The sequence below is a fragment of the Hemicordylus capensis genome, chromosome 4 (genome assembly GCF_027244095.1).
Source record: "Hemicordylus capensis ecotype Gifberg chromosome 4, rHemCap1.1.pri, whole genome shotgun sequence".
Classification (NCBI taxonomy): domain Eukaryota; kingdom Metazoa; phylum Chordata; class Lepidosauria; order Squamata; family Cordylidae; genus Hemicordylus; species Hemicordylus capensis.
The window spans coordinates 128,803,614-129,073,092 of NC_069660.1; the positions used below are offsets into that span (position 1 = coordinate 128,803,614).

At 43.2% G+C, this 269,479-nt stretch overlaps 4 protein-coding genes and 3 long non-coding RNA genes across 34 annotated transcripts; 2 read left to right on the top strand and 5 right to left on the bottom strand.

The window, feature by feature from the left end:
* Window positions 1-12,540: 12,540 nt before the first annotated feature.
* LOC128324808 (uncharacterized) lies at window positions 12,541-24,020 on the bottom strand. The gene is made up of 3 exons (XR_008307104.1): window positions 23,826-24,020; window positions 21,489-21,601; window positions 12,541-13,038 (listed from the first exon to the last, which is right to left on the bottom strand). It is a non-coding gene; the product is annotated as an uncharacterized LOC128324808 (long non-coding RNA).
* Window positions 24,021-34,455: 10,435 nt separating this feature from the next.
* On the top strand, window positions 34,456-61,316 carry LOC128324806 (uncharacterized). Of its 2 annotated transcripts, none has more exons than XR_008307101.1 (5): window positions 34,456-34,653; window positions 49,466-49,576; window positions 51,281-51,385; window positions 59,145-59,273; window positions 60,732-61,316. It is a non-coding gene; the product is annotated as an uncharacterized LOC128324806 (long non-coding RNA). The 2 variants fall into 2 exon arrangements; XR_008307100.1 differs by lacking the exon at window positions 34,456-34,653 and adding an exon at window positions 45,785-46,042.
* On the bottom strand, window positions 36,925-48,845 carry LOC128324807 (uncharacterized). Of its 2 annotated transcripts, XR_008307102.1 has the most exons (4): window positions 48,723-48,845; window positions 46,164-46,333; window positions 37,511-37,615; window positions 36,925-37,093 (listed from the first exon to the last, which is right to left on the bottom strand). It is a non-coding gene; the product is annotated as an uncharacterized LOC128324807 (long non-coding RNA). The 2 variants fall into 2 exon arrangements; XR_008307103.1 differs by lacking the exon at window positions 37,511-37,615 and having other exon boundaries at window positions 46,164-46,237; window positions 48,723-48,828.
* A 9,459-nt stretch (window positions 61,317-70,775) lies between the features above and the next one.
* On the bottom strand, window positions 70,776-87,952 carry RWDD3 (RWD domain containing 3). 2 transcript variants are annotated; one of them, XM_053242683.1, is made up of 4 exons: window positions 87,811-87,952; window positions 73,607-74,094; window positions 71,350-71,465; window positions 70,776-71,077 (listed from the first exon to the last, which is right to left on the bottom strand). In XM_053242683.1, exons 1-4 carry the CDS (start codon window positions 87,893-87,895, stop codon window positions 71,071-71,073), a joined length of 696 nt encoding a protein of 231 aa, XP_053098658.1. In that variant the 5' UTR covers window positions 87,896-87,952; the 3' UTR covers window positions 70,776-71,070. The 2 variants fall into 2 exon arrangements, with proteins under 2 accessions (XP_053098658.1, XP_053098657.1); XM_053242682.1 differs by having other exon boundaries at window positions 70,776-71,248.
* Window positions 87,953-102,570: 14,618 nt separating this feature from the next.
* On the bottom strand, window positions 102,571-112,234 carry LOC128324831 (holocytochrome c-type synthase). 2 transcript variants are annotated; one of them, XM_053249885.1, is made up of 7 exons: window positions 112,113-112,234; window positions 110,983-111,101; window positions 107,173-107,315; window positions 106,894-107,042; window positions 105,513-105,632; window positions 103,048-103,134; window positions 102,571-102,861 (listed from the first exon to the last, which is right to left on the bottom strand). In XM_053249885.1, the coding sequence occupies exons 2-7, from the start codon at window positions 111,080-111,082 to the stop codon at window positions 102,663-102,665; spliced, it is 798 nt and encodes a 265-aa protein (XP_053105860.1). In that variant the 5' UTR covers window positions 111,083-111,101; window positions 112,113-112,234; the 3' UTR covers window positions 102,571-102,662. The 2 variants fall into 2 exon arrangements, with proteins under 2 accessions (XP_053105860.1, XP_053105859.1); XM_053249884.1 differs by having other exon boundaries at window positions 110,983-111,122.
* A 4,300-nt stretch (window positions 112,235-116,534) lies between these two features.
* TLCD4 (TLC domain containing 4) lies at window positions 116,535-205,394 on the bottom strand. Of its 24 annotated transcripts, XM_053249892.1 has the most exons (12): window positions 204,892-205,394; window positions 203,526-203,712; window positions 179,602-179,623; window positions 179,009-179,079; window positions 161,150-161,279; window positions 157,254-157,424; window positions 151,204-151,369; window positions 148,951-149,040; window positions 143,952-144,010; window positions 141,590-141,684; window positions 127,999-128,072; window positions 122,482-124,391 (listed from the first exon to the last, which is right to left on the bottom strand). In XM_053249892.1, exons 7-12 carry the CDS (start codon window positions 151,359-151,361, stop codon window positions 124,076-124,078), a joined length of 792 nt encoding a protein of 263 aa, XP_053105867.1. In that variant the 5' UTR covers window positions 151,362-151,369; window positions 157,254-157,424; window positions 161,150-161,279; window positions 179,009-179,079; window positions 179,602-179,623; window positions 203,526-203,712; window positions 204,892-205,394; the 3' UTR covers window positions 122,482-124,075. The 24 variants fall into 24 exon arrangements, 23 of the variants coding, with proteins under 23 accessions (XP_053105867.1, XP_053105862.1, XP_053105864.1 ...); XM_053249887.1 differs by lacking the exon at window positions 179,602-179,623; XR_008307118.1 differs by lacking the exons at window positions 179,009-179,079; window positions 179,602-179,623; window positions 203,526-203,712; window positions 204,892-205,394 and adding exons at window positions 116,535-117,847; window positions 171,121-171,604 and having other exon boundaries at window positions 120,052-124,391.
* A 99-nt stretch (window positions 205,395-205,493) lies between these two features.
* Window positions 205,494-243,480, top strand: ALG14 (ALG14 UDP-N-acetylglucosaminyltransferase subunit). The gene is made up of 4 exons (XM_053249911.1): window positions 205,494-205,760; window positions 207,070-207,221; window positions 212,698-212,820; window positions 242,630-243,480. The coding sequence occupies exons 1-4, from the start codon at window positions 205,619-205,621 to the stop codon at window positions 242,858-242,860; spliced, it is 648 nt and encodes a 215-aa protein (XP_053105886.1). The 5' UTR covers window positions 205,494-205,618; the 3' UTR covers window positions 242,861-243,480.
* The last annotated feature ends 25,999 nt before the right edge of the window (window positions 243,481-269,479 follow it).

Below are 269,479 nucleotides of genomic sequence, written 5' to 3' on the forward strand. Positions count from 1 at the left end.
TACACACTGGGGCAGAAAACCCCAACTTCATTTATACACTGATGAGATCTGAGTTGTCACTGACTGACCAGGGAGATTTCCAGATTAGATCCTGCAACAGGGTCAAATTGGATCTCGGAAGTGTGCTTTCTCACTTCCTGCGTTGTGACACCGCAGTCCCTATGCGTACAACAGGATACCATTCACATTTCCAATGCCTTGTTTCAAATTTAATCGCTGTGTTATAGAGCAAGGACGTCGTATATCCGGCATAAGGAAGTTGCTGTTTTTTATTTATTTATTTATTTATTTATTTATTTATTTGATTTATATACCGCCCTTCCGAAATGGCTCAGGGCGGTTCACAATTAAAACAACTTATAAAACAGTAAAAAGCTAAAACAAATTAAAACAATAAAACAGCTAACAATTTAAAACATTTTAAACAAAAATAAAACATTATCCCCAGACCCCAGCTCAAGAAAACATAGACTCAGTATAGAGGAAAAGGGCCACAACTTTGTTAACTATTACACACAGCATGGCAGACTGGAACACCAGGTGATTAATCACCCTTAAAGAACAGTGCGGGCCAATAGAAGCAGGTCAGAACTCTGAAATCCTACCCAGCACCCTACTGGGGGGGAGACACCCTGGCTCGGGAATGGGCAGGTACATCCCACCCAATTCCTTCAAAGCCAACCCCCCCTTCTGTAAGAGAGGGTCTGGATACTTCTAGGCATTCGTCCACCCCGGACCGCACAGCCCAAAGGTTAGAGAAGTCCTGAAGCAGGGTTCATGGCAATCATTCTCCCCGTGCCGCACAGGCTACAAAGGAGCGATTAACCAAACACCCCTTTTACATATCCAAGGGTGCTCACCGATGTTCTAACATCTCACCGATGTTCTTTTCAGGCTGTTAGTTGCTCCGAGACTGCTCCCCCTGCTGTTTGTGTTTTCAGTGTGACTTGCCTGAATGGAGGCATTTTGCTGTTCTTGAGCAGCTAGTCTGGAAAGCGTCCACGAGAGGGATCTTGGTGTTGTGGTGGATAGCTCATTGAAAGTGTTGATAGTGTGAGGCAGCTATGAAAAAGGCAAATTCCATGCTCAGGATCATTCGGAAGGGGATTGAAAATAAAACTGCTAATATTATAATGCCCTTATACAAGTCTATGATGCAGCCACATTTGGAGTATTGTATAGTTCTGGTCACTGTATCTCGAAATGGACATTGTAGAACTAGAAACAGTGCAGAAAAGAGTAACCAAGATGATCACGGACCTATAGTACCTTCCTTATGAGGCAAGGCTACAACACCTGGGGCTTTTTAGTTTTTAAAAAAGTGACTAAGGGGAGACATGATAGAGGTCTATACAATTATGCATGGTAAGGAAAGAGTGGAGAAAAATAATGTTTTCTCTCTCTCTCATAACACTAGAACCAGAGTTCATCCCATGAAACTTATTACCAGGAAATTTAGCACTGATAAAATAAAGTATTTTTTTTCACAGAGAACAAAATTAAAACTACAGAATTCTCTGCCACAGTGGTGATGGCCACCAGTGTGGTGATGGCCACCAGCTTGGATTGCTTTAAAAGAGGATTAGACAAATTCATAGAGGCCAGGTCTATCTTGCCCGTGGGCTTCCCAGCAGAGATGCACCTAGGTAATTTTTGAGCCTGGACCTAAAGGCCTTTGGAGGGGCCCCCCTCCCCTGAAAATTAAGCATCATCATGGTCTGCCAGGTGACCATACCACCAAGGACAAGCTAAAGAGGATTTGGGGGGCCCAGGGGCTGTGGAGGCCCTGGACTTCAGCCTGGAAGCCCTGGGGTAAGAGCGCCTCTGCTTCCCAGAGGCATCTGGTGGGCCATTGTGTGAAACAGAATGCTGGACTAGATAGGCCTTGGGCCTGATCCAGTAGGGCTGTTCTTATGTTCTTAACAGCAAAGACAGTTTACTCCCAAATAAGAGCAGACTACTGTAGTGATGTAACACAATTGTAATATGAAATCCTGAGGTCCTTTTGAAGAGTCCCTGAGAAGATAAAGTGAGCTTAATGGCATTTGTCCCTTCACATTGTGATTTTGATAGATCATTCTCACTAGGATCATTCTCTGTAGGATTTTGTTTGTTCGTTTCCCTTCAACAGGACTTAGTTTGTGTTGAGGCTCAAGCTTGTCTAGAAATTCATTTTCAAGGAGCAAACTCGTCTAGAATTTCATTTTGTCCTTGGTCTAAAGTAACCTTTCCCCTCAACTGAGACAGAATGTTGTAGGTGCCCCATATGAATAGATGCTCCAGTATTATCACACAAAGTTTGAACTTATTTTGTGAGTTCATAATGAAAACATTGACCAAAGAGCCAAACAAGAGGACAGAAGTTTGAAGGATAGGTCTATCATGGTAGATATTAATTTGGAGGTAAGGGAAGCTACAAGAGAAGATTATGTTACAGGTCAGAAGAACTAAAAGAGTGTTTTCTCTTTGCCAATTAGAATTCTTCCTTATTTTCAGTGTCATCTCACTGCATGTAAAACTAAGAGACTCTGTGTAAACACTTCATTATTTTCTAGAACTCCTTGTTTGACCTTTTTAATCTTTGACAGCCCTGGTTGTCTTTTAGAACTAATTTTAAAGTTAACACCTTGACTTAGAAAGGTGGGAATCTTTACAGAAAATGTTAACTGTGCTAGAAAACAATAGCAGAGGCTAGGCAGGTGCAGAATTCATGACTGCACCTGCCAAAATTGCCTCCTGCATAATAATGAAGGATAGGTGTCACTTTCCCTCTGGTCACCTTAGTGGCATGTCTTGATCTTGGGGAAAATATGGTATAGCCAATGGAAGGGAATAGGAAATAGGTTGACCTGTGGTGGAACAGGTCTTACATACCTTTAATTACCAAGTAGATTTCAGCAGGTGCAGCTTTTCCCACCCCACTTAAGAAGGTGTACTGGGAGTTGATAAGCTTTAGACTGGGAGCTCAAGAGGTCTCTCTTTCAGATCTCTTTTCCTGAAGAGATTTGTAGTGCCCCCTCTCTTCTGGTATTTTGGAGACTGTTAAAAACTATCCTGTTCAGCCAGGCCTTTGGGAGATGACCAAAGGAGGCTATTTCTCCTCCCCATTGGTTGGTCTTTCTGGCTCTGTTTTTAGTACTATTATTTATTTATTTTGTATTTCTGCTGTGATTTTTATTGAAATTTTATGATGTTTTATTGCATTGTAAATAATCTTGAGCTCCTCTGATTAAAGGCTCTCTAGAAATATAATATAAACATAATTGCTGTCACACAGAGCAAAGATGCACCGGTGCAGCGAGAGAGCAGCCTAATAGAACAGCCTAACAGCACTGGAGCAGCAGAAAAGTTGCATGCCCTCCCCCTCCCCAGGCAGCCCACTACACCACTTGAAAATATGTTCCGGGGGGTTCTGCAGCCTTAGGGACATATTTTCTGGGGGCAGAGAGGGTGTCAAAAATTGGTGCTTCCCTGCTGCATTGGTACCAATGGGAAGTTCTGTTAGGCTGCTCTCTCATCAAACCAGTGCATCATTGCTCTGAATGTCAGTCAATATAAATAAGTAAATCTCAGCTATGAACTGTCTTGGTGGTTTTTGTCGGCTATTGCCCGAACTGGCTGTCAGAATTTCCTATGAGCTTCCTAAAACAAACTTTGAAATATTTTGAAGGATTTGGATAGTGTATACATGCCGAGAGTTGGTTTAAAAAGACAAAAACAAAAACACAACCAGAGACACATACTGTATAATCAGTTATATTATCTGGCCCTCCCAGTATGGTGGATCATAAGAAACAATGCTCAGCCACTACTCGGGTACACAGGCAATAATACTCATAATACACTTCTGTGGTGACAGAAGGAGAAAAGACAGAGAGGCTTTCTTCCTCTTCCTGCCAGAGAGTCACCATTTCTTGAGATAAAATCTTGTACTTTACAAAGTAAGGATAGAGCCTAGAGTGTACATGCAGCAGAGATGAAACCATGGTGTAGTAGCCCAGCAGCTTGTGGTAGATCTGGTGCAAAGTTTTGCCAAGCATGAGAACCAAGACTAGCAGATTTGGGAGGGTCCAGGGAAGGACCCCAAGTGAGGAATTTAACACAGAATTCCTGTATTTATGTAAAGTGGGTCACACACATAAACACCCCACATACAATGATGGGGTCTTACTCCGTACTTTCTGGTAAATGACCTAAAAGATCGACTACCCAGCCAGACCATTTTGTTCTAGTCAGTGGCAACTCTGCCTTAGCTGCCAGGTCTCACTCCTTAAAATCTTCCCTAGTGCTTCAACTGCATAGTTCAAAATATTCTTGATGCACAGAATGTGGTCACTGGTTTCCTGTCATGTGATGCACATGCTATATCTGTGTTCTGAGCTGTACAGACATAAACCTGCAAAGCAAAGAAAGTAGTGCCTTCATGCTAGGAAGCTCCTAGACCCTTTTAATCAGTTGCCTTATCGTCTGAAGATCCTTAGGGGGTCCTTTAAGCATCAGTGGTTAAATCTGCTGACCACTGTAAAAACTTCTGGAGCACATTACATTCCAGGATGCACAACCAGGGGTGTGTGAACCAGCTCAAAGTTGAGCTGGTTTGTGCAACGAACCAGTCTGACTCAACCTTGAGCTGAACCCTCTGGGCCAGCTCAGGGCCAGTTCGGGAGTTCTAAAGTTTTTTGTTTTGTTTTTTTAATTTTAGACACTCACCACTGGGTCCAGCAGCCTTGCTGCTGTGGCGGGGTGGGTGGGAGTGAGTCTCCGCCATGTCCCTCTCCCCCTGCCGGCCCCCCCCCAGTTTTCCAAGGACATTTTGGGCCATTTTCAGGCCGTTCTGGCCCTTTCTCTGGTGGCAGCCCTTTCTCCAGTGGTGGCAACCATTTTGGAGGCCACCACGCATGCACCCTGGCCATTTGTGTGGCAGAGTCATGATCCATTTTGAAAAACAATTTACAAGCAATAGTTCTTAATCCTATCCTGCTATAAACCAGGGACCAGAGATAGACTGGGACTTCTGTTGGTGTACCAATCGCCCCGCTGCCCAACGGAGTCCCTAACTGAGCTGACGGACTTGGTCTCATAAGAACATAAGAACAGCCTGGCTGGATCAAGCACAAGGCCCATCTAGCCCAGGATCCTGTTTCACACAGTAGCCCACCAGATGCCTCTGGGGAGCCCACAGGCAAGAGGTATGTGCATGCCCTCTCTCCTGTTGCTCCCCTGCAACTGGTATTGAGAGGCATCATGCCTATTGGATTCAGTAACCCTCTTGGGCAGAACATCCTAATGGGCCTGGTAATGGGCAATCCCATTACCAAAGAGATGGTAATGGGCCATCCTCGGGCCTGGCGCTGGAGTCTCCCAGGTTTGGAGGGGGGGGACTTCAATGTTCACTTTGGGACCAAGTAGTCTGGGGTGGCTCAGGAGTTCATAGCAGCCATGACAACTATGGGTCTATCCCAAGTGGTCTCGGGTCCAACGCATATTGCTGGTCACAAGCTTGATCCGATCTTTCACTTTGAACAGGGTGGTGTTCCATGGTTGGGGACTCCTGTGATTTCCCCATTGTTATGGATGGGCCACCATCTGGTTTAAGTTGGACTCATGACCACGTCCCACCTCCGCAGGGGCAGAGGGCGCATTAGAATGGTCTGCCCAAAAAGGTTACTGGATCCAATAGGATTCAAGAAGCCTTGGAGGCTCTACTGGTGACCCTGGCGACACTCAGGTGGAGAATTGGAATAATAAACTCACCAGGGCAGTGGACATGATAGCTCCAAAGCATCCTCTCTGACCCGCTTTGAAACTGGCCCCTTGGTATATGGAAGAACTACAGGGGCTGAAGCAGCAAAGTAGACAACTGGAGTGCAAGTGGAGAAAGACTTGAATCGAATCTGACAGATTATTACATAGAGAGCATATGAAGATCTATGCTCAGGCAATACGTGCAGCAAAGAAGCGATTCTCTTTCTCCCGTATTGCGTCCACAAAGTCACGTCCGGTGGAGTTGTGTAGGGTAGTGAAGGGGCTAATGTATCCCCCTTCCCTCTTGAATCAGTATTTGAAACCAACAATTACTCACTGTGAAGTTTTAAATGAGTTTTTTATGGACAAATCTCTCGTATTTGGGCCGACTTAGATTCAATCTCCACAATTGTTAGAGGGTCTGATGCTGAGGTGTCCAGCAACTCCTCTTATGTGATGACCCTGGATCAGTTTCAGTTCATAACCCCTGAGGATGTGGACAAGTTGCTTGGGAAGATGTGGCCTACCACCTGTTCTCTTGATCCTTGCCCGACATGGTTTATACTATCTGGGGCCCGGTAGAGATCATAAGTGCTTCTCTGCGGAAAGGCAGGATGCCTCCTTGTCTTAAGGAGGCAATTATTAGAGAGCTTCTGAAGAAGCCTGCCTTGGATCCCTCAGAGTTAAGAAACTACAGACGTGTCTCCAACCCTCCATGGCTGGGCAAGGTGACTGAGAAGGTGGTGGCCTCCCAGCTCCAGGCAGTCCTGGAGGAAATTTATTATCTAGACCCATTTCAAACTGGCTTTTGGGTGGGCTATGAGGTGGAGACTGCCTTGGTCGGCCTGATGGATGATCTCCAATTGGGAATTGACAGAGGGAATCTGACACTGATAGTCCTTTTGGATCTCTCAGCGGCTTTCGATACTATTGACCATAGTATCCATCTGGAGCGTCTGAGGGGATAGGGGGTGGGAGGCACTGTTTTGCAGAGGTTCTGCTCCTACCTCATGGACAGATTCCAGATGATGTCTCTTGGAGACTGTTGTTCTTCCAAATCTGAACTTTCATACGATGTCCCTCAGGGCTCCATACTGTCTCCGATGTTGTTTAATATCTACATGAAACCTCTGGGAGAGATCATCAAGAGATTTGGTGCAGGGTGTTATCAATATTCTGATGACACCCAAATCTATTTCTTCATGTCAATATCATCAGGAGAAGGCATAACCGCCCTAAATGCCTGCCTGGAGGTAGTAATGGGCTGGATGAGGGATAACAAACTGAGGCTGAGTCCAGATCAGATGGAGGTATTTATTGTGTGGGGTCGAAACTCAGGTGACAATTTTGATCTGCCAGTTCTGGGTGGGGTAACGCTCCCCCAGAAGGAACAGGTACACAGTCTGGGAGGGCTTCTGGATCCGAAACTCTCCCTGATGTCCCAGGTTGAGGCGGTTCGCAGAGGTGCTTTTTATCAGCTTCGGCTGATACACCAGCTGCGTCCGTTTCTTGAGATGATTGTCCCCAAAATGGTTTTATATATGCTGGTAACCTCTAGGCTGGATTACTGCAATGCGCTGTATGTGAAGCTGCCTTTGTACTTAGTCCAGAAACTGCAGTTAGTCCAGAATACAGCAGCCAGGTTGGTCTCTGGGTCATCTAGGAGCGACCATATTACTCCTGTATTGAAAGAACTACACTGGCTGCTGATAAATTTCTGGGCAGAAAACAGGGTGCTGGTTATTATTTATAAAGCCCTAAACAGCTTAGGCCCTGGGTATTTAAGAGAACATCTTCTTCACCATGAGCCCCACCGCCCATTAGGATCATCTGGAGAGGTTCGTCTGCAGTTGCCACCAACTCTTCTGGCAGCTACTCGGGAACGAGTCTTCTCCATTGCAGCCCCTGTACTTTGGAATATGCTCCCTGTTGAAATAAGAGCCTCCCTGTCTCTGACAACTTTTTAAAAGGCACTGAAGACACATTTATTCACCTAGGCTTTTAATTAGATTTATAGTTTTAATTTTTAATACTGGGTTTTTAATGTTTTAAATGGTTGTAATTGTAAACCACCCAGAGACACAAGTATTGGGTGGTATAGAAATATTTTAGATAATAAATAAAAAAATAAAGCACAGCAAAGCATGGCCATATAGGTTTTGCAAAAACACAAACACTAGTCCCTGTCCCTGCCCCCTCTTCCGCCCTGCAAAAGTAATGTTGCAAATGCCACAAATATTAAGGGAACAATAATCAGTTCTTGCCACTTGGTGTAATGGTGCCTATTTCCCCAGGGGACATGCATTTACAGAGAGGAATTCTTCCTCCCAAACACCATCACCACCACCCCTTCATATTTCAGCAAAAAGTGCAGGGTGGGCTGGGGGAGCCATAAAGTAGCAAGAAATCAAAGCTTTTTTTTTAATCATATGAGTAGCAGAGAGAAAGGGACGCTTTTCACAGAGGGAGCTCAGTCAGATTCCAGTCACAAGAGTGCAAGGTTTTCCTAGGGTTGTCTGCATTCTTTCATCATCATTAAAGCTCTGTGATTATATGCTTTTGATTTTAAAATTACACAATACAAAATTCAAGTGATAAGAGTGTAATTTAGAACAAAGAAGCAAGAGGAAAAGCTATAATTAAAGATACACACAAATGCTAAAAACACTGCATAGAAAAATACTGCAGTAAGGCACAAATTCATGTAATATGGGAGGGGTGAAACAGACGGGTGCTCTTAATATGAAGCTCTGAATTTCACAAGCATGTGTTCTATACTTTGTGGCAGTTGCTATGGTAACAACCTTTATTTTCTGAAGCTGTACAGATGTGTACAATTCATGAACTTACGGGCTGTAAATTATTGCTTTCTTGAGTGGGAGGGGGTATATCAATAACTTATGAAGCTTCTTTTTTAGGAAATCACGTCAAGTTTTCCTGTTATGGGGTCATGGTAATTGCACCTGTGCAACAACAACAGAGATCTGTAGGCAGTGTGCTAGATGAGGAGATCGTTGATGGGAAATGAAGATATTTAAGTAAATAATGTGGGGAAGGGGGTTGTTTCATAGAAGTAATTCATATTGTGATGAAAAAGTTAAAAAACAATGTAAAATTTTAGGTAGAACTACAGAGATAACAGTACTCTAAAATTCACAAGTTAATATATAACTAAAAACCCAACCAACTGATAACTTTTCATACCATTTCCAGTGAATTGCTAACTTAACTAGCAATCTTTGTGAAAAAGAAAAAGAAAGTGCGAAACCAGTAAGGATTTTTTTTAAAAAATTATTGTTATTATTTTGACCATGTACATAAAAACTACACACTGATTGAGCTAAATAATGTACCTTAACATTTCATTGATTTCAGAGGAAGAGAATTAGACACATTACTATTCTTCCATTTTAAGTGCTTAACTTTGGCTGGATCAGCCAACAGTAATCACCCCCCCAGCCCCTCAAAGTCCCTTGCTATTTCAAATGCATATTCTGTATTCTCATGCAGCACAAACCTATGTATGTTTATTTTGAAGGAAGCCCCAATAATTTCAGTTGGGCTTGCTCTCAAGTAAATGTATACAGCATTGCAGCCTCAGTGTAAAAAAAAATGCAGACTTTGTTTTGCCATTTTATACATAAATCAATGTATGGGTATTTGAATGCACATTTTAGTAAATATTGATTAAATATTTAATTTTATGAAAAATTATAATTAACCTTTAAAATAAAATATTTATTAAGGTGACTATTTTAAAAATTGGATTAATGTGTATGCAGTAAACATCTGTGACTTTAAAAAAAAAATTATAATTTGTCTTTATAGGACAAAATATCATGGCCACAATGCAACAAAGCACAACCCAGCCAAAGTGAAACACTTTTAAACTCCCATGGCTTGTAATTTAAGCATACTGTATACTTAAGGGTTAAACAAACATTTAATTCTCTTGCATTTTAACCAATAGGATTCAAAAGTTCATAACTATGACTGGACTGTGCCTGAAACTTTAGGGGGGGAAATCAAAGCACTTTGTACCAGATTTCAGCTATTCATCTGAAACAGACTGAAGGACCAAACACAGCTAGTACACCATCTTCATCTAAATCTACATCAAGGGAACTTGCAAGTGCTGTTGGCATTAATAAAGGTTGCTTAGCACCCATGCTTGTCGAATAGTCAGCACAGATGGTCAACTAAGGGAGAATAATTGGCATCAGTAGCTACTTTTTTCTCCCTTGATCATTAATAACATCAGAAATAAGCTTTTTAGGGAGAATGCAGACAATCAGTTTCTCCCTTATCATGTAATAGACTTTAGTCACTGCATGACTGGAATCCAGGGGAACTATTACCTGAAGTGGTACAAAGGAAAGGGATCCAAAGCACCATGCAGAGTTCCCCTTGCACACAAGAGCTTTTCAACTCCTCCACCCTTCCATCCTGAAATCCTCTCTCCCTGGAGTCAGGGCCTTCTGGAGTGGTAACCCATGAAGAATGAGAGGCTGTTACTGAGGGAAAATTTTGCCCCCTCATCATATGTGCATGGAAATTATTTCTGTTCACGAATGTGGAGTTTTGTGTGGATCACAGCCACGATAGATGTTGCTATCAATGTATTTTCATATGCTAGATTTTTGTTACTTATCCAGAGTTTGGTAGCCTCAGAATCCATCACATTTTGGTGTCAATCAAATCTTTGTTCTAACAACTGGACCTGGAAGCTAAAAAAAAACACCTGGGAATGTTCACACATTTAGGATGGCTCTAGGTTTGTGTTTCTTTGACAAACAAGAAACAGAGGGGACTTTCAAAAACACCTTGTGATGTAGCACAGTAGTCAGCTGTTCAAAGGGCAGGGTATTTAAAAAATGTCACTGGGCATGCCCAAGCACCTGGGTGTGCTGAATGCAACTCTTCGAGTCCTAGCCCCAGTATCTACAAATAGTACAGCTATGGAGAAACAAAAAATGTTGTCTTTTGACTTTTTCTTTTCAGCCATCTAATTCTGTCACAGAAGGTTCTTGAGTTCCAAATACACTTGCACTGTCAGGAGCTAACAGCTGGGAAATTTCTTTTAAAAGTATGTTTTAATGTGGTGGTGGGAGAAGAAAGGGCGGAGAATGTAGTGAAAGTGGGTTTTTTCCTATCACTGTGTGATGGTTAATTGAGCATGTTATACTCGTCACTGATATTGTTCAAATCATAACTATGTGATTCAACTGTTCAAGTCATTATTAAGAAGATTTAAGTTATTGCTTACTGCCAATTTCACCAAGGGCAAAGAATACTGTGGGAAAAGATGTCTTTTTTCTGGCTTGCTGTTTTCTGCAAGTATTACATAAATTACATTTAAGTCATTGGATAATTATGAACTTTCTTCTCCTTTATATTTATATGGAATATTTATTGAATTGCACACTATGCTTTTACAATAAAGTGCCTTTTACGTTGCTTCCTTTGTTCCTCCAAAAAGAAACTGACAGTTATCCTTTTATAAGCTATTCTAAGAACATTTTCTCTTCTTTGAAACTGATTGATGCACTCCTTTAAATGTGCCTGCAAATATCTTTTGAATTTAAGTTTCTGCATAATGTAATAAGATAAAAGAATTCTATACTTCAACAAGAGACATTACAAAGCAACCGGAGACATTATCAAGAGCATTAACATGCTCCTAATAGCAATAAAACCTTTTAACTGTCTGATGTTGAACATGCTCCTACCAAACCACCACATATTATGGTAATTGGCTCCAATTTCTGAATCTTTCATTGCAAAGTTACAAGTTAGGTAGAACTGAAAAGTGAGCCTGAAATCCACAGCCTTCATAGTTTACTCCTGTTTCTTCCCCCCACCTCCACCCACTGCATTATAATGCTGTTTATGAAGTATAGGATCAGCACTCATCTGCCCTGAATCTGCAACATTTTTGTCCTGTTACAAATATGTAAGATTTATTTTTCCAAGTATGTTTCTCATAATATATTAATTTTTAATTTGTGTGTGTGGAAGAAACAAAACAAAGACCACCCCAGAATCAATAAGGAGCTTCCTATATTCATTTTTGCAGTTTATTTGAGTCGAAATTTCATTCCCAGTTCAAACCTCTCTTACCCTATGAAAAGTACCAGTGGGCACCTGTGACTGGAGGAATTCTACAAAAAATTCTAGGAAAGTGCATGAAAAAGTGGCTACTTCTTGTTGCTGTTAGCTGACATCCAGACTAGCACTGTGCTTGTGCAACAGTGCTGACATCCAGACCAACACTGTGTGAGATGAGAGGAGGCACGTTTTGCCAAATTTCCCTTCCCTCTGAAGCCCATTGTATCTCCTGAAAATATGTCCCTGACAGCTGTGTGACTCTCAGGGACATATTTTTGAGAATATGTATGAGAATTCAGATGTCTGTGAATTCAGGTGGTCTATCATATAGCACACTGGAAATGGCAAAGTCATTGCATATACTCTGATATATCTGTAGAAGGTCATATTGCTTGACTCTAATGACTAGTCCATACTTGAGGTACATCACTTTAATACTCAGTACTTCATGACCTGCAATTGTGAACTGACTCCACTGAAAAACACATGTGTTCAGGTGACACAAAGTGATAAAGAGTTCTGTGGTGCTATGGCATATTTACACATGCAAACCATTACTTGATGCTGCAGACCTCAAAGTGATGGATGTGCATGTGTAAACCAGACCTAGATCAGCTTTTGGCAAACGTGTATGAGATGTTAAGAACACAGAAAAGAAGCCCAAGCCCTAAATGAAGGAGCTGTACATGTACACAATGCCTGCTATATTCAATATGCATCACAAAGAGCTGAATTTACATTTTAAACATTTTCCAAGCAAGACATACACATGCTGTTGCAATATCATAACTCAGGCTCAGATTAAAGGAGGGGGCATGCAAGAGCCATATTCTGGGTCACACTTTCATATCTTCCATGGTATATAGAAACAAAAGAACAGGACAGAAATAAAATAAAATGCACAAAGAGACTTCCTCATTCCTGTTTCCGTTCTGTGGTATGGACAGTGCTGAACAGACTACCCATATTCTACATTTTCGGCTAGCTGGAAGCATGGGTTTTTCCTTGCTATCTTCTGTATTCTGAAAGAGCTTCTATATTCTGAACAGCAAATTGAAAACATCCAACGCGCCAGCAGCTGTATGGGCAGCACTTCACTCCTAGTTCATTATTCCATGGATGTGTAGATGCAATCTGGGTTGAGTCCAACACTGTATGGTACTTGGTATAATGGGTAACCAAATTCTGATAAAAAGGAATTACAGAAACTTATTTCTAAAAGCAGATTCCATGTTTCAGCAGTTAAATTCCCAGATGACATCATGCCTATATAAAAGGAGTTGTCTTAGAAAGCCCATTTACAAAGTAGGGAGGAAAGCCCGATATTTATACAAGTTAAATTAATCAGTGAAAAGATTCATATTCATATACTTCCAAAAACACTGGAGGGTAAACAATTCTTTCATGACAGTACATTTCTGTAAATTAAAGTAGTCTTTTGATATTGTTTTAAAAGATTATTTAATGACATTCTTTTCACTGTGTTAACAGTTGAGTATACAATTAATACACAGCTATTGTCATTAGCACAAACAGCATCAGACGCTAACTATTAACTGACCTCTTTACAAGCACTCCAAGAAAATAACAAAGCCAAGAAAAGAAAATGTAACAGTTTGCAGAGACTGTAATTACTGGAAATATTCTGTGTGCACATGTATTTTAAGCAGCAGCTGTGGCAACAATATTAACTATTAGACATTTCATTGTAAAACCTCTGTATTAAACATATCCTGGTAACACTGTGTAATGAGTATGGCTTTATTTTCAATAACATGAAATGGTATTTTGAGTTCCTACAGATTGATTTTCTATAGTCATTCAATTGAAATATGTGCAATGTTTGCTTTGCTGGCAGTTAGCCTTACTCCAATCGGCTGTCTCTCTCAGATTTTTTTAAATATTCCTCATTAGCTGTTAAACTCTAGATGCTGTGCACACACACACAAAAAGGCAGCAGTCAAACACAATTGATGCCACATTGCTTCAAATATTATTATAGTGTTCACCTGCCTATGGCTATTTCTGTTCTCTTCAGTTTACAAAATTTGGGCCTTCTTCAATGATGTCATTTTAATGAATCTCACTGTGGCATTTTGAAAGCCTAAACTTAAAAAAACCAAAACCAAAAAATCCCCTCAAAATACATTACATGCCTTTTATAAGCAAGCAGCAGTAGGACACAAAAACCTTCACAAACCGGAGGCAATCCTTAATATACACTCAAGATTTAATCACATTGATGGAGGATTTTTTTAAAAAAATAAATAAATAAGGATTGATGTTATTTTTCTCCTGTAAACACAATAAGGTACAGATTATAGATAAGACTGAACACCGGCTAAGCCTTTCAAAACAGCTTGTCGGCTTTATCATGCAAGTTTAAATCACGGTATTAGTATATTAGAGTGTTTTAAAAGACGTCATGGGAGACACTTTGAAATTAATTAAAACCCTGCATTCATTTGTTTGGGGAAGATAAACTTTATTAATGGGAAAATAACCTTGACATCCCCCACCTCTTAGTTTTCAACTAAAAATTAGACACTGCCACTAATATCTTTGTATGGCTGTTCCTTGGGGTATGACATACAGCTATACAGGGTATAAAGGGTTCAGAAAGAAGTATTTATTACTGGTACATCCAAAAGATTCCATGTATTGCATCAGAAAGGCTTGATCGACACCAGAATGATCTGTCAGTTTGTTCTTCTAGAGCTTTTTTAAAAAACATTTCTTTTGGAAGTTCAACAGCAGCCCCTAATGGAAAACAGCGAGTACTGCAGAAATACTCATGTATATCCTGGTAGCTTGCAAAACCAATGGCAATTCTGAAACCAAGTCCCCTAGAGAGATAGACTGCATTAAAAAGGCAAATTCTGCTTGTGTGCTTCCAGCCCCCATGAACTGCTGTTACTGGCATGTCACCAGTCAGAATGTGACCTCCAGGACACGGAAAACGCTGGCCTTTGTCATGGTAATCATTGCAAATTTCAGCCGCTATCACTCTGGGAGGGGTGGGGGGAGATACACAGCCAACAATATGCATCTGTCTGGACAGTCACATTCATTTTATGCATGAAGACTAATAATTACCCACTGAATAATATGGGAGGGGGATGCATTTATGAATAATATTCTCTGTGGCTTAAGTCAAAGCAAGAGCTTGCAGAAGAGCCTATTATGAGCTTGCAGATGAGCCTATTATGAACATTTGCTGAGTACCTATTATTACGAGGAGTTCTGCTTTACATTTTACAGATGTGAAATACAAAACAACCCTTGTGAGCAGGGGGAAAGTTTCCTAAAGCCACTCCCAGAGTGACAGGCTACATTGTCCAGATGTATATGAGAGCAATAAAGGGTAAATAGACTGCAGAAGTTATAATGGGATGGTGTGCAATGGAAGCGGTTCCAACTTTTTGTAACAAGGGTACCCCTTCTGTCACAAATCTTCAGCTCAAGTATCCCATAGAGAAGGTGTGTATGTGTGTACACTGTAACACTTAGATTTTGATGTTATGTATCTATGTGCGTACATAGACATACTAAGAATGCATTCAGACATAAGAGCTAACCACAGTTAATTGTAGCCGAGGTTGCAACTCTGTTATGCCCAAATGTATGAAACTGCAGTTACAGGCTGAAAGCTGCCTTTGGTTTGCCTTGCCAAACTCCAATTTGAACTTTCGGTTATCTCTACGGTTTGCCACTGGCAACTGAGTTCCTGCCACCAAAGCATTACGTCTGACTGCTGGTGCAGCTATAAGTGTGTGTTCACACCGATTTTCAAACCACAATCATAGAGTTGGTGGTGCAGACCCATCCAAGGATGTGGCTTCTCCATTATTTAGGCATTTCTCACTGGCAACTTCTCGGAAAACCAGCCCCACCTCTCTTGTCAGTTATCTATCTATCTATCTATCTATCTATCTATCTATCTATCTATCTATCTATCAGATTTGTAAACTGCCACAAACTTCCATCTCTGGGCAGTTAACAATAACATAAAAACAAGTTAAAAACATACACAAAAACTTAAAACAATTTAAATAATTTAAAATCAAACAGATTAAAACCTAAACCATTTAAAAAGCTGAAAAGGCTTGGGTGAAGAGGTGGGTTTCCAAATGCTTTTTTAAAATGGTCCCTAGTGATGCAGCTATGGAGTTGCCAGGCTACAGGGATGCTGCCATGCCCCATCCTGGACTTGTCAGCCTGTCAAGCAGCCCTGGTTCCCACTCTGTCCCTTGCTCCCCCAACCGGGCAAGCAGGATGACAAGCCAGGCACCAAGTGTTCTGCTACTGTCATTCATTTTCCCAAGCAAAAACACTCCAAGTGGCAACATAAGCAGGGCACCCCATCACAGCACCCAGAGGGGAACGTCTTGTGGAGGGGCGAACCAGGGGTGGGGATAAAAAGCAGAGCATCAAAGTTCTGTTTTTTCACATAAACGTTGGGGAAGGAGGGGCCTTGCCCCTTCCCTGGTTGGGGATATTTGCTCCCTAGTCTTGCTCATGATAACAACCATCTGTGAGGACTAATTGCAAATGTGCTAGAGGGCAGTCTAGCTGTACAAGATGGTACATGAGATGTATGCTGCAAAGTGCCCCACTGTCCCATGGACCACTCTCTCGTGAGAGTGGCAGACTAAGGGGAGTGAGGGAAGATGCTCAATGCAGGAAAGCCACGGGGATGAGTACTTGGGGAAGTGCTACCCCCATCTCAGCGACTGCCACTGGGCTGCTGTCAAACCCTGCTCCCTGCAAGCCCACATGTCCATGTGAGGATGTGCGTGCCTGCCTGCGGCCCTGAAGGGTGCACCCACTCTCCCGGAGCCACTGGAAACTGGACCTCTCCGCTCCTGGGAATCCCCGCACCGGGAGCTCTGCATTCGGCACCACACTGGACCCAGCCCAGGAACTTTGAATGCATTGAAAGGTCCATGCCTGGCCCCTGTGTTTACGCCACCCACGCATGTGGGCATGCCCTGGCAAAGGGCCCTCTCATTGCAAGGATAGCCAGCATGAACAGGGCATCCAATTAATTAATTAATTAATTAATTAATTAATTAATTAATTATATCTGGGTGGGGAGCACATATTTGAGGATTGGTGCTCCTGTACAGGCTGGAGGGGTTGCCACAGCTGCAATCGAAATGAGAGAGAGAGAGAGAGAGATTGAGAGAGAGAGAAAACCAATAGTGGCCCACCTAATGCCACATACTATTTTGCACCCAGGACAGGAGATTCTACAACCTGCTTCATCAGGGTTTCCAGTATTGCATAAATAAGATATATAGGGACACTTTTTGAGTAGCCTGTGTTTAATATTTGAGCCCTATTTATTTCTAAAGACTCATCCCTTAAAACCATTTGTATGAAGTGGTAAGCATAACCTAATCTTTGCCTCATGGTATCCTTTACTCTCCTTGATTCAGGGGCCCTCTGAGCTCTTCTGGTGGAAAAAAGGAAGGACTGTGCCACTTAAGATACCAACCCCTCTCTCCTTGACATGGATACTTATTTTTCCTCCCCGCTGCCCCGGCTGAGCAATACACCGTGGCATGGAACTAGGCCTCAAGATACTCCTAACTATTCACCTAAGCCCCCACCTGCAGTCTGAAGTGGTGCAACCCAGATACTGGTTTACTACCTCAGTAAGAATTACCTCAGTCTTTCTTACAGACTTTAAGTCCTCGGAGCAGGTGCACTTCACTTTTATGATCTATGCAATGCCTGAAACATCACTCATGTTAAATTAGAGTTAAATAGTAACGGCAGTACTATAAAAGCAACATTACGGCAAGAAAATGAACATTACACATTTCCCTATATAGGTACAGCTGAATGGCATTCTTATTAGAGGTCTCTGCTCAAGAAAAATCTAATTTTCATATTCATTCAACATAAAAGAAATGCACAAAAAGAGATATGAAAAAGAACTCAGTGGAATTTAAAATCTGAAGTTACAAATGTCTGGGTAGTTCTGGTATATCAACACTGAAGGAGGGGAAACTAGCTAGATTGTAGCATTCCTAATAACACCATCTAAAGCTGGTGTTACCTGGGGATTAGATGAATGAGGGAGAAAATGGAGTTGCTGAACGCAAGCTAAATAGACTCGACTAAAAAGGCTAAGTTCCATAGTTAGAATTTCAAACATCATTTTTCTACAACCAGCTAAAATATAAAATTGTTAAGTCTCACTTGGTATCATAGCATCCATCACGGACGCTTTGAAGCAAAGCTATTATTTGTGATCTCCCCATTCATTCATGTTATTCTTCACCCTTCCACTATTTTAATACCTCGTGCTCTGGTGCTGATATAATGAAACTCCCAGCAGGGAACTCCAGCCTTCAAAATTTGTCTATCAATTACTGTGATCAGATCACTTGAGCCTTAACATAATTTCTCATAAGGAAAAGAAAATGTGCAGATGTCCAGCAGCATCAGGCAAAAATCAAGGAAATGTTTATGTTAGAAACATAATTATGGCTTCTTATGCAGAATTTTAATGGCCATTTGACAATATTGCCATCTTCCCATAAATCATGGCCAGGGTCAAAAGATATGCATAATGAGTTCCACCCATCTAACATGGCTTGGACTTGTGTCTGAAGCCTAATTCCCACAAGGCAAACTAATGCTGAAATGAAACTAAGAGAAGTCTCAACAGTCTGTGATATGTCAGAGTGGGTACCATTCAGATAACATTGGGGCCCACCAATGTAGCCCTTTGGATCCCAGTCTAAAAAAACAAAAATCTCTTACAGAGAATTTCATCTTTCTTTTTCTGTCAAGGTCAGCTCTGACAGTGTAGATCAACTGTTGAGAAGCATGCAACTACCTGCATTCCCCTATGCCCAGCCGTACAAAACTTTCAGAGTGTCCATTTCCAGGTGATCCAAGTGGTGCAAGAGCACATGAGCAGTAGAAGCAGATAATGAGAAAGGAAGCCTGGACCAGCAGGGCAGCTGTCCAAAAGGAGATGGGTTCGGAGTGCTTTGTGAGGCCTTTCCTTGGAACTTTTACATCAGCAGCTAGCAGGAAGAGACTTAATGATTTATAAAGTAGGTGGCTGGTCTGTCTCTTCCTGCACTTCAGCCAAGCCCTGATCTGAACAATGTGTTTGCTTGCTTGCTTCCTCCTCCTGAGTAACACTGAGGGAGGGAAGGTCTCAGGAAGCTAAATGGATGCTGCTTTGCTGATTCAGAGTGTCTGCATTGTTGCTGCTACTCCTGAAGTCCTCTTTGGTTCTCAGTCTCTTACCCAATAATCCTCTTTTATTTCTCTGGCAAGCAAATCTCAGCTCTAGAAGTATAGATCACCTGTTTTATATTTGTGTGTCTACCTGAATTCCCTTCATACCCAGGGTTGATAAGGAAGTCTGGATTTGGAGTTGGGGTGCCCCAGTGTTGCAGCCTCCTTTGATGAAGGGATCATCTGAGGGGGCACCTTATGATAGCCCATCAGGAGTTGTGGGGTCTCAGGGAACACAGTATGGCCCTGTTCCTCCTCTTTAGAAGACATAGGAGGGTCCAGCCACAGAGCTGCACCCACAAAGTATAGGATGCAGAATTTATTTCCTCCACAAAGCAGTCCATTTGCACATGCTGATATAAACCCAGGAGGATGATCTGCATACAGAAAGATCAAAACTACTGTTTGTAGTTGAGGTGGCTGGAGAGACTCAATCCATGTGTACATACTGAGAATAGCTATGTTCTCCCTCTTGTCTTCCATTGGTAAATATGCTTCATCATAAGAGTTAATTTGCTGATTTATTACATCACTCTGTGACTCTTGTCAGCTTTAGAAAGTGTTATTGACAAGGCTTAATCTGACAATTTCCCCAACATCTCCCAGACAGAAATTTAGAACAGGAAAAAACATAAAGGGAGTTTCAAGGGGTTCTAAATATGTGATTTTTAAAAAAAATCACCATTGATGTCTGGCAAATTGACAGTACAATTTAATAAAAATTTATCAACATTAATTGCCATGCTCTTGAATAACTTTTGCATGTAATTATTACAAATCTAAAAAGACATTGCCTCAGGTTCAGTATCTAGTGGGATCATCTGCTCTGAATACTATCAAAGTTAAGGGAAGATACACCAGCACAAATTAGTCCTTGTCCAAAACTAAAGGATATTGAAGTTGTATCATACAATTGAAATGAAATTTCATGCAGTGTGATCACAATGGAGATCACACTGAGGAATGCTGAATGTATCTAAGGCATGGTGGAGGACAGGACCTGCAAACCCATCATGTTGCAACTGAAAGTGGGTCATATCAGAAATGCCACCATTCTTTTCTTTTTTTCTTTTCTTTTCTTTTCTTTTCTTTTTTTTTTTTTTTTTTTGCTGAACTATCACATGATGAGTGTCTCTTTCTGTATCAGCCCAAAGGGTCAAGTCCAGGAACCAGGTAGCAATAAACGATGTGGTGATTTTATAGGCAAGTATGGCAAGACAGGAAGCATAAGACAGGGATCAGGGACTTGTGTGAGCACCAATTAGCCTGAAGGTCAATGTTTTAGACAGATAAAATGTGACAGGGAAGAATTGAGGGTACTACCAACCAATAGTGAGCTCCACATTACCTGACCCAAACCCAGTACTTCACTGGTGTGAATCTTGCTTTGAAGCTCAGTGATCGTTGCCCAGATTAAGCTATTAGCTTGATAACCCTTCAGGTCAAACCTGAGAGATCAAGAGATGCCATTTATTGCGGAGCAATCAGAAGCAGTGAAGAAGCAAGGGGAGGAGACACTTAGCACTTTCTCTGTCCACTATTTTCCTCACTCCAATTTGCCTTTTCCTCCACAGTGGGAAAGGCAAATTTTCACTGTCATTAGGCAGTGAAAGAGTTAAGCACTCCGAGTTGCCCCACTGGAGGCAGCTTTTCCTGATCTAAACATGCCATTGGACAACCATACATGCATTTATATGTAGTGTGTAGAGGCCTTCTCCATGAAAGACTCCAGTCCATTTGCAGATTCAGCTGGGATGGATCATAGTGCACTTGAATAAAGGCAAATTTTTGTCTCTTTCTATTTTCCCACATCCCTATTCACATAGCTATCTCCCTGGAGTTTATTTGCATTAATAACTGCAAGCACCGATATAGCCTTTCAGGGTATTAGTCCAAACCTGTAAATGAATGCATTGGTTCATCACAATTCATTAATCAAGACTGTGCTGGATTTAACAGACAGCAGATTATTAGACACCAAATTATACAGACTGGGGGCGGGGGGGGCGGCAGCTAGCTCCCAGAGGGTCAGATGTAATGTGAATGATTTTGCATAAAACTATAAACCCCCTATTAAATTAAAGACACACAAAAATTATGTTCACTGCTTATCTAAAGTAATTTTTTTAAGGGATGTTACACTAATTTACTTTTCAACTGGTCCTGGTTACACTGTAAAGGACTAAAGGTTAAATGCAATGGTTCCTTTGATGCTTGGTTAAGCAACTCATACTAACATATCCTCATGGAGGTGAAGAAATTAATGAAATTACAGCTGTAATTCATTGCTAATGGAAAATCGTCAATGCATTCAGCCAAGAGTTCAAACAAATTTGCTGCAGACCCTGAGACCTAACCCTATGACTCACACTATTAGACTTGCAACTCTTATTTCAAGTTCTCTTGCTGAGGATCAAGAGAGGAATTTGTCATGTAACCCAGTAAAGTTTGCAAATTGTTGACCTTGACAGTTGAGTTCTCCCTACAAACCAAAAAGAGAAAGAAATCTAATTTCTAATTTTCATCATTTATTCAGATTTTTTAATATATATATATTAGCAGAGGAGAGGAAAAAGACCCTTACACCCAGAAAGTAGTCAACACAACAAATATTGCAATTTGCCAATTAATGTCATCCAATCCAAGTTAATTCAAAGGACAAATTGCTTGATTCTACATAAGCAATATATCCATATCAAATAAAATGTGTTGCTAACATGAAGTATATTGACCTTTTTATTGCTGCAGTACTTCATATTTTTATGCTAACCAAGAGAGACAACTTTCAGGTTTTATACTCAAGCTAAAAGAGTCTTCTACTACACATTTCACTGGCATTTTCTATAAGTCAGTACAAATGCACTAGTAATTCATTCTCTAAAACTTGATAAAATATGTTTAAATGCTAAGTACAAATAATTAAAAGAAATAATATCATTGTAAACTATGCAGTCTAATTTACACCGAGCTTGGTCATTCACAACAGACTCTGATGGCCTATTAGGCTGTTTCAGGCACCTGGGGTGTGAATCATAGGGCCAATTCGGACATAAGGCCAAACTGCAAGTAGGTGTTCCTGAGGTTAACCGCCGTCACTGAGAATCGCACCACAGATGGTCCAGTAACTGTGTTTTCATTACCTCTACTCGCTGGCTAAAGTCCCTAATGTTCCTAGTCCTCCCAGGCTCAGTCCCACCACTCACCATGCTCCTTGCATTGCCAGACTGCAAGCATCCCTCCTCTAGCAACTATTGACTACAGTGTGAGTGGGGGCGTGCTCATCACACTTGTATCTTCTTGTCATCTAGAAGCCATCTTTGGCAGTGCAAAAACAAATTAAGCTTTTCCTCTTCCAAATTAAGCCTTTTCCCTTCCCAACCATCACATGGTTTATCTCCAAGGTTGAAACTAGCACATGCAGATGACCAGACCATTTTTGTTATCGATGCCCTTGAAGTTCACATGGTTTTAGATTTGTTTTTCCAGTTCAGCAGTATCACAGGAGCCAAATTAAGTTCCAAAAAGATTTTTTAATTAGTTTTGAAACAGCCTCTGGATACCTGGAATTCAACTCTGTTCATTCCTTTCTAGAAGTAAATGGTTTGATTGCCCTGGGGACACCCAGAAGATTCCCCTTGGGGAAAGACGTGACAAGCGCAGATGGGGTACAATTGTTAAGGATTTGGTTTTCCATCGTAGTCCAGACCAGTGCGCAAAATTGGTGCCTCTGGGCTGAAAAGGTAGACACCAAAGTGAGTGGAAGAGATGGAACCTGGGTCTTTAAAATAGCAATAGCAATAGCAATAGCACTTACATTTATATACCGCTCTATAGCCAGAGCTCTCTAAGTGGTTTACAATGATTTAGCATATTGCCCCCAACATTCTGGGTACTCATTTTACCGACCTCGGAAGGATGGAAGGCTGAGTCAACCTTGAGCCCCTGGTCAGGATCGAACTTGCAACCTTCTGGTTACAGGGCAGCAGTAAGAAGTCCATTTTTGTTAAAGTATATCTGCTCCTGGTAGTTTCCAACCTAGCAGTGGTCTACCTGCCCCCTCTGAGTCTGGTGGCAAAGGTAAACAAGAACATATTTTCATTTCTGTGGGGCATGCGCACTTACCCTTTGATGAGCTTACAGAGCCATCAACATTCTAGTCCTACCCATCCTGGACCCTTATGTTTTCTCCCTTTTTGTAGCTTTTAATTTCAGCCACTGGGTGGGAGCTTTTATCAAGAAAAAAACCCTTTTGAATTCGATCTTTTAGATGGTAGCCTTTGGCATCCAATGGCAAAGTGCACTGTGGGCAAAACATTGGTGGGATAGGGGAGTCAAGTTAAAGATGGTGACGCAACCAATGAAGCTGGCCAGCACGGGCCACCTTAGGGAGATCCTCCCCTTATATGGGAGTGGAATTTTTCATTAGTCTGGTTTAACAGAGAACTGTCGGTTAACAAATATGACAAATACAATTATTACTAATATTTATATACCACTTTTCAACAAAAGTTCCCAAAGCGGTTTACATAGATATAAATAAAATGGCTCCCTGTCCCCAAAGGGCTCACTATCTTAAAGAGAAACATAAGACAGACACCCAGCAACATCAACTGGAGGGATGCTGTGCGGGGGATGGATGGATAGGGCCAACCCCTGGAGAGATGCTGTGCTGGGGAAGGATTAAAGCCCATAAGCAACAGTTTTACCAGAAAATCCTGGTGGAATCCCTCTTGCTGAAGCTGAGAGGCAGAGAACGGTCCTTAAACTGTCTCTCTTGGGGTACCAGAGGTCCCCAAACAGACCATTAGAATTTTTCAAAGACCTCAGGGTTCTATTCAACCTAGAAAATCTAGGAATGCGGCATGCTTGTTGCCAGGCAGTGAAAGGAGGGGTAAGGTGATTAGTTGCTAGGCAGCAGAAGTTGGAGCATTCGCTCAAACAGCCAGAGATGCAGCTGACACTATTCAGAGCTGATCTGAGCCTCCTCTCTGTGATTGTGGGAGGAGCTTCAGCAAGAATCCCAGGTTACAACAGGCGCTGAATTAAAACAGCACAATGGGGCCAGAGGACCTGCAGTTTCAGCAACCTAGCCAGCTTCAAAACGAGGGTTCAAATTGAAGTTTTGAGGCACAGTTAAGAAGTTAAGAAGAAAAATCCCATATTTGGTCAGAAATACCAACCTCAGGCACATTTAACTACAGTTTGGTGTTATGTCAAATTGGCCCATAGTCACCTACCAGAGTGATGTTCCTAAAGCAGTTTTAATCTGGAGAAAGTAAGTGCCAGAGGAGTTCTTGACTGTGTGATTAAGAGGTTTCTAAAGACCTATACTGCTTGCAAGGACTGAGCAGATGTGCTGAACCTAGTGCTCTCTAACTGTGTACCCACTTCTTTACTCTCTGCTCTACCTTTATATTCATGAAAAGATGAGCTTCCATCACAAGAAACTGATCTGGTAAATTTTCCAGCACTCTGCAAAGGGGAGGCACAAAATAGTAATATAAATTTTGCTCAGTGTAAATACGGTTATGTTAATTTTTCTAATTTGCTTGCTGGTGTGCATGTAGGAGGGGGCTAAAGAGTCATGCATTTGGCACCCAGGAAAGAAACATTGAACATGCCTGCAAGTGGATTTCCAGTGCTCTGAATGGCATCATTGTGCTCTCTAAAACCCACAAAGAACTCAAGCATAGCCTATGGTCTATGCAGAGCGGGGAGAGTCACATTGCCATTTTGCCACTGTAATCACATCTATAGCTGGTATGAATACACGAATGTGGAACACATCTTTTTTCAGATTCTGCTTCTGCATTTGGAGTAATATGCCACACCACAGGGGAACCTCCCATACAGACATGCTTCTGGGGGACAGCATGGAAAAAACAGTCCACAGTAAAAAAGCGGCAAATATCAAACTCCCGCAACTAAGCCCCACCAAGCTCCCTTATCCAAGCAAATTCTTCTTTCTTCCACTTAAACCCTGGCCCAGATTATCAGCCCAAGCTGTAGTTGCAAATATGTTCTTTGGATTAAGAACTGCAAACTCATAATAGCACTGGATGATTATTTTATTTTATTTTATTTTTTTAATCAAATTTGTATACCGCCCCAAACTTTAGTCTCTGGGTGGTTTACAATAACATTAAACCAGTTAAAAACATATACAAAAACTTTAAAACAATGTAACAATTTAAAAATAACCAGAAATTAAAACCCCAAAATATTAGGAAGCTAAGAAAGCTTGGGCAAAAAGATGGGTTTTCAGGTGTTTTTTTTTAAATTGCCAGAGATGGGGAGGATCGTATCTCAGCAGGAAGTACATTCCACAATCTCGGGGCAGCAACTCAGAAGGCCCATCTCTGCGTAGCCACCAAACGAATTGGCGGTAACTGGAGACGGACCTCCTCAGATGACCTCAATGGGCGGTGGGGCTTGTACTGAAGAAGACACTCTCTTAAATAACCAGGTCCTAAGACGTTTAGGGCTTTGTAAGTTAAAACTAGCAATTTGTATTTTGTCCAGAAACCTATTGGCAGCCAGTGTAACTCCATCTGTAAAGGAGTAACATGGTCTCTCCAAGATGACCCAGAGACCAACCTGGCTGCCACATTCTGAACCAACTGAAGTTTCCAGACTACGTACAAAGACAGCCCTACATAAAGCGCATTACAAAAGTCAAGTCTGGAGGTTACCAACAGATGTACCACTGTTTTGAGGTCATTGATCTCGAGAAACGGGCGCAGCTGGCATATCAGCCAGAGCTGATAGAAAGTGCCCCTGGCCACTGCCTCAACCTGATAAACCAAGGAGAGGTGTGGATCCAGAAATACTTCCAGATTGCAAACCTGTTCCTTTTGGGGAAGTGTGACTCCATCTAGAACAGGCAGATCAAAATCGTCTCTGGAGTTCTGACATCGCACAATAAGTACCTCCGTCTTATCTGGATTCAGCTTCAGTTTATTCTCCCTCATTCAGCCCATTACTGCTTCCAGGCAGGCATTTAGAGAGGATATGCCAGCTCCTGAAGAAGTTGACATGGAGAAGTACATCTGGGTGTCATCAGCGTACTGGTAACACCCAGCTCCAAATCCCCTGATGATCTCTCCCAGCAGTTTCATGTAGATGTTAAAAAACATTGGAGAAAGTACGGAGCCTTGAGGGACACCATACTTAAACTCACATTTTGAAGAGCAACAATCTCCAATCGACACCATCTGGCACCCCCAACACCCTCAGATGTTCCAGAAGGATACTATGGTCGATAGTATCGAAAGCCGCTGATAGATCCAAAAGGACCAACAGAGTCACACTTCCTCTGTCAATTGCCCTCTGTTGTGACCAGCAGAAGGTAAAACACACACACACACACCCCTGTAAAGAGGCTGCTTCCAGGGAAAGATATTTCTGTCAGTAGCGTTGAATCAGCAAGCCTGCCACCCACAACCCACACATGCTCCAAATGCAAGTGGCATGGCAATCATTGCACCTAAGCAATGAAATAGCTTCTAGCCCCCATGGTGGGTGCTTCCTTTCCCAGAGGTCCCTTCCTGTCCACACACACTTCCTGTTGGTGCTGTCAGTGCTGAAGGAAACAGCCACAGGGAAGCACCCAGAGTTTCCATTCATTATTACTCTCAAAGGCTGGAGTATGTTCTTAAAGGTTCTGATTAAAGTGAGGACCACTTCAATATCAAAAGCTAGCTCCCATGCACCATTAAAAAGTATGACTGTTAAAGCTTACTGTGTCCCAATTATATAAAAACCTACAAGGAATAACAACCTGTAAATTTACTATGCAAATACTCTTAATTTATGACAGATTGCTACTTCAAATACAAGTATTAAGTCACTATTAGATTTGTTTAGGTAATGCACTAATATGCATCACTAAAGTCTTAAATTTCTACGTAGCAACAGTGTTTGTTAGATGCAAATAAGGATTACCTTAATTAAAACACCATCCGCAGCATCTCAGAAGATTTAGTCCAAATCTTTATATAGGGCAGATTCATTATCTTTCTGCGGTTAATAAAAATACAGTCTTCTCTGGTTACATTTTAGAATTTAACATTGATTACTATTTTGTTACTAGAAATCAGATACTAATGACTTTTAATGCAAGCCAAAAGCAATTTTGTCAGCCCAATTAAAATACTATTTAATAGCTGCTGAAAGAACTTTAATTTCTTCATAATTATATAGTAGGTTAAATTTTTAGATGCTTTTGTTTAAAAAAAAATGCATTAGGCAGAAGAAAGCAGAGCCCATTGCTCTGTATTTGAATATATATTCAGCCATATCAGTCATTTCCAAAAGACCATTAAACAGTCATAGCTTGACTGGACAAATAGCATATTCAGTACATATGCAGTTCCAGCATCTCCACTTGAAAGATTTAACAGAACAGAGATGATCACTATACTGTAGGAAATTGCCTAAACTCAGAAAACAGAGTAAGACCACTGGTAGCCAGGGCGGCATCTTCATAACACAAGTGATCTTCACTATTTTTCAAGCAGGAGCCACTTTGGCCAAAAATAAAATAAAATAAAATAAAATAAAACCATTCCATGTGAGAGCCATTTCTCATTACACTGACCTCTGTGAGTGCTACACTTTCCCCATTGACAGGTTGGTGTAGAGGGGCATGCTTTAAAAGAAACAGAGCCCTGTTATGCCCCAGCACCATCTTAGAAAGTGTGCACAGACTTCTCGGAAGTGTAGTCCTTTCCAGCACTTTCCCCATAGATCTGTATGGCGACATTGCTGGGAAAAACTACATTTCCCAGTGCTCCATGCACCACTTTCCAAGATGCCGCTGGAACTCCAGAAGGCTCTGTTTACCTTAAAGGAGCCCCACCAGCACGGGGGAAAGTACAGCACTGCATGGTGCCAGGGGAGCTGTGCAGAGTATTTGGTTTTGGCTGAAACTGCACAGGTCTAATAAACAATACAGTATAAACAATACGGTAACTCAGAGCTGCACTTAGGGGGTCAGTGAAAGCTCCAAATGGTTCCAGGGCTTTGCGGCGAAGAACACTGTCATAAGGTATGGGTAGAAAAATAGGACTGAATTCTTGAAGGTTATGAATTGTAGAAAGATGATTGCTAGGTGAAAGAATCTGTGGCTTTGCTAACCATGAAACCATTCAGAGAGAACCTCCATCTTGCTCTCCTGAGTAAGACTGGGAAATGAAGAACAAAGAGCAGAGCTGCTTACTCTGGAATGGCTGAGAGATATGAAACCCTCCAGGTGAATTCCTGTTTACATAACCAGGTGTTTCTAGGTAATTCAATGGTATATAGACTAAAGTAGCAATGTGCTCGAACTGGCTTTGGCAGCCATGGGTGGGGTGGCGATCAGTCCCTTTTAAAGGCAAGTAAGCAGGTCCTTACCTGCTCCTCCGCCACCCCAACGCCTTTCCGGGCACAGCGCCCACTTTCCAGAAGGCTGCGTGTGGCTGCAGTGCTGCTCCTAGCAGCCTGCGTGGAGCTTAGGCCATGTGTGTGCCGTGCCGTGCGCAGGCCACTGGGAGCAATGCTGCAGCCGTGCGCGGCCTTTTGGAAAGTGGGTGCCGGACCCAGAAAAGCAGTGGGGTGGCAGAGGAATAGGTAAGGAACGGCTTATCTGCTTTTTAAAGGAACTCATTCCCACCCCACTGAACTTTTTTGAATGTGGGTGACCAAGCTGGTTAGACATCTCTGCAGGTTCATGGCTACTCTGTACAATAATAATGCACAATATTTCTCAAAGGCTAATATATAGTATCATAACTCTCTAGTCCGCATGCTTTCTAAACCCATGATGCCCTTCTGGCAGAACAAGTAACACTGCCACAAATAGCCCTGGGTCACGTAAGAGGAGCCCACTCTGCAGATCCTTCTCAAACCAACGTTGTCTCTCCAGAAACCTAAGCAATGCTGGCATGAGGTGGAGTCACAGCATGGGCCAGAGCCTACCCCAGGGACACAGGAAGTGGCACACTACAGCAGTTCTCATGCAGCCAGTCTATGAGCCAGTCATCATGTGAGAAGGGGGGCTTTTCTCAAACTTTGCCTAACACATGAAGAAAAATGGATGAGGACAGTATTATTATTATTATTATTATTATTATTATTATTATTATTAATAATAATTCGATTTCTATACCGCCCTTCCAAAAATGGCTCAGGGCGGTTTACAAAGAGAAATAAAACAAATAAGATGGAACCCTGTCCCCAAAGGGCTCACATTCTAAAAAGAAACATAAGATAGACCCCAGCTACAGTCACTGGAAGTACTGTGCTGGGGGTGGATAGGACCAGTTACTCTCCCCCTGCTAAATAAAGAGAATCACCACGGTAAAAGGTGCCTCTTTGCCCAGTTAGCAGGGGTTATTATAATGCTGCAGTATACAGAAAAGGACAGTAGGTGGCTACATGCCTGTAATGTAAGCAACAAAGAAATCTGGAAACGCAGGTACAATTATTCACACATACGTTGAACAACAGTACAGCAGTGCACTTCTATCTGTACCATGCATTTGAGGCGCCTGTATGCATTTGTACCATGTACTATGCATTTGAGGAGCCTCCTGAGGGGTGAGAGCTGGTCTTGTGGTAGCAAGCATTAATTGTCCCCTTTGCTAAGCAGGATCTGCTCTGGCTTGCATTTGAATGGGTGACTACATGTGAAGATTTAAGATATTCCCTTTAGGGGATGAGGCCACTCTAGGAAGACAGAGTATCTGCATGCTTGCATGAGATGGTTCCAAATTCTCTAGTAAATTCCGTTGCATCTCCAGATGGGGCTGAGAGAGACTCCTGCCTGTCACCTTGGAGAAGCTGCTGCCAGGCTGTGTGGACAATACAGAGCTAGGTGGACCAATGGTCTGACTCAGTAGAAGACAGCTTTCTATGTCCCTATGTACCCAGGTTCGCTTTTAAAATGAACGCAGGTACAATCATTCACCCAAAGTCATGTTCGAGTGTACAGACATCTGTAAACTTGTACAACATAATATAATGGACCCTGAGTCTGCAGAAACAAAGGAGATCTAACAAGCAGGGTAAGTTTAACTAAAAGTAAGGTTGGTTTGTTTGCTTGCTTTCTATACCGCCCTTCCAAAAATGGCTCAGGGCTGTTTACACAGAAAAATAATAAATAAGTTGGAACCCTGTCCTCAAAGGGCTCACAATCTAAAAAGAAACATAAGATAGACACCAGCAACAGTCACTGGAGCTACTGTGCTGCGGGTGGATAAGGCCAGTTACTCCCCCAACTCCCGCTCTAAATAAAGAGAATCACCACATTAAAAGGTGCCTCTTTGCCAAGTTAGCAGGGGTAACTCTATAGTAGCTACAACTATAAACAAAAGTAAGTACTATGACAAATACTACAAACAAATACTACTACAACCAGTTTGGCAGGGTGGGGAGTGGATCCCTTAAAGAGCTGAAAACAAGGCCTGATCTGCTCCGCATCTGCCCTGCCGCTTTTCTAGGCCCGTCACTCGCTCTGCCAAAGGCCATGTGCAGCTGCAGTGTTGTTCCCATTGCAGCCCTGCCGCTTTTCCACGCATGGCCTTTGGCAGAGCGAGCGCCACGCTTGGAAAAGCAACAGGGTGGTAATGGAGCAGGTAAGGACCTGCTTACCTGCTTTTTAAGGGAACCGCTCCCTGCCCTGCCTGAACCTATTCGGCTGCGGGTACCCAAACCAGTTTTTTGCTTCCCAAAGGACGTGCCAAACTGGTTCATGCACATCCCTATTGTCAGCTGCTGTACAAAGGCCTGTAGGCCTGCTGAGAAGCCTGAGAGAAGCAGACTATGAGGCCCTCCCAGTATGGCGTGTGGATAATCAGCAGTCTTGAAGTAAATTCCATTGTGGCAACAGTGGGAAGGACATCATCATGTCCAGCCTGTCAAAATGACTGCTGGAGAGACTAAACAACTGTAAAAATTCCAGAATGTGTAAACCCTTCTGGAGGAAAGGTAAGAGGCAATATTTCTGTAATTTGTTGCTATGTTTTTTTATTGTTACTCTCTTCCCTTTCCCTAGTTTTCTTCCCCTGCTTGCCTATTGATTTGTGACCAAAACAACATGACAACGTTTCCCCTTGTGGTCATTCAATCATTATGGTGGCAGGATTCTAAAGGACCAGGGCTGTCCTATACGTTTTGAAACCCCCAGTTTTAATAAACAATTCAGGACACTTGCTTAACTTTTTCCTACTTAAAACAATGGGACTTCGAAGTCCTTGGCTGAAACATGCCTATAGTTGTGAGTCACATTGTCTTCTAAAAAGAGCCTGCCAAAATGATTTTATTGTATCCCATTTCTTGCTACAGTGGTGTACAATAAAATAATCCAACAATAAAAATCTTCAGAACAATAAAGAAGACCTAAGATAAACCAGCTGATGTCTTAAAAACACAATCCATATTAGTCCCAATGGCAAAAGTAAAAAAGATGCGCTTGCATTTCCCCTCCTCTAAAAGCTTAAAAGGGAAGTTCACTGATATGCTTCCTTAGAGAGCTCATCTCAGAGCCTCAGGCAGCAAATGTAAAAGCCTTGCTCCTAGTAGGAGCTGATCTTGTTTCCCTAACATAAGGGATTTGAAGCAGGCCTTCGTCCCTGAACTTAAAGGACCCAATTCCCCCCCCCCCCCCCCGCACAAGAAGCCAATAGATCTTACAAGGGTAAACGATGCAAAGACTACCAAAGTCCAGCAGATCACCCTGAATGTCAACTAGGGATGTACAGAACATTTAGACATCAAAATGTTTCAACTCAAAATGGACAGTTTCAAGTGTTCTGAGCTCGAAACAAAACACCCTGTAAATAAAGCTGGTCTATGACCGTAAGAAAGATGATTGATTGAAAACACCCTCTAAATAAAAAGCCTGTTTTGAGATCAGAGCAGACGAGCCCCATTTTGATCAAAATGTTTCAACATTTTGGAGGCCTGGTTTTCCCTTGCTGGTTGGTTTTCTGGCACTGGATTCTGATTAGCTTGCGATCCTCTTGCTTCTTAGTTGGCTTGTTATCATACAAATCAAGTGTTGTCATGGACGACTGTGCCTCCATCGGCTGGGGGAGGGAGGGGGAACACTTTTGGAGTGAATTTCAAAATGTATTCAAAGGGACTGGGAGGCAGAGAAAGCCCTTATACTGTGTCTCCCTTGAAGAGGATACATCAGGAGAAGAGGAGGAAAGAATCAAGGAAGGTTTGATTTTGTGCTTTTCTTTTCTCAGCACTGAGTATAATATGCTGTGCTATTGCTGCTAAAACTGTCTGGTTTTGCTGGATCTCAAATTGACAAAGGCAGAATTTGGGTGCCTGCCTTCCTTTAGTTGTGGTTTGTTCTGTTTGTGAGAATAGTGTGTGGCAGGAAATGGGCAGTGGCAGCTGTGTATGTGTGTGTGATATTTCTTGGGGATTGTTGTGATGAGCTCCATGTCTGGCCTTGAAACTAACTTGTGCTTCACTCACTGCTCTGCAATCTGCATTGCAAGGTGTACTCAGTCAAAATATGGCTGAAGTTGTTCTCATTGAACTTATGGCTATGCTTGCTACTAAGGGTGCTGCTGTGGCAGCTGTTGCAACACTAAGAAGTAAGGAGTCATAATTGTGTGAGAGAGCAACTTCTGCCAATGAAGTTACTGCAGCACAGGCACTGTGGCTGGCAGTGGATTCTGGGTCAGTGATTATTTTGGGGGCATTTCTGGATTGTGTTTGAAATGTGTGTTCTGTGTTTGGAGGGACAGATTCCCTTTTACTGTGTGCTTCTGCAGTGTTTTTCAAGGCAGGGTTGCAAAATGCATTGCAAATTGCAATGCAAAACTTATGTGTACACTCTGGGAGTGCAGCTTGTTCTAGCCATAGGGGACAATGGGGAAACTCGAAACACCCCATTGTTCCCCCATGGGTAGGATCACCAAAGTAGTTTGGATGATAGGGCATGATGAGTGCTACCTGCCATCCAGCTCACAAAAGAAATGGGCAAGGCGGTAATTTTTAACACATTTTAAATCTATTTTGTGGGTTGGGTGGTAGCACCCATCATGCCCTACTATCCAATCCACTTTGGTGTCCCTACCCATGGGGAGCAATAGGGTGTTTTGAGGTTCCCCATTGTTCTCTATGGCCGAAACACTCAAAACGTTTTGAGTTTGTTTATTTGAAACAGCTGGTTTGACCACTGCTTAGATGAAATATTTCAGCCATTTTGTGTTTCGTTTCAAGCTAGAAGCAAAATCCATTTCATGTACATCCCTAATTTCATCCACATCATGGTATGCTTTTAGAAGTTGGCTCTTTAAAAAAAAAAAAATCTTCCATTAGAAACATAAACAGTTCCATAAAACCTGCTTGACAGATTCTTTTTTAAAAGAGAATGTGTTTCTTGATGATGTTCGCAAATAGATTTGTGCTCCTTAAGAACACAGAAGACATTTGATTCATAATTCACCTTGCCAATAGTTTGTAATATTTTGCAAATAAGCTAATGAAACCAAAGCTTCATATTCTGCATGCAGTAATAATGCTTGTTTAGCAAGCTACCATTAGTGGATTTAATTCAGATCTGCCAACTCTAGTTAAAAATTATTGCTGTTTTCATTCCTCTGAAAGGAGTCAGGGAACTGAAGCGTCCTGCTGTTTTGAAACACAATGTTCATGGCAACCCACTAAAAGTTATTTATCCATTGCTCTGTTGTAAATTTAAAAGCGTTGTGGGCAAATAATGCCACAAATATATATCACCAGAGTACTCACAGCAAGTGGAAATTCCCAGTTTAATTAAAGACAATGAATATCATCTTCCTATAGATCTTTGTTATCATTAAATATGTCTTCCAAGACAGCAGGGGATTCAGGCCATATCAGAGCATAAGCTAAATTAATGGAGGTTCAGTTAGGAGCCTGGGAACAGGCCACAGCAACAGATAAAAGAAGGGAAGAAGAAAGCAGAAGAGAACAAAGCTGGCACCCTTAGGCTACCTAATGTTGTCATGGTCTCATTTGTATTGTTTTCATACATCACCAAATGGGCCCTGGACTAGGGATGTCTCCTAATAGTATTTTTAGTAGTATTAAGGCCAAGTTAAAGACAGATCATCCTGGAGAGAATCTATCTATGTGGTCACTAAGAGTTGACACCAACTTGATGGCACTTAATCAATCAATCAATCGAATCCATTAAGCAGCTCACTATTAGATAGTGCTGCGATTTTTTTCTTCCCAGTGAAGTAGTTTGTTTAAAAACCTTCCTTAAAGATTCACATTTCCCTGGCAGAGCAAAAAGCTCTCCCATTGGCTGAGGTGATTATGACATCAACACTGCTCAACCTCTTTACAGCCTTGTGATATATGTGGGAAGACTGGCTATGTTGTGTAGACTTGTTTGTGTTGATGATCGAAAATGACTGGGAAGGGATTTTTAAAAGATAATTGAGGAAATCTGCCACTTGTAAATTCCTGCATGGCTGTATGTTTCTTCTCTGGCAATCAAGATTATACTGGAGTGGAGGTGAAGGTAGTAACAACCACAAGGTTAGTATTAGAGCTGGTTCAATCATTAAAAAAATTCTTCCCTCCCAAAAATCTTGTCCCTTACATGGCATGCCTGTATGGGGGAAAATATTCTTCATTTTTCTCCCACATTAAAAAAAAAATGGGAATGACTTTGTGAAGAAAGGGGTGGGGTGGAGTGAGCAGTGCCTGTTTCCTGCTCTTTTGTCTTTTACCCTAGTAACAGTTGAGAATAATTTATGTCAGCACTGGTGAAATTTGCCTCTCCCCACCAGGGAAGAAGAAAGCTCTTGAAAAATAAAGGGCAACCAATATTACACACGAATGATTGAATGCAGGTCTCCAAGGTAGATTGGGCCTGTTCCTTTCTATCACATAGGCCTCAACTACTTAACAGTGGTCGTGTTGCTGCTTCTGACAGTGGTCCCTTCCTTCATTTTACCTTAGAACTGATAGGCCTCAGAGATCCTATCTGCCTTTACAACTCTCCAACCTTGTACCTCAGAAGCAGAAGGGACTGCTGAGTTCTTTGAAAGGACCACAGGGCCCAGGACTTTCAAAAGTTGCATGGCAGGCAGAAATCCAACAGATACAACTTTACCTACCACATGAAGATGGAAACAGAACCTGTTGATATTTGGCCTATACTTCAGCTGCATAACAACCAGAAACTCAACTGGTGAAGTTCCCTTCTCCAAATGCTTGGGGAAGTTGCACCTGATGAGTTTCTGACCGTCCTTCAACTCCAGGAATGATAGGGCAAAAAGACAAAAACAAAACAGGAAACAGGCACTATTCACACACACTCATCTCCACACAGGGATTTCAAGCTTTGACTTCAGATGCATAAGAAAATATTTCAGTCACACACAAAAAAGTTACCAGTTGACTTGTAATCACTTTGTGGTGATAAAGAACAATATTTTTTTAGGAGATATCCCCATTCCTCATGCCAGTTTTGTGATGTCTGAATTTTATCTTGTTCTGCAGCTGAGGATTCCTTCTTGGATTTTCTGGTTTTCATTCTCTCACTTTAGCCAGACAACTAGCCATCCTTGTACTTTTCTATGTTGCTCATCTTCCATCAGTTTTCAGGGTTTTGCACCCTGGCCCAAAGATATGAAGAAGTCAGGCAATGTATCTACCGGTATGCACCAGTTCTGTTAACACCACTGAAATTGTTTATCACTATATATCAGGTATGGAGGTTTGGCAATGTCATGTTAAATAGTGTGATCTTTAGGCGAGTCATTTTCAGTTCAGTCCCATTTATTTATTTATTTGATTGACTGATTGATCAATTTCTTTACCACCTTTCATAAAATGGCAGTTTACAAAAATTAAAAGATAATAAAACTCCATAAAAATCACATTAAAACATTAAAATAAGTTAAAACAATAAAAAAATAAAACTCTAAAATAACCATTCACACACACACACAAACACACACACCCCAAAATAGCAGAGGAGCTAAGAAACCTGGTAGCCCCCTAAGGGTAAAAACCTGAACAAATAAAAATAAAATTAAAAGTTGCTTTTTAAATACAGCCACGCTTGGTGGAAATTTCACTGTCCCCTGAAGAATGTAAGAAAACAAATAACCAATGATTACATGCAATACTTAATGTAATGAACTTCTATCTTATGGTAGCTCTTCCATTTTGAACAAAGCTGTGCAAATCAGTCTACTTTTGCAACCATATGGGCTGTTCCTGTCTGTGCTTCCTTCCAGCATTTGGCTGCCTCTGTTAAAGTGCCTTAGCTCTAAAGCTGACTTCTTTAACCAGAAGAGTGAGAAGGAAATTAAGAGTTCTGATTACTTCTTCAAGAATGTTACACAACTTTGGAAAAGCCAATTATCTGTAGCATCCTGACAAGTGGTGACGAGAATTTTACTAGTCCTCTGCTTTCCTGGAAATTTGATTGAGTGGGAATACATAGTAAAATTATCCTCGATAAATGGCTACATGTATGCAGTGCAAGCCAGAGATTGCCAGTTCAAATACCTGCTGGTATGTTTCCCAGACTATGGGAAACACCAATATCTGGCAGCTGTGATATAGAAAGATGTTGAAAGGCATCATCTCATACTGCGTAGGAGATGGCAATGATAAACTCCTCTACCAAAGACAACCACAGGGTTTTTTGGTTGTGAGAAGTTGACACCGACTCTACGACACACTTTACCTTTTATGTATTTTCATCGTCTCACTCAAAAACAATCTTGAGTACCACATCAGTTTTGGAATATACTGTCCTTTTAGCAAGAAATTGAAAACACCCAGTTAACTCTAGTATTTTACTAAAGGATTAAAAAAAATCTCTACTTAACATGTTGACATTATTAAGCACATCGTGAATTTTATATTACATAATTTTTTGTGTGAATCTGTCATGTACATAAATATCTCCCACTGAAAGACTGTTGGCACAGATGTCGCTTCGAGATGCTGGATCTATCTGTAACAAAAAACACGAGATGCTTGTTCATAGGCAATGTGCACTTTCCAACAATGACTCATATTTCAAACATATTTAGAAAATAGGTGATGTCAACCTTCCTGAAAGATCACAGATGCACACATCACAGGTGCCTAGCTAAGCTAAATTCATATCAGGTTTCTCAGACAATAAGCACTCTCGTAGAAAACGGAGAAACCTTGAAATGCCCCTTGCCCTCAAAATATCATTACAAATTGTGGACACAACCTAGCCAAAGTTATACCTCTTCAACATAACGATTCTGTCTTTAAGTTACAGGGCAGGACAAGATCACTCTGAAATGCCGGTGGGGCACGATAACATTCTCATTGCATTGTTGACATGAGCACTAATACTTGGTGCTTCTTTTTAGGTGAATAGGGATGCAGTTGTTACCTATGACTGATTCTTCCAGTGGGCCACAGATGGATCCACAGTAAAGTGCTTACATTTGGCAGGATTCTGCTTATATTTTTAACAAATCTCCTTTTTTGCCTAATACTTGAAGAAAAAGAACATAGGTTTCACACTTTAGTCTATTATTATTATTATTATTATTATTATCATCATCATCATTGTTATTAGCAGCAGCATAGATATTTGTATGGTGAATGATGGCTTCTACATTTTATTAATAAACAGACTTATCCTGATTTTTAAACCTATATCTACCTCTCTGTTACTTAAACCCATTGCTTTCTCTCCTGTCCTTACAGTGAACAATTCTGACATTTCTCTCTTTCTTCTTCCTGACATTATTGAAAATATTTGAAAGCTGTTCTGTCACTGAACCAGCATAACCATTTTGGGTTGCATCCTAAAGATGTGCAAGTAAAAGGAAGTTCACAGAAGCAAACTTCCCTGTCCCCTCCACAGCACAACTCCATAACCCCCTGAAAAACCACTCCTGACAGTTAGGAGGCCCTCCATAATAGGACTGTATAGGGCATGGAGGGTTGCAGGGGTAAGAGGAGATCAGAGAAAATTGACCCTCCCCAGGCAAATAGAAGTGCCTTTCATTGATGCAAGAGGCACTTAGGATACAACTCAGTGGCCCCATTCACACTAACGCCAAACTGGAGTTGAATGAGGCAGAGGTTTGAATTTGTGTACGTCAGATTGCATGAAACCGCAGTTTCATGACAAAAGTGACCTGCAGTTTCTCTCACCAAACTCCACTTTGAACCTTTGGTTTGTAATGAGTTTCGCTGCTCCAACCTGATGTTTGAAGGTGGCAGTGTTACAGCTGAATGCAGACACCACCCTAACCAGGGCTTCATGTTGTTTATGGAACCAAAATAATAGGGAGGGCAGTCCAGACCTGCCCAGGAGTGCGCCCACTCCATGCCTACCGCGTTTCTCACTGGCCGCCTCTCCGAGCACTGCCCCTTCTCCCTGTCTCCGCACTCCTCAAGCCGTTGCCCAACAATGCCACCTTTTCCCATCCTAAGCTTCTAAGCCTGTCAAAGGGGAAAGAAAGTCACTTAGGAGGATGCCTGCCTTCCTCTGTGTCTCTTGTCCCCCCTGCCCTCTGGCAACCAGAAGAGCAAGGGATGGGATATCAAGACGGGCACTATGTGTTCTGTTCACCAAAAATAAATCGAGAAAGAAGTATGTTCACAAGCACTTGCATTTGTGGTGGCACCATAAACTGGGCAACTTGATTAAATCACTGCAAAGATAACATATGGCAGGACAGTGATACCCGGGATTGGGTTTAAAAGGCAGCCCCACCCAGAGATTCTTGAATGGTTGTGCTCTGTTTTTTGTACAATAAAGATTGGGGGAGCAGCCCCTTCCCCTTGGGTAAAAGCGTGTAGTCTCTGGCATTACTCGTGAGAGGAACTGTCCACCAGGAGGAATATTGCCTCCAGTTAATAGAGCAATTTTTGATTATGACAGAGGCTGAGTGGACTGCTCTCTCATAAGAATAAGAACAGCCCTGCTAGATCAGGCCCAAGGCCCATCTAGTCCAGCAGCCTGTTTCACACAGTGGCCCACCAGATACTACTGGAAGCCTACAGGCAGGAGTTGAGGGCATGCCCTCTCTCCTGCTGTTACTCTCCTGCCTCTGAGGCTGGAGGTGGCCTATAGCCCTCAGACTAGTAGTCATTGATAGACCTCTCCTCCATGAAGTTATCCAGCCCCCTAATGATAGCACATTGAGACATGCATGCGGGCCGGACAGCAGCTGCCACTCAGCCTGATTGCTGAACACAAGCAAGCTGCAGGGATATACCCTGGCAACACCTCTCCCTGTCTTGGCGACTGCAGCAAAAAACCAGACTAAGCAGTCCCTCTGCCAGTCCGGTCATCCATTGGCACATATCCATGGTTGGTTTTGCTCAGTACCGCCTGGACATATAGAAGCCACCATTCCTTGGGAGTATGGTTTTCATGTTCCTGTTGAGCCCAGATCAAGAACCATGCATTCAGTTGCACATATCAAGGGGAATTCTGGACATTTGTTTCTTGAACATCAGTTCAAATGCTTTGCTGGAGATGAGTGCTTTAGTCCATAGTTTCTCAGCATGTGGTTTGCAAGATACAGGAAGGGGTTTGGGGACAAAGGGGAGAGGGGAAAGAAGCCTTGCAAGATGCTGCTTGCCCTTGCTGCTCAGTCTTTGCTGTTGCTTACTGCCTAGATGTTAGTGACAGCGTCTGGAGGGAAGGACTCCTGCCTCCAGAATTTTGGCCAACAGCTGAGCGTGGGAGAAGAATACTGGCTGCTGATTGTCTGGGGAGGGAGAGCAGGAGGAAGTCTGTCTCAGAACAGAATATTGGCCACTGATTGGCCACTAGCTGGGTGAGGGGAGGAGGAAGCCTGCTGCAGAGGCAAATACTGGCCTTGATTGGTTGCTGGGGTTGGCACAGCCGATGAGACGGGCAGTGAGACCCAAAGCTGAATCCCACACATGTGCCATATGTCCAAATGAACTTACATTGCTGCTGTAAAGAGAATACACACAAAGTGATACTGCAACAACTGTGAGTCATTATTACTTTGTTGAAAGCTTTTAGAAACCATAACAGTTCGGACGGAAAGTCACTCTTCTTTACTTTTTATATTCAACGTTTCTTCCCGGTCTTGTTTTGTCTCTCTCCCTCTTCTCCCACCTCCCTAACTTGCCCCTGCCTCCTCTAACAATGGTGAAATAATTTGTGCATGGCACAATGCAGAGTAAGGCTATGTGCACACGTAGCCTAAACGAGGCTAGGACAGCGCAGCCTAAGTTAGGCTGCTCGTGTGCAGCACTGGAATTGACCACCATCCCAGTGCTGCCCTGCTGCCCAACCCAACTTTTTACCCCAGCCTTCAGGCGGGGTTTAAGGGTCTGAGCGTGCCCTTAACCCTGGCGCCAGGGTCGTGTGGGTGTTTGGGCTGCCTGTAGCCCAAGCATGCACAGAGTCGGGTGGCAAGAGCACCCGAGTCCCAGGGGATTCCCCCAATGCACCGTGCTTATCGTGCAGTGTATTGTGGGATTCCTAGAGGCCAGGACTCATTGTCCCAGCCTCCAGTGATCCGTGCTGCCGGGAGCAGTGCAGATTGTGTGGGTGCATGGCAGGATGCCAAAGAAAGGGCTAGCTCTTGCCTCCCACCCACCCTCCCCACTATTCACACATACTCGTGTGAATAGCCTTCATGTTTTATATTTTTCAGCAATAATTTGGTATGCCATACTTTAGTTGGCACACTGGGTTCAGAACTCCTAGCCTTTGGCAGGCATCACTTCTAGCCAAGTACATACTTGAGTTGTACACCCCTAGTGTAAAAGGTGGCAACCCTATCAGTGTTTCCTCTAACAGAGATTCCCGGATGTGGTTGACTACAACTCCCAGAATCCCCAAGCAAAAGCCATTGCAGCTGGGAATTCTGAGGGTTGTAGGCAACAACATCTGGGAATCCCTGTTAGAGGGAACACCGAATCCTATCCATACTATATCAGACTTACCACAGCCCTATTTGCACAGACCTTCTTCTAACATAAAGCACACATTGCTGTAACTATAAAAACCACTGGAAAACTGAAGTTCTTTTTAATTTTTTCAGAAGTTAGGGGGTACTTGCTACTTTAAAAGTTAAGAAAAAGGAAAAGAAAATTTCTGCCATCAAGTCGGTGTTGACTCCTGGTGACCACAGAGCCATGTGGTTTTCTTGGTAGAATACAGGAGGCGTTTACTTCTCCTGTTGCCTTCTCCTGTTGCCTTCTCCTGTGCAGTATGAGATGATGCCTTTCAGCACCTTCCTATATCGCTGCTGCCCGATATAGGAGTTTCCTATATTCTGGGAAACACACCAGCAGGGATTTGAACCACCAGCCTCCTGCTCTCTAGGCAGATTGCTTCCCCAATATGCCATTAGGTGGCTAAAAGTTGAGAAACACTGCTTTAATTAAGCAAACACAATCCATGTTTAGAAACAGAATCCTGCTGAACCTGTTGCACAAGTCTGATGCTTGAAGGGAATAAAAGCTGTATCCATCAGCAGGTTAATGTGAGTGCACCTCCATATTTATCTAAATGTGCCCAAAGCTTGCACATAAAGTGCTGTTCTCCGTGGCTGCAGCAGCATGATTACATTCTTGTGTAGTTCCTGTAGTTCTCTACATATTTACCTATATCAACCCTAGCTATGATGTGCAGAGCCACCTGAATTAATGATAGATCTCACTATGATTCTTCCTGAGAATTGGTTTTTAATAATAGGGCTGAGCTCAGGTATTTAAACAAATTTTAGGGCTGCATTTCTGAGCACCACCAGAACAGCACCAGATCCTGGGGCTAAGCCATGCAAAAATCTGCACTTCCAACCACCATCAAAACGACACTTATGACCATGATTCCTCTGCAGAAATGAATGAAGTGGCATGCTTAATTCAATCCCACAATTATTTTTTATCCTTCAAATTAGAAACCATGGATAATCAAGATTTATAACAGAAATACTTATGCCATGATCAGCAGAACTGATCAGCTGAATTCTAATGCCACATATTAACTGATTGTTTGCATTAAATTATGCACAAGAAATACAAACAAGACAAAAGAAATTGAAGTTTTGTTCCCTTATTAGCATAAGGTTAAAGCCCATGAATACATAATTGTTCCACACCCAGAGTATTAAAGGATCTTATTCTTAAAATACAAAGAGTTCCATACATTAAAATGCAGCACTGCCTTGTTTTACAGACAAATTATATTTTCCTCCCTTTACTTTCCCTCTCTATGTGTGAAAAAGACAGTTCTTTGCTTGAGGATACTGCCATGAAGGAGGCTAGACAACCAAACTAATATTGATTCAAGAGCACATATCTCAGAACAGCTCAGACAATAATTCCAAATTGCTATTAGCATATTTTCATTTCAAGTTCCATTTACATCTATAAATCCTATAATTAAGTTACACAATACATATCTCCTGCATAAGATAACATAAAATTAAGCATAAATATACAAACTGCAAATTGGCAAGAATATTACTCATGTAAAACATTAAAAAGACATAAAATACTACAAAATATATGAGATTATTCCAATAATTACAGCTTATTGTCATAAAGGCAATTACTGGTTTAAGTTCAGATACAAACATAAGACTTACAATGATACATCCATATAATGAAGAACAACATTATTATGCTATTTTCATTTACAAAACAATTCCAAAAAAACAGTTCTGAGTGATAAATGATGCTTGTCTCCCACCCACCCACCCCGATGAAAGTTGTGTTGCTGAATTTGGTTTTTTACTTTAGGTTTTGTTCTTCCATTGATTCTCCCCATATTTGTTTATTATTACTTTCAAATCTGACTTCTTTGAGCTTTGGGAAACCTCATAACCTCTTCCCAGTTGTATGGCCAAAATCAGACGGAAGGCGAAACCAGAGGTTGGTGGACCCATGGTTTCAATTCTAAGCTGTAAATTGCACCACAGACATTCATCCAACCGCAGTCCACCAACCTCCAGTTCCAGGAGAGGGGAGCCCCTCCCTACTGCTCAGCTGCCAAGGCTGATCCCAGTAAGCTCCTTGGCCAGACTGAGCAAAGCGTCAGCAAGTCAGCCGAGTGGCCACAATTGGGCAGATCTTGAAGGGGGCATGCTGAGCGTGATCGTGAATTTTTTTGAGCGGTCTGCCTGCCCTTGGCATGGAAAGGGCATTTAAATCTCTTTAAATGCCATGCCAGCGCTCCTTCAGACAGTGATGCCACTGCCACCCTCCAAAGAACCCTGCACCTAAATAGTCCCACACAAGCACAATTTCGGGGTGGGGGTCAGGGAGGTACTATTTTCCTACTCAGGGAGGCACTATTTGTTACTCAGGAATGGGAAGGGAACATGAAGACTTCCTAAGAGGACATATGTATATGAGGGTAGACAAAGGATCCTGGTGGAGTCTGTCCTGCCATGACCTAGGGTGCTGTTGCTTTGTGCCCGAATTGGGGGGAGCACTAGGTGCATGGACAGATCTTTAAACCTATTCAAAATTCCTGGGTTTGGTCAAACGTCAGGGGCGTAACTAATAGGGCAAGGGGAGACAGTTGGCTGGGGGCCCACTGCCTTGGGGGGTGGGCGGCCCAGAGGCAAGTCACATGACTGACTCCCCCAGCCACGCACCCACCCGGGCTTCCTTCAGTTGTATTCATCCTCTGAAACTGATGTGAGTGTTAAGACCTGGAGCTACCAGAACAGCATGTCTTTCTCTAGTACCATTAAATGACTTGCATCGTCCACGATTTACAAAACCTTTGAAAAAATAATTTCGGATGATGTTCTATTGTGGCACATTGTGTGTGTGTGTGTGTGTGTGTGTGTGTGTGTGTGTGTGTGTGTGTAATGTTTTTTGTTGCCACTGTGCAGCCTCATTTAAGATTTCTTTACTTCATGAGCTGAGCTTCAGTGAGGGGGAAGGGCATTTTAAAATCTTGTCTCTGGGCCCACTCCAACCTTGCTACACCCCTGTCCAGCATTGCGCCTTATGCAGATCTGCCGGCGCAGGGAGTCGTGGGATCAGGAAGCCCCAATTCCCAGTTACCCTAGGAGAGCGGGCTCACCATTTCAGGGTACACATGCCCACATGGGCGGACAGGCTGGGCAGGAGGCAAGCTTTGGTGGCTCCTTGGCAGCAGTTGCCAAGACAGGGAGAGCCATTAGCAGGGTACCCACACCCCATGGCTTTCCCCCATACAGCAACCTGGCTTGATACAGAGCCCCCATGGCTTGACACTCTCGTAAGAGAGTGGTCTGTGAGAGAAGAGGTTGTCTTGTCATAACACATTACTAGTGATTTTGTTTGGCAAATTCCCCCTGCCCTCTGATGGTTCTTCTCATGAGTTGTGAGGGGGTGTCCCCATGGCCCGGCCCTGTCTTGAGCTAGCACAGCCCACCCTGGGACAGCATCCATCCTCATGGCTTATGAGAAATTGCTCCTTCCTCTGGAGCAGTGATGATCTGGCTGCCTGGCCCTGCTCATGAGTAAGCCTAGGGACTGCAGACCTCCCAAAGGGGAAGGGGCTGTGCTCCCCTTCCCCAACCTTTCTGTGGGAGGAGGGAGAACTTGGCTGCTCGAGAATCCCTGGGGCTGTCTTTTAAACCCAACCCTGCGCACTGCCCCCAGCCATTTGTTCCCCTCCCAGTGCTGTGCCCTGCTTATGTTTCAGGGTGCCCTGCTTATGTTGTCACCTCAAATGTTTGTGCTTATCAACATACATTATTGTTGCTTTATTCTCGAGGAGCAATGCACTTAGTGCCTTTCCTGTCATCCCATCCCCTTTTCCTGCTGTTTGCCCGAGGGGGGGGGCGCAAGGGAAAGAGTGAGAAGCGGGAATGCCCCTGTGTGACTGTGCTGCTTGACAGACTGACAAGCTTGGGATGGGATGTGGCAGCATCCCTGTTGCTGGGCAACTCCATAGCTGGATCGGGGACAGGAGGGGTAGGGCTGGTGCTTGGAGAGGCGACCAGTGAGAACCCCTGCTAACTGGGCAAAGAGACACCTTTTAACATGGTGATTCTCTTATATTTAGCAGGGGGAGAGCAACTGGCCCTATCCAGCCCCAACCCAGCATTCCTCCAGTGGCTGTTGCTGGTATCTGCCATATCTGCCGTATCTTTTAGATTGAGAGCCCTTTGGGGACAGGGGACCATTTTATTTATGTATTAGTAATTTTTCTTTGTAAATCGCTTTGTGAACTTTGTTTGAAGAGCTGTATATAAATATTTGTTGATTCGTTGATTGCTGCTGGTGGTGGTGGCAGTAGTAGTAGTAGAAGTATCACTGCAGGCATGGAGTGGGCACAATCCCAGGCACGTCTGCGCTGCCACCTCTATGACTGCAGTTTGCAAATTGGCACGAAACCTTGGTAATGGCAGTGTCTGGGATCTGACATAATGCTTCAGTGGTCAAACCAAAGGTCTTGGCAGCAAACCTTTGTGCAAACTAAAGGTTCAAACTGAAGTTTGGCAAGGAAAGCCACAGGTCGCTTTCAGCTCAAAACCATGGTTTCACGAATTTGGACATACTGGAGTTTCAACCTCTGCCCCGTTTAACTCCGGTTTTGTGTTACATCTGAATTTGGCCAATGTTTGTCAAGTTCCAGTGCAAACGAACACAAAGCACTTCACAAATAACTGTAGCCTAGCATGCAATGCCCAGGAGCAGGCAGGAGACAGGTTACCTAGGTAACTAGGAGGAGCAGTTGAGCTGTTGCTGGGAGAGGGAAGACTGAAAAGAGCTACTAAGGGGAAGAGTAGAAGAAGGCTACAGAAGAAGCTGAGGAGAAGGAGGAAAGACTTGAAAGAGAGAGGCTTACTTGATGACACAGTACCTGTAATGGATCTGTAGCAGTAGAAAACACCATTTAAAGTGCCAGGCCTGACTGAAGCTGTGGAAGGGTTTAGTGGGACTGTGGGAAGGAAGGGCACCACCAGAGGTAGAGGAAACCAAGTCTTAAACAGAGAATTTGTGCAACTGCCACTGTTTGTTTTGTTAATGTTGTATTTTGGGGACCACTTATATCGTTACTTTACACCTGCTTCTTACTGACTTCTTACCCATAATATCTGTTGTACATGCCCATCTTGCTAGATCTGAACAATCACTCAGTCGGCTGGCAGTTTTGGGGCTCCTGAAAATGAAGTCAAACTGCAATTTTCTTCTCTTCAGAATATCCTGCTTTTCAAATTGCCTCCTCCTGCCAGGGTGGTCCAAGACATTTTGCTGCCTGAGGATACCCAACCACCCCATCAGTGAACAAGGTTCATTGATGCAAAGAAGGGCAGTGGCAAGGAAGAGCCAGGGCAAGGGATGGTGGAGTATCACCAGGGTGGTGGGGACCCAGGACGTGCCGCCTGCTGCGTCCCTCACTGCATCTGCCTCCTGCACATGATTTTGTGTAATTCAAAAAGAGGACATAACAAAATGAACTGCCTCCTACTTATCAGAAAACAGTGGGCCTAAAATCTAACTTTTCTTATTTATCAAGATTTCCAGTGTTTTCCTCTTGCGCTTGGACAATTCCCCCCCCCAAAAAATAATGCATAAAAGTAAACTCCCCAAATCTACAACTTAAGCAAGATAAATCAGCTAATAATAAATGCAATGATGTCCCCAACACAAACAAATTAAGGCAGTAATATTTTAAAAACCAATAGCACAAAACAGATTAGGACTTAGGTTAAAGTCCTAGAAGTTAAATTTTTCTAGATGCTAAAATGCTTTTAGGGTAAAAAAATGTTTCTGCTCTAGAAGATCTTTAGTGAGTGGCAGGAGTGTAACAATTTTTTGCAAAGCTTAGAAGCTAGCCAGATTTTTTAGAAGCTAGCTGGTGGCTCTGGGCCATCTCCAGGCTCAGAGGCACAATGCCTCTCAATACCAGTTGCAGGGGAGCAATAGCAGGTGAGAGGGCATGCATATACCTCTTGCCTATGGGCTCCCCAGAGGCATCTGGTTGGCCACTGTGTGAAACAGGATGCTGGACTAGATGGGCCTTGTGCCTCATCCAGCAGGGCTGTTCTTAGGTTCTTATGTTCTAGCTTTGAAGAAGGGAGACATCGATTAACTGTACCTGTGAAAATAAGGGTCTTATTCTTGCTGGTGATCTCATCCCTCCTGCCTGCCCCCTTTCTTCCCGGCAGTACTTAACTGAGATATGTCAACATTGTGTAGAATTTGACATGGGAGCCCTTTCTCACATTACTCAGAGTTGTGAATGAAAAGCACTTTACGTACATTCACAGACATCTTTGGCCAACATCCTCACCTGCAGCATGGAGGTACTAGGTGCAAAATGCCTTTGCAGCACTGTGCAGTAAATCCTGCTGCATGAACAGGGTGATTTTTGCTGATCTCCCCTTCTCCCAGAAGTGCTCTTTAACACAGAGAAATATATCCCTGAGGGCTGCACAACCCTCAGGGACACATTTATGCAGGAGCAGCCCTTGCATGAGGCAAGGTAGTCACTTCAGACAGCAGAATATTGTCATGCTAGTGAGATGACGTTGCCCTCCTGCCCCTCACTTTTTAAAAAAGGGGACGAGAGGAAGGAGGGTGTGCCTCATATGCACAGAGATCTTAAGTGAACACATTTTGTGTAGCACATTTTAAAAAGTGCAGTGGGAGTTTACATTTTTGTGCAGTTGGCCCTCTTACCTGCTTATTAAAGGAAGTGGGTGGTTTCTTAAAAAGAAATAGAGGCAAAAATGCAAGGAGAAAAGTAAGCAGGAAGTAAAGATGAATACTGTTTCCTTTCTATCTCCATAACTTTATACCAAAAAAAATTATATTAGAGCCTTCTCTTACACTCTCCCATTATTTGCCTGGCACCTCCATTTTTCTTTCTTCCTCTCTGTCTTTCTCATTTTTTTCCTACCTGCCTTCCTGCATTTGTTATTTCCCTCTCTCTCCAGGTCTTTCTTTCTTTACTTTCTTTCTCTCTTTTCATTTTCCCTTCCATCTTTCTTCTTTTTCTCTTGGCAGATTCCAGAGGAAGGGGAAGCTAATGACTTGGGGTGTGGGCTGCACCCACTGCTTCTGGATGCAGCCCACCCACAAGCAATAGGAAACAAAGCTCATAAATAAACCTTGTTTTAGTCCTCCATAGCACTATTTCCTCCTCCAACGTGAGCAGAGGAAAATTCTATTAAAGGGGTAACTCAGGGGTTCTCAAACGTGGATCCCCACATATTGTTGGACTATACAACTCCCATAATCTGGGGCAACTGATTAGGAAACTAGGGACAACCCCATGAGAAAAATAAAAGCCTTGCCAGATTATCCCAAATTGAGGCCACCCTGTTTCCTCAAATGGCCAAACATGCCCACAAGCAGGGTGCAAAGACAACAGCATCCCCATTGCATGTCCCCCACATCTGGGACTCAGCCTGTGCACTTGGAGGTTCTGTTTCACTATCAAAACTAATTGCCCTTGAGGGAGCCATTCTCCTTGATGAATGTGTCTAATTGCCTTTCAGAGCTATCTAGGCCAGTGGCCATTGGCACATCTTGTGACATTGAGCTCCACAAGTTAATTACACACCATGTGGAGAAGGGCTTTCTTTTTGTCTATTCGGAATAGAGGTAAGGTCTTGATGCCAAGTGGCAAAGGAATTTACCAGCTAGAGGGCTTAAGTGTGAGATTGGAGCGGGGGACAGGGGAGCAGGGAGGAGAGGATAGGGGTGGCTCTCCCCTAGTACTTTGAGCTGCTTCCCTGCGACAGATTATGGATTCAAACCAGAACAACTGTGGCCACCAACTGATCTGGCTGTGACTTCACAACCGGCGGCAGAATTCTGTGATCTTGGTTCCCCTTGGAGACCTGTGAGGATTCCTTAGGAAGTTCACTTGGCAGTATCAGTTGCTATAGAGAGCCTGTCTGTGGCTCTTATGATCTTCAGATCTACAGTGGGAGGCTGCTTTAGATGCAGATAAAGTCTGGGATGGTGGGGCAAACCAAATCTGATTGCTGCCTGTGACTGCCTCTGCTTTACCCTGCCTGGGCAGAGGAAACTGGAGCCTAGCCTGCTGTGTTCACACATGCCTTTGTTTACCTATGGTAACTTCATTGGTCACAATTTCACCTCCAGTATTCACACTGCACAGCTTCTCCTTGAAATGGAGGTGCCTCTTGAGAGTCAACTTCTTTGGTGATTTCCAGTGTATTTACTTACAGGTCCTAGATTTGTGGAGCAGTAGCACCAAAGAGCTATTGGCTGACCCCAAGGTCCCACTTGGGAGTTTGTGAGGGAAACTTTGCCCCCATATGTTGAATTGATGCTGACTTCAAAAGCTGCCCCCCAGCCCCCATGTTATTTTCAAGAGACTTGCCTAAGCTTTTCTTCTTTCATCTTCTCATAGATCAAAACCACAAAGAAGTTCCAGACTGCTTTTAGCTCAGGAGAGGGTATCTTAAGAGGTAGTCAGACATAACAAGAACCCAGGAGTTGTGGCACATATTTCCTCGGCAGTGTGAGTCCACCTTCCTTCCATATTCACAATGCCAATAGTAGGCTGCTGAACTGAATACTCATTTGCTCAATTGTCTTTACTCTTCCCATATTTCTGGCAGACTGCCTGTTTCCTTTTCCTTTCCTTTTTTAAATAAACCACAGCATGTATGTTCATTCAACGGAAGTCTTGTTTTGCGGGGGACCAAATTTTTAAAGTTGAAAAACTGCTCTGCAGAGGGATTGGGAAATTGGCCTGATATTGGTACAGGAAGCTAGCCAATCAGCACTGTGCAAGGCCGTCTTCGACTGCAGAAAAAGAAATCAACTTTCCTTGAGCTCAGTCTTCGAGGGAAGACAGTATGTCTGAGCAAAATGCAGAAAACTCTCTTTCCACAACAGATTCACTACTCCAGTTTCAGATTCATCCAAAATTAGTAGGGCCACTTACAAGGATTATGGGAAAGGGTGTGTTTTGTTGCATGTGTGCTAGGGGTGTGCATTTTGGAATTTTCTTGTTTTGATTTGTATCAGAATTGAAACATCCCCATTTTGTTTTGTACCCAAATTTTCTGAATCCGAATCAGCCCTGTTTTGTTTTGCAGCCAAATTTTCCGAATCCGAATCCGAATCAATTGGATTTTTTTAAAAGGGTCCCAGGGCAAAAAGAGTGGAGGGTGGTGGTAGTGTCCAATGGGTGGAAGCTACCACCCAAATTTCAAAGGAATTAGGCAAAGGGCTGATTTTTTTGTGAATTTTTTTTTAAGTTTACACATCTTTAAGAATTTTCCCATAGGGAATAATGGGGATTCCAGCAAATGTATCGCTTCAAATCAAGGGGAAAGGGATGACCCAGAGCAGAGTGTGGTGGGTGGTAGTGCCCAATGGGGGCAAGGAAACTTCCAGAATTATTTCAAAGGAATTGGGCAAAGGGCTGATCTTTTGTGATTTGTTGAAGTTTACGTGTCTTTAAGATTTCTCCCATAGGGAATAATGGAGGTTTCAGCAGCCCCATAATTCCACTTGGGGGGCACTGGGGTTACCCAGAGCGAGGAGTTGTGTAGTGCACATAGGGTGCCAACCACCCCCATACCCACAAGCCTGTGGGGTACTGGGTTTTGTTGTTTCTGAGGTGTTCATTGTAGATTATCTGGTAGCATATGAGATTTTCAGTGAAAAACAAGAATCCACTCTCATATGCTACCAGAGAATCTATACTCAGAACACCACAGAAACAGCAGAAACCAGCACCCCATGGGTTAGCCACCCTTCCCCTGGCCAATGTGGGGTCAGTATAGAGTGGGAAGAAGCAAAAGAGCCAATGGGGAACAAGGAGGGAATTGTCAGCAGGTCAGCCCATGATTTAGGTCACCGATCAGAAGGCTGGAAGGGTGGGAAATTCAAAGAGATGTCAAACACAAAATGGAGACTGACTCAGAGATCACCACAAAATGGAGGTCCGAAACAACAAAACGTTTTGTAGCCAAAACAGGGACGTTTTGTTTTGTATACAAAACTTTTGGATCTGGAAAATGGGTGTTTTGTTTTGTCTACAAAACAGCCGAAACAGGCTGTTTGGGGTACAAAATGTTTTGTATCCGAAATGTTTCGCACATCCCTAATGTGTGCTAAAACTAGAGGGAGAGCACATTACCTCCTGCATTACTGGGACATCCCACAATTTCCTGTGATTTGCTACCAAGAATGTTTCTTCTCATTTCTACAGGCTTCCTGAAAATAAAGAGGAGGCAGAGATTGGTAAATGGAGACCAGAGATTTTGGGTAACTAGGAAAAGGCCTCTGCACAGAAGCAACTGCCAGTCAGAGCATGGTATAGAGAGACTGTGAAAGAATTACTCCTTCCCTTTATGTTTTGTGGATATATTTTTTAATTGGTTTGTTCCGTGTTTCCTCTGAGTTTAGTAAACCTCTGCAGGGGTTAAAAGGTTGCAGCCTTTGATTGGCAGCTAAGTCTGAGGTAAAAATGTGTGTTGCTGTTGGGTTTTGGAGGGAATGTAACTTAAGTTGGTTTTCTCCTGGCAGAGACAGAAGGTAGGGGTGTGCACAAAACTGGTTTGCCCGGTTTGGTTTGAGTCCAAACTGGGCTCAAACTGAACCAGGCATATTCACTTTTGTGCCCCCGAACAGACCCCTGGCTCAGCTCAAATTTGAGCCAGTTCAGGGATTTTAAGGTTTAAAAATAGATATATGTTGTTTTGTAGGACTCACACTGCCAGTGTTCTCTCTAATTTTTTAAATCTGTGTGCGGAATGGGTTTTGTTCTGGGTGGGATTATCAAGGCAGTGAGTGCATACATGCATTCAGAATGGGGCCTTCCTGATTCAACCTGAGCAGGATCTAAAATTAACTGAGCGGACATTAAAAAAAAAAACCTTGTGAGTGCAGGCATGTGCGCATGCCTTAGACTGCTCACCGCCAGGTCCAGGGGTGCTGCCGGCCATAAGGTAGTCTCTGCCATCTACCCCTCTGCCCACTGGCCTTCCCCTGCTCTTCAGAGGGCCATTTCAACCTGTTTTCAGGACATTCTGGCTCTTCCTCCTGTGGACTAAACCCATTCTTGTTTTTCCAATTATGGGGAGGGTATCCATCATGTGATGGGTTGTCAAGCTCTGCATGCTCCGAGACAGGGCCAATGAAAAGCAAGCACGTTCTCTACTCCCTCTGTTCTGCCCCATTGTACCCAGTTCTGGTCCTGTCTTCACTCCGGGACAGTACTGCTTCGTTGTTTTTCCTGGACCTCAGCTTGCTGTGCTTTTCTACTGTGTGCGAGGGGGGGGGAAGGAGTTGTTGTGTTACTCTTGTGTTGGTCTCTACCCTGTGTCATGTGCTTTGGTTGAGTATTTTTGTTTGCTGCTCCTTTTACCGACGTTAATCACCTTTGCAGTTAGTCATCTTTGTCATCGTCTGTGGTCCCCCCCCCCCCCGCTTTCCCCTCTTGTTACTCGCACGTTTCTCGAGAGAGATTATGGAAATCGCCCATACCGGTGATATGCTCAGAGGTTCCCTGTCAGAGGGCCCTCTTTCTGATGCCCCTAGAGAGACCCATATAGCCCCTTCGGGGGCTGGGGAGGGAGCAGAAATTGGTGCACCAGCTCCAATGAATGCGGAGACCGCGCGGCTGCAAACAGAGACGGGGGGAAAGCGGAGACTGCGCGGCTGCAAACGGAGCACTGTAAAGTGCTCAAAAAATCGAAGCACCTGAAAAGGGCGGATGGCACTAAACAGAAGAAAAAGAAAAAAGCAAAGAAAAGTGCCTTGGCCAAAATGCCTCTAAGTGAGAGGCTCCAGATTAGAGTGGTGCGGAAGCAGCAGCTGGGAAAAGTGCAGCAAATTCTTCCCGCCAAAGTTGCGCCCACCATTTTCCCCGGCCCCGAACCAACCACATTTCCTTCGCAGCAGTCAGACCAGGCTCGGGTGGTGCTCTCGGATGCCGCAGGCCAGGTGGCCATGGCTACGGCAAGGCAGCCGGGCTTACTGGCACTGGGTGGGGCGCAGCCGGGGGGGCGCGATGACTACCGCCTTGTCCTCTCCAGCATACTCAGCGGTGGTGAGTGATTTGGTGGGAGCAGGGCTGACGGGTGCTGTAGGCCCGCAGTGAGCAATTATCGGCCAAGGAACTCTCCTGGCTTAGTGCTTTTGTGCAAAAACATTGCTTGGCCGTAGTCTCTCCTCTTTTGGTACAACCGTGCCCAGGGGCTTCTGTGTCAGGAGGTCGGGCAGATAAAACTATGGTGACATCTGCGCCAGCAGCTCCTCTTCGCAGGGGCCAGCGGCCATCTTTTTCTTCATCCCCGGATTCCAGCCCGGTCAGGCAGTCCATTCCTGTGGGGGAAAGGGTTTGGCTAGCCAGGAACGCTAGGAAGCGGCGCCATAAGAGAATGTCTCTTATCTCCTCTTCTGAGGAGGAGGACGCCCCACTTACAAAAAGAGCTAGTCTTGAGGAAGGGGCGCGCTCTCAGGAGAGAGCTTATACAGTGGATCCAGTCACCGCTACTACTCGAGATGTCTCAGTCCCTTCCCAGGGGCTTCAGGGGGTCCCTATGGTAGGGATTAAAGCTGCCGGGGCGGTAGCATTGCCTACTACTATTCCTCGTGACGTTAGGAACCCACGAGACACAGGGTCGAGTTCAGCTGAGTCTGAGAAAGAGGAGGGGGAGCTCTCCGATGAACAGACTCCAGCAGAAAAGCCCTCAACTTCCAGACTTTTTTCTATGGCTGAATTTGAAATTCTGTTAGCAAAAGCCAAAAGGGCTATTAAAGATGTCTCTAGTGAGACAGGCCCCCAACCTGTGGCAGGTCTAGACCAGGAAGTTTTCCCATCAACTTCAGTCTCCCCGGCTACAGTGCCTTTCCCTTCCCTTTTCAAGGAAGTGATGCTGGCAGAGTGGGGGGTTCCGGTGGCGTCAAAACCCGCCCTGCATTTTCCTAAGAAATTGTACACCTTATCTCCTGATATCATGTCTATGCTAGCAGTGCCTGTTGTGGATGCCCCGTGGCCCAATTGGTGACCGGGGCTCTGGTGAACAAGGTGGGCAAGGAGTTCCTGAAGTCCCCAGAGGAGAAGAAGACAGACCACCTATTGCGGAAGGGTCATGAGGCTTCTGCAACGGTCATCAGAGCGGCATCGACCAACTCAATCTTCACAAGGGCAACTATTTTGTGGACTAAAGAGTTGGCTAAATTGGTTCCACCAGAGAACACCAAACTGTGACAAGGTTTGAACAAAATAGCCAGAGCATCCGCTCTTATGGCAGATTCTAGCCTGGATTGCTTACAACATGCAGCCAGGTCCATGGCAGCGAATGTGGCAGTTCGTAGGGGCTTGTGGTTAAAGCACTGGAAAGTTGATGCTAAACTAAGTTGGCTCTGGCTGCTACTCCATTTAGGGGTATTAAGCTTTTCGGGGAGTCCCTTGAACCAGTCTTGGTAGAGACTCAAGATAAGAAAAAAGCCATGCCCGTGGGCTGGGGGACACACGAGAAGGCTGTTTCGGGGAGGAGCCAATTTTCAAAGTTCCTTTCGCCCTTATAGATCGTTTGGCCGACCAGGTCCTTCTGGTTTCAGAGACAGAGACTTTCAAAGGAACCAATACAGACAGCCTTGCCGTAAATCCTGGAATTCAAGGTCCAGAGGTACAGGCAAGAGAACAGGTTCCTTTGGCCCCCCGCAGGATCAACGTAACCGTAAGCAATGACTCACCTCCGGTGGGGGACAGATTGCGGGCTTTTGCCTGGACTTGGGGGGTCATGACCTTGGATCACTGGGTAGTTCAGACAGTTACTCAGGGATACTGTATAGAGTTTTTCGCATCTCCTCCAAATTTCTTCTTCAATACCCCAATATCAAGAGACCCCTCAAAGAGGGAATTGATGCGTAATGCCATTCAACATTTGTTGGACATTCATGCTATAGAATCAGTTCCCGTGTCGCAGAGCCCCAACGGAGTGTTTTCTCTACTTTTCCTGGTTCCAAAAAAGGACGACACCTGGAGGGAGGTTCTGGATTTAAAGAGGCTGAATCGGTACATGCGGAAGCGGCATTTCAGGATGGAATCCTTCCGGATTATCAAGGCAGCGGTCCTTCCGGGGGATTGGCTGGCCTCGCTCGACTTATCCGAGGCCTATCTGCACATCCCGATTCACCCGGTTTTTCGCCGTTTTCTAAGGTTTTGCATAAAACCACAAGTTCTACCAATACAAAGCTCTCCCGTTCGGCTTGTCATCGGCACCGAGAGTTTTCACGAAACTAATGGTGGCAGTCATCGCCCATGCCAGAATACAGGGCATTCATGCATATCCGTACCTCGACGATGTTTTGATCCACGCCCACTCAGCGACACAAGCAGAGAAGGACGTCAGGCGCACGATCCGGATCATGGAGGACTATGGCTTCCTGATCAACATGGTCAAGAGTCACCTTCAACCGTCTCAAGTGCTGTTACACCCTGTTCGACACAGAGGCGGCCATTGTCCATCTGCCAAAGGAAAGCAGAGTGAAGATTTCCTTGGCTGTAAAACCTTATCTACACAAACCAAAAGCCCCGCTAATGCACTTAGCACATGTCCTGGGGCTTATGATTGCTTGCCTGGATTGCATTCCTTGGGCACTCCAGGCCTCTTCAGTGGTTGCTATTACCCCACCAGGAGGCCATTATGAACAGGAGAAACTCATGGGTCAAAATAACCAAGAAGGTCAAGCGGTCATTCCTATGGTGGACGTCTTCAACCATGAAACAAGGACTGCCTTTGGAGCTTCCAGAGAAGGTTGTGCTCACAACAGATGCGAATCTTTTCGGCTGGGGGGGCGCATTGCTCCAATTTCCAGGCCCAAGGCAGATGGGACCAGGAAGATCTCAAACACAATATAAACTGGTTGGAGCTGAAGGCCTTTCGACTGGCCTTATTGAACTTTCAGGACATGCTGGAGGGGCGACATGTTCTGGTGCGCACGGACGTCACAACAAAGGCGCACATAAATCACCAGGGCGGTACGAGGTCACGGGCCCTGATGCAGGAAGCGGACTTACTGTTCCTTTGGGCGGAAGTACACCTGAAGTCGGTAACAGCGGAGCACCTCTCAGGGGCAACGAATCTATTGGCAGACTGGCTAAGCCGCCAGTTTGTAGATCCGGGAGAGTGGGCACTTCACTCGGAAGTGTTCAATCAGATAGTACAGAAGTGGGGTCTACCCGCAGTGGACATGTTTGCATTGTCCATGAACCACAAACTTCCAAGGTTTTACTTCAGGCACCTCTGCTGCCAGGCGGAACAGGTGGATGCCCTGGTTTCCAGATGGCCTCAAGGTCTTCTCTATGTTTTCCCACCAATGACAATTCTGGGGGTGGTGCTCAGGAAAGTGGTCACCGAGAGGGCTGAAGTCATAGTGGTAGCACCATACTGGCCAAGAAGGCCGTGGTTTTCAGACCTGATGGCTCTCTCGGTCCAGGAGCCCTGGGCACTTCCGTTGAGGAAGGATCTGCTAAGCCAAGGCCCAGTCCTCCACCCGGACCCAGAATGGTTGCACCTACACGCGTGGAGCTTGAGCGCCAAACGTTAGACAATAGAGGCTATTCCAGGAAGGTCCAGCACACAATCCTGGCAGCAAGGCGACCATCCACAACTCGAATTTATTAGATTACATGGTCTGCTTTCTGTTCATGGGCACACTCGAATGGGGTTAACCCATTGCGAGTGGGGGTGCCAGCTGTTCTTAATTTTTTGCAAGCGGGTGTTGAAAAGGGCCTACACCCCAGCACTTTGAGGCAACAGACATCGGCTTTATCTTCAGTTTTAAATATTTCTAGCAAGGATTCTCGCTGCTTGCATCCGGACATTCAGCATTTTTTGAGGGGTGCTACAAACTTGGGTCCCCCTCCAATCCACAGATTCCCGTTGTGGGATTTGAACAAAGTTCTGAATGTTCTTACGAAGGCTCCCTTCAAGCCAATGTGGAAGGTATCCTTGAGGCTCCTGTCCTTTTAAAGTTTTGTTCCTTGTTGCGGTTAGATCAGCCAGACGTGTCTCCGAGCTGGCAGCTCATTCGGTATGAGATGAACTTTGTATTTTCCAGAAAGAGTCTGTAGTGATGAAACTGGATCCTACATTTCTGCCGAAGGTAAACTCAGTTTTTCACAGAGGTCAGGAGATTGTATTGCCTTCTTTTTGCCCAAATCCTTAGCATCCCAGGGAACATGCCTGGCACACCTTGGATGTGCGGAGGACTCTCCGCATCTACATTAAACGAACCAAAACTTTCCGGAAGTCGGATTCGCTATTTGTTTCCTTCCTGCCTTCGAAACTGGGCACTAAGGTGTCTAAAGATTCGCTAGCGAGGTGGCTGAGAGCTACTATTTCTTTGGCCTATGAGGTCTTACAGTTGAAGGTGCCCCCAAGTATTACTGCTCACTCGACTAGGAGCGCGTCCACATCGGCTGCTTTTTCGGCAAGGGCACCCTTGGAAGAGATCTGTAAGACTGCCACTTAGTCTTCTTCATCTCCTTTTGTTAAGCATTATAAAATTCCCTCATTTTATGAACCGCAAGCAGCAGTTGGTCGCACTGTGTTACAAAAAGTTGTCTAGGCATCCGCTGCCCAACCCGTTCAATAGCTTGGATAAGTCCCATCACGTGATGGATGCCCTCCCCATACTTGGAAAAAGAAACATTGGTAGACTTACTGTGAAGGGTTCTTTTTCTGGTATGGGGAGGGCATCCAGCCCACCCACAAATGCAATGTTTGGATCTATGGGGTGGTGGAACAACTCCTGTGGTGCACAGTTTTTTGTATCACTTTCCCTTTTTTCCTACTGTCTTTTATCTGCTATACCTTTGCTCTCTATTTTCCTTTACTGAGCTGAGTAATGTGTATTTTCCAGTATTGACTTTTTATGCTCTACAAGACCAGAACTGGGTGCAATGGGGCAGAACAGAGGGAGTAGAGGACATGCTTGCTTTTCATTGGCCCTGTCTCGGAGCATGCAGAGCTTGACAACCCATCACGTGATGGATGCCCTCTCCATACCAGAAAAAGAACCCTTCACGGTAAGTCTACCAATGTTTCTTTTTCCACTATTTTAACATTGTCTCTGTTGTTTTGTCCCCACCTCACACCTACATACCATGTTGATTGATTGATTGATTGATTGATTGCTGTTATTATTAATGAATATTCATATACCGCTCTTCAACCACAGTTCCCAAAAAGGTGTACATAGAAAAATAAACAAGACATAAATAAGATAGTCCCCTGTCCCCAAAGGGCTCACAATCTAAAAAGAAACATAAGGCAGATACCAGCAACAGCCACTGGGGGGATGCTGTACTGGGGTTGGATAGGGCCAGTTTCTCTCCCCCTGCTAAATATAAGAGAATCACCACCTGAAAAGGTGTCTCTTTCCTCAGTTAGCAGGGATTTACAACACTACTGAGTTTTTGTTATTTTTGAGAGACAGATATTTCAGTGACTGGGAGTGGAACCAGTCAAAAAAGCTAAAAATCCTTAAAAGGTGGCAGTGGATGTTTAGACTGAGGACCAGCTGAGACCAAGCCCTCACAGAAGCTAAGGGTTTGAATTGGTATAATATGTAGGCACAGCTTATGGAACCTGGCGATTACACAATTGGGGAGGGTTTTCTTGCCAGTGCTATGCAATGCATTCCTCTTCATTCCTTGTTTGTTTAGGTGGTGCATCTCAACCACAACTGCCATCAGGGCTCTAGGCCATCCTCCATTTCCTGATCCCTGCTGCCTAGCTGTACACAGTCAGATGGAGGTCCCCATTCAGCCATGAAACTCACTGGGTGACTTTGGAACAGTCACTATCTCTCATCTTAACCTACCTCCAAGGGTTATTGGGAGAAGAAACATAACCTTGTACACTGTTCTGGGCTCCTTGGAGGAAGAGCAGGATATAAATGTATTAAATAAATAAGGTTCCATGATTGAGTTGCCACCAGTTCCCCCACATGGCTCTGTAGTGAAGAAACTGATTAATACACCCTACATGCAAAAGTCTATCGTTTTTGTGTTTGTTCATGCTCAGAGTCCAGAATGTTCTAACTTGGTTTTCCAGCTTTTCCTCTCTTTTTTGGAAATCTTATGAAGTTCCTCTGCAGTAATAAACATGGCAGCCTGGGCAAACAGTCCCTCCATGATGTCGGACCTCTAGAATCCCTTCTGATAGCAGCCTTCTTTGCCCAAGGTGGGCTTATGCATCTTTCTTTTGGAATGTACAGAAACTAGAGATATGCAAATCAATTTGAGTTCAAAATGATTTGAACTCAAATAGCCATTTCAAGTGTTTCGAGCTCAAAATGAATTGCCCTTAGAATAAAAAGCCTGTTTTGAACTCAGAACAAAACTACCCCATTTTGAGCTCAAATAGTTTCAAGTGTTTAGAGCAGGCATCCCCAAACTGTGGCCATCCAGATGTTGCTGAACTATAACTCCCAGCATCCCTAGACACAATTTTTTGTGGCTGGGTATGCTGGAAGTTGTAGTTCAGCAACATCTGGAGGGCCGTAGTTTGGGGATGCCTGGTTTAGAGCAACATTTTTCCGGGAAGAACTGGTCTACCAATTGGGGTGAGTGGTAGACCAGTTCAGTAGGCTAGTCCTCCAAGGTAGGCCAATGCGCTAAGTCCAGAGTGATGCCTGGTCTACCCACTGTGTGCAGTGAATAAACCAGGCCTCCGCTCTAGACTTAGCACATTGGCCTATGTTGGAGGACTGGTCTATTCTCTAACCCCAATTGGTAGATCAGCTATCCCTGGAAAAATGGCACTCGAAACACTTGAAATATTTCAAGTGTTTCGTCAAAACAGCAGGCTTGGCCACTGTTTCGACAAAACATTCTGACCATTTTGCATTTCATTTCAAGCTCAAAATGAAATGCAAAATCTGTTTTGTGCACACCTCTAACACAAACAATCAAACATTATGCAATCAGACACTATGATATGCCACATTTTAAATGGTGTTTTTTCCACTGTTCTTGAGAACAATAGATTCTGCAGGTATATATCTGTGATTTAGCTTCACCCCAGTATTTTTCAAGTCAGTCTGCATCTGGGATGTACACGAACCTGTTCGGAGGCCCTTTTACAGACCTCCAAACAGGTTCAAACACTGACCGGTTCAAACATTCGGCGGGGGTGGGGGTAGGACTTTTAAGGGCAGGGGAGGGTGCACTTACCCCTCCCCCTGCTGGCACTGGAGTTTTGCAAAATCCCTCAGGGCAGCAGAATACCTCCCTGCCACCCCTTCTTCTTTGGCTGGAAGTGTTGGGCATGTTCAAGCCTGTCTGACATGCGCGATTGCATGTGTGACATACACGCGTGCACACCTGGCATGCGCACGCATGCCTGGTACTTCTGGCCACAGAAGAAGGAGGAGTGGCAGTGAAGTACATTGCTGCCCCAAGGGATTTTGCAAAACTCCAGCACTGGAGGGGGGAAGCAGGGGGAGGGGGAAGCGCACCCTTCCCCACCCTTAAAGTCCTACCCACCACCTCCCTACATCCAACAGCATATACCAAGTCATTTCTAGTAGGATGAGTTTTTTTCTTTCTGACACCCCATTCTGTTCTGGAGTATATGGCAATGTTTTCTGGTGTTTAATTCACTTGGCTTCTACTAATTTTCCAGTGTATTCCCCTCCAGGTTTTTCAACCAAAGAAGAGAGCATTCTCAAAGCAATTTACATAGCAAAGACACCAAATCAGAAGTGGCACTGACTGTAATACAACAAACTGGCAGTGATATTGCCTGGATTCTCCAGGAAAAGCAAATGAACAAAGGATGGCAATTCCAGAGAAAAGAGCCAGTGTGGAAGCAACTCTTCTTAGAGGATAGAAAATGTCCAAAGTCATGCTTTTCTCCACTGCTACAACCTTAGATTCACCTTAGAATGGAATCTCAGAGAGAGGGGATGGTGTTGTTTTAGGAATAGCTTCAGTTCTTTGGACTAGGTGCCTGGCTAGATCTAGATGTGAGTTGAAAACATAAAGGCATAAAGGCAATAGACACAATAATTTCTCATTTTTTGTTTACAAGAGGGAAATGAATTCTGTTTTCTCCTTTGTTATATCCATACCATCTATGTAATTGGTGATTTGCCCTAAGACTTTGTGAAGAACTGAGTATATATCTACATAAATCAATTTCTGATCTTCTTTTGAACCTATGCATGGGGGGAAAATTAGAATAAGATTTAAAAAATAAAGCATGGGAGGATTCTGAGGGAAAGTAGCCCTTTTTCATACTTTTATTTGATCACACTGGGCTCCATCTTTGTTCTTCATTAACCTCTGATTCCAGATCAGACAAGAGTATATAAAGCAACCGAGTCTAAAACAAGGGACTCTGGAAGTGCCATGCAGGTGCCTTGCTCTCTGTGCCATGCCAGTGGTTTTTAGAGAAGGGAGCTGATGACTTGCTCTCTGTTCCCAGCTTCAGATGGCCAGAGGGCAGTTTTACAGCTACCAGGAGTCAGGTGACACAGTGAGCCAATAGGAGTCCACTTGGTTCTATAAAGCTTTTGACTCTGGACAGACCCTTCCGCCTGAGCTGCTCTCAGATTGTTTTATCTATCTATCTATCTATCTATCTATCTTAGTTCTATACTGCCCTTCCAAAAGTGGCTCAAGGTAGTTTACATTAAAATAAAAACTAAAATCAATTAACAGTTAAAATCAGAAACTATAAAACCAATATAAAACCATTAACGACTAAAACTGTTTTATAAAACCCCTGGAAAACTAGGCCGAACAAAGTAAACAGATTGCCTGTTTATTTTACTGAATGCCAGTTTCCCTACTCAAATACCTCCTGTTTGAAACCTGCTTGCTTCCAAAGGGCCAGTCCTGGAATTGTTTTCCTACTCAGCCTACTCTTTCTTGCCTACTCTTAGATAAGAAGTGATTGATATCTTGATGCATTCTTCTCAGAGCATCTGGCCCTAAAGCCCAATGAGGTTTACCAAGTTTACCTAAAACATGTATCTATAATGCATGCAAATTAGCTGTCAAGTTAGCTCAGGAAGGACAACTCCTTAAAAGTGCCAGTTATTTGCCCGAACACAAGATGTCCACATATTCTTTAATGTCAGCGCCTGACTGATGGGGAGGCAAGAGCATTTGCTTTGATAGAATCAGATTGACATCTGCTTTGATGTTCTCCAGTTGTCTGAGCAGTATCGTTCTCTTTTAAAGTATGTCAAATTAAGCAGAAAAACTCAAGTCATTTCTTATGCTGAATGAATATGTTGATTTAGACAATTTAAGAATAGTTAGTAACAAATTAAGCAGGTGAATTAAAAAAAAAATCAGTACTTAAAGAATCTCTGGCCCTGACAGATAATCAGACTCCTTGGAACAAATAATCAACGCTTCTTGCCTAATGAACAAAGATGTGCTTTAAGGTAGTTGCAAAGTGGTCCCAGAATCTTTGCATTTGGGCTCATTTTACTGAATGTCACATCCTTTAAAAAAAAAAACTAGTTGCTTTTCTGGCTCCAGCCAGGGAAAGTTAGCAGGAACTTGCATCATCCTCAGTTATTGTCCATTTATAGCAATGGCGTCTGACCATGAATGATACTTCAAAAAGGTTTAGGTGACATATGACAATCGCTTTTGCAGCTATATCTTTCTGAAGTTTCACTGCTATATGTAATTGTCGCTTTTTACTGGAAGAATTTGCAAGGGTCAGTCATTAATGCTGTGTGACTGATGTTAGCTTTTCATCAAAAAGGTGGAACCTACTAAGACATCACAGTCAGGTCTTTAGGGCAACAGTACAAACAGTCCATTCCAACACTCTGTTCCCTGGCAACACTGCTCCCATTAAGTATTGTCACGAGAGCCCAGTCATTCAAACTTCTTCAGGATCTTTGTTGTAAACCAGCAAGCTGTAGACTACATGGCATCTATAGAGAGGCAGCAATCACAAATAAGAGAAATGAAGAGAGACCTCCTGCATGGAATCTTTGTGAAGAAGCTGGAAGCTGTGCAGTATGTATATGTATGCATGCACACACATTCACATATAGGTGTGCATACATGCATGTGTGAAGAGAAGAATGTGTGAAGAGGAAAGGCTTTAATGAAAAGCTGCAAGTATACATATTTAAAGATTGGGCTTCAGAGGTTGTTGGGATGTTTAAGCTACAAAACTAAACAAGGTTAAAACTGTCACAATTTCCTCCCAAGAAACCCTGGGAAATCTAGGTCTCTGGGAGTCAAGCTACATGTTACATCTGAATCTGCAGTTTTACTTTTTTGTTTGTAAATAGCATTGCAGCTTGCACAAACTGGATATGAACTGTGTTGGGAGGGTAAAGGAACTTTTAACACATTACTGTGTTGAGGCTTTGATTCAGGTAGAATTGAAGATTTTTCCCTAAGGAAAATAGCATATGCAAAGTTTTGCGATCTGGATTGTGGCCATGGCAGGGGCAACTGTTAAATCCCCTTCCCCCCCCCTCCATGATTCTGATCTGTTTGCCTCCAGGTCACATGTGCTGTTTACAAAAACATAAAATGGTAAACTGCAGGTGAAATTATGCTCTAAAAATAAGAGTCTCATGATCAGTGAAACTAGCCAGATGGAGTTAGGTGGAGAGAGTGGGCTTAGCCCGCTCTCCCCACAGACGAGGAAGCCTGCAGCCCTGGGTGCCCGGATTGGCTGCCCACATGACTGCCAGCTCCGTCACAGAACCGGTGGGGGCTGTGGGGATCAAGGGCCATGCGGCCCCCGGAAGTTCCAGGATGATCCCGAGCCTCCCATTCGGGGGTCTACTCGTTTGTTGCCACGCTCCACAGCAACACACAAGCAGAATGCCGAGGTTAATGGAGCACTCGCTCCATTAACCTCGGCTAAGGGGAGGGGTAGTTTTGGCAGTTTGCTGCCAGGAGCTATGCCGTTCCCGTGGCAGCACACAATCGCCAAAAAGCAGGCTAGGCCCCCTTAGCCCGCTTTTTGGCGATCGTGAGAATCACCTCATAGTCTCATCTGACCTAGAGAAGGGCAGGATCTGCCACTCCAACAGTTTCATCCCAGGCAAAACAAGTCACATAAGTGCACATTCTGTAACTCAAATGCAGGTGACAGGTGGTTAGGACACTGACTCCTTTTTATACACTGAATCTAACACTGGCCCAATTCAGGTGATCGAGCAAGCCACATACACACATTACACACACACACACTTGGACGTGTCAGAGAGCAGTTCACCAGCAACTGTAGTAGCGCTAACACAGAGTCCTACTATGAGATATTTTGAAAGTTTAGCACCTTGTACTTACCCCATTCATCTTGCACACAACTCTAGATCAGGTCAGACAATGTAAAGCAAAAAACTTTATTTTAATTGTATTTATTTATTATTTATAATATTTATACGTCACCCCTCCAGTACACGACTACTAAATTAAAAGTTATTTTTAAAAAACTAAAAACTAAGAATTGTAAAAACTAAAGAACCTACCAGATATAAGCAACAGGTAAAACCTTAAAAAGCCTCTTTAAAAAGATGTGGTTTTAGTTAAAATGCTCCACTGAGCGAGGGAGCATGGCAAAGCTCTACAGAGAGGGTGTTCCAGAGCCGAGGGGCCACAACTGAAAAGGCCGTCTCTCCCCACCAAATGGATTTCTATCAATGGCGGGGACATGAGCAAGGCCTGAGATGATGACCTGGCAGGTTCATATGGATGAACACAGTCGGACAGATAGCCTGGCCCCAAGCCATGTAGAGCTTTAAAGGTCAAGGCCAGCACCTTGAATCTAGTTCAGAAGCGGACCGGTAACCTATGAAGCTGCCAGAGGATGGGTGTGATACTTGTGAAACGACTTGCACCCATGAGCATCCTTCTGACAGCATTCTGCACCAGCTGAAGTTTCTGAGCCGTCTTCAAAGGCAGCCCCACATAGAGCGCACTGCAGTAGCCCAATCTGCATGTTACTAATGCATGAGTGATTGAGGTCAGGTCCAACTTCTCCAAGTAGGGGTGCAGCTAGTGTACCAGCCTTAGCTACTAAAAGGCACTTCTACACACTGCCGCCACTTGAGCCTCCAAAGCCAAAATTGGGTCCAGAAGCACCCCCAAGCTGCGGACTTTGTCTTTCAGCGGCAGTGTGACCTGTCCAAAACCAGATTTACCTCACTACTAGGATTATCAGTTTTACCAGCCCAGAGCACTTCCATCTTATATGGATTAAGTTTCAGCTTGTTTGCCCCCAGCCAGTCCAGAACAGCCTCCAAGCCCCTTTTGAATATAAGAGTACCACCACCTTTAAACCAGAGAAACAATGTGCCTCATGTGACAAGATTCGTGTATTCTAGAATTTCAATTAGAAAATAGTTTTGTATTTATGTTTGTGATAAGGTATACAGTTATACGGAAAATTTAATATAGAATGTAATAGAGGCAACAAATGCACTGTGGTGATTGGGCGGCAGGGATTTCATATGCAGATTGGGGAGGAGTCTGGCATTTAAGGTCAGTTGGAGTGTTACTGTTTCTGGTTGGAAGGTGTTCTTGATTGTAGCTCTGGGTAAAGGAGAAAAGTGTCATACTTATTTCCATCAAAAATAAATTCTTGGTGGTTGTTTATCCTGGGTGGCATTGTTTCCTGTCAATTCCTACATGAAGACAGAAGAACTGTTGTGCCAAAACAACCCTGAAATGCTTGAGGTCTCAGGGTGAGGGTTGAACATTTCCTCAAGTGGTGGCTGTGGCAATTATCCAGCTAGAAAACCTCAAGGTGAGGCGTCATACCCCATATATCATCAATGTTAACAGAAACCCTGTTGTAACCTGATCCAGCACAGGAGCCATGTTCTAATTATTGTTCCATGCACAAGCTCTTATTTCCTCTAAACATTCTTATGTATTTGTATTTTGTAGTTTCTGAAGTGTCACAAAGGCAGATGTTCCCATCCAAAATACATAAGATATAAATTTGATGTTGAAGAGCTGTTTCAAAATAATACAGATCAGTAGAAGAAACACTGCAAGTGTCTACCACACAAACTTATGAAGAGATTTTACTGTTGTCTCATTAAATAAGCAAGTATAGATTAAATGACATCTACCATATGCTTTGAAATGGAAAACATTCTTTAGAAATTACAGGCTCATTAAAGCTTGATGAACTTCACAGGCGTTCAGCCACAGTGCATTCCTATATTGTGAACTGCTGAGTTTTTGTACCACACAACGAAAATACCTGTTCCTTGAGGGCTATTCACATTAAAAAGGTTTCCAGACACAGTCCACCATTTGGATTGGGCCCTAGACATATGGGAGAGTACTATGCAGGGGAAAGAACCCAGCATCTAGCATGTGGAACTAGAATGTGTGGTGCCCATTACTGAATAGGCAGTGGGTGGGGTCACAACTGTCCAAAATGACAACATCAGCCCATCAGTATGGCAGAGTTCCTTGCACTCAGGAAAGTGCAAGTTGCTCTGATCAAAACCATGACTTCTAGCATTAGAATTAGGAATATGAATGTCTTGTATAACGTTTCCTTCCCTTTTCATACTAAACATCAATTTTGCAAACCCATAAGCATGTGCTACCCTTCCTACATGGACACAGAAAAATAACTTGACTTATAAGCCATGGGCTTTTCCACACAATTCGATTTTATCGTTGTGCTACATTTGTGTTAGGTCCAGTTCAATATGGTTACTGCAATAATCTGTCCCATTGTAGAGAATGGCAGGCAGAGTGGTTTGTGTTTGTTTGGTTTAAGTTAGAGATGCACTAGCATTAGAAACGAGAGCATACAGCTCATTTTTAAAGATGAATGGTATATGTTGAATACTCTTAATTCACTTGGGGGTCTATCTTCCCAACACAACCATGGAGTCTTGCTAACTACATCCTGTTCAGTTAAATCTCATTGGATGAAAGGGCTCACAGCTCAGTGGCAGAACACATGCTTTGTAAGCAGAAGGTCCCAGAATCAATCCCAGGATCTCCTGTTAAAGGGTCTAAGGCGGAAAGTGGACAAGACTTCTGCCTGTGCGCCTAAATAGACAACACTGGATCAGGTGGCCCAATGGTCTGGCTTAGCCCAAGACAATTCCATATATGTTCACCCCCTTGACAGCAGGCTGACAACACAGTGATACATTAATCTAGACATTAATCAATCTAAATCACCAGCCCTATTAAGACATTAGGTTGTACAAGTGTGTTTTTCTAGGAATGACTGTACCTGCATTCATTTTGAAGGTGAACCTAAATACAAGTCACTCAAACACATGGTACAGATTGGAAGAGTACTGCTGTACCTGCATTCAGCATAACCTGTGAATAACTGTACCTGTGTTCACTTGTCACACGAGTGTTCAACATAACATTCAACATGCGTAAATAGGGCTTCTCTCTCCTTGCCATGTGTAGTGGATTAAAGCCTTTGTCTCAGAGCAAGCTCACATGAGGGAAAGACATGCTGAATCATCCCTACTGAGCTGTATTGACTAGGCTTCTCCTAATACTCTTCTGTATTTTTGGTAGGTTGAAAAATGAACCTACCCTCTGTATTACAGAGCTTGGACCTCCCTCTGTATTACAGAGCTTGGACCTCCCTGGGTTTGGGGTGGAAACTCAGGGAAAACTCTCTAATTTTGCTCCTAGACATCTCAGACCAGAGGCTAAGGAAGTTCTTGTCTGGGGTAGATGAGAATGAATGAGCTGAAATTAAACTGAACAAAACTGTGGTGCTATTGGTCAGATAACAGACCCAGTGACGGAGGATCAGCCCATTCCTAATGGGGTTGCACTCCTTTTGAAGGATCAGGTTCACAGCTTGGGGGTATTCTTGGATTAAGCACTGGCTCAGTGCTTTGTGGGCACCAGGAGTCGAAATCGACTTGATGGCACATTTTACCTTTACACAGGGGTTGCATTACTGTATCACACTAGGTGGGGCTACCACCAAAGACTGTTCAGTAATGTCAACTGGTGCAAAATCTGGCTGACAAGCTGTTGACTGGTACCAAATGTAATGATGACACACTTTGGGTGTATCATCTAGACTGGCTGCCAGTTCACTTCTAGGTGCAGTTCCAGGTGCTGACTGTTACCTGTCAAGCCACATGATGCTTCAGGGCCTAGGTACCTGAAGAACTGCCATATGCATCTGCTTGTGCCCTGAGATTATCAAGTGGAGCCCTCTTATGTGTTGCTTCTGCATGTAACTGCCAGTCAAACATCTAAAAGCAAAGGGTTGGTTGTGGCACCCAGCCTGTGGAACTCCCTGCTATGTAAGATTTGATCAGCTGTTATTTTGCTAGTGTTCAGCAAAACAATAAACACCTTCCTGTCCCAGCAAGCTTTTGATTTGGTTTTGTTAGTTCACGATCTCTTTGTTGATTTGGGATATATTTTGTTTTGTTGCTGCTTGTTTTTGCTTTATGTTATTTATGCTATTAAATTTGATTGTACCAGTAAGTCACCTTGGACATCCCCATAGGGAAAGGAAAGGCAGGCTATGCAAATTTAATTTAAACCTTAATTGTAATTTACTGAAAAGGTTATGCTTCCCTGTACCACTAGTAAACTCCATACTAGCACTCTGTGCCTAACTATATGCTGCTTTTACCTCCACGGTGCATGCACTCAGTCAGTGGCCATCCTCAAGATTATGGCTGGTGAAAACAGCAAGATCACAGTCAAAAAGTCTATCCCCTGAACACTTGTATCACCCTGTTCACACGATCCCTTTCTCCATGAGGCCACATATCCACATACACAATTCTGTGGAGATATTCAGTGATGTAAATTGGCTAAGAAATAAAAAAGGAGGAGACAATTTGGGTAAAAAGATTAGTGTCTGTTTAAGAAAGTCATAGGACATCCAGAAAGAAGTGACCGTGAGCAAGATTTGGAAAAAATGGAGCAAGTGTGTTCGGGAAGAGTAAAGGCAAATCAAAATGTCACAGTCATAATCATGAGAACTGAAAACCTGAGCAAGAGACCAACTTGAGAGTGACCTCTGGGAAATGACTTCATTTTTTAAAATAACTTCATTTCCCCAAGTTTAACAGAGCCCTTAGAAAATTTGCTACATACTACCGAGAGGAAGAACTAGAAATTAACTATCTGAAGACCAAAATTATGGTGTTCCAGAAGAAATTTGTGCAGCATCAGTGGCAAATCAGTGGCCAAGATAAAGCAAGTCAAGATCTATCAGTATTTAGGCGTGGTTTTCCAATTTAATGGTTATTGGAGAGCACATCTACTTCATGTTACACAAGAGGCACAAAAGAGTGCAATGGTACTCATTAGATTCTTTTTCAGGAAGGGAGGTGGTTACATCCCCACTGCAATTCAAGTCTTCAAAGGGAAAATTTTAGCCCAACTACTATATGGAGCCCAGCTGAGCAATTATAAGGCTTTCTACCTGCTAGCATTGGTACAAACCAAATTTATTAGAACAATCCTTGGGGTGCCAAGAGGGGCGCCCAACCAGTGTTTCCTCCAAGGAATGCACACACAGGTTTTTTGATGTCTGCTCAGTTAATTTTAGATCCTGCTCTGATTGAATCAGGATGCTCCCACTCTGAATATACATGCACACACACTGCCTCGATACTGCCTCCCAGAACAAAACTCATTCCACACACAGATGTAAAATATGAGAGAGAACACTGCACCCAACTGTTAAGGCTGGAAATGGGGTTAGTACCAATTGAAGCACATGTCTGGGTTGCAAAGATCTCTTATTAGTTGAAATTAAATCTTGGTCAAGCAGCCCTTGCACCTCTGGTCCTGAAGGACAACTTTACATCTACATGGAGAGAGGGAGTTGAGAGGAAATTAGAAAGTTATGGGCCAAGTAGCCCCATGGTCTCCGTAGGGATCTTAAAAGCCAAGGAGATAATTAGGCAGCGGATTGGGGACATGGTGATTCAGGAAGAGAGGGGCCAAGTCAGACATTTACCTTCTTAGGTAATGCAACTCACCCTCACAGACCAGCTAAATATTTACATGCGTTTGTTCTTGCCAAATCAAGAATGGCATTTGCCTTAGCTCGATTGAATGTGCTGCCCTCGGCTCTCTCTTAGAGGGCTGCTATCTCGGTATTCCTTTTGCTCAAAGGTTATGCCCGTGTCAGTCAGGAACAGTTGAGACAATTGATCATGTTGCTTCACTGTTTATTTTAGAGAGATATTTGGCTAGCACTTGTGTCACCTATTTTGTCTAGATTCCCAGCTACACCTTCGGCCTTTTATGTGTCTCTCCTTTTGTCTAACAGTGATATTAATGTTTCCACCAAGGTGGCAAAATTTTGCCACATTGCAAGCTGTGTAAGGAAGCAATTGGTAAAATCATGAGTATTGACTGTACTATATATTGTTATATTGTAAACAGTGTTTTGTATGAATGTACTGGCAGAGGTTACTACTTATCTATTGTATTGTATTTTTGTCTGGTCAATGACCAAAATAAAGATTCCATTCCATTCCCCAAGTTTAAAAACTAAGCAAATAAAACTTAAAATGATATAAATCTTATATACCTCTTAGCTTTCAGAGTAACCAACTAAGATTCCTTAGAGACTCTTTTGAATGATAGACAGGCTATAATTTCTGTTTATGCTGCTGTTGAAAAATATAGTGGAAGAAGTAGTGTTTCATGTAACTTTCCATGCAGCACAGCAAGACTTTAAAAATGACAATAGGAACAAATCTCTGTGAAATATAATTTAATTACAGGACAATTAGAGATAACAGTTCCATCCAAGTCCTAGAAAAAATTGTGATTTCTCCAACATCCTTCACATCTGACCTACAGCTCTTAAATATCAGCTGTTAAAACTCAGCAGTTCCTCACAGAAGTTGTCATTGCACACAGTCAAAAATATCATCTCTTCTCAATGTGAGAACTGCCTTTTGTTTCTTGCAAAGGAGATGGCTTTTTCTGACATTTTCCTACAGAGAAGCTTTAGAACTCTTCACCCATCAAACTGTTCATTTTATCTTCTCTCAGGATCTATTCAATACATTCAATGACAGTTTTAGTCAGAGACATACACTTTTGCTTCAACATTACTTTAACCGAGCCAGCACAAACTCTGTGAACAGTTCTGAGAGTCCCGCAGCCTTGAATTCATTTTGTAGCTCATCTGCTGTTAAATACTCTTTGACTTCAAATGCCTGAAACCTGGGTTATACAAGAGAGACTTCATGAATATGCCTACTTCTGTCAGAATGTAATTATCAATTCAAAGCTGCTTTTCTAGCTGAAACAGTACTAAATTATACCTTTGGTGTTCCGACTGTGCTTTTGTTTCAGAGAGTACACTAATCATTTTCTCTTTACACTTCTTTCCGCTTGAGTCCACGTCCACCTTGCTAGTTTTCTGAAGAATCAGATATTCCTAAGTGACAAAGAACAAATAAATCAGATATTCCTAAGTTGCCAAAAAAAAAAACACCCCCCCAAAACCCCTACATCTGAATATTAAGCATCCATCCATAAGAGTCTGTTGATTAAAGATTATCATTGAAGAATGATAAACGGGGAGGGCACCTAATATCCGGGCTTTTGTGGAAATCAGTAGGTTAAGCCTTGATTTCACTATTAAGAGGCATCTCTTTATTACTGCTTTATGCACACCAGTGTCATGCTCATCTTTTTCATGTAAAAGGTAGAACACTTTACATATCTGAGGAGGGTACACACCTCAATCATGTCTTCTGCATAAATTATAGAGATATTTCAAGTCTTCCAGTGCTCGCTATTGATGACAATCCATATATTAAAAAGTTAAAACTAAAATATTTTATACTTTCAGTTGTCTCAGGATGTTGGCCTTTATTTGGCTCATTAAATCCCTTGGGGGGGGTGGAATCCAATGGCCACTTTGAATTGCAGTTAGAACACATAAAATTGCTCAGTTTTTGTTCCTCTTAGGATACAGGGCCATAACTATAATGGGGCAAAGGGAGACAGTTGTCTGGGGGCCCACTGCCTTGGGGAGGGGCCCCAGAGGCAAGTCACATGACTGACTCCCCCAGCTGCGCACCCGCCCGGGCTTCCTTCAGTTGTATTCATCCTCCAAAATTGATGTGAGTGTTAAGACTTGGAGCTACCAGAACAGCATGCCTTTCTCTAGCACCATTAAATGACTTGCATTGTCCACAATTTACAAAACCTTTGTAAAAATAATTTAGGATGGTATTCTATTGTGGCACATAAGATGTGTGTGTGTGTGTGTGTGTGTGTGTGTGTGTGTGTGTGTGTGTGTGCTTTTTGTTACCACTATTCAGCCTCATTTAAGATTTCTTTACTTCATGAGCTGAGCTTCAGTGAGGGGGGGCAGCATTTTAAAATCTTGTCTCTTGGCCCACTCCAACCTTGCTACGCCCCTGTTAGGATACATACATTTCTTCTTACAGAATCACTAATTATATCTAGCAGTTTCGCTGTTCATCCCAATCCAGCTAATGTTATTCATGTAAGAACATCTGGTGGGCCACTGTGTGAAACAGGATGATGGACTAGATGGAACATGGGCCTGATCCAGCAGGACTGTTCTTATGTTAAGAAAACACATGGTTTCCAACATAGTTCACTGGCTGGCATCTAGACCAAATTGCCCAATAGTATTACCCAGTAGTTACTCTAAAGGATTACTCAATTTCAACAGAACTTCCATTGAGTAATTCTTCTGAGTAGCTGCAGAAAACCCTATTGTATGAAGAGAAATAACTTCACTCAACACAATGCATCCATAATCATATACACTGTTCATAATGAATACCCATAATATATTGGGCATGTGCCAGTCCACCTACAAGTTTGCATTGTTCACCAGCAAGCACAACAGCAGGATCTCAGCATTCTGCTGCTTCCAGAGTTCTCTGGCTTTGTTCCATTCGATAACATCCACTATAATTCACGCTATAAAGAAGGATGGGCAACTGGAGACCAAGATTCCCCTCTCACCAGACTTAACCATCTGAACTTCAGTTTATCACTGAACACTGACCCAGTATTACTTTCTTTTGAGCAGGAGCAGAGGCAAGAAGCTCTTTCACCTATTCCCCCTTGTGTGAAGTGCAACAGAGGTCAGACCAGAATTGTCCAATCATGCTGGTCAGCCGATGACTCCCACATGAAAGCCAAACACAGTGTAAGCCACTGTGGTGCATAAGGCAAGAATTGTGCCAAGCCCACGGTTGCTGTTCACTCTGGAGAAGAGGGGACTAAAGGAGTGTTCTGAACATCACTAGCCATTCCTCAGTTCAAAATATGACGCTCACTAAGATGAGTTGCTGGCCAGGGCTTATAAACCAAATGCTAAAGATATTACCACATAATAGAAAGGAGTGGTGGCAGTTTAAAAAGAAAACTGGTTACAATTTCTCAAGTCAGAGACAAAGAACTAAAGACAATACTGCTAACGATTAGCCATTTTCACCATGGTTAATGATAAAAGGCTGGGGACAGGGAATCAGATAAAGGGTTCTCTGCACTACCAGCAACTGAGCTGGCAACACAGAACAATGTTTGCACCTTAATGCTGCTTCTGTCTCCTTGAAGAAGAATCAGAATCATCTTGCCCATGAACATCAGTCTTCCAGTGAGCCTTAGATCTGCACACCATTTTTCCACGCTTTTGACATATCTTCCCTTGGCTCTCATATGATCTAAATGCAAAAGGACTGTCCATACACCATCATCCAGAGTAGTATCTGTTGATAGAGTACTTTTCCCACAGCAGGCTGGAGTTTCGGCTTGCTCGACAATCTGCTGAAGATTCTGCTGTATCCAGAGAATCAGCTCATGTACCATGGGTTGTGAGAAATGTTTCTTCGCTTCCTCCAGTAATCTCTCTTTCACAGTCATACACTGCATCCTTGTAAGTTGCTCAGAGTTAACAGAAATATTTGGCAGACTTGATGGATAATTGATTGGTAAATGAAATAGCAGTTTTAACAATACATCTCTGCCCAAGGGTCCTTTCACAGTAGTCTGAATCCTAAATGAGATTCCTCCTGTCTCTGAAAAGCATTCAAAAGTAATAATCAACCAATATTCACAATGGCATCAGTAAGTTTTAATTACCCACAAAAAAGACTTGAGAGGTGTATCACCCTTTCATACATATCTTCATGCAATGAAAGGTAAAGTGTGCCATCGAGTCAGTGTCGACTCCTGGCGACCACAGAGCTCTGTGGTTGTCTTTGGTAGAATACAGGAGGGGTTTACCATTGCCACCTCTTGCGCAGTATGAGATTATGTAGGTGCAACACTCTGGACGATCACAAAAATCTTTATGTAATGATGAAGCATTATGGTGACGATGCTTATACATGTGTACTGTTAACTGCACATCAAATGACCATCAAAGGAACAGACCACATGTATTTTAAAGGGCTAAATAGCTGTAAAATGCCATAGATGCACGACTCTGCCAGCAGGGCTCAGGCATACATAAGAACATCTTTGGTGTAGTGGTTAGAGTGCTGAACTAGGACCGGGGAGACCCAAGTTCAAATCCCCATTCAGCCATGATACTAGCTGGGTGACTCTGGGCCAGTCACTTCTCTCTCAGCCTAACCTACTTCACAGGGTTGTTGTGAGGAGAAACTTAAGTACGTAGTACACCGCTCTGGGCTCCTTGGAGGAAGAGCGGGATATAAATGTAAAAATAATAATAATAATAATAATAATAATAATAATAATAATAATAATAATAATAATAATAATGTATCAGGCCCAAGGCCCATCTAGTCCAGCTTCAGACCATGGCCCACCAGATGCCTCTCTCCTGCTGTTACTCCCCTGCAACTGGTATTCAGAGGCATCCTGCCTCTGAGGCTGGAGGTTATCTATAGCCCTCAGACTAGTAGCCATTGATAGACCTCTCCTCCATGAATTTATTTAAACCCTTCTTAAAGTCATCCAGGCTGTTGGCTGTCACATTTTGTGGCAGATAATTCCATAGGTTAATCATACGTTGTGTGAAAAAGTACTTCCTTTTGTTGGTCCTGAACTTACACCCTGTTCCACCACAGCAGCTTCCAGGCAGAGGAAGTATCCACATAATGGCTGGAAAACATCCTGCAGCTCTTCGGCCCAGGTGACCTGAGGCACCAATAGGGACTTGGCTTTCCCCTCACCTTGTCCAGTCTCTACTTGTCTTACTTGGTACTCTATCACAGCCCAGTCCAGACTACAACTTCTGGCTCGTCTGATCCTCATCTACCCAAGCCAACACTTGACCTCAACCTGTTTTGACTATGTGATGCCTCTGACCCTTTGAGCCTTGCCTGCCTACTTCATTATTATAAGGAAAAATAAAGTGTTTTACTTGTGAACAGTGTTACAGTAGGACCACCACCCCTGACACTGGTTGCCAGGCTTCTCCACCATGTATGATATGGAGAGAGTGAAGAGAAAGCAATTTTTCTCCTCCTTTCATAACACTAGAAATTGGGTTATCCAATAAAACAGATTAACAGTAGATTCAAATTGTGCAAAAGAAAGCACTTCTTCACACAATGAGATCGTTCACACGACCTCACGCTGCCGCTAGGGAGACGAGCATCATCATCTCTACCGTTGCCACACTACACACCCACAAGAGCAGTGGCGCATCAAAGGCAAAAGCTGGGAGAGGACTTCCTCCTCCAGCATCCCAGAGAGCCCTGCTCCATGAGTGCGGCAGCTGCTCTCATTAGAAAAGCTGCCACACTCAACGTGGCCACTCCTTCACTGGCTTGGTGCCAGAAATGGCAGCAAGTCGGGAAGAAACCTATTTGATGAAACCTATATGATGACCTGGGGGCGATCATGCACACAATAGATAGATTCATTTTACTGAGGAAAAACCCTGGATAATAATACAGGGCTGCCATGTTCTGGAGAAGCTGGGAGCTGAGGGCTCCCCATGCTCCAGACAACATGAGCTGCCTGGGTGACCCCAGACGGTGTTGTATGGATAGCCTTAATGCATAATTAACATACAAAATTTGCTACCATTGTGATGATAACTAAATTGTGATGATAACTTGATTAGACAAATTCATGAAGGAGAGGTCCATCACCGACTATTGATCATGACGCTATGTGGAGCGTCCATGTTTTAAAGGCTGTACATCTCTAAATACCAGCTGCTGAGGATCACAGTGAGGGAGAGGTTTGCTGCCTTTATACTCTGCTTGTGAGTTTCCTGGAGGCACCTTTGGTCGCTGTTTGGAAACAGGATGCTGAGCTAGATGGATCCTTGGTCCGAACCAGTAGGGTCTCCTTATGTTCTTACACAAGGCCCACCACCACCAGGCCCCCATAATATGTCTGTCTTTACTCCACATACATCCTGCTTGTCATACAGAAGGGCATTCTGGAAGTAGAGAACAGGAATGGTGAGAAAAAATTTCCAGATCACAAGTTCAAGTCTATGCCCAACAGATCTCAGCTTTTAGTGGTATTTCAACCAAGTTGTACATGAGCCAATATAAGCCACATACTGCAATAGGGTATAATACTGTAATGACTAAAACACTGAGCCAGGAAATCCAATTGAAACCTCACCTCAATCATTATGTCATCTTATGCAAGCCACTACCTTGCTATCTGCAGGACAGAAATAGTGTTACTGTTCTAGGTCACAGGGTGGTTGAAAAAATTATTACAATAATGTATGTGAAATGGTTTTCATACTTGGAATATGCAATATAAGTATAAACCAATATTTTCATCACCCAGTCATAGGTAATGAAAGAGTATCTATCTATGGCACACAATTTCATTACACTCCATTTTCTGATGGTGAAGGACGGTAAAACAGTAACAAATTCCTTCACTAAATTAAAAAGGGAAAGGGATCTCATCACTTTCTACTAAAACAGAAAAAATTAGGGTGCAAGATGAAAGGTGCTCTTTTTCAGATCTACACTGCATCACCTCTTTGATGTGTTCCAACCACTTCGCCCCATTTCTTCAAAAAGTTGCTAAAATGTCAAGTTGATTCATTCTACTGGGGTAGGGAGAGACAGTTTTGAAAGGTGCAACAGAGCAGTCCTGAGTTTCAAATGAGTTCTTTTGAAGTGACTCGTCTCTTCTCTACCGCCCAAGTTTTACCCTCCCTTCACATGATAGGCAATAGAATTACATCTGGGTTTTTTCCCCTCATAGCTGACATGGCTTCACAACCTTCAGTGCCCTTTGCAAAGCAACAGACAAAGTCTGTTTAATGAGCGACACAAGTTGAAATGGTTCAGACAGCCTCGAGTACTTCTAACAAGAGATGAGGCAGTTTTGCTGCACCAAGAACTTTTGGCAAGAGTACCCTCGTAAAACAGACAGACTACTGTAGAGACAGACTACTGGGCTCTTAGAGCTGTAATCCAGTATACCAGCTGGGCACACATGTTGCCCTAAATTCACTTGTGGCTGATACACATTGAAAGGAATCCTCCTTCTTGGATACAGATCTGGTCTAGCTTCATCTTGAAATTTTATCCTCAAATATTCAGCCTGTGTAATCCAAAGCTTCCATCCTGCATTACACTTTCAATACTTTTATCCCATTCTTTCTTAGGAAGCACACAATAGCTTTCACAGAACTGCCAACAGTGTGCCATCAGATCTATACCTCCACAGCTCATGCAGGGCTATAGCATGAGGTGCTCCCAAAGTTCTCCCTGGGTCCATTTTAAATCCGACCTGTTTAAAGTCAAAAGTATTATCACACTTACACTGTATGTTCTTGTCAGTAAAGACTGAAGCTCTGTATAGCTGCCTGCACATTGCCAATCAATCAATCAATCAATCATCTTTATTACGGTCAAAGACCAGCACAGGATAAGGTATAGACACAATATAATAAAACACATGCTAAATGCAATATAACTCTAAAAGCTAAGTGCAATTATGATAGTAAAATACAACTCTAAAAACTGTATGGAATTAGAGAAGTAAAAAGCTACTGGCTAAACCTAAAACCTGTAGGAAGATTAATAGAGTACACACTGACAATTAGTTACAGTTTTGGTGATACGGTATTATTATTATTATTATTATTATTATTACATTTCTATCCCGCTCTTCCTCCAAGGAGCCAGGTGTACAACATACACCTAAATATTCATAAACTCTTAGCAACCCATGAGTGAACAGTTCTGATCATCCTGCTGCTTACAATTCAACACCTCTAATTTCCCTGGCAAGAATTTGACCAAGGCAGCAACAAATCTGTATTCTTCTATTAGTTTTAAAAGGCATGCTGTGAGGGCAAACTAATCAGTGAAAAGCACTATAGCAGCAATGCCTACAATGCACTCTTTAGGATAAGGTTTATGGAGCATTCAATGGATTAATTTAAACTAACATTATATCACTCCTTTTCTTGTTAAAGTTGGTATTTTGCTCTACTCATTTGTGCTCAGAGATCTACATGATAAGGCCAGCATTGTCACTGGATAGGTGCGGCAGCCTCTTCAGATCCCAAGAAAGCCACTGTTGCATCCATCTGTCTGCCCTTCCCATACAATGGCTACTAAACATGTATTTGGTGCCAATGGTGTGATTAAGGCTTGAGAGAGAAGGTAAATCATGACCAAGCAGCAGGGAAAAAAAGACCAGACAGTGTAGACATTACACTTCCCGTAGTGTAATGCAAGGTCCACATCTCTAAAACCACCAACCTCTTCTGAGCTTGATCAAGCCTGGCCCAAGACATTTTGGTGTCCAGGGTGAGAAATTCAAATTCTGCTCCTCCAGATCCTCCCATAATGGGCAATCTCAAATCAATAGACTGAATCTGATGGAAGATGACAGCCTTTGAATCCAACCCATTAAATTGTTGTGACAAAGTATACACTTAGATGATTTGTTCATTTGGCACTCCCGTGCCATTACATTAACATACCAAGATAATTTTGCTAACCCCAAATCATTACATCTTTACAGAACAGCATGTAAAGACACATAAAGTTACAAAAATGTATAATAAATTAAATAATGGATTATTTGCTGCCTTTTAATGCTATCCAAAATATGCCACTTGAAATGGCCAACTCTCTTTGTCTGTGGTAGGGCTGGTCCTAAAATTTGCCCCAGCTTGTACTGGAAAATTTGAAAGCATCCTTAAAAACATTTAACAAGGGCACTTAAGCTTCAGTCGTGCACACATGTTTTGGCAACCCAGAATGTGGATGTGGTAAATTAACTATAAAAACACTTTCCATCCACATCTCAGGGGTAAACCAAGATCCAGGGACAGGATAAAGCAATCAAACAATGATTTTGCGACAGACACATTCTGGCAAAGCCAAGGTCAATGCAGATTAAAAATAGGCCCCAGAAGTGGTCAAGTGAATCATCCCTCAGGTTCTGATTCTCTAAGGGCAGCAAGCACAGTTCAGTCATCACATCAGTGATTCTCAAGCTGTCGTTTGCAGCACACAGTCTCAGACAAGGAACAAAACTGTCTAAATTGTACACCAATTTCTTCCCCCACTTACACCCAAACTCTCCCATACATTGTGAAGTCAGGATAAAACACCCCACCCTATGCTCAACTGAAGGTTTCAGGGATGGCTGCAATAATCTTACTGTGCTACGGAGTGGAAGAGGGGCAGTTTCCCCATCATTTATCCCCCTCAAGGATTTCTTACAGGCCCCAAACTTGTGGTGGTGGTAATAATAATAATGTCTTTTCTGGAGCAAATATTGACAAATGAATTAGAACTAGCTGGATAGGACGCAGAGCATCTGCGCCTCCGCCACCTGGCCCGCTTCTCCCACCACCCGCCTACGGTTTCTGGCTGGTGGGCCGGCCAGAAAGCCGGCCCATTCTCTCCTCCCACCTGCCCGCACTTCCCGGCAGCTGGGCTGGCCCGCCGCCTGCTCCCAGCCCACCCACCTGATGTTGCCTTTTTCTACCACCTCTGCTGCTTTCTGGCTGGCCGGCCGCTTCTCCGCCCACCCCCTTTCTGGCTTCTTCTCTCCCCCCTGCTTTCCGGCTGGCCCGCTTCTTCTTTCCCCTGCCTGCTTCCCACTCCCCCAGCACTTTCTGGTTGGATGGCCAGCCAGCCCACCTGCTTCTTCTCCCCTCCCCCCCCCACCGCCCGGCTGAACAGGCTCTCCGCTTTCCGGATGGCCACTTCTCGGCCGCCTGCCAGCCACCCTCCCGCCCACGCCCCTGCCTTCTCCGGCTACCATTGTCATTTCCCTGGCCAGCTGGCTGCCCGCTGCCGCTAACTCCTGGCCCGCCAGCTGGCTGCCACCATTTTCTTTCCCTCACCTGTCCCCGGCGCTATCCTGCAGCTCTCCAAACTCTGTTGGAGCTGTCATGCATGGGATTAGCGACAGGTACATTTAAGAGAATTAATTATATAATAATAGAATAGATGCCAAAGGCATCCTCCATAATTTAGAGAACGTACAAACCTAAGAACACTTATCCACTACTCAGCAACACTTGGCTTTCTCTTCAGCCAACACAATCAGTACAGTTGCACTGAAGCATAGAACTACGGTAGTTGAGTCTGAATTCAGACGCCTTTCAAGCAGCCATACTGTAAGAAAGCATGATGGTCTAAGAATCACTGCATTATCGGTATAACATTTGCTTGAGCTTTTTAATCCACAATGCAGAACAGGTTCATTGCCTTGAATTCGCTCCACTTTTCTTTTACATTTCAGAGTTATATTTACATTTCAGACTGAACATAACGGGCTGACTCTGAAGAACTGCTTGCAGCTAAAGGTGGTGGAACAGCTCTTCCTACCTTGACTGCCAGTAATCGTGTCTTATATTTGCCTATCACAAAAGGTGCTATCTGAAATAGAGAGCAGTCAATTGCCATTCTATTGACATTTATTGTGCTAATAAGTTGGAATCCAGCACATTTGCACACATTCCCCCAGCTGCAAGCTTAGAATCTATAAATTTAGTGCTGGAACACTTTGGATTGTTTCCTGAACCCCATGTCAGCTAAAAAGGCTGCCTCTCCTTCCTCGCGCACCCTTTGAGGAAGACAAATCTGTCAATGATTATTAGTTGTGAGAAGAGCCGCAAATAACCACAATGGATAGAAAAAATATATACATCTTAAATTAGTGTAAGTATACCTTTGACTACCAAATACTGAAGGCGATATACAGCAAGAGCTTATGCGCTTTACAGAAAGATAGCAAACTAGAAAAACAGTATATAAATATTATTTGTTGTAGTAGTAATAGTAGAGCTTCTGAGTGCTAAACTAAACAGAACTTTGCTCTGACCCACAACATGCATCAACATGCTAAGAAGGCTGTACCTATTAAAAACACAGAAGCCTTGCTGGGGGGAAAAGTGGCAACCCTTGATATTTCTTGGGGAGCTCTTACTGCTCTCTGTACTGTCCACACATACTTTAAGAACATAATGCTGTTTCCCCCCAGGAGGATCAAATTAAGTGAATCCCCAGAATTCTTAGTTTGGCTTTCTACATTAGGGGAGAGGTTGGCATATACCTTTCCTTCCTCACTTTAGCTCCTCTTTCAGTGTAAATAGAACAGGAACGAAATGAGAATGCTTAGGAGTGATTGTTAAAATGAGGTAACTGTGTGAACATGGTCAAATTCCATGTTGGAACATGTTAAGGTAATATAATCAGAATATGTACTAATAAACATACCCAAAAGCAGAGTAAAAGAATAATTGACTGTTACTTTTTTGTTTTTTTAACCAAGAGAACGAATTCTTGAAAGACAGAAAATAAATCCCAGATTCCCTGAGACTATCTTTAGCAAGTCTAGCAGATTCTGACGAGTGTCATTCATTCACCTATCACAATTTGTTGCCTGCAATCACAGAAGTTAAAAAAAAAACCTGTGACAGGAAAATGACACCCATTAGAATCTGCTCTATGTCAATGCTGCAAACAGTAAAGATATAAGATTTTTAAAAATTGTCAAGAAAAAAATAAACCCATCATGATAAATGGTAAGACACTGAAATTAATTACTCAAGATAACATGTGCCTGTGTGTGTGTCACACACACACACACACACACACACACACACACACACACATACACACACAATAAGGCTGCGGACACGCCAAGAGCTTGCCTGCCCCTGATGTCACCAGAGGATATTCCAACACACTCTTGGGACATCATTTAATGGGGCGGTGGGGTGCATTAATCTGAATCGCCCCTCTACACATGAGCATGTGGAGAGGTGATTCAGATTAACGTCCCCTTCACGCAATTAAAGGAAGTCCCAAGAGTGCGTCAGGATGGGTGCACTCCGTGCATCCCCAGCCTTTTCACATGTGCCAGACAGTGCTCATCTAAACTGGCCAGTGGGTTTCATGTTCTCTGCCTCAAACCATCTCCTTTTTTGCCACCAAGAATGGAGCAGAAGAGAGGGAAATTTCAGATCATCCTTAGCTTCAGGGAAGCTCATCTGCCATTACTGATGTTTTTATTGCGGAACCTCTGCTAGGCTTCTGAGGAACCACAGAGTTTCCTGGAATGCAATTTGGGAACCACTGGGCCACACACACCCAGCTTGGATAGAGAAGTATTTATATAAGCAAACACTGCAGTCTAGAGGAGCTTTTTTGTTTTTTGGGGTTTTTTGCACAACACACTGGATGCATATTTAATGTGCATTAGTAATGTTTAGCAGTCCAACAGTAAACTCCTGCAAAGCAGCCATGGGGTCTTCAGAGGCTACTAGCAGCAAAGGAGAACGTTCAGTTCAGCTTGCCAGCAGGTGTTGACAGATAGGCAGAGTACAAGGGCAATGCTTACAAGAGAAGAGGGAACTAAATGGGAACACTTCGCATGTTTACAGACATCTGAGCTGCAAGGAGGAAAAAATAAATAAAATTTACATTGTTTAATTTATTCCCATGCTAGGGATGCAGGAAAGAGCCTGAGAGAAAACATGTCCAGTACAAAACTGGTACTTCACGATGCCCGACCTAAAAGGAACAAGCTACAGGAAGAGTAGCAAAGAAAATCAGGAGCGGGGTCACACTGGTAAAAGCAAAGCTGCTCTGGACCAGTTTTATTGGTCTCAGAAAGTGCTTATGCTTTAATTAACATGCAGCAGTTACCTAATTGATCCTAGACTATAATTGCACTTACATATAAAAATAGGAAAGTCATACAAGATAAATCTCACAGGTGTAAATACCCTCAGGGCTCCACACTCTCCGATGTTATTTAACATGAAACCACTGGGAGAGATCATCAGGAGATTTGGTGCAGGGTGCTATCAGTATGCTGATGACACCCAAATCTATTTCTCCGTGTCAATGTCATCAGGAAAAGGCATAATCTCCCTAAATGCCTGCCTGGAGGCAGCAATGGGCTGGATGAGAGGTAACAAGCTGAGATTGAATCCAGATAAGACGGAGCTACTTATTATGCGGGGGTCGGAACTCAGGAAATGATTTTGATCTGCCTGTTCTGGATGGGGTCACACTTGCCCAGAAGGAACAGGTACGCAGTCTGAGGGTGCTTCTGGACACAAAACTCTCCCTGATGTCCCAGGTTGAGGCAGTGGCTAGAGGTGCCTTTTATCAGCTTCGGCTGATACCCCAGCTGCGTCCATTTCTTGAGATAAATGACCTCAGAACAGTAGTATATCTGCTACTACATTGACTACTGCAATGCGCTCTATGTGGGGCTGCCTTTGTACGTAGTCTGGAAACTGCAGTTAGTTCAGAATGCGGCGGCCAGATTGGTCTCTGGGTCATCTCGGAGAGACCATATCACTCCTATCTTAAAACATCTACACTGGCTGCTGGTAAGTTTCTGGGCAGAGTACAAGGTTTGGGTTATGACCTATAAAGCCCTAAACAGCTTGGGCCCTGAGTATTTAAGAGAACATCTTCTTCGCTATGAACAGCACCACCCATTGAGATCATCTGGAGAGGTTCATATGCAGTTGCCACTGGCCCGTCCAGGGTAGATTTGATTTAAATCAAACTGATTTAAATCACAATTTAAATCACTAGCAGGGTGGATAAAAATCAATGGTTTTTTTAAAAAAATCAAAAAAATCGGATTTAAATTTTAAAAAATCCGATTTAAATCAAAAAAATCTGATTTTTTTGATTTTTTTTAAAAAATCATTGATTTTTATCCACCCTGCTAGTGATTTAAATTGTGATTTAAATCAAATCCACCCTGGGCCCATCTGGTGGCTACTCAGGGACGGGCCTTCTACATTGCTGCCCCGAGGCTTTGGAACAAATTTCCTGCTGAAATAAGAGCCTCCCCATCTCTTAAAACTTTTAAAAGGTCAGTCAATACGCATTTGTTCACACAGGCTTTTAATTAGATACTGTTTTAATTGTGTTTTAATAGTTTTAACTTTTAATTTTAATTGTTGAAATGTTTTAATCTTTTATTGGTGGTTTTTATTGTTTTGTAAACCGCCCAGAGAACTTGCGTTTTGGGCGGTATAGAAATATATTTAAACAAACAAATAAATAAATATTCTGTCTTTGTTATCAGCTACCTTCTCAACGCAATCAAGGCCAAAATATATGACGCTGCAGCCATTATTAAACAATACTTCTGTACCAGTAAAGAATCATGTATGAACACGTATGCAAAATTCACATGTTTTTATAGGAAAGCTGTTCATGCCTATTGTCACTCACGAATCTCCCCCCACCCACATATAAATACATCCTGAATTTCCAACTGTTGTCCCATATGTGTTCATGTAATAAGAAAAAATGATGTGTCTGCTATTAAGTTGCTTTTATTAAATTTGGCCAAAGAGACTCTTTATAATCTCTTTTTAGATACTATTCAGATTATTCCAGATCAACAGCTTCTCCAGTAATACTAGCACCAAAACAGGAAGTAGGAGGAAAAGACCAACCGCCTCCCTCCCGCCAAAAAAAACCAGTACTACCATCTGAACTAGCAGCACAGAGATTTGCAGTCCCTGTGTAAATTGCAAGTGTTAGGCACAGAGATTAAGTGTGCCAAACACCCACAAGCCCATTGGTCTGGAAACTCAGGGGCCATTTCACACGTAACATGGCAGTGGACCACTGTTCCCTCTAAGGCGTGTGCATGCTCACAAGTTTTTGGATGTCCGCTCAGTTCATTTTAGATCTCGTTCAGGTTGAATCAAGAAGGCCCTATTTTCAATGCAAGTGCGCACACACTGCCTTGATACTGCCGCCCAGAACAAAACTTATTCCGTACAGAGGTGGAAAAAATTAGAGGGACCACTGCAGTGGACTGAATTTGCTACCAACTGCATAACCAACAGAAAACCACATCTTCTTTATGATATCCATATGTCCATAACTCAGGCCCTCTCTTGCTCTGAAATGTAGTAGCCATACAAGTCCCTCCCAGGAAGGGGTCCATTTTCTCCCAGCCCCACCTTTGCATCCAGAGCACCAGCTGCCTAACTCCTCCTCTTCCTCCCCTTCTGCAAAGACAAACATACTAGCTACCTCCTGGGACTGGGAAGATAGGCCCACTGAGAATCCACTGGAGCTGACTGCATAGGAAGGACATGTTGGCTGGCTACAGTCCATGGAGAGATGGCAGCCTAAGTCATCATCTGGTAAACCCAATCCCTGTTCTCACCTTTCTGTCATGCGTAGGCAGAAGATGGGAGCCGCAGCTCATCAACAGCTGGAGGGCCAAGTTTGTCCATTCCTGTGTATGTAGACACACACACCCTCTCAAAGAACAAAACCCTAAATATTTGCATAACATGTGTAGGGGGAGCAGAAGCAGGCAAAATATACACCTGTAGAGTCTGTACTTGCATATGGAACCCCGACTGTGCCAATCATGTATAGAGACCCAATGCATATACAGTTATACTTGCACAAAGCCCATTCCTTCCTTCTGCTGAACCTACAGAGGTTGGGGGCAAGGGGGCCAGCAGATGCATGGCAGCTCTCCTACCCACATATTCAGTCTGCATGTTATATGAAGATCAGAATGGAGTGACAGACTCCCCCAACCTCAGAGGATGCCTCTGAGCACCAGTTGCTGGGGAGTAACAGCAGGAGAGAGGGCATGCCCTCAACTCCTGCCTGTGGCTTCCAGCGGCATCTGGTGGGCCACTGTGCGAAACAGGATGCTGGACTAGATGGGCCTTCTTGGGCCTGATCCAGAAGGGCTGTTCTTATGTTCTTAACCCCACTTCCTGAGTTTAGATTACTTATTAGGGCTTTTTTCAGGGCCGGAGTTAGGCCGTACCCCATGTGCCTCTCTGTCCATCACCTGTGGTTTCTTTTAGTTACTGAAGAGATATTTTTGGTCTTAAGCACACCTCTTAATAACACATTTATCATAACATGTATTTTGGCTGGATTTCTGGACTCTTCTCCCCTGCCCACTGTTGCATACCTGAGCAGCCAATCCCCATACCAACCTGGATGAAAGATAATAAGATTATTTTCCTGTGACTGCAGTTTATTTGTCTTTCTTATTTGAATAGGTATTTCTGGGAAAGGATATCAGCCTACACAGCATGTTTGGGGGAAATTGCATAACTGAGGTATGGTGTAGCAGACAGACAGACAGACACACACACACACCTACCTTACCATACTTCTGCCTATCTTTACAGATTGTTTTGCAATGCCTGGCTTTTTTGTGGACCTGTTTGCAAGTGAACTTCTAAAATGAAAAGTATGAAGTCCCAAGCAAGCTTGGATGTGTCACATTCTATCCTTCCCCCCACATCTGGGAAATGTTATTCCCCCTAATCTCAGACATATGGAGGCCACAGTTTATTATTTCAGTTCTAGGAATGAAACATAGTATTAGAAGTAGATTCTTCTAAAGCTAAGCTCTGGTGGTTCGTAGCTCAAATTAAACAATTATCTCTGTCCATGTGGCCAAAATAATTAATCTTTCAATCTTAGGGAAAGGTGGTTTGGTTTTTGAGGGCAGAATTGGGTTGTTGTTGTTTTTCATTAGGGGAAACGAAGCACAATTGAAGCAAGTGTTCCATTACATTTTAAAAGCACAGATTTGTTTGTTGTTTGGAGTTTTAGCAATTGGTGTATGCGTCTTTGCCTACAAATGCACAAATTAAAAAAGTTATTCTAGGCGGCATAACTTAATATCTAAATCAGAGTGTTGGAGCTCAACTTTCTCCAAAGTCATATTAGTCTATCTTACATGAAAGCGATCTTCCCCTATCCAAGAGTGTCTACAGAAGAGGTGGTGTTTCCCAATGTGGAGACCACAACTTTTTACACATATTTAAAGGCATTCTCTCTATAAATTCTGTACAAAGTCTGATGTGGGGTTCAAAAACAGAAACCCCACCAACTCAGGATCACCAATTGTCACCGCTGCCTTGTGTTCCACACAAACCAATTAAATTTTCCCATGATAAAAAAAGCACCATCCACGCAACAACTATTGAATGGGGAGAGGTATCCTTGCCACTGAAGAGCAAGAATAAAATCTAATCTTTGGGGTCCACATTTGGATTCAACACGAGCTTGCTGTTTAGCTCTGAACAAGTCGCATATAGTTTTTTCTTTCCAATCTGGCAGGCACACAGAAGTCCCGCCCTTTTCGAGGACTGCACGGAATCCCCTGCTTGTCAGAGGGGCTTTTTCCCCTGTTGGAAAGCAGGCGCACTACTGTACCTATCATCTGTGCACATCAGTCGTTATTAGGGAGATCTGTGCAAAACTCCAAGTAGTAACCCAGTAAACCAGCGGCATGCAAGCCCCGTGCCGCGATTGCAAAATAGTCACCTGATACTTCCAGCACTTCGCACTCATCCTTCTCACAGTAAATAGCGGCAATCGCAGAAAGCTCCTCTAAAGCTAACTCCGACATGGTCGGAAAGAGACTTCTTTCGCCCACTGAGCCCGAGGTGGCTAGAAAGACACTTCCTCTTCCGCCAGCAAGGAAAACGAGAAGGGGATTGAAAAGAGGGCCTATGTCCACAAGGGGGAGCTCCACCTCCTTCTGCAGCAGCTATCAAAGAGGCTGCTGCTGTGCTGTTGATTGTAGCACCTGTTGCAAAATGTTTGTACAGTGGAGGAAACTGCACCATTCCTTGCACAGCACAATAGGTATAATAATCATCCACACCCCAGTTTAGTCCCCCAAACTAGTTATATAGGTAGCAAGTGACAGAAATGGGTTTTACACCTTGCAGGGAATTTTATTGGGCTCCCTGGATGAATATGGATCAAATGAACTTGTCTGGAACACCATAACTTTTCTCGGATATTCTGTGCCTGTCCCTTCTTGCCTAGTTTGATTGTTCTGCATACCAGCCAAATGGAGATATACAAAAAGAAGCACCTGAGCAAGGCTTCCTTTGAAGATGTGAATAGTTCACAAAGGAGAATTGGATGTGCTGGGCCCAACCACACATAGGAACTTAGGAAGCTGTCATATAATGAATCAGACCATTGGTCCATCTAGCTCAATATTGTCTACACAGACTGGCAGTGGCTTCTTCAAAGTTGCAGGCAGGAATCTCTCTCAGCCTTATCTTGGAGATGCCGGAGAATGAACTTGGATCCTAGATGCTCTTCCCAGAGAGGCTCCATCCCCTAAAGGGAATATCGTACAGTGCTTACACATGTATGCAACCAGGATGGATCCTGCTTAGCTGAGGGGACAATTCATGCTTGCTACCACAAGACCAGCTCTCCTCTCACATAAGGCATTATTATTTTGTATTTGGGCACAGCAACATCAAGAATTGTTCTTTTATAGGCGAGGCTGTCACAGAAGCAAAAGCAAATCTAGAACATATTTTCAATTAGCATGGTAAGCCAGCCATGCCAGAAACACCACAAGATCCTGGACCTTTGTTCTTCTAGCATGCTGGATGCCCTTTAAAATATATCACCCTAGGCAGCTGCCTAGTTTTTCTGTATCATCAAGCTAGATTGTATGCAGTAATGTTGTCCTTTTAATCATGGGCATCATTTCCATGTAAAAAAATTCAGGTGTGTGAAGCAGCGTAACGGTACCTGGATTTCATGCTTACCGTCCATAATTTGGGAAGAAATCCACATCCTCCCAATAAATGTTCATTTTTGTTCTCTCTACAGTCAGGGACAGAATGTAAGGCCACAGATGTTTTGGTGGGTGCTTTAAAATAGCTGCCAGAACTTAACTGGCTAATCACTAACAGCGTTCTAGGACCCATACGCTGCTTAAAGCCTGGTTTATAATTTCTAATCTGGTTTATAATCTGTCCTCTGAAGACCCTGAGGCTGAAAAAGCCCTGAAACTACAGGTCAAATCCTGAAACCTGGTAATCTTAGGTCAGCATAGACAGCACATGCACAAAACTTCTTTTTAAAAAATTGATGCAAAAAAGCCTTACCACCGCATCACAACTTTCGTGCATTCTTTTAGAATTCTATTTGAATGAAATATTATTAGTTAATTTTGGAATTAGTAGAATTAGGTATGCAAAACAATAGGAGAGGGGCTGTCAGAAGTGCAGCTCAGTAGTAGCAGCTGCTGTCAGGGAGACTTCTATAAAAATTAGCTTCAGTACGCCTCGTTCCTTCATGACAAACTTCCTCCCATTGCATTCTTACTCTCCCACCCCCATCTTTGCCTTTCGAACTGTGCTTTGCTTCATGTATTTTCTACATTTAAATATGTTTTAAAAATAAGTCATTGTAAAATGTCTTTTAAACTGACACTATCTAAAGACACCAAGGTCTCCATGCATAAGTTCCTGCACTCTGACATTTGGAAGTCATCAAATGAGACAATATAATGTCAGTTTGATATTTGTCACACTATGCAAATATCAGCTTCATGTCAAAGATTTAAATCCCATCTAAATGTAATAAATTTTAATGTAGTCACAGACTTGTGAAAATGCTAAATAGTTAAATTTGAGAGGAATGTCTGCTCCTGGCCTTCATATATTATTACTATTATTAGAAGTAAAGATCTCTTTTCCGTTAAAAAAATAATTCCTCCCTCCAATATTGTGGTATTTGAAAACTAATATTAGCTACTATTATTAGCACACCAGTATAGTGCCTGTCTGGCCCTCAGATCTCTGGTATACAAACGTTGGACACTCAGGCAAGACAAATTCAGTTTAAACAAGACTCTGGATCTCTGGAAACTGAAACCCATTTGGGTACTCCCCACCACCACCACCAAATGTCAATTCTAACATCTAGTTATTGTTAAACCAAATACATTTTGCTCACAGACCATTCCTCTTTATGTATGTTTGTAGCATTTGTCTTAAAGAACATGATTTGTACCTGTGAGATCCAGGTTCAGTCCTTGGCATCCCCACTCACGAGTTTCTAGTACAGAGGTTCTAGGCATTCTTTTTCATGGACCACATGGAAATTGGTTGGGGTCTTAGCAGAACACATAATTAACTTTTTGTTGTTCTCTCTAGTGCACCTCGGTAGCCAAGCAGACATACTTCCTATCCATGTAGCCACCACATAGGATCCACTAAGCAGCCGCCATCAGAGATCTCCTCCCTTAAATGCTGTGAAGGGAAGTATGGAGTGTGCCTGGTTGAGTGCTGCTGACTAAAACAACCTGGGATACAGCTTCAGCTGAACATCAGCCAAAGGCTCTGCATACAGACTTTCTTCTCTGCTTTGAAGGGAAAAAAGCACATATGAGGACCCTCGTCTGCTGTTTGGTCAAAACATGCAGTATCAGCATTCATTCATTCATTGCATTCCTAGACCGCCCCATCCAAAGGCTCGGCATACAGCCACACTGCCCATCCCACTGCATCTACATTGCTCCCACAGGTCCAAGACTTCAAAGTCACAAGACCACTCTTCACTGGATGTGTCAGAGCCTCATGCTTGAATGATATCCACACATAGGATCTGATGGAAATCCTGGAAGCCATCGCATCTTTGACATCCCTTTGAATGTTTGAGGAAGAGCCTGTGCAGCCCCATGGAGGCATAATCTCAGGATCATGGCACAGCAGAGTGGTCAGAAGGGTGTGTCATTTGATTTCAGTCCTCAGGCACATACACAACTTGGCCACCCTGTCCCATTCCTGACACCCGTTTGCATTTTTGGTGCAAATCTGACAGGCCTGCGGGAGCCCCCTGCTGCCATGAAACTGGCAATGAAAAACCATTGGATTTTTACTCCAATATGAAATTGGAAGGCCCACCCTTCTGATTCCTCTGGGTCACATTGTGGGGGTCCTGTAAGCCTGTCGGGCTTTCACCCCCAAATACAAACTGATGTCAAGAATTTAATATGATGGTCAAGTTGGGCCCACCTATGAGAAGTGATAGAAATGGGAAGACCCACCTTTCCGACCCCTTCTGTCCAAAAACATAGATGGTCATGTTTATGGTCTGGGACCTATGAGAGGTCTGTGACTACAAGCATGTGAGGAAAATAACAAAGTCAACAACCACAATAATAGAAGCTCAGCTGGAAGGACGAAAGGTACCACCAAGTTCAGGAGGATGACAGTGTGGTTAACAAGTAAAGTCAGGAAAGACTTCCTTCCAAAAAAAAAGAGAAAAAAAAGGAAGTCCTGCCCAAATGAAGAGAACAGAAAGGAACATAAACTCTGGCAAAATAAATGCAAGGAGAGTAAAAGATGCAAAAAGAGGGTTTGAGAAGCATATAGCTAGAAGTGTCTAGGGGAATGACAAAACCATCTTTAAATATATCAGAAGCAGAACACCTGCAAGGGAGGTGGTTGGACCCTTAGATGACAATGGAGTGAAGGGGGGTTATTAAGGAGGATAAGGAGACTGCAGAGAAACTGAGTGAATTATTTGCATCTACTACACTACTATTATGAATATTTATATACCGCTCTTCAGCTTCAACTAAACCATCTGTGGTCACGGCAGAGGATACTGACCATATACCCGCTCCGGAACTGAGTTTCTCAGGCTTGGAGGCTGAAGAACTGGGCCAATTTGAGGTGACAAGAGAGGATATTCTAAACTGCCTTGAAAAACTAAACATTAACAAATCACCAGGGCCAAATGGCATCCATCCAAGAGTGCTGAAGGAACTCAAATGTGAAATTGCTGATCTCCTAGCAAAAATATATAACTTGTCCCTGCAGTCAGGCTCTTTACTGGAAAGAACCTGATTTACTCTTTAATGTCACTCTGATTTTCAAAAAGGGATTTGTAGGGATCCGGGAAATTACAGGCCAGTTAGTTTAACTTCTGTGCCAGGTAAATTGATGGAAAGTATACATAAGGACAACATTGTTAAACATATAGAAGAACAGGCCTTGCTGAAAGAGAACCAGCATGGCTTCTACTACTACTAGCAAGGGCAAGTCTTGCCTCACTAACCTCTTGGAGTTCTTTGAGAGCATCAACAGGCATGTGGATAAAGGTGATTGGGTTGACATAGTATACTTGGATTTCCAAAAAGCTTTTGACAAAGCCGCCCACTAAAGGCTCTTGAGTAAACTTAGCAGTCATGGGATAAGGGGACAGGTTCAGTTGTGGACCGGTAACTGGTTGGAGAACAGGAAATAGAGGGTAGGAATAAACTGAGTTTTCACAATGCAAGTATGAAGTGGGGTCCCCCCGGGATCTGTACTGGGACCAATGTTCCCTTTAACAGGAATTCCCAGATGCTGAGTGGGCGACAAAATGGGAGATGAGGTTCAATGTAAGCAAAGGTAAAGTGATGAATATTGAGGCAAAAATCCCAACTACATATACACTAATATACTCATGTCAGTGACTCATCAGGAGAGAGATCTTGAGGCCCTGGTGGATAGCTCATTGAAAGTGTAAATTGAATGCATGGCAGCTGTGAAAAGACAAATTCCATGCTAGGGCTGTATACCACACACTTCCAGAGTCTTGAGGCAGTTTACAACAAAAACAAACAAAAAAGAATAACATATTATTTATTTATTATTTTTTATTATTTAAAGCATATATAAAATTCACAGTTAAAATAATCAATAAAGTTCAACTAAAACATCTAAAAACTTCAACTCAAAACGTTGGCTGAAAGGATGTATCTTCAGTTGTTTCCTCCATCAGGGATGTAGGAGCTCTAATCTTAGCAAGAAGTGTGCTCTATAGCCCTGGGGCAACTACAAAAAAGGTTCGCCTTTGAGTTGCCACCAGACAAGCCCGTGGCACCCTCAGACGAACCTCCCCTGATTATCTTAATAGGCTGCTGGGTTCATAACAAGGGGTTCTCTTAAATACCTTGGGCCAAGCTGTTAAGGGCTTTATAGGTGATAAAAAGCCATTTCTATTTTTTTTAAATTATTATTATTGTTGTTGTTAATTCGATTTCTATACCGCCCTTCCAAAAATTGCTCAGGGCGGTTTACACAGAGAAATAATATATAAATAAGATGGATACCTGTCCCCAAAGGGCTCACAATCTAAAAAGAAACATAAGATAGACACCAGCAACAGTCACTTTTGCCTAGAAGAAACCTATTGGCAGCCAGTGTAGTTCTTTCAAAACAGGAATGATATGGTTTCTTCGGGATAACCCATAGACCAACCTGGCAGCAGCTTTCTGTACAAATTGCAATTTCTGGACTATGTACAAAGTCAGCCCAACATAGAGAGTGCAGTGTCAAGCCTGGAAGTGACCAGCATTTGCAACACTGTCATAAGATCACGCTCTTCTAGGAAAGGGCACAGCTGGCATATCAGCTGAAGTTGATAAAAAGAACCCCTGGCCATCACCTTCACCTGAAATATCAGAGAGTTGGTTCCAGAAATTCTCCTAAACTGTGAACCTGTTCCTTCTGGGAGAGTGTAACCCCTTCTAGAACTGGTAGATTTATCCCATCTCCTGAACTGCAACTCACTACAGTGAGCACCGCCATCTTGTTTGGATTCAGCCTCAGTTTGATATCCCTCGCCATTTTGTTTGGATTCAGCCTCAGTTTGATATCCCTCATCCAGCCCATTACTGCCTCCAGGCAGGCATTTAGGGAAGTTATATTACCTGATGAAGCTGTCATGGAGATATAGTTTTGGTTGTCATCAGCGTACTGATAGCACCCTGCACCAAATCCCCTGATGATCTCTCCCAACAGTTCATATTATATTGCCCTTATACAAATCAATGGTGTGGCCACATTTGGTGTACTGCGTACAGTTCTGATCACTGTATCTTAAGAAGGGCATTGTAGAACTGGGAAAGATGCAAAAGAGGGCAACAAGATGATCATGGGCTTGGAGCATCTTCCTCATGAGGCAAGGCTACAGTATCTGGGGCTTTTTAGTATGGAAAAGAGGTGACTACAAGGAGATATGATAGAGGTGTATAATATTATGCACGGAGTAGAGAGTGGACAGAGAGAAAATTTTCTCCCTCTCTCACAACACTAGAACCAGGAGTCATCCCATGAAACTGATGACCAGAAAATTTAGGATCAACAAAAGGCCACCTCCAGTCTCAGAGGAACCTCTAAATACCAGTTGCAGGGGCACAACACAGGAGACTGGGCATGCCCTCACCTCTTGCCTGTGAGCTTCTCAGAGGCACTGTGTGAAACAGGATGCTGGACTAGATAGGCCTTGGGCCTGATCCAGCAGAGCTGTTCTTATGTTCCAATCACAGCATTGAGGAACACGGCTTGATTGTCTTTGCTTATCTTGTAAACATATAAGCACTACATCCATCCTACCGTAGCAGTGGCCATCCGCCATGTCAAGGTGTCAAGCCTTCTCACCCCTTCTTCATCCCACAGGGTGGTAAGGAGGGTGGTAGTGGCTTTGTTGTTGCTACTTCGTGGCAATGGTTAAAACTGGGAAGCACTACAGCCCATTCTTGCCGGCATAGCAGCTACCTTAAGAGTCTGCAGCAGCCCTGAGTCACAACATTATGGCTTTATACTGATGTGCGTGATGTCAACAACTATTTTCTACTTCTGTGCTAGTTGGCCCTGTGGGCCATTTTGGATGAAGATCATGGACAACACACTTTGAGAATCTCTGTTCTAGTACACAAGCATCAGGAAAATGAAGAGAAGACCAGTGGTATGACTCATAGAAGTGAACCTTTTCTATCTACACTTTTTTATAGCCACACTATCTGGATACACCTTACTGATGTTTAATCAGTGCTTTTGCTAGCAACATGCACAAGCTTTGTAGTTTCACGAAACCAGTGCATGTTTGCCACTCTTGGATTGGTGGGACACTAAACAGACTGTCAGCCATTATCTTAAATAACAGTGCCCCAACATAAAGTTGACATAAGTGCTTTTATACAAACTGGTGTCCAACTCCTATACACCCTTACTTGGCAGTAAATGCCAATGATTACAATGTCATTTGCTTTTGAGTGAACATATATAGGACTGCACCATCAGTTATTGATTCTACACTGGCTAATTGAATTAATAGCATTTAATGTACTTTGAATTATTAAAGATGACAGAATAAAATTGCCAGCATAACTTCATTTGTAGACTCAGAACCAAACTTTCCCCCCAAATTCTATGAAAAGTGGTGGTAAAACAGTATTTTAAGTGTGCTGTGGACTGCAATATTAACAGCAGGCTACTTCTAACACGTTAACTTGCTACCACCATGTAATATAAAAAATTAATGGAGCCCTCTGTCACTTACTGCTGGGGACAATGTCAGAGAACATATGGTAAACAGATACAGTATTGGTCACCCTATCTGAAATGAGACGCTACTTGTTACTGAGTCCTTCCCACACAGGGAATATCAGTTACAGTTTCCACATAGAAACTTTCACAACTTATAGCTTCAGAGTTAACATTAAAAATACTTTATACTGTAATTTATGAATGGGGTGTGTGCCAAAGTATTTTAAAATAATTTATATCTCCGAACAGATACAACAACCAAAACTACTTGGATAGACAAGAGCTAGAGGTTCCCTTGAGAGAATCTGCAGTATACCCATTTATATTCTTGTTATTGTGATACCCCATGACCCAACAATTTTAAAATATGTACACTATAAATATGTAGACTGTTAAATAAGCATGGTAGACATTTTAAAGTGAAAATGCTAATATTTCAAATCCTGTGTACCAACATGATTTTTAGGAAGGTTTTATTTGAAGAAACAAGAAAAAAATGCTACAGATTTTATTAACCCGTATTGGATAAATTGTTTTTTAAAAGTTTTGTTTGAAATGTTTGCTATTTTACCATCACCCCGCATACTTTTTTAAAAAAAAATTAAGCACTATTCTGTAAAGGTCAGAGCAGATTAAATGTTGTAAATACAGTTTTAATCTTTTCCTTATGACTTCTGAACTTTGTGGGTTTCAACTTTCTGATGGCCTATCATGACATTTGTGGTGTTAATGCAATCATAATAGCATAATCCTGTAGAATTAATTCATATCTATAATTTGAGAAAGGTCAGATTTAAGTCAAGTCCATCTGCATCTTCATAAAGTCTTAACTGCAAATTTTATTTCATAACAAGGCAGCATAGCTGTCATTTTCTTAGAAAAAATAAGTTCCTGAATTTGGAAAGGTGGAGTTAATCATAAGCAAATGACACACAGGTGCTAACTTATTCCTGAAGGAACATAAAAGTGTTAAAAATAGCTTGTAAATCCAGTAAAAGGACTGTGTGTCTCATGTGCCAACCCAAGCAAACAGAATGATCCAAATGTCTCTGAGTTGTATCCAGTGCTGTGTGAGCAAAAAGCAGTCCACACAGGGGAATTTCCCTACCCCTTCATCTTCACAGTGTGAGGGGACCCTCCAGAAAGAGGGTCAGGGTAAGAGCTGCAGGGTAAGGAGAGATGCACTTTTCAGAGGCAGAACTTACACATTTAGCATTCACTTGTGAACCTGAGACATTATTTTTGAAAGAAATCTTAACATGTAATATATAAATAAGCAATTAATTGATATTGTCACTTATTTGGCTGATGAATAAAATCTGTGTTGTATCTTCATGGTTAATCAGAATAGAGATCCAAGAATTTAACAGCTGCTTTAGGAACGCAATTCCTGAAGTACAAGCAAAAGAGCGCCGGTTTCTAAGAATATAACCTATAACATCTGTTAGATGGAGACCTCTGCCGACTGCACACTCCTGCTCTTCCAATCATGCTGCAAATCTGTGGGGCTATTAAATTGCAGCCAAGAACCTCTTGCATCTTACTACTGTATTCTGTGGTCAGCTCCTCTTCAGGGCCCTGTGTGTAGCTGTATTTCTGCTGGAAGCTATTTGTGTTCTGGTGCCCAGGGGAAGGATGAATTTACTAGAGGCTGACAGTAAGACATAGGAAGGCCTTTGCTGAAACTGAATGGTCCCCACCAGGTAGCAGAAGAGCAAATCACACTGCAAAAGAAGGAGAAGGGGGGAAGGCTAAATTTAGGCCTGCTCTCTGCATCCAGGATTGCACTGTAATAGTCTGCTTCAACCTACTATATATCAGAAGCTTCCCTAGCACAAAAAGTGACTTAATTGATATTAATAACAATATTAATATACAATAAGAAATATCCTCTTGAAGACTAGACATCTCGTACAGTACTTGCATCTTTCAGAGGTGTGAATATGCCTCAAGCTCACCTGAAGCAACAATCATCCTGTAAAGAGGTAGATTATTTTTACAGCTACTTTGTGTAATTTCAAGCCAGTTCAAGGTCTTACATTTCAATTCAAGTTTTACATTTGAAAATTGTGATAAAGTTGAGCTAAGTCATATTGCACTGAGAGCTGGTCTATGTTAGAGAAGCCACCTGCCAGTCTGTGTAGACAATACTGAGTTAGATGGACCTATGGTCTGACTCAGTATATGGCAGGTTCCTATGTGATGAGAGCTGGTCTTATGGTAGCAAGCATGATCAAAGCATAGTCTGCCCTGGTTTGCATTTGAATGGGATACTACACGTGAGCACTGTAAGATATTCCCCTTATGGGGATGGGGCTACTCTGGGAAGAGCACTTGCATGCTTGCATGCCAAAGGTTCCAAGAGCCCTTCCTGGCATCTCCAGATAGTGCTGAGAGAGATTCCTGCCTGTAACCTTGGAGAAGCTGCTGACAGTCTGTAGGGTATACAATACTGAGCTAGATGGACCAATGATCTGACTCAGTATATGGAAGCTTTCTATGTTCCTATGATACTGTAATCATTACCGCCATATCGGTGGTTTCTTCACTCACAGATGTACAGTTTTATGCTCGTTTCTCCCCAGTATTACAGTATTAGATCTTGCTTTCTTGTGTACTTCAGAGCTGCTTTTTTCCTTAAAGAGGCAATGGTTCATGCACGCCAGCCTTGCAAACAATTATTCAAGAAGCGTTCATCCACAGACTTCTTAACATATCTTGCTTGCTGCTTTTGGACACTTCAGTCTTTCAAAGCCAGAAAGTGGGAAAGGAGGGCAGATACAAAATAGCAACAACACAGGTGTACCTAGCTACCGAGAACTATGGGTTCTGGGCACAGTACCATGGCAGCAGTAAGATGAATATGCAAGTGGCACAGGGAGGCAAGTTCAATTTGCTACTTAACTGTTCACCATAAATAAGAATGACATATATATTAAAGTTTGGATTAGAATTAGTCCTATGAAATTGTCTACAAACACAGCCTTAAAAATGGAAACAAATTACTACACTACAAAAAGTGCTTTGGAGGCTACTCCTACAAAAATACAATGAAAAAACCCTGTATTGAGTACTTCGCTCTAAAGCTGACATCTTTCAAGGCATCATTTCCTCCTAAATGGGCTAGTACCACAGTCCAACCGAAGTGCACAAGCCAACACTTGAATGATTTTTCTGTCTGTTTTTCTAAATAATGTAACGTTATGTAACCTCTAAACATGAGTTTGCAGGAATGGGCTTTCAACACAGTTAAGCTCCCTGTGTGTTCATCATCTGTCAGCTATGGCAAAAGTCCTAAACTATAAGTTCCAAGTCATCAGCTGAAGTAAATACTATAAAGATAAATGAATCAAAATAATCAAGATGTTATCAGTCACCTTTGTTTGCAGTAGCCTACATTTTAAAAGTTGCCATTTCATAGAACATATTTCAAACACAACACACATAAGCAAAGACTCAAAAGCAATTGAATCCAACACCACTTTAATTTCAAACAATTATATGGCCAATGAAAGACATGCTGTTCCAAAAATGGGGTTCGTACCTGGTGTGCAAGCGTCAATGAACACACCAAGGGTGGAAATCTTTCTAAGTTTATTTTGCGCAGAATAAAGGTGCGGAGGATAAAGGGGTATAAACATCAGACATGATATGAACGTTGTCAAATCAGATTCTTTCTCATTATTGTTAGACTGGGTCAGCTACACAAGTAACGGCCCTGTGTTGAGCATGAATCAGAGCAATTGCATTCCACGATTATAACCAGAAATCAGTGGGGTAGAAGGTACTATAGTTTACAATCTGAAAACTGTTCAACCATTTTTTTTTTTAACTTTGCTGTGTAGGACTGGAGTGTTGGAAGACGATCCATGCCTACTTTCGGACAGAAAGGATAAGAAAAGGCTTATTTATAGAAGTTTAAAGCTTGACTAGTGAATCCAGCAGTTTGACAGGTTTTGTCAATTTTTCCCCTCATGGGCTTTGTTGGCGTGGACTATATTGGGCGATGTCTTCATGGGTACTTTGTCATTTGGGAAATAGATTTTTGTGTTAGGTCAAAGGGAACATATAGTATGTACTTTGCCCTAGTAGTAGTGTTACATGTTTGTGGTTTTTATTAAAAATACAATTAATTGTCCCATTATTCCCTATGGGAGTCATAATATCTACCTCTGGGCATGCTCAGTGCAAAGCTCTGTTGCTTAGCAACCAGTTCTCCAGCTCCTTCCTCAGAGGGGGAAAAATGGCTGCCTGTCACTTTTCACTGTGAATGCTCCTGCAGCAAGTAACTTACCAGACTTTGGGGAGTGTGCACATATTATTAAGAATGAGTGCAGTTACGGTTCGTTAAGGTTTTTTTGAAGGATACGTTCCCCATCTTGTCCCACAACTAAAATCACTGTTATTGGGTTGCCCCTTTCAATATGATTCCTCCCTCCTTGACTGTGCTACATTTGGGCCTGTATGCCACATAGATACCTGTATATTCTACTCCACAGGGCAAATAATAGTTTCAGGGGAGCAATTTAAATCAAGCAAATCAGCAGAGTAAGCAATTTTTCCAGTCAGTTGGCAGCCCTAAGAATCTATTGAGAATCTGGAAATTATTCAACAAAAAAAGTTCAATTTTGAAAATACCAGGAACAAACTCACAATTAACTAAGTATACTATTGAGAGAAGGGAGTTCATTAGAACATGTGCAAAGTTTAAAAATAAACCAGGGGACAAATCTTGAAACTGCACACACTTAATGCTTCCTCATTTCCATGGAAATTTTTTTATATATTTCAAAGCAGATTGGTCCTTGCTATCACTGTGGTAGTTGCCAATCATACATATTAGATGCTGCCAATCAGTCTAACCACTGGTTGTTCTACCCAAGTATGGCCTGTTCTGACAGGCAGCAACTCATCTGCCTTTCAGAGTAGCCCATACTTGGGCGTAACAACCAGTGTTTAGACACTGATTGGCAGCATCTAATGTGTATGATTGGCAACTGCCACAGTGATAGCAAGGACCAATCCGTTTTGCAATACAAGTTGTAAATGGCTTGGCAGAAAGTTATCAGTTTTCCATGGTTCCAGTTCACTGTGTTGTAATTAATTTTTGTCCTAATCTAAATGGTGTGTCATTTCTTCTTGATCATCTTATCTCTTCCCTCCATTGAATTTCTCAGTGTCAATTTGAAGTTTGCCAAATTAGAGAGTTGTAAGACAGCCTTGTCAAAATGCATCAAATTCCATTAACAAAAACCTTTAGTTTAACATGTTGAGGGCTTTCCGTGTTCACTCAAGTTCCAAAATGCTGGGAAATTGCAGCTGTTAAGGGTCATGCCTTTAACAGACACATTATTTAGATAATACAGATACGGTATGGTATTCTATGCTGCTGGTAATTCTAGCTTCATTACTATCTTGGAGCTGGATTGCTGTCAGTAGCAATGTGATGGACCTAAGTCCCAGATGTGTCTGTTCACTGGAATAGACACATGGAGTCTGTGCAAGTGAAGCTACCATTTCATGTCACAAGTACATGCACTCTGCACATGTTCAATATTTGCAGGGTGCAGAACAGACAGAATCAGTACTTTGGAGGGTTGTATAGATTTGGGAAGAAGTGGAGTGTCCTGGAATCTGCATGTTGCAGGGCGAGTTTACATGACTTGACACATGCTAATCACTTAACTGAGTCTTCCTGCAGCCACCGAGCACTCCTGAATGTGGAGATATTGTGGCCTCTTGCTGGCTGATGCCTCCCCTCCACAGCTACAATTTCTTCCTGGATGAAGGAAGACTCCAGACACTTCAACTAACTAGTCAATGGAGTACCTGAAGCCCTCCGGCCTCATCTGCCACTACATGCTCTCCTAAACACTACTTGAGGGTTGTGAGCTGCTGCTGAATAAAAGTAGTAGTCCATGGTTCATCTTCACCTTTAAAGGAGGCTATCACCTCTCACATGCTGCCAAATGCTTGTGGACTGAGGCCAGGTCATGTGTTTGTGAATCTCCCTTTGGCAAGATCAGGCATCTTTGGCATTGTGCAATCACCAAAATGCTGCACCAAATAGGGTGTACAACAGTGTGCAACTGTGCTACCTTCATGTTCAATGTTGCTCTGGCACTAGTACAACATTAATTTGTATCCTGTCTGTTCTCTCTCTTAATTAGCTAAAAGGCAAGATGCTTTAAAAATGCTTTATCTGTGGCTATGCAGCACTGAACAAGGGTTTGGATTAGATGACCTTTAGTGTCCCTTCCAACACTATCATTCCATGTGCATGGTATTGATTGCCAGTTGGGTATTTGTAATGTGGCTACCACATCCTATCTATATGGGTTAAATGACGCAATAGTTAAAGGCATGGTCCTTAGCAGTGACAATTTCCCAGCAATTTGGAGCTTGAGTGAACATGAAAAACCCTTAAAATACCTTATTAAACCAAAGGGTTTTTTTGTTAATGGATTTGTGTGTAAACCATGCTTACTTTATGAAGGCTACATTCAGCATGTGATAAAATATATGGGGACTTCACTGTGCAAAACACTCAAAAAAACTTTTACTAATGTAGATTTTATATGACATTTAAGATGTCATTTTTATTTCCTATTTTTAACAGAAAGTATTATTTCACACTGTAGTTACACTCTTCTCTTTAAAAAAAACTAAAAGTTTAACTGAAAGGCAACATTAACAATTTCCAACTGCATTTTTGGCAAGATTGAGCAGTTATTTATATTTTATAGTAGTGATGTGCAAATCACTAGGTTAGTGCCTTCTCTGGTCCTTACTGAGCATGACAATTTCCAGTTGTGGTAGACCATGACCAAAATATCAACAAAAGTGGAGAGCACACACAGAGTATTTTTTTTTTAAATTAAAGGAGTGATCCAATAATGGCAGTTCGCTCCCCAATAACAAACACAATGCTATTAAATAGAAGTATAGTCACCATAAACTTTATTCATTCCTAAATCAGTTCAACACCATTTCAAAATAATATATTTCTTATAATTGTCCATACTGTGTAATTAGTTATGAAGTCCAGCGCCACCAAGCAACCTTCATTCTGTCCCACACAGCAGTCAGGGAATCAAAAGCAGGGCGGACATCCAAAATGGTAAACTGATAGTTCTTATCTACTTCTCCCCCATCGTAATAATCAATAACATATCGGACCTCCTTTCCACAGCGGTCAACAATCCAATCATGTCTATCAAAAGGCAGTTCATAGCTGGAAAGAAATAAAAGTCTTAATTATATATTGGACTAAAACAAACACCAGAACTTACAGAAGCCATATGCATTGCGTCTTAAGATACCCAGCAGAATGTTACTTCATTCTAGTTAATTTCTGTTGAACCCAAGACTTCTAACTTAAGACCTTCTATTTGAAAAGAAATGATTCTCCCAAACATACCCCATCCAGGATCGTATTCTGGCTCTTGGCGAATACTCTTGTGCTTTACCTCCAAACCGAACAAGCATTGGTCCACATGGGCATTCCCTGAAAGGTAATTTGAGAAACATACAATCGGCAATCTAGGTGAAACCAATGCAGCAAAGGAACTAGAATATTTGATCAAGGTATGAGTTCACAACTATAGAGTGCAGTGATAAGCATCTAGTTTCCACTTTACTGTTGTGTGAAATTGAGGCTAAATAAATTCCTATACAATAGACTGTTAAAAGGATGGAATATTTCTTACGAGAAACATCAGTTTTCAAGTTTCATTTCAAGATATTATCGTAATCCTGTGTATATTTTTGTTCTGCCGGGAGGAAAGAATAAGTTAAGAGTAAATTAAGCTTTGACAAATTTTCTTTGGCTCTATACCCAGCCCAAAAATTTAGGCGTCAGACAATGGACACTTGACAAAGGTACAGGACTTAGTACATTGTGGTGGGGGAAGGCAAATAAGTTTCTTTTTATCCACTTTACAAGTAACATATTTAGAACAGAAACAGGTCTGTCCAGGACAGATAAAGATTTTATTCAATAACTCTACCTCTGAATATCCTAGTCTAGTCACCAGAGTTACATTCTTGGTGCTATGGCTCCCTGGAGCCTGGGATTTGTCAAGCCCCGAGGTGTTTTTTTTTTAAACCAACTTAGAGACAACACGTGTATGAATTCAGAATAATCATTAACAGTGATATTTTTTCTTACCCCTCCTCCAGGAGCTCAGGGTGGCATTCCTTATTCTTTCCCATTACCCCCATTTTATCCTCACAACCCCGCTATGGAGCAGGCTTAGCTGAGAAATAGCAACTGACCCAAGGTCAACCAGTTTCATGCTGGTCCATGGCTGAGCAGAGATTTGAATATAGGTCTCCCCAGTCCTGCCCTCCAGCCACTAAACACTGGCTGTCTCAATAGATTTTATCATTTGATGTAGAATACTAGCAAAATGCCCAAAATTAGGAAAGGCAGGGGTTTTTTTTGGGGGGGGGGGAGCTCCATGCTCAAGGAAGTGGAATCTTTCTCAGTGAACAATAGGCCTTCCAGGGTCAGAGGGGAGATACCCTTCCTCATTCCTCTGCAACAGTGCCCTCAAATGCCTTTTTCACACTACTTTCATCCTTTGTAGTGAATGTTTGTTTATTTATTGATTTGATTTTTATACTGCCCTTCCAAAATGGCTCAGGGCAGTTAATGAATGTTATATTTTATGTTATATTTTAATGGAATGTTATATTTTAATATGTATTGAAGTTTATTTTTCAGGGGCACTGCCAATGGCTGCCTATTTAGTTTGCCCCATAGATCTGAATATAAGAACAACCCTGCTGGATCAGGCCCAAGGCCCATCTAGACCAGCATCCTGTTTCGCACAGTGGCTCACCAGATGCCACTGGAAGCCACAGGCAGGAGTTCAGGGCATGCCCTCTCTCCTGCTGTTACTCCCCTGCAACTGGTACTCAGAGGCATTCTGCTTGAGACTGGAGGTGGCCTGTAGCCCTCCGGCTAGTAGCCGATGATAGACTTCTCCTCCATGAAGTTATACAAACCCCTCTTAAAGCCATCCAGGTGTTGGGCTGTCACCACATCTTGTGGCAGAGAATTCCACAAGTGGATTATGCGTTGTGTGAAAAAGTACTTCTGTTTGTTGGTCCTAGATTTCCTGGCAATCAATTTCATGGGATGACCCCTGGTTCTAGTTATGGGAGAGGAAGAAGAATTTCTCTCTATCCACTTTCCCCACACCATGCATGATTTTATAGACCACTATCATGTCTCCCCGCAGTCGTCTTTTTTCTAAACTAAAAAGCCCCAGGTGTTGTAGCCTTGCCTCATAAGAAAGGTGCTCTAGGCCCCTGATCATCTTGGTTGCCCTCTTCTGCACCTTAGATGTGGTGACCAGAATTGTACACAGTACTCAAAGTGTGGCCACACCATAGTTTTGTATAAGGGCATTATAATATTAGCAGTTTTATTTTCAATCCCCTTCCTAACGATCCCTAGGATGGAACTGGCCTTTTTCACAGCTGCCACACATTGAGTCGACATTTTCAACGAGCTGTCCACCACGACCTCAAGATCCGTCTCCTGGTCAGTCACTGACAGCTCAGATCCCATCAGCATATACTTGAAGTTGGGGTTCTTCTGCACTAATCATGCTACAGGGCAGCATGCATGCTACTGTGATGAAAACGCTGGACCCTTTACGTGTGTGTGTTATTGAAGCAGTACTACCAAAAAAAAAAAAGCCCCAGATAAACAAGATGGATTTTGAAAAAGCAGGCCTTACATGAAACTAAACTAAATGAGCAGGGCCTTCTGAACAAGAGCTGGTAAAATGCAGAAGTGGATTTTGTCACACCTAGTTCTTGGTTCTAGCATAAGCCTTGAAAATACATTGTAAAGACTACAAATGTACTCACCTAGCATGAAGTGCTTCCCATTTTAAAATTTCTTTCCAAGCCTGCTCATTATTCTGATTGTGAATCTTGATTATATTAGTCATATCTCCAGGTTTTATGTCATCATCTTTCCATCTCCAACTAAAGAAAGTGATATTGCAGCAGTTAGCAGGTACCAGATGTAAACTATCTTATAGAGATCCAAGTCTTTTATTTTACAGATGTGCTACTTTAAGTATGGGTGCTCATATGCAAAAGTACAAGACCACTGGCACTTTGCTAGGAGCCTGCAGAGGCACAGGCAGTTTGACACTGGCCACATTATGCTGCACAACGTATGGACCACTGTGCTGAAGAAATATTATGACTGAAATCAAGCCTAGTGTCTCCCTGAAGAAAAGAGTAATATATAAACTGTATTTATAGATGTTAACCCAATGGGCAGCAAACCCAATACTATGCCATCTTAAGAATCTGTTACAGTGAGAAACTAACTAGAAAGCCTTTGTAGGCTTTTTACTTCTTCAGTTGGGCTTTGGATTTTCATAGCAAACATTTACTCATTTCTCACAATACACAGTCAAAAAAGTTGAATTCTATATTAATGCTGGGTAAAGCCCCAAAGACTGGACAGATTATATAGAAATCCATGGCCAATTATTTTAAAAGAAAACAAAAAACACCCCACCCGTGCACAATCCACACATTTCAGTCTTTTAGCATGGATGAATATGAATATTTATATACCGCTTTTCAACAAAAAGTTCCCACTGGAGGGATGAACATCTGCTGGAAAGCTTGACAACATTTTGGCCCATAACACAATTGCCAATAGACTCGAAAGTGCTCATACAGTCTTCCCTAGCATCCAGAAGTCACATGCAGTAGTTTACAATATGTGGTACCAGGGTGTACACCTGCCTGGAAGCCATGGTACTTGACCTAGAAACTTCCCTAGGTTCTCTTTACACATGTATGTTCATCATTTATCAGCAACATAAAGTGATGACTTGCATGCATAAGGGACCCAACACAGATTCAATACCAGAGCTTGGACACCATACTTCTCCTTCCCCAAGGAATTTATAATCTAGATTTTGATGTGGCTGAGGAGAGAGGGCAGAGAAGAGGCAAAAGCAACAAAACAAGAGGGGAAGAATGGGAGAAGCAAGTGCAAAGAAGGATGAATGTGAGCAAAGGCAGTTACATGTACTTCAATGCACACTTCAATTCTTGTCAATTTGTCCTTAATCTCAGATGTGCTGAGGCAGGCTGCAGTTGCTCAGAGATGAAAAAGCACTCCACCTGTGCTCCAAGCCAAGGTATTACTGGATTATATAACAAGCAGTACCATCAAGCTACTCTGCAAACCAAAACAAAACTGAATATGCAATTCACTTACCCTTTTCTAAGCATTGCATTCCAAAACATTTGTTCTGAAGGATAAACCCAGTTTTGCTGAGAAGAAGCTCTAGGAATAGAAGATTCTTCTCTCACTGTAGACAAAGGAAATGGCTGACCAGTGGATGGTAGCTGATTAGGAGGCGGCATCTAAACAAAATCAGAAAGTGAGTGCAGTGAATATTCTGCTGTACAGAACAATCTTTCTCTTGTAACAAAATTTAAATTATCACTTTTATATTTGCTAGAAGCCACACAGGGAAAAAGATCTTGAAGTTACCATATTGCTAGGATCTATCTTCTCATGTATCTGAGACTTAACAGGACACTCCACATATGCATATGCTCTTTCTTGATGTCCAGGAACAGTAGAGTTTTGGTTCTCATCAACACTGTCAGCTGATTTCATGTGCATTGGACAGCCTGAAACAAAACAGAGTATGATAGAATGCAGTGGAATTTGAAGTTCAACAACAACATCATCTTAAAAAGCAATTGACTTTTGGATCTCTTGGCAGCTTTCAATCCTATCGACCATAGTATCCTTCTGGAGCATCTGAGGGGGTTGGGAAGAGTGTTCCCTATAACAAGGATCCCCAGATGTTGTTGACTACAACTCCCAGAATCCCCAAGCAAAAGCCACTGCAGCTGGGGATTCTAGGAGTTGTAGTCAACAACATCTGGGAATCCCTGTTAGAGGGAACAGTGGTTGGGAGTGGGAGGCACTGCTTTGCAGTGGTTCTGCTCCTACCTCTCAGGCAGCTTCCAGATGGTGTAGCTTGGAGACTGTTCTTCAAAATGTGAACTTTTATATGGCGTCCCCCAGGGCTCCATACTGTCTCCAATGCTTTTTAACATCTACATGAAACTGTTGGAAGAGATCATCAGAAGATTTGGTGCAGGGTGTTATCAGTATGCGGATGGCACCCAAATCTATTTCTCCATGTCAACATCATTAGGAGAAGGCATAACCTCCCTAAATGCCTGCCTGGAAGCAGTGATGGACAGGATGAGGGACAGCAAACTGAGACTGAATCCAAATAAGATGGTGGTACTTATTATGTGGGGTGGGAGACAATTCGGGAGACAATTTTGATCTGCCGGTTCTGGATGAGGGGGTCACACTTTCCCAGAAGGAACAGGTACGCAGTCTGGGAGTGCTACTGAATCTAAATCTATTCCTGCCATACCAAGTTGAGGCAGTGGCCAGAGGTGCTTTCTATCAACTTCAGCTGATACGCCAGCTGTGTCCATTTCTTGAGATAAACAACCTCAGAATAGTGGTACAGATGCTGGTAACCTCCAGACTTGACTACTACTTCCCTATATTCAGCTGCTACCACTTGCTAACCTGGTACCAAAAGAAGTATAGCTTGCTAGATTTATAAGATGGAGAAGCTCCTCAGTACAAGTCAATTCACTGCCACTTCTTGAGGCAATTCATCTTCATTCATCTGCACAAAATGAAAAGGAAGTACCTTTTCAGGGAGAGTCCATTCAGTCCTCTCTGAATGAGTGGGGTTACCTACTGTCTCTAGCACAAAATTCTGATATGATAAACTCCTTCAGTACAAGCTTTCTTGCTTTTTTTTTAAAGCTTGGCTTTTAATAGTATTTAAATGATTTTAATGGTTATAAATATTTTAAATTATTTAAAAAACCTTTTGATTGTGAATTGCCCTGAGCTATTTTGGGCAGTATTTCTTACTATTTAAATGAAATAATACTTGATTTGAAGAGAACTTCCCTTTCTAAACTTGTCTGTTATGAGAAAAGAGCACTTCCTATGCAGGAGGGTAAAGGAATAGATTACTATAAATACCTATAATACAGGCAAGATACTATAAATCCACTGAAAAAGAGCAGAGTTAAGATGAGGGCAAGTGCTAGGTTTTCAATGTGCATTATTGTTAAAGAATCTATAATATAAATTTGCTTGGGCCTCATTGCTGATTGACATGAAGCTCCAGACTAAACCATGAAAGACAGAAACATGCCATCTTCCCAGGTAAGTTCCAGACCTTGCTCAGACTATTAAAAAAAAAAATCCAAAACCCTGGAAAAAGTCATTACTCTCCCAGAAAATCTGGGGCGGGGGGAATCTCCCATTGGAAAGCATAGGAAATGAGACCTGTGGGATCCTGTCTGTCTTCCGGGCTTCCTGTAGGATGGCAGGTGCCATCAGTAGCAATGTTTGTCATTTTTACAGGCATTTCCCCCTGCCCTCACCACTCCCCAGGACTGCCATCACCAGCAGAAAGCCTGCAAACTGCAAGCTGTTTTACTGTAGTGGCAGGGCGACTTCCCCATGGGATCCTGTCGGCCTCCTGGGCCGGGGGTCGTTTTTTCTGCATTGTGGTTTGGTCTGGGAGTTTCATTTCAGTCAGTGAGAGCTTTATTAACTTCTTATTTCTTGGGGTTTGGGATTTTTTTGATACCACTTTTCAAGAAAAAAATGAGTAGTTTACATAGCAAAAGGAACGAGAAGTTGGTTCCCTATGCCAAAGGGGCCCACAGTCTAAAAAGAAACACAAGGGAGACACTAGCAGCAGCCACTGGAGGGATGTTATGCTGGATGAATAGGGGTAGTTGCTCTCCTCCTTCTAAATATAAAGAAGCCACCTTTTTAAATGGTGCCTCTTTTTTTCCCAGTTAGCAGGAATAGAACTCCACCTGTTCTAGGTAGAGACACAGCCACAAGTGGAGACACTGCCACAAAATACTAGTTGTTTGCATTTGAGAGCCCTGCAAACCCGTAAGATGTCAAATTACATAATTATACAGTATATGCATTCTACTAATAAGATCCAAAGTCCAATTCCTAGCATTTCTGCTTCTAAAATCTGAAATACTAGGGCCAAGGAATCTTAGGAGAAGTGCTAGCAGCAGCAACTGATCCTTCTGCTTATCCTCCTGTAGAGGACTAATTCTGACCCATCACTGTCCTTGGGTTCAAGACTCCAAGGAAGCAATGAATGGCATGCAGTGTACGCAATCCTTCCTCTGACTTACTTTGGCCCGAAGGCATCAGCAGCCCAAAGAAAAGAGGAAAGTGCCTATTTGTGACCCAATGTGGCCGCAAGTTTCTTTCAACTTGGGCATGCAGTCCAGGATAGCCCTTGACCAACTACACACATAGTTCAGAACAGTGTAACTTGCCATTCACCTGGCATGAGTAGCAGTTGAATGACAAGTTTTGAGTTTGGTCTAAGACTCAAAACTACTCAAAGCAATTATCTCTAAATATTTTGATACTTAGATCCTTCTGTAATGTTTCAAAACAAGTGTTTTCTGCATTGCTCTTCTGTAGTGAGAGAACTCAGTTGATCCCCCCCCCCCATTTTATCTTCCACTAAAGTCAGAAACCAGAATTCTAGTTTTGTCTAACAGATACCTATTTATCCAGAAATCAGAAATTTATTAATTTGTTAGGAAGCTGCCATATACTGAGTAAGACCACTGGTCCATCTAGCTTAGTATTGTCTACACAGACTGGGAGCGGCTTCTCCAAGGTTGCAGGCAGGAGTCTCTCTCAGCCCGATCTTGGAGATACCAGGGAGGGAACTTGGAACCTTCCACTCTTCCCAGAAAGGCCTATCCCCTAAGGGGATATCTTACAGTGCTCACATATCAAGTTTCCCATTCATATGCAACTAGGTTGGACCCTGCTTAGCTAAGGAGACAAGTCATGCTTGCTACCACAAGACCAGTTCTCCTCCATATTGGTGGAAAATGAAAATTAAAGGGTTTTTTAAAATTAACACCTACAATTGCTTTCAAGTTACATATCTAGAGCCTAAAAACTGTCCCTATTCAATCCAGCATAACATCCCTCCCAGTGATTGTTGCTGGTGTCTGTCTCTTGCGTTTCTTTTTAGATTGTGAGCCCCTTTGATACAGGGAAACATCTCATTCCATTTGCTATGTAAACTGCTTGAAGAACCTTTTTTTGCTGAAAAGCAACATATCAATATTTTTTAAATAGTGATAAGCTTGCCATATTAACACTCTTGGAGCCTGCTTATAAGCAAAAGGTTTTAGAACCACTTTTCAGCTGCTCTGATCATTTAGTTAGTGAGCAATTAATTACCTTCCATTTTCTTCTGTTGCATGGGACATTGTGAGGATGCAGTCTGTTCCGATACACTTCCTTGGAGTGCAATCGATGGAGAGGATGCAGACAAACCCATGGCAGCTTCTTGGTTAAATCTAGGTTTATGAGAAGGGCATCTGAAATGTATGCCAACCATATGATCATGGTTTACTTAAAGAAAAGCATGGAGGGGACTATACAAAAGCACAGCAGCAGTCAACAACATAGCAACTGAGCAGCTACAAATAGGTATAGAGTACCTTTTAATGGTCCATGATTTTGTTCTCATAATGTTGTAAGGGGTCATTTTCAAAGAGAAAGGTATGGGGGTTAACATAAGAACAGGATGTTATGCTGGATCAGGCCAAAGGCCTATCTAGTCCACCATCCTGTTTCCCACAGTGGTCCACCAGATGCCTTTGAGAAGCCCACAGGCAAGAAGTGAGGGCATGCCCTCTCTCTTGATGTTACTCCCCTGCAACTGGGTGTTCAAGCCATCTTGTCTCCGAGGCTGGAGGTAGGCCTATAGCCACCAGACTAGCAGCCATTCATAGAGCTGCCCTCCCTGAATTTGTCCAAGCCCCTTTTAAAGCCATCCAAGCTAGTGGCCAACACCACATCCCATGGCAGAGGGTTTAGGAACCAGGCAGGCTGCAATTAACCAATGTGAGGGGAATGTACTATTTACTTGCTGAAATGAACTTGTCTTTGTTCCTGAATTTTATGTGCGTTTCTTTAAATAAGGGGCCAGAGATGCGAGGGCGTAATGCTGCCTGCTAGAGATTCCCCCCCACCCCACCCCACTTTTCCCTGAAGGATCGTATCGGGACCTTGCAGTTTTCGTAAGAGGCGCTGGAGGCGACTTGAAACTCCTCCTGCCAGGGAGCGGGGCAAGCCTTTGGAGCGGGGCCGGGGGGGAGTCTCCTCAAACATTGGCCGTCTCGCCTCAGGTCCCCCCACACCTTGGCCCGTTCTTGCCTCGCTCTTTCATGCCCAGCTTCCTTCGCAGAGGAAGATCTGGCGTCCCTACTATAGTTAGGGTAGCTAAAACTCCGGAAGACTGAGAAGACATGCTAGCCCTAAAAAGGGCCACCTCCCATCAGGGGAGACTCATACGGACTAGTTACCTCCATGTTGCCAAATGCCATTGCCAACCTCCTTGAGCCCGGTCGCCGTGAAGCAGCACTTCTCGCGAGACACTGGGAGAGGGCGGGGCTTAAACCAAGCCGTCATAGAAGGGGCGAGAAATGATGACGTAAGAAGACGGAGGGTGGCGCGTCGTGGTTTATGATGCAGGAGAAGCTGAGGAAAGGTGATGTTTCTGCCTTGTTACCATGGTGATTACAGAGGCTGCGTTTCCGGGCATTGGTTCTCTTTTACTCGGCAATCAGCCCTAACGAAGAGCGAGTTGTTTCGGCTTTTTTTTGATGTTGCCCCCTGAAGGCACTCGTTCGGTGGCATATGTAAAGTCATTATATATAGAGGATGCCAGAGAGCATGTGCAGAGTGACTTCCCTCTTGATTGAGTAACTACAACTTTGGCGGGAGCTGGTGAGAAGAGGAGAGAGTGTTAGGTAGGCTGAGGTGGGTAAGTTAGAGAGAGCCTTTTCAAGCAAACTTTAACTGCTGCGTTGGAAATCAAATCTGGTCATTGTAAACTTTTATCTGGCGTTCTCTTTTTCAGTAAACACGCATTCACAACAACAAAAGACGCTAAGAGTTCCAGTCACAAAACGCCCATATTTATATCTCGTCTGAACCCAGAGATTATAATATAAAATACATTAGCTACCTACACTCTTGCTTGAAACTGACTCTCTCCCTAATGGTAACCCAGAGTTGCCTTGTTGTTGTTGTTATTATTATTACATTTATATCCCGCTCTTCCTCCAAGAAGCCCAGAGCGGTGTACTACATACTTGAGTTTCTCTTTCACAACAACCCTATGAAGTAGGTTAGGCTGAGAGAGAAGTGACTGGCCCAGAGTCACCCAGCTAGTATCATGGCTGAATGGGGATTTGAACTCGGGTCTCACCGGTCCTAGTCCAGCACTCTAACCACTACCGACTGGTTCTTATTTTTCACAAGGAGAAAGGAATCACACTTACACACACTGCATAAGAATGCAGAATGCTACCCTTATATTGTGTATGTTTCCCAGAACACCTATATTGGGCAGCAGCGATATAGGAAGATGCTGAAAGGCATCATCTCACAGTCTGCGGGAGGAGGCCATGGTAAACCCCTCCTGTATTCTACCAAAGAATACCACAGGGCTCTGTGGGTGCCAGGAGTAGACACCAACTCAAGGGCTCAACTTTTACCTTTACTTGCAATTAAAGCCGCTTTAATTTCATTAATGGCAATTGCTCTATAGCCTAATAGAATTATGAATAGTTTCAACACAGAGGAAAGTTTATATGTTTATATACTTGCAGGGATAACCAAACATGTTTGCGTGTGAAAGAATCAAGCTACACATGATGGCAGCAAACCATTTGTTAAAACCCGAGTTTGCTCCAGTCATGTATAGTGTGTATACCCATCTCAGTATTAAGAAATTGAGTCCTTCTCCCTTAGCTTACCTCCTCATAGTATACCACTAGACTTCCTTTGCCCTCCAGCCAAGCTCAAATATTGGAAACAAGCCTAGCAGGGAGAAATGTATCTGGGAAAGGGGGCTCCTCTCACCCAACATCACTTTTGTTTTTCAACCCCCCCCTGCTTCTTTGTAATCAGAGCAATCCCAAATTTAAACAATCAGATTTGCTACATGTGCCTGCAGTTTGAGCTTAAGCAGGCACAAAGCCAGACCGCAGTGGCCCATGTCCAGCCGTTGACGCGGCCCCACTCACCCCAGCGTCTGATGTCAGACACGGGGGCTAGCCACACCTCTGCATCTGATGTCGGGGGGGGGTGGGGCGTGGTCTGGCTCCCAAATGGAGCCATGAGTTTCTGTTCGGGAGTTAGAGTCTGGCCGGCGCTGCATTCACAGTGCCGGCCATTTAACTCCAATTGGATCTCCAACTGGAAATTGACAGAGGAAGTGTGACTCTGTTGGTCCTTTTGGATCTCTCAGCGGCTTTCGATACTATTGACCATAGTATTCTTCTAGAACGTCTGAGTGTTAGGGTTGGGAGGCACTGTCTTACAGTGGTTCCGCTCCTACCTCTCGGACAGATTCCAGATAGTGTCGATTGGAGACTGTTGCTCTTTGAAATCTGAGCTTATGTGTGGCATCCCTCAGGGCTCCCATACTGTCTCCAGTGCTCATTAACATCTGCATGAACCGCTGGGAGAGCATCGGGATTTGGTGTGGGGTATTATCAGTATATTGATGACACCCAGATCTATTTCTCCATGTCTACATCATCAGGAGATGGCATAACTGCCCTAAATGTCTGCCTGGAAGCAGTAATGGGCAGGATGAAGGAGAATAAACTGAGACTGAGTCCAGATAAGACGGAGGTACTTATTGTGCGGGGTCAGAACTCAGGAGACGATTTTGATCTGCCTGTTCTAGATGGGGTCACTGTTCCTTCCCTAAAAGGGATAGGTACGCAGTCTAGGAGTTCTTCTCTCCTAGATCCACACCTCTCCCTGGTATCTCAGGTTGAGGCAGTGACCAGAGAGGTTTTCTATCAGCTTTGGCTGATACACCAGCTGTGCCCGTTTCTTGAGATGAACAACCTGAATATAGTGGTACATATGTTGGTAACCTCCTGACTTGACTTCTGCAATGCACTCTATGTGGAGCTGCCTTTGTATGTAGTCCAGAAACTCCAGTTGGTACAGAATGCAGCAGCCAGGTTGTTCTCTGGGTCATCTTGGAACATAGGAAACTGCCATATACTGAGTCAGACCATTGGTCTATCTAGCTCAGTATTTGTCTTCACAGACTAGCAGCGGCTTCTTCAAGGTTGCAGGCAGGAATCTCTCTCAGCCCTATCTTGGAGAAGCCAGGGAGGGAACTTGAAACCTTCTGCTCTTTCCAGAGCGGCTTCATCCCCTGAGGGAATATCTTGCAGTGCTCACACATCATGTCTCCCATTCAGATGCAACCAGGGCGGACCCTGCTTAGCTAAGGGGACAAGTCATGCTTGCTACCACAAGACCAGCTCTCCTCCTCCCAGGAGAGACCACATCACCCCTTTGTTGACAGAACTACACTGGCTGCCAATAGGTTTCCAGGCAAAATACAAAGTGCTGGCTCTAACCTATAAAGCCCTAAATGGCTTAGGCCCTGGGTATTTAAGAGAACGTTTTCTTCATTATGAGCCCCACTTAAGTCATCTGGAGAAGTCTGTCTCTGGTTGCCAGGGATGGGCCTTCTCGTTTGCTGCCCTGAGACTGTGGAATGTGCTCCCTACTGATGTACAATCCTCCGCATCTCTGGCAATTTTTAAATAACACTTGAAAACCCACCTCTTCACCCAAGCTTTTTCAGCTTTTTAAATTTTTAAGTTTTAATTTGTTTTTGATTTTTAGCTTGTCTAAATTGTTTTAAGATCTTTTGTGTATGTTTTAACTTGCTTTATGTTATTGTTAATCGCCCAGAGACGAAAGTTTGGGGCGGTGTACAGATTTGACAAATAAATAACATTCACTATGTTCCCCCACAACCTACTGTGGTTCAATCTTCCTCAGTTCTGATAATGTGCACAAATCTGTATGTTCCTGACACAATGCACCATTGAAGTAATTGTTCGCATTGCTTCTCTACCACCACCACTTGGGGATACTGAACATCAATTTTATATACCCATACCCACTACATGTCACAGGACAGAGTATAAAGGTACCTAGAGGTGGTCAAAGACATTTTGTTGCCTAGGTGAAGGACAATATGATGTCTGTTGCTCCCCACCATCTGCAGGTGGATGCTCAGCTTTCTGAGGCCATGTTGCCAAGGCAGAGGCAGCAGCATGCGAACACTTCTAGCTTGCACCAGGCAGCGGGGAGAGAAGAGGGAAAGGAGGTGGACACCCCAGTGAGGCAACAAGGGTGTGCCCACCTCTTTTCCCTCTTCTTCACCTGGCCTGACACAAACTAGGAATGCCCCTGCCACCACTGTCTGGCTTGCTGGCATGATCTGAGAGTGCTCACTGGGGTGAGGAAAGGCAGTGGCCGTGAGGCTCTTCCAGCACTCCTCTCACCTGAGGCAACTGCTTCAACTCTGTCTCATGGAAAAGCTGCCGCTGAAGGTATATACACAGAATTGCTCTTCAAATTTTGGTGTAACACTTAGCAACACCTCCCCCCACCTGACAATGGTTAATTTTTAATGACATTCAAGTTCTGTCCTGAGGCAGCCACCTTTTTCAATATGCCATGATGTGACCAGCCTTGTATACTTCAATATCTAACAACCTGCCCCAGAAGAAACGCCTAGCTATAATCTCCACACCACACAGAAACATTTGTCTAATGTAATAGCATTCCAAGTTTGTAAATGAAGAGTAAGTTCTTCCTGTCTGTGATGACAGGATTCAGCGGTTTTGCTGAATATAAGCACACTATTTTAATGAAAGAATTCCACAAAAGAGGAATGCATTCTCTTCCTTTTATTTTTATGTACCAATTCCTTGGATATACATGCAACTTATTGCTTATAGACATTATTGCATATAACCTCAAACAAGATCAGCCTACACAAGTTTACACAAACAGCAAGGTTTCCACATACCAGCAAAATGCAATATGTCTTTCTCACAAGCAACATTAAAGAGTAATCAAGCAAAGGAAAAGACCTTGTTAACCTTCACATATTGTACAGCCACTCTGGAGTCAACACTTGCTTCCCAAGTGTTTTGTGCTGTCATTATTCTGGGATAATGCAATCCATGCTGCTGTAGGGATTCAACTTGTGTAGAAGGGGTTACAGCTGTCATCTTCATTCTACCCCTGAACGGATCTTCAGTTGCCTTTAACAAACTTTGTGCTATGATTTAGTATAGCCTCATATCATGAACTCTCTAACTCACCTCTTTTCCAGAATGAATTTACAAGCCAGCATCCAACTGTATCAACTGAAAGAATATCTGTAAATGCTAATACAGAAAGGACTGTGTGGTACGTGCACTTAAAAATAAATGCATTTTGGAAAGAGCTTAAAAATGAATAGCACCCAAAGTCATGCACACATTATCTGAATCAGATTCCTAACCACTTTGAATTGCAAATTTGGGCAATCAGTAGTAAATACTTTAAAGAATCTAAATCCTGTACTACATCTGGAAGTGACTTATATGCCTGTTTCAGTTTACAATAATAATAACGCGTTTCACAACCATCAAACAGAACCCACAAACAATTTTTTTTAATGCAAGGACAGATTTCACGAGTTGGATTGCTCAAAGACATATGCCTGGACAAGAAAAAGAAAAGAGACAATAATAACGAACACTCAAAAGCACAAATATGCATTTTCAGTAGCGGCTTGTTCTAACAAGCCAGGTGGGTGCTAAACAAGATGCAGCTGCCTCTGGGGCCTAGGAGCCCCTGTTCTGCCTCTCTCCCCACCCTGCCCTGGCATCCATGAGAGCTATGCTGCCTGCAGGCTGGTCATCTGCAGGTGCCCTCCTGGCTCATTAGGATGAGCCACTACTGTGCATTTTATACAGTGAAGCTTCCATGTTTTAGATTTCAGTTCAAGCTAAAAGCTCCATGTTAAGGATATCACAAAATCCCAGTGTAACTGTAGGCGTTTGTAGGCCAATGCTGGGTTATTAACATTAGATCTGCTTACCCTGCCTCAGTTTTCCTCACCTTCCTCTGTTGTTTCGCTTGTGCTGATATCTAGATTGTAAGCTCCTCAGGGATGGGACCTGTCCTCCAAGGGTAGCTCAAGTTCCTGCAGCACCTGAGGTGAGATGCAAAATGCTCCCTTATCCCATGTCCAGGTTGGGGGCCAGCCCCCTTTCAGAATCAAGCCTTGCAAGCTCTGAAAGTGCATGTGGGGCAGGGAGGAGAGAAGGTTGCCAACAACCTCCTCTTCTCTCCTTATGCTTCTTGCAAGCTTTGCTAAGAGTTTGAAGAGGGGCATGCCGCCTTGAAAACTTTACAAGGGTCATATCGGTCCCAAGGGGCTGCTCCGATAATAACACCCAACTGGTGCCCCACTAATCTGCCCCCTGAGCTGGCCACTGTGCCTCATGAAGGGGCTGTTGCTGTGTCATGTACACGGATAAAGTGCCACGTACATGGATGTTACTTTCTAAGTAGTGATAAAGTTCTCTCAGTTTCCCACCAGGGTCTTGCTCATTTGCCTTGCAGGTAAGAATTAAACTTAAAAGAACAAACATTAGGATGAGCTTTTCAGGGTCATTGTTAAAAGGAGAGGGGAATACTAGTGCAGACTTTTTGAAATCACAGTGCATTTTTTAAAAAAAAACACCTACAAGTGACTAGTACATAGAGTGAAGTTGTGCCCTCAAGTCGGTGTCTACTCCTGGTGACCACAGAGCCCTGTGCTTTTCTTTGGTAGAATATAGGAGGGGGTTACCATTGCCATCTCCCACACAGTATGAGATGATGCCTTTCAGCACCTCCCTATATCCCTGCTGCCTGATATAGGAGTTTCCCATGTTCTTGGAAACACATCAGCGGGGAACAACCTCGTGCTCTCTAGGCAGGTTACTTCCCCACTGCACCATTAGGTGGCTTGGTTAGTACATGAATGTAGCAAATTTGGAGCTGGCAAGATTTAAGGATGGGCATGTCCATCTGCCTTCACTGCTTTCTGCTCACTGGTTGTGTGTTGAGTTGGGGACAGTCAGAATTCTGACTCTCTGAACTGGGTAAGAGCAGGGGACAGACTACCCCAGTGTTCCCTCTAAGGCAGTGTTTCTCAACGTGTGGGTCCCCCAGATGTAATTGGACTTCAACTCCCATAATTCCCAACTAAAGGCCACTAGGGCTGGGGATTATGGGAGTTGAAGTCCAATAACATCTGGGGACCCACATGTTGAGAAACCCTGCTCTAAGGCATGTGAGAGCACACAATCTTTTGATGTCTGCTCAGTTAATTTTAGGTTCCATTCAGGTTGAATGGGGAAGGCCTCATTCTGAATGCATGCATGCACACACTGCCTTGATCCTACTGCCCAGAACAAAACTCATTCTGCGAACAGATGAAGAAAATGAGAGGGAAACACTGGACTGTCCTACTTCCTCTTTGATCCAGAGGAAGCACTGAATTAGCTGCTTGCTTTGCTGGCAGAGGCTTGAATTTAAAAAGCAATTCTTTTGTTTGTTTGTTTGAGCTATCCTACTAGGTATCTGAATGGCCCAGGAGCTTTCTCAGACAGCAGGCTTTATTGCAGGCTTTCTGCAAAACTTTACTGCAAGTTCAAAGTTGCCCCAAAAAACCAACACAAAAAGTGTTTTTTAACCACAGATATATCAGGCTACACTCTTAACGTGCAAGGAAAAACCAGAATTGGGTGTGAAGTGCTCCCAGATAGCTCGCAGGGACTTCAGGGTAAATTTGGCCAATATTTGAATGCACATCTGAGGAGATGTGAAGTAAAATCCGGGTGTGAGAAACCTCCAGCTGATCCCAGAAGCAGCTGGGCTGCTCAGGCATTGAGTAAGACAGTTTTCCTTCAAGGACCCTGAGTAGGTGACTGCACAGCTCAGCTGAGGGTGCCATTCAGGCACCCTCAGCGATCAGTGACCTGTTTCTGATCATACAGAGTACCCTGAACAATCAAGCCATCTTCTAGCACAGTATACGTGATTGAGGATTGGGAAGGTTGTACAAAGGGTGCTGCTGTTGTATCCTTGCAGGAACTTGAAGCAGATGCACTTTGTTAGGATATCAGCTACAATTCTGCACAGTGCAGTTGAGGAAAAACCAGGGAACTTCTGACAGTGTAGAGTCTCAGCCATATTGTTCTTTTTTTTTTTAAAGGCTATAAAAATATTGCCAAGATACTTTTAATGGTACTTTCAAACATTACCAGTTCCTGTCATGTTCCAACTCAAATTGATTAGCAACATATGCAAACATGGGCTACCACATAATATTGTGTGCGCAAACATGGAAGTTCCTTTCCCCCATACCTGGAAAATCAAGAGCACACGGCCATGTGGTTGGGGCTGGCTCATCCACTGGACAAGAACTGCTTTCTTTCAAAATGCTGGGTATGTTAAGGCACAGTGGCTGGCCAGATGCCCAGCACACATATTCGGATATTTCTGGTTCAATGGGATCCTGCTACTTCCTTCTGCAACAGCTGTATATCAGATTGAAACTAGGTCAGTTCCAGGGAGAGAAAGAGGGGTCTCTAGCAGCTGAATGAGATACCACTCTGCAATGGGTGGAAGATGGAAAGCATGCCAAGCCATGCTGGTTTGAGAAGTTACCCATCACACCTTAACTGCTAAAGCAGAAATAAACACAACTTGTCTTTTAAATACTCAATGGGCACACACGGATTCAAACCAGTGGACTACTGAGAGGATTAAACTGTTTAATTCTAAATAAAATCAGGAAGAGTTTTCATGGCTACTTCCATTATTCTGCATTAGTAACAATCGCTTATCTTGAATATTGCTCTTAACACACTGCAGTAGGTCACTATTTTTAAATGTTTATATTTAAAGAGGCTGACAAAAACAGTTTTCAGGTCTGTTTCAATGATTAACTCAAGGCAGTCAATTCATGAACAACATGTTGGAACATGAAACAAAATTACAAAGCAAATTGAGAGGACTAAACAGCACCTAGTATTGTATTTTCTTAACTGTACTGTGTTTTCTTGCCTTCTGGTAAAAACAAGCCTAGATTATTATTATTTTTTTAAAAAACCAGCTCATATATTGACTAATGTCATGCATAAGAATGTTTTGCACACACAAGTGGGGGAGAGATTTTCACCCATCTCTCCCCACCCCCCGCTGCTTCCTGTATGGGAGGTTGGGGGACTCAGACATTTTCTGAGAACATCCAGGCAGCAGAGGGAAGAGGAAGGATCAATGAAAATTATCTTCCCCGCTGCCCTAAACATGTGAAATGTTCTTGCAGTACAATGTTAGTATGTGAGCACTTTAAAAAACAACAACACCAACCTCTGCATTTCCACCTGGGGCAGGGGAAATGGGAATGCAGATTTTAGTTTTAATTTGTAGAATTAAATAAGATTAATCTTATTTATTATTTCTCTGTGTAAACCGCCCTGAGCCATTTTTGGAAGGGCAGTATAGACATTGAATGAATAAATAAATACATACATAATTTTAAAAAGCTTGTCAAGAAAGAGAGTGACTGTTCATTAACGATGGGTGGGTTCACACATGCATTAAGTCATTTGATCCCTCATTACTTGAAAACTCACAGCTAAATGTGTGAACTGTCATGACTGAGGAGAATTGTTTGAAGAGATATGAAAAACCTATCTATGGTGTTTGAAATGTGCCTATCCTTTCATATATACAAGACAACTTTTAATATGTGTGAACAGGACCTCTGTCTTACTATTGTATTTTTTTACTATATAGAAGAGATCTGAACTGTCTTGGATGTTATGACAGACGTATTATATTTTAAATGTGACATAAAGGACTTTTTGATAGCAGTCACTTTAATCTTCTAAACCCAAGAGACATTCAACCATCTATAACAGGTGAAGAGTTTTAGTAAGTCTGGGTGACATCTAGGAAGCGTCTACCACTAGCGGTAATGCTCTTGCATAAGTGGAAAGATGCTACACAAGGTCATTATATAAAGAAAGTAACCTCTGTTCCGGAGTAGTTCTTGTGCTAGCAGAAAATGTTGTGCAAATATCAGATAGGGCCAGGAAACATGCCTGCCTGAAACCTTGAAAAGCCACTGCCAGGCTCTGGACTTTTTGGCACCCTAGGCTAAGTATGACTTTGGCGCCTGCCCCCAAATTCAGTTAAAAGTATATACAGTAATGTACAGAATATAATTTTAACTGAATGGTGTGGGGGGGGAGGCCGGGCACCAAAGTCATACTTGGCAACTGGGGCCAGAGTGGAAAACATACTTGGGGTGGGGCACCGAGTGAAAAACAGATCATACCTTCAAAATTCTTTAAGACTGCCCCACTGTCAGTTCCACACGGGTGTAGAAGGGTGTGCAGCGGGGGTGGACTCCGCATGGAACTGGGCAGTGGTGCAGGGGGTGGCAGGCAGAAGCAGCCTTATGAATTGTTAAAGGTATAACCTGCTTTCTAGTCTGTCCCCCTGCTCCAGCCACCACTGCCCTAGCTGCAATGCAGAGGGTGGCTATCCACTGTGGGGAGCAGGGGGGGGGCGGCAGAGCCTGTCCCATGGCCTCCCAAGGATTGGCACCCTAAGTGACTATGTAGTTCCACCTAGTGGACAAGCTGACCGTGAGCTTAGACAGTACGGAGCTAGATGGTCCTATGATCTGACTCGGTATAAGGCAGCTTCCTATGTAAACTCTTCCTTTGCTACTGACTGAACAATACCGGGAAGCACCAACATGACTCCTTCTGTGACCATTACTCTGGATGTCTTTAAACCTATTTTATTGAGTAGCCACAGGCTATTATCCAGTCCAGAAGATGAATAATCATTTGTATTAGGCTTTGCTAAGAGAATGACAACAGGAAGAAGTAACACACAAGACTATGAAATTAGTTAAAAACAAAAGAAGCAAAAACAGCTTGTACTCTACAATGTTCCTGCACATTTGCATCTCAAACGTGAACATGAACACAACATTAGCAGCAAATTATGACATAACGGTATTCAAAACATGAACACAAAAGTTGATTATTTGATAAACAATTCAAGAATAAATACAATACATCATAAAATGAATTGAGGCCATATTAGTAAGGAACTGGTAAAATCAGTGCAAACAAGTAGGTTTTCAATACTCTGTTCTACAGGTTTTCTTTTTACCCAGAATTCATTAGCAGCATGCTTTCACAAATATCTGTTGAGAGCAGTATGACTTTGAAGAAAGGTTATCTCTAATGATAGAAAGCTGCATCATGTATCTATTTTTGTTGAGCTGCCCCAGAGAATAAAAGAAAATCCATTTTAAAATTTAAAAAGTATGTTCTGCTTGAAGCATCAGTGTGTTTCCTCTAACTTGCTTTTAAAAAGGACGATGCAAAATAATCTGATTAGTAAAGCCTTGAACTCTTTTTAAAAGCTTTGTAAAGGCAAACAAGCACAATGGTTCTTGTGACAACTCACATATTCCAGTCAGCAATATTCTCCCCTTCAGTAGTTTACCCCCCCCCCAAAAGTCTCTTGGTCACATGACACAACACTAGACACATATATAGGTCTCAAATAGTCATGATAGAGAAGGAACACTGGTACAAAAATTTACTTATCTCCATACTGTTTACCATGCTAGCATGTGCTGGAATTCAGATACTTTAAAAATACAGAAAATAAAAAGAAATGATGAAAACAGCAGTAATTAACCATAAATGCACAGCAGAAGTCAATACAAGAAAACTGTTTAAAAAAGAAAAGAAAAAAAGCAACCCAAACTCTAGTTTATATGTTTATATAAAATTGCTCTATAATTCCCAAAAGGTTGTGTCCATGCATATAAGGCAGCAGAAGATGCAGTAAAAGGTCACATATTCAAAGCATAATATTTGCAAAAATGTAAAAAGTTCTCAAAAGATAAAACCTCAATTATGAACACCAAACATTAAGAAAGCAGAGAACCATGCCAGGAAAGTTGCCATTGTAGCAGAATGTAAACCAAAGATCCTGACATTCACAGGCATTAAAAACACATTAGTCTAAGAAACCTGAGTGAAAATTCTTAGGAACATAGTGCTAGAAGGGTTTGTTCCTCTACAGGTTCATTCATTCGTCTGTTAAGTGCTTAGAACCATACTGCCAAGGGATGCAGTATGTCTTTGTTTCCCATTCCACATAATGAGAGTCTTTAAATGAAATGACCCTGGATGCCCAGGCACTGGGGCAAGGGAAAGGCTACAGTTGAGAGGTAAAACCTTCTTTCTTCAAAAGGAGTTTTGTGTGGCCAAAGTGTGCACTGTTCTTTTGATGAACCCAACGCTCCTGTTAAATATGTTTTTGTTTGTGTGTTGTTTTACAAAGTCTTCTAGTCAGATTTTCCATTTTTATGCGCTTTGGATCCTCCTTTTCCAATAAGACAAATAACTTTGTAACATCCCTTTGTAATCTTGACCATCCACATTAAGTTCATGATATCCAAAACAATGGAGGAGATAAACCAGGCGCTTTGAGCTGCAAATCCTAATCTGTGGAAAGATTCTGTTCCAAATTCAGAAATAACATTGCCATAATAAATTGGTATGACTGCAATCCTCACCAGGAAGAACAGGACTGTCATTAATATTCCATTGATGATGTTGGCTTTTGAAGACTTGGGGTACCCCAGCATGTCAAAAAACCACCTGCAAGGGGGGGGGGGTCACAGAAATCAAATCAAGTCAGTAGCATGCTTTTCATATTCATCTTATTTATTTATTATTTCTCTGTGTAAACCACCCTGAGCCATTTTTGGAAGGGTGGTACAGAAATCGAATTAATAATAATAATATTCCTTCTTTACAAGTCCCAAGTATAGTGACTGGAGAACAGGGAGTCAGTAGCTTTACCACTGTCGCATTTGTGAATTCCTGCCTCTTATTTCATTTCTAATAATTTTCATGCAGCTAAAAGTTTCAAAGAAGACTTCCATAAGTCTATTCAGATTGGCTAATAATATGGGTCTTTCTCTTCATATGGAATTGTGAACAGATACATAGTGTGCTTTGTTGTTTCTTACAACCTTGCCAAAGTGATGTGTTTTTATTATTCTTGTAACATACCGTTCTTGATCTGACAGGCAGAACCTAACTAACAGAATCTTAGCTATGGGGTTTGTGATCCAAACTAAATGTATATACCCCTAAACAAACTGGAGTACAAAGAATTCAGCACCATTGCATGTTAGCAAGTAAGAAAAGAAAGGTGCTGGAAAGAGAGCCCAGTCCTTCTAAATCCCTAACAACAGCATGCCTTTGCCTTGCCTCCGCCTCCCCACCCCTCCTCTCATTTCTCCTGCATGAACAAAAAAGACTTGGAGTACATTTTCACATTGTGGGAGTTGGCTTTGTTGCTGCCTCCCCATGGTTCAACTTCATACCACTCTGGTCAAGTAAGTATATATTCCTACCCCCTCCCCTATCCAGTGCTGGTATGGCATGGTTTCTTCCTACATTATCCCATGCTCCCACGTGGCTTCTGATTGGTTACTTAATTTGAGCAGCATGGGATGGAGCAGTAAGCATGCTACTCCATACTGCAGCAGTCCACTTAGAAAGGAAACAGGATGGTACCAAGGTCTCCGACATGATCTTGAGCTCTGGCTTATGTTCATTCACACCAAGCCTCACTGACAGGTGGGCAAGGCTGACTGAGAAAGTACAAATTCCTTGTGACAGACATGCTCTGAGGACATTATCTCTTATTGAGCCCCTGGTGGCGCATTGGTAAAACTGCCACCCTGTAACCAGAAGGTTACAAGTTCGATCCTGACCAGGGGCTCAAGGTTGACTCAGCCTTCCATCCTTCCGAGGTCGGTAAAATGAGTACCCAGAATGTTGGGGGCAATATGCTAAATCATTGTAAACCGCTTAGAGAGCTCTGGCTATAGAGCGGTATATAAATGTAAGTGCTATTGCTATTGCTATTGCTATTTGCATGGCATGGAAAGCATACAAAAAGAAAGCAGCACTGCTTGAATGTAGTATCAAGTTAGGGAGGCCAAGCTTATTTGTCTTTCAGTCCAAAGGCCACAGAGTTCCTGCATTGTTCATTGTCTGTGGGAAGATGACGATTAGGGAAGACTAAAAGGAAATTAAGGAGTCAAACAAGAAAGCATGAATTATTCAAGATGATTAAAGGGAAAGGCAAGTTAGCACCCCCATTTGGTTAAGGAAGTATCAAGTACAATACTTAAGAACACTGAATATAGAATCAGCTTCTGGGCAAATTAAAAATGGTCATTTAGGAGACATCCTTTATTTTATTTAGGAGACATCCTGTTTTAAGGCTGGCTTGGTTATCAGGCTGTGGTAGCACCCACTAGATAGGCATTCAGTATAAAATTATTCACAGAAACTTCTACTTGCAAAAGGAGCAGGGTGATTTTCACCTATCCCCCCCTTCTCTCTGCAGGCCTCTGTGCCCACTGAAAACATATCCCTGGGGGTTGGGGGACTCTCAATGATGTATTTTCAACATCTTATTCTGGGTGCTACTCAATGTAACTACTGACTGAATTAAAAATATATATACCAACATTCAGATTAAAGATGCACTGGATCATTTTCCATTTCAGTGATCCCCACCTTCCCTCTGAAGCCCACGGGGCCTCCCTCATGGGAGCCTCAGGGGGATAGTTTTGAGAGGCACAGTGGACTTCAGAGGAATGATGGGGGTCACTGAAAACCATCCCTCTTCCACTGCACAATGGAAAGCAATAGAAAATGATGGTACATAGGTGCGTTAGTCTGGATGTCAGTCACTATGTACAGAAACCAATCTGATTGAATTTATGATAAACTTAGTTCCTCACCACCAAAGCTAGTTCTCGTGAAGAAAAATAATTGTGTTGGTGCTTCAAATGGTGTTCATTCTTTCATCTTGAATTTTGACTGAAAGCTTATTTCAGTCAAAAGCAACATTTGATATGATATGAGAATTTAAAATATGTAACAAAAAATCACTGGGGGGACAGATAAAACCATTTTAAAGATGTTTACCCTTTCCTTCACTACTGTCTCGTGGTGGCTAAGGATAATTCTCACCATAACATGCAATTTTTGAAGACGGATTCATCTTTGACAGTTGCATTTATTTACTAAGGGAAGCACAGGTTCTGTATATCTTTACTGTATGTTGTTGATGACCACTTTTCTTTGGAGAGGGCTTTGCCTACCCAAACACTTGTCTTATTTTGACTTAGGTGTCACACCATGTGCAAAATGAATAGCTGTGGTTTTAAGATAAATTACCTTATCTTAAGTTAATACCACATGTAATAAACAAGTTTTGAATCAGGACTTCTTCAATTTTCAATCAGAACTTTTTAAAGACAGGAACTTGTGGTGAGGAAGAGGAAGAGGTCTTTACCTAACACAAGATTTACATTCCCTTGTGCAAATATAGCGTATAGGCTCCAATTGTGGATGCAGGGTGGGCTGAGTTTGACTGCAGACACGTTGCATCTTTTTAATACAACGTTTATGAATTGTGCTGACACAGTCTAGTTTCCCTGTATTTCTGAGCAGAGAACCAGTGGCCTTCACTAGACCTTGCTACTTACCAGTGCATTTCCAGGAGTCATTCAAGGCACTGGGTTTTTTACTCTTAAAGACTTTTACAACTTAAGGCTGGTTACCTGAAGGACCACCTTCTCCCATACAAACCTCCCTGCTCTTTAAGATCTTTTAGAGAGGCTCTCTTGTGTACCCAGCTACCTTCTGAAATTTGATTGGTGGAGCCTTCTCAGTGGTAATCCCATCTCATTGGAACTCCCTGCCAATTGATCTTTATGTGGCAACTTCTCTGGCCAGTTTTAAAAAGAATCTGTAAATGCTTCTATTTCAGCAGGCCTTCCCCATATACCCTTGAATTCACCATTGCCGATTTCTTTTCGGTGATTTCTGTGCTGTTTTTAATGATGCCTTTATGCTGGTTTTATTATTGTTTTGGTTTTGTTTGTTTTTTAGCTGCCTTGAGTCTGTGGAGAAAAGCAGGGTATAAACTTTTAAATAAAACTAATTTGCAAATTCTTTATGTTTTACAACCATTATCATGCTTGTCAGTTCAACCGATCTGGACTACTATTATTCCAATTTCACAGGTGGAAACTGTGACTTGTTCACATGTCAGAACTAGGACTCAGCCCAGGTCTCCCAGAGCTAATGTAGTCACTGGACTACATACTTGTTTTAAAAACAAAGCAAAAGATGTATTAAATACAATTTAATCAAGTAAGAAAATACCACTTACCGCTGATTCACCAAAGGAGTAGATAATTCTGCAAGCAGACGAAAGTTAGCAAAATATGCCAATAATCCTCTACCCTGGATAATAAAATAAGCATTAGTAACAATTGGGTATGTAAATCTTAGAATAGAAATCCAAAGTATAAAGTTTTACAAATACTAAAATACTTTTCTGTGATATGGGACAAAGTACTGGATATAAATTGTGATTTGAAACATAGTTGAATATTTTTATAAAACGTGAAAAGTATATCAAATCCCTCCAAATTATCTCCCATCTGCCCCTGTACATTATAAACATTTTCCATTAATGTTAAAATAGCAACCTTCTATTATATTAATTCTCCTGGGTGTGCCTTGGAATGTGCATCCCAGAGCCCAGCTGATTGGCTGGGCGGCGGATGCGCCTGATTGGCTGAGGTGAACCCAGGAGGATTAGTTGCCGCCACGGCAGCCCAGCCATGGAGGCCAGAGGTGGCTGGCCTGGCCCGGCCACGGAGGCAAGGCCCAGGAGGAGGGAAAGAAAGTGTGTGTATGTGGGGGAGAAATGGCAGTGGGGAGGAGAGGTGGCTGGGCCCGGAAGCAGAGACTGGGGCAGAAGTGGGGGAGAGGTAACTGCCGGCCCCAAAGAGCGCACAGATGCTCTGTGCGGGGTCGACTAGTAGTTGTTAAAATAGAATACATTAAAACATGCTCACATATATCTCACTGTTCACTTACATTGGGACAACTTTATCTGTCACAATCTATAGATGATTTACTCTAGCAAAATCCCACCAAAACAACATATTAACTTTTGGGTAGAGGACCAGTGTTGTGAATGTCCTGCTAACATCCCAAATGAATTGCTGTAATATGCTCTACACAGGGCTGCCTTTGAAGGTTGATTGAAAGTTGCAGTTCAGAATGCAGCAGCCAGGTCAGTTTTTGGGTGTTAAGGAGCACAGATTGTGTATGAGCTCCACTGGTTGCCAATACACTTCTATACTAAATTAAGGTGCTTGTGCCTACTTTTAAAACTATTTACAATTTGAGCCCAGGATACCTGTGGCACTGGGCTGGTTCAGACATCACAAGGGTTCCATGGGATATTCTTGAGCTTCAGGAGCATGTGCTGCCCCCTTCCTCCCGGCATGAGCATCTACTTCCTATTTAGGATAAAATAGGTGAAGCTTGGATGTGTCATCTCAACCGACCAGTCCCGGCTTATTATATTTGCTTCAGATAACTCAAGGTTTGAAGTGCAATATGGAACTCGGGTTATCTGAAGCAAGTAGAATAAAATGAGATTGGCTGTGATGTCCAAAATGACCAATCTACTCTATAAGAAATTTACGCTTGCGTGGGGATGGGAAGGGGGAGTGCATGTTTATGAAGCACAGGGACCTTATTTATTTTTCAAATTTGTTGACTGCCCTGAACTTCAGTCTCTGAGTGACTTACAACATAAAAAAACATTCAAACAATTCAATACCACAATCAAGTTAAAAGGCCTGGATGAAAAAATAAGCCTTCAAAGACTTTTGAAAAGGTGACAGAGAAATGGGGGCTCTTATTTCAGCAAGGAGATCATTCCAGAGTCGCCACCTCTCCGGATGATCTCAATGGGTGGTGGGGCTCATAGCAAAGAAGATGTTCTCTTAAATAGCCAGAGACTATGCTATTCAGGGCTTTATAGGTTATAACCAGCACCTTGTATTTTGCCCAGAAACTTATTGGTAGCCAGTATAGCTCTTTTAATATAGGAGTAATATGGTCTCTCTGAGATGGTCCGGAGACCAACCTGGCTGCCACATTTTGTACCAACTGCAGTTTCTGGACTGTGTACAAAGGCAGCCCCGCATAGAGTGCTTTCAATAGTCCAGTCTGAAGGTTAGCAGCATATGTACCTGTCTGGAGGTCATATATCTCAAGAAACGGGCAGGGCTGGCGAATCAGCCAAAGCTGATAGAAGGCACTTCTGGCCACCACCTCAACCTGGGACACCAGGGAGAGGCTCAGATCCAGAAGCACCCCTAGACTGCGTACCTGTTCCTTCTGGGGAAGTGTGACCCCATCCAGAACAGGCAAATCAAAATCACCTCTCGAGTTCCGACCCTGCACAATGAGTACCTCCGTCTTATCTGGATTCAGTCTCAGTTTGTTAGCCCTCATCCAGCCCATCACCGACTCCAGGCAGGCATTTAGGGAGGTTATGCCCTCTCCCGATGATGCTGACATGGAGAAATAGATTTGGGTTTCATCAGCATACTGATAGCACCCTGCACCAAATCTCCTGATGTTCTCTCCCAGCGGTTTCATGTAGTCTCTCTGAGATGCAGAAAGAAGCTCTGGCCACTGCTTCAGTCTGGGACACCAGGGAGAGGTTAGGATACAGACTGCGTACCTGTTCCTTCTGGGGAAGTGTGACCCCATCCAGAACAAGTCAAAATAGTCTCCAAAGTTCTGACCCTACACAACAAGTACCTCCCATCTTATCTGGATTCAGTCTCAGTTTGTCATCCCTCATCCAGCCCATCACTGCCTCCAGGCAGGCATTTAGGGAAGTTATGCCTTCTCCTGAGGATGCTAACATGGAGAAATAAACGTGGGTGTCATCAGCATACTGATGACAACACTGCACCAAGTCTCTTGATGATCACTCCCAGTGGTTTAATGTAGATATTAAAAAGTATTGGAGATAGTATGGAGCCCAGGGGGATGACATACAAAAGTTCAGATTTTGAAGTGCAACAGTCTCCAAGTGACACCATCTGGAATCTGCCCAAGAGGTAGGACGGGAACCACTGCAAAGCAGTACCTCCCATCTCCAACCTCTTCAGATGCTCCAGAAGGATACTATGGTTGATAGTATTGAAAGTGACCGAGAGATCCAAACGGAAGAGGGTTTGGATAACTTCATCAAGGAGACATCTATCAATGGCTACAAGTCGGAGGGCTATAGCCTCAAAGGATGCCTCTGAGTGCCAGTTGCAGGGGAGTAACAGCAGGAGAGAGGACACACCCTCAACTCCTGCCTATAGGCTTCCAGCGGCATCTGGTGGGCCACTGTGTGAAACAGGATGCTTGACTAGATGGGCCTTGGGCCTGATACAGCAGGGCTGTTCTTATGACCAACAGAGTCACACTCGCTCTGTCAATTCCTCATTGCAAATCATCCATCAGGTTGACCAAAGTAGTATCCACCCCATCTGGACTGGACAAAAGCCAGTTTGGAGGGAGGTGGAGTCAAGATGGCAACCAGTTAATAGCTCAACTCACAAGCTCCTGCCCCAACCTGGGCTTTCCCTCCCCTCCTGGGCATGCCTTTCAGGGGTTTACCTCCCCACAAAGGGAGAAAAAGATCTCCCAAGAGCCCTGCTGACAACAGTGGAGAACGCATTGGAAAGAAAAAACAAATCAGAATCAATGCTTTCCTCTCCCCCTCAGAAGCGGCAGTGGGAGTTGCGTACACTGTCCTGGTCAGATGGAGGACATCATTCATTCTGTATTTTATTGCCCTTGGTACAAGTCAACCCCTGCTAACTTGGCAAGGAGGCACCTTTTAACATGGTGATTCTCTTTATTGAGCAGGGGGAGAGTAACTGGCCCTATCCACCCCCAGCACAGTACCTCCAGTGACTGTTGCTGGTGTCTATGTTTCTTTTTAGATTGTGAGCCATTTGGGGACAGGGATCCATCTTATTTATTAATTAATTCTTTGTGTAAACTGCCCTGAGCCGTTTTTGGAAGGGCGGTATAGAAATCAAATATAATAATATAATAATACAGCCTATATTCTGCGACGATATCTATATCAACAGCAACAACATTGACAATAAAATTCAGCCATCCCAGGTCCTTGGGAAGGACTCGATGTCTGGATAAAACAAACCAGTCAATAACACCTGTCTGACTGTGTAAACAAGATATAATAAATAAATAATAATAATAATTAGAGAGAGGACCTTAAGACAGATTATTAACAACTTTAAGAGTTCTGTTATGGAATGTTTGATATTTCTTTTGGCAGATGTATTCCTTTATGTTACCCACCAGGTTAATATTTTTGCCTTCTTATCTATGAAAACGAGGAAAATATTTACCAGTAGAAGGCATTGTCCTAAACTATAATTTCTGTTTCATTAAGAAGATTGTTTTTATGAGATATGGTGATTGTGGTATGTTCTTGTTCATTTTCTTTGTTATGACCTGTGGTTACATCATTAAAGTTTTGAATGACTGACTGCGTACACTGTGAGTACCAAGAATAAATTTACAGCCCTGGGCACAGAATCTCCCTCCTCTTCAGTGGATGCTTCATGCAAGCTGGCATCTCGGAAGGCAGTTATAAATAAAATTCCTCTGATATTGTCTCATCAGAGGGCTAAGCAGGGAAGCTCCTCGAAACAAGGAGGCAGGGGTCCCATAGCTCCCGGTCATGCACTTCACCCCTCAACTGAACTCATCATTTAGCAACTTAGTGATGCCTGTCTAATTTCAGCAGAATCCTTAATCATTATCCTTGGCAGGTTGAACATAATTGCAGGAAAAATGGACAGTTTAAGTCAGATTTTTGAGCAATTCTTTGCAAAGAACCAACAGGGGGTTAAAAATACAGTTGATGTCATCAACTCCCATCCACCCCCTCCCCTTGCATCTAACTAACTCTGTAAGAGGACTTCAGGGCTTTCAGGAAACAATAATTATCCAAATTTCCAGAAAGTTTTACAAACATCTCAAGTGGTCCTTGAATTTCCCAGATATGATTATTGCAACTGGGCAAGCCACCAGGCAATTATTAACTCATTGTCTTGTCTCACAAACTCACAGACAGAAACTACTGAGTTAGCAGCATACTACTTTCTAACCTTTAAAAATGCAGGTCTCAAAACTGATGCACATGTCACATTGCCTGCAAATTTACAATACTGTGTCAAAAAGAGGGTGGTTTTTTAAAAAAAGCAGCCTTTAAGAAATCTTATCTCTGGCCAAGAGATTCACAGGCCATCTGTCAAAATATTTAACCCCAATCACAAATTCTCCAGTCAAGACAAGCCTCAACTATCTTCCTCCATAGAGACAGCTAATTTGCAACCTCGCATTCCCATCCAAGATTAACTGCTCCAGCTAAAAAATAAACTTACTGGAGTCATGCAAAACATAAGACCACATCCAAGATTAAAAGGGGTCTCATGCCTAGCCTCAGACTCTGGAAGGAAGCTGGATCTGGAACAGAATATGGAAATCTAGCTATCTCACACAGTTTCAAGGCTCTCCAGCCCCTCAACTCCCAAATCAGATCATGCTTTAGACACGTACAGCCGGACCAACCTGATAGATGTAACCCCCACCCCAAAATGGCTATTGAAAATGCACCCTTTGTATTTTATTCAGAAAGTGAAAGTGGGACAGTGAAAGAGACAACTCCTCTCTCATTTCCCAAACCAGAGTGGGGAAGGCCCCCAGGGAAGCCTTTATCCCACCGGAGCTTATAAAAAAATAATACTGAGTGGTGGGCTCCAGTTTTGGCCTCACTCTTTTCATACATTGACTCTCATGGTCGTATTCCCAAGGACTGGAGGCTGGCAATTATTGTCCCCATATTCAAAAAGGGAAGAAAGGATTACCCCACTAACTAGGGGCCCGTCAACCTGCTCAACACCATTAGCAAGCTCTATGCTAGACATCTACATGGGAAACTTAGGGACTGGCTAGACCAAGAAAACTTGCTTGCAGAGGAACAAGCTCTCCTTTAGGGAGGGTAGATCCACAACCGATCAATTCCTGGTGCTTCAGCACCTCATCAAAACATGTTCTTCCAGCAACTCAGCCTCCCTTTACTGATCTTAAGGCCACTTTTGATTTCATCTCCCGAGTCAAACCATGGGAGAAGTTGGAAACATCCTCAATCAACCGTCGTCTGTGTTATCCGATCCATGTTGTTCATGCAGACACGACCCTCAAGGTCGTGAGGTGTCCTTGTGCAGGTTGCCTCACAAGGGTAGCTCACAAACCCTGTCCTGTCACAGAAGGGAGTCAACAAGGATGCATCCTGGCTCTGTTCCTTTTCAACATTTACATCAATGACATGGTGAGACACATTTGTAGCCCAGACTTTCACCCTCCCAAACTGGTGGATAGATGCATTTCCTCCCTGTTCTATGCTGACAATGCTGCAATCCTCTCTACGACCCCTATAGGTCTCAGAAGAGCACTGATGGCTCTAGCTCAGTACGGCAAGAACGATAAACTAGAAATCAACTATCAAAAAACTAAAGCTATGGCTTTTGCCAGAAGACCCAAGTTCCATCTCTGGAGTATAAATGGCCACAAGGTCGAACAGGTCACTTGTTTCAAATATCTGAGAGTGGTCCTACATGCCTTTGGCTCAAGCAAGGCTCACTGCGACCATGTCGCCCTCACCACTCAGAGGAGCTCCACCGCCATTCTAAAATTCCTATGGACTAGAGGGGGCCATTACGTACCAGCAGCACTCAAAATATTTGAGGCCAAGACATTGGTGCAACTCCTCTATGGTGCCCAATCAGGGGCCCCCTCCAATCTTGCCTCCTTGGAGCTGCTGCAATGCAAGTTGCTAAGAGCGGCCCTCCAAGTGTCTCGCTGTGTCTCAAATGCCGCACTACGCTTGGAAACTGGCATGGATAAAGGCTGAGGCCAGAGTGTGGCTGTCCATTCTTAACTTCTGGCTTAAATTATCCCTCAACCCTCAGGGCCTGGCCCCTTTGACCGTACAGTACAATTTTCAATCTTCCTGCAGAAGGGCCATGTGGACTAAATTGTCGCTACTGGGCTTTACCCCCCCCCCAATTGCTATGGGCCATGACTGGAAGAAAACAGTCATGATAATAAACAAAGGATAATGCACACTGAGCACCAAGCTGGTTCCATCCTTCCTGTCCTCAGAGAGGATCAGATACTCTGCCTTGCCCACTACGAACCTGTCACAGCTAGAAATTCCTAGCCACAGAAGGGCTTATACCCTTACCCGTTCTTATGCCTTCCCTCCGCTGTATTGGAAGGCAAATACAAAAAGATTCCAGTTGCAGAGAGACTTTGTCCCTGTGACACTGGGGAGGTAGAAATCATAGAACACGCACTCCTCTTTTGCCCCTTTTACAGAGACATTCGGGCCGAGCTTATATTTCTGCTACTTTGCAAGTACCCTGGTCGCCCAAACCAATTCTATAGCTGGCTGCTGCTTTTTTTAAAAAAACATTTCTATCCCGCTCTTCCTCCAAGGAGCCCAGAGCGGTGTACTACATACTTGAGTTTCTCTTTCACAACAACCCTGTGAAGTAGGTTAGGCTGAGAGAGAAGTGACTGGCCCAGAGTCACCCAGCTAGTATCATGGCTGAATGGGGATTTGAACTCGGGTCTCCCCGGTCCTAGTCCAGCACTCTAACCACTACACCATGCCGGCTCTCTTTGGGATGAAGACCCAGTCTTCATGAATAACACTGCCAAGTTGTATATGGCAGCGTGTAGGATCTGCCCGGACGTAACTGCCAGGCCATTCCTTAGCATCACCTCTGCATAGTTTAAAACCACCAACTATTTTATCTTTTTTAGTGTTTCCAGTTAGACGCCTTATTTTAGCCACCGCTTTTTTTGCACCCTATATATTTAATATGGTCCTAATTTTTTTAATAATTTAAATAAATTAAATTATCAAATTTTTAATTATTTATGATTTTTAAATCAGACTCTACTGTTCTATCTTATGCTGGTCTTGGACCATAATAAAGATGATTTGAGCCAGTTTGAAGTAAGTCTAGATAATCGGTTTCCTCCAAGACTGCCTGGACCTAGGAGGCCACCACCCTTTCAGAAGCCACAGAAGGTTGGAGACAGGTCTATAGCTGCTTAACTCAGAGATCCAATGCAGGCTTTGCAGTTTTAACTGAAGTTCTAGATGATGTCTGAACCAGCCCTGTGTCTTCTCCTATATGGACCTCCTTGCTCTTTAAGATCTGTAATGGACAATCTTTTAGTGTTCATCATCTCACCATCTATTCAGCTGGTAGCAATTGCTGAATGCGTATTTTCAGCAGCAGCCTCTGAATTACAAAATCTGTTTCCTGCTGTTTGCCAGTTTCGGGAATTTGGTCCTTTTAAATGGGTTTGGTCCTTTTTAAATGGTTTTCACTTTTCAGAGTGAAAAGCTCTGAAATAAAGTATTTTCTAAATAAATACAAATCTCTGTTTAAAAATTGGTAGTTTTGAAAGTATCCTCTGGAAGTTATGAAATTAAATCTTCCAAGCCAGTAAAATTGAAATGAAAGAAAGTTGTGTAGCAAGAGCACATGGTGGCTTGCTCCCAATATCCTCTTTAAAGAAAGTTTATTTTATTTGCATATCAACAATGTGCTTTAACAACAGACTTCATTTAAGATAGCAATATATAAAACTAGACAAAATAATTGTGTAGATTACTGTTTAGTGCAGACTAGTCTGCAGTAATAATTACATGGCTCTGTTGAAGTTCCGGGAATAGCAAAGAAAGGGTCATGCCTGGTGAACTATGAACAGAGAGTCTATTTCCAGTTGGCACAAAACACAGTTGCACAATTCAACTAAATGCTTTTTAGAAAATAAATCCCCTAGTTCTGCCTCCTGGGAACTGAAAGCCACTTAAACATTTCCAAGCCATAGCTACACTGATTAGTTCTGTTGTTACTATGAGATAAGTTATAGATCTTCAAACACAAATTGCACCAGATCCATATAAGTTGAAGGAGAAGTTCTTTTAGGCAAGCTTAGTATACATATGACGGAGATTGTTAAATAAAAGCAGCGTCATTTGCCAGCAGTTGTTAACAGCTGTGACTTCATTTTTCACCTTACAGACAAAGATGGCAAACATTTGTTGGTCAGTGATGAATACTGCCAGGAAAGAAGAAATGCTTGCATGTTCAGCACTATTCAAAAATGACAGTCACTGATTTCTATCCAAAAAAACCCGTAAAAGGTGCATAGTCATGGGTACATAATTCTGTGAAGTGATGCATGAATAATTTTTAATTTAATGAAAATTAAAAGGATCCTTTGGGGGATTTGGGGAAAAGGTTAAAGATTTGTTTAAAATCGCCTGCTTGCCCATTTCTTTTGTGGGTTGAGTGGTAGGTAGCACCCATCATGCCCTATCACCCAACCCACTTTGGTGTTCCTAAGAGCTACCCACGGGGAACAGTGAAGTATTTCAAGCTCAAAACAAAAATGCAAAACCAATTTCATGCACATCCCTAGTATCTATATTAACTAAAGAACTCTTTCTATTGCTTAGGAGCTAGGAAAATCATTTGTGCCCTCAGGAACCTATTCCTGAAATCAAAAAGTACTTTTAGAGGGAAGAGAGAACTGCGAAAATTGCTACCCCTCCCTCTCTGTGTGGGTTTGCTTGCTTGGCAACAAACTAGGTTGAGCTTCACTGCAGAGTCTTCCATAAATGCAGCTCCTGGTATGTGTTTTTAACACTGCTTGGAATGTCAGCCCCTATCTTTTATAAGCCACCTTAAGGAGGAGTCATTCAAAGGTTTGGGCATACATTCAATAAATAAGGCTCAGAAGCCTTAGGACATCTGAATCCCAGAGTACATGAATCCCAGTGAATCCCAGAATATGTGGGGAGTGTCAAACTGGCACATTTGCCGGCACCATTAGGGATTTGGATGAAAGCGATCTTTAGGTTGGTAGGCGAGAGTGGCAGCTGTTTTGACAAGTAAAGATAATTGTGAAGGAAACCAGTAGGATATGAGAAGAGAGCTTTGATGCCAGGAAGTGGTGCTGGTGGCAGCCTTTTCATGAGACAAGGTGAGGCAGTAGCCTCAAGCTATGGGGCAGCCCTTTCATGAAGCAGAGGAGAGCATGATATCCCCTGTTGTCATCATTAGAGCAGCCCTTTGGGGCCTGTCTGAGCCTTCCATGCTTTGTAAGGAGCACCTGTCCTCAGCCTGCTTGCAGAAGTTGCAAGCAGCACAAGGATAGAACAGGAGGTTGTTGGCGAGTTCCTCTCCTCCCTTTCCCCTCTGCATTTTCCAAGCTTGCAAGGGCTGGTTTTGAAAGGGGGCTGGCTCCTGCCCAGGGCATGGCGCAAGGCAGCATTTTGAACCTTTTATCAGGCGCCACATCTTGAGCCACCCCAAGTGGCAGGGTTGCTTAGGCTAGATGGTGGCAGAAGCTGGCAATTGCAAGCAGTGAGCATGTTTAAAGGGGTTTGGGCAGACAAGATGTGGAATGACTAGGACTTCTCTACTACTTCTGGCTTCCCAGCCCATGACACTGACTGAATGTTTTGGATGAAGACTATATGTACACTCCTTGACCATCTGCTCAAGTAGAGTTTGGCCCTCCAGCCAATTTGAATTTGATACTCTTGGTAGAACGCCTACATTTTCTCTTAAGCCACATTCCTACTCTCTCTCTTTTAAAAGTATATTGGCCCCGTAGAAGGGAAGCTGAACAATTATAAGTCACTTTTGAAAGAAACCACAAGTGGGAGAAACCCCTAGACACAGTGAAACATTAGGGTTGTATTATATTTAGGACACTTAAAGATAATTTTTTGATGGTAGTTTCAACAATGTGGCATATTAGCAGTGGGGTTTAACACTTCTGTTGGTGTGCATGCACACCAAGCACCACAATTGGTATCAGCAATACTGGTAACAATTCAATTCACACAGTATTCTCAAAAATGTACATGAGTTACTGGAGAAGGACAGAAACTCTGAAGTAGTTTGTATCCTCTGTGCAGAACACAACTATAAATCTACCAAAGCATGTGCTTCTATTATGACACGCATTAGTTATGTTTCTTTAGAACAAAATGTCTTAATTTATTATCTTCAATAAAACATTGTGTGTACATGTGCCCCATTAGAAGAAGAAATCCATCATGATGAGTAATACCACAGTGAAAGCATTAAAACACACCCTGGAGAGAACAAAGCCATCTTTTCCCCCCTTTCCCAGGGTTTATAACAGTTTCTGAATTTTTTTCAAGCTTGAAATAGGTTTTTTTTTGCCTTTTATTTATTTATTTATTAAAGAAAGCATCAATAACCCTCCATCATGCAAAGCCTCTGGATCAGGTTTACCCCTCCACTCCCATTGGTTTGGTAATTCCACAGAATAAAATATTCAATTTCTGCCTGTTTGATTTTTTCTTTCTTTCTACTTCAAATTGACACTGAATTCTCAATATGCTTACCATTTTAAGGCAATGAAGATTAATGCAAAATAAAAGCTGTCTCTCTAATCCAAGATCTCTCTCTCTAATTTCTGACCATTGCTGTTCTGTTTATGTATTGATGCGGATGCTGAAGAAGCAGAAGCTAATTCCCACTCTCCTTACTCAACAAAATGTGCATAGATGTAGAGGGAACTGCCACTCATGTAATGGAGCACAGCTCAGTTTCATGAAGAGGTGCAGGGCTTTGGTACTAAATGTACATGAAAATTCAGTTGCCAAGAATGCCTTTAAAACTAGCAGCAAGGGTTTTCCAAGCTCTAATACAAGAACTCTGATTCAAGGATGCACATTCTACATACCCTTGAATACCTCCAGTGGTTCTTTTTCTGGAGGTGCTCCCAAACTGCTCTTTAAATCCAAAACTTAAAACAAGTTTGTGGACCGGACATGAGAATCATTTAAAGAGCCAGCTAGAAATGACATGGAAGATCTGTGATCATAATCTCCTGTGTTGTGCTTAAAAAAAGAAGAAGTTATTAGTAGCATGTGTCCTGTCCTGTCTGTATCAAGTCAGATGGGGATCATGGCACTGGAGGAGAGGGAGTTAACCCTTTCCCTTCAAGCCATTTTCCTGATCAAAGTTTTGCCCCTAAAGCTATAATTTGCTCTTCAGGAGAAAACATACAGCTGCCCATGAAGCAAAGGTTTCTGAAATAACTACCTTCCCAAGTAGTTATTTGCACCATGCGGCAAATAGTAGGTTTGAAGTGTGCATACATGGGTGTAATTTTAATTGGGGAAAAGAAGGGTTAGCTTCACTCCAGTTCTATAGCCCCAATCCAATAGACCTCCCCCACACTGCTATTAACTGTTAAAAACAAAAACACAGAAGACATGATCTCTCTGTCACATCTAGTTGCACCCTTATCAACATTTGACTGTTAAAACCACACACATAGCTGAGGTTCACTTCCAATAAATAAGTTTGGCATTGAGGAACAAATGGTCCTGAGTCATACATGAGGCTTAACAATGTGTACTAATGCTTCTCTTGATCATAATAAGGATATTCACATGACCAGAGGCAAGGGCGGGCGGGCAGGCATTAGGAGGGAAGGCTGCGCTGATCTTACCCTCCCCCCACCCCAATGATCTGTCCTCCCTGCTGCCTCCAGGCCACATGGCTCGGCCGTGCACACACTCAGTTCTCCCAGGAGCTGCACAGCTTTCCAGAGGCTGGGACAATGGGTCCCAGCTTCCATGAATCCCACAATGCACTGCACAGCAAGCCCAGTGCACTGAGGATTCACTCTGTACAACAAGCCCAGTGCACTGAGAGATTCCACTCCCCTCAGGGGATGGAGCCGCTCTGGGAAGAGCAGAAGGTTCAAAGTTCCCTCTCTGGTTTCTCCAAGATAGGGCTGAGAGAGATTCCTGCCTGCAACCGTGGAGAAGCTGCTGCCAGTCTGTGAAGACAATACTGGGCGAGATGGACCTATGGTCTGACTCAGTATATGGCAACTTCCTCTGTTCCTTCATCAGGCCCTATCCATCCCAGCACAGTACCTCCAGTGACTGTTGCTGGTGTCTATCTTATGTCTCTCTTTAGATTGTGGACCCTTTAGAGATAGGGATCCATCTTATGTATATATTATTTCTCTGTGTAAACAGCCCTGAGCCATTTTTGGAAGGGTGGTATAGAAATCAAATTCATCATCATCATCATCAGACAGGCACGCTAGGCAACCCAAGCAAACACTCAATCCCAGCTGCTGAATTAAAGGCCAGGTATAAAGGTCAGGTTAGGAAGGCTGGCAGTGCCAGAATCCCTACCACCCTAGCCTGGGTTAGGTTGTGCATGTGAATAGCCTTGATATGTGGATTCTTGGGTACATACAGTTGAGATACTATAGGCCTGTTCACACAGTTTTAATGTGGGTTACCAGCATCAGCATGTTTGTGTGAACCCATGCCAAGGTGGGAAACATGGGCCATAAACCACCTTAGCATGGGTTCACACAGTCACTTCAATGTTGGTAACCCACATTAAACCTAGATTCAAACAATTGGGTACAAGCCTTGTAAGTTTTCATTTGTTTAGAGTAATGGTCACCTACAGTAACATTTATTTAGGTATTTATGTATTCATTTAATAAATTTGTATACCACCCACTACCGGAGTCTCTAGGTGGTTTACAACATAAAACAAACCAAGCATTTATATGATTTTAAAAACATATAAAAATCAGATTAAAATATCCATAAAAGCACACCAACGAACTAAAAAGCTCGGCTGAAGAGATGTGTCTTTAGTTGTTTCGTAAAAGCCAACAAGTTTTTTAGGAATACTAATCCTCCTTATCTACTTGCTATGCTATTACAAAATTAATACAGCACTTACCAGTACAAAGTAGTAAGCATATAGAGCTACTAAATGGTGAATTACATAAAATATATCCCCAATTGCTTTCCAGTAGAAAATAATAAGCAACAAATCTAAAAAGGGGAAAAAAGATTTGATATGTTACTACAATTACCACATTTCATATTAAAGCTTTCGGTATTCAAGAATCTGGAAAATTTTTATCTGTGACAGATTAATCCTTGTCAATCAATACTACAAACAAAATCTATAATAATGACTAAACTGAAAGCTTAAGGCATAATTACAAATACACTTGGCATCAGCATAACTACCTCCAATATAATTGTAATGCTCCTGCAATACCAACAGCATGTTGGTACACATGCTAAGCACCTACATATTTGCACAACAGTCCTAGGAACTGGGCAAAACCAAGTTGCTCACCTGTAACTGATGATCTGGTAGTGATCCATTGACATCCATTAGAATGGGTTCGGCGCCTGTGCTGAAGCCTGTCAATGTGGAGTTCTACAGCAGCAATTGGTGCTTGCACCCTGCCCCACATAACTACATGGCTATTTAAGGCAAGAGGAAGCGCCAGCACTTCAGTTCCTTGAAGACCGCTGGAGCAGTCAAACATCTTTGGAGCAATAGGTGAGTTCTACACAGAAGACTGGAGCACTACTGCAGAGGGGAGGTTCGAGAGGGTCTAATGGATGTCAACGGATCATTACCAGATCATCAGTTACAGGTGAGCAACCTGTTTATCCGGGATGTTATCTCCCCCCCTTTCATTGAACAAAACTGAAATCCACAGTGCACACAGTCACTAGATCCTGGTGTAAATGGAACCCTTCACTTTATAGTGAAGAAATAATAAATACACCTTAAAAAAAAACCACCCTGGTCTACATGCCAATCCAGGTGGAGCATTCTGAGTTCAACCTACTCAGGAAACCAAAATCCAAACATCACACTGCAGTGGCACCTCCAGAGAAGGCACACCAATCAAACTACTGACCATGAGAGCAGAGAAAGATTGGTAATGAGCAGATAGAATCACTTTCTTTATGGTAGCAGGGATGCAGCTCCTGAACTACCCCTCTTCTGGCCAGCACATCACAGGGAAACAAAGCCATTCTATAATCACGCTCTCTCCCATTACTATGAACCTCAGATTTATATCATCGAGCCCATTTTGAAATTGCTTAATGGTTTATCTGGATATTACTAGTGGCCTTTTTTAATCTTATGAAGAATGGTGAATACCAATGCTTGCAAGCAAGCTCTATATATAACTGTCAAGGAAGGATCCCTTGGGTTGAATGGCGAAAGGCCCCTCCCTTTTTTTCAGACCCAGTTAAAAAAAAAAAAAGATTATTTTTGTCATGTTTCTCAGAAAATGCTTGGAAGTAGTCCAGCTATCCATAGCTTGCTGCAGCTAAGCAGCTGGCAAAAGCAAAACCATTCATTCAAACAGAGGCTTGTGCACACAATAGCTTTATAGAGGCATGAAGCTAGTGCTCTAGCATAGTCATTGCCTGTGATAAATGTTAACTGTTTGCATCCCTCTCTGGTCAAACCAGTTTTGCATATTTTTATTTCATACTCTGGGGGGGAAATGAAACAAACTCCCAGAAATAAGGCAAGTATTGCTGCTGTAAATTAGTACCCATCACAAACCCTCACAATGCCTGAAGCACATTGGAGGTTTTTTTAAAATGTAATTCTTTTTAGGACATGAAAGAACAGGTGTACAGTATATCTTCCTATTCACACTCACATGTGTGTTCACCTATCCCTTAAAAACAGGAGACTGGGTTTCAGCTTTCACTGGGGAGTGAAATTAACCAGCATTTGTTTGCCATCTAGTTTTATCAATTTCACATCTTTAGGTGAACTAGGGAGAACCCAGGCAACTAGGCCAAACAATCAAACAACAAAAAACCCTTCCTCATGCAGCAAGGCTTTGTGCTTTCCTTTTCCTTCATTACATGTGCACAGTGGTCAGAATATTGATGCTAAATCAGGGATATTGCCTAGTGAGCAGAGGGAAAATTTATGTTGCTCCAGAGAAAAGGTTTGTACCCTGCTTACGAATAATAAATGCTGACAGAGGAACTAAAGGTGGCAAACCAGATTTAAGGAAAATAATTTCAGGTACATTGCAATATTGTCAGAAATCAGATAACCATCTTTTTCTGCACAGTTCTTTACCCATTATACAAGAGGCATGTGAGAATTAGTAAAGGCAAAGATCAATGTTGCTGTATAGTGCTTGACTTTCCTTAAAGCAAATATTTTTGTGTATGTTATTCTTGTGAAGAAACATTTTTCTACATGCACGACTAACATTTTATACATGCACGACTTACATTTTGCACACGGTATACTTTACCTGAAATGAGGTAGCCTGTCGTAATTGCAAGATTTAGTTTCACTAGAGAAGGATCACCCCTATAAAACAAAAAACAAAGTTATGACAATTACAAAATACCACACACACACACACACTAGATATCATACATTGGAACATTTATTTGCCCACACACATCACCCCCAGTGCATCCTCCTCCCCTGCTTATCTCTGGGGTAAAGATGCAGAGAAGAGGAGAAGTTTTATTTACCTTTACCCTACAGTTGCGGCACAGAGCACACTCAAAAAATTAGAACTACTAAGAGTGACAACTAAAAGTTTCACATATGGCCCCTGAAGACGAACAAACTCTCCATTGGAGAGAAGCATGCACATAGAAAATGCAACTGTATACTCCAGCTCTGGGAAAGCATATTCTCCTCCTTCCTGAGATCTTGGGAGGAAGAGACAGTAGCTGGCTCACTACCAGTGTAGTATAGTGTCCACCCCCCACCCCACCCGCTTCTGGTGCAGGTTAAGGTGTTTGCCATGAAGAGAGAGAGGAGAGCCAAACCAAGTGCGTAAAGTTTTGTAGTGCTGGTGGCAGCAGAAGCAGAAGAGGACTGGGACTGCAGCTATGGAGAGTAGAAGATGAATTTATATTTATAGCTCATCTTTTGTTAACTATTTGAAAAGCCTTTCAAACACACAGAAAAGATAATATTCTCAGCACTCTATTACAAGGAGACATCATTTCCTAAATATGAAAACCAAGGCATAGGAAGGTGTTACACACTTAAGCCAGAGCCTATTCCTGGAATCCAGTGCATTCATAAATATGGCTAAACTATTTTTCTGCCAGGAATATGTCCCTGAGGCTTGCACAGGACAAGGACATATTCCTGTGAGAAAAGAGTTTTTGCAGGGAGGGGAGGGAAGCTAAAATCATGTCCCTATCCCCCTCACCACCCATGCAGCAAGCCAAGCCTGCACACAGCTAGTTTACTAGCTGCTTCTGAGGAGAGAGCTTACTCTATCCCCGTAAGACTGCACTGCATGTCAGCCACAATCTTTCAGAGGTGAGAGCAAAGGGAATTCCAAATACAGACAAACCATGTGGCTCGTGCTTGTGGAAAAAACATTGTACAGTATTTATAAATACATCCAAGATACAAATTAGAAAGAGTAAAATGCTTACTACATTCTTAAGACATAGAAAGTCCAATAAACGATACACGGTTTGGTCATGAGTGACATTTGATCAAATATCTTAATATCATAGGAAGCCAAAAGCATACTGTGGCTGAATTTCCTTATAATATTTGCCAAAAAATACCAACAATGTTTGAATGTATAATTTATTTTTGCATAATTATTCTCTTTAAATAGACTGAAAATCAACAGTCAAGAGTTTGATTTTGCCTATTTTATTGAAATTCCCTGGTTATCCTGAGGAACATGGAGTCCCCCAACTAAACATCACCTTCAGCCACTGAAGTTAAATATTTGGCTTTGAATTTTGCTATTAAACGTATTGCAGAGAAGAGAAGAGAATCAGGCATTCTTTTTCTGCACTAGACTAGAACTTCTTGCTAGAATGCCTTAAGCCTTCTCCCTAGTTCATCAGATGCTCGCTGAATCAATTTTGACACCAGCATACATACCTCTCAGAAAGCAAGCCCCGATATCAACACGTACTGTTATAGTGTGGCCTGAGGGAGCCTCTCAACAGCTGCAGGACTGTTTTCAGGAGACTGATTGGAATGTGTTTGACCATCATGATCTAGAGATCCACACATCAACGGTCCTGGATTATATTAAATTTTGTACAGCCAACGTCACCAGGGAAAAGTATGTGAAGATGTATCCAAATAGGAAGCCCTGGATGACGGGGGAAGTTCGTAGGCTGTTGAAGGCCAGAAACTTTGCTTTTAGAACTGGAGATCGAGCATTGTATAGCATAGAAAGGGCGAATTTGAAGAGGGGTATTAAGAAGGCAAAAGCTGAGTATAAAGGGAAAATTGAGAATTATATGAGCAGCCATGACACTAGACAAATGTGGCAGGGGGTTAAGCAACTTATTGGCTATAAATCTAACAATCCATCAACTGTAGAGAGTAGTGCCTCCCTGGTGGGGGAGCTAAATACCATTTTTGCCTGGTTTGAGGCGACACCGGCAGTGGTTCCAGGAGTGCTGCCGGAGTCACTGTTCTTACTCCCCGAGGAAAATGTTGTTAGAGTGGAAAATGCTGTTAAAGTGGAAGAGGGGGAAGTGAGGCGGGTACTAAAGGAAATAAATGTGAGGAAGGCTATGGGCCCTGATGGAGTGGCTGGTAGGGTGTTGAGAGACTGCTCGGAACAACTGGCAGAAATTTTTACGAAGATTTTCAATCGATCTCTGGCCCAAGCCACTGTTCCATCTTGTCTGAAATCCTCTACTATCGTACCTCTGCCAAAAAAATCTAATATAGATAGCCTGAATGACTTTCGACCTGTGGCGCTTACACCCATCATAATGAAATGCTTTGAGAAATTGGTGCGGAATCGTATTATGGCTTGTTTGCCAGATGGATTTGATTCTTATCAATTTGCATATAAGAAGAAGAGATCCACGGAGGATGCTGTGACTATGGCCTTACACACTGTCCTGACCCATTTGGAGAAACAAGGGAATTATGCAAGACTGCTTTTTGTAGACTTTAGCTCTGCATTTAATACTATTCTCCCATATAGATTGGTGCCAAAATTATTGGACCTGGGGCTTCCACCGTGCTTATGCAGGTGGATACTGAATTTTCTATCAGATCGTTCTCAACGGGTCAGGATGGGCTCTCATGTCTCGACGGATCTCAGTATAAATACAGGGACGCCGCAGGGGTGCGTGTTGAGTCCACTTTTGTACACGCTTTACACATATGATTGTGTTCCCAATTACCTCAGCAATAGGATTATTAAGTTTGCAGACGACACAACTGTGGTTGGTCTGATTACTGCTGGAGAAGGGGAGTCGGCCTATAGGAAGGAGGTGGAGAGGCTGACAGAGTGGTGTAGGGAGAATAACTTATTCCTCAATTTAAAGAAAACAAAGGAGATCATTGTGGATTTCAGGAAATGCAAATTGGATTTCCAGCCACTCATTATTGAAGGGATTTGTGTGGAACAGGTTTCGGTGTTTAGATTTCTGGGAATGGAGCTGAGAGATGACCTGACATGGGGAGCAAACACCAAAGATCTGGTGAAGAGAGCACAGCAGAGATTATACTTCTTGAGAGTTCTCCGGAGGACTAATCTCTCAAGTAATCTATTGTTGGTGTTTTATCGCTGTGCTATAGAGAGTGTGTTGACTTATGGGATCTGTGTGTGGTTTGGGAGTTGTACAGCCAGAGAAAGAACACTGCTGTCCAAGGTTGTTAAGACTGCGGAGAAAATAACTGGATGTACTCTTCCTACCTTAGATCAAATCTATGCCACTAGATGTTATAATAAAGCTGTGGAGATAGCGCAGGATCCCACGCACCCTGGAAACGATCTCTTTCAGCTTCTGCCTTCGAGAAGGAGGTATAGGGTCATAAAGACCAGGACCAGCCACTTGAGAAGTAGCTTCTACCCAAAAGCGGTCTCAGCTTTGAACGCAGCAAAACACAGCTTCTGAGGATTTTTTTGTATTTAGTTTTTAGAGGTTTTTAGTGGGTTTTTAGTGGGTTGATGGGAGGGGGGCATATGGGTATATGTTTAGATTATTCTTGTTAGGTCCTGTAGTAGTGGTTGTAGATTCTTTTCAATCTCGTTGTTCTGCACAGGACAATGACAATAAAGATTTATCTATCTATCTATGTTAAAGCTATTTGGCATTTATACAAAATAACCTCCGCTATTCAAAAAAATACAAATAAAAGGAAGGTAGTTTCCTTTTTCTTCCATAATCACAGGCAGTGGTACAGTGAGGTTGAAAGGGGCCTGGCTGCAAAGTTTAAAGCACCCTGCCGCCCCTTTGCTCTATCTGCCACCTCTTCTCCCCCGACCCCACCCCAGAGACAGGCCCACACTTCAGCTGGCTCCGGCCCCTACCTGCACTCCAACCAGGTGAGCTGCTGGATTTGGGAAGTGACAACAGGTGGCAGGACTGCCATACACAGCGCTGGGATGGGCAGCACCACCACCGCACACTGCCCACTTGCTGGACGCTTTGCTCCCCCACGACCACAGAGGCATAGTCCAGCTGCGGCTGGGGTTGAAAAGCGGCAGCGGGTGGCCCACTGCACTGGAGTTGGGCAGCAGGATCGGGGAGGCAAGTGTGGCGGCCCGTTTCAGGGCCAGGCAGCTTTGGAAAGCTGGGCAACAGAAGTTCTTTGGATCGGTCCACTCTATTAAAGCTCCACCCCTGATCTCAGACATTTAATAGTCTGATGTGACACTCTTATATTCAACAAGTTCATTTCACAGCATCTCTCTCAACATTAAAAAGGCAAACTAGCCTTTTTTTCAGCTTGTAGAAAAATCGTATCCTTTATGACTATATCACTTCCCAGGTGGAATTACATGCAGATACAGGATGCATAAATTCAGTCAAGGTGCTTCAAATAGCTACTGATCACATTTATTTCTAATAGAAATCCATAGTAGGATTAATAGCAACATTTATTTTACAAGGTTTCATGTCATCTTGACAAAACTCTAGGGGTGGGGCAGGGGAATGAGATGTATCAAACCAGTTATTTTTGAGACAGTACAACAAAGAGTTAATGGGGTGCTAGTTAGGCTGCTTAAAGGTTTTTTTGGTTTTTGCGCTGTGGAGGCAATTTAAATAAGCAATCCTGAGAATTCAGGGCCTCAGTATCCTTCTCCACTGGCCATACAATACAAATATGTATTGACACTGTGCAAATCTTTACTAATTGTAAAACACTGTTACAGTTAAGTAGGTTTATGTCTCTATTTTTAAATAAAGCTGGAGAGGATGTGTAGCAGCACATTAATATACAAATGGCAGTGAGAGAGGGTGTGGAGGAAAATGGGATTTATGATCAAGGACACATCTTACCAAACACGGTCAGTATTAACAGCTTCATCATATAATAAAATATACAAACAAAATCCTCCGACCACCAGAGCATGGAATGTAGATACTGTCCTAAAAAGGATAGAAGAAACTTTGTTAGGAATGTACAGGTTGTGCTATTCTGAGACGAAAAACCATCATCCACATTCATCTAAAACTACATGTTTCTACAAATCCTTAATGAAGGAGAGAAATATTTAATCCATCAGTTGTCAAAGACTGCATGCAAACACAACAAATATGTTTTCTTTATGTGAGAACAGGCCATCTTGCGGACTTCTTCCTCCTCTTGCCCTCTCCTTTGCACAGTGGTGGGGGGGGGGGTAGATTAGAAGCTTCTGCTTCCAGCAAACTACAGTTTTCTGTTATATCAAAATGTAGTAAACTGGGGACTTGTGCAAGCCAGTTTGTTCACGATCAGTTCGTGTTTCATTACCAACCGTGGTTTACATAAACTACAGATTGTCACATTTGGATGCAACAGCAAACCACAGTTTGCTTCAAACTAGATTCAGTAACTTCAGATCTGCTTCCATCATGCACAAAAGGAATGAGGAACAGGAGGAGGAAGTGCACAAGCCCAAGGTTCATTCTTACAAGCAGCCATGGTTTGCTTTTTATGCAACTTAAAGGGATTTCAGTACACTGGATCGTATACTTCAAGAGTCCAGTACCATAGCTCTTCTACATAAATACTGCCAAGATGTATTTTTGAATTTTTGCTGTTTCACAGCATATCTGCTTTATAATAATTTAGAGAGAATGCTTGTTCAGTGCTTTACCTTCTAGTAGCTTTTTATTTTGGTTAAGAAATGCTGAGTTATCAGAAGCTACTCATTTTTAAAATGTGGCCCATTTGAACAAAACACATGAGTGGCAGTGGGAAAACAGTTTTCCAATACCTGCTCAATTTGGATTCACTCCAGGAGAGAAATCTACACAATGTTCAGTATATCCTTTTAGAAATGGGGATCAATATTTTTACTTGAACCACCAGTAAATCTCATAGCCAAATGCAATAGTTTCAGAAGGCAAGATGTATAGAGCAGTAACAGAGCAATAACTGCTTTATCAATTGCAATCTAAGAGGTAGAGGTTACTCCCACAAGATTCCTGCAGGAATCAGGAAAGCAACAAAATACCACACAGCCAGGGGGGTGGGGAGTAAGCTAGTGTAGTGCAAACCACAGATCAGGAAATGTGTATATTTTCATGTCTAATAAGGATAAAGTGTACTACATCACAGCAATCAATTAATGGAACATAACAGGATATGACCCATGTTTTTTTGTTTTTTTGTTTGTTTACAAGTCTTCTAGATTCAAAGTGGCTTACTACTGTAGATAGGAAACCTTCCTTCTGGGAGGGAGGCATGAGCTAAAGCTCCAGAAGTTTCTGAAGTTGTTCTACACAGGTGCAAATCCTATTAGGGTGACTATACAGAGACAGTCAAGATGGAAAATGTACTTATTTAAACTAGATCAATATTCTTCAATTCAACACTGCTTCCTCTTGCCTGCAGTACTTGTAAGGTCAACGGCTTTTGTTTGGTTTTGTTTTTAAAAGGCACAAGAGCAAGACTAAGCTAACAATAGACATTCAGCAGGTAAGGCTTTTACTAGCATGGAGACAGAGTGATGGGAAAGATTCATTGTGTAGTACACATATCAAGCACGGGTGTAGCTACAATTGAGCGGATGGGTTCAAAGAACCTAGGCCCCAAGCTCCTGAGGGGGCCCCCAGATCCATCCTTCTCTATTTTTTTAAAGATCTCCCTCACTCCAAGGGGCCGCTGGGGCAAGGTGTGAATACGGGCCCCCTCTCCCCTAGATACACCCCTGATATCAGACTACAGTTAGAAGCACAGGAGCAGGGTAGCAAAAAAGTGGCACCCCCTGAGTAATTGGGCACTTACTCTCCTGTCTCAACAAAAGGGAGCACAAATATGGTTAATTAGTAGTTGTTTTTTTAAAACTACCTTGAGAAGAAAAATAAAGGTTCACCAATATTATTTGACTCCATCTGAAATGTATTTCTAGTACTTTTCCATTAAAAAAACTCAACACCAAGTCCTTCATCCATATCCTAAACAAGTTTATTTGGAAATGAACTCCACTGGTACCCCAAAAAAAAAAAGGTACTTCCAAAGCAAGTGAACTTGGAGTCATAAATGCAATCATAAATACTGAAAAGATTCTGAACCTAGAATTCCATGCCATCATTTAGAAACTTTACCTTGAATTCCATTCAATCTTCTTCTTTTGGTCAAGATTATTAAAACCGGCAGTTAAACGTGCAGAAACCCATGAACTTAAAACATGGAAGAGAAGCTGAAATATAGCAAAACTGCTAATGCCAAGACCCCAAATTAGCTTGTCAAAGGCAGCCATCATTTGTCAGCCTGTTAAAGAAACAGAATACCTCAGTTCAGACATGGATTAACAGAGATGTATATGCAAAACTACTACCATTCTGACTTTAAATCAATGTTAAACCCAGAGGCCTATTTCTAGACACGGATCATATGGGTGGGGAAAGAAGTGTGTGTGCAAACAAGAAGCCAAGCAATTGGCTGTATTAGCACAGACCTCTGGCTGCATAAATATTTGTCCCTTGAACATATTACAGCTGTCCAGCATTGAAACCATTTTAAAAAAAAATATTCCAACCAATGCTTAAAGCAAAATCCTATCCTTCCACATGACTAGAGTTGCGATGCCCTACAAAATTCTGGGCTTCACCCAGATTTTAAGCATCTCACCCAGATTTGCCTGGATTTTAGCTTCTTTCCTTCCTTTTTCCTTCCTTCCTTCCAAGCTAACCTCTAGCCCTTGTAGAAGTGGAGTTATAGAGCAAAACATGCAGTCATTTTTATGCTCAACAATTATTTTCAAGCCAATTTACATAATATGCAAATTAGGTACCCAGATTTGGAAAGCCAGAATATGGCAACCCTACACATGACGTAGTTTAAGGAAAGGATTGCAATTAAATCCTGTGCCAGCATAGTTCAAAGCAGTACAGCACAACATTATGCCATTGTCACACCACCATCATTACAACAGTACTAGGGGATGGGGAAGAAGTAAAAAATTATAAATTTCCTTTCATAAATTTATCCCAAAGCAGTTTCAAAAGGTCAAAATTCAACAATAAAATCCATAAATTCACATTAAAACAATACAAACCATAACATACAGAGTCGGAGCAGCAAACAGAGAAATCAGCAGCAGCTAAGGGCCAAAGGCTGAACAGCCAGCATAGTCTTTACTCGCTTCTTAAACGTGGCAAGTGGAGCCAGAAAACAGACATTCCAAAGCTTGGAGGCAAAAACCAAGAAGGCCCTGCCTTGCCCATGAGACAATCGAGATCTTGGGAGTCAGCACATGGAACACAGCCCCTTCTGATGATCTCGTCAAGTGGGCAGAACCATTCAGGAGCAGGTGCTTCTTCAGGTCTCCAGGCCCCAAGCCATTAAGGGCCGCAAATAGTGATAACCAGCCCCTTTACTTGGATCCAGAAACAACTCAGCAGCCGGTACCACTCTTTCAAAGTTCAAGAGACCTGTGTGAAACTTGGATCAAAGAAGAATAGTCCTAACAGTCTGATCATTGCTTGGTTTTTGCATGTAAATAGCGGTGCCTCATCCCAGTGCTTTCTTTTTGCACTTCAGATTGGTGTAGGCCTGAACCAGACTGAAGCCATGTTACCTTTCATATATTCTGCCTGTGTAAAGGGGGCCTAGGGGATTCCTTATAAGGAGTTGCTTTTCTGTGCCAAGGAGGGCCAGGAAAGACTAGATAAGAAGGTGATGAGGTATTCACCTAAAAGAATACATGTGCAGAAGTTAGCTGGAAATTTACAGAAAGTTCAGACAAAGGAAAGGGGCAGTACCTATAGCAATAGCAATAGCACTTACATTTATATACCGCTCTATAGCCGAAGCTCTCTAAGCGGTTTACAATGATTTAGCATATTGCCCCCAACATTCTGGGTACTCATTTTACCGACCTCGGAAGGATGGAAGGCTGAGTCAACCTTGAGCCCCTGGTCAGGATCGAACTTGTAACCTTCTGGTTACAGGGCGGCAGTTTTACCACTGCGCCACCAGGGGCTCTACAAAATGCACCATCTATGCACCATCTCCTAGGCTATAAATATGTCATGCTTGTAAATGATCGGGGTCTTGGGTTTGAGCAATAGCTGCCAAGACCTTTGTTACTATAGAGCAAAATAAAGCCTTTTAAACCCTTCTCGACTGGTGACATGTTTGGCTACTGACCCAGAAAAGAACCTCCCTTTGTTGGGGTACAACAAGATGGGACAGGAAAAGAAAGCACAGACTTCCTGGAAGCTACATTCAGTGTCTTATATGTCCTTCAGCTTAACTGCCCTATGGCAGTATATCCCCAAATCATCACATAGATCATTCATGCAAATTTGCAAGCTACTAGCTCAAGAAGAGACAGATTTATAAACAGAATTTTGAGGCTTATAGTGGTGAAACCTTTTGTTTTGCAATGCAGCTTGCTGTAACTAAAGGGGCACTCCTATGCTCTTAACATTTTTCACTTGCACACATCTACTCCACTATTTTTGTGTTAGTGTTAACTGAGCAAACAAGCATCTTTTTAAAGTGGTGATTCTTCTTATTTAGCAGGGGGAGAGCAGCTGGCCCTATCCAACTCCAGCACAACATCCCTCCAGTGACGGTTGCCGATACCTAATGTGAGTATGTGTTGTGTGCATGCTTGTATTACATGTCTGAAATGTGTGCTTGCATTATGTTGGTGTATATGTCCTTGTGTAGCATGCATATGTTTGTGTGAATTTGTGCTGCCAGCGTGCACACATGTTTCTCTCTTGCATGAACATGCATGTTTATATTCTGTGCATATGCATGTGTTTCTATCCTGCATGTATGTGCACATGCTCCTGTGTTGCATGTGTTAAATTGGGTGTGTGTTTCTGTGGATGTGGTTTGCATGTGCATCTGTGTTGTGTGTATATGCTTGCTTTTGGGTGCATGTGTACGTGCTTGTGGTGCTTGTATATTGTGTTGTGTGTATGCTTGTGGTGCATGGGTTGTGTGTTTCTCTTGGCATACATTTCTGTGTTATATGCATGTGCTTTTGGTGCATGTGTTTGTGTTGCATGGCGTTTGACCATTTCAAACTCAATTCACACATTTATGTCCATTTTCATGGAATTGCCCGATTGACTAGAGAAAAATTAAACCCATCAGGGCCAACAGTGGTGCAAACTTGAGATTTGGCCTCAAGTCAGCCCTAAAGGAGTTAAATTAGTTAGCAAATATTTAGAAGAAGGGTGAAAAACAATGGTTTACTTATGCATAGTAAACAGAATAAGCAGCAATGTTTTAATATACAGAATTGTGGATTTAAGTTGAACATCCGAAAAAGCCTTTTTAACATTAAAAGCAGTTCAGCAACATAGCAGATGGCCTAAGTAGACAGCAGAATCTGTACTTTCAACATCTATGCAGTAAATTCTGGACATCCATCCATTGAGGCTTTAGTTCAACCATATCCTGTCTTAAGGCAGGGTGTTAGAGATGGGGCCACAGCACAGTGGAAGAGCATCTGCTTTGCATGTAGGAAGTCACCCCTGGTTCTCAATCCCTGGCATCTCCAGGTAGGGGTGAGAAAGACTCTTGCCCCGAAACACTAAGAGCTGCTGCCAGTCAGTGTAGACAATACTCAGCTAGATGGACCAATGGTCTGACAGTAAAAGGCAGCTTCCTATGTTCCTATTAGTAGAACAAGTTAATCCACAAGGGTTATTTCAGTTTAGGGACCATGTGCATTTTTTCTTTTGACTGTGACTGCACCCATTCAGTTATGTTGAAGTAATTTGGCTGTCCCATGGTGCACACAGATAACCTTCCCCCACCAATTCCTGGTTAGAGTTCAGTATTTTCTTTCTTTCTTTCTTTTTTAAACCCTCTCAGAATGTTAATATGGAAAAATTCAGATGAGTGTAACAACTTCCACTGGCAAGTCTTAAACAAAGAGGCAAGGAGAGGGAGGAAATCCTAAACCAATGGAAGAGGCTCACCTAGGTACAAGTATCACTCTCTGTACTGGGTAGTGTGGACAAAGGCAATATGGGGTCTTGAGTGTGCTCTATCTATCTGCTAAAGTAGACTGTAGATGTGCGAATTTAGATATTGCTGCCTACAAAAGCTTCCACTACAACATGCATTTAAAAAGGCAACATCAATTCCAATTTATGTATTGCATATTATGCAGACATTTCATTTCAGATACAATAAACAAGCATGGGGAAAGGAAGTGCAAAGGCACTAGAGTTTTTCATTGCCTCAGCACTGTCCAAGTCATTTTGAGACGGACATTAAGAGCCAATATTGCGCAGCAATCCAACAGTACAGGCAAAGCCACAAGGCAGGCAGGATTTTTGAGGTGGGATGTCTGAATGGCTATGGTTAAAAATAGAGTGACAAAGAGACTGCAGGAGGCAAGTAAGTGATAGCATACTAATGAAATGCTGCAAACACTAACAATGTCAGCCCAACCTCGAGAATGAAGATGAACTGAATGGGACATCCTACAAAAGGATGTGAATAGATCAGACTTGGGAAAGGAGAATGTGGCAACATTTTCCTATGGAAATTTCAAGGAATTATCCACATATATTCCTTGAGTAAACAGATACAGCAATATCAAAAGCCCAATTTTCATTAGCAACAACACACACAACTATCAAGTAACCTTTCCTTGGAGAAGCAAGAACCCGGAATAATTGAATAACTGTACTATGTTAAATAAAGTTAAGCATATAATTTTTTAGAATTTATCTGTATACTAATTCTGAATATGGGTTTGAGACACAATATGAGCATTCTTGCACCCCTATGCACCACAGAATATTCTGAAGTATGATTGAAGCTGCATAGTCAAATCAAAGAGTGCTGACTAGGTCTGTCAAGCCTAATTATTGTCCTCCAGGCTCTGGCAATACCCCACGGACGACACCCAACATCCCCCTTGATCTTTCAGGGGAAGATCAGTAGTCATGGGGAAGCAGTCTTTGAAGCCACAGTACTATGTAAACTTACCTGAGAGTAAGCCCCATTGAACAGAGTGGCTAAGATCTCACAACACTGGTGCAACAGTGTTATGTTCCAGGCTAAGGAAAAGTTATCTTCTTTTCTTCCTTCTTTCCACAGCTGCCTGCACCACCCAAAAATATGTCCAGGAAGCTCAGGAACACATTTTCGGGTGGCACAGGCAGCTGCAGAAAGAAAGGGAGATTATTTTTCCTGAGCAATAAACACTGTTGCACTGGCACTTTGTTAGGATGTCAGTCATATTTTACTTCTAAGTAAACATGCACAGTATCATGTTGTCACAGAAGCTAGTCTACCATTATTGATCTTATTCACTCTGCTCTCACTGGTTCTCATTAAGCTTCTAAAAAACTCCAGGGGTACCCAGAACACTATCATTGTTTTAAAAAATAGACGTTTAAAGAAAAAACTTATAATAATCTAAACTTATATGCAAGTTGGAAATAGTTTATATGCTTCACATCAAATACGTAAAGAGACTCTGTATGCCCCAGCAAAACAGTATCGTATTAATTAGCCTCTTGAGGATAGATTACAAACCTTGTACAGACAAGCTCTAATTTCATGAGAAAATCAACTGGGAGCCTACCTTCCATAGGGTGCATATTTACATACCTTAATAATATCAATTTATTAAGCAGCAGTTTCCAAGGGATGTTGACAAATGAGACAATATTTCTTCAAGATGCATGGATTTAATTTGCTAGGCAAAATAAAAGAAATTCCCAGTGTATTTGATTAAATTTGGCTCTTGCTCAGGAGTGTACTGTTCAGAATCATAAAACAGATTAAAAATTGAGATGCAGGGAACCTTATCAATGTTGTGCTATTAGTATCACTTTTTAGCCATTTTTATCTTTATCATTTTACTAGTTCCCCATGTGAATCATGGACAGTTAAATTCAGCTTAAGAAATGAATTGCAAAGCAATTCAAACAAATTCACAGAGCTTAGGCTTAGGCTCTGTAAAAATGGCTGTTTCAAAGTTCTTCACACCAGTGTGTTATCCTTGCCCCGTGCATTAGTTTTATAAAATTAAGAGTCCTTATGCTGATTTACTTAATATTCAGCAAGGGTGGACATCCAGTAGGGGCGAAAGACATGCACAAACAGGCTTTTGCATGCTTTCCCTTCTACAGCAGGTCTTCCACATACAAAAGAATACTGCACATGCCTGGGGGAGATAGCAGCTCATCTGTACATGTCTCCCAGCAGTCTTTGCTGAAGATACCAGAGATTGCAGAGCCTTGAGCTTCTTGACACCCTGTGTTCTCTCCAACAGTGGGCAGAATCATCTCCAAAACAACATCACATCTTAGGACCTCAGGCAACCTTCAAGCAATAACTAAGGAAGAAAAAAGCAAGAGTCACTCCAGCAGTAGAGGAAAAGACGTGAACAAAATGTAAGAAGGTACACAGTGAAGGCTCCTTGGTGCTGACCTTCAAAGTGTGTGCTATGTTTGCTTTCTTGCTTGAACGTATTCGACTACACCTGCAGCAAGTGCGAGTGGTTGTTCCTTTGGAAGAAAAGGTAAGAGGGCTGAAGGAGCACATGTCTACACTTTGCATCAGAGAGGAAGAGGAGCTCTTGGACAGGACACTGCAGCAAGGACAACAGCAGGAGGAAACAGTAGAGGAGGAAGATGAGGAGGAAAACTGCATGAAACAGAGCAAGCTATCAGGAGAGGGAAGAATCAGAAGGCATTCTGACCACTGGAGCTAAGAAATTACTTTCGACACCTTTCTAACAAGAGTGGTTCTGAGCATCCCAATGGAGGACAGCTACAGTAGGTGATGTTAGGTGGGGAGGAGGAAGACTCTCAAACCTTTAATGACAGAGGTAATTCAACTACCACCTTCAGGAAGAGGAGTGGAGGTAGTTGGTGACTCCCTGCTAAAAGATAGAGAGGTGACTGTGTGCCAACCAGACCCGTTAGCTTGTAATGTATTGTGTTCCTGGTGCAAAGATCTAGGATGTGACAGACAGGTTGCCAAGACTTATCAGGTCCACTGATCATTCTCCATTCCTGTTCATCCATGTAAGAACAAGTGGCACTGTAGGCATAGCTATGAATATATTACATTTAACAACAACATTCTGGAAAGGAAGGTGAAGAACTTTAGGTCTCATATGGAGTTCTTGTCAATTCCTCCTGTAATTCTTCTGGAACCACAATCTGAAATCAAAATATTTACTGTGGCCTATGACCAGTAACTGGAAGCACAGTCTCAGTTTCCTTAATGAAGGATTACTGGCAGGAGACGGACTGGTAAAAATATGTTTGGCAGAAGCCTAATGAGCTTGATCAGAATCACTTTAAACTAAAGCCTATGGAGGATAGACATAGAAGGTAAGTAGTGAAGAGAGAGACCTGGGTGCTAGAGGAAAAACTGGAGAGTGCAAGATTACCCAGGAAATCCCATAATAAAACAGCAGCAGAGACATCAAAGCATTTTATCCATGGCTTGTGGTGTCTTTGCACTAATGCACAGAGTATGGGCAGCAAACAGGATAAGCCTGAACACCTATCTATATTTACCTTAGAAGGTAAATACAACTTCATAGATAGAATATACTGGGTGGGATGACTCAAATAGCAATGGAAGGACCAAAAAAAATACATGAAACAAAAAAAGGAGGGGGAGCAGCATTAAATGTCAAAAATGTATACACCTGCACAGAAATCCGAAACAGTGAACATAGTAGCTCAGTGGAGAGCACCTGGATAAAAACAAATTGAAAAGGAAATAAAAACAACATTGTAATTGGAGTCCACTATACTGCCATATTAAGGAGGGAATGTATATAAAACGTTTCTGAAATTAGAGGGGTTTCAAGGAAACAAGTACTTATGGGACTTCAACTACTTCAGTATCTGCTGGGAGACAAACTCTGCTAAGCATAAAATCGTCAAATTCCTAACATGTCTTGTTGACTCTTTCAGAAGGTGGAGAAGGAATGAGAGGATCACTACCCTTGACTTGATCTTTCTAACCAATAGATAACAGCGGACAATGGGCAATGAGGTGAAAAGAGTGGACACTTTGGGGAAAGTGACCATATAATGCTGGAATTCTTGATCTTGTGGAAAGCTAAAGGTAAGCACAGCCAAACATGTACTTTTATTTTAATAAGCTCAAGAAGCACTAAGCAGAATTCCATGGCTAAATATACAGAGAAATAAGCCCAAGATTTATTTATTTTTCTGTCTATCAAATTTACTGACCATCTGTCTTCCTTAGACTTGAGGCGATTTACATAAATTAAAAACATAACAACGAAGACAAGAGAAGATGGGGGGAATAAAAAAGAAAAGGACAAAAGAAAAAGAAACCCCCATCCCCACCCCGCATGCACGCACACACGTTAAAAATGAAGTCCTGGAAAAATAAATAGGTTTTCAGGAGCTTCTTAAAGGACAGAAAGGAGGTGGCATTACCTCAGCACTCAGGAGGCAGAGTGTTCCATAAGGAAGGGGCTGCAACAGAGAAGGCCCTCCCACGAGCCCAGGCCCCACGTACCTCCCCTGGGCCCAGAACTCTGAGAAGACCCACCTGAAACAACGTCACAAGGTAGGTCGAAGTTGGATGGGAGAGGCGGTCCTGAAGGTACACGGGTGCCAAACCCTAAAGCGTTTTATAAGTGGGAGTCCCTACTCATCATAACTAATTTAAAGAATCATAACAATTCAAATAAGAAAAATAGAAGGCATCTATAAAAGCAAGTGTGGCTGCAAAAGAAGCTTAGTGATGAAATAGAAGAGGACATATATACAAAATGGAAAGGACAGGTAACCAAGGACAAATACGGTTGAACAGACCAGACTTGTAGGGACAGCAGCCTAACGAAGCACTGGCGCAATGGGAGAAGTGCCGATGCTCCAAAAAAGTTCAGTTAATTCAGGTCCACTGCCGGCTCAGTGATGGAGGCAAGTTTCAATTACCTCCCCTTCCCTCAGAAGTGCTCTGACCCACCCAGAAATGTGTCTGTGAGGGTTGCGCAGCCCCCAGGAACATATACTGGGGTGAGAATTAACAGTGCAAATGAAAGACCAACAAGTGGCCACTGGCACTGTTTTTCAGTATGATGGATACTGAAACTTGCCAATTTCTTTCTCTGGATAGTGAACCATTGAGGATGGGGACAACAATCTGCAACGATGAGGACACTTGTTCTTTTCCAGTCTTGGGGAACAACTCATAGATGCCACCACAATGAAGACTGTTGGATAAGTTGTGTGGCTGCAAAGGGCACAGTGTGCAAGCGAGGGGCGGCTCCTGCTGCATACTCCTAAAGTGAAATATGCTATTGTTATGGAATCCATGATCTGGAACAGATCAGGGACATCTTATGTGACCAATGCTGGAGTAATGACTCCAAGTCTGGGGTAGGATTTCATGATGTAGAAGTTTTGGGCGGTATAAAAATATGTAAAATAAAATAAATAAATAAATGATACAGGATGAAGAATAAGCATGCACCTACTGCTTTGTTTTCATACCATTAAAATATTTTGAGCAAACTTTGCAGATCCCAGATAGCTAAAGATCAGCCAAATCTTGCAAATAAGTTAAAGAGGGAGTATTACCAGCCTTCCTGAACATTTGTGTAAGCAATAGTGTCACACTGTGACTCAAGAAGAGGGGTTGGCAAGGAGGAACTGTTTCATTAAAATAACCCAAGCAGAGATGTTACAGCTTTTTCTACATTATGTATTCATTGTTGACAAGACCAGCGGATGGGTGAAGGCTATCACTTGGGAGTTTTGTAGAAGAAGCATCCACAACCATCCTCTTCTACAATACTTCTAGACTGTATTTTCTTTTTGGGTAATGAAACACACATATATTGTAGAAAATAGCCCCTACAGTTGATGAACACAAAGTCAAATTCAGCCCCACTAAAGTATCCTTTGAAATACTGCCACTGGCTTCTAGCGAATACAGGGTTTTAGATCACTTACTACTTTACACATCATCTTTCCTTGATTCATCTTCACACCCACACTGAGGCTGCAATCCCATGCACACTTAAATAGAGTAAGCTCCACTGGACATAGTGAAACTTACTTTTAGTAGACATTCACAGGACTGTGCTGCTCCTCAGTGGTTATCAACGTATTATAAGCAGGAAATGTGTGCTTCGCAGTCTTTTCATGGAAACTGCTCAACTGAATGGATCAGTTATTCATAATTATACCTATAGGGTTTCAATTAAAAAAATGTATTCATGGACCTTGTAATCTGAAGTCCCCCATAGCAACTTAGTTGCAGGGACTACGTTGGTGGGGGAGAGCATCCCCTCCAGACACATAGTCTGCCCCCCCCCACTTTTGTTTCAGAAATCTAATATGTGGGACACAGATTGCCCACCCCATTTGCCCCTTCTGTGCTCCAGCTCAATTGCCCCTCAATTCTGTGCTCCTCAAGGGAGTAAAGCTAGTCTTGTGGTAGCAAGCATGAATTGTCCCCTTTGCTAAGTAGGTTCCACTCTGATTGGCATTTGAATGAGAGCACTGTAAGATGATCCCCTTAGGGGATGGGGCCACTCTGGGAAGAGCATCTGCATGCAGAAAGTTCAAAGTTCCCTCACTGGCATCTCCAAAACAGGGCTGAGAGAGACTTCTGCCTGCAACCCTGGAGAACCTGCTGCCAGTCTGTGTATACAATACTGAGCTAGATGGACCAATGTTCTGACTCATTATAAGGCAGCTTCCTATGTAACCCCCCACCCCGCTGCCCTGTGCTGTCACTGCTTAGTTGGCTGCTCCAAGACTGCCAAGGCCCTCTGTGACATCAAAGAAGCCATTACTATTTCCAAAGAAGCTCAGCTAGTAGCATCAAGAAAAGCAAAGAAAGCAGAAGCGACATGTGTGGATGATAGGGTTACATGAGTAAAAAGGTCAGAAGTCAAATAAGAAATTCCAAGGCCCCAGCTTAATCAAATGAAAATGCCCTACCAAACAGGTAAGTTTATAAGAAAAATACAAAGCAAATAACTCAAAGCATTACTTTGAACCAGTATATCAATAGCTCTTTTTCCAAAATAATTATGAATAATAATTTATTCAAATAACTCTAATTGCTATATAACTTCTTCTGAATATATGGCCTACAGTTGTATGTCCTTACATTCATTTTGTTTTCCTTGATGTCTGTTTACTGCTAACATATCAGTTTCCCAAATATGCACTGTTAATCAAAAACACGTAATTCCTCAAGGATTTCACATTTATCTTATCTTAAATTGGAAAAGCTAAAAATCTAGATAGCTGTACTGTATTGTACTTTCATATATTAAGTGGAAAAAGAACTCTGAATGCTTGAATCATAGTTTCTTGACTCGCTTAACTCTTAAACAAAGTGTAAAACTAGTAAGGTGTTACCTTGAAAAAACCATATGGAATGAGCATGAGGAGCAACAAAGAATCAACTGTATCAGTAATTCTAATGGAAAAATATTTAAATTCTGAGAACTGGAACATGAACATAATACTACTGTAATGATCATCACAAAGAACGCTAAGTAAGCTACAAGCACAGTAAAATAGCAATATGGTTTGAACCCAACACGATTCATTTCACCATTCTAAATATTACTCTCAGTACTACTCAGGAAGGTCCTCCCACCTTACTGTAAATATAACTTTGTAGAATACTTAAAATATTAAAATTCAAAAGCATCATGTAAAAAGCTTGGGTTGAATCTCCAATTCAATTTTTAAAAGATCCTGGAGAGAGTTACCATGTCCCCAGGAATTTTGGGTTTCACCTGGATTTGAAGCATCTCACCCAGATTGCTTAGCCCACCCAGATTTGCCCAGATTTCAGCTTCCATTTAAAAAAAAAAAAACACGAAAAACTAAGCTCTAGGCCTTATAGAAGCAGAGTTATGGAGCAAAACATGCAGTCGCTATTCTGCTCAAAAATTATTTTCAGGCCAGTTTACATAATATACAAGTTAGGCACCTGCATTTGGAAAGCCAGAATATGGCAACCCTAATCCTGGACCACTTTCACAGCATTACAGAAGCAGCAGGCACTGAGCTTGATGAAAGTTGAAACAAGGTCTTCTGATCCATGTGGACAAAAGCTGAAGCTGAAGTTAACACCTCTCCCTAAGCTCATTTTGTTGTTGGTACTCAAGCCCTCTCCTGCCTGTATTTGGGCAAACTCAACCAAATTCCAATTCCTACCATTTTCTAATTTTCTCTCCATAAGATACAGTATCAAGGGGAAGGGAGAAAAAAACAGGAAGAGGTTTCAGCTGGCTCTGTCTGGATTTGTGTTTGCTCTGCCTTTCCCAGCAGGTACTTAAGCATGCATGGCCCAGGATGTGAACCTCTTGCTAAATTCAAAGGGCTCTTGTCCTTCAGTTCTCAGCTTGAGAGAAAACCACTTTCTACATTCTCATTTCCTTAACTAACTAACATCATCCTGGTGATTGCTTCTAATTTACATTAAGGAGCACCAGTCTTGTCATGAAAGACATTTTGGCTGTGGCATTGAGTGTTTGATGGTTTACTCATTGTTTAACACAGTTAGTAAGCTGTTTGTATTTTTATTAGGGTTTTTATTGTTTTTACTACCGGGGTTTTTAAAATATTAGTGTATTATTTTGGTATTATCTGGGGAAGTGAGCATGTGCATTTTGGTTTTGTTCTGTTAATTGCCATGATGGTTCTAACTAAGGACCCAAAATTAAATCTTATGGGGAAGGATACAGCCCCTCTGTTAGCCCAAAAATCAATTTTGGATTACTGTAATCCTGTAGAAACCAGAGGAGCTTCTCTTACAGCCAGCTCTTCCCCTAAGTAACAGAATGTTGTTATAAGCTCGGTTTTTCCTATCAATAGTATATGGGAGATATAGACAGAGGTGAGACCTTATATAATGCAATAACTTTGGTATTAATAGATGGCTATCTTCCAGGTAACTGGTCATTGGACCCATATCTGTCATACAGAAGTTTAACACCTCCAAGATCTTTAGATATCTCCCTGCTTAAGTCATTAGGCAAGGCTGCTCAACTTTGACCCTCCTACAAATGTTGGCCTACAATTCCCATAATCCCTGGCTATTAGCCATTGTGGATAGGGATTATGGGAGCTGTAGTTAAAAAAACAACTGGGGGGCCTAAGTTGAGCAGCCCTGTCATTAGGTGATAATGGGGTAATATAAAAGAAAAGGCTTTTTCTAGGCGTAGTCTTGTTGCAGATACCAGAATTCATGAATGTCTTGGGGACCAATGCTTTATCTCAGGACAACTGTATGAGAAAATCTTTAATAGATTGGATGTTTTAAAACTGGAGATAGAGGGCTTGAAAGCAATGGTTCAGACAATGGTAGCTTTGATTAAGACTAGGATATTGGTAGCAACACTGGCTGCTACTATTCCCCTAGATTCAGCCCAAGATGGGAATAGGGACATGGAGAACTCTAGTTCTGAAGAGGAGTATAATAAAGTTGATGGTTTCAGGGGAAAGCTGGCCCTGGATAATCAGCTGAATGAGACTGGGAAATCCATTCAAAGACAAAAGGCTGAAAAGGTTATTTCGGCCCTTCATCTAAATGAGACAATCTGGGCAACACATCTTCTATTGCTAATCTTACATTATCAGATCCAAGGCTTTCCACTCCTGCTGAATTACAAGTAACTTTTACTGAATCTGTTACTTTATTAGATGTGTAAAGGTAAAGTGTGTTGTTGAGTTGGTGTCGACTCCTGGCAACCACAAAGCCCTGTAGTTGTCCTTGGTTAATAGGAGGGGTTTAACCATTGACATTCAGCATCTTCCTATATCGCTGCTGCCCGATATCGGTGAGATATGTAGACTGCCCAAAACTTCCATCTCTGGGCAGTTTTATAGGCAAGCAGAGCACTACCTTAACCCCTACAGCTTTTCTTCTCTATGGCAAACATGTTGCACAAGGAAATGTAGTCAGTTTTGAACCACCTATACCATTATGGGCATCTAAAGCAACACTTGCAGTGTTGCAGAACAGGACTCATACTCCTTAAAACAGTGGAATCTTACTTCTGCAGCATTACATCCATTATCTTCAATGGACATTGCACTGAGGTGCTACAGCACAATTTTAAATAGTAGTGGGCAAGCCCTATTCCACAATCTATCTATCAAATTTTCTAAGGCATACCTGTGGCTAATCCTGTGCATGGCAACTCTCGCGAGAGTTCACGAGCAGAAGCACCTGATTAGGCAGTGGTGATTTCATATGCAGATAGGGAGGAGGAGCCTGTGATGGTTACGGTCAGTTGGAATGCAACCGTTACTGGTCAGAAGATGTTCTTGATTGTAGAGAAGAAGAATATAGATAGATAGAGGGAGCGCAGGGGTCTGAGAAGAGAGGGGTCGTGAGGGAGGAAAGAGTCCTTTCAGGAGAAGGAGGCTGCCACTGAATGAATTAGATGAAGAAACACGATGAACAAGATTTGTTAACTCAGGAAGGGAGAGAGAGCTAGAGCAGGGCGGGGAAGAAAGACAGAGGGGAAGAGCGAGTAGAGGAGAGAGAAAGCAAGGGGGAAAGAGAAAGAAGGAAGGGCAAGGGACGAGCCCGAGCCTGGCAGCGACATGATGGGAACAAGTGGCCATGGCAGCGGCAGCAGCAAGGAAGGGACTAGTCAACCACCACTGCTGTTTGGGGCTACCGAGGCCATCGATGGAGGCAGGCAGATAGGCAAGGGATGGGCCCAGGCGTGTCAGAGGCCTGAGGGGAACGAGCGGCCATGGTGGTGGCAGCAGCAAGGAAGGGCCTGGTTAGCAGCTGCTGCTCCTGTGGGGAGGAGTAGGAGCAGGGCTCAGGTGAGAAGGTCTCTGGGGACAGGGGCTGCAGCTTGACCAATAGGCATCAGTAACACTGCAGCAGCAACCAAGAGGGGTGAGGGGGATGGAGAGACTAAGAGGGGTGAGGGGGATGGAAGCAATGGGATGGTGGAGGAGGAACAGGAGTGTAGGTCAGGTGAGGGTGGAGAGATCTCTGAGGTGAGGGGGGAGCAATCAAGTACTAGTGCACAGATGCTCTGCACAGGTTAAGCTAGCTCTATCAGAATTGTGTTATCAAATATCAGAAAATGAGAAGAGTTAAAAGGGTGGTCTAATATTTATGATGGCTAAGGGTAGAAGATCTTGCCCTAACCAATAATCAATATATTCAGACTCTCTTGATTCACAGTGGGAAGGGGAAGAGTTTGATTTGCATTAATGTTTATATCCCTCCAGCAGATCTTTTGCAGTGGCAAATTTTCTAGCAGGTGCTGAATATCATCTCAGCAGGTTAGCCAGATGTGAATATCTTGCTATGTGGGTATTTTAATGCCTGCAATGGTTCAGGTGTAGAGTTGGGAAACAAAACCACATGCCTATCAGTACTGAGGGTATTTTCTGAGTCAGATTTCATTAGATTTGACTTTAAATGCCTTGAGACAAATGTTATTGGAAATCCTGTATACATTCAAATTATTGGCATACTAGCCGACCCCGCACAGAGCATCTGTGCGCTCTTTGAGGCCGGCGGTTACCTCTTCCCCACCACCACCACCTTCTGCCCCAGTCTCTGCTTCTGGGCCCAGCCACCTCTCCTCCCCACCGCCACTTCTGCCTCCACCACCCCCACAGACACTTTCTTTCCTCACTCCTGGGCCTTGCCTCTGTGGCCCAGCCAGGCCGCCGCCGCTGGCCTCCGCATCCTGGGTGCGTCTTAGCCAATCAGGTGCGTCCATCGCCCAGCCAGTCAGCTGAGCACTGGGATGCACATTCCAAGGCACACCCAGGGCTTCGCCTGCCCGCCTCCTCCTCACAACAGCCGCCTCCTCACGATGGCGGGGCTTTCCTGCCCGCCACCTCCTCACGATGACAGGGCTTCGCCCGCCCGCTGCCACCTCATGATGATGGGGCTTCACCCGCCCGCCGGCTACCTCTTCAGGCCGGCAAGGCTTCGCCCGCTCGCCCACCACCGCCTCATGCCGGTGGGGCTTCACATGCCGCCGGCCGCCTCCTAAGGCCACAGGGCTTTATTCACATGCCGGCCAGCCTCCTCCTCCTCTGTGCCTGGGCTCCACCTGCTGCCGCCGCTTGCCAGAGGTAGCCGGCCCCCTCTCCCCCCACCCCATGTCCAGGCAGGCGCAGGTCCAGGCTGCCAGACCGAGAGCCGCGGCTGGGCCCGCCGCCTTGCCTCCGCAGCCAGACCACTCCGCTGCCCAGCCGGCCAATTCTCCTGGGTGCGCCACCAGCCAATCAGGCACCTCTGCTGCCCAGCCAATCAGCTGGGCCGCCAGGAAGCACATTCCATGACACACCCAGGAGAGAGATAGATAGATGGATGAGAGTAATATTCTAGACCATTCCAGAGGACATTTTACTGTTTTTGAAACCTGGGGGACGAGGCATGGTAGACTATCTCTTTATTTCTGCCTCTTTACTGTCTGATATCAGTTATGTTAAAGAACAGGTGGAAAGTGACCATCTACGTATAATTTTATCCCTCTTCTTGGAGATGGAGAATAAACCTTCCAAGGAGTTTTGTACTCTGGGTCAAAGGCAATTAAAATAAACAATTAATTTAGAACAGGAAATCCATATGAATTTATGAATATACTCAGGACTTATTTCCTTTGTGCTGCTGTGTTAGGAAAAATTGTCTGTGGTGGAATATTTGCAGACTTGCTTCATTAAAACTTTCAAACCTAGGAGAAATAATTTATCAAATGCTTGCTGGTTTGATTATGAATGTAGAAATATAAGGAGAGAATTAGTGAGGCTAACACGAAAGGCAAGATATTGTAATTCCACCCAGGAGATAACAAACTTAGCCATTAAAAGATGTTCTTATAATAATCTGTTGGAGGGAAAGCAGCAGCAGCAGCACTATAGATAATTATGGCAGGAGCTCGAATTGGCCTGCATACAATGGGGGTGGAGGAAACTAGTTTCTGGGATCTTGTTTCACATGGCTATCATGAGATAGGACCCATAATTGCTGCACAGATTCTACCACCTGTGTAGATTTTGTTTTAAAAATATTTTGAGGGATTAAAGGGGAAAGAGTCCTGTAGTTAATGGGGGCCAATTTACCTGACTGGCCATCTATAGCAATTAAATTAAGTGCCATTGGTCAGCTGGGCATGATAAAGCCTCAGGAGAAGATCTCCTACCTGCATAATTATTTAAAACAATTCAGACTGGTGGATTCCTATTCTGGTAAACCACTAGTTTACATGTATAAATTCTACTGGCTGGATGCCTCAAGGTTGGAAAAAAAAAACCCCACACCGCATTGTTCTTCCAATCTTTAAAAAAGGAGCTCAGCCAAATCCCTTTAATTATAGAACCATTTGTTTTTTAGATATTCAAAAAATTACACAAGATACCTCTGAAATAGAGTGGGCCTAGACTAAATAGATCATTCATTTAGAGCCAGTAGCATTTAGAAAGGGGTTGACATCATAAACCAATGTTTCGTTTTACAGCATCTTATTCAGAAAACTGTCTATGGCCCCTCAAAACACCTATCTGCAACGTTTGTAGAATTATCATTTCCATTTGATCTCATGAACAGATCTAGGTTATAAAAGAAACTGCAGGTCACTAACTGATAAATTACTTCTCTCCTTTTCAAGTACTTTATAGCAACACATCTATGCAAGTTTCTACTGATTATTGGCAGAAAATAAATACTGATGGAGGTGTAATACAAGGTTGTCTGTTGGTGCCATTTTTATTCAGCCTCTGTATTAATAATAGAGATGAGGAATTGTCATCTCCTCTCCACCCCCTTAACAACAGGTTAGTATAAGATCTCAGTTCTTCTATATGCAGATGATATGGTTCTTCCACCTTCTACATAGATAGAATTGCATAGATTATTAAAAGGTGTGTAAAACTCAGCATCTTAAAATAAACTATGCTAAAACAAAAGTGGTCTAAGCAAAGCACCCCAAAAGACACAAATGGACATTTGTTCAACATCCTATTCTGCAATGCTCCCTCTTCAAATATCTGAGTAGGTATTTCTCAGAATTCATGCCCTGGCAGCATCATAAATCTGTGGTTAAATTATCAGCACTAAAATCAATGAAGGCCTTCTGCATATTCTTTATAACCAAAGCTGGGCATTTGGCAATACCTGCATTAAAAACATTTATGGGGGAAATAATAGCACAAATCCTCTGTGGTGCAGAAATCTGGGGATCGGGCCAGTTGACTGATCTAGAAATTATTCACAAGTTCATATTCTGGCCCTGCCACCCAGTACTCCTGCTGCCCTCCTTTGAGATGAGGTGGAGCTAATCTCTACTGTATTTCTAGAAGAGTAAGACAATACAGTATTTTTTCATCTTTAACGCTTGTTAGATATGCCTAACCATTACCTTGCCAAACTTTGCTATCAGGAACAAATAAGGATGTGTGGGTGGGGTCAGATTTGTGGCAAGAGACTACTTCAACACTCACTCACTGGATTTTTTTTAAATCAACCAGCATATAAAGCTCAGAGTTTGACTTTATTTTCAGGACTCTAGCCAGTAGCTCAGAATCATTCAGCAAACTGGGTTTCGTTAGCAGATGGCATCATCTCTTTAAGGATGGTGACTATTTATCCTATTGCCTTTAATCATTGATCCATTACGCTTTGAGACAAGTCTTTTACTGAACTGCATTTTCAAACCATGGTCTCATCAAATTTAGGTGGGAGACATGCTAAGATCCCAGTTTCTCAACATCTCTGAATCTGTGGTGCCCCTTAGGTAGAGGATATTGTACGTTGAATTCTGTTGTGTGCAATGTATGTAGGCAATTTCTTATCTTTTAGTTGAAAAGATGGGCGACAGAATTCCAACTGCACAAATATGTAATTTACTTTCAGTTTGAGTCCTTACATCGCCAGCCAAATAGCTCTGCTTGCTACAGCCACTAAGAATAAAGTTTTTAAGTTCATAGCTGTAAACTGTGTACATGATCAACTGAACCGATTTTCACTCTGGGATGTACAGGTTTCTCATTGTCAAATGCAAATTCTCTTTTAGTAAATGTTACAAATAATCAGTTGATTTGGATGTAATCTTCAGTTTTGGAATGTACACGATCCTTTACTGAAGTATTGCAAATGATTAATTGATTTTTTTTAATGTACCGCCCTTTTTCTTGATGTGTACACACCCCTTTTAAACAGTTATGCTGTAATTACCAGTGGTTATACACGAAAAGTACTATGTGGGAGGTTGGGGAGAGATACAGTGCCAACTAACAGTAAGCACCTCTTCCCTTTTTACAATTAACAAGCCAAATTAGACTAGACTGATTCGGGGCGGGGGGGGGTGAGGAGAAATAAGATACACACCATTCAGGCACCGGGTGAGGGAGCAGGAATAAAGGGGTGTCTAACTGTAACGGAACAGCATTCCCTCCGCCCAGCGCCCCCACGGACGTATGGCCCCGCAGCAAGAAGCCTGCCTGACCGTCCACCCTTGCACCCATTTATCAAAACTGTAGTACATCAATGTGGAGCTGGCAGAATCTGCTTCCCTTTGCTCCAATAAAGGGAGGGCGGAGAAGGAGCAGCAGGGTTTGCAGCAACCCGCTTTGAGCTTCCCGATCTTCAATCTCAGCCTTCGTTCACAACTGCCGGGGTGAAGAATCGCGAGACCTCCCGCTACCAATATTACAGACCACATTTTCACACCTCCCCGGCAGCAAGTCCCCCCCACCTACCCACCCAGCCACCAATTCGTACAGTTGCCGCCGCCCAGCAGTGGGGACAGCCCCCTTGCCGCTGCCTCTTGCCCACCCTCGCCTATTTTTAGCCCGTCGCTCGCTCCTCACACACAATGCCATCCTGTATCGATGCGTCCCGAGAGCTGGGCATCTCCCGAGACATGCTCGCGCCAGGGGCCTAGGCGCCCACCAGCAGGGGCACCCCTTCCTCTAGGGCACTGCCCAAACCGCCTTCCTCCTTGTCCCTCCCGAAGGGCTCAGCCAGCCGCTGCCCGCCCCCTTTCTTCTTCACAGGCTGCTGCCGCCGCTCACCTGAGGGCTTACCGCGACCGCCTGCCCGTCCCTCCCATCCTCCTTCGCGGGTCCTTACAGTGGGGAGAGCCTTTCGCGTCCACACAGGGAGCTGCTTCGGCGGAGGCTGCTGCTACTGCGGCGGCCGCGACAGGCACTCACTGCGGGATCGCGTTACGCCAGGCTCAGCCTTAAAGGGGCCGAGCTGCCGCCGCCGCCTTCACCTCTGGCTCTAGCCTCCAAGCAGCAGCACGATGCAGGGAGGAGGACCTCTCCCTAAGCTCACTTTATTTTTGGTAAGCAAGCCCCGTGCTGCCCTTATTTCTGCAAACTCCACCAAATCCCAATGCCCAGCTTTCCCGATTCCCCCTGCATAAAATGCAGTACCAGTCAGTCCTCATTAGCAAGCACTCCCTTCCCTCCTCCAGTCCTATACAATTAACAAGATCAGTTGTGCTAGACCAGGCGGATGGCGGGGTGGGGTTTGAGAAGAGAGAAAGAAGGTACACGGGCCATAATTTTAGACACCAGGTGGGGGAGCAGCGAAATAGGCAACAACAAACTGTAATGAGAACTCCTCCTCACCCCGCATATGGCCTCTACACCAAGAACCAGAAGCCTGACCGCCCATCCCTGCATTGCATCCATTTATCAACACTAATGCATCAGCAGCTGGAAACAATTGTAGGATCTGCTTCCCTTTGCCCAGAAATATTGGGGGTGGGGCGGAGAGGAGGGTTTGCGCAGTGACCCGTCTTAAGCTTTCCAACCTTCAGTCTTCATAGAGACGATTGGGAACTTCCCTCTTCCAATTACAGACCAGATTCTCTCACGTCCCCCAAAAAGTCCTCCCAGCCACCAATTAATACTTTTGCCCCGATAGTGGAGTCAGCCCTTCCTTGTTGCCTGTGGCCCACCCTCGTCTATTTTAAGCCTGTCACAGTCACGCATCACACACAATGCCAAATCCGGATGTCTCTGCTCTGCCACGGGAGGCGACAGCATGAAGCTGCCCTGCCTCAGCACAGCACCTCTCGACCCAAACCCAGGCGCCAGTCTGTCCTCTTCGCAGAGCCTGTCGGGACTGCTACTGGCTGTTTGCAGGGCGTGCCCAGCAGGAGGCTGCTTGAGACCTGCATCACTGGGCTGCAGTAGACCGTTATGGGAGTAGCAGGTGTGTGTCTTTCTCTATTGCTTCCACTGGCTCACCCTTCCATGAGTGGAGGAAAGGAAGCCAGTGGGCGCCACAAAGGGAGAGACCTGCTGCTACTGCTGGCTTAATAACACAGCTGTCAACTATTTATTTATTTATTTATTTAACTACCTAACCTATTTGTATAATGCCCAAAACGCAAGTTTCTGGGCGGTTTAGAACAAAACAATAAAAACAGCAAGTAAAAAGGTTAAAACTTTACAATTTAAAACTTAAAATGTTAAAACTATTAAAAATAATAAAATTGTTAAAACGGTATCTAATTAAAAGCCTGGGTGAACAAATGTGTCTCGACTGCCTTTTAAAAAGTTGTAAGAGATGGGGAAACTCTTATTTCAGCAGGAAGTGTGTTCCAAAGCCTTGGGGTAGCAATGGAGAAGGCCCATCCCTGAGCAGCCACCAGACGAGGTGGCAACTGCAGATGAACCTCTCCTGATGATCTCAAAGGGCAGTGTGGTTCACAGCAAAGAAGACGTTCTCTTAAATATCCAGGGCCCAAGCTGCTTAGGGCTTTATAGGTTACTAGTATTTTTAAGCCCGTTATGATAACGGGCGCTAGCTTTCTATCCCGTCTTTTCTGTCTCTCTCTCTCTTTCTGTCTCTTCCCCCCACCCTTGTCCCCTCTCTCTTTTTGTTTTTTGTTTTGTTGTTGTTCTCTGTTTTTGTTCTTCCTTATTTTGCTTTTACTTTTTTTGGGGGGGGGGTGGATGAATAACGGCCAAAATGGCCCATGAGAAGGTGGCCGCCCCCGCCTATCGCCCTCCCGCGCACCCAGCTGCCGGAGCCCACCTTACCCGCTCCAGCCCGAAGGAGAAGAGAGGAACTCGGAAACAGAGCTATTATCTGTGTTAAGCTGCTGCATATACTGTCGCAATGGACGCAATAGGCGTCCTTTGCGTCCATAGCGGCAGTTTGAGCAGTGACTTAGCACAGAGAGGAGCTCTGCTCGTGAGCTCCTCTCTTTTCCCTCGGGCTGGAGCGGGTAAGGTGGTCTTCAAAAGCTGGGAGGGCGATAGGCGGGGGCGGCAACCTTCTCATGGGCCATTTTGGCCCTTAATCTTTTTTGGGGGGGAGCGGGGAAGGTGATTTTGGGCAGCTGGGAGGGCGGGTGAGCAGGCGGCGGTGGCGGCTGTGAGCGGGCGGGAGCCTCGTTGGCGGCTTTGCCCCCACCTCGCCCGGCTTCATTTTGGGCAGCTGGGAGGGCGGGTGAGCAGGCGGCGGTGGCGGCTGTGAGCGGGCGGGGGCCTCGTTGGCGGCTTTGCCGCCACCTCGCCCAGCTTCCCTGTCCCCCGTCTCGGTCTTCCCCCGCCGCCATTGCCCTCGCCTTTTTCAGGGCGGCCGCTTCTGTTTGCCTCGGCCTCCTCTCGCCGTGCCGCAGCTCATGGCCGAGGCGGCGGCTCCGCCGCCGCCTCAGCCACTTTCCCCCGCCGCCACACACCGGCTAATGGCCGCCCGTGACTGTGGGACACTGGTGTCTGAGGTCCTGTGTCCCTTGGGCTCTTCTGGGCCTGTGCTTTGCACAGGCCCAGAACAGCCCAGGGAGGCAGGGACGCAGATCCCCAACGTTCCAAAGCCATGGCCACTCACTTAGCCTTTTATTATATAGGATAACCAACACCTTGTATTTTGCCCTGGCAACCAGTGTAGATCTTTTAAAATAGGAGTGACATGGTCTCTCCAAGATGACACAGAGACCAATCTGGCTGCCGAATTCTGGACCAACTGCAGTTTCCAGACTATATACAAAGGCAGCCCCACATAGAGCACATTGCAATAGTCAAGTCCAGAGGTGACCAGTAGATGTACTACTGTTCTGAGGTCATTTATCTCAAGAAATGGGTACAGCTGGCTTAGCTGATAAAAGGCACCTCTGCCACTGCCTCAAACTGGGACACCAGGGAGAGGTTTGTGTCCAGAAGCATCCCCAGACTGCATACCTGTTTCTTTTGGGGAAGTGTGTTTCGACTCTCAAAATAAAAAACAATGGAGAGTCCAACCAGTTGCCTGCCCCATCCACATTGCCTCTCACCAGGCATGCTGTACAAACAGCCAGTAGCGGCACCAGCATGCTCTGCAAAGTAGTGCCTGGGCTTGGGAGGTGGGGCCATCAAGATGTGGGGCAGTGTCAGCATTGGCTCCCACTCAGGCCAGCAACCAGTGCTGGAGGAATGTGGTGGTGGCAGAAGGTGTATTCTGCCCCCCCCCCAAAAAAAAATTGTCCCCAAAGGTGTAGTTGAGGCTGTTCACCTAATGAGGAAGCTACCCCATTAATCACACCAGGGCATCATTAGGGGGTGGCCCATGGGGCACAGGCCCCCAATGAATTGCACAGAGCTCCAAATCTCACCAGCCACCTCCCTCCTCCATGACCTCTTCCAAAAATGAAGCGCAGCAGTGGAGACACCTCCACAGAGCATGGGAGAGAGCTCTTAGCCTCACCGAGCTTTCTGCTGCTTCAGTTTTCATAGGTACTATGTAAGAGACTTTTAAAAAGCATATATAATTATTCTTGAGGGGAATATGATTGAGTTTAATTATCAAAAGGGGAGCTGTTGGCCCGAGGCCCAGATCTGTTCAGTACCTAGCAACACTCCCCACATCACACACAATGCCAGCTGGGTGCCTCCAGTGAAAGAGGCACCTCCTGAGAATTGTAGACCATCCTTTCCTCTATGGGTGCTGCCAGCTTAGGGTAGCCATATTCAAGCTTCACAAATCTGGGTGGCCTAATTTGCCTATTATGCAAATTACACTGCAACTAATTTGCAATTTTTATTTATTTATTTGACAGATTTGTATACTTTCCCCTCCTTCTCTGCCCTCCAATGCATTCGGATCCAGAGTAAAATCTGGGCAATCCAGGCAGCGCATTTGAAATCCGTGTAAATCCGGGTGGAATTTAGTAGCTGGGTGGAGACGCCAAAATCCAGGGCTACCCTAAATTCTGTGGCACATGGCAACCCTATCCAGCTGCTAAGCTATCCTAACCCGTCCTCCTTGCCCCAAGGGCTCAGCTGCTGCCTGTCTTCTTTCTTCTTCACAGGCTGCACAACTGTCTGCCTGTCCCTCCCTTTCTCCTTCATGGGTGCTTGTGGTGGGGAGAGCCCTTGCTGCCCACACAGGGAGCTTACTTGGTTGAGGCTGTTGCTACTGTGGCGGCAACAACAGGCAATCACTGTGGGGTTGCACACCAGGCTCAGCTCTCACTCTCATCTCCCTGCGTCTTTCGCCAACAGGCTTGGGTGTTTGTCTTCTACATTTTGCAAGCAAAATGCAACAGATAAGCCTGTTGGAGAATGTTGCAGGAGGAAGGGAGTGGGAGAAAATGTGATACAGCTAGCATAGCAGTGGCAAAAGCAGAAGCCACCACCGTTTCATGCTAAAAGTTTCATCAAAGTGCCACTGCTGACTTGTAGTTTAAAACCACAGCATGCCCAGAAGGTAAAGCCATTGGAAGATAGGAAAGGGCAGAACGGGTAGGGGAGGGAGGGCAATACAAATACAAAGCAATACAAATTTATTTCTCATGAACAGCAATACAGAAGAACCAAACAAAGCATGAGAGCGAGATTGAACATCCAAGGTGTAATGCCTGACAAACGTCATTGGCCAAGACCAAATTGCGGCTTTACAAATTTCAGTCATTGAAACACCCTTATGGAAGGCCATCAAAGCAGCCATTTCACATGTGGAATGTGCCCTAATTGGAGTTGGTAAGGGCTCTGAGGCCTCTCTGACCCATGTGGCAATAAGTTGGGGTGATACAGGTAAGCCTTTGGAAGGCTCCGAATACAACACAAACAGAAAAGTGGACCTGCGAAGGCTGTGTATGCACACATGCATTCAGAGTGGGGCTTTCATGATTCAACCTGAGCAGGATCTAAAAATAACTGAGCAGACACCAAAAGACTTGTGAGCAGGTGCACATGTGCACTCCTTAGAGGGAACACTGCATTGATTCTGCATAGGCTGTACTAGCTGTTCTCTGCTTACATGATCAACATGGCTTCTAGTTCATCTAATAACATAGACTAAGTAATTCTTCTAGCGTTACATACACCAAAAGGAAATCTAGTAATATTAACTTGGCTTGGTACTTGCACGCATAGTAAACCTGTGATGCTGATGAGGCAGCACTTATCTTGTATGTGAAGATGTGGAGCACTTGTGTTGAAAGGAAGCCACAGTTTCTCTTAGGTGATGTAAGAAAATGAGAAACAAGTGAAAAATTATCTCATGGGCAGATCCCAGGGTTCTCAAGTTATCTCCTGCTTCTCTCACCTTTTTACATATTCCCATACATAAGCTATTTTCCCATCTTCTGTTAGAAATAATATATTATGCTCCTACATGCCAACTGTGCCCCACATGCCAACTGTGCCCTATTAGAGACTATCCAATCAAAAATTTTGAGATCAGTTTTGCAGGTGGCTAGGTATGTTCCCAATGCAGCCGGGTGTTTGGAGCCAGGGTTGCAGGCAGTGGAATCTTATGCCTGGACTCTCGGCTTTGGTTACTGGCAGAATTTTTTTCCCTTTTACCTGAAGGACTGGCCCCTCTAGCATTGATAGACAGTTTTCAATCATAATGGAAATGATCCTTGACGGAAACACTCTTAACTTATGGGCTTTCACGTGAAATCTTGATGCCTTTGGGCTACTAAGGGGCCAGAAATATGTTGAAACAGAATATATTAAATGTAGGACATCACCAAGATCTTGGGCTAGTCTCTGAACGAATTAAGTCATGGAGATTGACTCACTGTTTGTGCCCAGCTGAGTATTTCTTTACACTAGAAGTACCTAAAACACCAAAGACTGTTTTCTATGGCCAGATTTAATGTGGAACATAGGAAGCTGTCTTATACCAAATCAGACCATTGGTCCATCTAGCTCAGTATTGTCTGCACAGACTGGCTTCTCCAAGGTTACAGGCAAGAGTCTCTCTCAGTTTTTATCTTGGAGATGCCAGGGAAGGAACTTGGAACCTTCTGCATGCAAGCATGCAGGTGCCCTTCCCAGAGCAGCCTCATCCCTTAAGAGGAATATCTCAGAGTGCTTACACATGTAGTCTCCCATTCATATGCAACCAGAATTGACCCTGCTTAGCAAAGGAGACAACTCATGCTTGCTACCACAAGACCAGTTCTCCATCAGCACTTCTGGAGGGCAGGTTTACTACAGTGCCATTCAACCAACGTGTCTGCCCACGTGGTGCAAGACGGGTAGAGTCAGTAGGACATGTATTGTTATAATGCAGTTTCTACAACCAATCTCACAGCAAGCTAATTAACTTATTTCTCTCACAGTTACCAGGTTATTCAAAAGAATTTTATGTGTCTTTTTTATTATCAGACTAGTATTTTTCAGCCCGTTATAATAACGGGCGCTAGGGTTCCCCCCCCACTTTATTCCTTCTTCCTTTCTCTTGCCCTTTTTTGGGGGGGGGTTCTTTTTTCTTTCTGACTCTTTCTTTCTTTCCTTTCCTTCCTTTTCTCGTTCTCCTTTTCCCTCTTTTTTTAAAAATTCTTTTCTTTCTCTTTTCCTCTTTTCTTTCTATAATGGGTGTGCTCTTTGGGGCTGGTGGCTTTTTTAAATTTTTTCCCCCCTCTTTCTTTTTTACAATAGCGGTTAGGCCGGACACTTCTGCCGGCTCTAATCTCCCCGCCCACCCACCCCCCGATTAAGGGCCAAATCGGTCCAAACAACTGCCGCCGCCGCCCGCCCACCCTCCCTCCCAGCTGCCCAAGTCCTCTTCACCCCCGTCTTCGGCCCACGTCAGTCGGGCGATCAAGGACCATAATCTGAGAAGGAGAGAGGAGCTCGCAAGCAGAGCTCCTCTCTCTGTAAAGCCTCTGCCCGAACTGGCGCTTTGGGCACAAAGGACGCCTGTTGCGTCCCTTGCGCCCAAAGCGCCAGTTCGGGGAGAGGCTTTGCAGAGAGAGGAGCTCTGCTTGCGAGCTCCTCTCTCCTTCTCAGATTATGGTCCTTGATCGGCCGATTGTCGCGGGCCAAAGACGGGGGTGAGGAGGACTCGGGCAGCTGGGAGGGCGGGTGGCGGTGGCAATTGTTTGGGCCGATTTGGCCCTTAATCAGGTGGGGGGGCGGCGGGGCGACTGGTGGCGGCAAGTGAGAGAGCGGCTACTCTCACAACCCTCCCGGTTCCCCCGCTGCCGGCTCAGCCCTCCGAGTTCCCCTGCTGCTGCTTCACTTTTTCCCGGTCCCCCTGCCGCTAAACAACATGGCCGCCCGTGTCTGGACGGCTGTATCTTTCACGGTCATTCTGGGCATGCACTCCGCACATGCCCAGATTGGCCGAGAAAGACACGGGCCGAAGACAGGCACGGGATCACGCTGAAGGGTTTTATTATAGAGGATAAGCAACCAGTGATAACCTATTCAGTGGCAAAATTTTGCACTATGGTTAGCAGAATGCATCGCGAATTAACAAAGGACTCTTCCAGTCTATAACTGGGTGAACTGATAAACGATTGAATTTAAATGTGCAGTCTGTTTCAATTGATTATATTTTATTCTATCATTTTTGAGATGTACGTTCTTTATTGTTATACTGCCATTACATATTATACTCTTATACATATGATTTATATTCTCTACTGTTACATCACATTTGACGTTATATTACCCCTATGTTATATTACATCTGGTCAAAGACCATAATAAAGGATTTACTTACTTAATATACTATGCCAGGTGTGGCTGAGACAGGGCATATGAGTGCCTCAAGTATTTTCAAGCTCTTACAATCTGCCAAAAAATTAAGAGAAAGTAGATTGCATTGAATTATTTAGAAACTGTTAAATGAAATGGCTCAGTCTTGTAAAAGAACCTCAGGCAAAACTCCACCTAAACTAAATACAGTTTTGTGTCAACAAATGAACATAAAGACCACCAACCCCCTTAGCATTAAGATTAATATAAGGAAACTTACTCTGCTTCCTTTTTGTCTTTCATATGCCAGTATGGCCCTCTTATAGAGGGCTTTTGGGTTGCCCCAGTTAACTCCTTGTTGTGTTTCTGCTGCTCTGATCAATGTTGCTGTTAATTGATATTTATAGAGTGCTTTGAAAACTTGGCATGTTTTAATATGATTGAATATTGTTTTTAATACATACTGCTAGCTGCCTTTATGGACTTTCGGTCTAAAGGTAGGGTACAGTGTTCCCTCAAAGACGTGCATGTGCATGTGCTCACAAGTTTTTTGATGTCCGCTCAGTTAATTTTAGATCCCGCTCAGGTTGAATCAAGAAGGCCCCATTCTGAACTCACATGTGTATATACTTTCTTGATACTGCCACTCCGAACAAAATTCATTCCGCAAAAAGATGGAAGAAATTAGAGAGAACAGTGGTTACAAATATTTTTATAAATACAAGCAAAAATAAAACAATTTGCTCCAAAGATTTATTTGGATCTGGGCTCATTAAATCTCATGCTTAAAATTCTCTTTTACCAATAAAAGTAGTTTGTATATTGATATCCATACAGACATTCATTACATCAGCATTACATGAGTTGGATAATGCTCACGTTCATGTTAGTAAGCACACACAAAAAGCCTTTCAAACTTTTCAAAGGCAACATTTTTATCAATCCAAACCCTGAACAATTACTTATTTCTAAAGTGCTGCTAGACATGCTATAGAAAAGCCATTATAAACACTAAATGGGAGACTAGAAAAATGAGTATTAATATGACAAGAGAATTTCCACTGAGAGTGACATCTGCTAAAGCTAATACTTTAAATGTTATATTTTGAAATATTTATTCTTTACTTTGAAATGTATTCTGGTATATTCAGTAAATTGTGACATAACAAAAAATTAAGCTGTGGCATAGTCAAAATTGTCACTTAAAGTGGTACAGCGGGGAAATGCTTGACTAAGATTGCCGGTTCGAATCCCTGCTGGTACGTTTCCCAGACTATGGGAAACACTTATTTTGCGCAGCAGCGATATAGGAAGATGTTGAAAGGCATCATCTCATACTGCATGGGAGGAGGCAATGGTAAACCCCTCCTGTATTCTACCAAAAGAAAACCACAGGGCTCTGTGGGCTCCAGGAGTCGAAATCGACTTGATGGCACACTTTACCTTTACCTTTATAGTCATGGTTTTGAACCAAGAATAAGCTACGTATTCTAAGGGGAGATAAGGAATGAAAAAGAGTTTGCATGAGCCAAATTATTAGAGGAACATGCAGCAGAAATAAAGACAGCATGTGATCAGTTATGAGACAAGTCTTGGACACTCAGCTGGGGTATGTGTGTGGAGAAGAGAGAGATGATGCAATTTTGAACCAGTTAGGAAGATTACCTCACCATCACCTCACTTGTTATATGGTCACTCTAAATACAATAGAAAAGTGACCAAGGTAGGAGCATCATGCCACCTGTGAGATATACATTTTGCATGTGTGAAGAACAAAGTCCAGCCCTCTGGCAAGCAAAGGCCCTAACTTCATTTTGTCCCTGTCTAATACTACAGTGAACAGTGAGATATAGTGGGCAAGATTAATAACTTAATCTTAATAGTTTGTGTAGTTGGCTATTCAGGGAGTTATGGAGACAATGTGGCTTGTCTTAAAGGCCAGCTAATGAGTTCATGGCTGGGTTAAGATTTGAATTTGATATCCAGCCCACGGCTCATGTTCTTAATTGCCATGCTAAACCAGCTTTGAGAAAGTTGATTCAGTGCCTAGGAAAGACTGAATCCAGTGAATGCCTAATATACTATCAAGACTCAACATCTGCATTTCCTTTGATGAATTATTTCATTTAGAAGACTAACACTAAATGTCTGCTGTCTAAAGCATAAAAGGGTACTGGTTTCCAAATTTCTATTTTCATCATAAAATTAATCTACTAAAGGTAAACAGATTGGTTGACATCCAGACTAGCACTGTGCTAGGATGAGAGAAGCTGCACATACTTAAAAAGTTTGCAGAGCTGTGTGAAGTTGTGGTGCTCTGAGATGTTGCACAAACACTAGTAGAGGGCCTTCTCTGGGATATATACAATTGTGCAGTCTGCTGTGCAATTTGTCAACATCTGCAAGTGCAAGCACGGGTCTGAAGCAGACACTCCTTGCTGTGTACAATATTCTTGAACCAGCATAATAGCATTATAGAGCAATACTTGTCTGGTTATAGGCTGTTTGGTTGGATCCTAACCTTGCTCTCAGTGAAGAGAAGCTCCTTCCAGGAGTGCAACTCTCCAAAAGAAAGTTTTCTTTCATAGTGTGAAAATTCTGGATCCAACTCAGCAAACCATGACATCTTTGGGCATAACCCATCCAACTAATATTTCTTATATCTTATTCCCATTATATTATTTCTGTCTCTAAGGTTTCTTACCTTGCAATCAAGTACTGTATTTTCTCCCCACTGATTATTCCTATCAGCAAATAATCAATGGTGCTATTTTTGATGCAATCTATTTTGTTTGTTCTGCCTTTTCCTTTGTTGTTCTAGTGTCTTTCTTCTTTCTCCAATTGCACTTTTTCATGTATTTTATATCACATATTAACTTGCCTTTATTTGTCCTTGGAGAGGAGAGCTGGTCTAGTGGTAGCAAGCATGACTTGCCCCCTTAGCTAAGCAGGATCTACCCTGGTTGCATATGAATGGGAGACTTGATTTGTGAGCACTGGAAGATATTCCCCTTTGGAGATGGGGCCGCTCTGGGAAGAGCAGAAGGTTCTAAGTTCCCTCCCTGGCTAAGAGAGATTCCTGCCTGCAACCTTGGAGAAGCCGTTGCCAGTCTGTGTAGACAATACTGAGCTAGATGGACCTATGGTCTGACTCAGTATATGGCAGCATCCTATGTCCCTATGTCTGTAATGGTACCCTTTGCAATGGTATTTCTAAGATTCATGTCAATTATAGCAGAGAAAATTATATGTTCAGAACTTCAGCCTGTAAAACAGCATATTTAAAATATTGTCACTTTTTGATGTGACACAATGACATTTTAAATGCAACAAGTATCACATTACTAATGTTATTCTACAGTAAGGCTGGAAAACAACATTCATTAGGGTTTTTAAAAATCCATTAGATCTTTTAACATTTTTTCTTATTCCTCCCCCCAAAATATTTTGCTTCTTCTTTCCTTCTTTCCGCTTTACCATTGCTATTTCGCTATTCATCCTCCTTGATAACCTTAGCTCCATCACCCACCTATCCACCATATCCCTCCAAGAAATCTTAACATAACTGAAGCAACATTCATTTTCTTCCTTTCCCCCACTTTCTTCAGGACAATATTTCTGAGACAAGGTAAGAGACAAAAGATAGTGGAATGTCACACCCCTAGCCATAGAGAATTGCCCAGGGAATGTACCTTCCCTCTCATTGGCACTACATTTACAATGCCCTTCCTAATTTATTTCACTCCATGTTTAGCACCACCATAGACAGCTCTGCGTTGATACTTATGTAGCATTGTTTTATTGAAATAGCTACCAAAGTCTATGTACCACTATAATAACCCAGTATTACTAGCCAGCTATATACAGGCCATAGCTCCGTTTAATCTAACCTCAGATCTCAAATACATGATCGGAGAAATCCTGAAGCATTTCTTTTCTGTAACACTTCACTTGTACAAGTTCACTTGTGATGTCTGATACTAGGGGCACATAGCAACAGAAAGGCTGTAGAATGGGATGACAAGCAAGCTCAGAACACAGTGACATCAGAATGTCACTATAAACCACAAGGTATTTACTCTGAAAATAAAATACAGTTGCTCAAGCTGTTATATGATGTCACTCAGGGCTCCATTCTGTCACCAATGCTTTTCAACATCTACATAACATCTCTAGGTGAAGTCATCAGGGGATTTGGTGCTGGGCGTTATCAATATGACACTCAAATCTATCTCTTCATGTCATTATCAACAGGAAATGGCATTATCTCCTTAAATGCCTGCCTACATGCAGTAATGGGCTGGATGTGGCATCTAAATTGAAGCTGAATCCAAGCAAGACAGTGATGCTCATTGTGGAGCATCAATGGTCTAAATTTTTAATGCTGGTTTTAAATTGTTTTAATGTTAATTTTTTTAATGTTTAAATGATTTTTAAAGTAAACATTTACTTTTTAGATTGTGAGCCCTTTGGGGAAAGGGAACCATATTATTTATTATTTCTCTGTGTAAACCACCCTGAGCCATTTTTTGATGGGAGGTATAGAAATTGTATGAATGAATGGTTTGATTGATTTAGTTTTGATTTTAACTGTTGATTGAGTAGTAGTAGTATGTTTATTGCTGTCACAGACCAGGTTAACAAACAATAACAATTAATAGCATTAATAAGAAAATTCAGGAATTTCAAAAGTTTACAAAATCACAAACTGTTCAAATTACTAATACAGTCTTTACAGAGCTTTGACGCCACAAAACAGAACTTTTTGCCATATTATCTGAAATTACAGGTTTAAAATTAGCCAGCATAATTTCCAAATAAAATTGGTCTGTGTGACCAGGATAAATGGCTAAAATAGGAGCAATAAATTTGGTGCGAGTATCCTTATAAAACTGGCAATAAAGAATAACATGGGTGATAGGCTCTATATCCCCTGAGCCACAGGGACAACAGCGCTGATCATAAGGAAGTCGTTTGAATTTACCATCAAGTACTGCCGAAGGGAGAAGGTTTAATCGGGCGAGGGTCAGAAATCGCCTAAATTTTGGTACCAAGATCTTCTGGTCTAAATATTCAGCTGGTTTATAGTTAAAAGTTTGAGAACCTAAGTATATTCCCTTGGGTAGCCATGTGGACTCCTCCTGCAAATCTATATCTCGGAGCTGCTGCTTCACAAAGCAAAGGGCCTGCTCTAATCCTCGCTCAATAAGATCTTCTTGAGATGTGCCCAAGTGATGCAATTTTAATTTCAGAGCTGATTTCCATTTGGAAACGAAACTGTCTGATAACACTAAAGGGGCAAGACCAGCCGGAAAGAAGACCAGGCTTAACCAAAGACCAGGCTTAACCAAAATTTAATGATGTAAAACCATACTTTTGCTTTCAAAGTGGTGACCCCTGCTTCCCTGCGATGGACGGTATTTGCTGTACCCCTGGGTACTTGAAAAATAGCCCTCAGGAATTTAGTTTGTACTGTTTCAAGCTGAGAGAAATTTTCCAGAGGACCGATCTGAGCCCCATAAAGAATGTGTGGATATATCTTGGTCAACAATTTTATAGCCGCTGGTACGAAAAAGGCACCCCTAGAGTAATAGGAGGACCTAATCACATTTGCCATCTGTTGAGCACCTTGGGAAATATAATCAAGATGGGCTTTATGTGTTCCAGTTTGGTGGAATACTACCCCCAAATACTTAAAAACCTTAACCTGTTCAATACTATGCCCATTTATTGTCCATCTAAAGATTTTGGGGTGCTTTGAAAACACCATTATCTTGGTCTTAGAATAACTGATCTCTAAAGCCTCCTTTTCATAGGAGCATAGGAAGCTGCCATATACTGAGTCAGACCATTGGTCTATCTAGCTCAGTATTGTCTTCACAGACTGGCAGTGGCTTCTCCAAGGTTGCAGGCAGGAATCTCTCTCAGCCCTATCTTGGAGAAGCCAGGGAGGGAACTTGAAACTTTCTGCTCTTCCCAGAGCGGCTCCATCCCCTGAGGGGAATATCTTACAGTGCTTACACTTCTAGTCTCCCTTTCATATGCAACCAGGGTGGACCCTGCTTAGCTAAGGGGACAAGTCATGCTTGCTACCACAAGACCAACTCTCCTCTCTAGACTTCTCAGTATACTTACCTAAGGAGGTCAAAGCACGACTGAGACCTATCCTGGTTTGAGATAAAAGGGCAATATCATCTGCACAGAGCAATAATGAAACATGTCTGCCAACAAGTTGGGGTGTGTGTGCAAATCCAAATCATTAAATTGTGAAACTACTGAGTTTATATAAAAATTAAAGATGACTGGGGCAAGGATACATCTTTGCCGAACTCTTTTATAGATAGGAATCTCAGACGAGAGGTGCCCTTTTCTAGAGCACTCTGAGACGGGTATTACGATGGAAATTGTAAATTAGAAGTAAATGCCGGTCTATAGATGATTCCTTTAACTTCCGCCAGAGTTTGTCCCTAGATATGGAATCAAACGCTGGCTGATTTTAATTGTTTTTATTTGTTGTAAACCACCCTGAGCCATTTTTGGAGGAGTGGTATATAAATCAAATAAGATAGATAGATAGATAGATCTAGAGCATGAGATAGAATATCCTGTTGTGGATGGAGTTACACTCCCTCAAAAAGAATAGGTATGTAGTCTGGGAGAGCTTTTGGATCCTGCTTTCACACTGGTGTCTCAGGATGAGGCTGTGGTCAAGAGCTCTTTTCAACAGCTTTGGCTGGTAAGACAGCTCTGCCTATTCCTTGAAGGAAATTACCTAAAAACAATGAGTGGTGCACCAACTGGTAACCTCCAGGCTGGACTACTACAATGCTATGTAGGCTGCCTTTGTACATAGTCTGGAAACTTCAGTTATGCAACAGACAGATTGGTCTCTGGGGTATCTTGGAGAGACCATATCATGCCTGTTCTTAAAAAGTTGCACTTACTGCTGGTATGTTTCCAGATGAAATATAATGTACTGGTTATTACCTTTAAAGCCCTGAATGGCTTAGGCCCGGATTACCTAAAAGAGCAGCTTTTTCTGCAAGATCCCCACATATTAAAATTATCAAGAGAGGTTTGTATTTGGGTGCCACCAGTTCATCCGGTGGCAACTTGGGATCAGGCCTTATCATTTGTCGCCCCTAGGTTGCAGAACACGCTCTCTGTGGGTATAAGAAATGTGTTATCTTTGGAGGCCTTCAAGAGAACCATAAAGAGCCATATTTTCAGCCCCGCTTTTAATAACATTTAACTCATTTTAATGATTTAAAAATGAGTTTTATGTTAATATTTTAACCGTTTTTATGTTCTATGTTAATATTTCAAATTGATTGGTTTTATAAATCCATTAGATCTTTTAACATTTTTTCTTATTCCTCCCCCCAGAATATTTTGCTTCCTCTTTCCTTAATATTTGCTCATCCATGCACTATTTACCATTGCTATTTCACTATTCATCCTCCTTGATAACCTTAGCTCCATCACCCACCTATCCACCATATCCTTCCAAGAAATCTTAACGTAACTGAAGCAACATTCATTTTCTCCCCCGCCGCCCCGCTTCTTCAGGACAATATTTCTGAGGCACACACCCAAACAGCTGGGTAGCATCAGGATGTTAATTGGAACATAACGAAGAATGGCTTATTAAAAGGCATGTCCTCGTGTAATCCAGTTAATTTTTTTTAAATGTTGTCTGGGACAATACATGTGGTTGAGTCGTCCCACACATTTATTTTAGGATCCCTCCACCAACTTCCCAAGCACAGTATTTGGAAACTGTTTCTAGAATGTGAACGAGATAAATAAAAGTAGTAAAAAATATTCAAAATATAAGCTACAGGTAATAGGTGCAGCAACAGGCTTAAGAATATTTGTAACTTCCAGATAAGGTACTGAGATATTCAAGTGGCCGCCTGCCCTTGATTGAATCCTGTTGGGGCCCAATTACATACTATGTAAAATGCATCATTGGCCCTACTTTAAAAAAAAAAAGAGTTAAATAGCAGCTTCAGGAAAGAAGAGCTGATCAGGACAAGAACCACAGCATGCTGTGGAAGGAATTCCACAAGCAGAGTGCTACCAAGAAAGTTCTCTCCCTGGTTGTCACCCACCTCACCTCCGTAGGCAGGGGCACCTGGAGGAGAGCCCCTAAAAATGACTTCAGTGCATGGTAGAAACGTGGGAGTCGGCATTCCCTCAAGTATCTGGATCTAAAGCCATGGACAGCTTTAAAAGATAAGCACCAGAACTTTGAATTGTACTTGGAAAGTACAGCTGTTTAAGCACTGGCAGGATATATTTTCCCAGTGATTCCAATTAGCAGCCTAGCAGCAGTATTCTGAAGAAGCTGAAGTTGCTGAAGAGTCTTGTAAGGCAGCTCTATGTACAACACATTATAGTTGCCACTCTTATAAGTTACCAGGACATGAAGAACTGTAGCGAAGCTATCCCAGTCCAGGAAAGGCTGCACCTGGCTTGCCAACCACAGTTGGTAAAAGGCACTCCAAATCACAGAGATCAACAGAGCCTCCAGTGACACTGCTGTCACGTAGTGATAGTTTCTCAGCGACAGTGAAGCAACTTCTGGGTGAAATGCAAAACTACCACCAGAACAGTTTTTGGATCCCCAGGCCCATGCATAGTGGGATTTTCCAGCTCTAGTTATGGAACTGATCTATTCGATGTGAGGAAGAATATTTATTAATTTATTATTTATTATTATTTTACACAGTCAGACAGGTGTTATTGACTGGTTTGTTTTATCCAGACATCGAGTCCTTCCCAAGGACCTGGGATGCCAGAATTTTATTGTCAATGTTGTTGCTGTTATAGATATCGTGGCAGAATATAGGCTGTTCCCAGTAAAGCTGCTTTTTGTAATTGGCTGATGGTGATTTCTGTGGCCCCTATGGTGTTGAGGTGCTCTTCAAGGTGTTTTGGAACTGCACCCAGGGCGCCAATTACCACTGGGATTATTTTGGTCTTTTTCTGCCACAGCCCTTCAATTTCAATTTGTAGATCTTTGTATTTGGTGATTATTTCCATTTCTTTTTCTTCTATTCTGCTATCCCCTGGTATTGCTATGTCAATTATTTTGACTTGTTTTTCTTTCATCTCAACTACAGTTATATCTGGTGTATTGTGTGGCAGATGTTTGTCTGTTTGAGGTCAGAAGTCCCATAATATTTTTACATCTTCATTTTCTTCAACTTTTTCAATTTTATGGTCCCACCAATGTTTGGCTACAGGTAGCTTGTATTTTTTGCAGATGTTCCGGTGTATCATCCCTGCTACCTTGTCATGCCTTTGTTTGTAGTCAGTCTGTGCGATCTTCTTACAACAACTGATTAGGTGGTCTACGGTTTCATCTGCTTCTTTACAAAGGCGGCACTTGCTGTTTGTTGTGGATTTTTCTACTTTTGCTCTTATTGCATTTGTTCTTAGTGCCTGTTCTTGTGCAGCCAGTATTAAACCCTCTGTTTCTTTCTTCAAGTTGCCATTCTTAAGCCATTGCCAGGTCTTGGTGATGTCTGATTTTCCACTTATATTGTGCAAATATTGACCATGCAGTGGCTTATTTTTCCATTTTTCTGCTCGGTCCTTGACTTGTTCTTTCTTGTAGGCCTGCTTTGTTTCATTGGTGTTGAATAGTTTTGCATTATTGACCATTTTAAGTGCATCTTCTTCACTGTCCTTGATAAATTCTTCAAGGCCTCTTTTCTCCTCCTCTACTGTTTGATGGACTTGCAGCATTCCTCTTCCACCTGAGCTGCGAGGGAGGTATAGCCTATCGACATCACTGCGGGGGTGCAGAGCATGATTGATGGTCATGATTTTCCTGGTCTTACGATCTAGCGTCTCTAGCTCTGCCTGGGTCCAGTCTATTATTCCTGCAGTGTATCTGATAACAGGTACAGCCCAGGTGTTTATGACTTGTATGGTGTTCCCGCCATTGAGTTTGGACTTGAGGATTTTTCTAACTCTCCTGATGTATTCACTTCCAATTTTTCTTTTAACTTCAGTGTGTGCGACATTATCAGCCTGGAGAGTGCCCAGGTATTTGTAATGTTCTTTCTCTTCCAGGTTCTTGATCTTGCTTCCATTGGGCAGTTCTATTCCTTCTGTTTTTGTTATTTTCCCTCTGTTCATTATTAATGCAGCACACTTGTCTAGTCCAAACTCCATTGCTATATTGCTACTGAATATACGGACAGTGTTTAGCAGTGATTTGATTTCTGACTGGGACTTTCCATACAACTTCAGATCGTCCATGTACAGCAGATGGTTGATTTGACTTGATGTTTTAGATGTTTGGTATCCGAGGCCTGTTTTGTTTAGTATTTGTGAAAGTGGAGTCAATGCGATTACAAACAACAGAGGGGATAGTGAGTCCCCTTGTTAAATGCCTCTTCTAATGCTAACCTGTCCAAGTGTCTCGCCATTGATTGTTAACTGTGTACTCCACATGCTCATTGCTTTTTTAATAAATATCTGAATGTTTTTGCTGACACCAGTTGTTTCTAAACATTTTAGTATCCATGTGTGAGGCAATGAATCGAAGGCTTTCTTGTAGTCAATCCATGAAACACTTAGATTTGTTTTTCTTCTCTTGCAATTTTCTAAAATCATTTTGTCAATCAGCAGCTAGTCTTTTCTGCCTCTGGTGTTCGGGCAATTTCCTTTCTGTTCAACTGGAAGCTGTTTGTTAGTTAATAAGTGTTGCATCATTTCATCTGCTATTATTCCAGTTAATAATTTGAACATGGTTGGCAGGCAGGTTATCGGTCTATAATTACTTGGAACTGAACCTTTTGCTGGGTCTTTCATGATGAGATGGGTTTTCCCAGTTGTTAGCCATTGTTCAATATCACCTCCTTGCAAAATGTGATTGAACTGTTTTGATAGTTGTTTATGAAGGCTTGTTAGGTGTTTAAGCCAAAAGCCATGCAGTTCATCGTCGCCTGGCGCAGTCCAATTTTTAACTTTCTTTGCTCTTTCACTTATTAATTCTGGTGTTATTATTAGATCTTGCATTTGTTGGTTACATTTTTTGACCTCTTTCATCCAGCCTGCTTTTTTATTATAATCTATTGGATTGTCCCATAATTTCCGCCAGAATTGCACTGTTTCTTCTTTATTTGGTGTTTCTAGGTTTCTTGCAGTTTCTCCTTCTATGCTTTGGTAGAAACGTCTCTGATTCGACTGGAATTGGAGATTCTACCTGTGTTGTGTAATTCTGGCTTCGTACCTGCTAATCTTCTTTGACACTGCTGTTATTTGCTGCTTTATTATTTCCAGGACTTCTCTAATTTTCCTTGAATCTAGGTGGTATTTTTGGATCAGATACTGTTTGGTGTTTTCATTCTTCAGCTTCTTGTCTTGCCTGGTTTTTGATTTTGAAACAGTTCAGTAACAGTGGCATCCTCGATTTCCAACACCTCCTCCACCTGCGCCTGAGCAACTTCTTCAATTGGTGGTAATTCTTCTTCCATATCTTGAGCCTGTGTTGCTCTTTGCAGTTCTTCCAGCTCAACTCCTGTGAATACTTTATTTCTTATTATGTATCTTCTCTGGTCTGCTAGCCTTTGTTCTGTGATTTCTGTATCTGGATGCTTCTCTTTCCAAATTTGGTACATTCTTTTTAAATAACCACTTCTAGTTGGACTAGACTTGTAATAGCAGGTCATTATTTCCTTGTTGGCATTTTTCGTTGTTTTTTTTCCGGTTAAGCAACGTTACTTCCAGTAACCTTGCAGTCTCCAGCCCTGGTTGCTCAACTGAAGATCCTGAGTCCTGTTGCCCACTTGCCACCAGATGTCCAGGGACTATAGCACCTGGCGCGGTCCTTGTTGACCCGGGCGGCGACTGATCCGGTATAGATTTATTAAAGTTACGTCTCACCATATTGTTGATGGGAGAGGCACTCTTTGTCTGGCTCCTCTGGTGAGACCTGTCCAGTATGGTTGGACCTCTGGCATAGCTCTCACCTTCCTCAGAGCACGCAAGCCCCACAACCACGCCAAGGTAGTGCCTCACTGGGGGAATTTATTATTAATAATTATTTCTTCTTTACTTGCTTGCTACCACAAGTCCAGCTCTCCTCTCCATATGTATATCCCGCTCTTCCTCCAAGGAGCCCAGAACAGTGTACTACATACTTGAGTTTCTCCTCACAAAAACCCTGTGAAGTAGGTTAAGCTGAGAGATACGTGACTGGCCCAGAGTCACCCAGCTAGTATCATGGCTGAATGGGGATTTGAACACTGGTCTTCCTGGTCCTAGTCCAGCACTCTAACCACTATACCTCGCTGGCTCTCCAGCCAGCCCAGTATGAAGGGCGGCTACCTGTTAAAGAAATAACCATACACCTGTAGCATTTATGTTGATCATTCACATTGATGGAACACAGCATTAATCAGTTACCAAGTGCTGGGTTCATAAAAACACTTGGGGAGTGGAGCTGGATGGACCTTTAGTCCAGGGCATGTAGGTTGGTGCTATGATGAAAGTTATTTGGGAACAGGGATCATTCAAACAGATGGAATAATAGCACAATAGGTTTGCACTGGCAGGAAAAAGATGGAAACTTGTCAGGCAGTCCATACCTGAGTGGCTAGCAAGGCCATGTTCCAATGGCTGAGGAGGCTGCAGGGAGCTGGAAGAAAAGGATCCAGGCTGGAATGCGTTAGAAGTTAAAGGACTTTGCACTGTCTCTTGTCTCAGACAGTGGAGGACAGACTAGTGAGTCAGAGGGCTAGAGGGTCAAGTCATTGGTCATCCCTTCTCCACTGCTCTGACACTATCCCTTTGAAATATAGATTGCTACTCTTAGGGACTAACTTCCTTCCTCTCTCTCTCTTCCCTACCTGCCCATCTACCTTGCAACATGGCAAGCCCCTCTCCCTGAACCATGTGTGCAGAGAAGTTGCAGAATCCATCTGCATCCAGCTAGATGGATAGATTAGAGATCCTAACTCCTCACTTTCCTATCTAGAATGGAGTTCCTTAATAAATGCCTTATATATTGATTTGAAACTATGAATTGGCTCCAAGTTACTTTACTCTCAGCATACACGCATGCCTAACTAAATTCCGCTGTGTTGTGCCTCTGTGCACTCTGCTATAATGAAAAAGGAATTCTCTCACCACAGAGAATTTCCAACAGGTTATGGGAGCCCAGTATTTTGAGCTGCGTGTACTGCAACTAGAGAGTTAGGTTTGTTCCAGGAGATCCAGTGAGATCTAGTGTGGACACTTTGAATTGCTAACCTGCAGCAACTGCCTTTTGGAGCCAGTGACTTACCTAGAGAGAAAACTCAGGCTGACTGTGTTGGAGATGAACTTCCACTGCATCGACCTTTTGCACCAACTGTCCTAATGACCACTAGGGGCATTGGGAGTAGAGACAGTGAGTAAGGGTCTCCCTATCTGTCCCTACTCTATGACCCCTGAACTGACTCTGCAGCACTTCCTGTGCTGAGTCACAATCCTTCCTTTCCTCCTAGAGAGCAGATGGAAACACCTCTCTCTCTCTCCTTACCTATCCACTATGTAGTCTTTTAGATTAGATATAGGTCTTTCCTGTCTAAGTGTATTTAACCAATAAATGTTTAGTGTTTAGTCACACAAGGATCTCCATGTGTTTTCTCTAAATAGCTGCAATATCCAAACCATCCTCTGCTACCTACTCTGTAACTGGAGTGTGTGCTCATTCCTTAGTGCTCTGCTGTTTTACCTATTGTGGGTAAAAATCAACAACCTCTAACAGGGTTATGGGCCCAGCAGGAGCAACAGGCTTCTAGGCACAAGCAGAGTTTATTTTATTTTTCATTTTTCATTTTTGAAAGTGCAGCTGAGTTAGTTAGAAACTGCAGTATGGATCCTGTGACTACAGCCTACTCAGGAATGGCTCCTTCTTTTCCCAAACTGGATGGCAATAACTACGAAACCTGGGCCCTCAAGATGAAAGCGATCTTCATGACAAAAGGAATCTTTGAAGTGCTCACGGAGAAACGGCCAGCCCAAGATGAAGCTGTTCAAGCCTCGTGGGACAATTTATTATTATTATTATATTATTATTATTATTATTACATTTATATCCCGCTCTTCCTCCAAGGAGCCCAGAGCGGTGTACTACATACTTGAGTTTCTCTTTCACAACAACCCTGTGAAGTAAGTTAGGCTGAGAGAGAAGTGACTGGCCCAGAGTCACCCAGCTAGTTTCATGGCTGAATGGGGATTTGAACTCAGGCCTCCCTGGTCCTAGTCCAGCACTCTAACCACTATACCACGCAACACGCGTATGGCCTTTTAATTTTGAGTATAAGCGATGATTTATTGATCTATGTGGGGGATACTGATTTAGCCTCAGAAGCGTGGGATAGACTGAAAAAGCAATGTGGCCAAGTCTCTGCAAACGCAGCTCTTCTCCTGTATAAAAGGCTATGTGAAAGCAAACTGCAGGAAGGGGGAGACTTTGAAGCCCACATAGCAAATATCTTAGAAATTAACAGGCTTTTGAAGAGTAACCAATGTGAATTGAATGAAACTATTCTAATTGGGGCAATCCTACAATCCCTGCCTAAAAGTTTTGAACCCCTAATTGTCGTTCTTGAACTGTCTCACTGTGAACTGAAGGTTGATTATGTCATGTCCAGTCTGAGAAATTTTAATATAAAGTTGCAGCAGGAGAAATTTGAAAGCGATGGCACTCTGGCACATTTCAGCAGGCAAAGTAATTCCAGCATTAGCAAGCGAAGTAGCCTCAGTGACCTATCAGCATATCCAAAGAGCGGGGAAACTCAGAGGGCACAGACCTGGTCACCATGGCAATGAAGTAAACACAGGGATGAGTCATGGCGACAAACAAAGAAGGGAGGAGAAGCACAGACAAGGTGGCTTATCTGAAAGGGCCAGTAGTAATGCCAAGAGCTACAGCATTACCTTAGGAGAGCGAACACAGGGTCACACTTTCATCCTGGACTCAGGTGCATCCCAGAATATAATCTGTGATCGCAATCTGTTCATTGAACTCGACACATGCTACAAATCGGATGTCACATTAGCAGACTCAAGGAAGATAAGTGTGGCAGGCAAGGGGACAGCAAAGATACTTTGTGGCTCTGCTACTGAAGCTTATGAGGTTAAGATAAATGATGCACTTTTCGTGCCAGAGATGCAAGTCAACTTGATTTCAATTGGGCATGGACTCAAGAAGGGGTGCAAAGCAATTTTTGAAAATGAAGCATGCTACATCTCTAAAGGTGATGAGTTAATCATGACTGCCCACATGCGGGATGATGGACTTTTTGAAGTGGACTGTGCTACTGCACAAGCAAACGTGGCAAGTAGTTGCCAACACAAAAATTGTGATTTCTTATGGCACAGAAAATGGCCAGCAGATGTCAGTGTTGCATTCTTAACAAGGGAGTCAAGCCAACCTTTCCGGCAAGGGGAAGTGTACAGTCCGGGAGCATTTTGGAACTGGTGCACTCAGATGTTTGTGGGCTGTTACCGGTCAGTTCAGGTGGAAATAGGTATGTCCTGACTTTCATTGATGATTACTCCCGATTTTGCTATATGTATGTTCTAAGAGAGAAAAGCCAGGTGTCTGAGAAATTTAAAGAGTATATTGCACTGGTGAACAACAAATTTGGAAGGAAGCCCCAGTGTTTGAGGTCAGACAATGGAGGGGAATATATGTCAAACCAAATGAAAGAATTTATGAAAACAAATGGTATCTCTCACCAGACTACCCCTCCATTTACTGGACAGCTCAACGGGGTAGCTGAGAGAAAGAACAGATCTCTAGTGGAAATGACCAAATGTCTACTGCATGATGCCAACCTAGCAGACAAGTTCTGGGGTGAAGCAGTGATGACTGCTAACTACCTGCAAAACAGATTGCCAACCAAGGCAACAAATAAGACACCATTTGAACTTTGGCACGACAGAAAACCTTCCCTAAGACACATCAAAGTGTTTGGTTCAATGGCCTATGCATATATTCCCAAAGCAAAGAGGACCAAACTCAATTGCAGATGTGAACTGGGAATTTTTGTTGGCTATGAATCTAGAGGATACAGAATCCTTGATCCAAAAAGTGGAAAGGTCAAAGTCTGCAATGCAGTGTATTTCGATGAAAGACAAAGACCAAATAAAGGTGAAGCATCAAAGATTTCCCCAGAAATCCAGATGAATAAAGAGCCATATGATTGGACTCAAATGGATCTGGAGTCAAGCAGCGATCCCGAGGAATCAGTGCCAGATTCAGAAGGGACTGCACAACCAGAACCAGAACTGAGGCGCTCACAGAGGCATAACAAAGGGGTTCCTCCTAACAGACTCTCACTCATGGCTAAAGGAGGAGAGATGCAAGAACCCACTATGTGGCAAGATATAGAAAGGTTGCCAGCTGATGAAGCTGAGAAGTGGAGAAAAGCAGCAATGGAAGAAATTGACTCCTTGCACAAAAATGAGACTTGGAGACTTGTGGAACTACCTGCTGGAAGAAAGACTGTGGGATGCAAATGGGTCTTCAAAGTCAAGCAGGATGCAGAAGGGGATGTACAGCGCTACAAAGCCAGACTAGTAGCCAAAGGATACTCCCAAATCTATGGTCAGGAAGGACTATGATGAGACTTTTGCACCAGTCGTGAAACACACGTCAATTAGAACATTGCTCAGCGTGGCAGCAGCCAAAGGGATGCAAGTTGAACACTTGGATATAAAGACTGTCTTCCTGCATGGGGAAATCGAGGAAGACATCTACATGCAACAACCACCAGGCTTTGAGGAACCTGGAAAGAAGGGACTAGTGTGCAAACTGCAAAAGAGCATCTATGGCTTAAAGCAGGCAGCCAGAGCATGGAATGAGAAACTGAATCAATTACTACTTAAGGAGGGGTTCATGCAAGGAAAAGCTGACCCCTGCCTATATTCTAGACTCAGAGACAATAGATGGACTTACATTCTGACTTACGTTGATGATTTGATTCTTGCACATGAGGAAATGCAAGACAGGCTTTTTGCATTTGTTCCAGAGATGTAATAACTTGCTTCCTTTCAGGTTTGAAGATAATTATTTTAAAGGGAAACCCACATTGGCATTGAATCCCTTTTGAAAAGAGAATCTCAGTCAAGGGCTTGAATTTTTTATGCAGCGGCAATGTTGTTGTACTAATATGTTGAAAAAATAGTACTTTCTCATTATCCCAGATTACCTCTTTTTGACGCCCTTTATATAGCACTCTGTCCTTCAAGCCAGAATTAACGAATCTCACCAGGACGTCTCTCAGTTTCTGTGTTCAAATCTTATATGAGATCCTATGAACTCGTTCCAGATTTCTTTCTACAGTTTGCAAGTCTGAAGACAACTTGTTCATTTTAGCTCATTAAATCCTCGTTTGGCACCTTTGCACTAATGCTCCGAATTTTTAAATTATTTCTTCTATTGCGATCTTGAATAGTTGCCATATTCTCTCTTACCTCCTCCACTTTTTTCTGAGTAGCAGATAATTCTAGGGCATTCTTATTAGCCAGATCAGAGGCATAACTAGCTGTTTGTCCAATATCAGAGATTTGTAGTGAATGGTACTTAAATTGCTTATTAATTTGATCAGCTATACTTGCCAAATCTTGACAGACCATTGTAAACAAGTTACTCAATTCCACTTGTAGTTCTTTATTAAGCTGCCTTATAAAATGTTCAATTGATTGTAATTCCAAGGTTTGCCCAGAGGTATCCAAAGGCTTTTCTTGTTGTTTTTGTAACTCCAGTTGAGTTTCTTCCTGGATTTCTTCATCGTCCTCCTCCCTTCCATTATGAGGGGGAGGGACATACCAGCTGGCTTCAAATCATCCATGAAGGCTCTAATTCCTTTTCTTTCCACTTCAGCTCTTCCTTGGATATTTTTCCTTCGATATCACTTCAAATTAACAAATGTAGCTGCCAAACTCTCAAGGATAGGTCTGATAAAGGGGCTGAGATGCAGAGAGCGATCGAGCTAACACGCCATCTTGTCAGTGGCTTGCTCCCCCCCCCCGAACTTCAATGCTGAGGGCGCCCCCCTTGTGGGAGCAGCTCAGGACTTCATGGCTTCCATGGCAACCATGGGCATATCTCAGTTGGTATTGGGCCTACCCACGTGGCAGGACCCATGTGGAAGCATACTCTGGATCTGGCTTTTGCTGACCAGGGAATAAATGATCAGGGGGACTTTGAGAACTCTCTTGTCATGGAGAGATCATCATCTGGTGGGGTTTAGTTTTACTGCTCTGTCTATCCTCTGCAGGGGTCATGGACCAATTAGAATGGTCTGCCCCTGGAGGCTTATGGATCTGCTCGGTTTCCAGACAGCACTCAGGGAGTTTCAAGCATCCAGAGCTGGCGACTCTCAAATCAAATCAAATTTTATTATTATGGTCCATGATCAAGAAAACAAGGAATAAAAACAATACAATACAATAAAAATATATGACATCAAAAGAATAAATGAGATAAAACTGAGTTACAAATATGGCAAGATCATACACAGCTAAGTTTATCTCGTCTCATTTTACATGCCGCAATCCTCTCTGTAACCTCCGTGTGGCGATCCATTAAAAAATAAGAAACATAATAATCATCAGAATAACCCAATTTATCTTTTAAAAGAGGTTCTATCCATATAGGGCGAATATTCCTATAAAAGGCACAGTGTAAAAGGACATGCGCTACCGACTCAACAACTCCAACGCCACAAGGGCATAACCGATTCCTTAAGGGAATTCTCTTAAACCTCCCTTCTAACACCACAGAATGTAACGGGTTAAAGCGTGCCTGTGAGCAAGGTCTTCTATGACTTAAAGTGATCAAGTGTATCAAGTATCCTGCTGGCTGGGGATGGTTCGAAAAACTGCTTAAGGTGTTCTTTGCAATAATCAAACTTAGTTCTCTTTCTTTCTCCATATCTAGCACTCTTTGCTTAACTATCTTTTTAGCAGCATTAGGTGTTAAAGATGACAGATATTGCCATGAGAACCCACACTTACCAAGGATGACCTGAGAGTTCTTTCGCCAGGATGAATGGAATTCATCTTCCCACACTAAGTCACTTGTATCCATGCTGGTTTGGACAGCAAGGTTTTGGCAGTTCCAGCTGATGTACTATCTGGTCCTATTGTATTTGATTCTTTTCGGTTAATGCAGTCTGAGGATGTGGACAAGATCCTGAGTAGTGTGCAGGTGACATCATGTGCTCTTGACCCTCATGGCTAATAAAATCTGCCAGTGAGGGTACAGGTAGATGGTTGGAGACTATCAATGCTTCATTAAGGGAGGGCAAAATACTACCATGCCTCAAGGAGGTGATGGTAAGAAAATTATTGAAAAAGCCCTCCCTCAAATCCCTCTAACCTGGATAACTGTAGACCTGTTTCTAACCTTCCCTTTTGGGGCAAGGTCATAGAGTGTGTAATGGTGTCTCAGATGCAGAGAGTTCTGGATGATATGAATTATCAAGACCCTTTTCAATCTGGCTTCTATCCTGGATATGGGTCTGAAACTGCCTTGGTCACTCAAGTGATTGACCTATGCCGGGAGCTAGATAGGGGGAGGACATCTCTGGATTCTGCTGGACCTCTGAATGGCATTTGATACCATTGACCATGGTATCCTTCTGAACTTCCTCTCGAGTATGGGGATTGGAGGCACTGCTTTGGAGTGGCTTCAGTCCTTTCTTGGAGGGAGGGTCCAGAAGGTGGTGTTAGGGAACTACTGCTTTGCTCCTTGGCCTGTAGAGTCCTGCAGGGTTCGGTTTTGTCCCCCATGCTATTTAACATCTACATAAAACTGCTGAGAGAGGTCATCCGGGGACTTGGACTGAGTTGTCAGCAATATGCAGAGATGGGTCTGTGACCCACGTGCAGACTGCATGATGACTTCCCTGCCTGGTGCAAGACATCACTCAGCATCTAGAAAGATTGTTAGGCAGTGCTGGGGAGGAGCCAGCTGTTGTGGTGCACATCAGCACCAATGATATTGGGAAATGTAGTCAGGAGGTCCTGGAAGCCAAATTTAGACTGAGAGGTAGCATATTGAAGTCCAGGACCCCCAAGGTAGCATTCTCAGAAATGCTACCTGTTCCATGCACAGGGTCAGTGAGACAGTCAACAACCTGGATGGCTTTAAGAGGAGTTTGGATAACTTCATGGAGGAGAGGCCTATTAACGGCTACTAGTCTGAAGGCTATAGGCCACCTCCAGCCTCAAAGGCAGGATGCCTCTGAGTACCAGTTGCAGGGGAGTAACAGCAAGAGAGAGGGCATGCCCTCAACTCCTGCCTGTAGGCTTCCAGCAGCATCTGGTGGGTCACTGTGTGAAACAGGATGCTGGACTAGATGAGCCTTGGGCTTGATCCAGCAGGGCTGTTCTTATGTACAGGCAGAGCTGAGAGATCACAATGTGTGGATGAGACGTTGGTGCCAGAGGAGGGGTTTAAATTTGTTAGGCACTGGGATACATTTTGGGGCAAGTAAAGCCTGTACAAAAGGAACGGGCTGCATTTGACCCAAGACAGAACCAGCCTGCTGGCACTTAAAATCAAAAAGGTTGCAAAGCAGCTTTTAAAATGATACTTGGGAAATAGCTAACAGGAGCTGGGAGGTATCCAGTTCAGCAAATGCCACCCCTTAAGGTGCAAGGGTGTAAAAGATTCAGATAAAACAGAAGGAGACAGAGTAGAACCACACAAAGAGCAGACAGAAGGCCGTGCTAGCTGGTCAAAGAGATCAAAGAGCCAAAAGCAAGATAGCATACACCAGGTAAGAGCTTCAGCGTATAGCTGCCAATGCCAGAAGCCTCCAAGCCAAGATGGGCAAGCTGGAGTGCTTGGTCACTAACGAAGAAATAGATATAATAGGCTAACAGAAACATGGTAGAACAGTGAGAACCGGTGGGACACTGTTATCCCATAATATAAACTCTATAGAAAGGACAGGGAGGGGCACCTTGGAGGTAGAGGAGCACTGTAAGTTAAAGAAGGGATAGACTCTAACAAGCTAGAAAACCTAGGAGGGCTGGAGTCCTCCACAGAAACCCTTTGGGTGACAATACAGGGCCTGAAATGAAATGTGCTACTGGGGATGTGCTATGCTGACAGTGACTGGGAGCAGCAGAAGGAAATCAGGGAGGCATCAAGGAGAGGCAGGGGAGTAATAATTGATGACTTCAATTACCCACACATAGACTGGGTATATTCACAGTAAGGTAATAACAAAGAGGTCAAACTTCTAGATACACTGGATGACTGTGTCCTAGAACAGTTGGTCATGGAACCAACCAGAGAGAAGGTGACCTTGGACTTAATCCTGAGTGGCATCCAGGACCTGGTGCATGATGTCACTGTCATGGATCCTTTAGGGAACTGTGACCATAGTACAATCATAGTACAATTCAGCATACATGCAGGGAGAGAATCACCAAGGAAGTCTAACACAGACACTCTGAATCTCAGAAGAGGAAACTTCTCCAAAATCAGGAGTTTGGTGAAAAGAAAACTGAATGGGAAAATCAGGAGAGTCACTTCGCTCCAGAATGCATGGAGTTTACACAAAACCACAATACAAGAAGCCCAGTTAGAATATATACCAAAAAGGAGGAAAGGTACCACCAAGACTAGGAGGATGTCAGCATGTCTAACAGATAAAGTCAAGGAAGCTATAAAGGGGAAGAAGACTTCCTTCAGAAATTGAAAGGCTTGCCCAAATGAACAGAACAGAGAGAAACACAAACCCTGGCAAAAGAAATGCAAGGTGACAATAAGGGAGGCAAAAAGAGAGTTTGAGGAACATTTAGCTAAAAGCATCAAGGGGAATAACAAAAACTTCTTTAAATACATCAGAAGTAGGAAACCTGCCAGGGAGGTGGTTAGACAGTTAGACAATGAGGGAGTGAAAGGGATTATTAAGGAGGCTATGGAGGTTGCAGAGAAGCTAAATGAGTTCTTTGCATCTATCTTCACAGCAGAGGATACTGAGCACATACCTGCTCCTGAACCAGGTTTTTTGGGGATGGAGGCTAAAGAACTGAGTCCAATAGAGGTGACAAGAGATGATGTTCTAAACTGCCTGGAAAAATTAAAAACTGGCTAATCGCCAGGGCCAGACGGCATCCATCCAAGAGTCCTTAAAGAACTAAAATGTGAAACTGTCAACCTCCTTGCAAAAAACCAAAAAACACCTTATCCCTGCAATCAGGCTCTGTACTACAGGACTGGAAAGTAGCAAATGTCACACCAATTTTCAAAAAGAGATCAAGGGGTGATCCAGGAAATTACAGGCTGGTTAGCTTAACGTCTGTTCCAGGAAAATTGATGGAAAGCATTCTCAAGGATAACATTGTTAAAACACATAGAAGAACAGACCCTGCTGGGGAAGAACCAGCATGGCTTCTGCAAAGGTAAATCTCGCCTCACTAAACTTTTGGAGTTCTTTGAGAGTGTCAACAGGTGTGTGGATAAAGGTGATCCGGTTGACATAGTATACCTGGACTTCCAAAAAGCTTTCAACAAAGTTCTTCATCAAAGACTCATGGAACAACTTAGCAGTCATGGGATGGACAGTTAGACAATGAGGACAAGTACATGTGTGGACTGCTAACTTGTTGAAGAACGGGAAACAGAGGGTAGATATAAATTGAGAGTTTTCACAATGGAGGGAAGTAAGAAGTGGGGTCCCCCAGGGATCTGTCTTGGGACCGGTGCTTTTTAATTTATTCATAAATGATCTAGACATAGGGTTAAGCAGCCAGGTGGCCAAATTTGCAGATGACACCAAACTATTTAGGATAGTGAAATCCAAAACAGATTGTGAGGAGCTTCAAAAGGATCTCTCCAAACTGGGTGAGTGGGCAACAAAATGGCAAATGCGGTTCAGTGTTGGCAAGTGTAAAGTGATGCATATTGGGGTGAAAAAACCCAACTGTACATATACGCTGATGAGACCTGAGCTGTCAGTGACTGGCCAAGAGAGAGATCTTGGGGTTGTGGTGGACAGCTCGTTGAAAGTGTCAATTCACTGTGAAAAAGGCCAATTCCATGCTAGGGATCATTAGGAAGGGGATTGAAAATAAAACTGCTAATATTATAATGCCCTTATACATAACTATGGTGCAGCCACACTTGAGAGTACTGCATACAAGTCTGGTCACCACCAGTGTTCTCTCTAATTTTTTTCATCTGTGAGTGAATGAGTTTTGTTCTGGGAGGGAGTATCAAGGTAGTGTGTGTGCACCTGCATTCAGAATGGGGCCTTCTTGATTCAACCTGAGTGGGATCTAAAATTAACTGAGCTGACATAAAAAACTTGTGAGCCCAGGCACGTGTGCACACCTTAGAGGGAACACTGGTCACCACATATAAAAAATGACATTGTAGAACAGGAAAAGGTACAGAAGAGGGCAACCAGGATGGTCAAGGGCCTAGAGCACTTTCCTTATGAGGCTAGACTACAAAACCTGGGGCTTTTTAGTTCTGAAAAAAGACAACTGTGGGGAAACATGATAGAGGTCTATAAAATCATGCATGGTGTGGAGACAGTTGATAGAGATAAATTTTTCTCTATCTCACATAACACTAGAGCCAGGGTTCATCCCATGAAATTGACTGACAAGAAATTTAAGACCAACAAAGGGAAGTTAAGTTTTTAATTGTAAACCGCCCTGAGCCATTTTGGAAGGGCAGTATAAAAATCGAATAAACAAATAAATAAATACTATTTCACACAACGCATAATCAACTTGTGGAATTCTCTGCCACAAGATGTGGTGACAGCCAACAACCTGGATGGCTTTAAAGGGGTTTGGATAACTTCATGGAGGAGAGGTCTAGCAACAGCTACTAGTCTGAGGGCTATAGGCCACCTTCAGCCTCTGAGGCAGGATGCCTCTGAATACCAGTTGCAGGGGAGTAACAGCAGGAAAGGGGATATACCCTCAGCTATTGCCTGTGGGCTTCCAGTGGAATCTGGTGGGCTACTGTGTGAAACAGGTTGCTGGACTAGATGGGCCTTGGGCCTGATCCAGCAGGGCCATTCTTATGTTCTCAATGTGTCCAACAACTGAACGCTTTTCACATAATCCTCAATGCAAAAATAAAAATAAAAAATTCAGAGCTAATCCTAGGAAAGATCTCAACCACAAATGCAGCAAAAAGATGGGCAGCCATCATTTATTTTACTCACATGCTCCACAGTGAGTACTCGAATAATTAAGGATACTTCAGTGTGGATCACTAGCTTAGGGTGGATGTAATGAGCACTTTTTTTCTCTACAACTAGGAAGTCTAAACATTTTTAATAAAGAAATACTGATTATACAAGGAAAGATTGCTTCTACAGAAAAACAAGGGAACAGGGATTTTGCAAGGTTACTATTTAGAAAGTTGAGAAGTATAAATAGAGTAATTGAGGCTACAAGTTTGTGCAAATTTAGGCACACCTAATTCTATTGAAACCAATAGATTTAGGCCATTCACCGCCACCTAACTCTGCATAAAAACATACCTTATTTGGATGTAAGTGTGATTGGTTTCGGGAGCATTATTTCTATGTTCAGGATTGTGCTGATAGTGAGGATAACAACTCTTGCAGTACAGGCCACCTGGTGTTGGATGTTCCTCCTTCACGTCCTCCAACTTAAAAATATTATGCTGCTTGCATCAAAAGTGTTCTTTGCACTTGATATAAAAACCTGAAAAAGTAAAGAGAGAGGTTTAGTAGGAATTTAGCAAAGCAAGAAATGAGTGAAAACTACTTTGGTAAGGGGCAAAGCAACTGAAGAGATTTTTAAAAGTAGTGTTTATGAAAACTGAAAAAATATGGGATGTAACAAATCTACAGAGTATGAAAGAATGAACCAATAGGCTATTCACAGTGATGCTCTGGGAAGATAAGAACAGATGTTCTTAAGGATGCATTTTTGTGCATATGTACTCGGGTGTAAAGTCCCACTGAAATCAGTAGACTTACTTCAAAGTAATCAGGCTGCACAGAAAATGAAATACTGTCAACCTATTCCTAGGGAGCATTTTCAATAGAACTCAACAGATTATTTCCTCCCCCTTTTAACACGCTGTTGCCCTAACAAAGTAGTGTTTGTTTTCACTCATATAATACACATTTGACATGGATTCTAATTTTTGGCAAGGACGGAATTAGAAAAGTAATGGTGGTTGTTCTGTATTCATTAAGCAGGAAATATAGTTCATAATTTTTGTGTTACATTGCTAGATTCCTGAGTGAATATTATGGAGAGATAAATTCTTTTAAAGTCACCATATTAGTCTTTTGCAGCAAGAACAAGTCTTTGGGCACCATAAACACTAACAAATGTGAAGTCTAGTCCTATGCCTGTTTACGCTTATTAGAGCAATGTTCTTCATTGCAAAGCTCGCGAGCCAATGGCAGCTTCCACCAACTCTTAAGTGCGGCTCTCTGGCTTATCATTTATTAGGTCTGTGCAAAGCTTCAGTCAAAACCAAATATCCCACACAGTGCCCCTGGCGCCACGCACAGGCAACCATACCCACCATGCAGTGCTGTGCTTCCCCCAGTGCTGGTGGGGCTCCTTTTAAGGGAAATAGCACCCTCTCGAGCCCCAGTACCATCCTGGAAGGTGTGTATGTGGAGCACTGAAAAGGGGAGTCCTTCCCAATTCTTTCCCCATAGGGGTCTATGAGGAAAGTGTTGGGAAGGACTACACTTCCCAATCTGTGTGCACCTTTTGCTGGGGCTCAAAGGCGCCTCATGTGGGAAACACTCGCAGAGCTGAGCACAGTGGGAAATGGCCCTCACACTAAGTTTTCTGCCAAAGTAGCCCCGGCTTGAAAAAAGGACTGGAGAATAAGTTCCTGTGTTCAGTTGGACTTACTCCTTAGGGTGCATGCATGGAATTGCTGCCTTGTTGTGGCATGATCTTTCATGGGCAAAAGAGGGTCCGTTTAATGTACCTGGTGTAGGCTTTGTCCATAAAACCTTAGGCCACACAATGAGGCTCTTCTCACGATTAGTGAGGAGACCCTGGGGAGGGTTTGTGGGGAGAGCGGGCTATCCCGCTCTCCCCACAGACAACCAAGCAGTCTGCTCTGGGCGACCGAACCAGCCACCCACATGACTGCTGGCTCTATTAGGAAGCCAGCCGGGCTGGGAGGATCGGGGGCCACGCGGCTCCCAGAAACTCCAGCATGCCCTGCGCGAGCAGAAGAGCCACCTGCAGGTGAAAGAGATGGAGAGACCGCTGCAAGCAGCACAGCGCTCGCTGATCATCAAATTTCCCTCCACGCTGGTCACTCCGAACGTTCCCCTCCAAACTTAGGTTAAGGCTTTCAGAACAAATAAAGCACAACTGCTCAGAAGCACAAACATCTGAAACAGAGCAAACTAGTCCTTTGCTTGCTTGTTGAGGTCCCCTCCCGCTCCCCTTATTAGATGGCGGGGACTGCTGTCTTTCTGACAAAATCATTCTTTCTACGAACGCTGCTACTTGAGCCGCGGAGGCGATGCAGCCCAACACTGAAACATGAAAGCTTTTAAATTTGAGCTGTCTCGGCTCCCGTATCCGGGCGTACAGCAGAGACTTCCGGAGTGATGGCCTATTCATGGATTCTTTCTATGCAATGCTGGGCACCGCGATCCTCCTTTCCCTTCTCCTGCTTCTCTTCACCGCGCGGTTCTTCCAAACGAAGCAAGCCCATGCTCCGCGAAACGCTGCGGTCAGCCTCCTGGTCGTGGCCGGTTCTGGTAAGACAGAAGAGAAAGACTCATCCATTACACCCAACTGTGTCAAGCAAGCGAGTCCCTTCTAGCTCACTTGGACTACCATACCCAGCAAGCCAAGCGACCAGTCTGATACAGGCGGAAGCGATGCGTGCTTGACGCTGGGTGGCAGCTTTTGCGAGGCATGCTGGGATTTGTAGTCTTGGTGTAGTTCAGTAGAGATGGTTGTGCTGAATGGGGTTTGTAGTCTCTTTGGCGGATTTCGGTGATGCGAACGACAGAATCTTTGGCATAGGTGGATCACTTCCAGGGATCATCGGATTGCCACTAAGGCAGAATTATACTAGCGGGATCAGAATTTTAGCCTGAATTGAAGAATGTAAAGTCAGAAAAAGAATCCCTGCTGAGCCATTTTTGCTGCTATCATAACATGCACACTGGGGCATTACGGGTGTGTGGTAGATAATTTGTAACATAGAGCACATGCTGTGATGTGAAAGTTATATCTTGTGAATGCACATGCGGTGATATAAACATCGTGGAGGTGACTAGCTCTATTCTGCAAGGTCCATTTGATGAAATGGTGTGTTGGTTTTTTAACTGCTGTTGCAAGTGAACCAGCCAACCCAGAGAAGAGCCGAAGTTTCTTCCTTTCCGCCAAGTGGTTGCCTAGCACTTCTTAGTCAGTGCTGAATTATCTCTGGGGCTACTGACCTAAGCAGGGAGACAGGCTGGCTGAACTGAAGGTAATGGTTACTGACAAGCAACCATGAGAGGGGGGGCTCTTGTTTTCAACCCCTGATTGTGGGCTTACCAGAAGCATTTGGTCAGCTACTGTGGAAACAGGATATTAGACTAGATGGTCCTTTGGTGTGATCCAGCAGGGTGGTCCTTACAATGTCACTGGAATAACTACTGGTAGTTCTAAATATTAGTAAGTCCACATATGCAGCTGCAGAACTTGGTTACTCAACATTGTTAACTCAAGGGTGACTATGTAAAATGACTGGAGGAAAAGCACTGAGCAGCATCCAAATGAAGTTAGTTATGATAAAGTTCCATTGAAATTAATGGGATTTAAATTAATCATGACAACTTTGTTTCACTGATATCAATGGTGCTTAGTTAGTCTGGTTGTTGCCCATTGAGTTTCTGTCTGTAGTTTCCCCCCCATGATGACTCATTGAACACATACAAGTTACCACTTGATGTTGTCGGTAATCATCAGATAATGAACATGGATGTGTGAGCCATCCCAGTTAGGAAGGTGATTTGACAGAATCTTGCAGTTAGTCAATATTTTATAAAGTAACTTTGCTTCTCTGTTTTTTAGGAGGACACACTACAGAAATCTTGAGATTACTTAGTAGTTTGTCCCAGGCATATTCGCCTAGACATTATGTTTTGGCTGACTCAGATAAAATGAGTGAAGAAAAAATCAATTCTTTTGAACAAAAAAGAGCAAAAATATACCCCAATTCCTTGGTAAGTTGTTAAATACGTATTGGTAACATAACTATATATTTTGAATGTGAAATGACTTAGATTGTCTTTGACAATATTGCTGTGATCTCCAGCACACATAGCACTAGAACCAGGGGTCATCCCATGAAATTGATTGACAAGAAATTTAGGACCAACAAAAGGAAGTACTATTTCACACAACACATAATCAACTTGTGGAATTCTCTGCCACAAGATGTGGTGTTTCCATTTTAAGCAACATAATTTTATCTATTCAGGTTTCCTGAGTCACATACCCCAGTAGTCCCACTTTTGTTCCTTCCTAACCCTACCAACATGCATAATCTATTCCTTTCTACCAATAGGCATTCAAGGTGCCTTACATAACAATAATTAAAATATATGTTGGGGTCAATGCGAATTGAGTTATGAAAGTACATAAATATCAGTGATTGTGCTTCTTCACATGAAAGCATGGAGAATGTGCACAAATTGACATTGTCAACATATTGCCTGATCAATATGGATAATTGGCAACTGACGTTGGGCAATGGAAAATAATTGCCATCATTTAATACATTTCCCAGTTAATGTGAACAGCTTCCACATACAATTCATACAGTGAGCCAATTCAGGCCTTATGTAGAAACACAGTTAATACCTAATATCCCTTGGTTCACACCATGATGTTCCTGATCTTCTGGAGTGTGTATTTCCCAGTCCTCTCCCCACATGAGTCTCAGAATAATTCTACTTCCAATTGTGATTAAAAACAAACCAAAATTGGTGATAATGTCCAAACGAATGGATCTTGGTTTATTCTAACCAATTTCCTTGAAAAAACTCAAGATTTGAAGTGGATTTCAGATGGGTTTGTCATGACTGAATGTTGCTCGTTTTTAACTGTAATCAGAAGTGGAACTATTCTGAGGCTTGCTCGGGCAGCGGATGGTGGAGGATGTACTCTCGAGGTTTAGGGACATTGCACAGAACCAAGATCTAACCATGGCTGTGCATGATGTCTGAACTGACCCAATGATATTATTTAAGTAGAGCATATGTACATTATTGGACCAATGTGCATGCTACCTGACTGACATTGCCCATTTATGCACATTTTCCAACACTGTGCATGTTTTATGAGGCAATATGCAAAATTCCCTGTCCATGCTGTCTGTTTGTGCACATTCTCCATGCCTTCTTGTAAATGTTTGTGGGCGTTCTCCTTTCAATCCACGCTACCCACAACGAGCAAAGAGGCACCTCTTAATTTTAAATTTTAAAATGGGAAGAAGAACTGTCTGTATCCAACTCCAGCTTGGCATCCCTCCAATGGTTGTTTCTGGTGTCTACCTTATGTTTCTTTTTAGATTGTGAGCCCTTTTGGGATGGGGGCCATCTTATTCATGCTTTCTTTGTTTTTCTGTGTAAACCGCTTTAAGAACTGTTGTTGAAAAGCAGTACATAAATATTTGTAGTAGTTTCCAAAACGCTCCAGATAATCTATCAAACATATTCAGATAATTAAAGTATATTTTCAGACTCATAGGCCACAATATAAAATGGATTAAGCGGGCTTAAAGCTGTTCCAGTTTTTTCCTGGGTAGTATTCCAATATTCATGGAGGGAAATGAATAGAATAAACAGAAGTAAGTAAAATGCCTAAAGTGCCAATTTAATATCTAAGCTCTGATCCTAAGCATGCACACTAAAAATGTTTAGTATTTGGGTTCTAATCAAATATTAATTGCGTGCACAGGAAAGAGATTTGAATTTAGCCATGGTTTATCTGAAGTCTCCACAAGAGTAGCTTACCTTGTTGAAGAGGCAACAACTTGCTGTGCTGGTTATACTCTTGAAAAATTGAAAATTGCTTCTCCAGCTACAGCGTGTTGCAAAAATCTCCAGCTCATTTCCAGCCAAACCACTAGTGGTTTATTGACCACAGCATTAAGAACCAGTGGTATAACTATTAATGCTATAGGCCCCTAAAAACATGGATTCTCTTCCCTGCAACTGGGAGAAGAAATGCACATCAACAAAGGTTTACCATCTGTAGCATATAGTAAAAAAACATGGTGGCTAGCACCCACAGCACCACTCTCAGAAGTCAGTCAGCATATATGGTTTTCTTTTTCCCACCCTCCTCCCTGCAGCTCTAAAAGTCATTGTCAAGGAGTCGAGAGACTCGGCAATGGTGTGGGCTGTGGTGTGGGTGGCTGCAGGGGGCGGGGGGGAGGGAGTCCCTGAAACCACATGGTGACACCTTCTGCTGCTCCCCTTGCAGGCACCCATGCCACAGCCAGTGCCATTGCCAAGGGTCCCTCAACCATTGGCAGTGGCTTTTCAGGCAGCTCTTAGGGATGCATGGAAGAAAGTATGTGTGCTAATTCAGATTTCCACTAGCACTGCTGTGGCCTGTATATATCAAATACATTTGCATCAACATACCTGCCTGTGGCAGCAGGATAATATTATGCAATGTTATCTTTTGTGACTTTGTGCTGACATTATTGTTGGCATGCCGCATCCTAAGCACTCGTGAACTTGCATAAAGTCCTAGGATTGGGTTCTAACATGCATGTTCAGAGCTGAACATATCTGAATGCAGCACATGCATTATACATATCAAGCCTTTCTTAACTCCATCTTGGCCAGCAGTGCTGCTTTGATCAATTTGGTATGGGATATGTCCAATTCCCAATTCAGTCTCTACAGTGAAAGCAAATGAGAGATGGGGTGGAGGATACCCCTAAACCAAAATATTTCGCTTTAATCCCTTACTACAAGTAATTATAGCAAAATATCAGGATAAATCTGAAGTTGATAGGATCTTTACAAATGCTTATTAACATACATCTGTTTTCCTTTAATGGTCTATCCAGTTCCGTGTAACTCAAACTCAGGAAAATGAAAGCTATGTTTCACTTGGACCTGCTTCTGAAGCTTTTAATTTTTGTTATTGTTAAATGCTTCTATTTAAAAAAAAAATCCTATTGAACTTTCATGGTGTGCTTATCTCCACTAAGTCTGTAACATGTATTACTATATAAGATTGTGTTTTTTTAGTTGCCTTATCTAGTTCCTATCAAACTCTAATGGTTGTGACTTGACTAAGAACTAAAGTAATTGATCCACATCACAGTTCTGTATAAAATATCAAAGACTGAGTTCTTGTTCCCAATGGAGAACACATATTTTTCTGTTCTGGTTTGAAGACATGTAGTCTGCTGTATGGAAGTGGAAGAAAGAATTTCCCACTCCTGGTAGAACAAACAGTATTATCTGAATAACATTAAATGGAGCAAAAAGTAGATTTCAAAAGAGAGTCTTATTTAGATTTATATTAGGATTGCCACCTGATTAAATAAATCTTAGCTGATTAATCACACAATTTAATCAATTAAGACTGCAAAAGAATTCCGCTAGATGTCCTTCTGAGTAAACATGCATAGCGTTGCCCTGGTAATCTGAATATGAATAAACAATAGTTCTGAAGAAGAAAACACTATATTTAGATGATAGACACATGTTGCAACAGCCATCATACTAGAGAAGACATTTTCACCTAATTGTTAGAGAGGGAGGAATGTCTAAAATGGGGTAATTGATCTTCAGCCCAAATAAAGACTGAGATTGATGGTATTATTATTGGCACATCTGCAGTTATCAGGGATTCTAATAAACTAGCCGACCCTGCATAGAGCATCTGTGCGCTCTTTGGGGCTGGTGGTTACCTCTTCCCCACTTCTGCCCCAGTCTCTGCTTCTGCCCCCCCCTTTTCCCCCCTCCTGGGCCTTGCCTCCGCGGCGGGCTGGGCCCACCACCTCTGGCCTCCAGGGCCGGCCTGCCACGGCAACCAATCCTCCTGGGTGCACCTCAGCCAATCAGGCGCCTCCGCTGCCCAGCTAATCAGCTGGGCGCTGGAACGCACATTCCAAGGCACACCCAGGAGAATTAATATAATAGAAGATGGTACTCATGAGTACTACAAATTTGTAAAAGCGTACCCAGAATTTTGAACAGTGCTCAAATGAGTATTGTCTGAGGCCGCCTCGCTAGCCTGCTCCCTCCTCCCACTGGCTGCCATTGCAGCCACTCTCTCACCTATGATTTTCTGGTGCTGAGGGACAAGCAACTGGGTATTCATGTTTTCATTATGTCCTGCTTGTGACCTTTCCACTGCTGAAGACAGTGAAACACTAGATGAAGTTTTTTGATCTGGCATATCAATTCTTACGTTCTTGTTTTTCCTTAGTCATTTTCAGAAACTTTCATATATATTTTAGTGGAATTTGTTTTGCACTTGGAGAAGCTCATTGCAACAAAGTCTGATAACCTTTGCTCCGAGTATTGTCTCAAAATGATGAAAAGGGTGAGGATACCTTGCAAGAGATGGCTGTAGAACAGTGCATTTGTACACTCGCAACGCTTCATTCTGTTCATTTAATCAGTTGCTAACAATGCATCCTGCTGTCCACTAGGTGGGACTCTGAGATAATGTCTGTGGTAGTTGTACTGTGCAAGCTGCAGATCAGAGTGCTTCTATTTAAAAAGGGATTTACAGTAAGGTGCTCTTGTGTGAAGGAACTTCTGCTTGCACTGAGAGGGGATTTTTGCCAGTCCTCCCCGATTTCTTGCTGCAGTCCCCTGTGCCAGATAGAATACTATTCCTTCAGTCTCATGAACAGGTTTGGTGAGGAGGCCACAAGGGGCTGTGGAGGGAAGGAAGAGGCAGAAAAGCCCTGTTGTGTATAGAATTCTGCTCACAGTAATTAGGATCCGAGCCATTGTTCATCAGTTTTTATGTTTTATGCCATTGTGGTGTAGAGGTTTGACACCACTGTCCCCGCTAGGACCAGGGAGACCTGGGCTTAAATCTCGACTCTGCTAGGAGGGAAACTCACTGGGTAAATTTAGGCCAGTCATTTAGAGAATCCTTGTGAGGATGGGGCAGAAGGGTGGGACGAGAGAGCCTTGTGTGCTACCCTAAGTTCCTTAGAGAAAGGGCAGGATAAAAATGTAATAAGGCAAGCCATGCTGCCATGATTTACAATTCTGTGTCCACCAAAGTCTCTTGCTTAGTCCTTGATGATGCAGCTGAGCCACTAAGCCACTTTTTAGATTCATCAACACTTTTAAAGCAGGTTGGTGCTGAGTGCTGCTTTGGAAACCCCCACACACGGAGGCTCTGGGTATCTTTTGTGTTGATGTGATGCCTGCAGATCAGGGCAGGAGGATGCCAGTCCAACAGGCATATCTCCTGGGAGTCCCATCTGGATGGGTGGCAGTGGCGTCAGCTGCAACAACAAAATGTGTCTTGCAGACCTTCTGGCTAAATTTACTTGAACGCCTATTTAAATTAAAAGAACACATTAATTTCAATAGGACTTCCTTGAGTAAATTTAGTCAGCATGTCAGCCAGTCGTGTTATGGGAGTATGTGCCGTAAAGATTCTGCTGTGCAAATCTGTCATTTTCTCTCCTTATTTTTCAAGTTCACTTTTCATCGTATTCCTAGAAGTCGGGAGGTCCGTCAGTCATGGAGCACTTCCGTACTAACAACTCTGCGTTCCATGTTTTGTTCTCTTCCTTTGGCCTTCAGACTGCAGCCAGATTTGGTATGTAAAACAACTTTCTGTTTGTAGAGAAATAACGAAGAAATGATAGTCTGTTCCAAAAGCATATGATTGCTTGGCAGTAACAAAGCTTTAACCTATGTATATATGTGTGTGTGTGTTTTGGGACTGATTCCTGCAGAGTTTTGTTTCCCTTGATTGAGTTGTTCAGCACTTAACCAAAACCCTTATGGAAGGCAGCATTTCAGGCCTGGTTTAAACGTAACACCAAGATGTATCAAAAAGGGTACCATACAGCGTTCCATTTGATTCACATTATATTTAAAACAGAGTGCAGGTTCTATGGGGAACTCTAAATCAGAGAGGGGGGTTTATAAAAAAATTATGCATTCACTACGTTTAAATCAAGCCTAAGAAATAGGCTGCAGCCATCATTCTCACAAACAGACTGGACCAAATTCCCCACCTCCTTGTCATGAACATTACCTATTATTATGTATGTTGTTGTTTCGTGTTTGCTTTCCCCCCCCCCTTTTTTTTTTGCTGCTGCTAGGTGAGATTTTTGTTGCTGTTTTTACTCATTGTGTAGCGTTTTTATCCATAAAGGATATATATCCATCTAAATATCCATAAAGGATATTTACAGTAGATGCCTTGACGTGTCTGTACCTACAGAGATTAGAATTGTTCGAACTATGGTTTTTCATGTGACACTCTATGGATGCAAAAGCTGGACTTTGAAGAAGCAAGATAGAAAAAGTATTGACGCTTTTGAACTTTGGTGATGGAGAAGACTTTTGAAGATACCATGGACAGCCAGGAAAATGAACAAATGGATCATAGAACAAATCAATCCAGAATTTTCACTAGAGGCACAAATGACCAGGCTCAAACTATCATACTTCGGACACATTATGTGAAAACCCAGTTCCCTTGAGAATTCCATAATGCTGAGAAAAGTTGAAGGAAAGAGAAGAAGAGGACATCCAGCAGCAAGGTGGATGGACTCGATTACGACAGCAATGAATGCACCACTGAGAGAGCTTAAAGGCCAAGTTGAAGACAGATCATTCTGGAGAGAATCTATCTACAGGTGAAACTCGGAAAATTAGAATATCGTGCAAAAGTCCATTAATTTCAGTAATGCAAATTAAAAGGTGAAACTGATATATGAGACAGACGCATTACATGCAAAGTGAGATAAGTCAAGCCTTAATTTGTTATAATTGTGATGATCATGGCATACAGCTCATGAAAACCCCAAATCCACAATCCCAGAAAATTAGAATATTACATGGAACCAAGAAGACAAGGATTGTAGAATAGAACAATATCGGACCTCTGAAAAGTATAAGCATGCATATGTATTCAGTACTTGGTTTGGGCCTCTTTTGCAGCAATTACTGCCTCAATGCGGCGTGGCATGGATGCTATCAGCCTGTGGCACTGATGAAGTGTTATGGAAGACCAGGATGCTTCAATAGCAGCCTTCAGCTCTTCTGCATTGTTTGGTCTCATGTCTCTCATCCTTCTCTTGGCAATGCCCCATAGATTCTCTATGGGGTCAGGTCTGGCAAGTTTGCTGGCCAATCAAGCACAGTACACTGTATACTTGTCAGAGGTCCAATATTGTTCTATTCTACAATCCTTGTCTTCTTGGTTCCATGTAATATTCTAATTTTCTGAGATTGTGGATTTGGAGTTTTCATGAGCTGTACGCCATGATCATCACAATTAAAACAAATTAAGGCTTGACTTATCTCACTTTGCATGTAATGCGTCTGTCTCATATATCAGTTTCACCTTTTAATTTGCATTACTGAAATTAATGGACTTTTGCACGATATTCTAATTTTCCGAGTTTCACCTGTATGTGGTCACTAAGAGTCAACACCAACTTGACGGCACTTAATCAATCAATCAATCAATCAATCGCCTTTTTATGGAATGTTCAAACTAATGTGTAGAAAAGTTGTCTTTTTTTAAAAAAAAAAGTGCAAAGTTTTAAAAGTGAAATAAATTAAATTCAACAAGAAAATTACAGACCATTGTAAACAAAACAGGAGCAGTTGGGAGATTCCAGAGCCCAGCATACTTAAGGCAATCTTATGATTAATAATTCTCTGAACCTCCAAATTTAGTTTACAGTTGTCATTGTTTTGTTTTGTTTTTTAAAATTTCTACCCTATCTATTGTGGATTCAAGGTGGAATATACCTTTTAAAAATCTTTACCTCTTGAGATCACTTGCAATCCAAACAGTGGCCGACATCCGGACTAACTTTACACAGGCTGGAAAACATTTTCTGTGCATAATGTGAGGAAATGTGATTTTTGCTAATCCTGGCTTCCTTGACTATGCCTGTTCCAGGCCAGATTTGAATAGGAGGTCTTAGTACTGCCTATTCTTGCATGCTTTTAAACTTGGGGTCATCAGTGCAAGGTCCTAGGGACTGATTAATTTAGCTCCCTGAGAAACACCATCTGCTCCCCACCTCCACCCCTCCCTCTACCTCCCACACAATTCTCTTGTCTCTATGTTGAAGGAGTGGGGCCTATTGCAATGGGACTTATTGGCAAACCAATTGGGGGGGGGGGGCGATGGGATAAGTGGAGTCCTGGTGCACCACTCTCCATCCCATTAAATTAGTTGCTGACCAGTCAGGGCTCTGAATAAAACAAAGGAGAGGTCTTTGTGAGCTCCTTGCTTCTCCTCCACTCTATATGCTGATTTTCTCTTTTCATTAAAGAGGAACTAAAATGCCTTTATCCAAATTAAGCAGACAACCTTTATGAGAGGAGGATGTTAGAAAGCTGCCTTGTGACAGTGGTGGCTTCATTTAATTAGCATCAATTGTATTGAGTTTCCATCATGAGGGAAATTGTCTGGAAAATCAAACAGCAGTTTATTACTGAAGGAGATGGTGTGGAAAAGTCATAGGACTAAGGGTACCACAGGGTAAATGAATTGTTCCATTTATCAATTGATCCTTTGTTTATTGGAGAAAGCAATTGTTGCATGTGCTGGCAATGGCACTGACCAAGTTTGATTGTCTAGTAATAGTTTAACTCGAGTGTAGCTCTCTTCATTGCCAATAGCAGTGCCAAAATTATGTGCAGTTGTCAAAGTGCCACGTGGACTTATAATGAAGTCTGTTTTTGTGATTTTCCTTTTTTCCAAACGGCAACAGGACTCTATAAACCTATAGCTGTGATTTCAATGGACACAGGGCTTGCTGATCAATAGTAAAACTCTGTATAGCACTTAGAAAATTTTGAGTTCGTAATGCTTAGTAGTAGCAGAAGCAACAGCACACGGGTACTTTGAATAGGTTCTGAATAAGGATGTGCAGAACAGTTTGTGGTTGGACCATTCCGACCATGAACCGGGCCATTCCGAGCTCAGAACAGAAGGCCCTACAAATGAAAGGCCTGTTCTGAGCTTGAAATGGAATGACCCCTGTCCCAAGCTCAAAAGACTCAGAACGTTCCAAGCATTTTGGAAGTTAAAATGGCACTCTTCTGGCCTTTGCGCATGCACGGAGGCCATTTGCGAGGCCAGCATCACCATGCAAATGGCCAATGCACATAGGCAGAGACCAGAAGAGTGCCACACAATCAATTAATCCCAAACGGTTCATAATCCATCCTAAAGGTGAGGGAGAAGAGGAAAAGTTTGCTTCAACCAGTGTTCCCTCTAACAGAGATTCTCAGATGTTGTTGACTACAACTCTCTTAATCCCCAGCCAAAGGCCATTGCAACTGGGGATCCTGGGAGTTGTAGTCAATGTCTGGGAATCCCTCCCTGTTAGAGGGAACACTGGCTTCAACCCCTCATTATCTGCAGCAAAAATTACATCCCATCCCCAAATACACCTGGATGAGAGTTGTGCTTGCATGCTGTCCTTGGGCTACAAGGGAGTATTCCTGCCAGTAGAAAACAGTGTAAAGGTGCAAGTTGTCTGCTGGACAGGGCTGGCTGTTATAGCAGCTAAAGTATTTGTGAAAAATCTAATCAAAACATACATAACTCCTTTGAATTGTTAATCAGATTTCTCTTTTCTGGCTGCTTGCCACATTTGATAGCGGGGTAGGGAGAGAATTAGGCTTTGAGAATTTGTGCCCTGTTGCATGTGTCCTCTGTCCAGTTGAACACACCCATACCACAGGATTCCTTTTGCACAGGAACTTTCCCTTTGCCATCAAAAGGGTTAGGGGATAAGGAATGGGCCTCTGAGGACATGCACCCGGTGATGATTGCTTACCCATTCCCAGAACTTCTGTATTAACATCAAATCCATATCCTGCTTTTGTAAACAGTCAAAGCTTTTCTCCTTTGGCTGAGAGGAGAAAAGCGAGAGGAGAGCTGGTCTAGTGGTAGTAAGCATAACTTGTCCCCAGGCTCCACCCTGGTTGCATTTGAATGGGATACCACATGTGAGCACAGTAAGATATTCCCCTCAAGGGATGGAGCCACTCTGGGAAGAGCATCTAGGTTCCAAGTTCCTTCCCTGGCATCTCCACCTGGGAGAAGCCTCTGCCAGTCTGTGTAGACAATACTGAGCTAGATAGACCAATGGTCTGACTCAGTATACAGCAGCTTCCTATGTTCACCTAGTTGACTAGAAAACCCCATCCTTCTACTAAAGAGCTTTCATAGGCAGAAGCTGCCTTATACCGAATTAGACCACTGGTCCATCTAGCTCAGAATTGCCTACACTGACTAGCAGCAGCTCTCCAAGGCTTCAGGCAGGAGTCTCTCCCAGCCCTACTTCAAGGTGCCAGAGATTGAGCCTGCGACCTTCTGCATACAAAGCAGATTCTCTTGCACTGAGCTGGCCCTATCAAACCAAGGCAGACAGTCCCCTTTCATAAATAGGAATCTTGACAAACCTAATCAACTTGAAAGGGAAACCCTACCTGTAAACAACTGGTTTCTGTTATAATACGCAAGCAAGAAACTTTTATTGCTTCTCTTATAAAGTACCTGAGGAGAGAGATCTAATGACAGTTGAAAGGGAGAGCTATATATCATTATTGGGGTTTCCTGAAAACACTTGCTGTTTTTTGGTGGTTTTTAACAGTTTTTGTGCAGCTCCTTGACTAATATATTGGGTGAACATTTCTCCAAATCGGAGGATCTAGTTTTGAGCCTGAAAGCAGCCTCAACAACTGCACATATTTAACTGCCTTTGGGTGAGAGTGTGTTTACTGAATCATAGAGCACCACATTCTTGGCAGGCTACCAGGCTCCGTAGGTTTACAAGCCTTCAGCGGGCGGAAGAAAAAGTTGGATCTGAGTTGACTGCTTTTGTCTGAGGCATCTGCCATGGAGCTTGGCATCTAAGTGTTAAAAATAGGAGACACCAAACAAAGCATCAACTTAAGCCCAAACAACATTGTTATCATGCTAGAATTTTTGGAGACTAGGCATTCTAGAATTCTCTCCCCGCCCCCCGCCCCTTTGTTTCTACTGTACTGTTAATGGGAAAGAAGTAGGATTTTGGAATGCTTTAAAAAAGTCACTTGCATTCAGCAGCAACTGATCATGCACATTCTTGTCATCACCCCCCCCCTCAAACTCCTCTTGACTACAGTGAGAAATCTGACGAGTTTAAGGAATGCAAGATTAAACAAATAGAGTAAGTAATGCCTTACCCTGTCGAAATAGGATACAGCCAAACAGCTTAGCCACCGGTTAGAGCTTTGCAAGTACAGTTAGATATTGCACAACAGCTACAACAAATATTTATATACTGCTTTTCAACAAACTTTTCCAAAGCAAGATGGCAGAGAAATAATAAATATAAATAAATAAATAAGAATTCTCCCTGTCCCCAAAGGGGTCACAATCTAAAAAGAAACGTAAGACAGACACCAGCAGCAGAAGTACTGTGCTGGGGGTGTATAGGGCCAGTTACTCTCCCCCTGCTAAATAAAGAGAATCACCACAAGCATGCAGACACCACAGTGGACCCTGAAATACAGCCTTCTGAGTGGCCTGTTACAGAAATATACTTTCATATAGCATGTTGTCATCCTTCCCATGTGTAAAGCTGCCTTATGCTGCCAGATCATTGGTCCATCTAGGCCAACATTGTCTGCTAGTAGCTTTCCAAGGTTTCAGACAGGAATCTTTCCCAGCTCTTCCCAGAAATGCCAGGGACTGGGTGTGGGAACTGGAAACCTCCTGAATAGAAAGCATTACTCTACTGCTGAACTATGGTCCTTCCAGCAATCCTGCCAGCAAGCATCTGGAAGGTGAAGTGTGGCGTCGAGTCAGTGCCCTGTGGGTTGTCTTTGGTAGAATACAGGAAGGGGTTACCATTGTCAGTAATAGCCTGGCAAATCAGTCCACCAGCATGTATTTGTTACATCTTTATCCTACCTGTCTTCCAGGGAGCCCAGGGTGGGATACAAGATTCCCTTCCCCATTATCCTCACAACAACACTGTCAGAGGGCTGCCTGGCCCAAAGTTAGAAGTCATTCTCACAACCAGTTCTATCCAGGAAGAGCTGGTCGTGAGAAGCACTGGGGATTGGTCCTGATCCAGTGCTCCTCAGCCTGGTAGCCCGGATTTGAAACCTAAAGTAAAAGTGAGGGAGGAGGGCACATGCACACCCTCCTCCCTCACCACCTGGTCGTGTGGTTGCTTGGGCTGCCAGCAAGCACTTTTCGTGCAGGGCATTGTGAGATGCAGGAGGACCCAGCCTGCTTTTTCTCCTTACCCTTGCTGCTCTCGGAGCACTTGTGAGCCAGTCAGGTGGGCATGTTGTGCTGTGGAGCCCGGGAACAGCTCCAGTCATGTGGGAGAAGGCTCTTGACTTCCTCCCTGCCCCCATTGCTTTTGGCCGTGTGAACGACCTTGCAGTCTGACACTTGAATCACTATACCATGCTGGTTCTGACTAGCCACAAAAAGTTTTCGCTACCTTGGCTTCCCGCAATATCACATTCTTAGTCATTTGGTCTAAAAAGAGAGGAGGTGAGGGCGGAGGGGGGAGAACTTTTGTACAGCTGTCCTGCCTGTCTACCAGAGGATAATCCTTCCCTTCTATAAGCTATAGCAGGAGTGGCCAACCTGAGGCTCTCCTGCTGCTGTTGAATTACAATTCCCATCATCTCCAGCTGCAGTTTATTACAGCTGAGGATGATGGGAGCTGTAATCCAACAACAGCAGGAGAGCCTCAGGTTGGCTACTGGTTCCACAAAATGGATCAGGAAGGGGAATAGATCAGCTCTGTAACTCATTGCCCCAACCACACAGGAGGCTCATGTACCGAATGAATCTTTGGCTTGGTCCACACAATGGTTCGAATCTAAGTTTTATGTGGCTTACCGGCATTAGTATGATTGTCTGAACCCACACCAAGGTGGTTTATGGCCCACCTTGACATGGGTTCACACAATCATACTACTGTTGGTAACCCACATTAAACCCAGATTTGAACGAATGTGTGAATCAGGCCTTTGTTTGTAGCAGCATCTTGCCCATTTCTTGTGTTAGGCTTCTAAGCTACCAGAGAATCTGCTCAATAACTTCTTCCTTTCCTTTCCTCAAATACTTTCCTACTGCATGTCACACATGCAGAGAATATGGTAAAAGACAAAGAGACTAGCAAGATAATATGGTGAAAGGCAAAGTGCTGATTGTATTTAATATTTCACATTTCAAATGTTCAAAGCACACAACAGCCCTGTAAGCTTGCCCAGTATTATCTGTTTGTTGCAATGGAGTTTGGAGCAGGGGTAGTACTGGATGTCCAAGGAAAAGAAGTTTGTGTAAAGTCACCCCACGAGGCTGAAAACAATCCAGTGTTCAGGTATGTAGCCAAGTGCTTCATGCCATTTGGTTCCCTTATCCCTTCCAGGCACCACGTTAAGTACTCCAGAACAGCAGGATTTGGGGATTGCCTCTTCTGTTTTTGAACATCCCACTTTGGAGATGAGTAAGCACTATAAGATGCCAGATTCATAAGCTGGTTAAATTCACCATAACAAACAGATACGTTTGTTATAGAAACGCTCACACAGTGGAACTATATGAAAGGCAACCTTTATTTCACTTAGCAAAGACTTTCCATTCTCTTTCCAGTTCTCAAAATGTCTTAAGTTCATAGCACTTAAATAGCTTGCTAGAATGGATAATAAGGTATTGTTCTTTTATATCATGATTCTCATGAGATCGTTTTTCCTTTTATTGGAGGAATAGATTCAAAAAACTGGATTACATTCCAATTCTTCTATATTCTTGGTTTCTTATGTTCCGTATTTGGGGTTTTCTCCTCCAAATCATTTTAATAAACTGATAATGAGGAGGGGGCTTTTATTTTAAAAGTACACTTGTATTGTTAGATGGAATCTGATAAATTATATTGTCGCCTCCCCCCACCCCACTTGTCTGGCATAATACTCCTCATTTTATATTTTCTGTTTAGAGGTATCTGTGTGTTCACATAGACATTTTTTTGAGAACAAACGGTTTTATATGTACCGTTTAAAACACGGTTGCCATCAGCAGGTCAGTACTTTTTGTCCTTAAGTCCCCGATGATCCATCCAAAGCTGTGTATAACAGCCAAAGAGGTCATACGCAAGATCTCTGGCAGCTGCTGTGAAGGGCTGCGGGGCAGGCAGGAGCTTGCCTGCCTTCTCCAGCAGACCAGCAGCGGCAGCCCTCCCCTTCCCTGCACCCCGCACCCTCACGAATGGCAGCATGGCGACACCAGGAGCTGGGAGTGGGAGGACCTCCCTCTCCCACATCCCAGGGTGCCCCGTGCTTGGTGCAGCCGCTCCCCCCCCCCCGGCTCACTACTAGAAATGGTGGTGGGCCTGCGGGAAGCCTCTTAACCCAGCAACTATCACCCAGATGATCGCTTGCCGAGGTTAAGCAAACCACAGGTTCACAATTTAATAAACTGATCATGTTACAAAGTGAAGTTAGTGCAGTTGGGAGCCCTCCGCTCCCGGCGTGCCAGACAACATGAACTGCCTGGGATACCCAAGCAGCCGTGTCATGAGAATAGGTCTGGCCAAAGCAGGGTAACCCAATGATAATGGAGGGGGCACCCCCAATACATCCCAGAATCCTCTGCAACATTGCAGGGGATTTTGGATGAAAACTACAATTAGTACAGAATGTGGCAGCCAGACTGTTCTCTGGGACAACCCAAAGAGACCATAAAACACTGATTTTACAAGAACTGCACTGGCGGACTGCTGTGTTTCTGAGCAAAAGACAAAGAACTGGTTATTTACAAGAACTGCTGTGTTTCTGAGCAAAATACAAAGTGCTGGTTATTACCTATCAAGCCCTCAATGGCTTTGGTCCACAATATTTAAGAGTGTACTTGTTAAGATGATCTGGGGATGTCCAGCTATGGTTGCCACTGGCTTGCATGGTGGCAGCTCAGGACCAGGTCTTCTCTATGGCTGCCCCGGGGATTTGGAATGTGCTCCCTGTCAATATGAGAGTTTCTCCATCTCTGGCCGCCTTTAAAAAGAGACTCTTAAGTGCACTTGTTTTTCAGGCTTTTAGTTGAAATAATTTTGAACTGTTTTAATTGCTACTTTTGGTCTGTAAAACCATTTTAATTGTTTTTATTTTGGTTTTTTATTGCGGTGTTTTTTAAACCATGCACACGGACTAGGGATACACATGTCAGGCAGTTATCAATATGATAGATAAATAAATAAATGTGGCTAGTTTGCGCTGGATTGGCACCATTCCTTTTGGCGGGGGCAGGTATAATGTTGATAATTGGGGAAGGAGGCTTGGAATCAGGTTTTTTGTGGGGGTTTTTAAAATGATGACACTATCTTCTTATGGTGAAACCGATTAACCTGTCCCTCTCAACCCCTCACACATGAGGAATAAATTTGGCTTATTTCTGTTTCAGGCCATTAACTTTCAAATAGCATGGAGAATGCAGTTCCAGCTGGTTTTATACAGTGCCCTCCTGAGATGACGGGAAGGGAAGTGATGATATGATCTCTAGAATTCAGAAAGAACATAGTGTGGCTGATAATTACCTAAGCAATTGTGGCTGATAACGTAAGAGATCTGAATGTTCTTTGCAATCTCTGTTATTGAAGAAACAGTCTTTTAGATGTTTGCTTTGGAAATAGACAAGCTGTCTGGTCTCTCTTTGGCTATAAAGCTTTTGTGGAGGGCAGGAGAAGGTGTGGGTTGTCAGCTGCTAAACAAGGCTTCATGCTGCAGTCACAATCCTACCATTGTGCTCATAGAGAGCAGGGTGTAAAGCAGTTGGTTGTGGAGCTCTGTCATTATTATTAATTTGATTTTTAAAATTTTATTGTTGCATTTATATACCACCTTTCGTTAAAAGTCAACCCCAAGGCGGTTTACAAAAGTTAAAACATACAATAAAAAGACAATAAAAATATTAAGCTAAAAAAAAAAATTCTATACCGCCCTTCCAAAAATGGCTCAGGGCGGTTTACACAGAGAAATAATAAATAAATAAGATGGCTTCCTGTCCCCAAAGGCTCACAATCTAAAAAGAAGCATAAGATAGACACCAGCAACAGTCACTGGAAGTACTGTGCTGTGGGTGGATAGGGCCAGTTACTCTCCCCCTGCTAAATAAAGAGAATCACCATGTTAAAAGGTGCCTCTTTGCCAAGTTAGGACTCCCTCTCACCATCTACCATGCTGCCTCGGCACCTGGTGTGCTGCCAGGTGTACGCCAGACACTTGAAACACAAGTCATCGGATACCTCACCTTACAGTATCTGGCTGTTGACTTTTGCCTAGGCCCTGCATGAGGCTTCACTCTTGTTCCTACTGAGAATAGCTTGTGTGTGTCAGGATGGAGGGATAGTAAGTTACTCTGAGGTAGCGGGGCTTGGACTGCCAGAGGCTGACTTGGTATGATTGATCAGGGGCCTAGAGCACCTTCCATATGAGGCAAGGCTATAACACCCGGGGCTTTTTAGTTTAGAAGAAAGACCACTGAGGGGAGACATGATCGAGGTCTATAAAATCATGCATGGTATGGAGAAAGTGGATAGAGACAAATTGTTCTCCGAGGCTTTTCACACGACCGCTCAAAAGTGAGCTAAGGGAGCCCAGCCTGCTTTTGAGCAGTCCTGAGAACTGCCAGGAGCCATATGGCTTCCAGTGGTTAGCCTACTTAATTGCTCCCCTGCCTTAAACAAGGTTAGAGAAGCAAGCGCCCCGCTAACCCCGTTTGGGTGATTATGAGTCGGTGCTGCGTGGCTCTGCACCACAGCAACCCGCAAATAGACCCCTGACTGGGAGGCTTCAGCAAGTCTCCCAGCCTTGGGGGTCTCCCCAGAATGCCCCCCACACTTGCGAGGGGCATCCTAGGACTTCCAGGGGCCATGTGGCCCCTGATCCCTGCCACCTCTACCGGCTCCGTGATGCAGCCAGTAGTCATGTGGGTGGCCAATCCGGCCACCCAGGGACGGTTTCCTGCTCATCTGTGGGGAGAGCGGGCTAAGCACGTTCTCTCCACAAACCATCTTGAGGCACTTCACTTTGATCATGTGAAGCACCTCTCTCTCACACATAACGCTAGAACCAGGGGTCATCCCGTGAAATTTGTTGCCAGGAAATTTAGGACCAACAAACTCAAGTACTTTTTCACACAAAGCATAATTAACGTGTGGAATTCTTTGCCACCAGATGTAGTGACAGCCACATGGATGGCTGTCACTGGATGGCAGGGCTTTAAGAGAAACGCAAGAAATACACACCAAATTCCTTTGTGCATTTATTTAGGAGAAATAGAGAAAAGTGTATAATAAAAAGCCATGATGATGATGATGATGATGATGAGCTAGCTCACAGTAGGGACGTGCAAACAGGTTTGACGTCAAACCTGTTTGGTTCAACGGTTCAGGGTCGAATTGAACCATCCCCTGTTCGTTCCGACCCTGGACCGAACACCCTCCGACTGTTCGGGGGTTCATGGACCTTTAAAAAAAATTTTTTTACCTTACCCCCTTTGGAGGAGTTGTTGGAGGCGGCGGGGGGATCCGCAGAGGTTCCCCCTCCCCCACGCCTGCCTCCCTTACAGCCCAAACCGGCCCTTTCGGCCTGTTCAGGCCTTCCCCCTCCGGCGCAGTGGCCATATTGGAGGCCGCTGCACCTGGGTCATGCAGAGGCCAATTGCAGGTGCGGTGGCCTCCCAAATGGCCACCGTGCCAGAGGAGGAAGGCCCAAACGGGCCGAAGAGCCAGCCAAACAGGCCAGTTTGGGCTGTAACTGAGGCCAGAGGGAGAACTTCCACAGTCCCCCTTGCTGCCTCCAACAACTCCCAAAGAGGGTAAGGTTAAAATTTTTTTTTTCATTTTAAAAAAGGGGGGGGAGATCCCCCCCACACACACACCCAGACTAGACCAAACCGGGCGGTGGGGGGGTTGAAGGAGTGCTGGACTGAACTGGCCCAGTCTGGTTCAAGTCTGGTCCGGACTCGAACCGAACTGGGCCAGCCAGTTCCGTGCACACCCCTAGCTCACAGTCCAAATTCCCAGACCCAGGATGGGGAAAATAAAAAAGGGAGGGGGGATGAGGATAGATTAAAGCAGACCCCATTTCGCATATCATACCAGGGCAAATGCTGGGCTGTTGATGCTTTGGATACTCTGCTTCCAAAAGTGGGGGGGGGCTCCACAGCCCTCCACAGTTTGGCAATGTGAGGAGGCTCAGTTTCCCCTTGCTTCATTCCTGGGGGTTCACTGTCCCTGGTTCTCTGCTTTCCAGTCCTCTCCTGTTTTGTACCCCTCTTCTGTGTTGTATCTCACAGTCCATCATCTCACAGAAGCCTTGCCTCTGCTAGCTCCAGCGTACCACAAAAAACATTGTCCTTGATTAACAAAATATCTCCTTAGAGTGGTCTTTTTGCAGTTAATGCAGAACAGGGTAGGGGGGAGAGGCAGGCAAAGCAGAAAAAGGGAGGGTGTGAATTCCAGGTGAAGGACAGATCTTAGGAACATAGGAAGCTGCCTTATACTGAATCAGACCATCTGTCCATCTAGCTCAGTATTGTCTATACAAACTGGCAGCGGCTTCTCCAAAGCTGCAGGCAGGAGTCTCTCTCAGCCCTATCTGGAGATGCTAGGCAGGGAACTTGGAACCTTCTACATGCAAACATGCAGATGTTCTTCCCAGAGCAGCCCAATCCCCTGATGGGAGTATCTTACAATGCTCACACATGTCTTCCATTCAAATGCAAACCAGGGTAGACCAACCAGGGTAGCAAAGGGGACAATTCATGCTTGCTGCCACAAAACCAGCTCTCCTCACAGAAGAGAAATCCTAGGAAGCTGCCTTATACCTAGTCAGACCATGGGTCCATCTAACTTAGTTTTGTCCACAGTAGTGACTGGCAAAGAAAACTACAGGGCTCTGTGGGTGCCAAGAGTCAAAATCAACTAATGGCACACTTTACCTTTACCTTAGTGACTGGCAGCAGTTCTCCAAGGTTTCAGACAAGAGTCTTTCCCAGCCCTACCTGGAGATGCCAGAGATTGAGCCAAGGACCTTCAGCATGCAAAGCAGATGCTCTACCATTGAGCTATGACCTCGTCCCCTAAGAGTTTGGCCTGGGCTATTGTGACACACATCTAAAATCAATAAACATATCAAAGAGAAGACACTGGCCAGATGGCTCAGAGACAATTAGGCAGTTACAGAGGTAACTTTTACAGCCATATCTCTAAGCAAGCCGTTTTCTTGACTTCACACACCTATTTCCCACAAACCCTCCCCCACACACACACCAATTGCCTCTTTGAGTGAGCTTTGAGTGGTTCTGTTCACTTGGGGGGGGGGGTTGAGAAAAATATGGGCCGGGGCCGGTCCATGACACAGGTGCGTTTGTTGCTAGACGCGGGGAGAGAGTGAGAGAAAGCATGAGTTAGCAAGCTGCTGGTGCTGGCGCAGCAAAAGTGACAAAGAGAGGCTGGCAGGCAAAGCTGCCACTGCTGCATGCAAGCTTCACCTGTGCTACCTTGCCTGCCAAGCCGCGGCATGACCCAGAAGGAAGTTGGAGCTAGTGAGGGGGAAGAGTGGCAGGGCTGGCAAGGGTGGTGGGGTGACATGAGCACCAGCTCCAGACCAGGAGGCAGGGACATGTGCCTCATTGCCATTTACCGCAAGCAGCAAAAAGCAACAATCCAGTGCTGATAGCAACAACATGGAAGCCACTGGGCTAGGGAAGGAATAACTACCTTTATTTTCAGGCTATAACTTCAATTAAATTGAATCAAAACATAAACCCTATGAGGAAATGGCTCAGGGTGGTTTACACAGAGAAATAACAAATAAACAAGATGGATTCCTGTCCCCAAAGGGCTCACAGTCTAAAAAGAAACATCAGACAGACACCAGCAACAGTCACTGGAAGTACTGTGCTGGGGATGGATAGGGCCAGTTACTCTCCCCCTGCTAAATAAAAGAGAATCACCACATTGAAAGGTGCCTCTTTGCCAAGTTAGCAAAGTTCAGTTCTAACTGAACTGCAAAAAGTGAGGAAATTCAATGGCCCGTGAAGTTCATTCCATGAGGGTATGAAACCTGATGTCCAGTCTGAGATATTGTAATAGCCTGCAACATCAGAAGTGGAGATTACTGTTACAGCAGTGTTTAAGAAGAACTTGGTAATGTGCCTTTGAGCATATGGCAAGTTTTGTTTCCTCAGCAGGCAACAACTACAATCAGCACATTTAGTAAAAGAGGTGACAGCACTCACCATCTGCTCAGAGGCACATGTCACCAAATGCCCTCACTCTTGCTGTTGCCACTAGCATACATAGGTAGTGGATTGGAGCATGGAGGACGTAGCCAATTTGCGTTGCCATGATTAAGATTTTGTAGGCCAGTACAGTATCCTCTGGTCTTACGTCCTCAGAGGCGTAACTGTAATTGGGCAGACCTCCTGGGCACCCTCAAGAAGAGGGGCTGCTGAGGGCCCCTCATCTGCCAGTCACTTGCTACCTCTGTGGCTGCACAATTGTTGCCTCCTCCTCCTCCTCCTCCTCCTCCTCCTCCTCCTCCCATTTCCTAGCCAGCTCGCATGGGAAGCAGCTGAAAGGGCTCTTTCCTTTCTTGAGCTAACAGGAGAGGAAGCAGCCCATCTAGCCACTTACCGCCCCACAAGCCAGTTGGGCAAAGGGGAGCACACAAGGGTCCTGGGTTTGACCATGCGATGCCAACGTGTTGTGTGATCAGCACCAGAGCACTTGCACACCATCATTTCCCTGCCCAAAACTATCCCTGAAAACTAAAGGTTTTTTGCTTTAATTGAATTTCCTCGCTTTTTAAAACAAATGATCCCATAGGCATGTTCAGTACAAGGCAAGCGAAAATACTGCTTTAGCATTGCCAGATGTAATGAGGAGGCAGACATGACTGCTTGGGCTTAAAACAATCCCCAGTTGTTTTATTGGCAAACATCTTATTGTATTAGATAAACATCAAATAAAGTTGTGGCTTGTTTTAAATGGGGTGCAAAAATACATTAACTATTGTTCTGTGCTTCCTTACATAACGAGTCACATATGCTTTTACTTTTCTTATTGTATGGCGAATGTCCACTTACTGCATTGTATGGTGGCTGCATTCTGGTTGTGTTCTTTAAAATTGTGTGTGTGTGTGTGTGTGTGTGTGTGTGTGTACACACACACACACACACTGTTAGGACCCTAGGCAAATAAATATTGGATTTCACCCACCCCACCCCACCCCCAACAGCAGGGTTTGCAACTGCTTTCATGCACTTAAATTATGGAAAAAACAAATGTGACTTATCAACAACAACTCAGGTAGCTTAGCCTGAGAGAGAAAATACATTGAGCCGGGTCTCACAATCAGTGAGACCCGGTTTGGTGAGTTGAGCGGGGAGAGCGGGCTAAGCCCATGATTGCTGGCTCCGTGATGGAGCTGGGGGGAGCAGGGGCCGATCGGAAGCTCCAGCATGCCCTGCGTGAGCTCACAGGGCATGCTGGCGAGACCCCTGGAGCCGGGAGGTGTCGCAGCTACTCACAATTTAAAAAAAAAACGGGTTTGCACTCCGCAAACCTGGTTTTAGAGGAGGGGTACTTGAGTGGGTTACTCGCTCTAGAACCACCAGGCTCGCAACCGAGCCCAGTGGTTCACACGATTGCAGAAAATCGGTCTAGCGGAGGCTAGCCCAATTTTCAGCAATCGTGTGAATAGCCTCACTGCTTATGTGTTTCCTTTCCACTCCCTGCTTATCCCCAACAACATCCCTGTGAAGTAGCTTAGGTAGAACTTTCCAGTGCTGAGTCAAGACCTTTGTTGACAACTCCTCATCAATTGGGTATAATTGTATTTCTCTCCCCCATGGCTGCCATTCTTCTGTTGGCTCTAGTGATCATATTTCTTCTCCACGCTCTTATTGTCCCTCTTCATCTATCTAAAATAAAGAACTTACACTTTGATGCACGCACGCACATGTGCACATGGACACACAACACTCTGAAAGGAATTAAAATAATACCTCTGCCTCCCTCCACTCCAGTCAGCTAATCTGCCAAGTCCCCCGCTTCTCTCTCCTCACAAAGGTTCTATAGAATACTCTTGTCTGACTGTAACTGAGCACATGAGACTCTGACATTTCCATATAACGGAATGAGAGTGATTTTCTTCATTTGTAGAAATGCTAAACATATTTCTTCTGACAAACCCGTAAAAGGCCCTCCTATGGAAAACAGACAACTGAAAGGGACCTTTCCCAAAGAAGCAGAGAGGCTATTCACACACACAGCAGAAACTGGGCTAAGGGAGCCCAGCTCGGTTTCTGCTGTATATGAGAACCACTGGGAGCTGTGGCTCCCGGCAGCAGCATGGTGGCAGGACCTCTTAAATAGCCCGCCGCTTAACCAAGGCTTGGGGTACGAGCATGGCCCCAAACTGGGCTCTGTGATCATGTGTCTGCCGCGGCTGCTCGCAGCCACAGCGGACATATTCAGCGGGGAGGGGGGCTCCCAGTAATGCACCACACATTTTTGCGGTGCATTCTTTGGCCCGGGTGACGGGGCACCCGAGCAAGACGTGGCATGGTGCAGGCAGTCTGCAGGAGAGCCACCATTCATTTGGGTGGCTGGTCTGCCCTCCCAGAGATGGGTGAGTGCTCATCTGCAGGGAGGGTCAAGCAAACCCGCTCTCCCCACAGACCACCGAGAAGTTCTTCTCACCAATTGTGAGAAGCGCTTCGGAGTCAGTTTGGGCTTCAGTATTAGTTAGCAATATCTAATTATAAATCGGGGTGAGGGAGACCTGACCATGGTGCTGCAGTTTTCAACTTCTGCTCCTCATAACTTAGCATTTTCCCACGGATTCATGAAAAAAACCTGACACACTTATCCAACAGGCAATTCTGAGCTTAAAAATGCCCATTCTAGCACAAATAGAACAAAAGGAAAGCTTTGAGAAGCCACAGAAGGTCAAGGAGAGGGCCAGTGAAATATCATGATGGAATGATGTTTTACCTCTCCAACTATAATACACAGGCACCCCTGTGCCTGTGTAATATCTCTTTACATTTTATTGAACACTTTTTAAATCACTGTTGAATCATGCTACCCTTTCTCTTAGGCAGTCTTCATTTTAAAATCTTTATATTAAAATGCCCTTGGGTTTAGTGGCACAGCCCCATCACAACAATCCAAATGTTGGCGGCAGCCACACTGGAGAGAGACAACATTTGAATCAAGCCAGTGTGTCCTTGGAAACATACCATGCACTGGAGGCCTGCTGATAATCTGAACATACTGCTTTCACAAAATTTCCATGAATCTGAGAGTCCCCACCCAGCTGCTGAGATTTCTGAAGAGATTAGTTGTCAGGAATAAAATTTTCAGCCTTGTTTAACCCCTAGAAATCCTAAAACAGGTTTAGAAGACTTTCAGATGACCACTTGCCTGGGATAAATTGCCTCTAGGAAACCAGAATCCTTTCTTTTCATCTCCAATCTGGCCTTTAAAAAATAAAGCAAGTGCCTAATCGAGACCCTTGTAATTTTGCAAGGCAACTTGCTAGTTTAAGGCCTGTCTCCTCTTCTGCATGCCCTCTGTTTGCCTTCTGCATGCCCTGAGGCTATCCTTTGCAATTTGGAAGGTTCTGCCTTTGTTCTTTGTATGTGAAGGAGCTGCAGCTATATTATGAAGAAACAAACTGAAAACACTTTGGGGATGAATTTTATTCCCAGGCTCCCTGTTCCTAGCTGTGCTGGGGCTGATTATCGTTAATCTGGTTTAGCCCTGGCATTGAAAATAGCTTACGGGGCTGAGTTTCGCAAGCTTTGCCAAATTAATAAAGTGTGGAGAATGGAGGACCACCTTCAACCACAGAGCCCAGCTGTGAACATTTCTTTGAAGTAAAATGTAAATTCAGTGGTGCTTGTTCCTAAGCAAGTGTGTCTAGAATTGCAATCTCATGCGAGAGTTGCTATACATGTTTACTCTGAAAGAAAACCCTCTATGTTGAGTGGTGCTTACTCTGTTGAGGCTGCACTTACTTGGGAGTAAGCCACATTGAATACAGTGGAACTTACCTTTAATGTAAGCATGCTAAAAATTGGGTTGCACATGTCAGTTGGGGTAAAAGGGTTTTTGAAACAAAACTTTGGCCTTTTCAAGAAAGGAAGGGGGAATAGTTTCTTTGAAGTTCCTGCAAGACAGAAATGCATAATATTTTTCTATTCCAGTCCCAGAGCAGGGTTTGTTTGTTTTTTGCCCATGACCTTTAAGAGAATTTATTTATTTTAAAAGCTTTTTACCCTGCTTCACTCTAAAAAGATCCAAAGCAACTTACAACTCTAAGTTATTAAAAAACACATAGAATAAAATGAACATACCAGATCAAAACAATAAAATAGCACAGCACAATAGTCACAATATATCACCAACCAAATTGCTTAAGATTAAAGGCTTTCTGAAACAGCTATGTTTTCACCTGTCACCCAGAGGGCGTTTAGAGAGGGAACCTGTCTGGTCACAGCTGGGAGGGCTTTTCAGAGAGCTGGCACTATCATTAAGAAGACCATGCTTCTATGAGGTTAAGGGGTTTTTGTTGTTGTTTAACATCCAAATGCAGCAGGCAGGCTATTGCAGAAGTATTTTTAAAACTGGATTTAAAATAATTGTTCAACCATATTCTAAGAAATCTAGAAGGATATGGCCTTTCTGATTCAACTAACCATGCTACCTGAGACTGCTAAGTTCTGCCATCATCCAGAAGGGCTAGGAAGGCATGGCCTTCCTGACAGCCATTGCACATGAGGCGACTGAATAGTAGTAATGTTTATTTGTTTGCTTGTTTGTCTGTTTTACTTAATTTATATACCGCCTGACTCCCAAGGATCTAAGTGGTTCACAAAAATAAATACAATAAAGACAAAATGAAACGAACTGTTAAAACAACAATTTAAAACATTAAAAGATTACTAAAAACCAGGCAAAAAATATTGAGGCGATTCTCACGATCACCAAAAAGTGGGCTAAGGGAGCCTAGCCTGCTTTCTGGCTACCATGAGAACCACCGGGCTCGCAGGCGAGCCCTGTTGCTCTCAAGCGGGTCACCCGCTTAAGCACCCCTCCCCTAAGCCCAGATGAGCGGAGTGAGTCTCCGCTAACCTGGGCTTTACGCTCGTGTGTTGCTGCGGAGCGGCAACTCATGAGCAGACCCCCTTAAAAGCAGCCTCCCAGCTTGGGGCACTCTCCAGCATGCTGCAGGGCCCCCAATCCCCCCAACCCCCGCCGGCTCCGTAACGGAGCCGGCAGTCTGTGGGTGGTCGGTTCGGCCGCCCAGAGCAGACTGGCTGGTCGTCCATGGGGAGAGCAGGCTAAGCCCACTCTCCCTGCTAACCCTCTGGAGGCGGGTCTCGTTGATCGTGAGACCTGCCTCATTGTGTCTTAAGGGCTCTTTTAAAGGCTAGTATTAATTACAGTACTAACAGCATTTTTTTTCTATGCAAGTTTTTTTAAGAGCTCTTTTACCTGGGGTGGGGGGAGGACACTGATGAGTAATAAATAAAGTGTTATGACTAAGTCCCAAGACCTTGCTGATGACCCCTCTGGCAATAGCTTTGGGCTGGGATCATCTACTCATGAGGTCTCATAGCTTGTGGAGGGTTCCCTATTGCATGGAAGATCTATGCACATGCAACGGTCAACTCCTGGCGCCCACAGTGCCCTGTGGTTGTCTTTGGTAGACTATAAGAGGGGGTTACCATTGGCTCCTCCCGTGCAGTATGAGATGATGCCTTTCAGCATCTTTCTATATCGCTGCTGCCCAATATAGGCGTTTCCCATAGTCTGGGAAACATACCAGCACCTGTACATGTGTGGAAACCCCATTTTTCATTGTCCCCTCAGTAAGCAGAGTTTGCAGGGGAGGGCTTAATGGCATGATCCTGTTCTTGCCCCCCATGTGTTGTGTGAATGCATAGAAAAGCAGGAGGGAATTTGACTGAAGACTCCTTTAGGCTTCATCTGAGAATTCTCCCTGATCTGAGGGAGGAGGTTAAGCTGAAAGAAAATGATCAGTCCAAAATTCACTCAGTGAGCTTTGTTCTTGGGTGGGGGTTTGAACGCAAGTCTCCCCGATCCTAATATCCTAATTGAAATAATAATAATAATAATAATAATAGTAGATAAATAAATAATTGGCGCCCTGGATGCAGTTCCAAAAGACCTTGAAGAGCACCTCAGCACCATAGGGGTCACAGAAATCACCATCAGCCAATTTAAAAAAGCACCTTTACTGGGAACAGCCATATTCTGCGACGATATCTATAACAATTGACAATAAAATTCAGCCATCCCAGGTCCTTGGGAAGGACTCGATGTCTGGATAAAACAAACCAGCCAATAACACCTGTCTGACTGTGTAAACAAGGAATAATTAATAATTAATAATAAACATTCTAACTCCTAGAGCACACTGGCTCTCACTAGGCATAATATCACAATATAGTCTTTCATCAGTCTCTGCCCTCATTTATTTGCTTTTATTATCTCAATGGGCCTTTCAGTTTGTTGTGCTGGAGCATCATGCAGCTAGAAAAACTAGTTCTACTGTGGCATAAACCTGCTACTTTTCCATGCCCCTCCTATCAAATACTGTAAGGGGATTTTTAAGTGGAGAATGGGTGAGGCTTCCTTATCTTTGACTTCTCTGCAGTTGCTGTAGCACTGCGTCATTACAAATTCATTACAGCCACCTCTGCGCCACTTATGTAGTGGTGCACTGCCTGAGCCCTAGGCAATAGACGCAGCCCATCTCTCACACACAGTCTGGAGAGCTGCCTGAGCTCTGAGAAGCTTCTTGGAGGTTGCAGAAGAGGTAACTTGGCTGATGTAGACTAAGGCCTAGTTCACACAATTGTTCAAATCTAGGTTTAAAGTTGGTAACTGTCGTTAGCATGATCGTGTGAACCCACGCCACGTCAACAATCTCAGTTTCATCTCAGGATACAAACCCATTTTGGTCATCTTGGCATGGGTTCACACAATTGTGCTAATGTTGGTTACTGAGTTTAAACCTACAATTGTGTGAATCAAGCCAAATAATCTTTACCTCCAAGGGCCCGTTCACACGACCGTTTGGGAGGGTGGGCAGGGAGGAAGGCTTCATAACTTCACCTTCCCCACAAATGATTATCAAGATGGTTTGCTGCTGCCCAGGCAGCATGGAAGTGCAGGGGTTGGGACACGTCATCCCAGCCCCTGGAAATCCCACAATGCACCGTGTGAGTGCATGGTGCATTGTGTTAACACACACACATACACACCGCGAATGCCAGGAGCCTGCTCCTGGAGCAGCTGGCACTCGCACACGAACAGTTAGCCCTTAACCTTGGTTAACCAGCGGACTTTGTAATTGGTTTTGCTGCCACAGCACTGCCAGGATCCGCATGGAACATGGCAATTTTCATGGGCAGCCAAGTCCAGGCTTGTCTGCCTTAGCCTGGTCTTGGCTGCTCGTGAGAACAGCCTCCAAGTGTGACCGGATTATCTCGGTACTCCAGTTGGGTACAGTAGTAACTGAAGAGAATGTCTCCCTGGGGTTGACTCTCCCGTTGCCAGAAGTCACGCCAGAAGTTCAGTGTGGTCAAATGACAGAAATGGAGAACCATTGTTTGTATATAGGAAGCCTCTTCATTCGATCATCTAAACCTGGGTTAAAGGCAGATAACCCAGCATTGTATGCTTCTGAGAACTAGGACAAATCTCCCAAGCCCTGGTAGTTTGAATCTGAGTAGCCCTGTTTCTCACCCTTGATCTTAACCCAAAGTAGGGGCCCCATTACCTTGGGTCGTTGATTGTGTCCACTTTTTCCTGTTTTTGCAGGTCCCAGCCACTTGCCACCATGTTTATCAGAGAGCACTGTAGCTAGAGGTATGTGAACTCTGAATGTGCTACTCTGCACAGCGCACTCTATGATCTCTTGCTCAAAATGACTTGAATGGGGCTTGCCCCACCTCCTTCTCCTTTGTGGCCAGTCAGAAGTTGGCTGTGATATAATGAGGTTTTCCCTACGATTGACAGCATGGAGCATTATGGGAGGTCTCTCTTGATACCCGGAAGACCTTCTCTCATCCCAGTTCTTGGCAGCCATAATAATCTGAGTGGAGAGTTCATAGCCAGAGGCTCTGTGCAGATCAGGATAAGGACTCTTCCCTACCCCATACCGCCCCCAGATGATTGTGTGCAAGGTCCCATTTAATAAAAACCCTAAGCAGCTTAAAGCCTACATATCTGCATAACTACCTTCTCCAGTATATCCTGCTGTGGCTCTTGAAATCTAGCAGGGAATGCTCTCCTACAGCTGGTATCTCTAGTGCACCAACTGAAACACTGGGGCATATAAGGAAGCACACTCAATGCTAACCCCTAGATTCTGGAGCTCCCTTTCTTAGGAAAGCATTTTGAGCATAGAGCTTTGCTAGATTTTGGAAGTTGTGTTTGTCCACTGAATGCAGTCCAGGGATGAAGGAAAACACTGATTTTGTTGCTTTGGGATTTGTTGTTTTTATGCTGTGATATTTTATAATTCTTTGTTATAATGTTTTAATGTAGACTTGTGTAAGGAGAAATACTCTGTAAGCTGCTATGCTTGGTGGTGCCGAAATGAAAAACAAATATAGATAAACATAGTAGGTTGCCTAAAGTTTCCCAGGAGCGTTTGGCTGGAACTCTATAAATGGGTTATTTTTGTGTAAGTCTTGCTGAAACCATGCATACATAACTGATGGTAGGATTGCATCCTAAGTCACCAAGTGGGGATAGGAACCGCAGACTCCCACATCCAGACTCCTCACTCTTGGCTTCAATTCAGTGGTGACTCTTCAGCGTGGGAAAGAGCCTGGCAATTTCTCTCTGTTTTGTAGGACTCTGGCAATGAGGGAATACAAGGATGTTTGTTAGGTGCCTTTGTGAACCGCTGCCAAAGTTCAGGCAATTTGGCTACAAACCAGGCCTTGGCATGGAAAATGGAAATACAGTGTGTTGTGTGCTACTGCTGTTAGATTCACAAAGACTAGTGTCTGTGGAAGTTTTTAGCTGTGATCAGATCCTTGAAGCCTCTGTCAGCAAAATGGTTCCATGTTTTAAAAAGTATGCACACCAAGGACCTGGGCTCAGTTGTCTTCTTTTTGTTTCTTTTAGCTGGAGAGCATCTAGAGATCTCCAATGTGTAATTATAATACACATAGGAGCGTATTTGTCTCAGCAGATGTCCTAGAACTGGCTTTCTGTTTTACTGCTCACTCGCTTGCTCTCTCCCCCACCCACCTTTTTTAGCCAGCTTGGCTGACATTTAATCCCTATTAAGGCTTTGCACTCTGGTTTCTGCATTGGAACTAGTAAATGTCATTTGAATACATGGCCAAATTCGGTCGACTGAAGCAGCTTTCATCTGTAAAGTGTCAAAGTTCATTTTGTGCCACGCATAGGAAAAAAATCACTTCTGTCTTCTTTGTCCATTCTGAAATCTGCCCAGTACACCAGGCAGACCTGTTTTCTTCTTTGGTCATTGGGAAGAGGGGTGGGGTGTTCTGTGCAATCACATATTTCCACCTGCAAGGAAGTTGCTCCATGCAGTTAATCATTCAGTGAGGGTTTTGGTTTTTGGTTTTTGTTCAAATTCATGGGTAAGAACTACAGGGTCACAAAGAAGATGGGTTTGCCAATGTAAACAGCAGCCCCATGTCAAGCTTTTTTCCTATGTAAAGTCTAATTCAGTTTGCTCTGTATCCTGACACCATTACAATATGTGTTCCCTCTTTAGCAGCAATGAATGACATGTACATTGTAATGATATCAGGATAGAGGGTAAGTTGGTGTAGGCATGGGGAGGGGTTGAATTCAACACGGGGCTGCAGTTCTCAGCAGCAGCCCCTTGTTCTGAATATTGTGGTGTTCTGTCCCATCAAGATGGAATACAGCTGAAACTTCTGCAGTGAAATAAGGGAAGAAAACAACAAAGCCTGGAGGACAACATTTTGGCACAGGGTAACCCTCTGCTATGTGAACACCAAGTTCTTACAAGATTCTGTTAAAAGAACAGGCCCTTGATCCGTAATTAGGTTTGTTAGAGGGCTCCTTGGAGAAGACAGTCGAGAGTGAAGTTCTTCTCATGATTGGTGAGAAGATCTTCCTCCGGGTCTGCGGGGAGAGTGGGCTTAGGGGAGGGGGAATTAGGTGGGCTAGCTGCCTTGAGAGTACCAGGCTTGCCCACGAGCCCAGTAGTTCCCACGATCCCTGGAAAGCAGGCTAAGCTCCCTTGGCCAACTTTCCAGGGATCATGGGAACAGCCTCAGTAACTGGCCAAGCCCCCAGATCTATTCCCAAAGTGGGTTTCTCGCAAGTATAATGGGCACCAGGGTTGCCAGAACCTAAGGGGTATACTCGTGGGTCAAATGGGCCGTAAGCCAGAATTTGGCTTTTTTAAAGCCAAATCTGGCCACCTAGATGGGCACAACCGCTTCTTGTTCCATAGACTTATCTTGTTTGTGGGTTTGGCAACTAGGTGATAGTGAGGCCAGTCTCATGATCAGTGAGACCCGCCTCGAGAGGGTTAGTGGGGAGAGCAAGCTTAGCCCGCTCTGCCCGCACACAAGCAGGCTGCAGCCTTGGGTGGCCAGATCGGCCGCCCACATGACTGCCAGCTCCATCACAGAGCCGGTGGGGATCAGGAGCCGCGTGGCCCTCAGAAGTTCCATGCTGGAGAGACCCCTGAGCCCGGGAGGCTGCTTTTAGCCTCCCCGCCAGGGGTTTCCTCATGAGTTGCCACGTCGCGGAACCGCATCACAGCAACACACGATTAAGAAAGCGGGGTTAGCAGCACACTCGCTCCGTTAACCTTGGCTAAAGTGAGGGGGAATTAGGGGAGTTTGCTGCCAGGAGCTGCATGGCTCCCGTGGCAGCAGACGATCAAACAAAAGTGGGCTAGGCTCCCTTAGCCCGCTTTTTGTTGATCGTAAGAATCGCCTCCTTGTTTTACTGGGTTTGGGAGCAGTGTGTGCTCCCAGTTTTCAATTGTGTGGAAGCAAAGTAAGAGGACAACCTGGTTAGATAGAAGTGATTGAAGCTCTTCTCATGATCAGTGAGAATCAGCATGATCCTGGCGGTTCACACAAGCGAACAAGACCAGGCTGTGCTCCCTTAGCCCGGTTTTGCTCACTCATTTGAATAGCCTCATTGTTTGGAAGCAAGTAGGAGGAAAAGCTACCCAATCCCGGTGGCTACGTGGTGGCAAACCTACCTATGTAGCCTCCTTGTTAAATGAGGTTAAGGGAGTGAGCACTCCCTTACCCTCATTTTTTTTTAATCGTGTGTATGCCACAGCTATTCACAGCCATGGTGGGCACACTTGGGGGGGGGCGCTCCCAGCAATGCACTGTGTACTCGTGCAGTGCATTATTGGGGCTCCAGGGAGCATAGTACCATGTGACAGCGCTTCCCTGCGCCCGAGTGAGGCATGGGAGTGCCTCAGGGAAGCCACTGCTTGTCTGGGCAGGCGATCCGCAGGGCAGGCTAACCCTCCTTCTCCGCAGTTAGCCCCAAAGCTCTTCTCACTGATCATGAGAAGAGCTTCAATCCCTTCTACCCAGCTTTTCTTCCTACCTTGTTTCTAAACAACCAAGAATTAGGAGCAAACATAGCTCCCAAACCCAGGTAGGTTTTGATTGTCTGAATCAGTGTTTCTCAACCACCGGTCCCTGGACCGCTGCCGGTCCCCGAAGGGTTGAGTGCCGGTCCCTGACTGGGAGTCAACCCCCCCCAACTGAAATCAAGGCACTCACTTCCTCAATTTTGCACATGGCACGGAAGAGGAAGAGTATCACGGAGGCATGGGACCCTTCTTGTGCCTTGCCTCCACGTGCTGCTGAGATCTTCCTACAGCTATCTTATTCCCTATCTTTACAGCTTCAAACTGTATGCGATGCGGGGGCATGGAGGAAAAAGTATGGCAGGGGGCGCCACTTGAAGGGCTGCTGGTTCTTGCATGCTCATTGTTTGCAGCCAAAGGTTGGTTGATTGAAACCCAGCTGCCTGTTGTGATCGAGGCGCCTTGAGCGGGAACGCTGTTTCCCTCTTGCATCAGTGGGGCTTGCTTGTATGTTGTTTTCATTGGCCCCATGTAGCTTTTGAATTTTTCTAATGGCCCAACATCCCCTCTCCACTGAGTAATCACAAGCACCTCCACTCCAGACATACTGGAGACAAATTTGTTCACCCAGGCTTTTAGATTCAGGGGTTCTCAACCTTGGGTACCCAGACGTTGGTGGACTTCTACTCCCATAATCCCCAGCCATAATGGCCAAATGCCATTGTTGCTGGGGGTTATGGGAGTTTAACTGAGGGACCCAAGGTTAAGAACCCCTAATATTCCATGTTTGCAAAAGATTCCAAATTTAATTATTTTAATGCTTATATTATTTTCATTCTAAACTGCCCAGAGATGCAAGTTTTGGGCAGTATAGAAGTCTGATAGATAGACAGACAGACAGATAGATAGATAGATAGACAGACTTGAAACCCCTTTACTAACTGCTGGTCCGGGAAACTGCACATGAAGAATGTAGCGGTCCTTGAAACTCTGCACGAAGAATTTAGCGGTCCTTGACTCCAAAAAGTTTGAGAAACACTGGTCTGAATGATCTCACTCCCCGTAAACCCCATCCAGGCTCTTCTCACTGATCATGAGAAGAGCCTCACTGTCAAACACAGATGGTCCATACTCCATGAACTAACCAGTAGAAATTTGTTCTGTGGACAATTGCACCCAAGTGAAATTTTAATATGGAAATAGTAAAACGCACATAAGTTCTGCCAGTGCAGAATCAGCTAGGTAATTTCTCTTGTGAATGAAAATTGTTGGGTGATAGATAAGAAATACAGAAAAGCCATACCTAAATGACTATTGCAGGATTCAAGATACTTTTGCCTAAAGAGGAAAACCAGTTTCCATTTTATTTCAATAGAAGATTAAATCAAGAGGGAGAGAGGAACAAAAAGTTTGCCTTCAAAGCAGACTGCCGCTGTTTCTTTTTCTTATTAGCTGTTCATCTCTATCATGGCCTACAAAAATGGGCCTCTGAAGTCCAATTATAATAAATTCATGGATGACTCATGCTAACCACATTTGCAATTCCTCTTCTCCCCACAGAAATCTTGGATATTCCCAGAGCACTTTATCTTTTTCTCCACTTTTTGCCTGATCATTTTTTCAGGATTTCTAGTTTGCTGGATGAATGTTAAAGCATGCATTTTAAAGTAACTTTTTGTACTCTGTTTAATTTAGGTATTCTAGGCAGCAATCAGAGTGTGAAGCCATTCTCATGATGACCAGGCTAAAGGAGCTCAGTGCGGTTTTCTCCCATTGTGAGAATCACCGGGCAAGCCTGGTGGTTCTCTAGTGGCTAGCCTGCCAAAGAGGCCCTCCCTTTAAACGTGTTAGGGGAGCGAGCGCAGCATGGCTCCACACTGTGGTGACTCGTGAGAAGACCCCTGCCGGGAGGCTAAAATAAACCTCCCAGTGTTGGGGGGCATCCTGGGACTTCCGGGCAGCAGGTGGCCCCCGATCCCTACAGCTCCTACTGGCTCTGTGACAGAGCTGGTAGTCATGTGGGCGACCAATCTGTCCGCCTAGCATCGAACGGCTGCTCGGCTGTGGGGAGAGCGGGCTAAGTCCGCTCTCCCCGCAGAACCCACCCAGGCTCTACATATGGCTCTATACACAATCAAAAACTATGTTGCGCCCAGGTTTGGGAGTTGTGTGTGCTCCCAATTTTCGGTTGTGTGGAAGCAAGGTAAGAGGAGAAACGTGGGTAGAAATGATTGTGTGGAAGCAAGGTAGGAGAAAAAGCTACCCAGGTTTTCCTCCTACCTTGCTTCCACACAACCGAAAATTGGGAGCACACACAGCTCCCAAACCTGGGTAGAACACATAGTTTTTGATTGTGTGAATGGGGTGTGTGTGGGGGGGGGGAGAGAGAGAGAAAAAACACACCATCAAATAAACCAATGCATACAATGGAACTCCATTTTAAGGCTGCAGATACATTGTTAGCCTTCAGGCAGGATCCTCTTAATTTTAATATCAATACAGTGTTTAGTCTTTTGAAACGCTTTAAAAGGAATGGATCATTATTCATAGGAACATAGGAAGCTGCCACATAGGAACATAGGAAGCTGAGTCAAACCATTGGTCCACCTAGCTCAATATTGTCTACACAGACTGGCAGCGGCTTCTCCAAGGTTGCAGGCAGGAATCTCTCTCAGTCCTCTCTTGGAGATGCAAGGGAGGGAACTTGGAACCTTCTGCTCTTCCCAGAGCAGCTCCATCTCCTGAGGGGGATATCTTAGAGTGCTCACGTGTGGTCTCCCATTGAAATGCAACCAGGGCGGACCCTGCTTAGCTAAGGGGACAAGTCATGCTTGCTACCACAAGACCAGCTCTCTTCTCCTCTTCGTGCACCATCTCACGTGTGCACAAGCACACACAATTTTTCATCTCAAAATTATCTCCCCATAGCTTTCCCACTCACAGGGGAAAATATGAGATTCCTTTTCCTGTTTCCTTCCCACACATTTTCCCAATTTCACCTCCTCTCATGGTCCTTTTGGTGATGAAGGGACAAGGGCACCACCACCACCACTTCACCATTTATCCTTCCCTTAACATATCCCTACCTGACAGACTTTACACTCCAAATGTTGACAGCAAAAGAGAAGAGGAAAGAGAAGACCTTTGTCAATAATAACTTGTTCAGTGAGTTGAGACATCACATGGAGCCAAGGTTAAACTTTGGTTTTGCATGTCATCTTTAGGCTCGGGAGCACATGTGCCCCTTTCCCCTTTGAGCACAAGCCTTGGAAGTATGCAATTTCCAGTTGTCAGAAACAAACCAGGGTCACTCATGATGTCAAAACCAACTGATCTTGGCTTGTTCTGATCAGAATCCTTGAAATAAATCAGAATCTGAACCTGAGTTGGTGGTTTATTTCAAACACTTTAGTTAGAATAAGCCAGGATTGGTCAGTTGAGCTGTTAAGCCAATCCTGGCTGTTTCTAACCACAATTGAAAGTAGAATACTTCCGAGCCTCACACCAGAGGTTGCTCATGCACTCACAAGGCTAAGAAATGGCGTGTAAAGCCAAGGTCAATCTTGGTTCCACATGATGTCTGAACCCACCCATTTTGTTTTACATCTGTCTGCTTTAGGATTGCACTCTTGTTTTCAGTGTTGTCTTTAATTGATTGTGTTGATAAAGTTTCATGTTTTCTTTTTTTAATCTCATTTTTTGTTCAACCCTTTTTCCCCTTTTAGGTTCTGTGCAATGGCCCAGGAACATGTGTTCCCATCTGTGTAGCTGCCCTCCTACTCAAGATGCTAGGACTAAAAAGAGTAACCATTGTGTATGTCGAAAGCATCTGCCGTGTGGAAAACTTATCCCTGACCGGAAAGATTCTTTACCACCTTTCAGATCATTTCATTGTTCAGTGGCCTGCTCTGAAAGAAAAATATCCCAAGTCTCTCTATCTTGGGCGAATTGTGTGACAACAAAGGACCAGCTCAGCTGATATCAGTATTGTCTTCAAATCTTTAGTTCTTTGAATTTCTTTCCGGGAGTTCCTGGTTCACAAGTGTATGCAGCTCAAAGAAGACTAGGCACTGGATTCCTAAATAAAGTGGAATAAAGAAGAATGTATGTGTATGTGCAGCCTAGGACCTCATAGCGAGCACTCTTGTAATTATGCCTCATTGTCAGTAACCATCAGGTTACCTCTGCCTTACCTCTGTTCTGATGTTGCTGAATCTTTCCTCTTAATACCCTTTTACTTGTACAATGGGGAAATATGGCAAGCAAAAAGGAATATTGAGGCGTGTGAAATGGCATGGTGGAGAGGGCTGTTGTATATGTGGCCCCTCCAGCATGCATGACATTTTACAGAGCAGCAGCATCATAAGAAGGCCTCAAGAAGCTTACATGGGACATCTGCATTTCTTTCATTTAAATTTTATTTCCCCACCCCAAACTCAGTTTAAAGTACAAGGATGGAAATGATGCTAAAGTTTTGATGTGGATATATCCCTAGGGTTTTTAAATGTTTTAAGTCACTTTGCATGTACTTGTATGGAAATGTAGGGTTAAAATAATAAATCTCAATAATGATGAATTAATAATAGGGTACCTTCAGGGAATTAGTGCTGACTAATCATCCTTTCTCCACCACCTCATTCCTGTTCAGACAAAATGTTTTCCTTGCATACAATTTCAGGTGTTTCTTGCATTTTCTGACTCATCAGGGACTGCTACAACTAAGGGAAAGGATGTTTGGTGATACTTCACACCATTATGTCCCATTTAAATTTACATTGGGTTGGTTCTCATGGTCAATCTCATGTTAGTTAGATGGGTACCTCTGATTCCCATTCTGTGTGTGCTCCAGCAGAGCATGTTGTGAGAACTCAAGATTTTTTACAGCTCTCCGCTTCACAACATACCAACCTGACATGAAGCTGAGGTGTGTAATCAAGATCTGAAGTTAGCTTGATGTTCTCGGCTTTGAGTTGACACATTGAGGCTCTACACACAAGTGGTGTGTAGAGCCTGGGAATGGTGTGTAGAGCCTCTAGAGCGGTGGGTAGAGCCTGGAGCAGGCTTAGCCTGCTCTCCCTGCAGACGATCAGGCATCCAGTCCTGGGCGGCCAAATTGGCCACCCACACAACTACCCACTCCGTCACGGTGCCAGTGGGGATTGGGGGCCCCCCAGCCCCCAGGAGTCCCAGGATTCCCCACGCAAGTGCACAGGGCATTCTGGGGGGACCCCCGAGGCCAGGAGGCTTGCTGTCGCCACGCACTGCGATGGTGCATGACCAAAAATACAAGGTTAATGGAGCGCTCACTCTGTTAACCTCATTTAAGGGGAGGAGGAATTAGGCGGGCTAGCCACCATGGAACCACCAGGCTCGCCTTAGCCCGCTTTCTAGTGATCGTGGGAATAGGCTCATTGACAAAGAAGTTGTTCTGGTAAGAACTAATCTGCCTACTTTCTTTTCACTACCCCTACAACTGGTCCAGATCAGTTAAGCAGTTACAAGTTAGCCCAGTTGCACCTCAAATGTTCATGTGTCTACCATCTTGAATTGGGGTGGATGACATCATCACAAACTCTACATTAGAAGGTTCCCTATAACTGTATCAAATTTGGTCCAAATCCATGAGGTTAGCCCGACTGCGCCTCAAATGTTCACATGCTCACCATCTTGAATCGAGGTGGATGACATCATCACAAACTATACCATTGAGACCCCCCCTTGCATCCCTATAGCTGTAGCAAATTTGGTTCAAATTGATTAGGCGTTCCACAAGTTTACATGTCTGCCATCTTGAACTGGGGTGGATGACATCATCACAAACTATGCTGTTGAGGTGTCCCTACAACTTTACCCGATTTGGTTCATATTGGTCCAGGCATTGTGAAATTGATAGTGGGGGGGGACACACGCAAACAGAATGCTGGGTGATCTTATAAGCCTACTGGAGATTAGGCTACAATCCTGAGTCCTTACAATACACTCTGCAGGAGCTTATGCAGGCCCCAAACCTCCAATTCCCATCTAGCTAACATGAAATTGATTGTGAGAACCAGCCCATTAAAAAATTCCACTAAGAAGATGGTGACTGATATACTGCACTGCACACTCAAGAGGGATGTAGGCTTGCTGCTTCTGTGGCACATGCTAGCCCTTCAGTGCTCTTAGCAAAGGCAGGGAAGGCTCTGTGCCAACAGCACTGTACACCATTGCTGCTGCCACCTACTCCCAGCAGCTGGCCCTGGTCAGCCATTATTTTCCATGCTCACATGTGATCTCTGCCCTACTTGAATGCAGGATCCCTCTGGCCCTACCCATCAGGGTAGGCCTATACTCAGGGGCGTAGCAAGGTTGGAGTGGGCCCAGAGACAAGATTTTAAAATGGGCCCCCTGTCATTGAAGCTCAGCTCATGAAGTAAAGAAATCTTAAATGAGGCTGAATAGTGGTAACAAAAAGCATAGTAAAATTTATAGATAGATAGGTTTGTTCTGTCTATCTATGTGTCACAACAGAACATCCTGAATTTTTTTTTTTAGGTTTTGTAAATTGTGGATGATGTAAGTCATTTAATGGTCCTAGAGAAAGACATGCTGTTCTAGTAGCTCCAGGTCTTAACACTCACATCAGTTTCGGAGGATGAATACAACTGAAGGAAGCCCGGGTGGGTGCGCGGCTGGGGAAGTCAATCATGTGACTTGCCTCTGGGGCCCCCCACCCAGACAGTGGGCCCCCAGACAACTGTCTCCCCTTGCCCTATTATAGTTACGCCCCTGCCTATACTGTTTTGGAAGGGTCCCCTACTCTCAAATCAAGGGCCACTGGGTTGCGTAATCATGCCCCTAAATGGTAAGAAACAAGTTCTTGTTCTAGTACAACAACCCTTGTTTCCTGTGTTCAAGCAGTGAAATCCCTGGTGAATATTTTGAGCATAAAGGAAACAGTCATATTCACTTGGCTTCATGACAGTTTTCACTCTGCAGCCTTTCCAAAAACCTCAAACATTAAATCCAGTATCATTTTTCCTTTTGGCTTGTCGGAGCTGACCCTCTGATCTAAAGTGCACTTTCCAAAGCCTTGTGTTTAACTGTTAAGACAAATAAAAAGGTAGCGGATGCCACAAACAGATGCGGCATTTGTACACGAGAGAAAGAGAGGAGTTTTTCCAAGTTGACCATTAAATCTTTTAACAGCATTATATTACAGAGAGCAAACTGTCATTAGCAAGCAGTGGGATTCTTTTGCACATTTTGCCGTCCCATGTGCAAACACTTAAATGAGCATTAATGATGCCAAAAAAATTGAAAAGAAAAATACAGCTTTTGCAGTGAACTTGAGTTTTTGTATACATAGGTTTTGTGTGTTAAAAAGTTCAAGACACTTTTAGTTAGAACATGGAGCTGTTCTCCCCTCCCCGTAAATGGGTAATGGCATTTAATATCAAACCCTATTATAAAATAGATCTTGTAGGAGACTGGATTCTGCGAAGTCTGTTGCAGCCTCTTGAGTTCATTTGGCAAAACATAATCCTGTATATTCGTTCTGTGTATAAAGCAATGTAAACACATCTGTCATCTGTATATATAGTCACATCGATGAACAAATTTTGACTTAAGTGCATACACTGGAGAAAATCATAGAAAAGTGGAAATGCTGAACATGCTGTAGAAAGGATGCAAGGAACAGACATGATGTACTTGCTGAAAGAGAATGAGCTGTGAATCAGTAAGCCACCAGTTCGAGTGTCACTTTGGCAATGAATTTATTAGGGGGCCCTAGGGGTAAGCAGTTCTTTCTGAGCCTCAGCCCCCCACCCCACCCCACCCCCGGAATACTGGGATAAAAATACAGGATTGTTGTAAGGATTACAATATAATACACGTTAAGTACTTTGAGCACTTGAAAATGGTATACAAAAGGTAAATATTTTTACTAAATAGAAGTCAAGAGCAACCCTGTGTATTGCTACGAGAGACTGATGTCTTTTCCTTTTATATAATGGTTGTATCTGGATACTCTATTTGGAGGCCATGCAGCAGAAGAAAGGTATAGTTTTGTAAAGGTGATGGTGCCTGCAATTTGGAAATAAGAACAAGTGAGATGAAATAACTGCTTTGACTGAATAATGCCGTCTTGATGCTGCCGCCAAAAGTTCCCCAGTTGGTACACATTTGGCCAGTGCGAGGACCCTTATCAAAAGGCGTTCTTTAATCTGGTCAAAAGTATATTTAAGATCTCAAGAGGTTTGGTTCAGATTTTGTGAACAGCTCAGTTTTCATTTAAGCAGGGAAACTGGAAATCAGCATAGCTGTGATGACACCATAAATCACAGAATTTGGTTTGGCATAGGCTTCTGAGAGCTTTGGCTTTTACTCTTATAAAAAATAAATTCTGGGCCTTGTAGGGAAGGGGCAAGGCAGCTTCTGCAAGCAGCTCGAAACAGTGTCCAGGAGCTAGACGTGCTAAATAAATTTCTTTTCCAAGTAGAGCTGTATAACATATAGTGAGCCAGCGTGGTGTAGTGGTTAGAGTGCTGGACTAGGACTGGGGAGACCTGAGTCCAAATCCCCATTCAGCCATGATACTTGCTGGGTGACTCTGGGCCAGTCACTTCTCTCTCAGCCTAACCTACCTCAGAGGGTTGTTGTGAAGAGAAACTTAAGTACGTAGTACACCGCTCTGGGATCCTTGGAAGAAGAGCGGGATATACATATGGAGAGGAGAGCTGGACTTGTGGTAGAAAGCATGACTTGTCCCCATAGCTAAGCAGGGTCTGCCCTGGTTGCATCTGAATGGAAGACTTGATGTGTGAGCACTGCAAGATATTCCCCTCAGGGGATGAAGCCACTCTGGGAAGAGCAGAAGGTTCCAAGTTCCCTCCCTGACTTTTCCAAGAAAGGGCTGAGAGAGATTCCTGCCTGCAACCTTGGAGAAGCCGCTTGCAGTCTGTGAAGACAATACTGAGCTAGATAGACCAATGGTCTGACTCAGTATATGGCAGCTCCCTATGTTCCATGTAATAATAATAATAATAATAATAATAATAATAATAATAATAATAGACAAACATCTGCCACACAATACACCAGATATTTAACCTCTGCTAACTGGGCAAAGAGGCACCTTTTACCGTGGTGATTCTCTTTATTTAGCAGGGGGAGAGTAACTGGTCCTATCCACCCCCAGCACAGTACTTCCAGTGACTGTTGCTGGTGTCTATCTTATGTTTCGTTTTAGAATGTGAGCCGTTTGGGGACAGGGAGCCATCTTATTTATTTGTTATTTATCTTTGTAAACCTCCCTGAGCTATTTTTGGAGGGGCGGTATAGAAATCGAAATAATAATAATAATAATATAACTGTAGTCGAGAAGAAAGAAAAACAAGTTAAAATAATCGACATAGCAATACCAGGGGATAGCAGAATAGAAGAAAAAATCACAAAATACAAAGATCTACAAATTGAAATTGAAAGGCTGTGGCAGAAAAAGATCAAAATAATCCCAATGGTAATTGGCACCCTAGGTGCAATTCCAAAACAACTTGAAGAGCACCTCAACACCATAGGGGCCACAGGAATCACCATCAGCCAATAACAAAAAGCAACTTTACTGGGAACAGCCTATATTTTGCGACGATATCTATAATAACCAACGGTATTGATGATAAAATTCAGCCATCCCAGGTCCTTGGGAAGGACTCGATGTCTGGCTAAAACAAACCAGTCAATAACACCTGTCTGACTGTGTAAACAAGAAATAATAATAATAACAACAACATCTTATGTATACTAATACAAATGCAGTTAATATATAAAAATATGTATGTTTATTTGAAATAAGCCCCATTAACTCCCAGGCAACTGGGCAAAGATTTGCAGCTGGTCTATGAACCAGGAAGTGCCCAATTCAAATCTTACCTCAGCCACCAACTTGTTCTGTACCCTAAGGTAAGCCACTTACAGCCTCAGCACCCTTCCAGTCATCTGATCATTTAATAAACTATCCTACTTTACAGGATTGTTGTGAGAATTACTGGAATCGTAAATGTGAACTGCTTTGAGCAGTTATGAAAAGTGAGGTATAAATTCTGGCCGACATCCTTGCTAATGGTGCGAAGGTGCTGCTTACAGAGCACTTCCACAGTATTTAGTAATCAATCATTTAGTAATTTTCACCAATTGCTTCCCCCCAAAGCTCTCTTTAACACCCATAAATATGTGGGCTTTGCAACTCCTCTGGAGTAAAAAAGGCACTTCTGGAGGAGATACTGGTAAAAATAACTTAATTTTATATGAATATAAATTCATATATTGGGTGAGGGAGCAGTGATCAACAATGATGTGCACAAATTTAGTTCACATAACACACAGCCCAATCTTACAAATATGTTTCTGGAAATAAGTCTCATTGCGTTCATTGGAACTTTCCTCCCAATATGTATACAGCCTTATTCCAACAACAAATATCATAGAATGTGTAGATTTTGCACAGAATTATAAGCACCCTTATTATTTATGTGCAATTGTAAAGGTGGTTTCTTACACATTGTAAATATATTGTTTATTACACATTGATCACTTCCTTCCTCAAAGTAGGCATGTACCTGAAGTGTTTCACACACATCCGGGGTGGGCGGTACCTGCCCCTCCATCACTCCTCCTCTGCCCCGCTCTGCAGCACTGCCCCTCACCCTCCATCGCTCCTCCGCTTAAACACTGTTGGTATTAAAGGCTGCTCCCAGCAGCCCATGGGCAGTGTCAGCAAGTAAATGTCATCTGTGCAGGCCTGGATGCCATCTGCACGGTCAGCATGGGATTGCTGACCTCGCAAATGGCGTCTGCGCACGCGCAGATGCTATTTACGTGCCGACACCACCCGCGGGAGGAGTCCTGCAGCCATGCCACACGGCGTTTAATACCGACAGCACTTTGGTGTGGTGGTGTGGGGATGGAGAAGGAGTGGGAGAAGGACAGGTAAGACCTGCCTTCCTCCTTTTAAAGTGCCTGCTCACCACCACTCCACCGAAACAATTCAGCTGGGGCAACTCAAAGTGTTTTGGCGCCTCAAATTAGAGGCACCAAAACTCTTCATGCACATCTCTACCTCAAAGGAACTTCAGCTGATACAGGGTTTCTCTTCCCTGTTTACTTCTCACAACAACCCTCAATAGTAGGCTTTGCTAGAGAGAGTGCTTGGCCCAAGGTGGTCCAATCTAAGTGGGGATTTGAACCCAGGTCTCCCACCCAGCTGCTACAAAATAGTAGCTCACAGTACTCATCCTGGAGCAGCAGCAGCAAAATAATAATGGCAGCTGTATGCTGGGAGGTATGAACCAAACATGTAAGATTTATCCCTTCCATGAAGCATTCCCACCCAAAGTAAACTCACAGGCCTAAGCTTTCCTCATTGTGATGTGTTGGTTTCCAGTAGACTTGGGAAAGAATATTCTCCTGCATTATGTAGAATAGAGAATATTTCAGAAAATTATTCTGCCCATTCTTTTAAATGCATTGGAGAGTATTCTTTTACAAGTCTAGTTTCCATTAAATCTTTGTCCCTGTAATTAGGTTTGAAATCAGGACTATTTGGAAGTCCTGAATAACTGTTGAACCTTCTGTGCTGGTTTAGTTGTAGCAGAGATGTTTTTATGGTATGCTTCAGTAATACTGTTATCTTTAATTAGCTCGATGCTGCCTGAAAGCTAAATGGTTCAAGTACTTTCTTGGGAGGAATTCGGTGCAGTATGTGTGGGTCAGCACTTAATATCCTTGTAAATGACCTGACCTGTGGCTTCTACTTATGTATGCTTAGCTTGTGTCCTAGTAACTCCAGTGGGGGTTCTGTTATGTTCTCAGGATTTTCTGCAGAGTTGCAGATTGCTTTGGTAAATAAGGAAGAGGTTATACTGTCTGTTATGGCTAAAACTCATTTAGTCCCCTGAGATCTCCCATATATACTGCTTGTAGGTTTTGTGTGTCATTGGAATATATTCTGAAGCCTAAATCATAATTTCTCAATATGTGGTACGTGTACCCCGCTCCCCACAGTAGACAAGACACAGGTAGCGGGGTGCAAGATAAGCAGGAAAAGAGAAAGAAGCCCAACAAGGAGAATGGAGAGAAGAGTGCCTGTCTGCCTTTGCTATTCAGCCTTTGCTGCTAGTTACTGCCTAGCATTTTTCTCTCTCTCTGTCCCTCCCTCCCTCCCCCTCTTTTCCCATGTATCTTGCTCCTTCCTCCTCTCAAAACAATTGCAAAAAAATTGGCTCACCTACAATGCACTGCACTTTATATTTCCCAGCAATAATTTAGCATACTGCGCTTTGCACCGCACTGGGTTCAGCCCTCCTAACTTTGGCAAACTTCTAGGCCATAGGCGGACTTGAGCTGTACACCCCTGGGGTAAAAGGTAGCAACTCTACCCACAGTAGGTCAGGCAGCTATCATCTCACAGCCCTTGCTTCAAAGTATGGTACATATTACTGGAAAAAAAATAAAATCCACTGGAAATGTGAGATACAGAAGTTAGGAGCCCTGGCCGACTTCTTCTGTCCTGCATGCACAATGTTGCACAAGAAGACTGAGCACTCTCCATGCTTCAGAAATGCTTAGTAAGACTGGAAACATGTTGCAGAGGGTCAGCGACAGTGTTCCCTCTAACAGGCATTCCCTTCCCAGATGTTGTTGACTACAACTCCCATAATCCCCAAGCAAAAGCCATTGCAGCTGGGGATTCTGGGCATTGTAGTCAACAGCTGGGAATCCCTGTTAGAGGTAACACTGGTCAGCAATGTGTTTTTGATCTTACTGTTTCTGGAGTGTGGGAAACACACTCTTGGCCCTCTTGCACAACAGTGTGAGCATAGGTGGACGAGGGAGTTGCATGAAAGATGCTGCTGCATGCCTGCTGCTGCATGCCTACACACACACACACACACACACACACACACACACACTTTGTTAAGATGTTGGCCACTGGCCTAAACTAGGTCTCTCCACCATATCTGGTTGCATTTGCAGAGATTCCAAAAGCTCAGTGGTGAAGCACATAGATGGCTCAAGGTCTCAGGTTTAATCCCCACGTTTCCAGATCAATAAATAATAACTAAAGGATCTCCAGTAACTGGGCTGGGAAGGGCATATACCTAAGACACTTGAGAACCACTGCCAGTCATAGTAACATTTTGGAGCTAAATGCATCAGTGGTCACTTCATGTGTGTATATATAAGGCCCAGAAATGCATTAGAGAGGAAACTCACTGATATAACTCTGGCTGCACCAGCACAATATGGTTTCTGTCAACCAGGCATAGACTATGGCTTACTAGATAGTGTTGGACTTGGACCAGGGGGATCCAGAGTTCAAATCCTGCTCAGCAATTCTGCACATTGAGGCTATTTTCATGCGCACCCTAACCCATGCTAGGAAAGCCCAGGCTGCATGCGAGAACTGCCGGGATTGGGCCTGATCCTGGTGGGGCAGCACTGCCTAGCCCCACTTCTAAACCCAGCTCTTAGCAGGGGGTTAAGGGCTTGAGCGAGCCCTTAACCTGGGCTTTGGGATTGTGTGTTCACAGAGCTAGGTTCAGCTCCAACTGACACAGAGACGGGCACCAAGAGCACCAGTCTCCTGGGAAAATCCCCCAGTACATTGTGCATGTCGTGCAGTTCGTTGTGGGATATCCAGAGGCTAGGACGTGTCATCCCAGCCTTCAGAGCTCTGCACTGTGGCACACAGCACAGATAATCTAGGTGCGCAGTCTGTGCTCTCAGCCACAAACCAGCGCTTGTCGGGGGGGGGGAGGTGAGTTTGACCAGCCTTCTCCCCGCCCGTCCACCTGCTGCCCTCCAGTCCACCCAGTTGTGTGAACGATCTCATTAAGTGGTAAACACAAGATTCTTAGTTTCATGCTTGCCCACAATATGCAGTGGCAATGGGGCAGCATTGGCTTGGAACTGGTGGGGGAAAGTTGGAAATGGAGTACTTAGCCCTTCCCCTTCCCCATGCTGTGTTTCTCTCCAGCAGATGCCAACCTCCTCACTTTGCACATTAGAAGAGTTGAGAATCCCTTACTTGCATCACACAGTCGTTGTGGGAGGGAGAATGGCATAAACTCACATACACCACCCTAAGCAATTTGGAGGAAAGACAAGGTAGAGATAAATATAGTGCAGGTGTCAGATGGTGTTCTTAGGGTAGGGCAGCAACAAATTATGCAGCAGCATATATTTTGGAAATTCAACTTCTGTAATCATGCTCTGTCAATGAGTGTATTACAGGCAACCCTGTGGTTCCTTGCAGGGCTGCCCAGGGCAAGCTGCCTGCTTCAGTTCAGTTTTTCATTTGCAAAAGCCAAATCTGACTTTGATCTATGCTGCAGTTTCAAAGACAGGTGTCTTTGAAACCCCAAACTTTCTTCTTCTTCTTTTTTTGGCGGGGCTTTGGAATTAAAGGAAATCACTGTCCTGTTTAGACTTGTTTAGCATCTGGTTTTAAAGTTCTCTGATTTCAGCATATGAACAGACTCGGGAACAGATGGATCTCACCTCAAGTTGGGAAACGGAGGGCATTGCCAAAAGGAGGATAACTAAGATCCATTAGCAGAACGGGATGTTTCGCATCAAAAATGGCCAAGCTGGCTCATTCTAAGTTCAAATCTAGTGCAAATGCATCAGTGGATCATAAGCCAGAGGGGAAAGATCTTAACCCAATGTTGACTAAGCTGTCATTACAGATAAAATGACCCGGTTATTGCTCTGACCACAAGTCACAAATGGGCTCCTGGTCTCAACCTAATGAAAGGAAGTGGCATTAACCATTCAGATTTTTTTCCTTTGACTGTTCTTTCTTTTGGAAATCTTGGCCCAACTGTCATAATACGAGCATTTGGTTATTTAATAGTTCTTACTTCTTCGTGGTCAGAGGTTACAAGTAAGGTATCATTGTTTTAAATTAAAATGCACTCGTTTGTTGATGTTAGCAATAAACCAGTAAAGTCAGCATTATGTAGGAGAGCCAGTATCATGCAAGAACTCGAGTGTTGGACTTGGATTCAGGAAACCTAGGTTCAAAACCTTATTCAGCCATGAAATTCAGTGGGTGCCTCTGAGCAACTCACTACACCGGTTCTCAAGATCAAAAGCTGGGTAGAAGGAGAATCCAGCCCGGCTCCAGTCCAAGCCCCATGAGCTCTCCTGAGTCCTGAGAAATGGCTGTATCAGCAAAAATCAAGGTGGAAGGAGGGGCAAATTATCATGTGATAGCTGCAATCTGGGTAGGAGTGCTTTCCCCCCACCCTTGATACAGTGCTGGGTACATTATGTGGGTTGGCTGCCATTATCCTACCCAGATTCTGATTGGCATACAATCACTTCCCCTTCCTCGCCTACCTCCATTTTCACCAATGGCTCCCAGAACCTGGCTGGATGCTCCTCCTATCCTGTTTTTGGCCATGAGAACAAGCTCACCATCCCTCTATGTTGCCTGTCACATAGGACTGGGGTGGATAATCTCATGTATAAAATTGAAACTCTTTCAAACTATAGGATATACGTGTGCAAAACAGAAAAATCCAGAGGCACAAATCAAATTATAGTATTGTTTATTATCTGTTTTGACCTTTTTACATGTTTCCGCTTTTGTTTTTACATAAATATCACTATGCCATTTGCACACCTATCTGACCATTGTCAGTAACGTCATATACATATTGTCATGGATTATAAAAGGCAAAGAGTAGTTAAGTAGTAAACTGCAAGGGATGTGCAACACACTAAAAAAAAAATATTATCTCAATGACATTGAGAACTCAATGTGAATTATTATATTACCACAGCATTAGCAGATAAGGATAACAGTGAAAATGTAGAACTGCAAATAGAAAAAGACAAACATGAAACTTCACAGCCTGACCTTCGAATGTGGAACTTTGCTGATGCCAAAAGGTAGTGCAGTGGCTAGGGTGTTGGCTTTGGAGCTGCGGGGCCCAGATTCAAATCCCTGCTCAAAGATTATGCTCATTGGGTACTCTTGAGAGTCACAATCTCTCCAGGTAACTTGCCTCTCAGATTTGTTGTGAGAGTAAAATGAGGGAGGGGGTACCCAACAGATTGGCTGGCATATTACAAGCTCTACCAAGCAGACAGGCTGAGTGCTACCAATTTTCCTCCTTATATCCTATGGCAGGCCCAGTGCAGGAGTACAAAAAACCAACTCAGGAGATGCAGCCTGGCCTTCATGAGTAGCGTTTCTCTCTCTGCCTTGCTCATCAAGCGGATGATGTCAGCAACAACTTGCAAAAGGCATTCACAGCAGGAAGCTCACTTGAGTGAACCAGCCACTCAGTTCTGCTCTTGTTTGCAGCAGCACTCTTATGTATTGACAGGAAATGACACCACCAGGAGACAGTCAGTACTGTAGACATGGGAAGAAGTTATGATCATGCAGCAGGCACAGGCTGCTTAGTTTGTGCCACTTCTTCCTGCCTTTAATGGAAACTTCACATGTGCTAGGATATATCAACTTACATAGCTGGCTTCAGAGTCCCATAGAGAAAAGATGCTTCAAAGTAATTGATCATGAAAAGTCATCTCGAACCAATGATTCTGTCTTCAAGATCTTCCTGCTGTGTTAGTAGCTAAGTAATAGAGCAGCTTCCAGCAAAATATGCCAGGATAGCCAGCTTTTCCTTCCTAGATAATCTTTCTTGGAAAAATAATGAAGAGAGGATATGTTTGACTGGAGAGCCATCTTAATGCAGCAAATGCCAGAATGCTGGATATTTTACCCAGGTTATCTGGCCCAGGACCAGGGGCGTAACTACTATTAGGCAAGGGGAGGCGGCTGCCTGGGGGCCCCCACGCCTCAAGGGGCCCCCCAGAGGCAAGTCACATGTGAAGTGTGTGTATGTGTATCAGCGAGGGGCCCATTTTAAAATTTTGTCTCTGGGCCCACTCCAGCCTTGTTACGCCCCTGCCCAGGACTGACCACAATTTTAACACGTGGGTGAGTCTTTGAACACTTAGCTTGTCTTTGAACACTTAACGTTATTTTACCCTTCATGTCAGATAAATTCATCTTTATGTACATTTAAAGTTCCTGGGAACTAGAACAAGCTATATTATTTGCTGACTTGGTGGAGTAAAACAAAATGTTTCAGCAAAGAATATAATATTCTGATGAGAGTGGGGTAATGAAGGATGGCTGGCAATCTTTTTGTTAGATTATCGATGAACATCTGTGCTAACGTGTCAATGGCTTGGAGACAGACAGAGATGGCTCTGGAATGTTCTGAATGGGGGAATGTACAGGGAATGGGAGAGCCATCCACTCTGATGTATGTATGGTCACACATCCAACCCCATCCACTGTACCTACTGAAGGGAGGGGCTGGTGTGTGAGTATGAAGAAAGAACAAAAGAGAGAGTGATTTTTGCAGATTGAGACACAGAAAAGCTGCATTTCGGAAGGACGCCTCTGAGCTGAGTACCAGTTGCAGGGGAGTAACAGCAGGAGAGAGGGCATGCCTTCAGCTCCTGCCTGTAGGCTTCCAGCAGCATCTGGTGGGCCACTGTGTGAAACAGGATGCTGGGCTAGATTGTAAACCGCCCAGAGAGGCAAGTTTTGGGAGGCATAGAAATATTTAATCAATCAATCAATCAATTAGATGGGCCTTGGGCCTGATCCAGCAGGGCTGTTCTTATGTTCTTATGAATGTCTGGGAGAGAGCAGAGATTTGAAGTAATTTGGAGTGCAGGACCGCCCTTGGGAATCTGACATGATCCATTGCTGCCTTGTAGGAGCATACATGCAGCTTGGCTCCCCTCTGCCTCCAATGCTCAATTTGTATATGCAGAATCAAACCAAAGAATTACAAAGGCACTGTAAGCTTCCAGTAATCTCTCTTCCAAAGGAAACCAAAACCTGGGTAATTCTGCAACTGGAACTTCTCACTGTTTAGGGGAGTGGGAGGGAACACTACAAAGAATATAAGTGAGGATCCAAGGACTGAATTTAGTTTGTCCACAAGAAATATTGCAACAGTGTGTCTCATTTGCAAAGATATGTTTGGTCAACACACACTGTGAGGTCATTCACACAATCAGAAACTGTGTCCCACTATCTGGGTTTGGGAGCTGTGTGTGCTCCCAGTTTCCGGTTGTGTGGAAGCAAAGTAAGAGGAAAACCTGGGTAGAAATGATTGTGTGGAAGCAAGGTAGGAGGAAAAGCTACCCAGGTCTTCCTCCTACCTTGCTTCCATACAACCAACAATTGGGAGTCTACATAGCTCCCAAACCCGGATAGAACACAGTTTGATGGTGTGAAAGACCTCGGAAACTTATATCTCTTCAAATAATGAAAACAGTCTACAAAATGAGAGTGCATTTTCAGAGCTGAATGAAAGTGATAATTTTCATGTTTCAGACTTCCTATGGTGTCAAATAACTGTCCTTGCTGAAATCTTAATTCGGGAACTGTCACTTAAAAGTTTGAAATTTGTATTTCTTCCACATGTACCTTGAAGTTGTTGGTTTGTTATCCCTCCGGACAGAATGGTTCTAGAACTCAAGTCCACAGTGGATCTTAACTGATAATCTAAAAAATTGAAGGAAGGGGCCCACATCTGTACTGCTACTAAGCTGTGGCCAAAGAGAGACCAACTACAAAAGCCTCTTTGCACCAATAGGTCATAGCAAGAGTAAGAGGATACCTCTTACCTAAACCTCTGTTATAGGATAGCTGCTCTTGTTTACTACAGAGCACCACTTATAAGCACAGGAGCTGGGTCTGACACATTCAGGGCAGTGTACATGGGGTTATCACATTTTATCCTCAGAACAACCCTGTGAGACAGGTTAGATTGAGAAACAATGGCACCTCAAGGCTACCAAATGATCTTCATGGCCTAGTAGGGATTGCAGCTCAGGTCTCTCCATCCAAGTCAAACACTAGCCACTACATCACAAGAGTATAAAATGGAATGTTAACTGATGGGTGGGAAGAGTTCTTCCAGTCTCCTTTGCAATGATCGATAAAGGTGAACAAAAAGCGTACAGAAGGAAAGCAAACAGAGCAAGCCCACCCGAGGGAAGCTTGACCTGATTGATTGATAGATTAAATGCCGTCAAGTCAGTGTCGACTCTTAGCGACCACATAGATAGATTCTCTCCAGGATGATCTGTCTTCAATTTGGCCTTTAAGGTTTCTCAGTGATGCATTCATTGCTGTCGTAATTGAGTCCATCCACCTTGCTGATGGTCATCCTCATCTTCTCTTTCCTTCAACTTTTCCCAGTGTTATGGACTTCTCAAGGGAGCTGGATCTTTGCATAATGCGTCCCAAGTATGATAGTTTGAGCCTGGTAATGTGTGCCTCGAGTGAAATTCTGGATTGATTTGTTCTATGATCTATTTGTTTGTTTCCCTAGCTATCCATGGTATCCTCAAAAGTCTTCTCCAGCACCAAAGTTCAAAAGCATCAATGCTTTCTCTATCTTGCTTCTTCAAAGTCCAGCTTTCGCATCCATAGAGTGTCATGGGGAGAACCATTGTCCGAACGATTCTAATCTTTGTAGGTGTAGACACGGCACTTAGTTTGACCTAGGACAGGCTAAAGTACTGAAAAGCTTGAGATATTTATTTATTTATTTATTTATTTATTTATTTATTTATTTATTTAACTAACTAACTAACATATTTAATACTGCTCAAAACTCACATCTCTGGGCGGTTTACAACAAGCAAACAAACATGAGACTAACGTGAGAACTATTTGTCTCTCTCACTGTCTTGGATATAGGGTGGGTTCTCATGACTGGGCGATGTTAGTAATGCCACTGAAAGTCAAGAGGTGGAGGCGCAAGTGCTCCTGTGTAAGCTGGTAAAGTGACTGCATGCTGGCTCCCTTGTCAGCAGGATGCTATGCCTCACTGGACATTCAATCACAATCAGCACTGTAGATCAGATCTCAGATCGCTGATCATGGTTGACTGTTCAGTGGGGTGCAGTGCCCTTCTGACATAGGATCCAGCACATGATCACCTTACTGACTTCAATGGGGGTGTGCAGGCCTCAGCCTCCCGAATGTCGGTGACATAACAAACATCACTCAGTCATAAGAACTAGCCCACACTATGAATGAACTTTCCCCCTTTTTTCTTTACTCTCAATTCCTTAGTAAAAATAGAGTAGTGTCTGCTTTTAGGTAACAGATACATCCCTATGATGATACCATATATGTCCATCCTAGCTTTGTGCTTTTGATATGTAGGGAATCAATTGATTACACAGCAAGTAGGCTGGAGGAGGGTTTTGACAAAACATTGAAACAGCTTGATTTAGTTCAGTTTAACCCATTTAATCAATTTCAGGAGCTTACTCTTTGCAATATCCTCAGCAGAGCCATTTCAGCATACCCATAAACTAAAATCTAACTGAATTTATCCCCCATGGGGAAAGAAAGAAAGAAAAACCCCAGCTTTGGCCATTCATTATAATAATGTTCCATTTTGACACTATGTATAACGTAATTGCTCCTGTGTGCATTTAATAAAGAATAAGAAACAGACAAGGGATGAAAACATCATACATAAGACAATGAGATGTATATGTGTTGCAAAACCAGTGTTATTTCATCTAAGAGGTGGATGGCATATGCAGTATCTTTCGTTGCTGATAATTAGGACAATGTTTACCATATTTTGTCTCATATAAAGAAGCTGTTCATAAAGAACAGGTTTAACAAGTCTAGAAGCGAGTGTGCTCCTTTTGGTTTTTATAGGGGAAATGTGGTGCTTTTTGCAATGCATCACATTTATATACAGCATATTTAGTTAGAAGTAAGTTCCACTGGTTTCTATGAGAGATACTCCATAGTAAGTGTGCATAGGAATGTATCCTTAATGGTCTCTTGTACCTACCTGCAATCTTGCTATTCCATAGTCATCCTTGTCAACCTTCTGCTTCTCCATCCTGGAAAACTGGGAGCAGCAAATTACTGGATTCTGTTTTACCTAATGGATTTTTAGAGAGGCCAACACAGCAGAATTTGCATTCTGCTATAAATTAAGCAGGAGTGATGACATATATTTAGTGGCTGACACTGGTATGTAAGATAAATCAAAGTTAATAACTGGATTATCTGGTTTTGGCAAGAAGCAAGCTTTAAAAGAAAACAACAGAAACAAACATGACTAGTAAGCTATAGCAACGTGCAGTTTACCAACACGTGAAACCCCCTCAGTCCCTAATTACACCTTCAAGTAAGCTGAAGGACAGGAATTTCAGCAAGAATACTTTATGCATGTGATCTGGGTGGCACATATTTTTTCTCACCATATGTCAAAATTAAAGTGCATAGGCTGACCATGAAAAAAAAATGCCTCTGGAATTCAGAACTGAAACTCGATACTTGTGTTTGAAAATTTAAGCTTTAAAAAACCACAAAGAGTATCCAACATTTTTTCTCTCCTACATATTACCTGAAACAAATTTTGCAATTAAATTAATGAGGACTTAAATTAAATTAATGAGGCCAAAGGACTTCAGGATTTTTGTCAGATCCTGCTCCAGGTGCCAAGGCTCTGACTGATATGAATGGCAATTTGTGTGAGGTAAAAGCTTTGGGATTAGGACCTTGCTGTAAGCATCAGAAAGTCCTGTCTAGCATTGTTTCCCACAACAAACAACTTCTCTCTCTGTGTGTGTTAAAATTTTTTAAAATCATACTGACATTGATTAATTGATTGACTGAATTTCTGTACCACTTAATATAGAAATATCTAGGCAGTGTAACAGACTTTAGACATTGGTTGCCATTTTGGTAGGCATCAGCCACAAAGACATTGCTTGATTTGTTGAGAGAAATGCTCTCCAAATGCGGAATGCACTAATATTTTGCTTGCCCTATTCTGGGTTTGGTTTAGCACAGCAAACAGCTTCATGGCTGAGTCCTAGCACTAACCAAGACAGAAAAAAACAATGTAAGATAGGTGACTGCGGTTGCAATTCTATGTACTCATATTTGGCATTAAGCCTTGTTGGTGAGTAAAGCTGTCATATGTTGCTCCAAAGCTGAGAGGCAAAGGCAATCTAGACTACAGCCAGCAAAAGCAGGTCTCCTGGCAGTTCCCCTCTTTGGCCAGAGCTGGGTAGTGGTGCACAGGCAGAATGCATGATTGATATTCTCAGCTCAATGAGAAGTGCTAGTGTGGATCAGCTATGCTTCACAGGGCAATACCTTAAAAAAAGAAAGAAAAGGGATGGTCCTTGGCTTGCAAACAGGATTAATGAGTATTGTTTTAAACTGTGATTTTCTGCTGACTGAGGTTCAGTGATTAATGTTTCCTGCTGTCATAACACTGTCCAAATAAAGACTGGTGTTTTGAATTGTAACCTGGCTTGCAATTGTTAACTGGCAATTAAACTGGGTAAATATCCTAATCTTGCCTTAATTCTGTGCTACAGAATTAAATTATTCATTAGGATGTAGAAAGAGGAAATGATTCAGTGCATAAACATAGCAGAAGGACCCAATCCAACAATCCAGGTATAATTATCTAGGCATTTGGAACAAATTAGTCGTTATATAAAGAGTCATCGACCTCATGAGAACATCATTAGAATTAAAAACAAGTCTTTTCTTTGGAATGTGTTAGCTATAAGAGCTATAATCCTACTCTACCATGGGCAAATGGTAGGAAGGACACAGAGACCCCACTGGAATAAATCATATAATAAGCGGAAGGTTATTTGTCACACTGAATAACACCCAACATTTATATAGTGCTTTTTAGAATTTTCAGTGGTTTGAATATTACATTACAGTAACCATCCTTTTTAATTTCAAGAGGTAGCTGTGGGTAGCTGTGGTGCAACATTATGCATATTAGAAACTTAAGAGTTTTAGCAGCCTTTAAAAGAGCCATAAAAACATATCTTTTTAGCTTGGCCTTTAGTAAGCATTGAAATGATTTTTAAACTGGTTTTAATGAGTTATTTGTTTTTTATCTGTGTTTATATTTGTGAACCACCGAGAGCCATCTGGGTGAGGCAGTATAAAAATCAATCAATCAATCAATCAATTAATGCAGGGCTTCAAACACTAAACAGACAAGGGAATTTATGTATGAAAGGAGGAGGGAGAGAGAAAAGAGAGAGGGGAGAAATATGTAAGCTCAAATCAAAAGGAGGATATTTTGGGGGGTGACCAAAACATTTTGGTCACACAAAAATAAACATATTGGGGAAATTACTCAAAGTTATCCTGTTGAAATTAAAAGGACAAGTCAGGCATTGTCTTTTTAATTTTTAATTTCAAAAGAACAACTTTGATAACAATGCCTAACTTGTCCTTTTAATTTCAAGGGCCTACTCTGAATAAATTTCCTCATCAGGTTAGCTATTACAACTTTTTTTTAATGCACCCTAGGTTATGCCCACTGGTACAACACATCACATCACAACACACACATCACATCACAAAAGAAGGTTGTCCATTGTGGATGACTTATCTATCAGGGACGTTTGTCCACCATTATTAATCTCCTCAGATGGAATATCTATATGCTTCCGATAAGCCCTATGCATTCTAGGAATACCTAATGAGGTCATTCACACAATCAAAAACTGTAATCAAAAACCTATACCCAGGTTTGGGAGCTGTGTGTGCACCCAATTTTTGGTTGTATGGAAACAAGGTAGGAGGAAAAACGGTAGAAGTGACTGTGTGGAAGCAAAGTAGGAGAAAATGCTACCCAGGTTTTCCTCCCAGCTTGCTTCTACACAGTCACTTCTACCCAGGTTTTCCTCTTACCTTGCTTCTACACAACCGAAAAATGGGAGCACACAAAGCTCCCAAACCTGGGTAGAAGACAGTTTTCTCTTCTGTGAATGGCCTTCAGTGTGCTGAGGTCATGTACAAAGTAATGGATTTTAGTACTTGTTCAGATTTGGCATGTGGTTTCTGCTATTATTTTGTATATTGTAATTTTAATAATTGTTCTTAATTTTGGATGTAAACTGCTTTGAACCAATCAATCAAGAAAAGTGACATACCTTTTTATAAACAAAATTTGAAAATCACTGATGTAAGATACAGAGGCGTAACTAGGGAAAACGGCGCCCGGGGCAAGCACTGAAATTGCGCCCCCCCCACGCCCCCAACACACTACATTATACTTAGATTTTTTCTCACAAGCGCCCGCCGCCGCCGCCATGCCAGGCCACTGACTGGCCGCCAGGCGCCAGCAAAGCAATGGGGGGGGGCGCGGGCGGTGCGGAAGGGACCGCTCGTGGGGGAGGGGGCACTGACGTGCTCCCTTGACTGCTGCAGCGCTGCTGCACTGAGCAGGAAACATTTGTATTAACAAAAAATTAAAAAAAAAATAAAAAAAATTTTTGTCATGGCGGCGCCCCCCATGTGACCAGAAAAGATGGCGCCCGGGGCACGTGCCCCCCTGCCCCCCCTATAGTTATGCCTCTGGTAAGATAGCACCTTCTGCTTAACAGCAGTCTGGGTTAAATTCAAACTGACACTTGAGAGGTGAAAGCCTAATATTTTGTTACAAAATCCACCCCAAAATGAAATCCCTCAGCCCCTTGCATTACTAGGTAATTTAATATCAAAGGATACATAGTTAACAATAGATCCTTCCCACCCCCACCCCCCCAATAATAGGAAAGTAAATAAATTCAGATAGCATCAATGTTGTGTCATAAGGGTTAGTTTTCTTAGGCCTTTGTATAATTTGAATATCAAATGCTGAGTAATTCTCTACAGAATTTTTCAGGGCTTAAAACAGCTTAATTACTCTCTTTATAGTATAATAGTTGAAAGATTCTGAGAAAAGGAGGAAAGAACAGGAAGAAAGAATCAGATATTTTGTGACTGCGTATCAACTTTCTCTGCACCAGTTTAGTAGAAGCAAAACAGCTTTACATGAGAATTTAATTACATAAGATTGTAGGTTGTATAAAATATCTGGAAAGGAAGTTATTTACAGTTTAGAATATCAGTCTGGCAAAAAGAACCAGAAAATATTGCAATCTTGTGATTTGCGTTAGTAACATTTATGTTACAGCAACATATGCCTCAGTTCTTTTTGCAAGGATAGTTCACCCTTATGTTAGTCAGGTCACTTACTCCCTCTAAAAGCATGAATACATAAACTTGACCAAGCTTCAGTGTTCCTACACAGGTGCTTGGTGTCAGAGACTATATAGGTCCTGCTATGCAAATATCCCTCACTGATTGGCAACTTGACAAGATCAAACACCTGGACTAGCCACTAGGAGCTTTTTCAGATGGTGACTTTACTGTGACTTTACCATGGGAGGGTGTGTGTGTGTTCCCATATCGATCAGATTTACCCCAAAGTCCATGCAATATTTCAGAGAGCACTTCACACACACAATTCAGATTTCCCCCTCAATACTGGAACCTAGCCTGATTTACATCCAGGGTAAAAAAATACTCTTTTTGGGTCAGCGTATCCATTATGTCCTGAACTTACAATAAAGCCTCGCGGTAATTCCTGCTGTCTGAAAAGCCTCCAGGAAATTGTATTCTGGTTGGAGGGCCTCCTGTATTACTAACCATTTGGTTTAAACCAAGGGTGCACAACTCAGATGTTCTTGTGGCCAGAATCAACCTTGACTGGAAATAAGTGGGCTGCAAAAAAGAAAAGATCAGTGATCATGCAGATAAGCACAGTAGTACCACACACACACACACACACCTCTGAAATATATAACACAGCAGCCTGAATAAAAACGATCATGATCATAATTGTGAAATCCCTTTTTAAGTTATCTTCAAGGGAGGAGGTTATGCTAGAGATTATTATTATTGCTGGCTGGCATTCTGACTAAAGCTGTTTGCAGTGAAAGGATGCAAGCCTGCAGCAGCTGCATCTTCACTTCTGAGTGTGGGTGTCCACATGGGCGGGGGACTGATCTTGCCTTCCCCACAAAGTGCTCTGCCTCTGAGCAATGCTCAGTTATGTCCCTGAAGGCTGCTACGTGCACAAACCCCTGCAAAAATAATTCCTCCCAACTCTGCAAATCCCCTCCTCTTCACTTTGTCCCTCACTTATACTATTCAATCTTCCCTGCTCAACATAACCCTTCCTCTGTGCACATAGTCCTGCCACTTGCTTGGATGATGGAGGTGGAAAGAGGGGGTCATTGGTGTTGGGAATTCTCTTTGGTGAGAGAATCCCTTTCTCATTATAGCAGAGTGCACAGAGGCACAACACAGCAGAATTTACTTAGGCATGTGTGTATGCTGAGAGTAAAGTAACTGTCTTGGAGCCAGATCATAGTTTCAAATCAATATATAAGGCATTTATTAAGGAACTCCATTCTAGATAGGAAAGTGAGGAGTTAGGATCTCTAATCTATCTATCTAGCTGGATGCAGAAGGTAGAAGGAACAGGAAGAGAAGAGAGAGAGGAAGTTAATCCCTAAGAGTACCAATCTACATTTCAAAAGAGATAGTGTCAGAACAGTAGAGAACGGATGACCAATGTCTTGACCCTCTAGCCCTCTGACTTACTAGTCTGTCCTCCACTGTCTGAGACAAGAGACAGCGCAAAGTCCTTAACTTCCAACAATAGGGACATAGGACATAGGAAGCTGCCATATACTTAGTCTGACCATTCATTTATCTAGCTCAGTATTGTCTTCACAGACTGGCAGCGACTTCTCCAAGGTTGCAGGCAGGAATCTCTCTCAGCCCTATCTTGGAGAAGCCAGGGAGGGAACTTGGAACCTTCTGCTCTTCCCAGAGTGGCTCCATCCCCTGAGGGGAATATCTTACAATGCTTACACTTCTAGTCTCCCATTCATATGCAACCAGGGCAGACCCTGTTTAACTAAGGGGACAAGTCATGCTTGCTACCTAGTACCACAAGACCAGCAGGTCACCTGCATCTTTCTCGGAGCTTGCTAAAGAAAAACAAAGGGTGGCCCCCTCCAAGGGGAAATTGAGAAGCCGTTTTATTTTCTGACACTGGCATCTCACTTGTAGATGCTGAGCTCTGCAGGGGGCCCCTTCAGGCCATCTCTTTCTCAAGCATCTCCAGCCGCTGACCAGCTTTTTCTCCTCCCCCTGCCCCCAAACTGTGGTCATCTCTTGCTTCAGCAAGGCAGTTGCAGAGCGGTGTACACACAGCAGTGAGTATCTGAGTGGAGGAAGCAAGCAGGCCAGCTAGCCAACAGGCAGCAACAGGCGGCAGCATAGGTCTAGCTAGGAGGGTCTGGAGGGCCACACAATATGTTCTTGCAGGCCAAATGTGGCCCCTGGCCTATATGTCGTGCACCCCAGGCTTAAACTATCCCTTAGTCCTGCATGCTGTTCTCAGTCCAACCAGCAGCAAGGCAAGACTTTGGTTTTCTCTTTCTGTTTGCTCCTCCATTTGGGATTGCTTGCTTGGTTACCAGCTACTGAGAAACTCTGTTTTATGAAAAGATTTCAAAAAGCTTCTCGGCCATGAATCTCTCAGACATTTAATGTTTCCTATCTCATACATTTGGAGGGTTGAAAGGGGTGTACAGTTCACATCTGACCTTCATCTCATTATCTTAATGTATTGCTTCATTGATTAAAAAGACAAGCAAAGTAGATTAGACCAAATGCAGAAAATGTGTTCGGTTAGCATTTATTACCAGTGACAAAACATCATCAGTAGATTACATGGTTTTCTTAATGCTGCCAATTCTTGAGATATTATCACTGGCCTTGTAGCATTTGGTACATTTTTTTGTCAGGGCCTCAGCACAGAAAGTATGCTAATCTCAGATTTCATTGCCTAAAAAAGGAAATATCTTAGACTCATAGCTGGTGAAGAAAGCTTGGAATTACTACTATTGTATCCTAAAGATACAGAACCTTTTAAAATGCATACATCATTTTATTTCAGAATATAGTAAGAAAATTAACTAAATTAGAATTCAACTAAATTTGACAGGGAAAAACAGACATTTTTGTAACTTGAAACATGGGTTGTTGTAACAGATTATACAGCAATGTTTGCTACTCAGTAGTTAATGCCACACAGTGAGGCTGTTCACCTACCCAGGGCCGCTCGTGTGAAATGTCAGGATCGAGGCCAATCCTGGCGCTGCCTCCCCAGGTAGCCCAGGAATATAACCCAACCTATTACCTGGATAAAAGGGCATGAACGCATGCCCTTTTACTGAGCACAGGGTCATGTGAATGCTCGTGCTGCATACGCAGAGCTGGGCTCATCATGTGGTACATTGTCAGATATCTGGAGGCCAGGACGCATTCTCCTGGCCTCCAGAATACCATGCGGCTTGTGGCAGTGCCAGTCATGTGGGCACGTGAGCTGTGCGGCTAGGAACAATGTTGGATCATCTGGGGGGGAAGTAGGTGCTCTCCTGCTTTGCCTCCACCCGCCCAGCAGAAGGTTGTGTGAACGACCTTAATGTGTATTGTGCTAATTTCATACAGTTCTGTTTCTCATGCTTTTTACACCAATTGTATACTGAAATTATGGTTTTTGTATTAAGGAAAACATAAACCATTCTGTTTTCAAAACAAGTAAACTGGTAAGAATTAATCAAAACTGGTAAGAACTAATCTGCCTACTTTCCTTTTACTATAATCTTAATTGTAATTACCATCTTTACAAGTTAGCCGACTTCCGCATAAAACATTCACAGATCCCTGTGTGTCACTACAACTGTACCAAGTTTGGTCCAAATTGGCTAGGTGATTCACAACCTAGGCTACTTCCAGCTCAAACATTCACACATCTGCCATTTTGAACTGGTGTGGATGACATCATAACAAACTACACTGTTGAGGTGTCCCTATGTGTCCCTACAACTGTACTAAATTTGGTCCAAATTGGTTAGGCAGTTCACAAGCTAGTCCACTTCCGGCTCAAATGGTCACACGTCTGCCATTTTGAACTGGGATGGATGACATCACAAACTATGCCATTGAGAGGTCTCTATAAGGCAGGGATTCTCAACGTGTGGGTCCCCAGATGTAATTGGACTTCAACTCCCATAATTCCCAACCAAAGGCCACTGGGGCTGGGGATTATGGGAGTTGAAGTCCAATAACATCTGGGGACCCACACGTTGAGAAACCCTGCTATAAGGGTTCATGCACTCACCAGTGGGACGGGGAGTGGTTCCCTTAAAAAGCTGGTAAGATTTCTGCCAGCGGCGCCTGCTCTCCAAATGGCCGTGAGGGGCTGCAGCGATGTTCCCTGCAGCCTCCGTGTGGTGTTGGCACACACATATCTAGAGGAGATGCTGAACCAGCTTGTGCACATCCCTAGTCTCTATGTGTCACTACAACTGTACCAATTTTTGTCCAAATCAGTCCAGGCATTGTGAAGTTGATAGAGACACACACACGGACATACAAACACGGACACACACACAAAGAGCTGGGTGAGCCCATAACCTTACTTTCCTTAAGGAAAGTAGGCTAAAAATTAGTTAAACTTCCATTTTGAAATGGGGGGATAGTGACAGCATTCTGTTTTGATAGATGTGCCATGAGCACAACATTTAATGTAGATAGAAAGGGGCTGTTAGCACTGTCATATTGAAATGTGAACATAAAAGTATAGGGAAGAGGGAGGTGCTCTAAGAGGTATTCTTTTAACTAAAGTGTAACTAAAAGAGAGAGATTCCTGGAGAAAACGAGAAGAATTAGAACAGCAAAGGTGGAAGTAGGTTAAAAGGAATGTAGAAGAAAGTGAAGGGAAAATAATGTTTCAGTAGATAGCATGTTCCTGTGCAAAACAATACTTCTCACGTACTAGCATACATCACCAGAATACATGTGTCATTACATGGCATTACAGTAAATGGCAAAACATTAAAATGCCAACAAAAATATAAAATGCAAAACTGATACATTTCTTCCCATTTCTAAGAATGGGGACTTATAAGTATTTCTAGACATAGGAATTTCTATGCATGGGAACTTCTGAGCATTTGCTGCTACATGAGATTGTAAAAAGGAACTGAGACCTCTACAGAATTAAGAGAGGACACATACCTAATCAAAAGTATTAAGGAAATATTAAAACAAATTAAATATGTAATTAATTCCAATAGGATGCATAGATTACTATTTCATGCCATAGAAAGTCGACAGTAAATACAGGATAGTGGAGGTTCATGAAGAGGGAGGTAGTCAGTGTTCCCTCTAAGGCCTGCGCATGTGTGTGCGCACACAAGTTTTTTGAAGTCTGCTCAGTTAATTTTAGCTCCCGCTCAGGTTGAATCAGGAAGGCCCCATTCTGAATGTAGGTGTGCGCACACTGCCTTGATACTGCCACCCAGAACAAAACTCATCCTGCACACAGATGAAACAAATTAGAGGGCACACTGGAGGTAATACTGTGTAAAAAGAATTCCCAGGCTATTGTTGTTTTGCATGTCCCTAAAGTTTAGAAAAGTTTATTTTAAATGACTTTCCCTAAACTTCACAAATACATTAATGGAGTTTGAGCATCAGCTGACTACAAGAGTGGTCTTGGTGGACAGTTCAGTGAACATGTTGACTCAGTCCACAGCAGCAGTGGAAATAT

Excerpts from the sequence above, each read along its gene's own strand:
- RWDD3 (XM_053242682.1), bottom strand. The coding sequence starts at position 87,895 with ATGTCGGAGTTAGCTTTAGAGGAGCTTTCTGCGATTGCCGCTATTTAC. Across the intron at positions 71,466-73,606 it reads GAGACAGAAGCAGCATTAAG|GAATATCTGATTCTTCAGAA; the intron begins GTGCAAACATTG and ends TTTGTCACTTAG. Across the intron at positions 71,249-71,349 it reads GCACAGTCGGAACACCAAAG|GTTTCAGGCATTTGAAGTCA; the intron begins GTATAATTTAGT and ends TGTATAACCCAG.
- LOC128324831 (XM_053249885.1), bottom strand. The coding sequence starts at position 111,082 with ATGGGTTTGTCTGCATCCTCTCCATCGATTGCACTCCAAGGAAGTGTA. Across the intron at positions 107,316-110,982 it reads GCAACAGAAGAAAATGGAAG|GCTGTCCAATGCACATGAAA; the intron begins GTAATTAATTGC and ends GTTTTGTTTCAG. Across the intron at positions 105,633-106,893 it reads AATGCAATGCTTAGAAAAGG|TTGGAGATGGAAAGATGATG; the intron begins GTAAGTGAATTG and ends CACTTTCTTTAG.
- TLCD4 (XM_053249900.1), bottom strand. The coding sequence starts at position 151,361 with ATGATGGCTGCCTTTGACAAGCTAATTTGGGGTCTTGGCATTAGCAGT. Across the intron at positions 149,041-151,203 it reads AAGATTGAATGGAATTCAAG|GACAGTATCTACATTCCATG; the intron begins GTAAAGTTTCTA and ends TATCCTTTTTAG. Across the intron at positions 141,685-143,951 it reads GACAGGCTACCTCATTTCAG|ATTTGTTGCTTATTATTTTC; the intron begins GTAAAGTATACC and ends TCCCCTTTTTAG.
- ALG14 (XM_053249911.1), top strand. The coding sequence starts at position 205,619 with ATGGATTCTTTCTATGCAATGCTGGGCACCGCGATCCTCCTTTCCCTT. Across the intron at positions 205,761-207,069 it reads CCTGGTCGTGGCCGGTTCTG|GAGGACACACTACAGAAATC; the intron begins GTAAGACAGAAG and ends TCTGTTTTTTAG. Across the intron at positions 212,821-242,629 it reads TCAGACTGCAGCCAGATTTG|GTTCTGTGCAATGGCCCAGG; the intron begins GTATGTAAAACA and ends TTCCCCTTTTAG.